This window comes from Antedon mediterranea, chromosome 7, assembly GCF_964355755.1.
Source record: "Antedon mediterranea chromosome 7, ecAntMedi1.1, whole genome shotgun sequence".
NCBI lineage: Eukaryota > Metazoa > Echinodermata > Crinoidea > Comatulida > Antedonidae > Antedon > Antedon mediterranea.
The window spans coordinates 4,529,223-4,766,568 of NC_092676.1; the positions used below are offsets into that span (position 1 = coordinate 4,529,223).

Genomic DNA, 237,346 nt, shown 5'->3' on the forward strand with positions numbered 1-237,346 from the left:
CCGAACACCCGGATCGAAACCATCAACTGGACCGAATCTGGACTCCGTGTGAACGCAACTCTATTCAATGTAAATTTAACAAAGAACATTATACAATTATGTTTGTCTATCTTTCTGTAGGTAAATCTGTCAGAGGCATACCGTGGGTATGGGGTCACGCATCATTGGACACATTCCGACACACACACAATCCCGCCCAATTGCCACAGATTTTACAGCGTGTGCCCCCCCCCCCCCCCCCCCCCGCATGAGTATAACATACCCTTCCGAAGGATCTATACATCAATATAAACAGGTGAAAAGGGGGAGAGGGCGCGCGAGGGAAGTGCATTGGTACAACACTCAGGACTCAGATAGCTGTAATACATTGAACCACATGTTTATGACATACTTTATGCCTCTGTATGTAACATTATCTATCAAGAGTCTTTGTGACGTCAGCAATGCGAGTCTATATGGCCATTTAACAAAGTATAACATTAAAGATTCTAAATGGTTTTACTGAATTTAAAGAACACCGTCAGAAAAATGCTAACGTACATAATTACGGCTTTGTTTCACATTTTGCCTCGTAGCTAGATCTCATGGATGTATCAATGTTATTTATTTGCATTTTCAAGTGTTAAAACAGGATTGAAACAAAACAAATGGCTTGGATGCATTGACGTATATAAACGCGCCTGAGTCGAATAATCTTTGTTTTCATCTTTTAACTTTCTCTTTTTGAATCAGTGCATCGACTTCTAAAAACAAAAGACAATGGGATTCATTCCAATAACCTCCATACTATATTTTTCTTATGGTTGACTGTGTCTATAGAAAACTTTGAAGACTTATTTGGCCGTGTTGTCTAGTTACTAAGCGATGTACGATAAACGACACACACCAAACGTAATCAGAGCGCCGTGTCGGTAAACGCGATGTATGATAAACGACACACACCAAACGTAATCAGAGCGCCGTGTCGGTAAACGCGATGTACGATAAACGACACACACATTCTTAAATGTTAAAGTTTGTTTATTGCATGCATCAATAATCCCCACGTCCACTATTGAGCTTTCCGTTTACCACCTCCCCCGCCCCCTCCCCCTCTCCCTCCCCTCCCCTCCCCCTCCGGGGGACAACAACGGTTCGTTGTTGTCACGTATTTTCGCACACAGTAAACGCCCGGGTTGCCAAACCCACCCTGCCAGTTGCCATCCGTGCCACCCAAGCTCTTTTACCACCAGATGCAAACTGCCATTCTCCATGAAACGGTCGTCGTTTGACCGAATTGAGATTTCCATGAAGTCACTACCTATGACGACCAAACCATAAAACATTGTTGTAAATATCTCACATTGAGTTGAAATAAGTATATACTTCGTACAATGCCATTTTACTTGGAAGAGTAACGTTCGGTTTACCGTACGTCATAATAATAGGAAACTGCCCTATAGAATTTCATACCTGTTGCCTACCTAATTTTCAGAAAATTACGGACATGTTTTTATAACCTGAAGTTTCCGTGAAACAAAATAATTGAAATTGATTGAGATTCATAGGTCGATGGCCCGAATAGTATATTTATTAGTTTATCTTTGTTGAATTGTTATTTTTTATTTCTTTCTGGAAGTACATAAATAAAACCATACGTTTATGCTGGTATGGCTAATGCCCCTTGAATGAATAGACTAGTCTAAATACGTCACAAATTTGTGTCGTCACTGTTTGGCAGTTCCAATATAAGACTTCGATTGTAGGCTGTTTAATAATCATTGAATTGAGCTCAACCATGACACAAGGCTCTCACTTACGGCCGCCTAAAAAGGTGATTGAAACTCTACGCAGCTCTCCGCAGATACTGCGCAGAAAACTCTTCAGCGATGTTACGACGACACACATCCAGACCGAAAATCGCCCTAAAGCTGTTTTTGACTTATTCTACTTGGGACAAGAAGAAATAACAACATTGCAGCTATCACAAGCAATTACGGCGGTGCGAGGGAAAACTATGCAACGACAAAGAACGAAAAATGGTTTGAAATCGACAAAATGTAAATTACGCATTTACGATAGCAACGTCGTCGTCAACTCCGTAGATGGTTGCGACAGAGTAATCGAACTGAATAAAATTGCGTACTGCGCACTAGATCAGCGTTTTCCGTCCGTCGTGTTATTGATTGCTCGTCAACCTATGACAGATAAGTTGTTTGTACACATGCTCTTGTGCGGCAAAACTGAAGAAGCTACTGATGTTGTAAGAACAATGGAACTGACATTCCAGGATGCTTGGAAGAGACACGTAGAATTAAAAACAAACAACAATGAATATGGAATGGTAAGATATCAGCTAGCAGCAAATTCCGGGTTCGAATCTGGGTTGCGATAGTTTTTTTCATTCTCAAAGATTTCATCATTTTTACTGCAATTTATATCAATTTTCAGTATCGCTAATGGTGGGCGGTTTGGGGTTCTATTTATATGAAAAGGCTATCACGACCACAGATTCGAACCCGGAATCTTCTGCTTCATATGCAGGCATCCTACTACTAGGCCCCCAGAGCTTATAATATGTCAGTTTTAATAATAGTCTTGACTAAGATTAATTGAAGTACCATTATAAAGGGCGAAAGTCTCTCGGCCTGTCAATCCTTCTGTGTTCACACGCAAAAAGTTAATCGTGATTTATCCTGATCCGAATCATATCAGAGTTACATCCGAGTGAGTGCTCGGTTAAACCTTTGCGTCGTTAACTCCGATGTAACTCCGATAGGTTTGAGAGGTAGGTACATCCGATGTAACGCTATGCACACACGTCTGAACGCAGAACAACTTCGTTTCAAGGAACGGAAGACTGCGTCGTTTTGTAAAACAATAGAACATCATAAAACAATTTAACGGTACGGCCGTCTTCCGTTCCGTGAATCGGAACCAGTGTGAATGTGGCGTTATTGAGTTTATTCAACTTCGGTGGAAAAGATATCGTGTAAAAAGGTTTTGCATTTTATTGTTAATGTGTTTGATAGCCTTATTTGATCGTTCGCTTTTTGTTCGAATTTCACTTTAATGGTAAAAAGATAATCCTGGCAAAGTTAATATTTCTTTCTTCTTTCTTGTGTCGTTTTACGAGCGCCTTTTCTGGATTAAGTTGTCACTTTTAATGGTTTAAAATCTTCGTTTTGATGGCAAAGTTTTTGTTTTCTTTTAAATATTTCAATGACTTATATCAGTAGACATGTGATGAGTATAATAGTTACATATATTTTATGATCACCTTTTTAAAATTTAGATGTCACTTTAATAATGCTTTTGAATCTGTATTATTATGGCAAAATTTTTGTCTCAATTGTACACCTATGCGAGTACACTTATATAGTTTACGAGCCCCTTTTATGGATGTTGTTGTCAAATTGTAATGGTTTTAAATAATGCCAAAGTTGTCTTGCCTTTTTTAATAAAAGCACTCGTTTTTATCAGACCTAGTATATGTTATATAATGAATAACCTCAGGTGGATTAGGTTTGATTCAGTTTTAATGGGTTGAAATACCTCCAAAAATATTATCTAATTTTAGTTTACGATAATCCTTTGGAATGCCTGTACACACGCAATTGTTGTAATACCGTGAATGTGGAAGTTGCGAAAAAGTAAAACAGGCAATCAGCAGCCCTTTTAGTTTTCGTCAGTGCCTACACAGGGGCCTAATATTTATAATAAAAAGCATACTTTTACTTCATTGATTTTATGTACATGTATAGATATAGTGCCTTTTTAACTACTTTATTTTAATTTATTTATATTTATTTTAATGTTTTTACAAAAATGTATGTATAATATATATATATATATATTTGTATAAGGTACCAGAATGAATAAATGTGGGTGACCCCGACGACAGAGAAAAAAAGACCGTTTATAATAAAATCAACGTTAGGCCTAACATCACTGTCCAAAGCCCTAAGGAAAAGATAGACTATTTTGTTTCTTCCATTAGGCCTACCACTTTTTACAAACCCGCGCGATGTAGGCCTTCCTCAAAGTATTTAATTCCTCGTTTGTGGTCAAAACCCGACGTTACCGTGTTTCCTCCAGAGTCTAAAGTGACAAATTTCCTGATACTTTATCAATGTTTAGTAGGCCTATCAGTTTACCCAGTCGATGTAACGGTATCCCGTTCAAGGCCATGTACAGTAATTTCCATATATCGAATTTTGATCGATCTTAGTTCCGTGAACTGCGAGTTCACAACCTGGGAATTCAATCAACCGCAAAGTCACACAAACAGATCACATTGAATAATTCCACTAGGCCAAGTGGGAGGGTGATTCATATAATACTTTTAAAACAAATACATTAAGTGTTTTCTATAAAAAATCTGTCTTTAAAACAAACATTTTTGAATGATCAATCATTATCTTATTATGATTAATCAATTATTATTATTTTTTTTTTTTTATACCTTAATCTTCCGACCGTAGAAAAAAATTCCATTACAACAATTAAACAAACCGCGAAGGTTAAATCTGGCAATGCGGCTTAAGTTTAGTTGTTTAAGAATTAGCTTTGGTTGACTGTGCTGCTGTAATTATTATGTAATATCAGTAGCCGCCCAACATAAACATCCAATGTTTAGCCCCATCCCCCCATTATTCATTCATATATTTGATATTGTTATAAGGTATATAGGTATAAGGTATTCATAATCCAATAATCTTAACTGGGGAAATTTGGATTTGGGATTAGGCCGCCTGTAGGCCCTATACGGACCCACGGCAGCCAGACCCTCTCAGATCAGCACATCGGGAACAGACGATCCTCTAGCTCTTTTCGAATACAGTACTGTGCTAATGATTAGGGGATTAGTTCCGGACCTACGGACCTATACAGACCAACGGCAGCCAGAGTAGCCGACCATAAACAGTACCCTACTCAGATTAGCACATCAGGATCCCCTAGCTCTTTTCAAATACTGTTAAGTGTAGACTAAATGTTCGTAAACTACATGTACTAGATGGCACGCTCGCTTCGCTGGCGTACCATCTAGGTCCTGCCCACAGATGGTTCTCGAATACACAGTATTTTCCAGCGAGAAAAAAATGGTGATTTCAAATGTACGTACTGCAGGACTATAATACATTGTCGTTTACAGAATCGAATAAATATACACGATGATTTATGTAGTCAGCTAAAATTAGCACCCTGGGAATTACTTCCGAGAGAGAAACAAAATGAGTCAATTTTTTTTATTTGGACTCATTTAAACAAACGCAATTTGTGTTTTGTATGTAACATTAAGGGTTGAGGGATGTATGCCTAGATAGACGGGAAAGGCTTTATACCGTACGTCTGGCTGATATGCACTTTCAATATTTTTTAAAGCATTGATTAAATTAAAGCAAAGATTGATCAATCTCGTTAGCCCTATTCACAATTAAAAACAAGAAATACCATTGCCTAAAAGTCATTCATTTAGTAATGACCTGCCGCCATAGAAGACTATTTAACTAGCACCAGTTCAGAAAGCACGCAGCCTATAATTTATGTTTTCATTTTACACTGTGATGATTTATTGTTGAACATTATGTTTATTAATTAAAAATAGTACGCTCAGATATTATGATTTATATTTTGCAAATGTCAAATGTGTTTACTTCAATATCGTACGCGTAATCAAGTCGATTTGATTAAGTTGTGAGAAGTCGATACAGCAAGTTCATTGGACTAGGCCCAGGCCTACTAATCATACCTCAACTGTGTCATTATCGAAAAGCGCAATCAATATATATGAACATCAAACGAAAAATACTCGTTATCTCGATATTTGTAGCCTTTTGCTGAGTCTAATTCTTCTTTTAAATATTTTTCAGAACTCAAATGAAACGTTGACAAGGAGAAAGCAGCTAATTACTTTGGCTGCCATTGGTAACAACTCAATGCTGACGTCAACCATTGCGTGACGCGCGCAACTTAAGTCGACCAATCAAGTGTTGTTTTTTTACGATACAGCAAACGAAGCAGCAAGGCTGATTTGCTATGCAAGTTTTTCCAAAACTTTTTTTTCGGAATGTTGTGTGACGTAATAAAGAACATTTTGAGCATTTCTACTCCATGTTATGAGGAATATGTAGTAGGATTATGCCTACTGTAACTGAAGGCGGGTAAAATAAATGTCATGGATGAACTTATAGCTGGAAAGGTCATGGATAATGTGGTAACACTACCAGAAGTTAAAGAATTACGATGAAAAAATCTAATCTGGAAGTTGAGTATAGACGACCTAATATGAAAATGCTAATAATTGTAGGCTAGGCCTAGCGGCCTATCAAGTGAATTGTCGTATGCAAAATGGTCACAATCAATTAATTAGGGTCGGGAAGTAGGCCTAAATTATGGAATCAACATCATACCTTGAGATGATTGTGAACTTAACGTTATAGGCCTACAACAGCATACATTGGGACATTCATTTATATTTGTTAAAATACAGGCAGACAAGAACACATTTTAAAACACAAAAGAGGATTTCAGATGATTGACACGCACACCTGAGGTGATTGACTATACCACCGCGCGTGAAAGGCGTTACAACAATCAGAAGAACAATAACAGTACGAGACAATGTGGTAAACATATACCTTTGAATTTATTGTGAAAGGACAGTGTAAAACGGAATAACTTGCTGACTATACGGTTCTTTTTGTATATTATTATGTATTGTTATCTGTTATCTGACGGTCAAGGATTGCTTATACAAATGCAAATTGGTCAACACAATCACTGGTCAATAATGACCAGTGTAAAGATCAATATTTTATAACAAGTCGATTTGATACTTACACTGATAACATATTTCAGCCTTTCGTATAGTAATAGGCCTACGGTAGATTTTAAGTCTATTTATCGTAATAGTTTAAAATTAGCTACACTTATTGTATTGTATAAAGCATTATATTGCATTTAAAGATATATTGTCCTCTAAAAAATATTTTTTTAAATGTTGTTGTAATGTCACACAATTATTATTCACTTTAACCAAAAACAGGATCGAAAAAAACAAATATTTTCCTGAAAAAAATGTAATTTAAAGCAAAACATACCTAAATTGTCTGTCAAGCCAAGAGTTTTTGGTTAAAATTAACCGTTTCCTTTGTCTTTTTATAAGTGAAATAATTACGTTTGATTCACAAAAGTGAATAACTTTACTGCAAAATGGCTTATTTAAAATCTGATTTTATTAATCTATATTTTTCATGTTTTTTTTCTTCATTTTTTTGGTTTTTAAATTTGCATATTTTTAAAACAAAAACAATTTTGAGGCTGAAAACAATTTATTTCTGAAGGGAAAAGCCTAATTAACTGGTAACATGCTTTAAAGGGATTCTTTAATATGCCTCTTAATAACTATTTTTATTTAAACATTGTTATGTTTATTAGCCGTATTGTTTACTAATATAAATATTGATAATATATTTGAAAAACTTTTTCTGGTAAGCGAATAAAAGATATCATTTTTTTCAGTAATGAATGGTTGTATTCTGTGTCTCATGTTGACGTCACTACATCGCATACGGTATACAATTTAAATTTAAAAAGACAAATACAGAGATGTATGATAGCCCCTGAAAGTCCCGATGTGGGACTTATTTCCAATGGGGTCCTCAATAACAAATTTAGAAAAGACAAAAACAGAAAAAAAAACCAACAAATTACAATACATAAAACATACTTAAGCATATACTGGTACATTCAAAATATTACTTTACTGTTGATTCATACCACGGGCTAATTCTAAGATCCTTCAAAATAACAAACTGTTTGTCGTTGCTATGCGTAATAATAGTATAAATTTATAAAGCTCTGTCTACATTATCAAACTTTATGTGACAAAAAAATGTGATGATGATGGTGTCATATCACTACCATATTTGAGCACTTTTGTTTTCTAGTTTTCGTTTCTAGTTTGATAATATAGACAGCGCTTAAGAGAAGATTTTTTTCGATTCGATTTGACGACACTTCAATGAAGCACTGTATCCCAATAAGTATCAAAGCGATTGTCAAGTGGGAAGTGAATCATGGACAGAATTGTAAATGCTGATATTAACTCATGAGCTAGGCCTATATCATATCTTTCAATTTTTTTTTTGGCGGCCAGGTCGTGTCCCATCTGGATCCGCTTATGATTGACTATGGTCTGGTTATTATAAACTCAGAGCTCACATAGGGTATATAGTTCAATAATTGAGGTAGGCCTATCCCGAGGGGGCCCCGGAGGGGGCATGAGAGATGAGTAATACAATCACTACGGATATGTTGATAGCATTACTATGTAGACCTACAGAAAAGCTAATTGTTGTACTATTTTTTTCTTATTGAAGTTCATTGAAATGTGCTGATTTACATATATAAAAATGCCTTCCATTTCGGAGCCGCTTGCGCGCGCTTTTTATCGTTTTTTACCAAAAACAATATAAACTGTTCTCCAACTCAAAATTGGATAGTGTTTTTCTTTTATTTTGAAAATGCTTTTGTAGAATGAAGAGTGACTGAATAAATTAAAGAAGTATTTCTGTGACATTTCTGAAACGGGAAATGAATAGTATATCGCCCTCTATTTGAAGTAAGTAAGCAATTCTTATATTCTTTGCTTGCACGGTAGAGTGGATCTAGATATCGCTTGGATAAGTAATGGAATGTATTCTAAGGACAAAGTGTTTATCATTAATTTAATTTATCAGTGAACCATAAAACCTGGCGACTGATAATAATATAGGTGACGGTTATCTAGCTTGCACTGAAAAGGGAGAAGTCGTGGATAAAAAACCTCTTTTTGTTGCCTTACCTGAACACATAGCAGAGGACGCGTCGGTGTGTTCACAAAACGGAGGATCCACTGATGACAGTGCAAGTACATCTAAGAACCTCGGCTCAGCAGTAAGCGCAGGGCGCGTAAAAGTAAGTTTTTCGAATAATAGAGTTAGCCCCAGCCCTGAATCGTTGGAAATGTCAAGGAACCCTGGCTTTGAAGAAGTGGAAGGCATACCACTAAACGAGAGATCGAGAAAAAGAAGGGATTCTGTTGACAGTGACGAAATGACGGACAGGTCTCACCGTAGTAGTTCTCGTCCGACCAGTAATACAAGCATGAATAGGGAACCCACTGGGATATCCAGTTCTCGCCCTGGAACCAACGTAGGGATTTCCACTTCTCGTCCCACAAGCATGGAATATGAACCGGTCCCTTCAGCAAATGGTGGTGGAGGAGGAGGCTATGACCCAGCAGCCTCCATTAAAAGATGGGAAAGTATTGAAGATGTTGGAATTACAATTCATCAGGTAAGTTTAAAAAAATATATTTTTATTTAAATTATGAAATAAAAAAATTATGATTTTAAAGACGTATATGTGTGAAAATGAAGATTAATAAAATAAGACTTTGAATATGACATTTTGCAGTTTTTCACTTCCGTAGAAAAAAACCAAAAATGTTTACTCTTATAAAAAGACAAAATAAGCAGTTTTAAATTAAAATCAATTGTTGCTTTAAGTTAGTTTTTTTCAGGTAAATACATTTTTTGTTTACATTTTTGGTCAATATGAATAATATGTGAAAAAATGACATGGCATGGCATATATTAAAAAGTTAAAAATCAGGTGGGGATAATTATCTTTACTTGTTAGTGTCTGTAAGAAGGTGTATCCACCTATCCCATCCAGGGTGGGGAGTGCTAGGGGCATGACTTTTGGCAACCTAAAATGAAATTACGGACTACTTTTTGATATTTATTTTTGACAGACTATGTTTACGCTCCCGTTAAAAAAAATCCTAAATCCGCCTCTGCATACCTCATGTTCAGAACCCCACTCCTTTTCCCTGCATTTTGCATTCACCCCTGAACTGTGACATTTACATAGAACACACCCTACTTTTCGTTATTAGTAATCAACATGGTTTATTGACATGATATGAGTAGGCTACGATGACATGTAATCTAATCTCTGTGTTTACTATAATAATATTGAATTGTATGCCTGTGTGTGATTACTATTGGGTTTATTCAGTTAACCATGAACAGTTTTTCTGTGCCCTTTTATTCTCCTATTTTACTAAATTCAATAGCATAAATATTTTCACCAATATACAGTACACTTTCTCATCTCTATCAAGACCCTATTTTTAGTACAAAAAAGGGTGTCAAAGATAAGAATGAAATACCATATTTTTAGTACAAAAAAAGTCTCAAAGATGATAATGAACCCAGAATAATTGTTACAAATTAAACATGGTGTTAGGAGGGTTGTTATGCTTGGCTCCCAGTAGAATGCACCGCAAGACATAAGCGCAGTGCAAGTAACTCGACCAGTCACGACACGATTCAAGGCCATAGCGAGAGGTTAAAAACAGACGAGGCAAAGATGCTTTAAATATAATTATATAAAATATGACGATCTGTGCTGGGGGATTGGGGATGGGTGGTGAAAACTGAAAATTTCAGGGAACCTTGCTGGCTACGGCCCTGGGATTGATGGTCCATCGCATCATCTTGTTGTATACAGTAAGAGTGAGAACCAAACTTAGACCTTATTGTATTTCATTCACAAACCTAAAAACCATTTACAAATAAAATATTTATTATCCTCCATGGTTTCACCCCAGACCTCTTTTGTGGAAATACAGCCCCCAATAATTAAACAGTATTTAATATTATATTAATTTTATATTGAACAAATTCCATAAAATGTATGTTTAAAACTCCACAAGATAAAATATTTACATAAAAAGATGATGACGCTAACTAATTTTCTTTAATAATAATAATAATAATATCCTGGATTTATACAGTGCCTAATGTTGTGAAACTTCATACATAAAATAATACGATAAAAGAGATTCCAGCCATGCCAAAAAAAAAACCAAACCAATAGGGGATACACCTTCGTCACTAACCAGATATATTGTCCTTAAAAATTAATATGTTTTTTTTTTTAATATGCCATTTTAATGTCACATAAACATGATCACGGAATCAAGTAACTTGGTATCTCGCTTATTTTTTAGGCTGCTCGGGATGGAGATGTCGGAGTTATGCGACGATTGCTCCAACAGGTGTCTACCAATAAGAAACGAAGGATAAACGCACTTGACGAGAATAATTTAACAGGGCTTCATTACGCCGCTCGGTACAACCACTTGCCAATCGTCATGGAACTTGTCACCAACGGGGCCAGTAAGATATTCATTTTTTTTTAAATTAATTTTTATTTTTCCAAATCGTTGATTTCCCTTCTGCTATGATTTTAACAATATATAAATTGTCCTTTTAAGAAAAAAATACAATTTAAAAGTAATCAAAAATGAGAATTTTATAGATTTTTAAAGAGAATTTTAAACATAAAATCCTTTTAAAAAAAATTGATGAAAAATATTGATTACCAAAAAAATTATTATAAATTTATTTCCCTTTATTCTTTTATTTCTGGTTTTGCTTCGTACATATAATTACTATTCAGATTTTACATAATAATCTGTCAAAAATTGTGGGCTGATAGATCTTCCTGTATCCTGTTGAAGTACAGTTGATAATTCATCAGTCCTTGGCCTTCATTGAGGATGTGGCTGTGAACACAGCTTATTAATGGCCAAATCATATCCTTTTATGCGTTTAATAATGTTCCTTAATTTGTGCTACGTTTAAAGCCTAATAATGTATTCTAGAAACACTAAACACACGGTTGAGAGAGATGATTCCTGTAAGGACACAAACATGTACATAATGTTGATATGAACTATCAACCTGATATCAAACAGCTTACAAATATTTTGCATTGATTTGTGTAATTTGACTCTTCCTAATTGCGCATCAGGGATTTTGCAATTTGACCATATTATGCAAATGAAGGAAAAATAATATAAGGCTGCATGTATTACAAAATTATTGATGAGACAAACATAAATTACAAATCACATATTTTTCAAAATCTTGAATGAAATGATTTTTCCTACATTTGAGATAATTTTTACTATTTTAGTACATTACTAATGAACACAAATCTCTTTATTCAAATTCTTGTATCCATACCCGTATATATATTTTGTGTGCAAACAAGATCTACTGTTAATTGACCAAAACAAATATTTCCTTTTCTGGTACGTTTTATTTACAAATTACAATATACTATGGTCAGTCAACATTGACCTTTGACCTCATATAACTATATTATTTTAATTCATAAATTATGAAGAGATTTGATTGTGCAAGGATATTTATACAATATTATTTTATTTATTAAAATTAAAGATATATAAAACAATTTTAAAATTAAAAACTTCATATAAGACCTGCTGAAATGCTAAATATTAATTTATGTATATGGTACATGTATGTTGAATTTCTTATATTTTAATATTCATTCAAATTGAAGCTAAAGAAACAAATTTAAAATTAAAAACAATAATTAAACATACGGTAGTTAATTTCATATAAGATCAGCTGAAAATGCTAAATATTAAAATTGATGTGCTACCTGTATGTTGAATTGTTTATTAATTAAAATCTAAGCTATAATTAAACAACAAATAACAATAAATACACTTCATATAAAATCAGCTTTAAATGCTAAATATAAAAATGTATTTATTTATAAGCTACAGTACCTCTATGTTGAATTTCTTTTTTATTATAATATTTATGAAAATGTTATTTTTGTACTGCAACAAGAAATAATATACATATCTATTGAACCCAAATCTAATCTGGGAAAGAAGTGTTAAAAAAATCAATTCTACTAACTTGGTTTCTATTATTTAGTAGCCTACGTTTTTGGTTTTTAAAATAAATATAACTACTGCAAAATAAAGACAATTCATTGTTTTTTCATTTACTTAAGATCTTCACAAACCATGAGAATAAAAAATACTAAAGCTGGCTTTATTTAAAATCATCACTTTTATAAAATACTGCAAAATAAAGACAATTCATTGTTTTTTCATTTACTTTAAGATCTTCACAAACCATGAGAATAAAAAATACTAACGCTGACTTTATTTAAAATCATCACTTTTTAAATTCATTCACTTTTTAGACATTCACAAGCCAGGGGATGACGGCTTAACAGCCCTGCACTTTGCAGCTCGTTACAAACGCACTCGCATCTCCGAAGCGAGGTCAGATGGCGAATTATCAAATGAGGTAAGGTTGATCCACTTGTCGGATTGTTAAAGCAAATCTTGGTTTTTTTATGTTTTTAGATGAATCATAGATTTACTGTATAGTGTTTCCCCGAGTGTTTCTTGAACTTCTTAGTTTTTACTTTTACTGTATAAAATGTAGACCTACATGTCCATTCTTAAAGCCTGTTATTCGATGCAATCTCCTACGTGAACATTGAAATGTTAACGATTTACAGGAAAAGTTACTCGCTATCTTTATCATTTCAACTTGATCGTCTTCAAACGATCGTCGTTGAACTGTTAACGATCAACGACGATAGCGTCGAATAAGGTCAACAGGAAAACAGGCTTTAGATAAGTTTACAAAACTTGATAATTGTGCCATTATATTTATTATCATTATAAATCCAAAGGCAAATTACCGAAAAAATGACAATGCTGTTGGTGTCAGTGGCTGGATCTCAATGGAGATACAAAATAAAATAAGCACTGAAAAAATGACAATGCTGTGGGAATCAGTGGCTGGATCTCAATGGAGATACAAAATAAAATAAGCACTAAAAAATGACAATTCTGTTGGTATCAGTGGCTGGATCTCAATGGAGATACAAAATAAAATAAGCACTGAAAAAATGACAATGCTGTGGGTATCAGTGGCTGGATCTCAATGGAGATACAAAATAAAATAAGCACTGAAAAAATGACAATGCTGTGGGAATCAGTGTCTGGATCTCAATTGAGATACAAAATAAAATAAGCACTAAAAAATGACAATTCTGTTGGTGTCAGTGGCTGGATCTCAATGGAGATACAAAATAAAATAAGCACTGAAAAAATGACAATTCTGTGGGTTTCAGTGGCTGGATCTCAATGGAGATACAAAATAAAAATAAGCACTGAAAAAATGACAATTCTGTTGGTGTCAGTGGCTGGATTTCAATGGAGATACAAAATAAAATAAGCACTGAAAAAATGACAATGCTGTGGGAATCAATGGCTGGTTCTCAATGGAGATACAAAATAAAATAAGCAAAAAGCTATATTTTGTCAACATATTTAGAATTTTGCTTTGTGTAAATAAATGAATGAATGAATAATCAAAACGATAAAGTAAAAAAAAAATTTGGAAAGTTTTCTAAAACAGCCAGAAACAAAGCTTTTATTTTATAAATATTTTTATTGGTTCTCCATTTGTATTTAGCGAAGATTCGGAGGTTGGAGTTGACCCAGTAACTCAGGATATACACACACCTCCCATGGGACTGTGTATAAATGATCTTTAAGATAAAAATAAAGGATTTTATGAAATGCAAATTTTAAACTTATCATGCAAATTTAAAATTGTTTTCCAATGAGGTTTTGTTCCAGTCAAAGCAAACCTGAATTATTTGTATTCAATACTGATCTTATATTTTGTTTATTTTTGTTATAATTATGTTTTTTTATGTTCTTTTCTTTTTTCAAAGAGTCAACGGCAGTATGTAGATACAGTGAGTGATAAGAAATGCATGCTAAAAAATAATTTTAACTTTGGTTTCATTCTAACTAACATTTTCAGTTTAATTTCTTTAATTTTAATTGCTAATTTATTTTTCTAAATTTATATAAATCAGTGAATTCAGTACTTTTCTTAAGTTGTATTTTTTTATATTGTTTATTTTATATTTTATTTTATACTAAATCTTAGTTTTATAACAAAATTCTGTATTTAATTTTCTAATAAATAAAATGTAAAAATACTATGAAATTAGGATTGATGATGTGGATTGATATTCTGTCTGAGTTTCGGGAACAAACCACGGTTTTGAAATTAAAAAAACAATATGAAGACAATATGTATTTTTTCATCATTGCCAAAAAAATGAATTAAAAAGGGTCCCGATCATCCTTCAGGCCCATCATAAAAAAAAACCTCTATATGCCACCAAGAATAATCTTATCCTCAAATATAATCCCACCCCCTATTTAGGCTAAATTTAGACTACACTATTTTGGTAACACAATATTAGTATCATCCCACCTTCACTCTCCCTTTCCCCCTCCCCCAATTTGGGAAAATTTTGTTTTACCAGGCTCCTGGGATTATACTTGGTGATTTACTGTTATATATGGTACAGGTTATTTAATTCCCTTATGTTACTAAATTTTATTAATGCATGTACTGTACTGTACCATAACCATTTATGTATTTCCCCGTTTAACTGTGTTTGTAAACTAATTTCTAACTTGACAATAATTCTCGGCTAACATGTTGAACGATAGAATGATATTTACTAATGAACTAGACAATAGTATGCAGACATGTACTGTATCAGAAAGAATTTTGTGTGGGGTTGGGGTTGCATCTGAAGTTTAAAAAAGGGAGCTGGTGTTTTTTTTTTCGATCAACAGCGCCCTCTATCTTTTATCGAGAGGTAAGGAGTGCAATGTGTGACGTCACAAGCGGTATCGCGTGGTGGATATGTGATTTTGCTTGTGTGTATAGCCTTTTTGTTATAATATTTTAATGCAGAAAACCTTACATTTATACATAAAAATTTAGTTATCTTTGTAATCCGGGTGAAAATGTGGAAAAACGGGAGCACAATATTAAGCCGGGAGACAAGTCTAAAATATGAGAATCTCCTGGCTAAAAACGGGAGTGTTGGCATGTATCGTTGGGTTGGGTGTGGGAGGGGAGTCGGTTGTGTGCTACTAGACTGCAACGAGTTCACCTCTCATGACTTGAAATATCACAGTGAATGTTTTGTTGTCAAAATGCAGGCACATAATACCATATGAATTCTACCGGATTGTTCGGTTGAAATTTAATCTTATCATTGTTTACAATCGATATCCATGGTGATTTTGATGAATACTGGCGACTATACAAACATATTATTGTAAATAGTAGTATAAGATTTGTGAAAGGAATTTTAATAGACCGCAAATATGAACTACAGTATTTATTATATGTTGACAAAGTTCAAACCCACACTTGAATATTAGCTAGAAAATTGGTATAACCTAAAAAAAAACTGGAATAATAATTTAATATTTTTAAATCTTCAGGGTGTAGGTTTATGAGGTATGTTGGTTTTTCTTGGTTAGGCCTATACAGTAAGTTGCTAATCTCAAACATGATTTTGGTATTTGAGAGGTCACCGTATTATACTCATTTAAAATAAGGTACTAGGTGACGATTTCCTACACAAAGCGCATTATCAATTACTCCCCTACCCCTCGGTTATTTTATATGAATATATATATATATATCCAATCTGCAGACAGTACTGTTTCGATCTTATTAGATCTCGTCAGTGCAGCTAAGATTTCAAAATAATACATACTGCAAAACTGGCACAATTAAAGGCTAAGTGAGACATGGTACACTGATTATGAAAACAAAGAGTGCACAAACTCTACGAGCGTGCTACTATGCGAAATGCTGATAGTGTTCACAACAAAAATGCACTGGTTCAAACTGAAGAGTGCTCTACAAAACAACATACTATATAGCAGAATGTAGAGGAGTGTACTGTAAATCTTCTAATTGTAACCCTGGGTTATTATTCTTTGGTTGTTTTTTAGGGTGGGTTACTATTAGAAGGGGGGTTACTATTAGGGTAGTTGGTTACTATTACTAATCTTAAATTAGGCACCTGAAAATAGTAACTCACCCCCAACTTTTCTGGTCAGCAACTCATAGCAAAATAATAAAACAGTACGAATAAACAAATTTGGTTGAACTCTAATTTTATTTTATAAACTCAAAAACACTCAATCCTCCCCCACTCCCGAGATTAACATGCATTATGTCCTAATTTTCAAAATACGGCTACATCATAAGTTTTTTTTCTCTAATAGTAACCTTCATGGGTTACTATATTAGAGTAGTGGGTTATTATTATAGATTGACTTGTGGGTTAGGTGATAAGGTGGGTTACTATTAGAAGGGGGTTACTATTAGAGTGTGGGTTACTATTAAAAGATTTACAGTGTCCAATCTGCAGACAGTACGTATAAATAGTGTAACGCGTTAGGTCTAAAGACGATGAAGCGTATTGATGATGATCCAGTATATACGTATATGTGTACTTGCTTGACTCTTGGCATAATGCAAGCGCAGCTCATCAATAGAGAATGACAAAGTAAAATTGATTGTTCATTGTTAAAGGACTTTGGAATATTGGGAGGTGACCATCTTAAAGTCAATATTGACCGCTCTCTCCCTGTTGAGTTACACTTACTCATTTACATTTTATCATCAAGATATTAAAGATAGAGAATAGACTAGAATGTATTTTAATGGATCAAACTTATTCTACTGCAGTTACTGCAGTAACTACATTCTGTTCAATTTTTAACTTTTTTCATGCAATTTTTTAGCAATCTGTCTCATAAAAAAAGCTGATAGACATATATGTATTGATACACTTTTTACCTTAATACAGTGATACAGATACAAATGTTAACACACTGATAGACATTATATAAGAGATACAATTTTTAACGTAATACAGTGATATAATATATGTATATATGCAATTTTTAACATACTGATGTATGGTTTATTAGACGGAAAAGGAAGCAATGTTTTCTTGGCACTAGTTTAATGCCTAATTAGGTGCCCTAAGGCCTTTCCCCATCATATTGGCTACACATTATGATGTGTACGTGGGCCTCAGGGGTCTTGTTGACTACATAGACATTCATATTTTCCATATTGTCACTGATTTTAATATTATAATGTTATTTGTGTATCTTTGGTTGTGTTATGGATACTGGCACTTAATAAAAAATATTACCATATATCCTCAGGTACAATCCCACTTCTGGCCTCTCTCTAGCCAGTTTTTACATTTTTTTTCCTGAACCACGCTTCCCTGGGTATAGTCCCACCAAATTTTGTGTTCTAAGGAGGTTGAATTATACCAGAGGATATATGGTGTTAATAAATAAATAACAATATAAAACATAATATTACATAACAACAACAGAAAACAACAATATTAATTAATAATAATACTAATAATAATATAATAATAATTATATTAGAATAAAGAATTAACAATTAATTAGCTAACTATTATTATATTAACTATTAATTTCAAGAATTTTTAAATTTTCATATGTATATTGTTTTAGGTGAAGGATACAACTACAGTATATAAATTATTATATTATATTTTATATATATTAATATTATATAGATCACATTTAATATACTTGCCTATTTACTGTAGGCAAATACAGTATGTGTTTATATTTGACATTATTTTTTTCGGTTCTGGTTATTAGGAAGTTGATGATGGCGATGGCGGCACAGTCTCTAGCGTGATCGCTTATCTGGAGTCGAAAGGAGCGGATGTGAACATAAAGGATATTTATGGGTCGACGCCGCTTCATTTTGCGGCTATGCGCGGCAACGAAGTAGCCGCAAACGACCTGTTAAACTGTGCACAGATTAATATTGAGGTAAAAAGAAACAAAAATTTAATAAGATATCATGATGAATATATTTTTCTAAATGAAAATTAATTAAATTAAAAATTAAAGTACGGTACTCCAAAAGGGTTTTCCCATAAAAGAGGCAAGTTTATTATTACAGTATAAGATGTTGAAAAGGTATATATTGTGTTGATCTGTTGCAAAAATAACAATTATTATTGATAATAAATATGATATATAAATATATATATATTTTGGCAGGCTGTTGACAAGCAGCAGTTAACGCCGCTCCACAACGCTTGCACTCACGGATTTAAAGAGGTTGCAGAGTTACTGATCAAAGCTGGCGCTAACATTCGCTGCAAAGATGAAGACAATTCCACGCCTCTTCATTTTGCGTGTACGGAAGGACATGAGGATCTTGTTAGGCTGTTGTTTAATGCTGCTAGTCAGAAAGCCTGTATTCATGAGGTAATAGGGACTAGGAATTTGAGTGAACGTGAATAAAAACGTCCACATGGGTTGTAGTCGACTATTTCTCGTCGACAGATCTATGAATTTGCGGTGACCGTATTGTGTTATTATGGAACTTAGTTTGCTGCTATAGACGCTTGACCTTTGACAAGATCGCCTAAAATTTATAATTTAAAACTACGATACTTAGTATTGTATATTCAGGAATAGCCGCTCCATAGTCTCTTTGCTTTTCTTCGTTATATCTTATTCTTATTAACTGAAATTATTTATACTAACAAACATTACTATTTATATGCCTAGTGTGTTATCATTATTAACATAATTTCATTCATCCACATACAGTACAACTCTTCTTAACAAAATTTATTTAATCTTTTATCAACTAAAAGTCGTAGTTAGTCGTGTTTCGGGTCACATTCTATGGTCACCGTACAGATAGGCTACTACATCAGTACTTCTATGAATGGATGACTAGTTGGTGACAAGAACGCTAGTTGGTCATACCCAGTACCGTTTTGATTTTACGATCTTTCGGGAAACCACCTGACGATGACAAAGCATGTTCCAATGTGCCTGCATTCAGACATTAATTATCATGACATTATCAACTAATTCCTACATTGCTGCAATCCAAAGCTAATTGGTTAGAATATGAAGATACACTGTAGATTTTCTTTCACAGTGATTTGGGTTATAATCAAAATCTATTGCAATATCCGCATGTGTAATGAATTTCTCAAAATTTATTTGAATCTAACTTGTTGTGGTTTCAGATACTTCAAGACAAAGACAACGATGATAATACTCCTCTGCACCTAGCGGTTGACAGCGGGCACGAGGGCGTAGTTGATCTTTGTCTTAAGGAGCGTAAGTTAACATACAGATTTTTATGTTTTAATTTTACGAAATTTATGTCGTTTTGTGAGGAGTTTTTTTCATGTTCCTAAAACTTTTTTTACAGGTGCGGATGTAAATTGCCGGAGAAAAGATCTAGACACGCCCCTTCATTCTGCGGCCGTCGCTGGTAATCCCGATATTGTTAAGAAACTCATAGCAAACAATGCACGCATTGATGCAGTGAACAAGGACCATGCTACGGCGTTACACCGTGCCTGTCAATTCAACCGGTCACAGGTCGTGGAATACCTCATTCAGAAGTAAACCTCTTTTTGATTAATTCCAAAAATTAGAATTAAAATAGGTTATTAAATCTAGATTGTATTGTAATTTTACTACATAAAATCAGTGTACTCAATGCCTTTGACAACCCAGTGGCTTGAACAGAGATTGTTCTCTTTTCTTGTGAAAACCGCACCACTTTATTTCTTGTGACTACATCACTGGAGTGACGCTTTAAATTATTTAAATAACATTACAAAATGTCTTTAACTGAATTAATATAACCTTTGACCTGAAAAATTGTTATATAGACATGCATCTACAGACTTAAATAGTACAGTACAGTATGTTGCAGTATGTCTCTTTCATACAAAAGATAAGAATACAATACCCAGTTCAAAATTTGCTATGCATTTTTCATGGTCGAGGTCAAATCGTAAACAGTTATATTCATGTTGATTTTTCCTGTAATAGGATCCATCTCCATTAAATTTGATGTGACATTATCTGTCAGGAATTGTCATGTTCAATTTATCTATGAGGCCCGGAAATCAAAACCAAAGGGTTTTTTTTTCTCTCTGTGCATGACTATGAAACGTTCGTTTTGAAATAAATATGAGCCAATTGTACAAATAATATCAAAAACAAAATGTAGAAATAGCAAAATATTTAAATTAAGAAAAACTAAAATTTATTTCTCTTCATTAAATGAATTATAAAGTTTCTAAAATGTGGACACGCCCTTTATTCATTAAGATAGAGATAAACTAAGAACAAAGATTTGTTTAATTAGTAGGCCTATTTTTTTTATAGTTTTTTTGGTATTCTACCATTCCCTTCAGCTATATGTATTTTAAATCGCATGAAATATAACATATTTTGTGTTCTATTAATTTAGGAAAGCGAAGATTGAACGCAAAGATAAGGATAACTTCACGCCCCTACTGATAGCTGCGTGCTATGGTCATGCAACCACGATAGAAATCCTACTCAAACACAGAGCCAAGATAACAGCAACCGACAAACTGGAAAAGAGCGCATTTTATCTTGCTGCCGAGGAAGAACATTTTGAGGCACTCCAGGTTGGTAACTATCAAGTCGAAAAGTCGTTCTACATATGCTCAGAAATGTGTGTATGTGCAGAATGACTGTAAGGCTCAACACCTACCGTATACGGTATTTACTGTACCTTCTGTTTTCACAATACATCACTAGACTTTGAGCTGTTGAGTCAACAAGTCATTTTGCACATGCTTAAGGTTCTGTACACTATCAAAATATTGTGATAAGCCTAAATATGGTAGTGATATTCCTAAATATGGTAGGGACATCATTGTGTCCATATTTGGGCACATGGTTAATGGTTTTAAATTTATATAGCGCAAAATACAAATAGTCTCTATGCGCTGTTTAGAACAAGTGTGAAAATGAAAATGTTGATGTAAAATAACAATAATTTAGGTATTTGTATAGCGCCAGAATCAACTAAACCGAAGTAAAATCAAAGGCACTTATATTGGATGCGTTTTAAGTTCTTTTTTAAAAATAGCAATAGAAGTTGATTTAGTAAAATGACGAGGGAGAGAATTCCAAAGAGAAGCAGCAGAGAACATAAAAGACCTTTGTCCATAAGATTTGGTGTTAATTCTAGGAACAAGTAAACCACGAAATAGCCTAAAAAACATTTTTTGTCACACATTGTGTGGAAAGAGCTTTAGAAACTTGCAAACAGATTGACTGTTTCCATCGTACACTTTCCGTGTTATTATATAATATAGGTATAATGTTGTATAGTGTACTGTAGTGTATGCTACTCTTTTTTATGGTAATTAATTCTCTATTATTTCCAGGCACTATTGAAGCATCCAAAAGCCAAAAATCTCCTTGAAGAAAGTGACCGTTATGACAATGGTCCACTACACATTGCTGCCAAGAACGGATACTTACCTATTGTAAAAGTAAATTTTTAAGTTTAAATGATCACATAAACTTTGTGGACAAAATAAAAGCATACACAGCAAACCAAGTATTAGTTGACCAATGACAAGTGATGTCTCATCTGTACTATGAACCATCCCTTGTGATTGGTCAATTTGTTGTATCCTAGTGAGAATCATGCTTATAACTCTTCTTTCAGTTGCTTATTGAGAGTGGAGCGGACATTGATGCTAAAAACGAAGAAGAACAAACGCCAGCTCATCTTGCAGCTCTCAATGGACGATTCAGGTAATAAATTTAAAAAAAATAAAATATTCTAAACCATTTCTAAACATGCAAGGCTAGGGCTTTGAAACGTACAAGCCCAGAACCTTGGAACGTACAAGCCCAGAACCTTGAAACGTACAGTACAAGCCCAAGGCCCTGAAACATGCAAGCCCAGGGCCTTAAAACGTAAAAGCCGAGGGCCTTGAAACGTACAAGCCCAGGGCCTTAAAACGTACAAGCCCAGGGCCTTAAACAAGCCCAGTAGTAGAGCAGTTAACGCCATAAAAATAGCCAAGTTGTGCACTTTATTACCAAAGCATGAAACTTTCCACAAAGTTTCTTTGATGTATATAGATTCAAAATATCGGGGGATGCCAAGTGTCCAACTTCCGGTATGGCGGCCATCTTGATTTCAAAATGGCCACCATAAAAACAAAAAGTGTTCATATCTTGGCAACTATAAACAGTAGAGACTTGATTCTGGTGTTAAATTGTTCACAAACCACATATTTCTATTTGCTCTAATGAAAAGTTTCGTCCAAAAATGACCGGAAATGACGTTTCTTCCAGTTTGACCTTTGACCTCTTATCTGTATATCTCAGTAACTACTGATCATTTTCAATCGATTTTGGTGTCATTTTGTTCAGAAAATAGACATTTATATTTGTAGTAATGAAACATTTTCACATAAAATGACTGGAAATACAATTTATAACCTTTGACATATATAATTATGTGAACATACTGTATGTGGTTAAATTGGTATAAATGCACCTAATTTTTTTACCGAAATAAATGATACGGAATTATTATTCTGAATTTTTAACTTTTGATGTGATAGGATAGGCATAAAGTATGACAGATCACTGAGCTCATCTATGCCGATATGTTTGCTAAACTGTGATGTGTCAATCGTTTTTTCGTTGCTAAAAAAATGTACTCCATTTTTATGGTAATGGGCCTTTGCTGTAAACCTTTCATCTGAATCCTTTTCCTCGATTTTCTCTAGTCATTGATTTTTTAGCAAAATCCGAACTAAATCAATTCGTAAAAGACATCTCAATATAATTATTCAAGTAAACCTCAAATTAGTGACATGGACCTACAATATACAGTTCTGTACAAGACCTGTTTAGGCATCCACCTGTGGACTTTCACTTTAAATGTCCTGGTTTCCTAATCATACAAGAAACAATGTCTAATTTAATCAATCAAAGTAGTGGGTCCAGACAAAGAAGGGGGTGTAAGACCATCCACAGACAAAGAAGGGGGTGTAAGACCATCCACAGACAAAGAAGGGGTTGTAAGACCATCCACATACAAAGAAGAGGGTATAAGACCATCCACAGACAAAAAAGGGGGTGTAAGACCATCCACAGACAAAGAAGGGGGTGTAAGACCATCCACACACAAAGAAGGAGGTATAAGACCATCCACAGACAAAGAAAGGGGTGTAAGGCCATCTACAGACAAAGAAGGGGATGTAGGACCGTCCACAGACAAAGAAGGGGGTATAAGACCATCCACTGACAAAGAAAGGGGTATAGGACCACTTACAGACAAAGAAGAGGGTATAAGACCATCCCCAGACAAATAAGGGGTGTAGGACCATCCACAGACAAAGAAGGGGGTGTAGGACCATCCACAGACAAAGAAGGGGAGAAGACCATCCACAGACAAAGAAGGGGATATAAGACCATCCACAGACAAAGAAGGGGGTATAAGACCATCCACAGACAAAGAAATAAGACCATCCACAGACAAAGAAGGGGGTGTAAGACCATCCACAGACAAATTAAAGGAGTGCAAGACCATCCATACACAAAGGGGTGTATAAGACCATCCACATACAAAAAAGGGGTGTAATACCATCAACGGACAAAGAAAGGGGTGTAATACCATCAACAGACAAAGAAGGGGGTATAAGATCACCCACAGGCACAGAAGGGGGTATAAGACCGTCCACAGAAAAAGAAAGGGGTGTAAGACCATCCACAGACAAAGAAGGGGATGTAAGACCACCCACAGACAAAGAAGGGGTGTAAGACCATCCACATACAAAGAAGGGATTATAAGACCATCTACAGACAAAGACAGGGGTGTAAGACCATCCACACACAAAGAAAGGGGTTTAATACCATCAACAGACAAAGAAAGGGGTGTAATACCATCAACAGACACAGATGGGGGTATAAGACCATCCACAGACAAAGAAAGGGGTATAAGACCGTCCACAGACAAAGAAAGGGGTGTAAGACCATCCACAGACAAAGAAGGGTGCATAAGACTATCCACAGACAAAGAAGGGGGTGTAGGACCATCCACAGAAATAGAAGGGGTGTAGGACCATCCACAGACAAAGAAGGGAGTGAAGGACCATCCACAGACAAAGAAGGGGTGTAAGACCATCTACAGAAAAAGAAATGGGTGTAAGACCATCCACACATAAAGAAAGGGGTGTAATAATACCATCAACAGACACAGAAGCGGGTAAAGACCATCCACAGCCAAAGAATGGGGTATAAGATCATCTACAGACAAAGAAGGAGGGTTAGGACCATATTAACCGAGGAAGCATACAAAAATAAGATGCAATCAAAATAGGCCTACCACTTGGAAAACAATTGTAGAATAACTGTGGCTTAATTGTTGAAATAGAAAGGGTTCTTTGTAAGGTCATTAATAATATATTGATATAAACACGATCATCATACTATATTCATTTGACAATCAAATACAGTCTGTCTCGAAAAGAAGCTCATACTATCACCTTTTCGAGGTTTTACAGTATTCAGTAACATGTATGTTATTTCCTCTGTCAAACTATTAAAACTTTTAGCGAATCAGAAGGTGCCAACATCATTGAACTAATGGTACCACCAAGCACAATGTTTACCAATTTTATGTACTATATACAATTTAAGTCCATTAATCATTGAATATAATTACGCCTATCAGGTTAAAGTTCAAAATTAGGAGCACTTTAGACCAACAAAAACCACCTACAGTATATTCACATAATTAAAAATCAATAAATTACTGTCAAAGGTCATAAATTGTATTTCCGGTCATTTTATGTGAAAATGTTTCATTACTACAAATATAAATGTATTTATTCTGAACAAAATGACACCAAAATCGATTGAAAATGACCAGTAGTTACAGAGATATACAAATACAAGGTCAAAGGTCAAACTGTAAGAAACGTCATTTCCGGTCATTTTTGGACGAAACTTTTCATTAGAGCAAATAGAAATATATAGTTTGTGAACAATTTGAGACCAGAATTAAGTCTCTAATGTGTATAGTTGCCAAGATATGAACATTTTTTGTTTTTATGGTGGCCATTTTGAAATCAAGATGGCCGCCATACCGGACGTTGGACACTTGGCACCCCCCGATATTTTGAATCTATATTCATCAAAGAAACTTTGTGCCAAGTTTCATGCTTTGGTAATAAAATGCACAGCTCATGTCATTAACTGCTCTACTACAGGGCCTTGAAACGTGCAAGCAGGGCCTAAACATTTAAAATAATTATAGTTACCAATGTTCTTATAATTGCATCTGGCAGTTGGATCTCCCTACTGTATGAATAAATCAGTTGTGTAGCCGAGTGGTTAGGAAACTTAAACAGAAAGACCTGGGTTCAATTCCCAACAGCTACTCATCTGTAAATGAGTAAAGTACCTGGTTGAAAATACTAGGGAGGATAAAGCGGCATGGAGAGGAACAGGCCATCCTACCACATAATGCTGAGGTATTAGTAAAACTACCTCCTAACAGCTCATTACCCTAAGTTCAGAATGAATACAGGACTTTACTGTATAAACAGTACGTTTTTATTAAACTGTGGATTTAAATTTGTTTAGGACGATAAAAGAGCTTGTTAGTCACGATCCCACTGTAGTTGATGATGAGGATGAGTACTCCAACACACCGCTCCATCTGGGATCGCAAGAAGGACACTTTAAAGTGGTACAGGTGCTCATTGGGGCCGGAGCCGAAATCACAGCTAGGTAAGATAAAAATTTGTGTTTTGATGGCTGTAGTAGAGCTACAGTTTATTTTTCTAGGCTTGGTTTAAAAACATATATTATATGTCCAGTGACAGTTATAACACCATTTATTTGTAAATGCAAAGAAACTTATTCTCGAAAATTGATTATCTGTAGCCTGCTATTCGACCACTTTTATCGTGTGTTTAAGTCTGAGAAGATAGCAACATAGGATGGGCAGAGAATACTAGCATCAGCTGTACTTTTGTTTGGTTATTTCAAGATGTGATTTTAGATTGAAACCTTGAAATTAATATCAATAAAACATAATATATTTTCTAGGAATCAGAATCAGTGGACACCTCTTGATTGTGCTGCAAACAATGGCTGGACAAAAACTGCAGAAGTACTTCTAGAAGCTGATTGCTCTGTAGATCCTATCGATAAAGCAAAGGTATCAAATCTGTGCCACTTGCATACATTTCATCACCATGCATGAGATAATTAAGTTTGTGGTTTGGATACCATAAAAAAGCAATTCCAAGCAATATTTAAAGGAATATTGTCCTCCTGAAAAAATCATTCAAAAATTTTATCCAAAAAAAATTATTTACCTGAAAAAAACTAAATTTAAATAAAAAATAGTCAAATTGGCTCCCAGCCAATGAGTTTTTGGTTGAATTTAACCATTTATTTTGTCATTTTAGTGAAAGTGATTAACTTGATTAAAACTACAAAATAACCTATTGAAAGTCTGATTTAATTAATCTTAATTTTTCTTGTTTTTGATGGACAATACATCTTTAATAATATAATAATAATATTTATGTTTTTTTTTCCAGACAACCCCGCTTCATTTAGCTTGCAAGAATGGCCACTTAGAAATGGTTAAACTGCTGCTTGAATGGAAGGCTAGTGTTTCTTGCAAAGATATTGAAAACAAAAATTGTCTGGATTTGGCAATTGAGAATTCTAGAAAGTAAGTGCATGATAGTTAGTAAACATGTACCATTGGAGGTTCCAGGAATATTAAATAGGCGTGCAAGGGTTAGGGGCTTGGGCTGGGAGATGATGAGGGTTGAGGGCCTAAAAATTGTAAAAAATTCAGTGCTGAACTTAACACAATCTCCTATCTTTTGCATTTTATAATTTGTAAAAACCAAAGGGTGGTTAGTCCGGCTGGGAACCCCCAGATCCACCTATGTGTTTTGTCTATGTGTCCGCTTATATGTCTGCTTATGTGTCCACCGATGTGTCATCCTATATGTTCGCCCATATGTCCACCTATGTGTCCGCCTATATGTCCACCCATATGTCTGCCTATGTGTCCGCTTATGTGTCCACCTATATGTCCGCCTATGTGTCCACCCATGTGTCCGCCTATGTGTCTGCCTATTCATTCATTCATTCATTCAATCTTTTATTTCGGAAACTCTGGTCCATAGAAAGTAAATTACATATAAATGAAATAAATAAAATAAACAAAATTACTACTACTCATCTCAGGATGGTGTCCGCCTATGTGTCCACCTATGTGTCTACCTATGTGTCCGCCTATGTGTACTAGAAGGTAGTGTTCGAGATGGTGTTTTTTGGGGTAAAATTTGAAATGGTAGAATGAGAGTTTGTCACTGTCAAGTCCTATTCTACCGAGACTCTTACGGCTAGTAAAGATAAAATCTTTTCTTCTCTACTCCTCAGGGATGTGGCTATGGCAATTGTCAACTCCGACAGTTGGCGGGATGCCTTGCGAACTGAGCACAAACACCCTGTTTATAATTGGAGGACAACTCCGATGCGGAAGCTGATCAAAAGAATGCCAGAAGTTGCGGAGCTTGTTTTCAGCAAATGTTCAATTTCAAACGATAAACCACCGGAGCATCCCGACTACAGGATAGACTTTGATTATGAGTTTCTAGATGATATGTTTTTCCATTGGGATAAGGATGTTCCCGGTAAGTACAAAATACAAAAGGATAATAAAAAGAAGAAAAAAACTTAAATAAAGGATTATAAAAGTTATTGGATCCAATGTAAAATTTTACCTGATTTAATGTAAGCTAATATATTTGTGATGATGACTGCGCTCTGATTAAATTGCTGATTTTTCCGCATCCCAAAAAGTAGATGGTAATAAAAAACATATTTTGATTCTTATGTTAAACCGGCTTAACAGCAAAGATAATAATATTGATGAGGGCGCGCGATCCTGAGGACGATCAAAGCATATTGATCAAAACGTCGAGAAACTCAACAGTTCTTTTCAGAACTTATACTGCAAACTTGATATCAACAATATTGATTAATAACACTTTCTATTTCATGTTCCCTTTTTTTAATACCAATTGGTACCTTTACAATGGTTGAACCATTTCATAAAAAAAGATTACAACTTTCCATACTATCTTGTAAGAATATGCCTTTTATGCCGTGAAATTATAATATAAATATATATTTATATATATTTTTGTAACATTTTTGTTCTTATTTGTTCAATTTGCTATCTTATTCTCAGGACATATAAGTATGACTGCCTGTAATGTTATTATGAATGTTTTAGTAGTAAATTAAAGTATAAATGCTTTTGTAAATTTATATATTTTCATGAAATGTGTATACGGTAGGCCTATATCCTTGTATAAAACTGACTAATTCAAAAGGTACTTCTAGTAGACATTAAAAAAAATGCCCTTTGAATATATGTACAGGTATATCATTAGTGATTGAATGTTAATTTGTAACTTGTAATATTACACTATGCTATACTAATATTAGTTTATCATTTATTTTAATGAATGTGTTTGCATGGGGTCCATTCCAGCTCTATAGTCCAGTAATTGTCAAAATATCATTGTTAAATAATGCATGTAAAACAATGTTGTTTTGTATGAATGTTTTTATAGTAGATCTATTGTACGTATTCTATTGTGGAATAGGTGGATCCAGGATTTTGAAATAGGCGGGGCCTAAAATGGCAAATTAGTGCCGGCTGGGCTCCCCTTGAATCTGCCTATTACCTCTTTGACACCGCCAAGCTTATAACAAACCCGTGTTGTGTCCGGATAAATTTCCATTTCACACCTGATTCATTAACCCGGAAATAACACGGGTTGCGTGTATTTACACTGCAAAATACCAACCCGTTTAAATGTTCTAGATCATTCGAAATATCGCCCCTTTCACGTACAAAGAGAGACCCTAGAAACGGTCTGCTCATACCTCCTACAATTTTGTTTTATGGCAATTCACACACAAATTGAGTCTACTCGTGAAGAGTAATATCTTGAAATAAAAATGAATAATAAATAACCATAAGTTTTATTTATTAAATAAGCGAAGAAACGAAATCAATCTTATCTTAATTCTATGTAAATTAAATACTCTAGTGAGCGAGGATAGTAAACAAACGGGTAAAGATACGCTAAGCGTTTTACACCGCAAACACGGGTTCATCCCGGGTGCGTCCCGGGTTGACTTGACGCATCACTTACCCGGGTGGTTCAGCGACCCGGGTAACTTTTTACGTCGTTTACACCGGCCTACATTTCCGCATTTTTGCCTTCCGGGTACGACTCGGGTTATATAATTCCGGATCAACTCCGCATTTTTACTGACGGTGTAAAAGGGTGTAAAAATGATTCAGTCAAACTCTCCCACCCTTAACAGACTCAATGGAAGTTTGTTATTTTTTCCAATGATTCCAAATTTGTTGCTGACATTTTCGTCCAGTACAAGGGTGTCCAGTTTGAGCTAGTCCAAGTGTGTCCAGCTTGAGCTAGCCCAAGTGTGTCCAGCTTGAGCTATCCCAAGTGTGTCCAGTTTTGGATGAGTCCACTGTATTGTTTTGTCTTTCCGAGTATGTACAATTTGGTGGTCAGTTAATAATGGATTATTTATTTATTACAATTTCATAGACACTGTATCATCTGATGGTGGCTCACAGGACGATGATGAACCATATAAGGAAAATGGACGTTTACGTTGGAGCGCTGTCCCTTACACGTATGATGCAGAAATTCTAAGAAAGAACCATCCGCTTTTCTTGATGGTGAGTGAATTTGATACTTGTTTGCCCTCCTAACCCTCCCCAGGTGCAGATTTAGTGGGGATAAACAAGCTTTAGCCCCCCCCCCCCCTCCACTAAAATGTTTACAGCCATAATAATATAATAAATATAAAAATAATGACTATTTTTATTTTCCTGCAACGGATCCTTTTAATCATTTATGAAATATTTACTCATCCCCACCCCTAATCTATAAAGCTTGATCCGCCCCTGCTCCTCTAAAAGCATTCAAAGGTGCTGGTTTTTTTTGTTATTGTATAAACAGCTGCAAAACGTGTACGTTTACTTACTGCTATTAAAGCAGACATTTTTTTATATTATTACTTATAACATGCACATTTGGAAACCACCCCCCATTTTTTTTTTGTAAAACATCCCTCTAACAAAAATCAGAATCTTACTCAGATTTAAACTTCACACAAAGTAAACATTGTAGTCGTAGCACAAATTAAACAGTTTAAATCATGTTTTTTTTTAAAGGTTGCATCAAAGAGAACCAAACTTCTTGGACATCCACTCGTCTTGACGTTGCTAACGCACAAATGGGATTGCTACGGTCGCTACTTCTACTATTTGTCTCTTTTGATATACATTTTTTTTCTCTTTTTTTTAACCGGTTATATTCTGACGACCCCACCACCATTTTACCATGAGAGCCCATCTTCTGCAAACTGCACGGATGGATCGTTTGATTGGTTTGGCAACGGGAAAGTGAGATGGGTGGACGACGCCAAAGAGTGGCAATCTGTGTTGTTTGGAGATATCGGCGATTGGATGATTTTGGGCCTTGCTGGAATTCATCTGTTTAAAGAGGTAAATATTTAAATTAACTTTTTATTTAGTGTCAATAAATGATTAAAATAAAGAAGATTAAATGAATTGAAAGAGTTGGCCAAATGGGACCTTTCTTAAGGGCGTGTGGTGCAGTGTGTTCGTTTACTGATCGTGAGATCAAGGTTCGAATCCAACTCTCGTCACATTGCTTGTATCCTTAGGCAAGATACTTTACTTACCTTTGCCTCTCTCCACCCAGGTGTATAAATGGGAACCCGGTTAGATCAAGTCACAACTTTGCACTTATTACTAGCTGCATTATGGGAGTATGTTTCCATAGGCGTTTCATCCAAAAAATGACTGGGGTAATAATGTTCAGTGCTTAGAGGCTTCACAACATTAGGCGTTATATAAATCCAGGATATTATTATTATTAAGTCCTAATCTTCAAGTTAAATTCAAGGTAAATTGTATTCTTAATACAATAGAGCCCCCTCCTTTGCCATCATTCAGAGGACACTTCATTTCATGTGAACCTAATGATAGGAAATTTGTTTTAACACTACAATTGTACTAATAACCCATTTACACTAAGGCCATAACGATCGACGATAAATAGATAAATATTCATTTTTGATACCTGAAACAAAAGAAATTTAAAAAGTTTTCATTCTAGAACTATAGGATATCTATGCTGCCTTTGATGAAATTATATTTTCACACGTCAAATCAAATGACGTCATGATTGGTAAGAGCAATAATATCATGACAATACAATGATGTTTATGTTTTTATTGATCATGACGTCATTTTCTTGTTTTTTTTTTTAAATCATTTTTATTAAAGACACCATAAATGATTATCCTATAGTTCTAGAACAAAAACTATTCTAATTTCTGTTGTTTTATGCAAGAAAAATGTATGTTTATCTATTTATCGTCGATCGTTACCGCTCTAGTGTAAATGGGCCTGAGGAGACACTTTGTTAGGCTCTATCTGACCATGGACCTGATACGTCTATGACACTTCAAATTAATTTTGCCTTTTGAAATTGTAATAGTTCTGCTCAGTGATATTTTCAATGTCTCTCTTTTAGTTGATACAACTTTGGAACCAGAAATTTCGATACCTTACCTTCAACAATTTTCTGGAGTGGACAGTATACATATTGGCTGTGTTACTAGTCCTGCCTCTCAGAAACTGTTCGTATGAAAATAGTGTTAATGTCAAATATGTAAGTATAGCAATAATAATATATATAAATACCTTTTTGACGTTTATAATTCCGCCAATCAAAACAAGATAGCTCTAATTTATAGCTTAAAAAAGTTTAGTAGTATGTGCCTGGATATGAAATTTGAGTGGGACTATATATTCGAATACATTAATGGAATTTAACAAAGAAATTTAACCTATAATAGTTGGTGGGACTATACTTGAGCATGCGATTATAGTCATATCATATAGGATACTCTAATAATAGTGGGTGGGACTATTCTTGAGCATGGGATTATACTCATATTATACAGTATACTCTAATAATAGTGGGTGGGACTATACTTGAGCATGGCATTATACTCATACAGTATACTCTAATAATAGTGGGTGGGACTATACTTGAGCATGGCATTATACTCATACAGTATACTCTAATAATAGTGGGTGGGACTATATACTTGAGCATAGGATTATACTCATATTATACAGTATACTCTAATAATAGTGGGTGGGACTATACTTGAGCATGGCATTATACTCATATTATACAGTATACTCTAATAATAGTGGGTGGGACTATACTTGAGCATGGCATTATACTCATACAGTATACTCTATTTTTTTTCTTCAAAACATGATGCTAGTATTATGAATTTTTCCCCCAAAAAATAATAAAAATAATTTCTTTTGGCTTTCTATTTATAGATTTGTATACAATTTATTTTATGTGTTTAATTTCAGGATTGGCAATGGCAGTGTGGGGCAATATCTATCCTGTTAGCCTGGATAAACCTGATTCTGTTTATTCAAAAACTCCCCAGGCTTGGCATCTATGTTTTGATGTTCACAGGTATGTCCTGTAGCCAGGGAGGGACGTAGGGTGTGGTGTGCGGGGGAATGATCGCCCAACCTCTCAGGAATGATCGCACAACCTCTCAGGACTAATGTTCACAAATACAGTAACTATATGACAAATGATGAAAGCTTATTTGGTCTTTTGTAAAAAAAAAATAATCTGTAATGTCTTTATTTTAATTGGACACTGATGAACAGTATATACATCCAATAGACTGGAAATATTCCCAAAACCACTATCTTCTCTGCCATATAAAATTTCATATTGAAAATAGACATTTTAAGAAAAGATAAAGTGTGTCTAGTTTTGGTATTAAAAATTTATCTTTGAGTTGAGAATTGTTATTTGTGATATTGTGGTTACATTTATATTACAATAAATATACTATTTGAATATTATTTTTTTTTCAGATGTACTGAAGACTTTCATGCAGTTCTCTGTTGTGTTTGGTCTGTTTATTGTTGCGTTCACACTTGGCTTTTATGCTCTACTAATGAATCAAGTAAGAATAGTGTCCCGAATTCATGATCATATATCAATATTTATGATGTCATCAAAATGAATCCTTTATATATTAATAGAAAGATAAATGTTGAAAAATTGAATACTGTATATGAAAATACCCGATGTTGGACAATTACAAGCAAATACTGCAGTAACAAGGGGTTGGTGAGGTTTCAACCTGAACACTTTTTCACAGAGGCCTTTGACAACCCAGTTGTTTGAACAGATATTGTTCCCTTTTCTTGCAACACTTCTTGTGGCTACATGACTGACAAGGAAAATACCCATTGTTTTATTGACAATATCCCCCTGCAATGCCCCCTCCCCCCTAATTTCCAAATTCCTGATGTGCCCCTGTGACTAATTTGCCATATTCCTCAAATGTTCTAATCAAATTCTTGAGAATTCTTTACAACATTATGACCAGCTGGTTAAAAAATTGTCTCCACATTTTCAAATGTGAGGCAACCCCTAAAGCTCTGTCTACACTATCAAACTAGTTTGACAAAAAAATGTGTGATGTGCCCAAATATGGTAGTGCTATAGCCCAAATATGGTAGTAATATGACATCATCGTGTCCATATATGGGCACATCACATTTTTGTTGTCACATAAAGGAAAGTTTGATAGTGTAAACTAGTTCTTCCAATGTGCAAAATCAAATCCTTTATTATAACTTCCCAACTTAAACAGTTTTTTTAAACAGCATCCTGTAGTTCTTCCAATGTGCTCCACAAATTCTTATTCAGAGCTTCTAAAATAGTTATTAATGCTTATTTCTTATTCACCAGGAACCATTTAACACGTTTTGGTATTCATTGGTGAAGACGTTCGTGATGATGATTGGTGAATTTGAGTTTGACACCACGTTTCACAGTCAAAATTACCTTAATACCAACGATGGTGTCCAGTCACAAGATGAGTTTTTCCTTACTACTGTGTACTACAAACAGACAACATACGTCGTCTTCACAATATTTGCAGTCATCATGTCAATTATCCTTATGAATTTGCTCGTAAGTCACAATAAATTTTAAAAAAATTTAAAACAAGTCATATGGTGTACTGTTAATGATGGGAAGAGTTTTAGGGTGGTGTGTTTTTTCATTTAATCGTAGCTGCTCTGTGTATTGCTAAATGTTTTGTCACATAGAAAATGATATGGTCTGAAAGTCTCATTTTTAATGATCAGAAAGAATTTTGAATTGTTAGAAAGTTGGGTTTCTGGAAATTGTATTTCTTTCATTAAAGGTGTACTGTCCTCCTAAAAGTTTTTAACGTTAATCACTTCTGTAGAAAAAAAACCCGGAAAAAGTAATGTTTTCACTTATAAAATGTCAAAATAAATGGTTAAATTCTACCAAAAACATATTGGCTGGCAGGCAATTTGACTATTTTTTGCTTTAAATTACAGTTTTTCAGGTTAGTTATTATTTTTTTAAATCCAATTTTTGGTCAAATTGAATACCTATTATGTGACATTAAGATGGCATATTCAACAACAAAATTTTTTTCAGGGGGACAATATATCTTTAAAAAAAAATGATAAACAAGATTTCTAGAATTTAGAAGGTAATGCAATTTAAATTTCACTTTAGGTTGGTCTTGCTGTTGATGATATTAAAGAAGTTCAAAACCAAGCTAAACTTCAGAGGCTGGCTAAACAGGTGAGACTGAGTATACTCCCATGTGCGAATAAATCACACCCTCTAATTTAGGCTAAATTTGGATTAATGCTATCCACGTATAATGTTACCCCTGATTAGAAAATTTCCTATCTGGGTAACCTGGTGACTACAGTATTCATATAAAGTAGGCCTATATGTTTTAAGATGAAATAATTTATATATGATTGAGATGGGAAAACCACAGTTTTCAGTAACTACTGAATGGCATGTGATATGAAATTGACCAATGAAATAGCAAGGATACACTCAGATGCGTTATAAAAGTAAAGTCAACCATCACCAAGTGTTCCATACATGTATTTGACTCAAACCATGATTTCACTTGCATATTAATTGCTTAACTTGCATGTAATTTGTTTTTATTTCCAAAGGTTGATCTCGCTTTGGAGATTGAGGAAGCGCTACCGCTGGTCTTCTGGCGTAGGTTCTGTGTAAAGACTCGTAACCTTCGTCCAAATCAGCACGGCAGAACAATGATTAGTCGTCTGTTTTATGGTCTTCTTTCTTCCGAGACTTCCATGTTGCAGGAAGCAATTAGCTCAACTCTTGCATCAGAAAAGGTTAGTTTACTAAAGGTTAAAGGTTAGATTGCTAAAGGTTAAAGGCGAGTATACTGAAGGTTAACTAGAATAGTATACCAAAAATCAAATTGGTTTCCTAAAGATTGAAGATTAGTATAAAGGTCAAATGTTGGTTTCCTAAAGGTTCAAGATTAGTATACCAAAGGTCAAAGGTTAGTTTACTAAAGGTTAAAGGGTAGTTTAATAAACAGCACTTTGATTTGAACTATACAATATACCAATACAGTTTTTATATTTATTGCTGTTTATTTTTTTTAAAGTGTGCCCTCTATTTCTTTTCTAGACTATAATTGAAGAGGTTCGTGACTCGCAAGAAGGATTCAATGAGACGGTTGGTAATATGAAATACCGCATGAAACTGTTGAAATCGCAGAATGATCGTATTGAGGGTATGCTGACGGCGCTACTCAAAAAGGACGGAGTAGTATGGGACGAAGGAAACGACAATACAGATGAAGTCGGAGAATAAATTTTACATTTGTGTTTAAAATTGAAAAGTTGTTAACTTTTTTCTATATTTTGTTGTAAATTTTACAACCAGAAATGTATTTATAATTATTTATATACAGTTGGTGTAGTGTAGATGTTTGATTTTAATAGATGTTTGATTTAATAGATTTTGTATTAATAAACTAGGTAGAAAGAACAAAACAAAACGCAGACAAATTGAAAAAATTTTGCCCTAAGCGAAATCAAAACGAACAACTATATTTTAATGGAACTGTTTGTCTGAAATACGCTGTTATGCAAATGAGTAGTATGTTGACGTCGCCCGCCAGTTTCACATAGCCAAAATGTGAACACTCAGTTCTTGAGCTAAGTTTATTATTGGGATGACCTTGAAAAATCGGTACAGTAGAACACCTACCATTTAAAGTTTTACAATGTCAAAGTAAATACTTTAAGAAATCTGGAAAGCGGCTTCATTTTTAATTTTAAAAAATTAAATTTGGGAAGTGCAAATTCTTGGCTTTAATTTTGAATTATGATTTTTTTTTTCCCTTGATCAAATTAAAAGTTTATATAGCATATTTATTATTTATGTAATATTGATATTAAAAGGTCACCAATTCTATGGTAAAATGTAGATTTAATCACTTCAATATCAAATTTGAATAATTATAGTATGCTAAATATATGTACTATAAATATGGTACTGTTGTATAAATATTCATTATATATATAAAACATTTTTGTATTAATATGAAATTCATAATTGTTTTGGAATCCTTGGATATAGCACAAATACTAAGTAAGTTCTTTGCAACTCTAATTTCTGGACCATAATTTTTAAAAATTCCATCAAATTATTTTTTTTTAGTTACCATTATCATGTAGTGTAAGAGTACTACAGATTCTTCTTCCAATTAGAGACCATCCCTTAAACCATGTTTTTTATCTTAAGGTACAGTATGTCTACAAAAAAATATGTGACCATATATGGTCATATCACTACCATATTTGAGCATATCACTACCATATTTGGGCACATCACTACCATATGTAGGCAGCTCATACTTTTTTTGTCAGATAGTGTGTTGACAGAGCTTTAAGCAAATAATTTTCTAATTTAGGACCAACTGTTAATAATCTTTAAATCTAAGCAGCAGATAAGACAATTTTTTTAATGAATCTCCCGAAAAGTTTATAAAATACAAATTGCAATCTAATTTATTTGGGTATAATAACATGTTTAATAATTTATTTAATAATAATCAAGTACTCGATCAAATGATTATCACATTTTATTTAGAACATTTATTTTTATAACCTGATCGTACTATAGTTGAAAAATGTATAGAAAAATAGGTAGACTTTCAGTATTATTTTATCACAGCCATAGTGCACGGTCTTAAAATAATGTTATGCCTCTAAAGGCTTTTAAAAAAGTAGATTAAAATAAAAAGTTCACTTGTTTTTGGTAAATTATGTTACACACACCGGGGAGACATTTTTTTTCTTCTCGGAAATTCTCAGTGGATAAATTCAGGCAATTTTAAAACAATGTAATATATATATCTTTTTGTACATAATAAAAGTGATATTCCTTTTTATTGAATTACAGTTTTTTATCAGTTTCAAATCAGTTAAAAATTGATTAAATCATTAACATTAAAAACTAGAAAGCCACTCCGAGAGTGCATACCTCCTCCAACATAAGATTTCTCCAGACACACAATTTAAATAATCAAAAAATTACACAGCAATAAAGTGAGGGTACCAGCAGATTTTTACAATAACCTAGAAAATTGTAATCAACTCTGATCTTAATAAACATGACATTTTTTTCTTAAAAAATATATATTTTTTATGATTGTAAGTAGCATTTTTATGGTTGTAGTAGTTTGGTATTTTTTTTCTCATTAATTCATAAAAGTTTATGGACATTTTTAGTTGTGTGCAACGTGACTCTACAGCTCACTATGTTGGTCAGTCCGTCGGTCAGTTGGTCGGTAAACATTAACTAATCGTACTATAGTTGAAAAATGTATAGAAAAATGTGTAGTCTTTCAGTATTATTTTATAATAATGTTATGCCCCTAAAGGCTTTTAAAACAATGAAGTAGATTGAAAAGATCACTTGTTTTTGGTAAATTATGTTACACACCGGGAGACATTTTTTTCTTCTCGGAAATTCTAAGTAATTCTCAGTGGATACATTCAGGCAATTTTAAAACAATGTAATACTATATCTTTTTGTAAATAATAAAAGTGATATTCCCTTTTATTGAATTACATTTTTTCATCAGTTACAAATCAGTTAAAAATAGATAAAATCATCAACATTAATATGATATAGCCTATATTATATCTTTTTTACATAATAAAAGGGAAATTTCTTTTTATTGAATTACGGTTTTTCATCAGTTACAAATCAGTTGATTAAATCATTAACATTAAAAATGATATAGCCTATCACTTATAAAATGTGGCATATGAAGCATAACGAATGTTCGTACATGCCAATAAAGATCTTTTGGTTCGTAACGAACCTTTGGATATTTTTTAGTTACTGCATCTTTTAGACTATTCACAACCGGAGAGGTATCTTTCACTCCGCACTCGGAATAATATTTCATTATCTGAACCGATCCATCAAATACTCCCTTTCCGTATGCTTCCTGAACTTCCTCGCTCATCTCTTCCCACATTTTTTTTGATAACTTTGAAATACTTTCGTCTGTGAATATATTTGTGGCCGCTACAAAATTTCCTGGTTCGATTATACTAACGTGTACGCCCCATTCTTTCATTTCGTATCGTAGACACTGCGAGAATCCTTCAACTCCATATTTGGACACGACATATGGCGATCGACCGGCAGCACCCTGACGTGCTAGTCCGCTTGCGATGTTGATGACACGACCTGAATTTAAAAGATAATACATACATTTATTATATATTATTATTTTTTTTATTATTATTTTTTTTTTTTTCGCACTAGTTAACAAATTTATGTACATTTTAGCAGTGTCAATCCAACTTTTAAAGGAAAATCGTGATTTTTATTCACATTTTCTTTTAAATCTAAGAAATGTACAGTTTGGGTAAATATTTTAAACAATTATACCTCGTTAAAAAAAAAAAATTGTAGTACCGTGTATAAATAGTTCAGTGTTTAAACTTAAATAGGGTACGCACAGTTAAAGGGTTATTTGTATAGTTATATTACAGTATTTATATAACACACAATTAAAATAATAACAAAATTACACAGCAATAAGTGAGGGTACATACCAGCATATTTTTACAATAACCTAGAAAATTGTAATCAACTCTGATCTTAATAAACATGACATTTTTTTCTTAAAAAATATATATTTTTTATGATTGTTAATTAGCATTTTTATGATTAGTAGCATTTTTATGGTTGTAGTTTTTTTTTCATTAATTCATAAAAGTTTATGGACATTTTTAGTCGTATGCAACGCGACTCGGCTCATTATGTTGGTCAGTCAGTTGGTAAAACTAACTTGAGCACGCGACTGCAGCCATGTATATGGCCTTGTTATGATGCTGGTAAAAGCACCCTACTATTAGTTAGATGTTTGTCTAATTAGGCTATTGAAAAAAAATAGTAGTCAGCTTTTTTGTCTCCTCTTAATTTCTGGTAGAATACAATAATAATAGTTTATATAATTACATGCATGAGTGAATTTTGCATGCATGAGCGACTCTATTTTTATTTTAGATTTTGGCTCTGTAGTAGTTTTTAAGCAACTACATAAATTATTTGTGATTATTTCAGATCAGCTTTATTTCACAACTAATTCCTCTATATATTGAGTATTTGATTGAAATATATATTTATACTGGGTAACCTCTTCAGTCAAAGACGGGTCTCCCAGAGGGCCCAGTTGGTGATCAGTGGCTGTGATGTACTAATACACCGGGGTAACCCCCTACTCGTCTCGAAAGATGTACTAGGTTCTTTAAAGTGCACACGAGCTAGATGTGTACACTGGACCTACGGTTTATAGTCCTTATCCGAGAAGACTCGTTCTACCACCAGAACCATGGAGTGAGTGAGCCTCGAACCCATGCCGATGTTATGGCTACGTAATTACGGTTCCACTGTCTTAACCGCTCGGCCACTCACTCACTCAAGACTCATTTCTAAGACGTCTCTGCGATCTTGTTCAGAGTAATCGCTTATTCTATCCAGCAGTCGATCTTGAGTATGTAATTACAAAACTCTAAATGGAGTATCACTCGCTGTGTAGATAGAGGTTGAGGAGGGGAGAGCTAGTCAAACTCTAAATGGAGTATCACTCGCTGTGTAGATAGAGGTTGAGGAGGGGAGAGCTAGTCAAACTCTAAATGGAGTATCACTCTGGCTGTGTAGATAGAGGTTGAGGAGGGGAGAGCTAGTCAAACTCTAAATGGAGTATCACTCGCTGTGTAGATAGAGGTTGAGGAGGGGAGAGCTAGTCAAACTTTAAATGGAGTATCACTCGCTGTGTAGATAGAGGTTGAGGAGGGGAGAGCTAGTCAAACTTAGATATCCTTTGGAAAAACTGTATGTAAATGAAAAACAACTAAGCATTATATTTATTATTATCCTTTTTATTGGGCCTCTTCTGTCTTCCATTTTAAATTGTAAATCTGTCTGGAAACATAAATTGCTCATTTTAAGGCAGGATAAAAAATTCACCTTTTAATAATTTTCTGGCATTTTATTTTTGCATATATAAATATATAAGCCAAATTATTCTACCTAACCTAAAATCCAAATCCAATTGAATGACTTTTATTTGATGCCATGCCAGTGACTCTGGCTGGGGCCTTTAAAGCACTGGGGCCCCTGGGTTTAGCCAGTGAGCGCTCGTAGCCATTACGCCACAACTTTTATATTTTACATTACATCAGACTCCCCACGCTCAAAACGCAACAACATATGGTACATTACAGATAATACTTTGCTAAACTGTGTGTAAATATTGTCAAAATTAGATATCAAGTAGGCTACACTTAGATAATATATAGATAGCTCCGACCTTTAACTTTTCTTATCAAAGGTAAGAATGCCTTTGTTATTCGAATCGTTCCAAACAGGTTGACTTCAGACACAAATTTGTACGTATCCATTGTGTTCCATTCCACGTGACCAAATGTGGACGTGCCCGCATTGTTCACCACCGCCCATAAACCTTAAATAAAAAAATCTTATCTGTAGATTATTATAAATAAAGTATTGTATTGTATCATAGTATAAATACCAAAAACTAAAAAAAAAAATAAATAATCTGATGAAACCATGATTTTATAGATTTTAATGACTAAAGCTGGGTAACTATTTCTATCATAAAAATGGTATATTTTTTAATATATTTATATAAACACATCAGGGAACATTAATTCTAAACCGCCCGGTGATATACTGAAATTTAATTAAATGATTTCAAAAGATAAAGATGAGGAAATCTGTGAGAATGAGAAAAAGTCGCCCCAACCGAGACTCCAACCCGGCCCCCTTCTGCTTGATATGCGGATTTCCAACCATTAGACCATTGGGGCTTTCAGGGTACAGTATTGTTCAAACTCGACTTTTCACCAATCTGGTAAATTTAAGTATTTATTTCATGAAGCTTGCTCTGTTTAACTGGCTTTACTACTGTGGTTTAAAATCCACTGGTTTTATATATTATAATAAAAAATAGAAATTTTAAACCTGGACTTTATCATTTTAAAAATGGGAGGTGCTTATAATTTGTATGAAAAAAATTGATATGTAATCAAAATTTCATTTTATGAAGATATAACAATTACTTTCCTTGTTTTTAGAAATTTTGACAAAATGAAGTCAACTTTTTTTTACAGGTAGGCCTAATATATAAACAAATTACAAAAAGCAGACATACATCTGAAAATAATTATCAAAACATAAAAAAAATTAGAAAAATTCACAGCAAAATTAAAAATTACTTAATTACATACCATTTAAGTTCTTTACGTTGAGATTTGAATTTATAAGTTGAAAAGCTTCACTGACTTGTTTGTCATTTGTGACATCAAGTTGTAAAATCGTTAAATTTGACGAGGTTGCTTTTTCTAATTCTTTTGCATTTTCGCCATCTTGAAATAAACATCCTTATAGAAGAAAAGATATACAATTACGTTTTTATTAAAATAAATAGATAAGTAGAACTTTATATATTTTCTATATAAAGTTGTGGTCGACCCATGAAATCGATCGCGTTAAGCAACTTTCGGTATAATTTACCGCGCCGCGATGCGGCGATAAACAATTGATCATTCACATCGATTTATATACCGCGTACTAAACTGGGGTAGAAGGCTAGGATTTCTCACCATTGCATAGATAGAGCATATTGAGATAAAGAGGGATGTTTTTGTTTTTTTTGGTAAGTACGTTCTTTGGCTAGGCTCTCCATAATAGATACTAGGAAAACTTCATTTTATTCGCCACCAAAATAACACTAACATTAACCCTAAGCCTGTGATCGACGAAGACTGGGCGCGTAGGCCTGATAAACATACAAGTACTCCGTACTGAGCAGCAAAAGTCTATTTACCTGCGTATACCAGGTAGCCTAAACGATCGAGAGCTTTGGAAAGTTGGTAACCAAATCCTGTATCACAACCCGTGATTAAAACTGCCTTTCCTTTAGGGTCGACATCAACACGTTTGATTAATGATGCGATTCCAAATACAGCTATTAATGATGTAAAACCCAATACAATTTCCACAAACATTATTATAGGCCTATCTTGCAGACGATCCGATGTGGTGGATGGTGAAGCGAAATCCAGGGGCCAAATATCTGACATGACACATCATTGATTGGTCACATTTTGAATGACGTAACAAATGTTACGGTCCGTTAAATTCAAGTTCTTGCATATCCGTGCAAATGATTTGAATGGGAAAAAATCACGTTTTATGAGCATATTATACGACCTCTTGTGTTTATTGTTCTTTAAAAAGGCAAGATTAAACGGCGAGATTAACATTTTTAATTTCTAAAAATGACTGAGTACGATCGAATTGTTGATGGTATACGATATCCATGGGCAACAAAAGATGAAATTCTTGAGGCGATGAAAACATTTGAAGTTCGAGAAGATGACGTGTGGCTCATAACATATCGAAAATCAGGTAAAAATATATATTACTAATGAAATGGTTAATTCATCTTATTCGCGAAAAATTAATTACATATAAAATGAAATAATGTTCTTCTTTTCCTACAAAAAGTTAATAATAACCACAATTTGTCATCAAGGGCATCGCATATTCATATGTTTCTTTGACTAAGTAGTTGGTTAATTAAAATAAAATGTTGGGTTAAATTTAAACGTCTAATCCATCCCTTTTTATTTTTATTGTTATTTATTTCAACTTTATTTAGAGAAGGTAACTCTTCCATCTAAACACACAGGCCAGCTGATATCCGGGGGGCCCTCTTCAAAATTAAAATAATCGCAATTGTTTCCTTGTCAAAATAAATGAACAATACTTTCTAAAACGTTCAGAATCTGATGAAGCGGGGAAGTCTTTTTGTGTAATATCATTTGAATTTTCAAAAGGAATCATTTCCAACCCAAATTGTTGGTTGATTGTTACTTTTAGCAATTTCAACAAAACGCTTTTATTGTATCCAATGATAAAAGACAGTCGAGAATAGAATACTAACAGAGGGGTTAAAGCATCTCAACTGAATATAACGTTTCACGGTCTGTGATATTGAATAATTAGAAAAAAAAACGATGGTAAATTCGACATTTTTGTGCCATGCTTAAGTTGAGAAAATTCCAGTACAGTATAGTACAGCATGCAAACACGGTTGTGACTAAAGCTCTGTCTACACTATCAAACTAGTTTGACAAAAACAAAGTGTTATGTGATATTCCTAAATATTATGATAGTGATATGACATCATCACGTCCATATATGGGCACATAACATTGTTCTGTCACATAAAGTTTGATAGTGTAGACAAAGCTTTATTCATTGTGCCACATGTATGTAGGCCTATTTGACGTATATTCACAATCTTTACTTCTTTTTTTTATTGAAATACATTCGATGTAGGCAATACATGGGTACAAGAAATTATCACCGTCCTTTTTTGTGGTTGTGATTTCACAAAGAGAGGTGAAATGGATCCCAAGAAACGTGTCAGTTTTGTAGATTTATTGAAACCCGGTATGACGGAATTTGTGCATGTAACGGCAGCTAAAAAACCATCGCCGAGGATCATGACGACGCATCTGCAAAGCCGTCACATGCCACGAGAAATCATCACAAAGAAGCCAAAGGTAGAACGCATCTTGCCTGTAATGTTAGACTTAGCTTGTACTTTACTAAACACAGTATTTGGGTCAAAACTATTCGAACGCTCAGCAGATTGAATATGCGCAGTAGGCCTACAATAATGATTGTTTGATTGATTAAGATGAGATGGATTATTTAGATAATGACAGAAATGCACTGTAGGGTTCTTCAGGCTTATTATCTTAAGCTCTGTTTACACTATCAAACTTCATGAGACTAAAAAATGTAATTTTGATCACTGTGAAACCTTGTTTTTACAGATCGTCTATGTTGCAAGAAATCCCAAAGATATCGCAGTATCTCTTTACTATTTTCACAAATCCAATAAGTTGTTAAAAACATTTGAATTATGGGAGGAATACTTTCAGGCTTTCTATGACGGTGATCGTAAGTAGTAAATCTGAGTTAAAGATCAAACTTTTATTTGAAATTAATATCGCTAATAATCAATTTAGTTGTAGGATTTCTATGACGGTTATCGTAAGTATAGTAAATCTGTCCGAGTTAATATAAATCCTCATAAAATTTCATTTTATTTGAAATTAATACTACAATATTAATAATCTAATTTCAGTTGTAGGTGGTTCGTGGTTTGAAATGAACTTATACTGGTGGAATAGAAGAAATGATGATAATGTATTGTTTCTTAAATACGAAGATATGAAGGAGGTAGCGAGATTTAATTTTTATAGAAAGTTATTAGAAATTATTTTTATAGAAAATAAAAAAACAAAAATTATGTTACTTTTCTACATTGTATGGTCAGCAAAGATCCTCTTTTTAGCGTCGCTATTATAAGTGTTGGTATTACAGGGTGGTGGTCATAAGTTCCATGCACACCACAAATGAATATTTACGCGCGCGTACAAATTCAAATGTTAGTAACAGCTTTGGTACGCGCACCCTTTACATCAAATTTGTGTCTTTTAATTGTGATGTAACCAGCATAGAGTTTCCAACAAGCAGTGCCTTTATGGATTGTTGTATATGTTACAGACATTCAATATTTTTGATGCAGATTAAAATAGGATTTTCTTTCAATCTCATGTGAATATATATGTCTATATTTTACTTCTGTTTTTCTATTCTTACTATTGTCAGGATCTTGCTTCAGCCATTGTTAAGATATCAGAGTTCCTTGGTTGGCCAGTACCTGAAGGAAAACTAGAAGACGTTGTTAAGCACTGTTCATTCGGTCAAATGAAAACAAATCCGATACTATACTGGCATACGGAAAGTGCAATCTTGGATGATTCAAAATCTCCCTTTATGAGGAAAGGTAATTATTGTGTACTAGATAAAGATAATAACGATATAATTGAAATATTATTGAAAATATTATATGTATCAATAACTTAAGCCTTAGAATTAAAATTTGCTTCATAGGTTTGGTTGGAGACTGGAAGAATTATTTTACTGTGCGCCAAAATGAAGCGTTTGACAAACTTTACGAAAAGAAAATGAAAGGCTCAGGCCTAGAATTCAGATACGAATTATGAATGTTTAAAAAAGATAGCTGTGAAGAAATCAATGTATCATTATCACTAATAAAAGAGATAAAAAAACTATTTCGAAATCCACCTATTTTTTCTTGCGCGTCGTGTTCATATTTCTATAGAACTTTTCAGGTTTCTTATCGAAATAAAAAATATGATTTAGAAGGTTAGGCTCTGTTTATTTAAGGGTTAGGTTAATGAAGAGTTTAGGTTTAGTGGATAGGCCTAAGTTAGTCATAGGCCCGATTGTCCGTAGTCCCGATCGTCTGAATCTGATAACCGTACATTATTATCAGGGCCTATAATAATTAATAGCACATACGTCATACATAAAATTTCCAATAACAAAACTACTGTAAATGAAGGTTAGACAATAATTAATAGAATTGTGACTGGTTTATGTTTTAATAATCACAGAGTTTTTTTTATAGTAAATAATAAAATTTACTGTCCCCGATGACAATAATTTTTAATCAGACAACGAATTTCACTCGGTATAGTAGACGAGTAGAGAACACGAGTAAGTCTTTAACGTCTTTTAAATAAATTAAACTAAATAGTAGTAGTAGCATAGACCTATAAATCTATATGTCCATGGTAGTAGTAAGTACGGTATCCAATATGAGTGAATACGACCGTAGTGTTGATGGTATACGATATCCATGGGCAACAACAGATGAAATTCTAGAGGCGATGAAAACGTTTGAAGTCCGAGAAGATGACGTTTGGCTCATAAGTTATCGAAAATCTGGTAAGAACGACAATTGTTTATTGAAAAATCTATAACCATTGGCTTAAGCTAAAGGTTTTATACTTGTGATTTGTTTATTGAACAAATCTCTACCCATTGGCTTACAGGTTCTACTTGTGATAGGTAGGCCTGTTGCCTCCCTCTTCTCATGCCAACATAAAGCCCGCAACCATAGCCATTACCCAAGACGTTTCTTCCATATCCTACAATACAGTACGCTACTCCCCCTTTATATTCAAATACAGTAATTCATAAACTCTCGTATATATTTACATCCAAAACCAATGATTCTGGCTGTGCTGCCAATAATATTATAATTATAATATACGGGGACCCAAAGAGGACAGCCTCAACTGACGATTTGCCTGTGTTAAATACGTGTGTCAAATTCAGAAACGGCACTTCATCTTTAAAGCTCTGTCTTCACTATCAAACATTATGTGACAACAACATGTCATGTGCCCATATATGGACATGATGATGTCATATCACTGCCATATTTGGGCATGTCACTACCATATTGGGCACATCACACATATTTGTCAAACTAGTTTGAGTGTAGACAGAGCTTTAGACATACAAATACAGTTATTAAGTGATGTTTGTATTGACCCGTCCCCTCTTATGGAGAAAGCTATGGTGTGTACAATCATCACTTACGAATGACTGAATGTGTTCAATATTAAGCTGTTCATATTCTAATTCTTACTTTCTGTATTATATTCAACCTTTGATGTAGGTACTACATGGGCAACAGAAATTATCACCGTCCTCTCGTGTGGCTGTGATTTCACAAAAAGAGATGAAACGAATCCTTTAGAACATACCTGTTTTCTAGATTTATTGAAACCAAATATGACGGAATTTGCACATGTAACGGCAACTAAAAAACCATCGCCGAGGATCATAATGGGGACTCATTTTCAGAGCCGCCACATGCCAAGGGAACTCATCACAAAGAAGCCAAAGGTATTACAGGCATATAGCAATTTAGGCCTAATGCAATATTAATGTATGGGCCTAGATGTACTTTACAAAACACAGTTGTCCAGCCAAACCGTTAACTTATTCAACCTTGTTTTTACTAGATTGTGTATGTTGCCAGAAATCCTAAAGATGTCGCCGTATCTCTTTACTATTTTCACAAATCCAATAAATTGCTAAAAACATTTAAAACATGGAATGAATGTTTCCAGGCTTTCTATGACGGTGATCGTAAGTATTAAAAAAAGTATTTACAATAATGAGATAATATTCTTATACCTTATAACTTATGAAAATAATATCATTAATAATCTATTTAGTTGTAGGTGGTTCGTGGTTTGATATGAACTTATACTGGTGGAATAGAAGAAATGATGATAATGTATTGTTTGTAAAATACGAAGATATGAAGGAGGTTAGTGAGAGATTCAATTGTATAGCCAGATATGTCTTTGTCCAAAATGAATAAACAAAACAGTTTTAACTTTTCTACTGTAACATTTTGTAACTTTACTTCTTTATTTTTAGGATCTTCCTTCGGCCATTGTTAAGATATCAGAGTTTCTTGGTTGGCCAGTCCCTGAAGGAAAGCTGGAAGAGGTTGTTAAACACTGCTCATTTGGTAGTATGAAGAACAATAAAAAACAACACTGGTATACAGAAAGTGGCCTTTTTGATAGTTCAATGTCTCCTTTTATGAGGAAAGGTAATTGATTGTATCAGTACTATAAAGATAATATAAAGATTAGGGAAAAACTCTTAAATTTTAAAATACCACGTTGAAAATTCTTAAATATTTTTATTGACTTTGTGAAAAAACTCACTTGAGTTGTGAATGATGGAGACACATCATCTTTTTGCCTACGTATTTATAATTTTATTGTCTGTATAGGTTTGGTTGGAGACTGGAAGAATTATTTTACTGTGAGCCAAAATGAAGCGTTTGACAAGCTTTACGAAGAGAAAATGAAAGGCTCAGGCCTAAAATTCAGATACAAATTATGAATGTTTAAAAAACATAACTGTGACGAATCAATAATATAAACTGCTGAACATTATAAATGATATTATGCCTCCGACATAAATAATAGTATGTAAGTAATAATGTATCTTTAGGCCTAGAACTTTCAGGTTGCTAACCGAATAACAAATATCATTTAGAAGGTTAGGCTCGAATTATTTAGTGGTTAGATTGATTTAAAGGCCAGGTGCGGGCAAAAAATTTATATTGATCATACATTCCAATAATTATCGATCTATAGTTTCTCCTATGTTTCATAATTTTTTAGATTTTATTTGTGTTACACGAGCTTGTTGAAAATAAGCATTTTCATATCAGTGGGGGGATAGTTCAAATTACACAGTAAAATCTCTATTCTTTTGTACACACATTTTGTAAATAGAGAGGCATTTTAAAAAGCTATGAAAAATAAATGGTGTGGTAAACAAGAAGAAGAAAAAGATAAGGAGTTGTGAACATATGGTAGCCAATCGTCGGTATTGACCAAAGTTTACAATGAAATTGCCCTATGTTTTAACAATCATAGTGGTAAATATTCGGCAATTCATTTGCAACTCTTAGAAATGTACAGACACGTAGGCCCTATCGCTCGACGTACGCTCATACAGGGAAGAAGGTATGAGTTATTCACGATCGAGTTTACGAATTTTTAAAATTTACGAATAACCTTTGTACTGTGGGACACGTATTTGGAGGATTTTCAGAGATGAGGTGAGGGTGTTGGGCATATCGGGGATGGGGGTTCGCAGTCGGTTATGAGGGGTTCGCCCGAACCAGGCTACGGGCCCGATACTCAGACATCGAATTTTCATTCGGTATAATACACCGAATGAAAATTCGATGTTTGAGTATCAGGCCCGTAGCCTGGTTCAGGCGAACCCGAATGAAAATGTGATGTCTGATTAAAAATTATGGAAATCTTGGAGAGTACATTTTATTTTCATCTGAAAAATAAATACGTATGTCTGGTCCCTGGATGTAACATTGGTTGATACGATTCGTACAAAGTACACCGCCAGACAACAGCGTACCTATTGTTTAGATCACTGATACTACCATTGTAGGTCTAATCAATGATGACAGTGATGAGTCTAATTATCGCAACCAAGTTAAACGAGTTGTAGACTGGTGTAACGAAAACAATCTGTTCTTGAATGTATCTAAGACCAAAGAAATGGTTGTTGACTTCCGTAAATCACTTAATGTCAAATATCCAATATTTATTAATGGTATATCAGTTGAGTTTGTAGAAGAATTTAAATTCTTGGGTATTTATATTTCAAATGATCTGAAGTGGCATATTAACACACGTAACATTATTAGAAAGGCCCAAAGAAGAATCTACTTCCTACGTAGACTTAAATCATTTGGTATAAACTCTGAAATAATGTCGTCCTTCTATAGGTCAGTTATAGAGAGTGTAATAACGTATTCTTTAACGGTATGGTTCGGTAGCGCTACCGAAAATGAAAAGCGTGACCTAAATAGAATAGTCAAGACCGCATCGCGTATAATTGGATCTACACAACTGCCTTTGGAGAACATATTTTCGGATCGTCTTCTGAAAAAGGCAGTGGCTATCAAAGATGATCATTTTCATCCGGCCTCTAGTATGTTCCAGTTGATGCGCAGTGGTCGGCGATTTCGTTCTATTAAGGCCAATAAGGCACGATTTACAAATAGTTTCTTTCCAGGATCTATTAGAGCCTTAAATATGATGTAGACTTTTTTTTTTTTTTTTTTTTTTTTTTTTTTTTTTGAGTTCGTGTTGTGTCCGTTGGATATTGTGCTCCGCCAACAGAGCAAACAGAATTTCTATGTTTTTCCTAAAACAAATGATAATAAATGATACTTGATACTTGATACTTGATACTTGATACTGACAGTCAGCATGTATAATATAAAGTAGCCTATATAGCCTTCCGAGGTACATCAAAAAATGGAATGCTGCGGTTATCTACAGTATTTATGTGTGGTTATGAAGTATATTGTATCATCATCATAGAGGATTATAGTGAATATTAATATATTACACTATATCTAAAATCTACAGTAGTTTACATTATAGCATTCGATTTTTTTTTCTAGGCCACCAGCGTTTGATACGCATTGAATTTGCCTTCTCACGCGAAGTGCATTTCGGGGTTTGCCCAATCCGTAGGCCTACGTTCGTCGCATTGGAATTGAAAACGCAAAACAAAATATCGAGTGAATGATCAAACAATCGGCGCATCTAACATACGGCAACAAAATGTTATCGTCTTTTAAAGGGGGTCTCGAGTGGGAGGGGAAGGAGTCTACTGTAAACTTCAGGGGATTTACTGTAATCTTCAGGGGTAACGGACATGCGCGGTAGGATAGATTTAGACAGGATTAGCGATCCGGTGGGTACAAGCTGTGCACATCCATCGTTGCTGAGTAGCGGCTGTCTAGATTGTCAGTTATCCGTTTCTTCCAGGTACGTTACGGTAATACTATATCGTAGATTAAGATGATTAATTAATAGTATTAGTTGTATTATAACGAACTTGTTATTTTTGCCTGTATATAAAATTTATGTAGTTATAATAACAATAGTAACAATAGAAGGCACCGGCAACTCAGAGCCATATGTTGAAAGAGTTGCGACATTTTAGAAAATCACGTGGGGGTGCACACCGCCCATTTTTGTGTTCAAAAATAGAAAAATGTATAACCTTCAGAAAGGTTTTAACTATCGAATTTAATATCAAAACAATCAATTTATTTAAAGTTTTTTGTGAAGATAACGAAATTAGAAAGAGAATATGATTTTAAACAACATCTTCGTGAGGTTAATTTCCCGATTGATCGTAATATGAAAACGGTACTGGGTATGGTCTACTAGTTTTTCTGCTCCCAACCAGTACATCCATAGAAGCTTTGATGAAGTAAGCCTCCCTGGTGGTAACCATAGAACGGTTCCGAGATAACGACTATACTTCGGCTTTAGTCGACAGAAGATTGAAAAAATTGTTAGAGATAGAGTATACCATGTTTGATTATGTGTAGATGTGTGATTTGTTCTTTTATTCAAATGATGTTATTTATTTAATAAACTTTTTTATACCAATTAATTAAAATTATCGTAGATTGTATATTATGCGATAAATATTATTTAATAAGTTTTTGATATATTATTATTGGTATTATTATTATTATATTAAAAAAGATATTTGTTAGTATAAATTAAAAAATATAGATATAAGGAAGAAAAGCAAAGAGATTATGGAGCGGCTGTACCAGAATATACAACATTAAATATTGTAAAGTTATAATACTAAAAAAAATTTAGGCGATCTTGTCAAAGGTCAAGCGCCTTCAGCCTGCCACGTTTCGATATTCAATATTGAACTTCACCTTGAATAGTAGGAAATATAATAAAACAATGTTTTGTTTATAACATTCAATTATGTGTTGTACTACAGTTGTTGGATTACAGTGATTTTTAAAGATTACAATCGAATTATCAATAACCCATATGGACATTAGTAGTTAGTACGTCTGATTGTGTCTCAGTGATTGCGAACTACCACAGTAGCAGTAATATTAGGCATAATATCTTTTATAATTTATAAATGTAATGTGTTATTATAGATTATAGAAGTACGGTATCCAATATGAGTAAATACGACCGTAGTGTTGATGGTATACGATATCCATGGGCAACGAAAGATGAAATTCTGGAGGCGATGAAAACATTTGAAGTCCGAAAAGATGACGTTTGGCTCGTAACTTATCGAAAATCAGGTAAAACTGATAAATGATTAGATAGTCTATACCTATTGCCTTAAATAATCTAGGTACTGTAGGCTAGGCCTCTCTCATCTGTCAAGATAGCAATTAACATTACCTAAGAAGTTTTATTTGTTATTTATTTATTCAAATATCCACAAATCACAGAAAACAAGGCCATATACATGGCTGCAGTCGCGTGCTCAAGTAACGTACTGACCAATCGACCGACCGACCAACCGAGCGACTAAAAACTGAATTGCTGAACTTTCTAGCCTATACGATCCACCCCTTTTGTTCAAATACAAATGATGATTTACTTTCTATTCGTGTGTCAAATTCAGAGATAACGACACTCTTCTTTAGATATGAAATATTAGTTATGTTTGTATAGACTCGTATGTATACCACTTGCCGTAAACACTTAACCTTCACATTAAAAGAAATTTCCTATCTAAGTGAATACAATTTAAGGAAAATACTTTGACTGTCAAATACTTAACTAGAGGGTACTCCGAGAGTACAAACCTCCGCCTACTGTAAAATTTCCCTACATAAAATGTCCCCGGACAATATATATATATTTTTAAATTTTTTTAATTAGTTCTAAGTGTAAATAGGCTAACTGCACACTACAAAGTTGTGGATGAGAGTTTGGTGTAATGGTTATGTATCCAGGCTCTCACAGTTGAGATTGCTGGTGCAAGTCCCGCTGAGATTTTTTTTATTTTTTATTTTTTTGTGGACCTTGATCTTTGACCCTGACCCTTCAAAATTTAATCACACGTATATGATGAGTCATTGATCATTGTGGCTAGGTTTGGTGAGAATCGGATAAAAACTGTGGTCTCTAGGCAGTAAAATAGTTTTTTTTTAGTTGTGACCTTGACCTATAACCTTTTCACCTCAAAGTCGAACTCGTCCGAGATTTTGGGGCATAGATCATTGTGGCCAAATTTGGCCAGATTCGGATGAAAACTGTGGCCTCCAGGCTGTTCACAGACAGACAGACAGACACACAAACATACAGGGGTGAAAATATAACCTCCTTGGCGGAGGTAACAATATAAGGGAAACACCTCACTTAAGTGTGATTGGTAAATACACTGAATCCCGTCTAAGTCCTCTCTCTGAGGAAGCTAAGGATTGTGCAATACAAAGTGCTGAATGTGTTCAATATTAAGCTTAAGTTCATATTCCAATTCTTACTTTCTGCTTTATTCCATCTTTGGTGTAGGTAGTACCTGGGCAACAGCAATTATCACAGTCCTCTCTTGTGGCTGTGATTTTACGAAAAGAGATGAAACGAATCCCATGAAACATACCATGAGTCTTCTAGATGTATTTGGACCAAATATGGCGGAATTTAAACATGTAACGACAGCTAAAAAACCATCGCCGAGGATCATAATGGGGACCCATTTTCAGAGCCGCCACATGCCAAGGGAACTCATCACAAAGAAGCCAAAGGTATTACAGCCCTAATAGCAATTTAGGCCTAATGCATTATTAATGTATAGGCCTAGCTAGATGTACTTTACAAAACATAGTTGTCGAGCCACAGCCGGTAACTATTCGGTCTTTTTTTTACTAGATTGTGTATGTTGGTAGAAATCCCAAAGATGTGGCCGTATCTCTTTACTATTTTCACAAATCCAATAAATTGCTAAAAACATTTGAAACATGGAATGAATGTTTCCAGGCGTTCTATGACGGTGATCGTAAGTAGGTCTATTTAAACAAATATGTACAAGTATGATGGTTGAGATAAATATTCAGAGATATAATATTTATCTTTTAAATGTACAATTATAAATTATAATATCTGAGATAATATTCATAAATAGTATCATTAATAATCTAATTTTAGTTGTAGGTGGTTCGTGGTTTGATATGAACTTATACTGGTGGAATAGAAGAAATGATGATAATGTATTGTTTCTTAAATTCGAAGATATGAGCGAGGTAAGTGATAGATTCGGTAGTTATTAGACTCTATAGCTCACTATGTCGGTCGGTTGGTCGGTAAACACAAACTCAATTTGCGACTACAGCCATGTATATGGCCTTCATATTTATAGCCAGTTGTCTTTGTCCAAAATTGATATCCAAAACAGTTTTAACTTTACTTCTGTATAATTGAATAATTTTACTTTTTAATTTCAGGATCTTGGATCAGCCATTGTTAAAATATCAGAGTTTCTTGGTTGGCCAGTACCTGAAGGAAAATTGGAAGAAGTTGTTAAACTCTGCTCATTTGGTATTATGAAGAGCAATACAAAACAACACTGGTATACAGAAATTGGCGATAGTTTAGTGTCTTCATTTATGAGTAAAGGTAATTATTGTATACTATAAAGATACTATAGATAAAGGAAACACCACTAAAAAATACCACTTTGGAAATTCTTAAATATTATCATTGACTTAGGCTAATTGAACTACTTTGTGAAATAGCTAACTTATCTGTGACACAGTATACTTTTGCCTCCATACGTATTTATAGATTTATTTTCTTTAAAAGGTTTGGTTGTTGGAGAATGGAAGAAATACTTCACTGTGAGCCAAAATGAAGCGTTTGACAATCTTTACGAAGAGAAAATGAAAGGCTCGGGCCTAGAATTCAGATACGAATTATGAATGTTTAAAGAGAAAAACTACAATTTTGCAATAATTATTATATTTAAAATTAATATAAAATAAGTAGCAAAGTGCACATGTTAACTGTTATGACTCACTACTGTTTAACTACGTATGTTTTAGTACGTTAAGCCTACTGAATTTTCCTAACAATCAACTATGGCACCACATGACGTAAGTGCGCAGTAAGTAATTTGACCAATCACGACTACTCAATGGATCATCCGAACTCTCGTTTGTGATTGGTAAACTCACTTGCGTTGGCCGTATGGACAAGTTGTCAAACCAATGCAATCCAAAGCTTTGTCTACACTATCAAACTAGTTTAACAAAAAAGTGTGATGTGCCCAAATATGGTAGTGATATGGCATCATCATGTCCATATATGGGCACATCACGTCACATAAAGTTCGACACTAGCTTATTACTAGCGTTCGTAAATTTGGCAAGTTGGAAACCAATTTCTGCTCCTGTCTTTCTTTAGAGTCGACTGCACTAACATAAATCAATTACCAAATAAAAAAACAATGAATTATCTTATCCAATCACATCACTTTGTTATGGAATAAATGGCATAATAAAAGTTTACTTTACGGTAATATACATGATTATTATTTTTATAAGATACATTACCGCAGGATTCTCAATCGGTGAAAAAGAGTACGGTAAGTCTTAAGTCAACATTCATGATCTTTCTAATACAAACTTATCATACTATATATATATATATATAAATCAATGATGTTGCGTAGCACTGTGTAAATTATATATAAATCATACTGTAAATTATAGAAACAGTGCTCATATTCGGAACATGATCTCATAATCGCGTCGAGCATAGCTCATTGGCGAAAGAATGAGCTATGCTCGACGCGATTATGAGATCATGTTCCGAATATGAGCACTGTTTCTATAATTTACAGTATGATTATATATATATATATATATATATATATATATATATATATATATATATATATATATATATATATATATATATATATATATAAATCCAAAGGCAAATTACTGAAAAAAATGACAATGCTGTGGGTATCAGTGGCTGGATCTCAATGGAGATACAAAAATAAAAAGCGAAAAGCTAAATCAAAACGATAAAGTAAACAGCCAGAAAAGTTAGCAGAGCTTTCGGGCAACACTAGCCCTTCATCAGTGCCATCATATTATTTAAAGTACTGTACACGGATTATCTGTAGTTAACATCAAAAGATGTAAAATAACGTCATAAGATGCGGGTTAAAGTAGGTAGTAGCCTAGCCTAGTAGCGTCACCTTATAGGCATCAACGAAACATACGTTTGAGTATTGAACGCTCAAAGTCAAGGCGCTCCGCCGGGCGCTCCGCCAAGAAATGTTTATTTTGGTATGAACTAACACACAAATAACCAGATTTAGCTTAATTAATTAGCCTAATTATACATCAGAACTATTTTTACAATTCGTACATGTTGTAGGCCTAATTTTAATCTTTTATAGAATTATAGAAATTTAAAAAATGACCAAGTACGATCGTATTGTTGATGGTATACGATATCCATTGGCAATAAAGGATGAAATTCTTGAGGCGGTGAAAACGTTTGAAGTCCGAGAAGATGACGTATGGCTCATAACATATCGAAAATCAGGTAGGCCTATAAATAAATAACAAGAATAGTAATTAATCTATACAATTTGACTAAAGAGGTTTACATCCGGGGTTCTCCTCCTCCCCTTCCACAGTTTTGATTGGTGGTGGAGGAAGTTGTTATGTTACTGCTTAGTGGTTGGCCTACTATAAACGTTTCGTGCACACTGATTGCAGTTGCTCATATGTTTCAGTTTTTTATGAAACTTATTCTGGAGATGTTTGCAATCACATCCTTAGCTTGAAGTAACTATCTTTATAACTACAGTACATTCATGCCAGCCATTATTGTTATCTGTATGCCAAATTTAGAAATACGGGTGTTAATCTTCCTTTCTATTGCAACCGATGTAGGTACTACATGGGCACAAGAAATTCTTATTTTCCTCTCTTGTGGTTGTGATCTCGCCAAAAGAGATAAAATAGACATCACAGAGCGTATCAGTTTTCTAGATTTATTGAAACCCGGTATGACGGAATTTGCTCATGTAACGGCAGCTAAAAAACCATCGCCACGAATAATGGAAACCCATATGCAAAGCCGTCACATGCCAAGAGAAATCATCACAAAGAAGCCAAAGGTAGAGTTTTCCAGGCATTAGACACATGTCATTTAAATTGCAAAGACCGCCTTATAGACGCAAACACCTATGCGCATGCGCATAATGTTTGTCGTACGATTGTGATTAAGAACGATTATAGATACATAAAGATCAAACAGATGGACTTAATATAGTATTTATTTTTTTTTTTTAGTATTTTAAAATATATATTTTTTTTCAAACTTTTTCAGATTGTGTACGTTGCCAGAAACCCCAAAGACATCGCAGTCTCTTTCTATTACTTCCATAAATCCAATAAGTTGATAAAAACATTTGAAACATGGGATGAATATTTTCAGGCTTTCTATGACGGTGATCGTAAGTAGGCCTACTGTAATATAAGGTATAAGATCAATTATCATTACATTATTTTATTTGAAATGTTATTATTAATAATCTATTTAGTTGTAGGTGGTTCGTGGTTTGATATGAACTTATACTGGTGGAATAGAAGAAATGATGATAATGTATTGTTTCTTAAATACGAAGATATGAAGGAGGTATGTGACAATCCGATTATTACCGTATACCCTGTCTAAAATACTTATTTTTCCTCCTAATTATCGCACCGGTTAATGCATACAAATAATATTTACGTAATGTGCGTGCACAGATTGCGCGCGCGCTCGACAACTTCATTGTGAAGTTAATAGAGAACGCTAGTGCCGTTATAGGATCAATGTTTGAAATTTTCCAAAAATATTTTTACAATTTTTTTTCAATACTTTTCCAAAAACTCTGAAAAAAGTTGTCAAAAGTTGTACATTTAAAAATGTACAACGGATCAATATAATAAATTATTTTTACTCTAATTTTACTTTTTCATTTTTAGGATCTTGGATCTGTCATTGTTAAGATATCAGAGTTCATTGGTTGGCCAGTACCTGAAGGAAAACTGGAAGAGGTTGTTCAACACTGTTCATTCGGTAATATGAAGAACAATCCGAAAATCAACTATACTGAAAGCAAAATGATTGATATTTCAATATCTCCCTTTATGAGGAAGGGTAGGCTTAGTGATTGTTTATTATATAAATAGTTATATTAAATTATTTATTAAAAAGATTGTATTTCATCGTAATTTAATTTTCATAGGACTGGTTGGAGATTGGAAGAATTACTTCACTGTGAGCCAAAATGAAGCGTTTGACAAACTGTACGAAGAGAAAATGAAAGGCTCGGGTCTAACATTTAGATTTGAATAATGAATAAAAAGAAAACAAACAAAATTGATATATTATTATATGTAATAGTGGAAACTACCGTATGAACACTCTGCTGTAGGAACAAGGCAAGTGAGTTAACCAATCACAGGACAGTTCCGATCCATCGCGTCGTTATTGATTAAATTGCTTTAGCGCTTACGTCCTTGCATTGGATGGAAACCAAGCTTTAAGCTACGTTTTTAGCCCAAGAAGATTTGTGAGTGCGTAACATTAAGAATTTGCAAATACTCCTTTTTTCTTTATGCGGTTCGATATTGAAACTAATATAAATTGATTCAGAAATGAATATTAATAGCAAAATGGTTACTGGCAGGCCTACGGTTCAACCAATAACAAGGTTTACTGTACTTTACGGCTGGGATGCAGTAATATTTTTTGTTCTACTTCTGAAGTTATAGCGGCATGAAAAACGTCACGCATTCTTCCTTACACAAAGAGTAAAACATTGACCGGAAAATTGTACTGGACGGTTTTAAACTAATCCTACAGTACAGAAAACCCGCAGAAGGGAGAGTAAGGTTGGTGGTGGAAGAACAGCCGCCCTAATTTATTACAATCAGGGCCTATAATAATGAATATCAATAATTCATCCATGATATCACATTCGTCATGCAAGATGGTCGACAAAGTAGAGTAACAGTAAAAATTTCAAAATAAAATTTAGAATTTTGAGTAGATCCTTTCAATTACGTAAAATAAATAATAATGTATAGTAGGCCTAAATAATAACGTATTATTAGTAAAGTTAACCCTTACAACGAAAATATGGTGAATTTCACTCGGTGAATGGTCTTTCAAATGGAATAAAAATAATATCAAGTGACTTACTTCCACTATTAATCTTGCTATTATTTTAGCTTTCACACCAGTCACACCCAATTTCACTTATATTTCAAGTTTCCTGAACTTTCTGCATTCTCACTCCTGAGGACGATCAAATTATATTGATCGAAACGTCGAGAACAGTTCTTTTCAGAACTATAATGTAGGCCTTCGTAGTGTACCGCAAACTGTATGTCAAAATATCAACGTCTATGTATGTATACAGATCAGGCCCTGCAGAAGATGCAACATGGTGCAACAAGTTATTCTTATATTATCAGCCTAGTAGGCCTAGGTTTGCTCAATTTAGTCCACAATTATCTAATTTAAGTAAATAAAATAGAACATGGTGATTTTATAAACATAATGTTTTATCAACTTGCAGAAATACAACAAGAAAATAAAGAAATAACAAAACAAATGACGTAATGCCCATGACCAATCCATGGTCTATTTTTAGGATAACAAAAGAAATGCAATGTACGATCGATAGTTCAACACTATTTTTCGTCTCTTTATGAACGAATGTCTACTGTTGAAAATAATACAACATTACATTTTATTGAAAATTTTATTATGCATCAAAATGTCAATGAGTTTGTTAAGCCTTTTGAATGATACTTTACTAGTGTGTCAAAAATCGTACGATTGAAGCAGGGAGGTGTCAATTCCATGATTGAAACATCGTTATCATCATCGTCGTCGTCGTTGTCATCATCATCATCATCATTATAATAGCAAATTGTTCAGTTTGTTTGTTTATTGAGTTTCTTTGTTTGTTGAGTTTGTTTGCTTGTTTGTTTGTTTATTTGTTGTATTTGCTTGGTTGTTTGTTGAGTTTGCTTGGTTTTATTTATTTGTTTTTATTTTTTATTTATTCGACTTCTCACTAACTCAGTTAGTGAAGGATCTGGACCAACAGATGGTAAACACATCTAAAGGGTCTTTCACACTAATTGTTCCGGTCCTCCGGCGCCGGCAAATCCAATCGAACGTCAATGTTTTGTTTTTACGCGCATATCGATTGGCGCATAGCCGCGTAGAGCATCGTGAAAACGAAACATTGGCGTTCGATTCGCCGGACCGGAACCGTGTCGGAACAGGTGTGAAAGACCCTTAAAACGGTCCAGTCCCAATTTGCACAGTGGCTGTGTTTGTTTGTTGAGCTTGCTTGGTTGTTTGTTGAGTTTGCATGGTTGTTTGTTGAGTTTGCTTTGTTGTTTGTTGAGTTTGCTTGGTTGTTTGTTTGTTGAGTTTGATTGCTTGTTTGTTGAGTTTGCTTGGTTGTTTGTTGAATTTGCATGGTTGTTTGTTGAGTTTGCTTGGTTGTTTGTTTGTTGAGTTTGATTGCTTGTTTGTTGAGTTTGCTTGGTTGTTTGTTTATTGAGTTTGCTTGGTTGGTTGTTTGTTGAGTTTGCTTGGTTGTTTGTTGAGTTTGCTTGTTTGTTTGTTGAGTTGCTTGGTTGTTGGTTGAGTTTGCTTGGTTGTTTGTTTGTTGTGTTTGCTTGTTTGTTTGTTGAGCTTGCTTGGTTGTTTGCTGAGTTTGCTTGGTTGTTTGTTGAGTTTGCTTGGTTGTTTGTTGAGTTTGCTTGCTTGGTTGTTTGTTGAGTTGCTTGGTTGTTTTTTGTTGAGTTTGCTTGGTTGTTTGTTTGTTGAGTTTGCTTGTTTGTTTGTTGAGTTTGCTTGCTTGTTTGTTTGTTGAGCTTGCTTGGTTGTTTGTTTGTTGAGTTTGCTTGGTTGTTTGTTTGTTTGTTGAGTTTGCTTGCTTGTTTGTTTGTTGAGTTTGCTTGATTGTTTGTTAAGTTTGCTTGGTTGTTTGATTGTTTGTTGGTTTGTTAAGTTTGCTTGTTTGTATGTTTGTTGAGTTTGCCCGGTTGTTTGTTGAGTTTGATTGGTTGTTTGTTTATTTGTTTCGTTTGTTTGTTTGTTGAATGTGAACTTGTGTATAACTGATGTGGTTGGCGACTAGAGGAATTACTGTGAGTGAATATAAACTGTGTGTTTTTAAAAGTATCATACATGAGTTGAACTATTATTTGAAATGAAAAAAAAAAATTACTGATAACCACCCTCTTCAGTCACAAAGACCATCATTTTTCTCAAAATGACAAATTACGATCTAGTTTATTACCATATATTTTATATAACCAGGTAGGCCTCCTCGTACCTCTCAATCAACCACACGGTTGTATGTAACACATGGTGATAATCATAATTTACGACACAGATTTATCTGGATATAAAAACATTATGGATCTCTCAGTGAATCAGTTGACTCTCCCACATTTTGCTTAGTTGTTCAAAGAAATCACAAAGAAAGGTACGGTAAGTGTTGTTTTTTAAACTGTGTAGGCCTATCTACCTATACGATAAGGAGAGAGGGTTGTCTGTTGTATCAAAATCCAGGTTATTTGTTGTTAATGCCGAAACTGTATTTAACCACAGAGGCCTAGGTTGTTCTTCCCTGGAGCCGTGCATATACAAAATGCAAACAATTTCAATAATATGTACAATATGTAAATAGAAGTTTACTTTAAACGATTGTAGGATCAGAGGAATGAATGTCAATTCACCAAGATTTTTCAATTGCACCTTCAATACAGGCTTATTGTTTTTATACTCATCTTGGGTAAAGCAGAGCAACATTACTGACTTAAGTGGCTTAGGGTTGTGTGTATAAATAATATTAGTGAGATAGTTTTATTTTTAGAATTTTATATATAAGTGAGATGATTTACAGTTTGCATTTAAGACAATGTTTTCCAATTTTCAAGTTGGTTTCTGACTTCACTACTTGGGGTATCAGTATAACTATATTCTGTCTGATTATGAATAAATAAGTTTAGCCAGTGAAGAGTGAAATTTAGCTACTTTAATCCACAGAATAGACAAATTACATATTCAACTTTGTACTATATATATGGATCTTATCCTGAAGTAGTATGCAAATAATTTGAATATTCTATAACATTATAGTACAGTATAAAACAAAATGAGCGAGTTTGATCGAATTGTTGATGGTATACGACTCCCATGGGCAACCTCAGATGAAATTCTTGAAGCGATGAAAACTTTTCAAATCCGAGAAGATGACGTGTGGCTCGTAACCTATCCAAAAGCAGGTAGATAAAATGTTTAGACAATCGTGTACATGATCTGAGGGGGCATTGATTGTGTTTTTGTATCCGCCTCGAGTTGCTTTTTTTCCTCTTTGCTTGTTTGTTTTGTTATTTGTAAAGCTCTAAAAATGTTCCTGTCAAAATGTTCTAATTGTTTTCGTTAGATGTGTTTTGTATTAGGCCTACTTTGCCTTTCTTCTCCTCTCTTCCATTTTTGAAAGAAGAATACATTTTCTTACATTAGCCTACTTCTGCTTTTTAATACTACCTAAATAAATATTGATTTGATTGGGTAGGTACTACATGGACAACGGAAATTATCACCGTCCTCTCTTGCGGATGTGATTTTACAAAAAGAGGTGAAAAAGGTGTCAATTTTGTAGATATCAAGAGACCAAATATGTTGGAATTTGCACATGTAACGGCAGCTAAAAAAACATCGCCGAGGATAATGACGACCCATATGCAAAGCCGTCACATGGCAAGAGAAATCATCACAAAGAAGCCAAAGGTAGAGTTTATCGACCGTCTACCCTAAACATAATTTTAAGAAAAGTTTAGACAGCTCTAGACGCTCATAATATATGACGCATGCGCAGAATGTTTGCCATGCTATGATGATGAATATGATTAAGAAGAAGAGTAAAGATAATTGACGACGACTCTGCAGACTAAACACTGTTGTCGATTCAAAACGTTCTGAACGCTAAGAGATATGACGCATCCGCAGAATGTTTTCTATGACTTGATGATTATATAATAAGGGCGAAGAAGATATTGTAAATAAAAATGTTAAATACTATATGCCCACGGTAGAATGAGCTACCGGTAGTTATTTTCAAAACTTACTTTTTTTCAGATTGTGTATGTTGCAAGAAATCCTAAAGACAACGCCGTGTCATTCTATTACTTCCATAAATCCAATAAGTTGATAAAAACATTTGATTCATGGGATGAATATTTTCAGGCTTTCTATGACGGTGATCGTAAGTAGTAAATCTGAGTTTAAAGTTCAGGTACAGGCATCAAATTTAAATATAATATCTGGTTAGTTGTACATATATCAAATATTTGTAATAGAAATCAAGACGAAAAAACATGAAATTTCCCTTAAAATGGTCAAATACAAAATTTTGTAAAATTCTGCTTTACAAACCAGGAAGACCTTTTTTTAGGAATAGAGAGTTTACTGTGTAATTTGAGCACGTGTAACACAAATAAAATTCTCAAAATTATGAAACACAGGGGAAACTATAGATCGATAATTAATTATTGGAATGTATGATCAATAGAAATTATTTTCCCGCACCTGGCATTTAAGATCATGTCTCATAGAATTAAATTTTATTTGAAATTAATTAATCAATTTAGTTGTAGGATTTCTATGACGGTGATCGTAAGTAGTAGGCCTACATATGTCCAAATTAATATAAATTCTCATACAATTTCAAATTATACTACAGTATTAATAATTTAATTTCAGTTGTAGGTGGTTCGTGGTTTGATATGAACTTATACTGGTGGAATAGAAGAAATGATGATAATGTATTGTTTCTTAAATACGAAGATATGAAGGAGGTAAATGTGACAATCCGATTATTATTGCATGCCGTCACAATAAATTAACAAAAAGAATTTCACTTAACTACAACAATCTTAGTCAGCAATTAAATCTAACCATAGAGATAATATCTCTATGATCTAACATAGCACTAGTATGCATGTACTCGACTCAATCACATAAACAGTATTTAAGCACGCGCGTACAAAACTGGTAGTAACAGCTGTTGTGCGCGCTTGACAATTGTTATGCTCTACTAATTGTGTTGTCACTAATAGAGTTTTAAAAGATAGACAAGTGCTGTTTATAGGACCATTTCGTCATTCAATATTTTTAGAATCGAGCTTGAGGCTTGGAAGCTTGGACATTTTTGTTTTTTTCATTTTCAGGATCTTGCTTCGGCCATTGTTAAGATATCAGAGTTCCTTGGTTGGCCAGTACCTGAAGGAAAACTGGAAGAAGTTGTTAAACACTGCTCATTCGGAAGTATGAAGAACAATCCAAAAATCAATCGTACAAATAGTAAAATAATCGATGTATCAATATCTCCATTTGTTAGAAAAGGTAATGACTGTTTAACATAAAAATAATACAAACAACATTAAAGGGATTTTTTTGTTGAGCTTGATTACGTATTGGGTTTGTTTGTTGAGTTTGTTGACGTGTGGTTTTTTGTTGTTGTTGATTGATTTATATTTCTTACGTATGTTTTTCCTATTATAGGCCTGGTTGGAGACTGGAAGAATTACTTTACTGTCAACCAAAGTGAAGCGTTGGACAAACTTTACGAGGAGAAAATGAAAGGCTCGGGCCTTACGTTCAGATACACTTAGATAACAAAAGAAAAGTTGAACAAATTATTAATAATTATATATATTTAAACCCTTTATGTACATATATACACACATTTATGTAGGATCAACGTTCGATCGAGCAAAATCTATTGAATGCAATTGACGGCTGGAACCCATTTAATAATGGAACAATAGACCGTTGGCCGTATGGACAAGTTGTCAAACCAATGCAATCCAAAGCTTTTTCTACACTATCAAACTAGTTTAACAAAAAAGTGTGATGTGCCCAAATATGGTAGTGATATGGCATCATCATGTCCATATATGGGCACATCACGTCACATAAAGTTCGACACTAGCTTATTACTAGCGTTCGTAAATTTGGCAAGTTGGAAACCAATTTCTGCTCCTGTCTTTCTTTAGAGTCGACTGCACTAACATAAATCAATTACCAAATAAAAAAACAATGAATTATCTTATCCAATCACATCACTTTGTTATGGAATAAATGGCATAATAAAAGTTTACTTTACGGTAATATACATGATTATTATTTTTATAAGATACATTACCGCAGGATTCTCAATCGGTGAAAAAGAGTACGGTAAGTCTTAAGTCAACATTCATGATCTTTCTAATACAAACTTATCATACTATATATATATATATATAAATCAATGATGTTGCGTAGCACTGTGTAAATTATATATAAATCATACTGTAAATTATAGAAACAGTGCTCATATTCGGAAAATGATCTCATAATCGCGTCGAGCATAGCTCATTGGCGAAAGAATGAGCTATGCTCGACGCGATTATGAGATGATGTTCCGAATATGAGCACTGTTTCTATAATTTACAGTATGATTTATATATATATATATATATATATATAAATCCAAAGGCAAATTACTGAAAAAATGACAATGCTGTGGGTATCAGTGGCTGGATCTCAATGGAGATACAAAAATAAAAATCGAAAAGCTAAATCAAAACGATAAAGTAAACAACCAGAAAAGTTAGCAGAGCTTTCGGGCAACACTAGCCCTTCATCAGTGCCATAATATTATTTAAAGTACTGTACACGGATTATCTGTAGTTAACATCAAAAGATGTAAAATAACGTCATAAGATGCGGGTTAAAGTAGGTAGTAGCCTAGCCTAGTAGCGTCACCTTATAGGCATCAACGAAACATACGTTTGAGTATTGAACGCTCAAAGTCAAGGCGCTCCGCCGGGCGCTCCGCCAAGAAATGTTTATTTTGGTATGAACTAACACACAAATAACCAGATTTAGCTTAATTAATTAGCCTAATTATACATCAGAACTATTTTTACAATTCATACATGTTGTAGGCCTAATTTTAATCTTTTATAGAATTATAGAAATTTAAAAAATGACCAAGTAGGCCTACGATCGTATTGTTGATGGTATACGATATCCATTGGCAATAAAGGATGAAATTCTTGAGGCGGTGAAAACGTTTGAAGTTCGAGAAGATGACGTGTGGCTCATAACATATCGAAAATCAGGTAGGCCTATAAATAAATAACAAGAATAGTAATTAATCTATACAATTTGACTAAAGAGGTTTACATCCGGGGTTCTCCTCCTCCCCTTCCACAGTTTTGATTGGTGGTGGAGGAAGTTGTTGTGTTACTGCTTAGTGGTTGGCCTACTATAAACGTTTCGTGCACACTGATTGCAGTTGCTCATATGTTTCAGTTTTTTATGAAACTTATTCTGGAGATGTTTGCAATCACATCCTTAGCTTGAAGTAACTATCTTTATAACTACAGTACATTCATGCCAGCCATTATTGTTATCTGTATGCCAAATTTAGAAATACGGGTGTTAATCTTCCTTTCTATTGCAACCGATGTAGGTACTACATGGGCACAAGAAATTCTTATTTTCCTCTCTTGTGGTTGTGATCTCGCCAAAAGAGATAAAATAGACATCACAGAGCGTATCAGTTTTCTAGATTTATTGAAACCCGGTATGACGGAATTTGCTCATGTAACGGCAGCTAAGAAACCATCGCCACGAATAATGGAAACCCATATGCAAAGCCGTCACATGCCAAGAGAAATCATCACAAAGAAGCCAAAGGTAGAGTTTTCCAGGCATTAGACACATGTCATTTAAATTGCAAAGACCGCCTTATAGACGCAAACACCTATGCGCATGCGCATAATGTTTGTCGTACGATTGTGATTAAGAACGATTATAGATACACTAGCAATTATACCCGCCCCAGGGCGGGTTTCAAAATTAGTTTACAGCCTTCTCAGTACATAACACCCGACGCCAGTATCTGTCTATATTCACCAACCTCCACCCCTCTTCAATAACACCCCATACTCTTTCTTAAAAACAAATTCTTCCCAGTGATGGACAAATTAAATTCAACCTAACCTTCGAATTGAGAGGAGTATGCATAGCTCCTAATAATAATGGGTCTAATAATGGTTGAAGTACGTTGTAAATTGTGTAAATGAATAGGTGTCATATTGGCTGATAATTAAAATATGTAATTTAGATACTGCGGTCCCCCAGCCTTCTTTCTCCTTTCACGATCCCAGCCACCATCAACAAACCTTAAAGGGGGATTCTGGGTTTAAAATTGCTTTTAAATATCGTTTATTTATTAAATAAAAAATATTATAACAATATAGACATGTCAGAATGAAGAAGTAATAACGAGAAATAAAAAAAAATAAATTTCATATACATTTTAGGGTAAATTCATGGAAAGTCTGTTTTTCAGCAGCTTAGGGAAGCTCATTAATATTCATGAGATATTCACAAAATCACGTCATCAGTGGATTCCAAACTCGCGACGTCAAGCTTGTACGTTGTGTTCTCTCTCCTCTCTGTCAAACGACGACCTCGACCACCCGATCATTGTGAAATACATTTTTTGTAGATTTGCTAAGCTAGGCCTAAAGTGTAATAATAACAGTAGTAGCATATACTTATTTGACATTTAATGAAATACAAAATTTAGTACAGATTACGGATTCATAAATTATACTATTTTTATACCTCGAATTAATAGTACAGATCGTATATCGGCTTCACGTACTAGGCTAGGCCTAGCCTAAATCATTTTATTCATGCCTGGATGAGAGCCATTTCTGACTAGGGATTCCATGCCACGATGGCTACGTTAAAACATTGGGGCCATCATTCATGGGCCTAGCTAGCATATTACTAAACGATTGGCCCATCAATAACAAAACTCAGTGGATTCCAAACCCATCCTATCAACCAAACTCCTAAACAATCTAAACCTAAAACGTTCTACAAAAATCGGCTGTAAATATTGAGGCAAAACAAGGTCCGATCGCCGTCCGCACGTATGGTGTCCCGATCGTCTATAATAAGTAGGCCTAGTTTACTCTCCAAAAAAGTGGATACTGCATCAAGCAAGTAGACCGGTAGTAGGAAGGAGCTAACCTAGCCTAGCCTTAGCCGATCCGGCCCAGTTAAAAATTGAGCTAGCTAGTGTAGTAGACCCTATGCGAATTGATACTACCACCAGGCCTTTTACTATAGGCTACACTTGTTAAAATTAGCAATACTGTACTTATGTTTACAAATATTCCAACTCTCTCATTCGAGCTATATTATCTATACCATTCCGGTAGGTTGAGTCGACCTTCAATCAAATACTGTACATCGTTCATGTTGTGATTATAGACGGGGTATACTCGACCCGACCAGTTTGGTATTGTATACTGTATCTCCTTATCACGTGACGATGCCAGGCATGGGCAGAGAGAGCACGTGTATCGTCGTCTCGCTCTCCTCGCTCAGCAGGAATGTATACGTTACGCTTCATTGATTTTGAAGGCTTTCCCTAAGTCAGTGTGAAAATCGGCAAACGTAAAGTGCAAACTTATCTAATTTTTTACTGTTTTGATGGATTTTCATAGAAAATTGACTTTATAAATGGGAAGACCGACTAAAATTACATCAGATAAGTATAATTTTACAAAAGTAATTGATATGGTTAATGATAACGAGTCGTCGGAAGATTGACCATTTCACGAATTTCCTATTCTGTAACCACAGTGTGATTTTGCCGTAGCTGCACTTGTAATCTGGCCTCATTTCACAGCCTTCGTTCTGCTTCACTGGGCGCTTATATAAATTGAAACTTTTACCGTTCAAGAGACAAACAAATATATTTTACATTTTTTACTATTCATTTTAAACCCGGAACCCCCCTTTAACTCCTCCCCTGGAAAGTTCAAATTTAGTAACTTTTCCTAGTACAATCCAATCATATAGGCTACTTCATTACGCTAGTATTTTCGCTCCTCCTCCCCCTACAAACACACCCCAGATACACTGGGTGATGTGTTGAAGCCGGTTCCAGTACAAATTATGTTATTATCACTCCCAACCTATAATCCCTCAGCGGCAGTTTTCAAATGTAGTTTAAAACATTCCAAATACATTTTCGGTCATTGTGATAGGCCTACATGCCCACCCCAAATTCCCATCCGCTTCCCAAGGATGATTAAATACTTTAACATTTTCCAACCACAATTCTGGTGTAAGCAAAATCCCCACTATCCCCTGAACCCTATCTCCCAACCCCACTCTCCCACAATTGACGTTTTTTTCTTGGAGGATTGGTGATGTAGTTGAACACAGTAACAGTAAACATCATGTGTATGTTCACACAGTGTATGGATGTCTGTAATGAGACAATCCAAGAGACCGATACATAGCTGGATATGGTTAAAGTACTTTGCTAAATGTATAATTGAATAGGTGTCATATTGGTTAATGAATAAAATATGTATATCTATATCTATATTTCCCCAAACGCCTTGCTGAGGATAATTCAAATACTGTCAAACTTTTGCAGTATAATTTTACAATTCGATAGCCTACAACCCCGAGCCCTAGCAAAAAATGACATCACAAACCACCACACCACCCCCCGCCCCCACCCCTCCCACAAAAACCCCAGGAGTCGGGGGAATTTTTTTTAATGTAGTTTAAAACCTTCCGGGTACAATTGCTATCATTTTGATACCCCATACGTATGGTTACGTGCAGAAACAGAAATTTGTATAACGAACAAACATCGAAAGTGGGGGTTTTGACCACATTTTGGTCCCTAACTTGGATCCTAGGTGGCGGATGATGTTGAAATATAGCTTAGAACATTCCCGGTACAATTGCGGTCATTTTGATACCCCATATGTAAGATTACGTGCAGTAACAACAATTTGTATAACGAACAAACAAACAAACAGACAAACAGACAGACAGACAGACAGACAAACTCTCTCACTTATAATATAGATAGTGGAAACTACCGTATGAACACTCTACTGTAGGAACAAGGCAAGTGAGTTAACCAATCACAGGACAGTTCCGATCCATCGCGTCGTTATTGATTAAATTGCTTTCGCGCTTACATCCTTGCATTGGATGGAAACCAAGCTTTAAGCTACGTTTTTAGCCCAAGAAGATTTGTGAGTGCGTAAAATTAAAAATTTGCAAAAACTCCTTTTTTCTTTATGCGGTTCAATATTGAAACTAATATAAATTGATTCAGAAATGAATAGCAAAATGGTTACTGGCAGGCCTACGGTTCAACCAATAACAAAGTTTACTGTACTTTACGGCTGGGATGCAGTAATATTTTTTTTTCTACTTCTGAAGTTATAGCGGCATGCAAAACGTCATGCATTCTTCCTTGTACAAAGAGTATAACATTGACCGGGAAATTGTACTGGACGGTTTTAAACTAATCCTACAGTACAGAAAACCCGCAGAAGGGAGAGTAAGGGTGGTGGTGGAAGAACCGCCCTAATTTATTACAATCAGGGCCTATAATAATGAATATCAATAATTCATCCATGATATCACATTCGTCATGCAAGATGGTCGACAAAGTAGAGTAAAAGTAAAAATTTCAAAATAAAATTTAGAATTTTGAGTAGATCCTTTCCATTACGTAAAATAAATAATAATGTAGCCTATAGTAGGCCTAAATAATAACGTATTATTAGTAAAGTTAACCCTTACAACGAAAATATGGTGAATTTCACTCGGTGAATGGTCTTTCAAATGGAATAAAAATAATATCAAGTGACTTACTTCAATCCATCCCACTATTAATCTTGTTATTTAGCTTTCACACCAGTCACACCCAATTTCACTTATATTTCAAGTTTCCTGAACTTTCTGCATTCTCACTCCTAAGGACGATCAAAGTATATTGATCGAAACGTCGAGAACAGTTCTTTTCAGAACTATAATGTAGGCCTTATACGTAGTGTACCGCGAACTGTATGTCAAAATATCAACGTCTATGTATGTATACAGATCAGGCCCTGCAGAAGATGCAACATGGTGCAACAAGTTATTCTTATAATTATTATCAGCCTAGTAGGCCTATGTTTGCTCAATTTAGTCCACAATTATCTAATTTAAGTAAATAAAATAGAACATGGTGATTTTATAAACATAATGTGTTATCAACTTACAGAAATACAACAAGAAAATAAAGAAATAACAAAACAAATGACGTAATGCCCATGACCAATCCATGGTCTATTTTTAGGATAACAAAAGAAATGCAATCTACGATCGATAGTTCAACACTATTTTTTGTCTCTTTATGAACGAATGTTTACTGTTGAAATAATACAAACATTACATTTTATTGAAAATTTTATTATGCATCAAAATGTCAATGAGTTTGTTAAGCCTTTTGAATGATACTAGTGTGTAAAAAATCGTACGATTGAAGCAGGGAGGTGTCAATTCCATGATTGAAACATCGTTACCATCATCGTCGTCGTCGTCATCATCATCATCATCATCATCATTATAATAACAAATGTTTGTTGAGTTTGTTTGCTTGTTTGTTTGTTTATTTGTTGTATTTGCTTGGTTGTTTGTTGAGTTTGCTTGGTTTTATTTATTTATTCTTATTTTTTATTTATTCGACTTCTCACTAACTCAGTTAGTGAAGGATCTGGACCAACAGGTGGTAAACACCTCTAAAGGGTCTTTCACACTTGTTCCGGCACGGTTCCGGTCCGGCGCCGGAACAGGTGTGAAAGACCCTTAAAACGGTCCAGTCCCAATTTGCACAGTGGCTGTGTGTGACAGTGGCTGTGTTTGTTTGTTGAGTTTGCTTGGTTGTTTGTTGAGTTTGCATGTTTGTTTGTTGAGTTTGCTTGGTTGTTTGTTTGTTGAGTTTGTTTGTTTGTTTGTTGAGTTTGCTTGTTTGTTTGTTGAGTTTGCATGGTTGTTTGTTGAGTTTGCTTGGTTGTTTGTTGAGTTTGCTTGCTTGTTTGTTTGTTGAGTTTGCTTGCTTGTTTGTTTGTTGAGTTTGCTTGTTTGTTTGTTGAGCTTGCTTGGTTGTTTGTTGAGTTTGCTTGGTTGTTTGTTTGTTGAGTTTGCTTGCTTGGTTGTTTGTTGAGTTTGCTTGGTTGTTTGTTGAGTTTGCTTGGTTGTTTGTTTGTTGAGTTTGCTTGCTTGGTTGTTTGTTGAGTTTGCTTGTTTGTTTGTTGAGTTTGCTTGCTTGGTTGTTTGTTGAGTTTGCTTGTTTGTTTGTTGAGTTTGCTAGCTTGGTTGTTTGTTTGTTGAGTCTGCTTGCTTGTTTGCTTGTTGAGCTTACTTGGTTGTTTGTTGAGTTTGCTTGGTTGTTTGTTGAGTTTGCTTGGTTGGTTGTTTGTTGAGTTTGCTTGGTTGTTTGTTGAGTTTGCTTGTTTGTTTGTTTGTTGAGTTTGCTTGGTTGTTTGTTTGTTGAGTTTGCTTGGTTGTTTGTTTGTTGAGTTTGTTTGCTTGTTTGTTGAGTTTGCTTGGTTGTTTGTTTGTTGAGTTTGCTTGCTTGGTTGTTTGTTGAGTTTGCTTGGTTGTTTGTTGAGTTTGCTTGGTTGTTTGTTTGTTGAGTTTGCTTACTTGGTTGTTTGCTGAGTTTGCTTGGTTGTTTGTTGAGTTTGCTTGGTTGGTTGTTTGTTGACTTTGCTTGGTTGTTTGTTGAGTTTGCTTGTTTGTTTGTTTGTTGAGTTTGCTTGGTTGTTTGTTTGTTGAGTTTGCTTGGTTGTTTGTTTGTTGAGTTTGTTTGCTTGTTTGTTGAGTTTGCTTGGTAGTTTGTTTGTTGAGTTTGCTTGGTTGTTTGTTTGTTGAGTTTGCTTGCTTGTTTGTTTGTTGAGCTTGCTTGGTTGTTTGTTGAGTTGCTTGGTTGGTTGTTTGTTGAGTTTGCTTGGTTGTTTGCTTGTTTGTTTGTTGAGTTTGCTTGGTTGTTTGTTTGTTGAGTTTGCTTGGTTGTTTGTTTGTTGAGTTTGCTTGCTTGTTTGTTGTTGAGTTTGCCTGTTTGCTTGTTGAGTTTGCTTGGTTGCTTGTTTATTGTGCTTGGAGGCTTGCTTGTTTGTTGAGTTTGCTTGATTGTTTGTTAAGTTTGCTTGGTTGTTTTCTTGTTTGTTGAGTGTGCTTGGTTGTTTGATTGTTTGTTGGTTTGTTAAGTTTGCTTGTTTGTATGTTTGTTGAGTTTGCTCGGTTGTTGGTTGAGTTTGATTGGTTGTTTGTTTATTTGTTTCGTTTGTTTGTTAGTTGAATGTGAACTTGTGTATAACAGTTTCAGTTTCAGTTTTTCAGTTTTTATTTTCCAATAATAAACAAGGATCATGAATATATAGCAAAAATGGAAGGATGACCAAAAAAGAGCAAAGCTCGAACAGTATTTGGCCACCTTAACAAAATAATTAATACATGATACAAACATAATTGAAACACAGGACGAGACAATACTAGCTAAACATGTTGGCATATGAACTCAAAGATAGTGCGATAAAATCAAAAAAGCAAAAGAACAATGTACATGTAAACATATTTGTAACACTCATTGATAAGTTAAGAGCAAATTATTTTTATACAACTTTTTAAATACTTTGACAGATGATGAATTACGAATAGAAGCATCAATACTGTTCCATAAAATTGGACCATGTCCTCTGATAGTGTTTCTACCCATATCGGTAACAAAATTATAAGGACGATAAGTATCAAAGGACCTGATGCCATAATTATGAACTGAGTTTACTTTAACAAAATAATTAGAAAAGTTAGCTGGTAATAAATTATTCTTAAATTTGTACATGAAAACACCTTTTGATATCTTATGAATATCATACACAGTTAAGTTGTTAAGACTAGCAAATAATGGTGGTGAATGCGCAAGGAATTGAAAATTTGTGCATAAACGCATTATGCGCTTTTGTTTGCGATAAACAGTTTCAAGGCGACAGTTATTGTGGTCAGCCTAAATCAAGCTGCAGTATTGAATATGAGGAAGGACTAGAGTCTTGTATAAGGATGATAGAACATTGACATGTAAAATTGGTTTTAGCCTAAAAAGAATACCAGAATATTTTGAAACTAAGTTTGCAATATGGATTGTATGTTGATTCCAGGTTAAGCATTCGTCCATTATTACACCAAGAAATTTACAACTAGTTACACGAGAGATGTTATTATTATCAATGAAAATGTTAAGATATAGTCGAGATAGTCGAGAGATCGGAATTAACATTATCAACTAGACGGTTTAAAACATTATCTGAAATTAAAAGGTTAGTGTCATCTGCATATAAAATAAGATTGGAATGTTTACAGATGTTTGCTAAATCATTAATGTAAATAATAAAGAGTAGCGGGCCTAAAATTGAGCCCTGTAGAACACCACAACAAATGTTTAAAGAAGAAGAACTATGATAATTAAAAGAGATATATTGCTTTCTATCCGTCAGGTAACTTCTGAACCAATCAAAGGCAACACCACGTATACCATAATGCTGTAGTTTCGACAGGAGAATGTCGTGATTGACGGTGTCAAAGGCCTTTGAAAGGTCCAGAAATATCCCAAGAACATGCTTTTTCTTATCTAATTCAGAGATTATGTTATCATATGCTTGTAGAACAGCCATTTCAGTAGACATATTTGGGCGGAAACCAAATTGGTTCTCTTGCAATAAGTTAAATCGAGAAAAATAATTATAGAGTCTTTTATGAATTATACGTTCTAAAACTTTGGAGAAAACGGGCAGTACCGAGATGGGCCTATAATTGCTAAATTTATCAGTCTCACCATGTTTAAAGACGGGAATTATCTTGGCAATTTTCAGCTTCTCCGGGACAATACCGGTAGCTAGTGATAAATAAAAAATATGAACAAGTGGAGATGCTATTAATTCCCCAACAGATTTAATAATATCTGGTTTAATGTCATCGAAACCGCTGCTAGCACCAGATTTCAGATTTCTGAATATTGTGAGTACTTCATCTTTATCAGTTGGTCAAAAAAACAGAGAGCTAACGGGTGATTTTATGTTATTTATAAAATAATCAAAAGTAATATCAGATTGAGGAATTTTACGTAGGTATTCAGGACCAATGTTGACAAAGTAATTATTAAAGTTATCAGCAATAATTTGAGAATCAGATATATGTATATCATTTATTTAAAAAAATGATGATATGTGTTTATTGTTTTGTCTACCCATAATGTTATTGAGAACATTCCAAGTCTGTTTTGAATTAAATTTTGTTTCCTCAAGCTTTTCAGCATAATACTGCTGTTTAGTAGGGTTACTTGCATACTTTTTGTATAATTTATCTTTTCGAGTTATTGATTTTAGGATCGCCGAAGTAATCCAAGGTTTTTGAGGAATACAACGACGCCGGGAATTGTTGTTGGAATGTTTAGAGATGGGAAAATGTACATTGTAGACCTCTGTGAATTTATCGATGAAAACATTATATGCATGTTCAGAAGAATCAAGATCAGTAATACAACTCCAATCAACCAAGCTTAAATTTTCAAAAAAGTGTTGAATTCTAGTTTGGTTAAATAAACTAGTGGAAATTCTATTCGCGGTATTTGCGTTGCTAATTGGAGTTGATTTAGTGATTTGGTAAACAGGATAATAATCAGAAACATCGGCAATAACAACACTCGATTTTATATAATGAGTAAAAACGTTAGTGATAATGTGATTGTCATTAGAATGTAGAAGGTCAAGATTAAAATCACCGGATATATAACATTGTTTTTCTTCAGTATTAATTTTTGTGAGACAATTTGTAAGATCATAAAAAAATGTTTCAATATTGGTACGATGAGCACGATAGATATTGCCAACGACAATGTTTTTCCTACCGGGAACTGTTATTTCAATAAAGATAGATTCAGAATGATCAAAGTGCTCAGACGGTTTGTCAATTAATTTTAAATCATTCCGAATTCGAAATGAGATTGTATTATGAACATAGATAGCAACACCACCACTTCTTCTTCCACAGCGTGGTGTATTAACCAAGTTATAGTTATCTATGTGGATTAAATTGGAACCATCCTCTTTAAACCAGGTTTCTGATAAAGCTAGAATCGAAAAGGTATGCCTTAAACTAGTGAGGAACGTGCTAATCAGATCAACGTTTTTATTGAAACTTCGTGGATTTATATGTAAGATGGAAAAGTCCTTTTCACATGTAGCTGAGATGTTATGATCAAAGGTATAAGAACATGAATGTTGTATGTCATAATCAATTAAATTATTAGAGTTATTTATCACATCGTTAAAGACAAATGGATTAAATTTCAGATTTAACATTCTATTATATTCAAGGGTATTATTAAGACTGAATAAAGCAAATTTAAATTCATCGTCGTCAATGTAATGGTTGAAAGGAAAGACATTTCCAGTACATTGAAAACAAAACCAGTCTTCATTAGCATTAACATCGGTATAAATACAATGTGTATGGTAAAAAGAGTTACAAATATTACAAACAATCGTTGACTGATGACTTCTAATGTCTTTTGAACAGCAATTACAATAGTTAGTCATTTATTTGAATAATATATAATGGAATGTAATAGGTCATTAAATATAACGCATAATGAAATATATATGTAAAAAAAAAGAGTACCATGCCAACATATAAAATATTATACACACTTAAACACATATACTTATCTAGGCAGAAAGTGAAAAACGAAGAGGACAAGAACAATGTGTTACTGGGGAAAGGTCCATATGATGTTTGAATTTAACGTGTGGACAGATAGAAAGATCAATGAAATCTCATACTACTTGCATTTTAAAAATTTATGAAATAATTAATTAATGTAAGAATGGAAATACAAACAATTTACAGTTTCTCACTCCATAAAGTACTGCCGGCATTTGCATAGTTCAATAAATAAAGGAAACCAACTGATGTGGTTGGTGACTAGAGGAATTACTAGAGTGAATATAAACTGTGTGTTTTTAAAAGTATCATACATGAGTTGAACTATTATTTGAAATGAAAAAAAAATTACTGATAACCACCCTCTTCAGTCACAAAGACCATCATTTTTCTCAAAATTACGAATTACGATCTAGTTTATTACCATATTTTATATAACCAGGTAGGCCTCCTCCTACTTAACAAACAATCAAGCAAACTCAACAAACAAGCAAGCCTCCAAGCACAATAAACAAGCAACCAAGCAAACTCAACAAGCAAACAGGCAAACTCAACAACAAACAAGCAAGCAAACTCAACAACAAACAACCAAGCAAACTCAACAACAAACAAGCAAGCAAACTCAACAAACAACCAAGCAAACTCAACAAACAACCAAGCAAACTCAACAAACAACCAAGTAAGCTCAACAAGCAAGCAGACTCAACAAACATGGTGATAATCATAATTTACGACACAGATTTATCTGGATATAAAAACATTATGGATCTCTCAGTGAATCAGTTGACTCTCCCACATTTTGCTTAGTTGTTCAAAGAAATCACAAAGAAAGGTACGGTAAGTGTTGTTTTTTAAACTGTGTAGGCCTATCTACCTATATGATAAGGAGAGAGGGTTGTCTGTTGTATCAAAATCCAGGTTATTTGTTGTTAATGCCGAAACTGTATTTAACCACAGAGGCCTAGGTTGTTCTTCCCTGGAGCCGTGCATATACAAAATGCAAACAATTTCAATAATATGTACAATATGTAAATAGAAGTTTACTTTAAACGATTGTAGGATCAGACGAATGAATGTCAATTCACCAAGATTGTTCAATTGCACCTTCAATACAGGCTTATTGTTTTTATACTCATCTTGGGTAAAGCAGAGCAACATTACTGACTTAAGTGGCTTAGGGTTGTGTGTATAAATAATATTAGTGAGATAGTTTTATTTTTAGAATTTTATATATAAGTGAGACGATTTACAGTTTGCATTTAAGACAATGTTTTCCAATTTTCAAGTTGGTTTCTGACTTCACTACTTGGGGTATCAGTATAACTATATTCTGTCTGATTATGAATAAATAAGTTTAGCCAGTGAAGAGTGAAATTTAGCTACTTTAATCCACAGAATAGACAAATTACATATTCAACTTTGTACTATATATATGGATCTTATCCTGAAGTAGTTTATGCAAATAATTTGAATATTCTATAACATTATAGTACAGTATAAAACAAAATGAGCGAGTTTGATCGAATTGTTGATGGTATACGACTCCCATGGGCAACCTTAGATGAAATTCTTGAAGCGATGAAAACTTTTCAAATCCGAGAAGATGACGTGTGGCTCGTAACCTATCCAAAAGCAGGTAGATAAAATGTTTAGACAATCGTGTACATGATCTGAGGGGGCATTGATTGTGTTTTTGTATCCGCCTCGAGTTGCTTTTTTTCCTCTTTGCTTGTTTGTTTTGTTATTTGTAAAGCTCTAAAAATGTTCCTGTCAAAATGTTCTAATTGTTTTCGTTAGATGTGTTTTGTATTAGGCCTACTTTGCCTTTCTTCTCCTCTCTTCCATTTTTGAAAGAAGAATACATTTTCTTACATTAGCCTACTTCTGCTTTTTAATACTACCTAAATAAATATTGATTTGATTGGGTAGGTACTACATGGACAACGGAAATTATCACCGTCCTCTCTTGCGGATGTGATTTTACAAAAAGAGGTGAAAAGGGTGTCAATTTTGTAGATATCAAGAGACCAAATATGTTGGAATTTGCACATGTAACGGCAGCTAAAAAAACATCGCCGAGGATAATGACGACCCATATGCAAAGCCGTCACATGGCAAGAGAAATCATCACAAAGAAGCCAAAGGTAGAGTTTATCGACCGTCTACCCTAAACATAATTTTAAGAAAAGTTTAGACAGCTCTAGACGCTCATAATATATGACGCATGCGCAGAATGTTTGCCATGCTATGATGATGAATATGATTAAGAAGAAGAGTAAAGATAATTGACGACGACTCTGCAGAGACTAAACACTGTTGTCGATTCAAAACGTTCTGAACGCTAAGAGATATGACGCATCCGCAGAATGTTTTCTATGACTTGATGATTATATAATAAGGGCGATGAAGATATTGTAAATAAAAATGTTAAATACTATATGCCCACGGTAGAATGAGCTACCGGTAGTTATTTTCAAAGCTTACTTTTTTTCAGATTGTGTATGTTGCAAGAAATCCTAAAGACAACGCCGTGTCATTCTATTACTTCCATAAATCCAATAAGATGATAAAAGCATTTGATTCATGGGATGAATATTTTCAGGCTTTCTATGACGGTGATCGTAAGTAGTAAATCTGAGTTTAAAGTTCAGGTACAGGCATCAATTTTAAATATAATATCTGGTTAGTTGTACATATATCAAATATTTGTAATAGAAATTTGAAAATGGTCAAATAAAAAATTTGGTAAAATTCTGCCATACAAACCAGGAAAACCTTTTTTCAGGAATAGAGAGTTTACTGTGTAATTTGAGCTCGTGTAACACAAATAAAATCTCAAAAATTATGAAACATAGGGGAAACTATAGATCGATAATTAATTATTGGAATGTATGATCAATAGAAATTATTTTCCCGCACCTGGCATTTAAGATCATGTCTCATAGAATTAAATTTTATTTGAAATTAATTAATCAATTTAGTTGTAGGATTTCTATGACGGTGATCGTAAGTAGTAGGCCTACATATGTCCAAATTAATATAAATTCTCAATACAATTTCAAATTATACTACAGTATTAATAATTTAATTTTAGTTGTAGGTGGTTCGTGGTTTGATATGAACTTATACTGGTGGAATAGAAGAAATGATGATAATGTATTGTTTCTTAAATACGAAGATATGAAGGAGGTAAATGTGACAATCCGATTATTATTGCATGCCGTCACAATAAATTAACAAAAAGAATTTCACTTAGGCCTAACTACAACAATCTTAGTCAGCAATTAAATCTAACCATAGAGATAATATCTCTATGATCTAACATAGCACTAGTATGCATGTACTCGACTCAACCACATAAACAGTATTAAAGCACGCGCGTACAAAACTGGTAGTAACAGCTGTTGTGCGCGCTTGACAACTGTTATGCTCTACTAATAGCAAAGAACCAAAGAACTTATAACACAAGAATCTCCTGTTCTTCAATTTGCATTCAAAACACAGTATCGGAAGTACAGGGTTAAAAGGTCAAACTGGGCGACGCCATTTCACAACATGACGGAGAAGCGCCCCCTCCAAACTAGGAAGTCAATTACTCTACCCCCCTAGAGTTGGAATCTCCTGTTCGTCCGAAGCGCGTAACAATTTCGAAAGACATTGTGGGATAGAATAGAGCTATGGGTGGCGCCATTGTGAGCCATGGAGTAGGGCGGCCGCATCAAATTAGAAAGTCAAAATCATAGAGGGGATCTGCTAAGGTGTCTGATCATTTCGGCCGCCAGTCATTTCGGCCGCCGGTTATGGAATTGCCAAATTCATGAAACGCCAAAAAGGACAAAATATGTATTGTTAATTTCGGCCGCCAGAATTGTAATTATTCTTGAATATGTATGACACGCCATGTGTGTTAAAATGTTAATATTTGACTAAATACTGTATTATTAAGCCGAATCGGCGGTCTTCAATTCCAGAAACAGCAGCGATATTATAGCGTGCACATTGCCATCACTACAGTGAATATTAATGATATTTTTTTAATAAGAAGGAGGTGATGCTGAAGTTTTTTTTCATGTGCCAGTCAAAAACACTTGACTTGATTCATATTAAAAGAAACACATTTTTACAAAGCACACGCATCTTCGGGACTTAAAAATAAATAAAAAAATAAACATTAAATTAATATTCATTTTGACCAAAATATTCAGGCGGTAAAATACTGTAACTAATATAACTTTAAATCTATGTCTACGGCAATACAAAAACAAAATGTATTTAGCCCATTGCACAACGGATCTCTAGTTTAAATGACCATGTTCTCTGTGGCGTTCCATAGACTTGATAAAGTTATTTTTTTTCACTGTAATACTGTACAGTTAATGAGTTATTTCTGGCTATTTTAATTTGGCGTGCCATACCTGGCGGCCGAAATGATCATGCCATATTTTGTCCTTTTTGGAGTTTCATGAATTTGGGCGTTCCATAACCGGCGGCCGAAATGATTGGCGGCCGAAATGCACTGTGACCTCTGCTAATACTCTAGGGGCGGGGGTAGAGTAATTGACTTCCTAGTTTGGAGGGGGCGCTGCTCCATGCTGTGAAATGGCGTCGCCCAGTTTGACCTTTTAACCCTGTACTTTCGATACTGTGTTTTGAATGCAAATTGAAGAACAGGAGATTCTTGTGTTATAAGTTCTTTGCTAATAGAGTTTTAAAAGATAGACAAGTGCTGTTTATAGGACCATTTCGTCATTCAATATTTTTAGAATCGAGCTTGAGGCTTGGAAGCTTGGACATTTTTGTTTTTTTCATTTTCAGGATCTTGCTTCGGCCATTGTTAAGATATCAGAGTTCCTTGGTTGGCCAGTACCTGAAGGAAAACTGGAAGAAGTTGTTAAACACTGCTCATTCGGAAGTATGAAGAACAATCCAAAAATCAATCGTACAAATAGTAAAATAATCGATGTATCAATATCTCCATTTGTTAGAAAAGGTAATGACTGTTTAACATAAAAATAATACAAACAACATTAAAGGGATTTTTTTGTTGAGCTTGATTACGTATTGGGTTTGTTTGTTGAGTTTGTTGACGTGTGGTATTTTGTTGTTGTTGATTGATTTATATTTCTTACGTATGTTTTTCCTATTATAGGCCTGGTTGGAGACTGGAAGAATTACTTTACTGTCAACCAAAGTGAAGCGTTGGACAAACTTTTAGAGGAGAAAATGAAAGGCTCGGGCCTTACGTTCAGATACACTTAAATAACAAAAGAAAAGTCGTAAAAATTATTAATAATTATATATATTTAAACACTTTATTGTACATATACAAAAATATATGTAGGATCAACGTACGATCGAGCAAAATCTATCGAATGCAATTGAAGTCTGGAACCAATTTAATAATGGATCAGTAGACCAAAAATTAATGTATGTTCTTGGTTAACCTGTACTTTATCATCCTATAAATATTGAAATTGCATTCGATAGATTTGTAAAGGTTTCACTATACAGGCGCGGCATGGAAAAAGATAAGGGAAATCAACAATGAAAATATTAGTTCTTTGCTTTTTAAATCCTGTATTACTTTTAATCTTGTACATAATTTATTTCAAGTTTCCTAGTACTGTAAATAGGCCTATTGTTAAATCATTTTTTTTCCCTCTAACTTTTATTTTACTTACTGTATTATGGACGCACCTTCATTCAAGAAGTGATGACACTGTTTTAAAAGTATTACTTTTGTTCATGTTATTTTTTTATATCTTGTAGGCCTACATAATTTAGTTTAAGTTTCCTTGTACTGTAAATAGGCCTATATCTCTAACTTTTATTTTTACTTACTCTGGACGCACCTTCATTCAAGAAGTGTGCCACTGTTTCAAAAGTGTAGCTTCCAAATAAATTATTATTATTATAAAAAAAAGTTGCGTCTTACATTGGTCTTGCATAAAAAAAAGAGGCTAATCGTTAAGTTTATTTACTGATGCATGCAATAGTTCCTCTCATTTGCTACTGTAAGAATAGCATTATAACTACTAGATTGATTTAAATGAATAAAACCACGGTTTAATGACTTGTTGTTTTTTTATTCACACTTACTTGAGTGTTTTCAAGGAGGGTCGCATTGTTTTTCCTCCTAAAAGTTTAAGACAGCGCCATGAATCAATTAAATATGGCATATGCCGATGGAAATATAGGGGCAATATTAGAATGGACAGAGATTTAATACCTCGTGTCGGACAGATTTCATTTTCATCCGCCTAAATGTCCAGTGGTGTTAATTGAAAGCTTTAGTCCTGGGTTCGTCCATTAACATCATCATAATTATTTAGTGGGGGTGAGGATCAATTATAAATTTAGGAATTATGTATCTATCTTTTAATTCGTTAATACTCTAATCGGCGTACCGTACCATAACCGGTATTTTTAAAGATCGACCCTGTTTTTTATGCATGTGTGCATGATGACAATGCACTTCTGACACGCGAGCCTTGTTTAAAGTAGATAAATTGCATTTATAAGATATTAGTGGGTGAGTACTGTTGTATTTGTTAAATATTAATCATATACTGTAGAAATATTAGACACTGGTCTCTGGCATAATTCGGGGTCAGTCCATGAGGATAAATATATACGTAGGGTAGCCTACTAGGCTAGGCCAGGTAGTAGGCCTAAGTCGGCCTCCACCAGCTCACTCGCAGCAGATGAAAGCCAGGAACGATGTGGTCGTGCAAGTCGTGTGAGTGTCCCGTCGACAGCCTATTTCTGACGCCGTTCAAACCAAGGGAACCACTCTTATTGGAACACCTCTAATTAATAAGAGGAAACTTTAACCAACTAGGCTATCCATGAAATAAATGGAGCCGGGTTCAATATTCTTTTTAATTTTTACATATTACCATCATATTCATGCCTGGCAGTGAGTGGCTGGGACACCCCCGGGCCCTATTTTTATACTAATAGTTATACTTCAGGTCCCAACAAAGTTCCCCTTAATTAATAAATAGGGTTAATTTCGAGTAATTTCTACTTATATTTTATTTAGTATTAAGAAGCGAAACATGGAAATTGATCGTGTAGTTGGTGGAGTGCGCCATCCTTGGGTGACCTCCGATGAAATCCTGGAAGCGATGAATACATTTGAAGTTCGTCAAGACGATATCTGGGTGATTACATTTCCAAAAGCGGGTAAGAAATGTACAGTTTTTCAAGTAATTATTTAAAGAATTTAGAATATTTTGACCTTCATTTTTTGTGTTTCAAGGGACTTTATTTAAGCAATTAACACCAAATTTTGAGTTGGTTTACCACTGTAATGGCTAAATGTTGATTAGACTAAGGATGTGCCTTGTAAGGAGCCTCGGAGTGAAATATTGAATAAAAAAAATATAAAAAATGTTGATTTACAATGCCTTATTTTAGGAACTACATGGATGTCAGAAGTAATCTCATGTGTGTACCACCAAGGTGATTTTGACAAAGCTGATGAAATTGTATTAAACCAAAGATTTACGTTTTTGGATCTTGCAAGACCTGGAGCAGATCCACCTCATTTATTGGCAGCTAAAACACCTTCTCCGAGGTTTCTGAAGACCCACCTGCCAAGCCATCAGATGGCAAAGGAAATCAACACAAAGAAACCAAAGGTAACACATACCCTATCCATGGAGGTATATTTACACCTGCCATGCCCTATCCACACACTACATAGGCAAGCATGCAAGAATTATAACACAGTAATGCAAATAATTGCATAACCCATTTTGTACATTTTCCGTTCATTATGATTTAAATTAAACTTATAGAAATATTCTTGTAAAAGAAATAATTTATATATTATTTTGATACAAAATAAATGTTACATCTAGTACCATGAATAATAAAAAAAATGTTTATGAGTTGGATGGTGCGGAATATTTCATGAGCTGAAAGATTAACTGCTATTACGGTGACGTTCACAGTTTTCCTTGTTCGTACAAAAAAGCTAATCGTATATATAATGTCAAAAGCATACAATAGTGCAGATTATTGCACGCCACATGAACCTCAATCATCCAATCAACTGACAAGAATTTACTTACATGTGTAATATACTGAATAAAAATGAATGGATTTGAAGATACAGTAAATAACAAAATTGATTTTCTGTGTTCAGGATGCCAATAAAGTTTCGTTGAAAATTCTATTCATTTAATATTGACTGTTCTACTATATAGAGGAACTACTTAGAGGACACTTTCTTAGATCCTGGAAGTATAGGGGTTATACTTTATAATAAACTAAGTTTTTCTTAAAATAATACTTGCCACATTCTGTATTTATATCTTTAATTTATTTATATTTCATCTATTTTTACTATAGATAGTATATGTTGGAAGAAACGCAAAGGACAACGCTGTGTCTCTCTTCCATTTCCACCAATCACTCAAGGCTTTAAGAAGCTATGACTCATGGGAAGACTATTATAACGCATTTTGTGACGGCGATGGTAATAAATCATATTTATCGTTCTTTTTTATTATAATGAGACCCAGTCAATAAAGTCATAATAATTTCTCCTGGTTTAGAGTTGCTTCATTGTAATAGCCATAAAAAATTAATGTTTTTATTAGGACAGGTTATAAAGCTTATTTATATATATATTTATAATATTTATCATTAAAGATGTATTGTCCCCCTGAAAAAATAATTCTTAACATTTGTTGAATATGACATTAATGTCGCATAATAATAGTTTGACACAAAATTCGATTGAAGAAAAATGTTTATTTACCTGAAGTAAAAAAAACTTTAATTGAAAGTAAAAAATAGTCAATTGGCTGCTAGCCAATAGGTTTTATTTTGTCATTTTATAAGTGAAAACATTAATTTTTTCTTTTTTTTTATGGAAGTGTTAACTTTATTAAAACTACAAAATAACGTATTTTATTTAATGAATCTTCATTTTTCATGTTTTTGGTAGACAATACATCTTTAATGTTATTCCGGACCAAAAACCTTAAATAATAATAATGAAGAAACATATTTTTTTTTAAAACATTATTGGTCACTCTTCATAATAAATATTGTTTGCACAGATGACAAACGTCTTAAATTTAAAACAAATATAATACAATACCTGAAGATTTTATAAAAAATTGGTCAACCTATAGATGGCGCTATAGTTCAAACAAAATCAGAGCCATATATTGAATTTCGACATGTGTTCAATATATGGCGGTGTGCGCTTCATGCATGTTCTACGCCTGCGCGTTAAGTTTGTACAGTAATTCTCTATAGTAATGCATTGTTTTTACATTTTGTTGTTTAAAATCATGTTCGCAGTAACTTTATAATTTTATCATTATCCCAACAAAAACCTTTAACAAATTGATTGTTTTGATAATAAATTCGATAGTTAAAGCCTTGTGAATGTTATACATTTTTTAAGCAAATGACTTGACTCCATACTCTACATAAGCATAGTTGGACACAAAAATGACCGGTGTGCACACCACGTGACTTTCTAAAATCCGTGAATGTATTGTCATAACTCTTTAAATATTATAGCTCTGAACAAAATTATTTCCCCCATTTTGTTTCATTTTTAGTAAGTTGATTAGTCATCAGTAGAGCATAATGATAGCATGCACAATCACCATCATGTGTCCAAATCAATCATGAGAAATGCATCTTTAGCCAAAGACGAGAAATTACTAAAAATTAGCAATTACCACGAGACTTGCGACGTCTGACAACATTATTTGTTATTTATCGAAATATGTTTGACATAATGCACTTACCTAAAACATTTTGTTGTTAGTTCATGGTGGTTCATGGTTTGACATGAACCTTTATTGGTGGAATAGAAGAAATGATGACAATGTATTATTTGTCAAATACGAAGATATGAAAAAGGTAGGATTTTAGTTATTATATATGTATTTTATACACAGATGATCATTTTTTATTATTTTTTTAAAATTTTTGCAGCGCTTCGTTCATTCAATATTTTCACGTTTATCTGTGAAAAAGTTTCTATCTCTCTTGCAGGATCTTGGATCCATCGTTAAACAAGTTTCAGAGTTTTTCGGTTGGCCGATTCCTGATGGAAAACTAGAAGAGATTGTTAAACATTGCTCCTTTAGTAGTATGAAAGAAAATCCAAAGACAAATTATAAAGTTCTTTCTACAAAATCTGAGTCGACTAACAGTTTTCAGTTTATGAGAAAAGGTAAGTGAACTAAAACTCCAGTAACATACTAAGATAGAAACAGCACACCTACAGCATCATTTGTTGAGGAGTGCAATTTGTAACCCACCTGTAATTTTTAAAAGAGAAAGCTTCAAATTAACTTGTTTCAAACTTGCAACTTAACTCCTATTGTATTATTTTTGACATTTCTTTAGGCGAAGTTGGCGACTGGAAGAACTATTTTACTGTGAGCCAAAGTGAAGCATTGGACAAACTTAACGACGCGAAAATGAAAGGTTCCGATTTGACGTTTGAATATGAATTATAAAGAGAAATATATTTATAATAATATTATAAAATATTATTATTAAAAATATAAATCGAGGCACTGCTTTTAGTTTATGTATTGATACTAGATCAAAATTTTATTTTGTTTAATTGTAACATAGAAACACTTGTATTATCCCTTGAAACACAACAAATAAAGGTCAAAATATTCTAAATTTAAATTGGCCATATCAAAGTAATATTAAAGTTATTCACTTTAAGTCGAAAATTCGAGCCAAAAACAACAAGTTTACGTAATTAACAGGTAAATTAATTTGATTACATTTCGTCTGGAAAATTGTCGGGAGCGAAAGTAACCAAAGATTTCAAACCACGAGTATGCATTATTCATGATGCTAATTAGGATTGTTTACAACTCGTCACGGTTGAGAAGGTATTTTCACACAGATCGCGAGGAAGTTTTATGATTATGCATACAGAGTAGCCAAACAAGCGCGTTGCATTATGAGATATGTTTTGATCGAAAACTTTGACTTTGAACAAAAAAACGTCTGTATTTCAGTTAAATTATTTTTTTTTGCGACTAATTTTTGGTGAAAGTTAATAACTATTAAAATACTTCAAAATGACCCACTTTTTTTCAAAATATTTTATTTTTTATTTTTTTGGAATTAGTCGAAAGGGACAATACATCTTTAAATAAGATTTAGATAATAAATATGTAATAAGGTTTCCGTTTTAAAAATACCTCAATTTTACAATTCCTTGATTTTTTAATATGGTAACCCATTGTCTTACCTCTTCCAGAAAAAAAAGTATATGTTATATAATTTATATTTTATATACATTTTGTCACAAATAGCATGTCATAACTGTACTTAATATTATAATAAGCCTCTGTTTACATTGTTTTTCATGGAAATTCTGTTTTATTTTATATACAGCGTCATTTGAACATTTAATGTTTTAGTCTAGGTTCTGCTAGCTAGACAGCAAATAAATATTCATTAAAAAAAAGAAAAACATTTTGGCACACATGGCGTGTCATAACTGTACTTAAACTGGAATCAAACTGTAAGAAAATCTTCCACTGGACAATCGGAATAATCTGATAAATGAATAACCAAAAAAAATATAATAATGAGAGATGCAATGCTATACTAGTTTTAGAGAATTTATGTCAAATTGTCTTATATTGGAAATATACTGTAATATATTTCATTTTATTCTTTTCAAATAAATGAATTGAAATATAGTACTTGTATAAAGTGTATGTTTTAGTGTCACTAAATATATAGGCTTAATTTTAATTGTTAAGGTATATATTATTCATTGTAAGTATTGTATTACTTGTTGATATAAAGTTTGCATGTTTTAGTGTCAAATAAATGTAATAATAGCTCAAATTAAATTTTTAAAGTATATCATTCATTGTAAGTGTTGTATTACTTGTTGATATAAAGTTTGCAGTACACCACGTATGTAGTTCTGAAAAGGAAACTGGAGAATATAAATGAAATTGGATGGGATATGCTAAAACAAAGGTAGGAGGGGATTGAAATTAGCTCATAGAAGAGCATAGTTTCCTAAGAACTTTCTTTGTATGTGTGTATTCATAGTCTTAGCAGAAAATTTCACTCTTCCCTGGTCCTATCAATATAAATGTCCACTTTTAAATAGCTATATACCAACAGACAATGATACCTAATGTTTTTTTTTGATGACGTCAACAAAATTTATTTTTTTGTAGCTTGGTTAGCTGAAATGAAATCTCAGTCTTGCCAATAGTACACTATTTTGCTGATTTTCCAGCAGGTGAATTTATTCGCACGAACTGACTTTGTTGTGACGACGTGCGTGACGTATTCATATTATCAAAGATAGTATGTATGGCGTTCATTTTTTCGGAAATAAAGATATCTTAGTTTTAGTATGACTGTAGTAGCTGTCTTTCCAACTATTTGTTACGCAAACAAACAATATTTTTACGCTAAAACTAACGTCGAGGCTATTAATGAAGGTATTGGGAACATCACTTGGGAATCCATTGAATGTGAATCGGTTAATGGAGTATGGTCTAATTTTATTACCAAATTTATGGAATGTGTGAATTTACATATCCCACATAGAAATCAACGCCGAAAGACCAAGCCCTGGATTTTCCCCGAAATTAAAAAAATGGCAGTCAAAAAGAGAAAATTGTTTAACCGCGCTAGACAAGTGGAAACATTAATGACTGGACTGCTTATAAAAAACTGCGTAATAAAATAAGATATGTCACAAATCGTTCCCACAGTAAATATATTGATGAATTAATGGGAAAAGCTGATAATATGAAGCAATTCTGGCAGTATGTCCAGTCTAAACGGAAGTCTGCAAATTGTTCTTCATTTGTGATTAATGATACAATGTGCTCCGATCCAAGGACAATTGCGAACGCGTTTAATTCACTATTCGAATCTTATTTTACCCAGAATGACCCATTAACAGATGAATCTACATCACCCAGACTAGAGGTTACTACTCTAGCAAACATTATTGTCCATTCCATTGTTGTTTTCAGGAAGATCATGAAACTCTCTTTGGGCAAAGCTGCCGGGCCCGATGGCATTACATCTCAAATGTTAAAACTCTGTGCCAAAGGTTTATCGCCATTACTTGCCGATGTTTTTAACTTCAGTTTGGAAAGTGGTGAACTTCCTTCGGCATGGAAATGTGCAAACATCGCACCAGTCCATAAGAAGCTCAGCAAGACGAACCTATGCAACTATAGACCAATTGCACTGACATCTTTGTTCTCAAAGGTGCTCGAGAGTATTGTCACCGATGAACTCCGTCTTCATCTGAACGAATTTGGACTCATGTTTGATGGCCAATATGGTTTTACTCCAGGAAAATCTTGTTCCTCAGTTTTGGCTGAGGCTACAACATCCTGGGTTAAGGCTTTAGATAATGGGGCACCACGGATTGATGTCGTGGCTCTTGATTACAGTAGGGCATTTGATTCCATCTCGCATGACAATCTGGTGAATAAGCTTTCAAAAACGTATGGTGTTGGCGGTGTATTATTAAAATGGATTAACTCTTTCTTATCTGGTCGTAAGCAAAGAGTAATTTTTAATGGTGTCCAATCTGACTGGTGTTTAGTCAAGTCAGGTGTCCCCCAGGGGTCAGTCTTGGGGCCATTATTGTTCAACATTTACGTGAATGACTTAAATCTTCACTTGGAAAGTAAACCGTACCAATATGCTGACGATACATTTATTAGTAAAGCAGTTTATTCTTATTGTGATTTTATTTCCTTACAGAGAGACATTAACAAAATCTCTGAATGGTCTATTTTAAACAAACTTATTTTAAACCCTACTAAATGTAACATCTTGTCTATCGATAGAAGGAGAGCTCCATCTTCTAATGACTATGTACTTAACGATCAGGTTATTGCACATTGCACATCTGAAAATTCTTGGTGTGTACATATCCGATGATTTGTCATGGTCTAAACAAGTCCATGAGGTTGTAAATAAGTGTAATAGAACACTGGGTCTTGTTAGAGCAATTGCTGGTGGTTGTTCTACGGGCCGTTCTTTTAAAATTATACCAGTGTCTAGTCCTCCCTCATATACAGTACTGTTGCGAGGTGTGGTACCCTTATCGCATATGTCAAATTTAAATGATTGAGCAAATCCAGAGACGGGCCACCCGGTTGATCTTACATCAACGTCGTCAGGAAGAGTCATATGATGGGAGACTAGACACTCTTGATATCCCATCCACAATCGCTATTAGAGATTGTTATACTGTTCTATTTGTTTGCAATGTTTTACTTTATCATCAAAGATCTATTATTTATAATTTACTCATAGTTAATAATCGTCATGATACTCTCACTTTCAAGCATCTTCGCTCCAGTAATGATATGTCAAAATTTTGCATCCCGACCAGATTCACTAGAACTTGGAATTCCATACCCAATGAGATTCGTGATATTTTTGTTAATGGTTCTTTTATTAATTTTAAATTATCTCTAAAGCTATATTTTAAATGTCGGAGAGAAACTTTTTAAATTTTTAAATGAAATGATATGTCTACTATATTTGTATATTTGTATATATTCTTGTTATTTGTTATTTATGTATTGGAGAGACACACCTTACCGGTGACAGCGTTTGTTTAATGCTTTTTTCTTTCCTCGGCCTCGTGTCTTGTTTTTTATATATATATATATATATTTTTATGTTTTTTTTGTAATTATTATTATTTTATGTTTATTGCCGAAATGAATAAAATAAAAATATAATACTGGGCCCTTGCTATTTTTGTTTAAAGCTCTTGACATCATAGCGCCCTCTACATAAAATGGAATACAGTACGTGTTTAGCTGCTGCTGAATACATTTCTAACAATGAACTTATAATCAAGGTTCTTTGGTTCTAGTCTTTTCGACGTGCGCCGGAAGACGTTTTAAAAATAAATTAAGGTAGGGAGGGAGGCCTACAGCTAGGCGTCAGGTAATTGTACAGTAGCTAAGGAGCAATATTTCACTCCATTGTTGAAGGCCTGCACAATTGCAATTATTACTGCAGGCAATCCTCGAGATAATCACATCCCGATATTCAAACAAGCGTATAAAAAAAGACAATACAATTCTTTTGTATACGATTGTTTATCTACAGGTAATTGCAGAATCTAAATATATGGCACGCCATATGTGCCTTAATTGAAGAGACCCAATAATTCTTCAGTCAGACTCAAAGTCGATAGTTAAGTTCCGGGTTCATTTTGAAGTCGCTATGCTATTTAAAAATACTGGATCATACGACTGATACTTACTAGTTGCGCTACGTGCAAATAATTTCAATTTTTGCATACAAATTAAAAAATAATTTTGTGTTGCCCACTAAAACATGAAATGAAATCATAATTAAATTAGACTTTGAATAGGTTATTTTGTAGTTTTTTTAAACATTATTTTTCAGGTGGACAATACATCTTTAATATTTCATTTGTACTGTAGTACAGTATTTAGCACGGTAAGCTGAGAATCATGGAAATTGATCGTGTAGTTGGTGGAGTGCGCCATCCTTGGGTGACGTCAGATGAAATCCTGCAAGCGATGCAAACGTTTGAAGTTCGTCACGATGATATCTGGATAATCACATTTCCGAAAGCGGGTAATTGAAAGTTTGGAGTTCAGATAGTAAACATTGGGCTATATCAAAGAACTTATAACACAAGAATCTCCTGTTCGTCCGAAGCGCGTAACAATTTCGAAAGGCATTGTGGGATTGAATAGAGCTATGGGTGGCGCCATTGTGAGCCATGGAGTAGGGCGCCCGCATCAAATTAGAAAGTCAAAATCATAGAGGGGATCTGCTAATGCTCTAGGGGGGATAGAGTAATTGACTGAGGAGTTACGAGGAGTAGGGCGCCCGCATCAAATTAGAAAGTCAAAATCATAGAGGGGATCTGCTAATACTCTAGCGGGGTAGAGTAATTGACTTCCTAGTTTGGAGGGGGCGCTGCTCCATGCTGTGAAATGGCGTCACCCAGTTTGACCTGTTAACCCTGTACTTCCGATACTGTGTTTTGAATGCAAATTGAAGAACAGGAGATTCTTGTGTTATAAGTTCTTTGGTTATATATAACATTCTTTTAAGATTTAAATGCATCAAAACAAGATTTGTATTAAATTGTTTTTAGGAACTACCTGGATGTCTGAAGTTATTTCTGTCCTCTACTACGGCTGCGATATTGAGAAAGCAGATGAGGTTGATATAATGTATCGATTTACATATTTAGATCGAACAAGTGGAGAATCTGACGTATATCCACCCCATGTGTTAGCAGCCAAAAAGCCCTCTCCAAGGTTTCTAAAAACACATCTACAAAGCCATCAAATGGCAAGTGAGATCAACACAAAGAACCCAAAGGTTGGTGTGGTGTTTATGAAAAGAGACATTATTATATTATATTTTGTTTAAACGATTTTGATCTCTAGTTCTCTAACCTTTCAACTGTCACTAAGCCTAACTGGTCTACATAGAAGTTTGCCAGTGTATATTAGGTTTAACTCCTGCAAATCCGTTTTCTGCAGTTTTTCGAAGTTTGGAAACTGGTCTACACTTAAGGCCAACTCAGACAGCGTCGAATGACGAGGCCCGCCTCGTCGGTAGAAAATTAAACATGTTAAAGTTCTTCCGACGACCTAAAAACGCTTTTTTAAGACGAATCGTCTCTTCGGCATTCAACCCAGACAGCACCGACGAGTAAAGACGTTTCGGTCGGCCTCGTGGTCGTACGATGATGTCTAAGTTAACTTATGTTAAGTCTACATTCTGTGGTTCTTAGTCTAGTCTGGGCTTAACAAACTTCAGGTTTCCAACGTTTGCTAGCGTAGACTAGACTTACTAGACTAAGAATCACAGAATGTAGACTTGACTCAAAGTTATTGAAAAATCAACCAAGCGTAGTTAGATGTCTTTCTGATATTCTTAGATTGTGTATGTTGGAAGAAATCCCAAAGACAATGCAGTGTCTCTTTTTCATTATCACCAATATCTTAAACACCTGAGAAAGTATAATTCATGGGATGATTATTTTTCCGCTTTCTGTGATGGCGACGGTAATAATTTTTTATCATTTCAGTTTTAATATCAAGATTTTTAATGTATGTAACAATGTAAACATTGTTTTCGATTAGTTTATTTAGATTCGTACGGACAATATTTTGTTTCGGTTTTTGGTACGTGATTTTTCTTATTTTGTCGGTTTAGTTCGTGGTGGTTCGTGGTTTAACATGAACCTTTACTGGTGGAATAGAAGGAATGATGACAATGTATTGTTTGTCAAATATGAAGATATGAAAAAGGTAACTGAAAAAGTAACCAATGCATTTGATTTTTAACGGCGTGTTAAATTAACTGTTTAATGAATTTTTTTTAAACTATAATTTTGTAATTTTTAAGGTAATAAATGAAGTCTATGTTACAGGAAAATAACATAAAATATCTGTTACAGGATCTTGGAGCAGTAATTGTAAAAGTTTCAGAGTTTTTTGGTTGGCCGATTCCTGGAGGAAAATTAGAAGAGATTGTTCAACACTGCTCCTTTAGTAGTATGAAGAAAAATCCAAAGGCAAACTGGACAAATATTGTAAAAGTTGAAACATCAAATTTTCAGTTTATGAGAAAAGGTAATTATTTAGTAGTAGACCTATAACATTTTTGGAAAAGCAGATATTACGCAGCGGCGCTGTCCACTTTGAGACATGCCCGTGAGTGAGAAACGTTTATATAGGCCTACGAACTTCTACAAGTTTCCGCAGATTTGAGAAATTCAGTTTGCTAAACACATTATTTTTAAGACAATCTATCTTGAAGTTTTCTCACTTGTTGTTAACCAAGGTAATATTCTTGTTTAACATAATCCGTCTCTTTTAATCCAAATCAAAGATTATCCAAAAATTTAAGGATATCAAATTAAAAATAAATACCATATTATTGTTGTTTTGCGCATGGTCGTTTGGTTATCCGTAAAATTAGAAACAATAGTTATATAAATCTGTTCTTCACACTGTAGGTCAAGTTGGCGACTGGAAGAATTATTTCACTGTGAGCCAAAGTGAAACGTTTGACAAACTTTACGAAGAAAAAATGGAAGGTTCGGGCCTGACGTTTGAATACACTATATAAAAAGCAATAGGAATTACGTTTCAATAGATGAAACATACGTTTAGTAAGAAAAGATTTAAAGCCGATTTTCTACTAGGCAAATTTGCGAATCCAACGTTACGAAGAGAACAAATCGCCTACTCGCTTTCCACTTTAGCTGCGACATTCATGTTCCTCGCGTGGCTGCTGCTGAGGTTTTCGATTCGCATGATGAGTGCTCATGAAAGCGTCTTAGCTCATTTTCTGAGCTGTGATTGGTTGCGCAATATTTCGCTTTGCAAAAAGTAGAAACAATTCGAACTAGTGCAGCGAAAAATCGAAGGAACTAGAATTCGGAGTATGACAGACCGAAACTCGAATGCGCATAAGCAGAGCATGACGCTTTCGATTCCCGCGAACAAATTCGCCTAGTGGAAAATCGGCTTAGTGATCAAGACCGCCGATCCGTTTCTGCTAAAACACGCGAGTTATTGCAGGAGGTTCTGTTTACACAGAGGTACACAATGTTAAGCTCTGTCTACACTATTAGATTAGTTTGACAAAAAATGTGATGTGCTCAAATACGGTGGTAATATGCCCAAATATGGTAGTGATAATCCGAAATATGGTAGTGATATGCCCAATGGTAGTGGTATAACATCACCATGTCCATAGTGGGGCACATAAAGTTTAATAGTGTAGACAGAGCTTAGCATTGTGTACCTCTGTGTAAACAGAACCAGCAATACATGATAGTTAATACAACGATGTCCTTGTTTCCTATTGGCTATGTAACTACAGTCTGCTATTTTCCCGCAATATTTTAAAGCGCCCGGATCTTGCCGTTGATTGCCACTTGCTGTTATTGTAAATTATTAAATTATTATTCATTTTCTTTTGATCATCACAGTATTGCTTCTTTTTACTAATTATGAATTTAGACATTTAAAGCAAAAAAATAGTCAAATTGGCTGTCAGCCAATTTGATTTTTTGGTTGAATTTAACCATTTATTATGTTATTTTATAAGTGAAACATTTTTTTCGTTTTTTTTTCTACAGAAGTGATTATTATTATTAAAACTACACAATTACCTATTCAAAGTCTGATAAACTTCATTTTTTATGTTTTGGGGGACAATACATCTTTAACCGATATAGAATAGGCCTATGGTGAAAGAAATGTCCGTATTTCGTAATAAATTATGTCATAATGTTAATATGAATATGTTTGTTTTATCACCTACCAGTAGGCCTATAGTTAAGATGCTCTTGATACAATATAGATGCTAGGGCCATGGTTATTGTAGAAAAAATATTTATAAAAATCAGATAGATTTAGCTGTCGCAATCTGATGTTTGTGCGTACAACACCCAGAAGAAATAACAGAACAGAAATAAAAGAACACGTTTTAAGCCGATATCGACTCGACATCTGAACTTTGGAACAAAATAATATTCGTATTTGAAAATAAACCATATTGTAATGTAGATGAACTGGTTGCTTAGCTGTGATATTTATCTTTCATATTTATTCCTACGGACTAAGGTTTATTTGAAAGTTTCCTTGATACAGCGGCACATGTTCGTTACATTATGATAGGCCTACTGACTATACACATTCATGACAAGCTTCGACTGATGCACATCAGATTAGGATTATTGATACTAGGCCAACATGATATAGCCCTTGACTTACTTTTATTGTAAATGCTATTCATAAATGCACTATAAATCAGTTGATAAGACTTATTGACAAAATCTCCCAAAACAATCAAAAGGATTGTGGTCATATCTGTATGTTTAAGGTACAGCAGAGTGGTGATTGAGGCGTTTCATACGTATAGAATACTAGGCCGACTGAAACCAGCTGAAACGAAGAAGAAGAGTTTTTGTTTTAAGGATTACAGAAGACTGTATCGTTCTGTAAGTGAGGTTCATGATTATTCTTTTTCTTTTTAACACATAGGCCTAATGTTTTATTAGAACCAAAAAGTTATTAACGTGAAAAAAATTGTGATTATGTTCTAGTTTAATAATCTTGTTCTTTTATTTGCACGGCGGCCGGACCATGAACCACATAATATTTTATTAGATACCAGCAACTAATTAACATGAAAGCCGGTTGATCTCCATTTGTGATTATGCTCTATTGAACAAAGTATCTCTAGTTAATCTCAGTTGTTCTTTTTATTTGCACGGTGGCCGGACCGTGAAACACATAATATTTTATTAGAGACCAGTAAGTAGGCTAATTAACAGCCGGAATTGATCCTCACTTGTGATTAAATGTTCTAATGAACATTGTGTCTATTTAATCTTGTTCAGGACCCAAGTGGAAACAAGGAAACTTGTCTTGGCTATCCTTGTGATCAAGGTCTTTGCAAAATGTTTCCATTTCAGTTTTATTTTGATATTTATGTACAGTATTCTAATTGACCTCGAGAAACTCAAAACTCAAACTTTTTATTTGCACGGCGGCTGGACCGTGAAACGTATAATATTTTATTAAAGACCAGCAACTAATTAAAGATGTATTGTCCCCTAACAAATAATTGTGTTGTTTTGTTGTTGAATATACCATTTCAATGTCACCTAATAGTTATCCAGTTTGTCCGAAAAAAATGTGTTTACCTAAAAAAATGTAAATTAAAGCAAACAAATTGTCAAATTGGCTTCCAGCAAATGGGTTTTTGGTTGAATTTAACCATTATTTTGTCATTTTATAACTGAAAACATTAATGTTTTCCGGTTTTTTTTATTTTGTATTACTTTGTAATGTAACCAAGTTATGTAATGTATACTGTTTTATGAAATATAGAAAATAAAATTTAAAAAAAAGAAAGTGATAACTTGATTAAAACTACAATCAAAGTCTGATTTTATTAATCTTTATTTTTCATGTTTTGGGGGACAATACGTCTTTAACATGAAAGCCGGTTGATCCCTACTTGTGATAACAATAATATACTCAAGTCTTTCAAATCCAGCCCTATGCCTAAAAAAGACTTATTTATAATAAATATTGATAAATAAAGTTCAATTATTAGTTCAATAGATAATTTTTTAATTAGTTTCAAAAGACTAAATTCTCTTTTTTTTTATTTAAGTGTTAATAGAAATATTCAGAAGTACGATGTCATCAGAAACAAACAAAGAACATGCAGAGATTGATCGTGTTGTTGGTGGTGTCAGACATCCTTGGGGTACTTCAGATAAACTCTTAGAGGCAATGAAAACATTCAAAGTTCGTCAAGATGATATTTGGGTTATCACATTTCCAAAGGCTGGTAAGTGAAAAAGACACGATGCATTACATAACAACAAAACTATAATTCTACTGTACAACAATACGAATGATACCGAGTGGTTGGTTTGCCTAGGCATCCGTACATTCAATCACAACTTTTCCATTCTTATTGTCCTTGCGTCCTGCCTCGCTTTCAGTCTCGAACACACTTCACTGCAAGTCTTTATTCCATAATTACACAGTCCCATATCCACTGTCCAGAAAGCCTACCATCTCCGACTTGTACCGTCTCGATAGTGTGTCCTTCCCTTGTATCGCACACCCAACACAGCTTTCCATCACAACGCTCCCTTCTGATTCGTCTACTTGACCACCGGCGACTTGATTCATTTGCATGCGACACCTGATTATCGTCACACGTAACACAACCCTGGAACTAGGTCAGGATTGAACCCTGGAACTAGGTCAGGATTGAACCCTGGAACTAGGTCAGGATTGAACCCTGGAACTAGGTCAGGATTGAACCCTGGACCTTGGGATTGGAAAGCAAGCACGTTAACCACCAAGCTACAGCTCCACTACATTTACATTTTTTCATGATTTATTTTAGGCACCACGTGGATGCAGGAAATAATGTCAGTACTGTACCATGATTGTAATGTTGTGAAAGCAGACGAGAAGGCAATTGATGATCGCTTTGCTTTCCTAGATTTTGAAGACAAAAAATCAGATTCTCCCTACGTGTTAGCAGCCAAAAAACCTTCTCCACGATTTCTGAAGACTCATCTACCGAGTCACCAGATGGCCAGTGAACTAACTAACAAGAAACCAAAGGTGGGCCTGGCTACGGATCTACCGTTTATCTTTCGTTAACAGGAAGGCATAATTCGTTTACAGGCCTCTTAAGTGTCATCCATGGTATACTGTTCATCTTCATATTAACACGTTTTTTGTATAATATTATATAGCCTATATGTATCTACAATTCAATTCAATAGCATTTCTTCAATAATGGTAAGACAAATAATACAAGAATAATAAACAATAAGAAACAGTAATACAATACAAAAACAAGAAAAGGTAAATAAAAGAAAGGAATGCCATCATTGGTTGTGATGATTAGAAGAGTTAATTCATAAGAAAACATCTTGGATATTTAATGAGGTTATTTTTATCACAGTCTATTAGGCCTACTCGTTTTTCTTGAGTATATATGCTGATACTGTTATTTTGTTTGCTTCAATGTTTTCGAATGGTACGTGACCGGCGAGCGTGAGGCTTTGGGGAAGGGGATTGCTAGTAGACCTAGGCCTAGTAAAGAGAACTTACATTACAAGTAATTAAGCCGGTTGATCCTCATTTGTGATTACGTTCTATTGAACAAAGTATCTCTAGTTAATCTCAGTTGAACTTTTTATTTGCACGGCGGCCGGACCGTGAAACACATAATAGAGACCAGTAAGTAATTAACAGCCGGAATTGATCCTCACCTGTGATTAAATGTTCTAATGAACATTGTGTCTATTTAATCTTGTTTAGGACCCAAGTGAAAACAAGGAAACTTGTCTTGGCTATCCTTGTGATCAAGGTCTGTTCCTTTGCGGAAATGTTTTCTATTTTTATATTAATTATGTGCAGTATTTTAATTGACCTTGATTATTTAATAAAGAAACTCAAAACTCAAACTAGTAAAGATAACTTAAATAATTTCTTAAGAATATACCCTTTCTTTTAATAGATAGTGTATGTTTCAAGAAATCCGAAAGATAACGCCGTGTCTCTCTTTCACTTTCACCAGTCGCTTAGACTCTTGAAAACGTACGATTCTTGGGATGACTATTATAACGCATTTTGTGCTGGTGACGGTAACTTAAATTTCTTTTTTTTTGTGTGTGTGGGAAATCGAATTCACTTTCTTCATACAGTATAACAAACTTAATTTTATTACATTCAATTTTTCAATATTATATTAAGCGTACTAACATTCTATTAAATAACTCTGTAATGTGTTTATAAAATTTCTTTCATAACAAGAAAAAAGTTAGTTTTGCTATGCCTCAATCTCAATATTTAGTATATTTATTTAAATAATGAAATATTTAAAAAAATCAATATTAGCCTAGTTACCGTATGAAACTTCTCATTGTTATATTAGTTCATGGTGGTTCGTGGTTTGACATGAACCTGTATTGGTGGAATAGAAGAAATGATGACAATGTATTATTTGTCAAATACGAAGATATGAAAAAGGTAATTACAGCATTCAAGATTCAAGATTCAAGAAATTTTATTTGTCCATAAAAATGGAAATTCACTTTGCTTGGTAGATTAAAACAACAATATTGCAACAATTTAAAACGTGCAGTATTATAACAGATTAAAAATACAAGATAAAACGTTAAAAATACTGATAAAAATGTAAAACTATTTAAAAATTGCATTAACGTCTTACATTAGAATTAAAAATATGAATGCTATTTACAACGAAGGATTTTCTAGTTCTACAAAGATTTGCTCTTGGAGGTCGTAGCCTAATACCTGATCTATTTAAGTTATAACAGTAATGTAACGGATGAGTGGGGTGTTTCATAATATTGTTTACTTTAAAAAAAATACTCTTTTCATTGATAAATGAACAAGGCGTTAGATCAGCTTTAATAATACGTTGTGCAATTTTACGTGGTCTATCAATTTTATTCTTATCATTTTCAGTAAAGTTACCGTACCATAAAACCATCCAATGCTAAAAGATAAAATACTTTGAATAATACTTTGATAAAATAGAATTAAAATAGTGTTATCAACTCTAATTTGCTTGAGTTTAAATAAATGTAGTAAAATATGTCATACTAATCTCTAATTCATCTGGGTTCAAATAATCTATTTTGAAAGTAGTCACTCGCACATTATTTTTATTAAAAAAAGATATTTTTACATGTCAAAGTTCAGTTTAGAAAGAAAGTGAAGCTAATTAGACATACAGTGTTATCCCGTGAAAGATACCAAATAATAATGTTTAGATATAAATAACTGAAATAAATGGAAATAATCATTAAAGCATATAAACTACAATGCTAATGAATTCATAAAAAAGAAGTCTGAATTAAACAATATTGGATTTCGTTTCTGCAGGATCTAGGTGCAGCGATCACGAAGGTATCCAAGTTTTTTGGGTGGCCGATTCCTGATGGAAAACTCAAGGAGGTTGTTCAGCACTGTACATTTAGTAGTATGAAAAAGAATCCTACAACTAACTATGAGAAGATGAAAGAAATTGCTTCGAACCAAGATTTTCAATTTATGAGAAAGGGTAAGTTTTTTTTTATTTCTAAACACACACAAACACATACCATCATAACATTTTACCATGCTTTAATGACATTTTGGTTTCATCAAAATGTAGGACAAGTTGGTGACTGGAAGAACTATTTCACTGTGAGCCAAAGTGAAGCTTTTGATGTTCTGTATGAAAAAAAGATGAAAGGATCGGGTTTGACGTTTGCATATGAACTTTGAATGATTGTTTAATCAAAAATCAATCAAAATCAATTTCTTAATCAACGTACCAGCATCAGATGGGTAGCAGCTTATTATTTACACGTTTATTACTTTTATATTCATAAGTTGTGTTTCTTTTGCATATAATACTTTTGAAGAACTCTCGTTTTTATGAGTATTTTTCGTTAGATTTATATAATATACAAATAAAGTAAAGATGTATTGTCCACCAAAATCATGAAAAAAAAAATGAAAAAAAGTAATGCTTTCACTTATGAAACGATTAAATAAACGTTTAAAAATTAAATCAAAACAAATTTGACTATTTTTTACTTTGAATTACAGTTTTTTTCGATCCAATTTTTGTTCAAAGTGAATAACTATTGTGACATTAAAATAGCATATTCAACAAAAAAAGTTCTATTCGTATTCGTATTCGTATTCAACAAATAGCTAAAACAAGTGTTATGTCAGAGCAGACTTAAATTATAAAATTGCTGGTTTAATTTATTACGTAATAATAATATTACTATACTTTTACGAGACATGAACATCATACGATTGGTGTATTTTGAAAAATAAAAACATTTTAGCAAGCAGGGAGTATCCGTGAGTTTGATTGACTGCTTTTATTGAGACCATACATTCTTGCTAGTACACTGTCATTGGCAATCGCCCAAAAACTAATTTATAGGCCTATTGATGAGTGAGTCCTGAAGGAACACGACGGCAAAGCTTGGTTTCAGTTATATTTTCTTAGGGCTGTGAAATCATTGGTAATTGTCATTGAATTATTTCTATTTGAATTTAATGTATTTCAAGCAAAGTAGTAAGCCTCATTATTTTTTTTTATATACAGAAACTTAGAGTTTAGTACTTATTGTTATCGTTGAGGCAGAAAACATTGTGTGAAAACAGATGAGTAATTCTTTCAATTGTAATACTTTACAGGAATAGGATGTCATCAGAGACAAACAAAGAACATGCAGAGATTGATCGTGTTGTTGGTGGTGTCAGACATCCTTGGGATACTTCAGATGAAATCCTGGAAGCAATGACAACTTTTGAAGTTCGTCAAGAGGATATCTGGGTAATCACGTATCCAAAATCGGGTTAGTGCACATAAATGTATAGTATAACTATCAAACTTTATGTGACAAAACAAATGTGATGTGCCCATATGGAAGTGATAGGCACAAATATAGTAGTGATGACATCATCATGTCCATATATGGGCACATCACATTGTTTGTCAGAGAAAGTTTGATAGTGTAGACATAGCTTAACAGTAACATCCGGAAATTGTCAGTTATCTGTATCCGCCACTGCTTATTAAAGCAATATTTAAAGATATCGTCCCTGAAAACTATGAAGAATAATAAGTTGGACTTTGAATAGGTCATTTTGCAATTTTCAGAGGTTATTCACTTCCGAAAAAAATGAACAAAAAGAATTATTTCTCTTACTAAAAAGACAAAATAAACGGTTAAATTTAACCAAAAACCCATTTCCTGACAATTTGTATTTTGCATTCAAATTATAGCTATCAAAGTATAGCTATTATATAAAATGTTATATTAAAGATATACCATGAAAAACCAAATTATAAAAAAAAAATTCCTCCAGGCAGACAATTTTTTTGAAAATGAATAATATAGGCCTAATATTGCTATACTGTATGTATCATTCCATGTTAAGCTATAGATATTATACTAGTAATATTGCCACGAGGCGTAATCATGTTACTTCTATAATATCACGAATAATGTTATTTTATGTAATTTTTTAGGCACCACGTGGATGCAGGAAATAGTGTCAGTACTGTACAATGACTGTAATGTTGTCAAGGCAGATGAGAAGGAAATTGCTGATCGTTTTGCTTTCTTGGATTTAAAATTATCCCACAAAGATTTCCCACACGTTGTAGCAGCCAAAACACCTTCTCCGCGATTTCTCAAGACTCATCTACCAAGTCATCAGATGGCAAAAGAAATCAATACAAAGAAACCAACGGTAGGGCTCAGATTGTTCATCTTAGCATAACGCATATTTTAGTCTTTCTTTTTTTTTCTTGTTCATTTCTTCTTTCTTTTTTCCCTTTATTTTTTTTCCTTCATTTTTCCCCTTTTTTTCTTCTTTTTCCATTTTTTCCCTTTTTTTAATTTCTTTTTGCCACCTACTAAAAACAATTCAATGATCCAATCCAATCCAAAAGATAACATTTTCCCGTACTACACCCTATAATTGATTGCAGAAATACCCCCATGTTATTAAAATGATCTATTATATTGCAGATAGTGTATGTTGCAAGAAACCCGAAAGATAACGCCGTGTCTCTCTTCCATTTTCATCAATCACTTAAATTCTTGAGAAGTTACGAATCCTGGGATGATTATTACAACGCATTTTGTGCTGGTGATGGTAACTGTCGATAGTAGTATATAATAATGAGTTTGATTTGCGACGACCTATGACCTATTGTTTCATTGAATCCATCGAGAGGAATCGAGAAATAAGGAAGCATGTCTAGTGTCTAGTATTCGTAATAAATTAAGATGACGTCATCATGTCCATATGTGGGCATATCACATTGTTTTGTCACATTATGTGATAGTGTAGACATAGCTTTAAGCATCGGTATCATTGCAATATTTAAATTAAGATTTTGTTTGTCAATTCGTTTTATTTGTATCTGTACTTATTCAGTAGTTAATGGTTTAAGATGTGTATCAAGGTTTAAAAAAATAACAAATGACATTTTTTTTTAATTACATAAATCATAATGACAACTTTATGAATATTGAGTTATTATTCATTGTTGTTTTTTGTCTAGTTCATGGTGGTTCGTGGTTTGACATGAACTTATACTGGTGGAATAGAAGACATGATGAAAATGTATTGTTTGTCAAATACGAAGATATGAAAAAGGTAATTTGCATTCGTTACAGTAGTAGCAGGATTAAAATAGAATTGTTTTTTCCTAAATTTGTTGAGTTTAGAAGAGATTGTACAGTTATGTTAAATCGGACATCTATCTTTGTGGCAAGGTGTGTTATTGGAAAAAGAAGTTTGAAAATGTTGTGAATTGATGAAAAAAATATAATATTGGATCTCGTTTGTGCAGGATCTAGGTGGAGTGATCACGAAAGTATCCGAGTTCTTTGGGTGGCCGATTCCTGATGGAAAACTCAAGGAGGTTGTTCAGCATTGTAAATTTAGTAGCATGAAAAAGAATCCAAAAACTAACTATGAGAAGATATTGCAATATTCAAGAAACCCAGCTTTTCGATTTATGAGAAAAGGTAAAGTGTTTACTGTTTGTTGTGTAAAAACAAATGTAAACATAATCATGTATGATATTTTAAATGACATTTTGATTTCATCTCTTCTAGGACAAGTTGGTGACTGGAAGAATTATTTCACTGTGAGCCAAAGTGAAGCATTTGATGTTCTGTATGAAGAAAAGATGAAAGGATCGGGTTTGACGTTTGAATATAATATATGAACTATGAACTTGTTGAATTGCATTGTTTTGTTAGAATAACAATAGTATGCCTTTCGCTCCTTCTTTTTAATGTTACATCGCCTACCTATAGTCCGATTTATGTATATAAATCATGAATAATACCACCAAACTTACGAGTTAAGATAACTATAGCGAGGCAATTAATAAAAAGGCAAACTGCCTTAAAATGTAAATGTGACATGTTTAGAGAAACTATTCTCATCATCAGAACAGTAAACAACGCCTAGAGTGCTTATATATGCCAATAGGACATGTGTATGTAAATGAAGTAATTAGCATAACAAAACAACAAGGAATGTAGGCAACAGCCAATCATATGGCAAGTGTGACGCCTAAGTTATAGATTCGTTTGTTCAAGGAAGGTTTACTCCACGAGATGTGGAGGGCTTCCTTGACCTTAAGTTTGAAAGCGGAATCTGCAGAATCCAGAACGGTGAAGCATTCCGCCTTAGCGAGGACCTTACACCGTTCTCTGAATCCTGCAGATGTTGAAAAATGTGAGAAGCCTTGTCCCTGATGTTCACGCACCCGCATTGATAACCGTTATTGGTTCACTGTTCTGATGATGAGAATAGTTTCTCGAAACATGTCACATTTACATTTTAAGGCAGTTTGCCTTTTTATTAAATGCCTCGCTATATAGTTATCTTAATTTATGTATATCATTTTAATCTAAATTTCTGTAAACGAACATTTCTTTGTATATTTAAAACAAAATAAACTTGTAGACAATTATACACTAAAAGTTTACCAATTATAGTCCTAAATATTTATCTTATTGGCTCATGACTTAACTACTTTTTAACTAAAAAATGCTTGTTACTGTATTATATATTCGATGAGCATTATGTTGAAGCAGAGTACGTGACCAACTAATGTTTAGTTTGTAATCAATTATGTAGCCTGCCTACTACCTCTACAGCTCACTATGTCGGTCGGTTGGTCGGTAGGTAACCACTAACTTGAGCACGCGACTGCAGCCATGTATATGGCCTTTTTTAGATAATGAATTGTTTGGAGTTTTTTTCTGAGAGAAAAAGCGATTTACTGCTACCATTAAAGAGAAACGCGTTTAGTCCAGTTTGAACGCATTGTGTGTCAGACATTCGTGAAAAACGCACACTTGCTCTCGTCTCTCTCATCAAAATGGCAGCCTCCTTCGAAAAAGTTTGTTCCGTCGTTGCTAACGATCTTGTGCCAGTTACCAAGTATAAATCTAAGCGCACAGGGTTTACTGTGTGCCTAGCACAAGTAGAAGGTCCACTAGTTAATGGCTACTTCGTTCTAGGTAAATTTACTTTTTTGTTTACCTTAGGCTAGTTAGAGAGAAGAGGCCTAGGCCTAGTAGGTACTAGCCTAGCTAGGCTAGCTAGAGGCTAACTTTGGCGGCCAGGATAAAGTGGTCGGCCGGTCGGGTGGGCAGGAAGCATGGCCTAGGCCTAGGGTTTGAATAATAAAGTATATGCTAGGACTTAGGAGGCCTAGGCTAAATAGCCTAGGCTATTCAACGTCTGATTTATAAATCTTTAGTTTCATGATTTTGGGGGACAACATTCAACAATACATCGATCTTTATTATTTTAATTAAATAAATTAGCACCATTATTAAGGCATCTCTGCAATGCAAACTTTTTTTTATGGATATTTATATACAGTCTAATTAGGCGTAACCTAGTAGGCCTAGGGCCTAGGTAGGCCTAGTACTAATAATTTTGCATGAGATTTCCATGGAAAATAGGCTAGATTCTTCTAATCACATGTTTTATTTAGTAGATAAACCAATTGTTTAGGTCTAGCCTAGGCCTAGGTCTCGGTGAAATTTTATGAATTTAAATTAATTTATCATGTCCTTGTGCTTCTAAATAATAATTCATAATTTGTTTCCTTTGTTTCCATGGGAACACACAATGATTAATTCAGGAAGTTTATTGTTCACTGAGCATGGACAATAGACAATGCCATTGCCTGTACAAGGATGATTACAATATCTGTATATAAAATACGGGATTGCAATCAATAGAAGTGCAATTGAATATTTAATCATATTGTTTATTGTTTCCTAGCAACTGAGGCACATGATGATGATGGCTTGCCACACACCTTGGAGCATCTTATTTTCTTGGGAAGTGAAGATTATCCATTTAAAGTGAGTGATTTGAATGATCATTGAAGTGTGTCCAAAATGTGTGTCTCTTAGTTTTGGCGTGGTGGGGCTACCAATCTAAGGGTCCTGAGTTCAAGTCCTGTCATATGTCAGGATTTTTTCTCATGACAATTTGCAACTCCCCAAAGACTTGTAATAATAAGTCTTTGATTATGTAGAGCATCTTGTGTATATGTTGAACAGGAGAGCCACCTTTGAGAGAAGGACAATGATTGAGTTCACTTATGGTCATCCTTGGCAATTTGCCTAAAATTGAATAAAAAAAAAAAAAAAAAAATCAGACCTAACAAGAATCAATCAAGACATAAACCAAATTATTATTTGGGTACAATCCCGCTCGGACCTAATCCCACCCCCTACTTTACTTTATGTCTGACTTCACAAGCATAAATCCCTAGTATTGACTTTTGTTCTGGATAGGCCTTTCTAACCATTTTAGATTAGTTTTTAAAAGAAATGCTTACCAATCATTTTTTTCCTGAACCAAGTTTTCCCCGGGTATAGTCCCTCCCCCAAAGTTGGCCCAATTTCGTGTTTTAGGTGGGTGGGACGGATTATACGAGAAGATATACGGTATTATTATTTTATTATTTAACTGGTAATTATGGTATTATAAAACAACATACATTTTTAATAGTTATATTTAATCAAGTTTTACCTTTTTCAGGGAGTGTTGGACATGCTGGCAAATCGATGCCTTGCACAGGGTACAAATGCATGGACAGACACTGACCACACCTGCTACACCGTGATGACCGCTGGCAGTGAAGGTTTCTTAAACCTAATGCCAATTTACCTTGACCATGTGTTGTATCCAACTTTAACGGTCAGTTTAGTATATCAGCTATTTTTACATGTTTCTAATAACTCATTTATAAGCCCACTCTGAATAACAATTGGTTTATACTTGAGGAGAACATTTAAGTTTGGTTAACTTAGGCATAGTGTACAATAGATTGGAATATTTTGCATGAAAATGTAACAATTACTAATGTTATGAAAGTTATGCTGCACTCAACAATTAATCTATCCTGATTTACTAAACCCTGGATAAGCAACCCCTAGATTGACTAAACCCTGGATAAGCAACCCCTAGATTGACTAAACCCTGGATAAGCAACCCCTAGATTGACTAAACCCTGGATAAGCAACCCCTAGATTGACTAAACCCTGGATAAGCAACCCCTAGATTGACTAAACCCTGGATAAGCAACCCCTAGATTGACTAAACCCTGGATAAGCAACCCCTAGATTGACTAAACCAGGGCTCGATTTATCTTTTTCATGTTGCTAGCCCACTGGGCTAGTTCACTGTAGATTTCACTAGCCCATACATTATTTTACTAGCCCACTCTTATTATCGCACCGTGATAGCAGGGCCGCCATATAAATGAATTCAGGCATTTTGTACAATAGAGGGCGCACTAATCTAAACGCTCGAGAATTGCTAAACATTTACATAAATACTGTGTTATGCGCGATTTGAACGATTTGCGCAATTTAAAATTGCGCAAAGAATTCTTGCGCAATTTGAAATTGCGCAAGGATTTTCTTGCACAATATTAAATTGCGCAAAAAAATCCTTGCGCAATTTCAAATTGCGCTGCACAATTTGTAAATTGCGCAAGATAGTTCTAACTGTTTGTTATTTTTATTATTGTACTCATTTGTTGTTGAAAATGGTACCGAAAGGTCAATCTTTTTTGTCATTAAATTTAATTTTTAAGTTAAATAGTAAACGTCTAATAATTCGTAATAATTATTGTTTCTAAAAAAAATCCAATCGTTATTAGTCTTATTAATCGTCATTAGTACTGATATTTGAATTGAAATTATTATATTACTATTGGTATTTATTTATGCCTTCTCCTCATATTATGTGTGAATATGGTATTTTATAGAACCATTGGGAATTCGAGATTTTTTTTATTCGTCAAAAAAAATTCGGGGAGGCTTAATTTTGAATCATTCTTAGAAATTACTAACAAAATATGGGTGTGCATGATTTCACAATCTGTCGAAAAACCTTGCGCAATTTGCAGATTACTTGCGCAATTTAATACGTTGCTTGCGCAATTTGAAACACATGTTTCAATTTAAAATTGCGCAAGAAAATCCTTGCGCAATTTCAAATTGCGAAAATCGTTCAAATCGCGCATAACAACTGTATTAAACTATTATTGCATGAAAAATTACACAAAATTGTATTTCTTTATTGTTCACATTATAAAAATTAACTTTGCGTCGCGATGTATAGTCTATTTCATGCTCACCATATTCACAGAATCGATTTATTGAGGTCTTTTTGTTGTTGGGCTTCAACCTAGCCAAGAAAACTAATTAGATTCTGTCTACCTTAGGCTAGGCCTAGAGAGCCTATTATTTATAGTAGGGTAGCTAGGATAGACGTAGGCCTACCTAGCCTAGCTAGATCGCATTGGAGCACCTGGCCTACTCTACTCAACTGTTACCAAAATGGTAGTATCTAGCTAGGCCTAGCTGCTGAGCAGCCATCACGATGCCAAACGATGGCTTTTGATTCTATCTAGGCCTACGCATATTATAAAATATGGCCTCCATGGCCTACCTACAGGGATAGAGCCAGCCACCCGGCCCTACAAAATATCCCTAGCTTTGATCTGTGACAACCAGGCCTGACAAGACTAGACAAGTTATTTTTAACATTGACAAAATTCTACTACATTTGGCCAATCACAGTTCGTTATTTATGGTCATATTTTTGTGACACGTTTGACCTGATAATGAAGCTCCGCCTACTTCACAATAACCTGGGTGACAAAAACATAAATGGCCAATCATAATTCGGAAAATTTGCTTGATTATGAGAGGCTCCGCCTACATCATCACTTGTTATGGCCACAGCAGCGCGCGAGTGGTTTTTTGCTGATGTTGCCAAGACATATGTCTTTTATGCTGGAGTTATTTTTATGAGGTCATTTCGTCCCAATTTCGAGTTCCCACAACCTACTAGCCATCCGGGCTTAAAGGAAGATACTTTAGGTAGCCCGGAGCTGTTTTTACTAGCCATTGTACGCCGGGCTAGCACTAAATCGAGCCCTGGACTAAACCCTGGATAAGCAACCCCTAGATTGACTAAACCCTGGATAAGCAACCCCTGGATAAGCAACCCCTAGATTGACTAAACCCTGGATAAGCAACCCCTAGATTGACTAAACCCTGGATAAGCAACCCCTAGATTGACTAAACCCTGGATAAGCAACCCCTAGATTGACTAAACCCTGGATAAGCAACCCCTAGATTGACTAAACCCTGGATAAGCAACCCCTGGATAAGCAACCCCTAGATTGACTAAACCCTGGATAAGCAACCCCTAGATTGACTAAACCCTGGATAAGCAACCCCTAGATTTACTAAACCCTGAATAAGCAACCCATAGATATACTAAACCCTGAATAAGCAACCCCTAGATTTACTAAACCCTGAATAAGCAACCCCTAGATTTACTAAACCCTGGATAAGCAACCCCTAGATTTACTAAACCCTGAATAAGCAACCCCTAGATTTACTAAACCCTGAATAAGCAACCCCTAGATTTACTAAACCCTGAATAAGCAACCCCTAGATTTACTAAACCCTGAATAAGAAACCCCTAGATTTACTAAACCCTGAATAAGCAACCCCTAGATTTACTAAACCCTGGATAAGCAACCCCTAGATTTACTAAACCCTGGATAAGCAACCCCTAGATTTACTAAACCCTGGATAAGCAACCCCTAGATTTATTAAACCCTGAATAAGCAACCCCTAGATTTACTAAACCCTGAATAAGCAACCCCTAGATTTACTAAACCCTGGATAAGCAACCCCTAGATTGACTAAACCCTGGATAAGCAACCCCTAGATTGACTAAACCCTGGATAAGCAACCCCTAGATTGACTAAACCCTGGATAAGCAACCCCTAGATTGACTAAACCCTGGATAAGCAACCCCTGGATAAGCAACCCCTAGATTGACTAAACCCTGGATAAGCAACCCCTAGATTGACTAAACCCTGGATAAGCAACCCCTAGATTTACTAAACCCTGAATAAGCAACCCATAGATATACTAAACCCTGAATAAGCAACCCCTAGATTTACTAAACCCTGAATAAGCAACCCCTAGATTTACTAAACCCTGGATAAGCAACCCCTAGATTTACTAAACCCTGAATAAGCAACCCCTAGATTTACTAAACCCTGAATAAGCAACCCCTAGATTTACTAAACCCTGAATAAGCAACCCCTAGATTTACTAAACCCTGAATAAGAAACCCCTAGATTTACTAAACCCTGAATAAGCAACCCCTAGATTTACTAAACCCTGGATAAGCAACCCCTAGATTTACTAAACCCTGGATAAGCAACCCCTAGATTTACTAAACCCTGGATAAGCAACCCCTAGATTTATTAAACCCTGAATAAGCAACCCCTAGATTTACTAAACCCTGAATAAGAAACCCCTAGATTTACTAAACCCTAGATAAGCAACCCCTAGATTTACTAAACCCTGGATTAGCAACCCCTAGATTTACTAAAACCTGAATAAGCAAGCCCTAGATTTACTAAACCCTGAATAAGCAACCCCTAGATTGACTAAACCCTGGATAAGCAACCCCTAGATTTACTAAACCCTGAATAAGCAACCCCTAGATTTACTAAACCCTGAATAAGCAACCCCTAGATTTACTAAACCCTGGATAAGCAACCCCTAGATTTACTAAACCCTGAATAAGCAACCCCTAGATTTACTAAACCCTGAATAAGCAACCCCTAGATTTACTAAACCCTGAATAAGCAACCCCTAGATTTACTAAACCCTGAATAAGAAACCCCTAGATTTACTAAACCCTGAATAAGCAACCCCTAGATTTACTAAACCCTGGATAAGCAACCCCTAGATTGACTAAACCCTGGATAAGCAACCCCTAGATTTACTAAACCCTGAATAAGCAACCCCTAGATTTACTAAACCCTGAATAAGCAACCCCTAGATTTACTAAACCCTGGATAAGCAACCCCTAGATTTACTAAACCCTGGATAAGCAACCCCTAGATTTACTAAACGCTGAATAAGCAACCCCTAGATTTATTAACCCTGAATAAGCAACCCCTAGATTTATTAACCCTGAATAAGAAACCCCTAGATTTACTAAACCCTGGATAAGCAACCCCTAGATTTATTAACCCTGGATAAGCAACCCTTTGGATACAAACAATACTGAATTAGATTATTAAGTTAGCCTAATAAAAACAGGGATAATTTTTTAAAAGTTAATTATAGACATAAAGTACATACTGTATTCATTGACAACTATGGATCAGAGCCAACAATATGTCAGGTTTTAACGAGTCATGTGAAATCAACTAACCATCTTTAATGTCGACATATCTAGTGGAAAATATACTTGTTTAATTCTCTCCTGTTATAAAAATACACTGTGCACAATGTATTTATGACCAAACTAAAATTATTTGGTTAAACTAGTAACTGAATGTCAGAATTATTGAACATAATTTTACAAAACATACTGTAAAAATATTGCTTGAACTTGTTCAGGGAATTTCCATGCGTAAATGTCAATGTGTCGTAACACTTTACACGGCTCTGCTGCTTCAAATCAAGTTATACTTCCCTTAATGATTGAGAAATCATTTCAGTTTGAACAGATCATAACCTATGATATCATTTATATTATTATTCAAAGACAAATAACTGAAAAAATGACAATGCTGTGGATATCAGTGGCTAAATCTTAATGGAGATACAAAATAAAATAAGCCAAAAGCTAAATCAAAACGATTAAGTAAAACAGCCAGAAAAATTAGCAGAGCTTTCAGGCAACACTACCCCTACATCATTGCAAGTTATATATTATTTATTTGACCTTTGTTTCAGGACTCTGGATATGTGACTGAAGTTCACCATATCAATGGTGAGGGAGAGGATGCCGGTGTGGTGTATTGCGAAATGCAAGCACGTGAGAATTCAGGAGAGAGTCGATGTCATTTAGAATTACTGAGATCAATGTACCCTGGAGTGTGTGGCTATAAGGTAATTTCTTATGATCCAGCATGATAGTTATTGACCACATGATGATTTATTGTATTAGGCCTATATTATGTATTTATTAGTACATAAATCAGTTATAACATATTATTATTTGCATGTACAGATGATGACAGTAATATGGTAGACCTGGTAGTAGCTTGGTTGTTAACATGCTTGCCTTCCAATCCCAAGGTCCAGGGTTCAATCCTGACCTAGTGCCAGGGTTCAATCCTGACATAGTGCCAGGGTTGTAACTCACGACTCTTTCAACTCCACTCCTTAAGCCTCAAATGAGACTTAGTTTATAAAGCATAATACATTATAAAATAGTTTATCCATCCTGTAATTGGCGAGTTACTCGTGTATGAAATTTAAAAGAATTAAAAAATGGACAGTTGACCGGTTTTACAGATCAACCAATTTTGAAAAAAGCAAACAATGTTTTTGTTTACTGTGTTACAATCTATTTATATTTTATTAAAGATATATTGTCCCTTGAAACACAAAAATGAAGGTCAAAATATTCTAAATTTAAATTGGCCATATCAAAGTAATATTAAAGTTATTCACTTTATGTCGAAAATTCGAGCCAAAAACAACAAGTTTACGTAATTAACAGATAAATTAATTTGATTACATTTTGTCTGGAAAATCGTCGCGAGCGAAAGTAAACAAAGATTTCAAACCATGAGTATGCATTATGCATGATGCTAATTGGGATTGTTTACAACTCGTCATGGTTGAGAAGGTGTTTTCACACAGTTCGTGAGGAAGTTTTATGACATACAGAGTAGACAAACAAGCGCGTTGCATTATGAAATATGTTTTGATCGAAAACAAAAAAACGTCTGTATTTCCGTTAAATGATTTTTTTTTTTTCAACAAATTTTTGTTGAAAGTTAGTAACTATTATGATACTTCAAAATGACCCACTTTTTTTCGAGATATTTTAATTTTTGGAATTAGTCAAAGGGACAATGCATCTTTAATATATTTCTTATATAGTCAGAGACTGGCGGCATCATGGCCAACCTTCGTGATAGTACGAGTAATTTAAAAGTGCGTGACTATCATAGAGATTTTTATCGACCGGAAAACTTGTGTTTAATAATCACTGGACAAGTAAAGCCGGAAGACGTGTTTGAAAGACTCAAAGTGTTCGAAGATAAGATTATTGAAAAGGTTAGCTTTTACAAAAATATTAAATACTTTTTTCAGTGTTTTTAAATTGACTTATTCTGCATTACTGATTAGATTATTAAGACAAAGGTTTGTTACAGCTGCTTGCTATATTATTATAATCTTCAGATTAAAAATAAGAATTATATGATACAAATATTTTTTTAGGGAGCACTGCCGCCATATACTCGCCCATGGCAATCTCCTGTACCACCACTTCCAGAATCAGTGGTTCGTACCATTCCGTATCCATCTGATGACGAATCCAATGGTATGGTATATATTGGCTGGAGAGGACCTAAATCTCAGGTATGATGTTTATTATAAATTTTTGAAATAAATTATCAGATAGTAAATTATAATAATGAATCCTGGATATAAGCAACCCCTAGATCTAGTGAACCCTGGATAGAAAGACATTTGCATGTTAGTGAACTCTGCATACATACACACCTGCTTGTTAGTAAACCCTGGATACATGCACACCTGCTTGTTAGTGAATCCTGGATACAAGCACACCTCCATGTTCGTAAACCCTGGATACATGCACACCTGCTTGGCTTGTTAGTGAATCCTGGATACAAGCACAGCTCCATGTTAGTGAACCCTGGATACAGGCAAACCTGCATGTTAGTTAACCCTGGATACAAGGGTACCTGCATGTTAGTGAACCCTGGATACATGTACCATGGATGTTAGTGAACCCTGGATACATTTACCATGGATGTTAGTGAACCCTGGATGTTAGTGAACCCTGGATACAAGTGCACCTGCTTGTTAGTGAACTCTGGATACAAGTACCATGGATGTTAACCCTTTTATAATTTCAGTTTTGAATGGCATATTTAGTATATCATTTTAATAATTTCAGGACTTGTATGAGATGTCAGCATTGAATGTTATTCTTGAGTACCTGACAGACACTTCTGTAGCACCTTTGCAGCGAGAGTTTGTGGAAATTGAAGATCCATATTGTAGCAAGGTAAATTACTATTATTAGTATCTAATAGGCCCACTTAAATTTAGTACAAGGTATGCAAATTCGCTTCTAAAAAAATATTTGAGCTAGATCTTTTTTTAAATGAAAACAACTATATTTCTGGAAAAATATAATACAGTAAATTGAATATATTTATAGGTACGCAAATCAATAATTGAAAATAGTGAAGCCTGTTTCTACATAAAGTTTGACAATACACCTGTCGGAAAACTTGACCAGATAAAACAGAAGTAAGTTTGAAGTTATTTTTAATATCCATCACTATAATGTGTGAATAGCCATTAATATTTGTTTACACTGTAATGCAAAGTATTGGTACTGCATGACATTTAAACAATAATAATTATCTTGCTTTAAGGTTGTTAACTGTTATTGGTGACATTGTGTCTGGAAAAGAGGCTATTGATATGACCAGGATGGCGAGTGTTATTCACCGGGAAATACTAGACTCGCTGAACAACATGGAAGAGCGCCCTCATGATACTTTTGCGTTTATATGTATTGGAGACTTTTTATATGGCAATAAAGCAGAGGAGGTATGATTGCAGTAGACCCTCTATTTAGGGGACACCTTCAGGACCCAACCAAGTGTCCCTCTTATTAGGAGTGTTTCCTCAATATGGGTTGCCCATAAAAGAGTCTGTCTAATAAAAAGGGTATCCCTGAATTGGAGGTGCTGAAACATATATTCTTGCTTGTGTTTCTAGTGTAGTAGTAGTTATCTGATTCCTTTCGTTGGTGCCAAACAGATCTATGGATAAAAATTAAAAAATATCATTTTTGTATGTAGTTTGATGACACAAATTCTGTTTTGAATCCCTTCCACTTATCTGGAGATTTTGTTAAATAGAGTAAAAAAAAACAAATTTTGAATATTTTTCTTTTTTCCAGTTAAACAAACGTCTAAATCAAATTGAAGATTTTAAAAAACTTATCAAGGAGCCAGCTGAATTCTGGAATAATCTTCTAAAAAGATATGTGACAGAGGCAAAAGCAGTTACTGTAAGTATTAGTGAACCTTGGATGCAACAAGTAACCCCTAGATAATGAACCATGGATATTAGTAATCCCTGGACACCCAGTGAACCATGGATATTAGTAATTCCTGGACACCCAGTGAACCATGGATATTAGTAATTCCTGGACACCCAGTGAACCATGGATATAAGTGAGCCCTGGATATTAGTGAACTCTGGACACCCAGTAAACCATGGATATAAGTGAGCCCTGGATATAAATAAGTCCTGGATATAAGTGAGCCCTGGATATAAGTGAGCCCTGGATATAAATGAGCTCTGGATATAAGTGAACCCTGGATATTAGTGAACCCTGAAAAGAAGAAGCAAACCCGGATATTAGTGAACATACAAAAAGCAATCCCTAAATATTGTTGGACTCTTGGTAAAAGCAAACAAAGCTTAAATTATTTACTAATGACATGCTAGATAAAGGGAAGCTCATATAAAAAATATGACAATGAGTTAAAAACATTTTTTTTTTTCAATTTTTCAGCAAAGATCATACTGTAGTACAATTTAATACAGATATATACTATTTACATTTACAATATTATTTCAAACTTTTTTTTGCAGATTATTGGTAAGCCAAGCAAAGAAATGGCTGATAGCATGGCTACTGAGGAGAAAGAGCGTGTGAAAAAACAATGCGAGAAGCTTGGAGAAAAAGGCCTGACTAGCATGACAGAGGTCCTTGAAAAGGCCACAGAAGAAAATGAAGTATGTGCTGTTTTTGTGAAGCGATTTTAGAAGCTATCTCTTTTTTTCCCAACCATATAGGAACTTTATCTGCCATGTTTTTTTTATCTATTTACGCTGCAGTGGCTGCGCTTAGGAACCCTAAGTGACCCTCCAATGCTGGAAGCTTCGGGCGTTTTTAGCCCTTCGACATATTTTAATGTCTTTTTTCCTCTGGTCACTGCTCCAGGGGTTTAGCCAGTGAACGCTCATAGCCGTTATGCCACTGTTACTCTGGCTTGACTTAAAGACAAAATTTGTGATTTCCCAAGGTTTTATGTTAAACTGTTTTGAGATGAATATCCTTATTTTCTTCATACCAATATTTTGTTATTATTTCAGAAAGAACCTTCTGATGGGATGCTGAGTTGTCTACCGGTACCAGATGCTTCAGCGGTCTTTTTTCATCCAGTCGAACGCAAGAGCAATTTGAACGGATTTGTGTCGACAGAAGGCGACCTCTTTGATATTACAAAGCTTCCGTTTACTTTCCAATTGGATGATTTGCATACTAACTTTGTTGAGGTAAGTATGCAAGCAATGAGACTTTAATAAAGATATGTCTACACTATCAAACTAGTTTGACAAAAAAAGTGTGATGTGCCCAAATATTGTAGTGATATGACATCATCGTGTCCACATGGGCACATCACATTTTTTTGTCACATAAAGTTTGATAGTGTAGACATATCTTTATTGAAGTTTTTTTTATTTGGCAACAAACCAGACTTATATTCCCCAGTTTTCTGCATTCTCATTCTTGCAGACGATCAAACTATATTGATCAGAACGAGAAACAGTTTGTTTCAGAACTACAAATTACTACTTTGTTGATATGAAATTGAGATGTATTAACCTTTATGTTTTAATGACTCAATTTTGCTCTTTTTGTTTGTAGATGCGTGTGCTTATGGATACAGCGTCTCTACCAGCACGTTTAAAACCTTACTTATCTTTGTATTTGGACTGTATTGATGAGTCAGCTATCATAAGGAATGGAGGTAACCTTACCAGAACTTAAACCAGTGGCGTATTGACAGGGCAAAGACCCCTGGTTTAGCACTCCTAAGGGCCCTCCAACATTGCTCTGTGCCCCTTGAGCTCTGGAGCCCCTGGGTTTAGCCAGTGAGCGCTCATAGCTGTTACGCCACTGACTTAAACTTGTTTTTGCTCTAGACCACTGAGGTATAAAGTCTTATAGAGATACTTTATAAAAGAATGGCCAACCCATAGAGAATACTATCATTCAAATACTTTCAATGCTATTTAGAAAAAATCTTGGGCGTCATTTAATCTCTCTAAGTGTGTCATTTGGGAATGTGATATGTGAATTGGTGGCATATTTTACACCCATAGTTAACCAATATAGACCTACTATATTGACCTACTGTAGTAAGTAGAGGCTAAATTGAGAAATTGGTCCTTTAGCGGAAGACGAAGGTCAATTTTAATATCTGTAAACTTCTGTTATTATCTAAAGAATTTGTAAACGTCTGTAAATAGCTGTTGTGTACAGATCCTAAAGTCATTACTATCTTATATATTTCTTGTTTAGTGTTGGTTCCACATGATAAAGTTGTGACTGAGCTAGCAGCAGATACGTTGCACTTTGGAGCAAGCATTGGACTACGTGGCTCTAGGTTTAAATGTGGACAATTTCCGCAACTGGCTGTAATGAATATTAAGGTATGTGGTGTTTTTCCAGGCGCGGATTTTTTAAATAAAATAATGATTATTATTATTATAATGATTATATATTATTTTTCTGCAACCCGGCGGATCGTTTGTATCCCTTCCCCCCCCCCTAATCTTAAGCTGGATCTTCCCCTGCTCTTTCAAAATTTATAGGTCACAGTGAAATGATGTTGGCAGCTAAAGCCACAGTACTGTACTATGGGTAACTCGATTTAAAGCCTTATACACTGTATTGCGCAATCATTTTGACTCTCTGTGGATAACAATTACACAACCACAAACGATCACTAAATGGGAAACCAGTTTTAATTTTGTGCCAAGATTGGGCATTCTTTTAAACGTATTCAATATAAACAAGCCATTCTTTTGGACAGAATTCAAAATACAATAGTGTGAAGAATTCAATTAAACTCTACACCCATATTTACAATATTTTATCCAGGCAACGAACCAGAATCCGGGTTCAATGTGAATGCAAGTCTACTCAATTTATGTTAATCTATATGTCAAAGCTTTCATCATTATAATATTTTTCATATACTTTGTTTCCAATTTTTGAAGGTTGAAAATGAAAAGTATGCAAAAGGAGTGCAATGGCTTCATGACTTGATGTATAATGTGCGTTTTGAAACTGAAAGGATCAAGATCATAGCAACCAAAATGATTAATGATGTCGCTAAAATGAAGCGCAATGGAAGAACTATTGCATTCTCAGTATTAAGGGACATTAACTTCACAGAAGGTAAATAATCATATATTAATATACAAATAATGCAGAGTGCGATAGTGGAGATGCGGCGCACTCAAGGGTTTTTAAAATGTTGCGACATTCACGAGGCGCGCTGATCTTTCACTGCTTGCATATAAACAGCAAGGAGTTTGAGGAGACAGATTTTCTATTCTAAAATTTCCAGTCAAATGAGTATTTTTTTCCGAAATTAATTGACCTCAAAGGTCAGTCCTTTTTACTGCTTTGTCTACACTATCAAACAAACAAAAAAGTGTGATGTGCCCATATATGGACATGATGATGTCATATCACTACAATATTTAAGCATATCACCTTATTTGGGCACATCACACTTTTGTTGTCAAACTTATTTGATAGTTTAGACAGAGCTTTTGGGACCACTAAGTACCGTAAATAGTGTGTATGAAATTTACACACTTATATATTATATTTAAATATTCATATTAATTAAGTTTTATTTATTACAGAAAGCAACCACAATTCTTCCAACATGATTCGTCAGCATAAATTTCTGACAGAGTTGGTTTCCAAACTGGATTCTGAAGAGGTAATATTTAACAATATATTTATCTGATCTTAATATCTGATTTAACTGTAACACAACATATTGGTACTGGATTAGTTGATTTCTGAAGCTCTGTCTGCACTATCAAACTAGTTTGACAAAAAAAAAGTACCCAAATATGGTAGCGATATGCCCAAATATGTTAGTGATATAACATCATCATGTCCATATATAAGCACATCACAATATTTTTGTCAAGATATTGTCACAAAGCCCTTTGCCTTATTTTGAAATGGCAAAAAGCCAATTATTCTTCATTCACAAATATTAGGTCTCAGTTATATATACTGTATACCTATTTCCCCAACAGCATATTTTTTTTATACATTTGAAGTTCAAAAATTATTTTGATTGATAGGTTGTGAAGAGTTTGAACGAGTTGCGTGAGATTTTAACGATCCCGTCTAATATTCGTGTTCACATGACCGTTGACCTTAAGAAACTTGCTGCATTTACCTCTCCTATTGCACCATGGGATGCCTTTCTTCCGAGCAATATAAGTAGTGACAAAAAACAGTAAGTTTAAGTTACTTAGGGTGAGTGGTGGATAATGGCATATTTATGATCACTCGATTCTCTGTGCTGTATCTTAGCGAATTTCCATGATACAACATCACATGTTTAACACATGTTATTGAGATACTGTATTTAAGAATTTTCCTGTGATACTGTACACAAATATAGTAGTGTAGTATCACATATAGTGTGTGTTTTTGTTTTTTGAATATGTATTGTACTTTAAATGCTGTAATTGTTTAATCATATGGACGACCTCACTTTATTTAAATTTTCCTTCAGTAATATCAACAATTGCTGCAGTAAATTCAAGTATACAGTATCTGTGCAAAACAGAAAATATTTTATTATTAATTTTTATATTTAATATTTCTGTTTGTAACAATTAAGTTTATTTCCATATTACCCACAGTACCAAAGTGCAGCAATTGACCAATGAGATTATCCGTCCACCGGTTGAAGGATCTCCGACCGGCGTTATAGTGGGAGTTGGATCTGTAGAGTCTGCGTTCTTCATTCAGACTATTCCGTCCATTTCATCTTATATGGATCCTGATCTTCCGGCCTTGATGGTTTATATGGAGTACTTATGTGCGCTAGAGGTATGTATGGCTTTGATTTTAGTGGTAGATGCTTTATTCCATCTTGACCGCCGGTCAGTCAGTCAGTGTTGACCAATCATTCCTACTGTACTTGATTCCACGGAAAAATTGCTTAGTAGTAATTACAATTATCCAGAGTACTTTATGTCCAATTTCCATCAACGGTGCGATCATGTCACAGTACAGTGCCCACTGTTTACCTGTGCTTGAAGTTATACCCTAGCTATCAACTACAATCTTGGTGGTCTAGCGGTTTGAACACCAGCTTGTGATTTGGAGGTTCTGTGTTCGAGCCATCAAATATTCCTACTATTCAAAACAATTAGTAATAATAATAATAATAATATGGATTTATATTGCATACAACTACCATTCTAGAGTGCTCAAAACAATTATTACATCAGAGTTGAACAAAACATCATTTTACATGTTTGGTTTAGTTGCATAGCATTCTTGTATTTATTTTTTAGGGCCCTATGTGGCGCCAAATCAGAGGTCTAGGCTTAGCCTACCACTACCGCATGTATGTGCTGCCAGAGCAAGGCCTTCTGTGTTTCCAGCTTTTCAAGTGTACACATGTCGTCAATGCTTACAAGCAAGCCAAAGAAATTGTGGTTAGTTTTAATTTTTTATTTAATTATGTGAATAAAATGTGCTCTTGACTTTTAAAAATCAATAATAAAATAATAATAAAACTTATTAAAAATATATTGCTCCCTTTAAAAAATAATTTTGAAAAAAATTGTTGTTGTTGAATATGCCATTTGAATGTAACATAATAGAAAAATGTAAAAAACTGTAATTTCAAGCCAAAAATGGTCAAATTTAACCATTTATTTGGTCATTTTATAAGTGAAAACCTTATTTTCTTTTTCTACAGAAGTGATTAACTTGATTAAAACTACAAAATAACATATTCAAATTCTGATTTAATTAATCTTCATTTTTCATGTTTTTGGGGGACAATACATCTTTAAAAAATGTAATTTAAAGCAAAAAATAGTCAAATTGGCTGCCAGCCAATTAAATTTTTGTTGAATTTAACAGTTTATTTTAACACATTAATTTTCGTTTTTTTTTCCTACGGAAGTGATTCATTTGGTTAAAATTACAAAATGGCATATTGAAAGTCTGATTTTATTAATCTTCATTTTTGTGTGTTTTGGGGGGGTTACAATACATCTTTAAGTAATTAATCTGTAAATGTGTATAGTTAAAGAGTAAACAAAAGTTACTGCCATAACTGCAGTAGAATAGTTATTTGACCTGGGTAAGTTACAGTTAAAGTTAGCCAAACACAGGCAGAACTTAAGCTATCTCACATTCCAGTCAAAATTCTGGGCATTTTTTGTGATTGTTATAGGATGGATATATAACTGGGAAGACTGTCTTTGAAGATGTACAGTTTGAGGCAGCAGTCAGTAGTGTTCTCTATGAAGTGATCGAACGGGAAGAGACCGTGGCATCTACATCCCAAGAGTCTCTTCTTAGTTACCTTAGAGGAACTAACAAAGACTATAACAGGTTGGAATTACCTTAGTACTATTCAATTGTTACCCAATGGAAATAATAATATAATAGTTTTTGTATAGCTCATATAAACAAGCTCTCAATACGCTGCACATTAATACTCCGGACATTTTTTGGATCAAACACGTATGGAAACATACTCCCATAATGCAGCTAGTAATCAGTGCAAAGTTGTGTCTTGATCTAACCAGGTACCCATTTAATACACCTGGGTGTGTAAGTAAAGTGTCTTGCCTAAGGATACAAGCAATGTGGCGAGAGTTGGATTTGAACCACGACCTCACGATCAGTAATCCAATGTCCAACACACTGCACCAAAGGTGTAGTTTGTACCATGGAATGTTTGTCCACCCTCAGATTTCTTGTAGTTAGGTTTAGAGGGACAGCTAAGGAAAGAAAGAAAAAAAGGGCTTTTCTAGAGGAAAACCCTATATTCTCACTTCTCTGTTCCAACATCCTGGTTCCTATGTGCAAGGTTCAGAGGATGAGATACCAGTATTTCCACCTGTTAAGCTCTGTCTACACTATCAAACTAGTTTGACAAAAAAAGTGTGATGTGCCTAAATATGGTAGTGATATTCCCAAATATGATAATGTTTGATAGTGTAGACAGAGCTTTTCCTGAATCATACTATTTTAGAAGATGAATAAAATAATAAGTATTGTATTTTTAAAATATTTTAATAGAAACTTGCTGAAACGGATTGCAGACGTGAAGAAAAGCGACCTGAAGCGTATTGGGGAAAAGTACATTATGCCGTTGTTTGATACTAACTTGTCGAGATGCGCTGTCTGCTGCCAGTCTAGCAAAGTTGACGAGATTAAGCAAGCATTTGAAGGGTAACGTTGAAATACTTTTATTTTTTTTTTCAAAGCTCTGTCTACACTATCAAACTTTATGTGACAAAACAATGTGATGTGCCCATATATGGACATGATGATGTCATACCACTACCATATTTCGGTATATCACTATCATATTTAGTCATATCACACTTTTTTTGGTCAAAATAGTTTGATAGTGTAGACAGAGCTTAAAGAAATGAATTTACTTATCACTACCTTATTTGAGCACATCGCACTTTTTTGTCAAACTAGTTTGATAGTGTGGACAGATCTTTAGATTCTTTCTTTACCTGTGTTGCACATATCACTGGTTTTCCCACTCTATTGCACTAACTTATCATTTCACACATATCACACTTTTTATTGTTTTTTTTTTTAATGTAACAGATTTCAATTGGCTTAAAAACGCGTTTTTTTTAAAAAAGATCTCTCAGCACTCAATTGGTTTAATGGCCGAACTACCAGTTTATTTTAAAGATTTTGTTGACATTAATGTTGCTTGTTCTTTTAGATTGTCTCGTACATTAACTGTAATGCCATCCTTAGAAGACGGCTTTCCAAACTAACCTAACAAATTGAAGAACTTTTCATGGATTGGATGAGTCAATTGTGAGAAAAGAAAAACTTAGATTAGAAATAGTTTGTAATGAATGTGTTTAATATTAGACTATTCTAGATACAGTAGAATCTGTTTATGGGACACGCCTATTAATGGGAAACACATATAAATGGGACACACCTATAAATGGGACACACCTATAAATGGGACACACCTATTAATGGGGCACACCTATAAATGGGACACACCTATTAATGGGACACACCTATTAATGGGACACGCCTATAAATGGGACACGCCTATTAATGGGACACACCTATAAATGGGACACACCTATTAATGGGATACACCTATTAATGGGATACACCTATTAATTGGAGAGACCCCTATTCAGGGGACATACATATTTAGGTGACGCCCCTATTCAGGTGACGCCCCTATTCAGGGGACACCCCTATATTAAAGACCCCTTCCCTGCAATTTTGGACGTTTTTTGGAAAATAATACATATATATCACTTTAAAAACATTAAACCATGTCATTCCTTGTCTTAAATGTACGTTTTATGGTAAATTATGATAAAAAGTGAGAAACAATGCACTACCTAAGTAGCTCGCGGCGATCGACCTCTCGTGGACGGTCTCAGGCCTAGCCTAGCTAGGCTTAGTTTTGTAGGCCTAGCTGGTAAACATCGGTAACGTACGAACATCGTACGCTAGCTATATACCTAGCCTGACGTTGTATAGTTGCTGCATTAATTATCTTTCTATTTTTGCCAGACTCCGTTGATACAAATTGGGGAAAACCCGGTATTTTCGCTGAAAAGTTAGGAGTCTTCCATTTGTTTTGGCTTCACAATCGATCGAAAAGTGGGCGAATTACAGGTGAAAAACAACATTATCAATCCGCGCGCAATGCATTTTGGGATTTATAGCGGGCCGCTATAATTATTAAAATCGATTTATTTTTCACATTTTTAACCGTTTAAAGACGAAAAAAGTTATCGCAATAGGACCATATAGTATTATTTTTACATTAAATATAGTTTGTGATCTTAAATTAGATCTAAAAAACGTAGGGAATGGGGCTTTAAGCTATATTAAGGGGACATCCCTATTCAGGGGATACCCCTATTAATGAGACACATTTTTGGGTCCTGATAGTGTCCCCTTAATATGTGTTCTGCTGTATATCCTAAAATTCTGAGAATTTGTAATATCTTTTCTTTCAAATTCAGCTTCGTTTATTATATTAAGAAGCGTTTCACTTTGAGACGAGCGATGACCAACTACGCCATGTACGTTCATTGTTTGCACTCTTCACCATGTTTGATGGTTTCTAGGTCAACGACCGACGACACATTGATTGACCTGACCTAGCTTAGTTGTCGCAAATCGATTAAAATTGTTCTTTCTGATCACCATTTACCAATAACTAACTAATTTTAGTTGATAAAAATAATGTGTTATTTTTATCCCATACTAGTTGTTATATCCCATAATAGGATATGATAGTCTTATAGTTTTTACTAGCTATCTTTCATTTTCACAAAGCGTCACATTACTACACAGATGTCCATTCAAAATCATGCGTACACTCGGAAACAAACAAGGGGAAATATATGTCCTATTTGTACTTACTTTTATAATATATTTTATATATATATATATATATATATATATACAGGTTTCAGTATATTTATTAATATATGTATATTTTGAGTTTTTCTATTTTATTTATAGAATTAATCATTGAAATCATAATAATTAGTTATTATCATTATATCATTGTCATCTTCATCATTGTCATTATTAAAACTTTAACTTCAATATCACGTGGTCCGTATGTATTTTTTTTTTAACTTATTATGCTTAAGATTATGAAAAATATTAATAAAATCTCTTGAAAAAAATTATTACTCGTGTGTTTTGTCCAAACATAGAGGTATCTTTATAATATCTCTATGGTCCAACTCCTATTACTATTGTGTACCGTCCTAATTAAGGGGCGTTCACACCTGTTCCAGCACGGGTCCGGCAGTTGTGTAACACAGAGGCCCCTGGTTTAGCAACCGTAAGTGGCCATCCAACGCTGGAAGCCTCAATTTTTAGCCTTTTTCGACATATTTTCTGGGGGTTTTTTAGCTCCGGGGCCGGCAAATCAAGTCGAACGTAAATGTTTTGCCTCGTCTGCCTCCCATGCTGGCTATGGCCCTGCTCACTACCTTGTAAAACATACGACCCCTACCACCAGGCAATAATGTGTTAGCTTAAATCATCAAGGCGAAAGAAAGTGAGAGTACGGTGTCTCGTGAAGTTTTATTATCCATCTAATTGGCTATTCATGGATGATATACTCGATTCTTATTGGCTATTTAAATTATGAATTAATCAATAAATTCTACTACTCATTTCTATTGGCTGTCCAAGACGGTGGATCGATATGCTCGAATCTTATTGGCTATCATTCAAATTCAAATGATAAATCTGTGTTCTTCATCTTTTCTCTGTACATCTTATCAAACTTTGCGTTCTGATTTATGGTGAAATAATTCTTCCAATCGCCAACAACGCCTAATTAATGAAAAAGATTATATTTTTTATAAAATGTAGGAGCTACTGTCGGACAAATTTCGGTTGGCCGACTGTCTTTCGGCTATGGTTGTCGACGAAATGTGCTGTCGACGGAATGTCCTGTCGGCGGAATGTCCTGTCGGCAGAATGTGCTGTCGGGAAAATGTCCTATCGGCAAAATGACCGGTCGGCGAAAAGTCCGGACGCCTGAATGTCGACGAATAGTCTGTTGACCAGTAGTCTGTCGCCGAAGTGGCGTTCGGCAAAACGTCCCGTTACCGTGTGTGTTTGTAATATTGTAAACATTTTTGAAGAAATAAAAAAGTGTGAAGAACCATAAAAAAAAACAAATAGAACCTGAAAAAATTACCTTTCCTCATAAAGGCTGATATCGCATGATCTACATGTACGCCGTCGGAAAAGTTTACCTTAGGATTGTTTTTCATAGACCCAAACGAACAGTGCTGTACAACGTCCTGAATTCTTCCATCAGGAATTTTCCACTCAAAAAACTCAGCCACTCTTTCGATTACACTTTTGAGATCCTGTGAAAATAGTCAATAGTTCAATAGACCCTTTTATATAACACCTAAATTAATTCCTGTCATTTGATTGGACGAATGTGGGTCACATGGCGTACAATAGTAGTTAGTACTATTAATTACTCCCTCCAGTAATGGATTGATCTATTTATTAGAGAAATACCTTCCCATTGTATTGGATTAAAACGAGTGTATCGAATGATTGCGTTTGAACATAGAAAAACATACTGTAGGCCTATTGGATACAACTGTTGGTTGGAGCAACATGATGCTGAGCTCCGGAGATAACAGTGTGTATCTGTGTCTGCGACACGTCAGTGCCACGCCCTTTTAACAGACACCGCGCGACGCGATGATTATGTACATAGTACAGTACTGGTGGTATTTGTCGCAGCCAGACATGAGATCAAAGGACGAGTTCCTATCTTGGCAATGCGAGCTCAGTTTCCTGTTGTTAGATTGCCTTGGTTGGAGAAAGGAGTTCCAGTTACATTATAATATCAAAGAACCTAATAATATACTGATAAAAGATAGGCCTATAATTATATCATTACCTTTTTCATATCTTCGTATTTTACGAATAGAATGTTTTCTTCATTTCGTCGTTTCCACCAGTATATATTCATTTCAAACCATGAACCATACGCCACTATTTAAACAAATATACAGAATTAACATAGAAATAAGAATATTATTACATAAGGTCTTTTCTATTGGCGGCCAGCGTTGCGTCTCTAACGCGTGGTTCCCACTCGCGACGCAACGCAAGGACGTAACGCAACGCAAGTGAATTGACCAATCACAAGCGATGGCTTATTCGCTTGTGATTGCTAACTGTATATAACTTCACTTGTCATTGGTTAAAACGCTTGCGTTGCGTTTACGTCCTTGCGTTACGTTCTAGTGGGAACCAAGCTTAAAGCTTGCGTCGCTAGTGGGAACCACGCTTAAGTGGGAACCAAGCTACGTTGCGCTTACGTCCTTGTGTTGTGTCTCTGGTGTGGGAAGAACCAACCATTATAAATACTAGAAATTCTTATCTATCAGGGTTGTCATACAATGCTCATGTTCGTTACCCAGGTAGAGACAATAACACGTTACATCTCCGTGTGGTTAAACGCTCGGTCATGGTTAAGCCTGGGTTTCAGAGAGTTACTGCTGGGAATAAATATTAAAGCTACGTTCACACTGGGCCCGAATTGGAAAAAATTCATAAAACGTTGTGGTGTGAAGTGATATTTTTTTTTAATAGACATGGGTTCACGCTTACGCATTCCGGATAGTAATAAAATGATAGGGACAAAAATCGGAGTTTTCTCCTTCCGCCAGACGGAAATTTCGACTCAGCGTGAAAATTGCCTACCGTCATCTGCGCAGAACGCATCAAAGAAATCGTCCCAATGATCAAAACTTCTCAGATATGAATTGGATCGATGAAAGTGATACAGAGAGACCGCGTTGTCTTTAGGGTTTCTCCCGACATATACAATCTATAAATAAAACATGAAATGTCGTTTATATTTCTGTGATGGCTCTAGTTCTCTCCATAAAGTGTGGTTCCCACTGGTAACGTAACGTAAACGACCGACGCAACGTAAGAAAATGCCCTTCCCGTGTTTGCCCCAACCTGCGTGAAATCAAACCTGCGATGTTGCGTCGTCGGTTGCGTCAATACGTCATTGCGTTGCGTCCTAGTGGGGAACCACGCTTTATCATTATTATCATTAGCTGCTCAAAAACTCCCTCCAGAGAGACCAGAGATCACGTTTGGGTGGTCCCAACTAAACATTTTATTGACATTAAATCAGACGAATGCTGCAGTTTTTGAAATACACACAAAAGGACAGCCAACATAACTCGGGATTACATTTACTCTCACACTTCTTCGGCGGGAAAGACATGAATTAAACTATCGAATTTTGTATACAATTAGGCCTACCTTTGGTTTCTTTACACTGAGTTGTTTAGCCATATGTTGATGCGGTAGATGGGTTTTAAGTAGCCTACGTGACTCTCTTTCTCTGGCTATGTCGGTCGGTAAATTTAAATAATTTGGTCTATTTAGATCAAGAAAAGTAAACCTGCGTAAGATGCTAACTTCGTCTGCCTTTTGGAAATCACAACCATGGAAAAGAACTGATACTATCTCCTGCATCCACGTAGTTCCTGGAATTAAATTTATGTCAATGATATCTGTGTTGTATCTATATCATACTACCATATTTGGGCATATCACTACCATATCTGTCAACTAGTTTGACAATGTAGACAGAATTTTGCCTATAAAGTATGAGCTTATAAACTTACCAGCTTTAGGGTATGTGATTACCCAAATGTCATCATTACGAACCTCAAAAGTTTCCATAGCTGTAAGGATTTCATCTGATATTACCCAGGGGTAGCGAACACCGTCGACAATTCTGTCCATTTCAGTAGTAAGCCTAGTTAACTGCAATCATTCGGGTTGTTATTGTACAAGTCCTACCGTACTATAGGTCTACTGTAAGACAAACCGTATATATTATATAGGGATCAAACGTTCAGTATTGTTATTAGTACTGTAGCAGATAATTAATCTCCAAGTACAATACAATATTAACCTTCAACGTATTTCACTTGGTTTGTAGGCCTAATGTGTTCTTCAAATTCGCTCAAGATGATAAAAGTATATGATTAAGACCTCTGTCAATACACTACCAGGAAAAAATTACAATATAAATTTATTTATTTGTGTTGTTCCTATTCTAATTATGACCTTTCTTCGGTATTATTATAAAAATGGTCAAATTGGCTGCCAGCCAATGGTTTTTGATAAAATTAAACATTTATTTGGTCATTTTATAAGTGAAAACCTTATTTTTTTTCATTTTCTTTTTCTACAGAAGTGATTAACTTTATTAAAACTACAAAATAATATATTCAAATTCTGATTTAATTTATCTTCATTTTTCATGTTTTTGGGGGACAATGCATCTTTAAAAAATGTAATTTAAAGCAAAAAATAGTCAAATTGGCAAACAAATTTTTTTTGAATTTAACAGTTTATTTTGTCACATTACTTTTCGATTTTTTTCCTACGGAAGTGATTCATTTGGTTAAAACTACAAAATGGCATATTGAAAGTCTGATTTGATTAATCTTCATTTTTGTGTGTTTTGGGGGAGGACAATACATCTTTAAGTAATTAATCTGTAAATGTGTAAACAAAAGTTACTGCCATAACTGCAGTAGAATATTTACTTGACCTGGGTAAGCTACAGTTAAAGTTAGCCAAACACAGGCAGAACTCAAGCTATCTCACATTCCAGTCAAAATTCTGGGCATTTTTTGTGTGATTGTTATAGGATGGGTATATAACTGGGAAGACTGTCTTTGAAGATGTACAGTTTGAGACAACAATCAGTAGTGTTCTCTATGAAGTGATCGAACGGGAAGAGACCGTGGCATCTACATCCCAAGTGTCTCTTCTTAGTTACCGTACCTTAGAGGAACTAACAAAGACTATAACAGGTTAGAATTACCTTATTACCTTATTTCCACCTATAAAGCTCTGTCTACACTATCATCAAACTAGTTTGACAAAAATAGTGTGAGGTGCCCAAATATGGTAGTGATATTCCCAAATATGGTAGTGATATTCCCAAATATGGTAGTGATATACCCAAATATGGTAGTGATATTCCCAAATATGATAATTGTTGATAGTGTAGACTAGCTTTCCTGCTTTACTTGAGGACATTACAGATGTCCTGGCTCCTGAATCATACTATTTTAGAACATGAATAAAATAATAAGTATTGTATTTTTTTAAATAATTTTAATAGAAACTTGTTGAAACGGATCGCAGACGTGAAGAAAAGCGACCTGAAGCGTATTGGGGAGAAGTACATTATGCCGTTGTTTGATACTAACTTGTCGAGATGCGCTGTCTGCTGCCAGTCTAGCAAAGTTGACGAGATTAAGCAAGCATTTGAAGGGTAAAGTTGAAATAATTAATTTTTTTTTTCAAAGCTCTGTCTATATTGGATCATATAGAAGTAACGTTTTTTCACATTACATTATCAGATCCAAATGAACTTATTTAATAAGCTCTGTCTACACTATCAAATTTTATGTGACAAAACATTGTGATGTGCCCATATACGGACATGATGATGTCATACCACTACCATATTTGGGTATATCACTACCATATTTAGGTATATAACACTTTTTTTGGTCAAAATAGTTTGATAGTGTAGACAGAGCTTAAAGAAATGAATTTACTTATCACTACCTTATTTGAGCACATCGCACTTTTTTGTCAAACTAGTTTGATAGTGTGGACAGATCTTTAGATTCTTTCTTTACCTGTGTTGCACATATCACTGGTTTTCCCACTCTATTGCACTGACTTATCATTTCACACATATCACACTTTTTATTGTTTTTTTAATTTTATTGTAACAGATTTCAATTGGCTTAAAAATGCGGTTTTTTTTAAAGATCTCTCAGCACTCAATTGGTTTAATGTCTGAACTACCAGTTTATTTTAAAGATTTTGTTGACATAATGTTGCTTGTTCTTTTAGATTGTCTCGTACATTAACTGTAATGCCATCCTTAGAAGATGGCTTTCCAAACTAACCTAACGAATTGAAGAACTTATCATGGATTGGATGAGTCAATTATGAGAAAAGAAAAACTTAAGATTAGAAATAGTTTGTAATGAATGTGTTTAATATTAGACTATTCTAGGTACAGTAGAATCTGTTTATGGGACACACCTATTAATGGGACACACCTATTAATGGGACACACCTATAAATGGGACACGCCTATTAATGGGATACACCTATTAATGGGATACACCTATTAATGGGATACACCTATTAATGGGATACACCTATTAATGGGACACACCTATTAATGGGACACACTTATTAATGGGACACGCCTATTAATGGGACACGCCTATTAATGGGACACACCTATTAATGGGACACACCTATTAATGGGACACACCTATTAATGGGACACACCTATTAATGGGATACACCTATTAATTGGATACACCTATTAATGGGATACACCTATTAATGGGACACACCTATTAATGGGACACACCTATTAATGGGATACACCTATTAATGGGATACACCTATTAATGGGACACACCTATTAATGGGATACACCTATTAATGGGACACACCTATTAATGGGATACACCTATTAATGGGACACACCTATTAATGGGACACACCTATTAATGGGACACACCTATTAATGGGATACACCTATTAATTGGAGAGACCCCTATTCAGGGGACATACATATTTAGGGGACACCCCTATTCAGGTGATGCCCCTATTCAGGGGACATCCCTATTCAGGGGACACCCCTATATTAAGCTATATTAAGGGGACATCCCTATTCAGGGGATACCCCTATTAATGAGACACATTTTTGGGTCCTGATAGTGTCCCCTTAATACGTGTTCTGCTGTATATCCTAAAATTCTGAGAATTTGTAATATCTTTTCTTTCAAATTCAGCTTTGTTTATTATAATAAGAAGCGTTTCACTTTGAGACGAGCGATGACCAACTACGCCATGTACGTTCATTGTTTGCACTCTTCACCATGTTTGATGGTTTCTAGGTCAACGACCGACGACACATTGATTGACCTGACCTAGCTTAGTTGTCGCAAATCGATTAAAATTGTTCTTTCTGATCACCATTTACCAATAACTAACTAATTTTAGTTGATAAAAATAATGTGTTATTTTTATCCCATACTAGTTGTTATATCTCATAATAGGATATGATAGTCTTATAGTTTTTACTAGCTATCTTTCATTTTCACAAAGCGTCACATGACTACACAGATGTCCATTCAAAATCATGCGTACACTCGGATACAAACAAGGGAAATATATGTCCTATTTTTACTTACTTTTATAATATATTTTATATATATCTATACAGGTTTTAGTATATTTATTAGTATATGTATATTTTGAGTTTTTCTATTTTATTTATAGAATTAATCATTGAAATCATAATAATTAGTTATTATCATTATATCATTGTCATCTTCATCATTGTCATTAAAACTTTAACTTCAATATCACGTGGTCCGTATGTATTTTTTTTTCAACTTATTATGCTTAAGATTGATTATGAATAATATTAATAAAATGTCTTGAAAAAAATTATTACTCGTGTGTTTTGTCCAAATATAGAGAAATCAGTATAATATCTCTATGGTCCAAATTCTACTACTACAGAGTACCGTCCTAATTAAGGGGCTTTCACACCTGTTCCAGCACGGGTCCGGCAGGCGATTTTTTTTTCGTACATAAGTTGGGGACCCCATGTGAAAGATAGCCGAACTACTTCTTAAATATAACCCTCTTAATAATCTGTCTGTCACTATAAAGTAAAAGAAGTAGCTCATGGGAATCGAACCCCATACATCGACATGCTAAAGTCCATAGTCTTATCCACTCGACTACGCAGACGGCTCGGCAGAAATCGTTTGCATTAGCGAATTGTAGTTAGCTTAATTCTTACGTCACACCTTATTGATATGACTAATGAATATTCATGTTTATTTTGTGACGTTTCACGAGGGGTCCCCAACTTATGTACGAAAAGAAATATCGCGTCCGGCAGTGGCGTAACTCAGAGGCCCCTGCTTTATGAACCGTAAGTGGCCCTCCAATGCTGGAAGCCTCAGTTGTTTTTAGCCTTTTTCGACATATTTTCTGTTTTTTTTTAGGGCCGGCAAATCAAATCGAACGTAAATGTTTCGCCTCGTCTGCCTTCCATGCTGGCTATGGCCCTGCTCACTACCTTGTAAAACATACGACCCCTACCACCAGGCAATAATTTTTTAGCTTAAATCATCAAGGCGAAAGAAAGTGAGAGTACGGTGTTGCGTAAAGTTTTATTATCCATCTGATTGGCTATTCATTGATGAAATACTCGATTCTTATTGGCTATTCAAATTATGAATCAATCAATTCTACTACTCATTTCTATTAGCTGTCCAAAGACGGTGGATCGATATGCTCGAATCTTATCGGCTATCATTCAAATTCAAATGATAAATCTGTGTTCTTCATCTTTTCTCTGTACATCTTATCAAACATTGCGTTCTGATTTATGGTGAAATAATTCTTCCAATCGCCAACAACGCCTAAGTAATGAAAAATATTATATTTTTTATAAAATGTTGAAGCTACTGTCGGCCGGACAATTGTCGGTTGGCCGATTGTCTTTCGATGTGTTTTCGACGAAATGTGCTGTCGACGGAATGTCCTGTCGGCGGAATGTCCTGTCGGCAGAATGTGCTGTCGGCGGAATGTGCTGTCGGGAAAATGTCCTATCGGCAAAATGACCAGTCGGCGAAAAGTCCGGACGCCTGAATGTCAACGAATAGTCTGTTGACCAGTAGTCTGTCGCCGAAGTGGCGTTCAGCAAAACGTCCCGTTACCGTGTACTGTGTGTTTGTAATATTGTAAACATTTTTGAAGAAATAAAAAAGTGTGAAGAACCATAAAAAAACAAATAGAACCTGAAAAAAATTACCTTTCCTCATAAAGGCTGATATCGCATGATCTACATGTACGCCGTCGGAAAAGTTTACCTTAGGATTGTTTTTCATAGACCCAAACGAACAGTGCTGTACAACGTCCTGAATTCTTCCATCAGGAATTTTCCACTCAAAAAACTCAGCCACTCTTTCGATTACACTTTTGAGATCCTGTGAAAATAGTCAATAGTGAAATAGACCCTTTTATATAACACCTAAATTAATTCCTGTCATTTGATTGGACGAATGTGGGTCACATGGCGTACAATAGTAGTTAGTACTATTAATTACTCCCTCCAGTAATGGATTGATCTATTTATTAGAGAAATACCTTCCCATTGTATTGGATTAAAACGAGTGTATCTAATGATTGCGTTTGAACATAAAAAAAACATACTGTAGGCCTATTGGATACAACTGTTGGTTGGAGCAACATGATGCTGAGCTCCGGAGATAACAGTGTGTATCTGTGTCTGCGACACGTCAGTGCCACGCCCTTTTAACAGACACCGCGCGACGCGATGATTATGTACATAGTACAGTACTGGTGGTATTTGTCGCAGCCAGACATGAGATCAAAGGACGAGTTCCTATCTTGGCAATGCGAGCTCAGTTTCCTGTTGTTAGATTGCCTTGGTTGGAGAAAGGAGTTCCAGTTACATTATAATATCAAAGAACCTGATAATATACTGATAAAAGATAGGCCTATAATTATATCATTACCTTTTTCATATCTTCGTATTTTACGAATAGAATGTTTTCTTCATTTCGTCGTTTCCACCAGTATATATTCATTTCAAACCACGAACCATACGCCACTATTTAAACAAATATACAGAATTAACATAGAAATAAGAATATTATTACATAAGGTCTTTTCTATTGGCGGCCAGCGTTGCGTCTCTAACGCGTGGTTCCCACTCGCGACGCAACGCAAGGACGTAACGCAACGCAAGTGAATTGACCAATCACAAGCGATGGCTTATTCGCTTGTGATTGCTAACTGTATATAACTTCACTTGTCATTGGTTAAAACGCTTGCGTTGCGTTTACGTCCTTGCGTTACGTTCTAGTGGGAACCAAGCTTAAAGCTTGTGTCGCTAGTGGGATCCACGCTTAAGTGGGAACCAAGCTACGTTGCGCTTACGTCCTTGTGTTGTGTCTCTGGTGTGGGAAGAACCAACCATTATAAATACTAGAAATTCTTATCTATCAGGGTTGTCATACAATGCTCATGTTCGTTACCCAGGTAGAGACAATAACACGTTACATCTCCGTGTGGTTAAACGCTCGGTCATGGTTAAGCCTGGGTTTCAGAGAGTTACTGCTGGGAATAAATATTAAAGCTACGTTCACACTGGGCCCGAATTGGAAAAAATTCATAAAACGTTGTGGTGTGAAGTGATATTTTTTTTTAATAGACATGGGTTCACGCTTACGCATTCCGGATAGTAATAAAATGATAGGGACAAAAATCGGAGCCCCGGAGTTTTCTCCTTCCGCCAGACGAAATTTCGACTCAGCGTGAAAATTGCCTACCGTCATCTGCGCAGAACGCATCAAAGAAATCGTCCCAATGATCAAAACTTCTCAGATATGAATTGGATCGATGAAAGTGATACAGAGAGACCGCGTTGTCTTTAGGGTTTCTCCCGACATATACAATCTATAAATAAAACATGAAATGTCGTTTATATTTCTGTGATGGTTCTAGTTCTCTCCATAAAGTGTGGTTCCCACTGGTAACGTAACGTAAACGACCGACGCAACGTAAGAAAATGCCCTTCCCGTGTTTGCCCCAACCTGCGTGAAATCAAACCTGCGATGTTGCGTCGTCGGTTGCGTCAATACGTCATTGCGTTGCGTCCTAGTGGGGAACCACGCTTTATCATTATTATCATTAGCTGCTCAAAAACTCCCTCCAGAGAGACCAGAGATCACGTTTGGGTGGTCCCAACTAAACATTTTATTGACATTAAATCAGACGAATGCTGCAGTTTTTGAAATACACACAAAAGGACAGCCAACATAACTCGGGATTACATTTACTCTCACACTTCTTCGGCGGGAAAGACATGAATTAAACTATCGAATTTTGTATACAATTAGGCCTACCTTTGGTTTCTTTACACTGAGTTGTTTAGCCATATGTTGATGCGGTAGATGGGTTTTAAGTAGCCTACGTGACTCTCTTTCTCTGGCTATGTCGGTCGGTAAATTTAAATAATTTGGTCTATTTAGATCAAGAAAAGTAAACCTGCGTAAGATGCTAACTTCGTCTGCCTTTTGGAAATCACAACCATGAAAAAGAACTGATACTATCTCCTGCATCCACGTAGTTCCTGGAATTAGATTTATGTCAATGATATCTGTGTTGTATCTATATCATACTACCATATTTGGGCATATCACTACCATATCTGTCAACTAGTTTGACAATGTAGACAGAATTTTGCCTATAAAGTATGAGCTTATAAACTTACCAGCTTTAGGGTATGTGATTACCCAAATGTCATCATTACGAACCTCAAAAGTTTCCATAGCTGTAAGGATTTCATCTGATATTACCCAGGGGTAGCGAACACCGTCGACAATTCTGTCCATTTCAGTAGTAAGCCTAGTTAACTGCAATCATTCGGGTTGTTATTGTACAAGTCCTACCGTACTATAGGTCTACTGTAAGACAAACCGTATATATTATATAGGGATCAAACGTTCAGTATTGTTATTAGTACTGTAGCGGATAATTAATCTCCAAGTACAATACAATATTAACCTTCAACGTATTTCACTTGGTTTGTAGGCCTAATGTGTTCTTCAAATTCGCTCAAGATGATAAAAGTATATGATTGAGACCTCTGTCAATACACTACCAGGCAAAACTTACAATATAAATTTATTTATTTGTGTTCCTATTCTAATTATGACCTTTCTTCGGTATTATTATTATTAGTAGTAAATAATTATTCTTCAAGTACAATACAATATTAACATTCCTTCTGTTTTTAAAGGATAGCTCCAGGTTTAGAATTTCTACGATTTTAAAATATAAAATGTAAACCTCCCATCAGACATGGATATATTGTGTCACCATGGTATTCCGAAATAAAAAGATTAATGAAATGAAAATGAATTGCTGGAAGATTTGATACAGACGATATAAGTCCACCGCTCGTGTATTATGTATTTTATGGCTTCTTTACTTTTTTATAAACGCTTAGAAACATTTTTATTAGGCGTCTATAAAAAACATAATCTGATAATTGATATGTGCAAGAAGTTAGAAGAAGTTAAAATAGACAGAGGGCGCTATATGAGGATAGAGCGAGTTGCAGGCCCAAAAAAAGAAGGCCTAAGCAGTAGATTTAAAGTTATAATAAAAACGCCATAAACTAATAATATTTATCAAAACTTTTACTCAACTAATTAATCAAGGTCTAACCGCTCGCTAACCCTAGTGGGGCTAGTACTAGTAGGCCTAGTACTAGTTAGCCTAGCTGGCCTAGTCCTAGCCTAGCTAGGCCTAGCCTAGTTAATGATAAATTGATACGAACGTAGTAGGCACAGCTCAGTAGCGTTGCCTTATTAATTAAGTTTTCTGGTCAATTCGTACCCATGCAAAATTCCTCATTACCCTGTCTGCTAAAAGTTATAGTTTTGTAGTAACATGTAATTAATAATAATGCCATAGCCAGTAAGTAGGTGCTGTTAAATACATCTATTAAATTTAATTTTTAAAGGAAATCCTTTTGTTGCGGAATTTCAAATATACAATTCACTAAACACTACAGAACAGTACAAATTAGTCTGTACCATTAGTCTCTCCCCTACCATAATAAATTATAATACAAACAAATTACATTTTTTTCAGGCAAAACTGATTAATTATGCCTCATCTTTTACAAGTTAGCAGCCATGGTAGAGGGAATTCAAAAGTCAACTTCGCTACTGAAATACAAGCTATGATGTATATATTACTATATTAGTTTACATTGTTGTTATATTTGGTGTTACACACAAAGGATAGCCCACTCAATTTGTAGATTTCAGTCCGGTGGGTCCTTCTGTTGGTGAAATGGCCAGTATACCAGGAGACAATCCCCTACTTTTTTTTTTAAGAGCGTACTGCATTCTTTAACGTGCACGTGAGCCATGTTGCACACAGGATCAACGGCTTAAGTCTCATTTGAAAGATGGTGGCTATATATATTATTCCCATCCGCAAGTTAGAACACATGAATAGTGGCGTTGGGATTAGAAATTTGGAACAAATAAGTTCATTCATTTATACTCATAAACATTCATTTTGTATAATATTTCATTACCATACGGTTAAACTCAACAAGTTACCAATGCATGATTCTCTTGCAGGTATGCCCTTGGAGATTGCCGAAGACCTCTTAAAGAATCGGCACAATTAGTTGAAACAGCTGTTCATCAGAAAATGTTATCAGTTGTAAGTAGAGTCAGTGATAAATCTAGAGGTGATGCATCTATTAAGAGGACACTTTATTTTGAAATGTGGGGTAATATATGTTTTAACATCACAGCCAACCTCTATCAAGGAGACATGTCTTATAAGGGCACACTTTCCTGTGTAATGTGGTGCAATATATGTTTTAACACTACAGCCAACCTCTATAAAGGAGACATGTCTATTAAGGGAACACTTTCCCATGAACACTACGGCCAACCCTGTTAAGGGACACTTTGTTGGGTCCCAAGGTGTCCCCATAATAAGGGCTTTACTGTATAATCAAATTGTTATCAACTATATTTAATTCTGAAATGTTTAATTATCTTTATAGCTTACATTGTGTATGCAAGCATTTATTTGTTAAAATTTCGGCAAACAGCCCAAGAGAAAACCTTGGACCAATTTTATTTATTTATTTCAACAATATTTTACGAGGGTGGTCCATCCAGCCGAAGTTAATCATTAGGGACCCCCACAAAAATGCAACAAAAGTGTGAAATTGTATTTTTATTTATACGTACAACATTATTATTTATACGTTCTTGGTTTTTTAAATCAAATTTTCGTTTTAAGTGAAGGTAAAAATTAACGTTAATTTTTACCTTCACTAAAAACGAAAAATTTGATTTAAAAAATAGGAGATAAATTTTTTCAATTTTTACGTTCTTTGTTGTTTTATTATTACAGCTAAATAAAGCCGCTCAAATTTGTATATCTCGAGGAGGGCGTTTTATCGGAATTGAAGATTTTTTGTATCTAATGAGACTGGATCGTGTGAGGCTAAAAAGACTTTTACGCTTCTTAAGTTTTAAGGACAACAAGATTTTGAAAACACTATCAGATGAAGAGGATCCGGAAACAGGTACTGTATCTATAGCAGCGCAAAACGCAAAATGCGCCCTATTGTGGCCATGTTTCTACCCAATATATTTTCCACACCAGTTTAAATGTTCTCCCTTCGATCATGTGTCCACCGTTATACCTGCACGAAGCGATTATGTGCGTAATACTGCCGCAAGTATATTTTAAGTTGCAATATAGTTCAATAAAGCCCTGTCTTCACTGTCACATTGTGATATGCCCATATATGGACATGATGATGTCATATCACTACCATATTAAGGCACATCACAATTGGTTGTCACATAAAGTTTGATAGTGTAGAAAGAGCTTTATTGAATTGTATTGCCACTTAAGCCTTGTAATATCATGTCCATATTTGGGCATATCACCACCATATTTGTGCACATCACACTTTTTTTGATAGTGTAGACAGAGCTTAAGATCCTTTTGCAAATTCGTGTTTGTAAGATTCTTAATATCAATTTTAAAATTTTCATTAAAAACAAACATCTGAACATATTTCTGCTTTAAAATTTTATAAGTTATACCATTATACATATAATAAAAATATTAATTGAATTTTGTCTCAGCTTTTGGCGTTGATCTCAAACCAAGTAACACTTCAAAGCGGCAAAGGATAGCGTATGAATTTCTTAGTATGATTGACCAAACAGGAGAGTTTGTTAGTTTATTCGAGGACGAGGGCGGTGTAGATCAAGTTAAACAGGAACGATTAGAACGAATCGAGGATATGACAAAGAACATGGATTCATCAACATACCAAGATTTTTCTGAGTCTCGTCAAGTTAATTTTTGTAAGTATCTGTACTGATAATTAAGCTCTGTCTACACTATCAAACTTTATGTGGCAACAAAATGTGATGTGTCCATATATGGACATGATGATATGTAGAATATTAATTATGTTCAGTACTCCTAGGGTAGGAGACCGAGATCACAACTGTTTAGACCGAACCTTGGTTAGCGACGAGGGCGTATACCCACACTTTAGGTTTAGCTATTTTTCTCGGTTTTTTTGTACGCTTATAAATAGGATATTATTATTACCATATTGTATAAAGTTTTTCCATGTTTCGATACCTTTCGGTTAATGTTTTTTTTCATTGACGCTATTCTTTAGAAATAAGGTTCGACGCACGTAGCTTAAGTTTTTCGTTTTGTTTACAAATTGAACGGAGCTTACATGTTGCATGTTGGGAAATGCAACTAACTCCCTATTACCTGGATAAACCGCTGCAGACCTGGTTAAAGCGTTTCTAGCTATCATAAAATCTTTTTCTTTACAGATAAAAAAATTGTAAAATTTAAAGAATGGGTTGTTTACAGTGAGTTGGAACCAAAACCAAACTCATCCGCCATTGAAGTACTTGCCTATTTAGCTTATGAAACTGTGGCAGAGGTTGGTAAATTCTGTATACAAAAGAATCCTCCATTAACGACACTTTTCTGCAAAACAAACGAGATGATATATTTGTTTTTAAGCTACCGCCAACCCTTAATAAGTAGACACACATATTATGGGGACACTGATAGACTTAATAGAGGTTCTTGTATTACTTGTTTTTTTTTTGTAATCACTATGCATTTCTGCTCAAGTTTTGTGTAAATAAAGTAGTTCCTTATTCCAATGATTTTTTAAAACAAATATTATTTATGCAGGCACTAAAAATCAAACATCAAACATTCTAATTAATAATTTCTTTTTTTTCAGATCGTAGATTTATCATTGTACGTAAGACGTGATATGAATTCGGCTTTCCTCGGACCAACTGACAAACTGAGTGCACCGAAATTTGTAAATAGTGGCGTTTATACTGGACAGTTATTAAATATCAAAACGAACTTGAAAAAGACCGACCACAGCACTCCCCCAATATCGCCTTCGACTAGTTTGGTCTCTCCTAGCATTACATCATCAAACAATTTTTCAACATTTCCCACTATCCAATCACAAACAGAGTTTACGCAGCCGTCAGATGTGAAGGCGGTATCTACGATTGGCAAGACAAAGGCTAAAAAGCGAAAAAAGGTAAGACATACTCTATCACCTACTGAGATTGAAACGCCTGTTTTTCAGTCGATGTTGAGTTGAAAACTGAAATTCAAATGAATTGTCAGCGTGGTGATGTAATTTGTGAACCATTTGATTGGTCAGTTTTAACGATCGTAAAGTTGATGGTTGCTAATGTTTTTTACCCTTTTCCTGTAAAATCGTAATTCAACGCAACTCGCCGCAACGCAATGTCGACTGGAAAACAGGCTTCACCAACTAATTAGAAATAGGTAATATTGAATAATTAAATACCAGAGTTATTACATTTGAAGATTTGCGATATTGAATTGATTAGAATATGGATTTTTATCTTACAGACAAGCGGTACATCGACTTACGACATTGCAGCAGCCAATGCGTTACAGCCACGTCATGTCCGAGAAGCTATCAGAAGATTTTGCAACGGATCTGCACAATTCGGCTTATGAATGTAATGCATACAGTATGATATGACATTGACATTACATCTGTGGTAGATGCACAGAACCGTGAAGTTGTGAGGTTACCTTTGAGCCGTAGTTTGGTTCCCATTGCACGTTGTCCAATAGAGAACTGGACATCAGAGCTCAGAGAGAGTTTGGCCTTCTTTACTCTCACCAAACAGCACTATCAGTGTAAACTTTCGAATAGTGCTGTATAATTTATACTCATTTTAGATAAATATTAAATAACTGATAACTGATATATATTAAAATTCTGTCTTATATTAGCTTTTAATACATGTTTCATTTGTCAGCTTATTCCATCAGAGACATTAAGTGGTGAGCCCTCTAAGTCTGTTATAACAGCATTTAATCACAGCATTCCTCTATTAAAATAAACAATAAAAGAGGATTTATTTTTGTGAGCTTGAAATATCTACTTTGTTGTTGAGTTACTGGCTAGGTTAAACTGAGTTGTGCTGCAAGCTAGCTTCGTTTAATTGTGATAAACAATAAATGTGTCATTCTAGGCCTATGTGTACAATTAATGTGTAAAAATAAATATTCAAAGTAAGCAGAAAGCTTTTGTGCATCAGTTTCTAATTATTGATGTATTTTATCATTTAAATTGTATATTATCATCAATTATACACGGATGTAAGCTTTCAAAGTTTAAACCAATCCGAATTGACTACAAGTATAATACAATCTGATTGGTCGTCAACAGGAGTTACGCAACCAATTTGCTCCCACTCCTCCGGAATCTTATGTTATATGAAGCGCCATCTTTCGTTTGGAAGTGAGAATACGGTATGGCGAATTTCGTGCATGAATTGGAGCAGGCGGCACATATTATTTTGGTAAGAAATGGGGTAAAAACTAAATGAAAAATATAGTGTGTAGTTTATATGAATATAATAATGTAGAAAGAATAATTTTGAAAATTTCTGTGTTTGTTACTTCTTTATTTGTGGTTGTATTAGTAGCGATAATTCTAGGCTCCTAGTCCTAGGCTTGTCTCTGTTCTGTTGCCGGTCTGGATTCGAAAACGTGTCGGGGCGGGGGTTGATAATGCGTGCGAGGGCATGAGTTGATAGGCACTAACTGTACTGTAGGCCTAGGGCAGCAGGTGGGCGAATTAAATGACGGATGTACACGTTGATTGGAACCTTCCGCTGTGCTATTGTATAGTGCCAAACTAGACGTTCTGAACATGATAAGATTGAGCCCAAATTCTCTCCTTAATTCCAAAAGTTAGTTGTGTGTGAATGATATATGTTATTGAATCAAACTTAAAACTAAAAATTAAAAATGTTCAGTTTAGTTTAGTTGCTCGAAAATTACAATAAAATAAGTGCTCTTTGTTAGTCTATTTTTTCAGTTGAGTTGCTTTTAGGGAGTTGTCAACTCCCTGCTTTTACATTGAATAATAATAATATATCTCTCAAGTTAAAAGGTAAACAAGTATATGTTTTTTTTTTAAATTTTACTATTAACATAGGCTCCCCCTCAAGCTGTGACGCATCAACAACGTCAAGCAGCTGAGGAGGTTATTCTTGCATTTCGAAAGTCCAACAACTCATTAAGTGTTTGCAGACATATATTTGGTAAGAATTAAATCTCTTTAAAATAAGGTTAAATTAGTATGAAAAACAGTTTCATATTGAATGCTGGAGATAAAAAGAAAACAAAATCTTTCTGTTCTTTTTCCTTCGCCACATAATAATATGTTAAAAAATAAACAAAACCTAACTATTTATTACTTTTTTCAGAACATAGCAAACACGATTATGTATTATTCCAAGCCGCAACCACTATCAAAGATGTCGTGGTCAGAAACTGGAAAGAGCTGGACAAAAATGAAATTGAATCTGTTCGATCATTTTTACTTCATTTTGTAACGCAGAAGCAGAGGTGAGAATGTACAGTACTGACTCGGGATTAAGCCCACCCTCTTGGCTATAAGCCCACTCTCTTGAGTATAAGGCCACCTTCTTGGATATAAGCCTACCTTCTCAAGTATAAGTCCACCTTCACGGAAATAAGCCCACGTTCAGATATAGACCCACTTTCGTGGGTATAAGCCCACCTTTTCAGGTATAACCCCATCTTTTCGGGTATAAGCCCACATTCTCGAGTATAAGCCCACCCACTCGGGTATAGGCCCCCTCTCAAGTCAAAACCTATTCGTTTTGAGATCTGCTGAGTGCAGGGTAAAACATAGTTTGATCACTAGGCCTAGCTGATGAAGACTATGTTTTGGAGGCCTACTTTAGGCTATGTTAGGGAGGCTAAACTAACTTGTAGTTAATTAGTAGTAGTTAATTGTAGTCAATTCCATAACAAAACATTTCTTATTTAGTTTACAGAGTTACGTGCGTGAACAAGTCCTACAAGCTGTTGCCATCATCTTCAAACGCGGAACGTTGGACGGGAAAAATCGACATCAACTTATGGAAGATGTTTCTCAAATGGTGGCGAGTGGCAATCCTCAAATGGTATAATTTTGTTGCTTCTCTATACCATGGTTTGACCTTTGATCTTTGACCTGGTGCTTGTAAGTTGTTATCACACTGGGCAAAGATAATATGTTAGAACAATTCTCCCAAAATGTTAGACTCTCTAAAACAATTCTCCCAAAAACTAACCATTCCAAATTAATACTAATATAATATATTGAAATTACAATTTGACTGCTAGATATTGTACAATGGGCTAGTGCTGAATGGAGTTATTATATATTGTTCCCTGTAGTAATTGTAGAGCAGTGCCTACTGGTACAATCTCTGTTATAGACACTTTGGTGGACCCCAGAGGTGACCCCTTAATAGAGGTTCTATTGTGCTTATCATTGCAAAACTATTGAATAGTTTTGACCACATTTCTTTCCCTTCATTGTTTCTACAGCAAACCATAGCCTGTTCTGTATTATCAGCGTTGTTGAACGAGTTCTCTAGTTCTGCTCGGGCAAGTGACATGGGTCTTAACTGGGAGTTTCACACAACCTGCAAACGAAACTTTGAGGTATTAATGTTTTATTTACTAAAGGAACAAAATTATTGTTTTAGATAAAGATTTTAAAAAATAATATTATTTTTAAAATGCCGTAAAAATAAGAACTTTAAGATCATTGTTCATACATTAATAAAAAAAGCTATTATAAATTTAATCGTGTTTTCTACAAATGCAAATTTAATACAGATAATTTGTTTGTAAAAGTGAAAAACTATATATGTTACATTAAAATGGCATATTCAACAAATAATTATTTTTTCAGGGGGAAAATATATCTTTAAAATCATTGTACTACAGTATTTAGTTTAAGAATATTGTTTAATAAAAAAGTCTATTAATATTATTTATCATTTCAATTCAATTTTTTCTAAAGGTAAATGATTTAAAGCAGATTTTCATGCTTGCTGTACAACTTTTACATCAGCATAGTAACAGTCCAGAACTTCACAACCCACAAAGGAAGGCCGTGGTAAGTCGTTATCTCAATGTCTGTGAGCAAATACTCTGCTGGGACTTCAGTAACATTCGTCATATCCTTTCAGTGACATGTTTAATGTCATTTATATGAGTTATGTTATTTATGTGTTACTACATTAGTAGAGTGTAGAAATAATAAAAAAAACATGAAATGAATAAAGCTCTGGCTATACTATCAAACTAGTTTGACAAAAAAAGTGTGTTGTGCCCAAATAGGGTAGTGATATCATGTCCATATATCATGGACATTTCCATATTATCTGTGGAGGCTATCGGCATGGTCAACCTTGCATCTAAATCCTATTTTCCTATTGACACAGTTGGCCGTTCTCCTTATCATGTTTATCGGTACAAGCAACTAGGCCCACAGTTGACACAGACAATAAAAAATAATAAATTACACATTATTATTTTAAAGCATATTGTGGTTTGGGACAATTTTATTGGTTTAACTATAATTATGATAAGGTTGATATTAAGCTTGGTCTACACTAAAATTTACGTGACAAAAAATGTGATGTGCCCATATATGGACATAATGATGTCATATCACTACCATATCTGGGTATATCACACTTTTTTTTGTCAAACTACTATGATAGTATAGACAGAGCTTTAGTCATTTATGTCACATACCAGTGGTCCTTAATGGGATGAACTCTTAATTTGAGGACACCATTATTAGACCTTAAATAATGTTTGGTTCTCACTAGAGACACAATGGACGTAATGCAAGTGAGTTGACCAATCACAAGTGATGGATTATTCACTCATTGGTCACCACTCTTGCATTGCATTTACGTCCTTGCATTGCGTCCTAGTGGGAACCAAACTTAAGAGCTAGTTGTGCTACAATAATTCCTTAACAATGAACACCAGCCAGACGTACAATGATCGTATCAACTGATATTTTGGTGAATTTCTTCAAACCAGACAAGAGTTGGCGACAAACTGTTATGGACAAGAAACTTGTTGAGTATTTTTTTCAGGTAAAGAATGTAAAAATGTAATGAGATTATGTTGTTTTCCAAGCTCTGTATTATAATAATAATATTGAACATTTATAAAGCACTCTTCACCGGAGTCTCACAGCGCAACATGAAAAAAATAACTATTAAAATAGTTGAGTTTTCAGGAGAGATTTTAATTGAAAAGGGGATGGAGTGTAACTGATGGAACAAAGAAGTTTGTTCTAATAATAATAATACTCGTTCTTATATAGCGCTTATTGCGCAATGCTGCTAGCACTTTATGCCTAGATGGTTTTTAAATAGGGCAGCGCTAACATATTAATGTTAATTGTAAAAGTAAATCTCAAAAAGTAGTTCATATAATGTCATTTTAGCTGTCACAGCGCAAGTGTGCGACCTAAGCAAGTCTTCTCGGATAAGGACTATAAACCGTAGGTCCAGTGTATACTGTACATATTGCTTGTGTGCACTTTAAAGAACCTAGTACATCTTTCAAGACGAGTAGGGGGTTACCCCGGTGTTGTTCACACACACTGTTGTGGATAGACGTAATGGCGCCGTAGTTGGTTGCCGATGACACGATGTGACCCTTAGGGGAGAAGAATGTTGTTGAAAAGGTGTAACATCTACGTCTACAGCGCTCTGATCTTCATGAAATAGCGCTATTTAAATGTTGCATTATTATATTTGTCGCTTTCAGATACACAGTCTTGTCCGTCAGGATCCTGAGGTGTGCCATCATGCTCTCCAGTGTTTAGTGCAGATGGCGTCACTGAGTGGCAGTGTATTCCTTGCGGAAGAACAGCGGCAGGAATACTTCACCAACTACATACGATGTTTCTTGCTAATGCTCTCAAGGTAAATAAAACGGTTTGCGGTGAAAAAATCTTTCAGAAAGCTATCTGTATGTTTTCTATATATAAGGGCTAGTGAATAATTCTGTCTTATATCATGTGGAACCCGCTACCAACAGTTGCTGTATCAGCTCCAGCGGCTACAGCCTTCAAGTTGCTATCAAAGAGCTGCCGCTGTCTGCTTGTGGTGGTAATAGTCTTCCTTAAATCAAGATCAGTTTTAATGCATCCTGTTTTCCTTGTTTCTCCTTCAAATTGTACACGTTTTTGCATATTTTGGCTCTGACACCTTTACACAATCCCAGTATAGTTTCATTATAAGTTGCAAAAGAATAATAATAAATAGTTTAAAAATATAGCGCATATAAACAAGCTCTCGATGCTGTACATAAAATAAATTTAAATTAATGAAAGGCTTGTTTGAAAAGAAAAGACTTCAACAAGTTTAGAGTGGCACACTGGTGTAATGATTGAAAAAATCATTACACCACTATCGCCCAAGTGGATCTTTTTGATGTTTCTCTTATTTTACAGTATTGGAGATATCCACAGCTACGAAGCAGTAGGCCTAGGCAGCATTGCAAGCCGTTTGATTTCCGTTTATCCCATTTCCCTCATGGTGTGCCTTCCACCTGAACTATTGTCTTCCTTTATACAAAGTCTTTCAACTCTTACTATGTACTTTGGCAGGCAGGCCGCAATGGAAGAAGTGGTAAGTCTTTTTCAAATTTATTCAAAACTAAAATTCCTTTTAAAACTACAAAGCTTTATGTGACAAAAATATGTGATGTGCCCATATATGGACATGATGATGTCATATCACTACCATATTTGGGTATATCACTACCATATTTGGGCACATCAAACTTTTTTTTTCAGGAGCTTAAAAGAATGGAAAAAATGAGTAATGACAGGATTTGAACCTTGGACTGTCTTGCTATCAAGTTATTCAACTGTTATAGACTGAAAGAGATTAATTCTTACTAGAAAATCCTAATTACTTAGGAAGCTAGGCCTAGATCACATTTTAGGGTATTTTTTAAGTAGAAATCTCGGGGAAAATCTATACGGTAGGCATAGCACAGGTAAGACCAATTAGGCCGCCTAGATGGCCTGGCCGTCTAATTGCTAGGCCTACATCGGAATATAGCTTTTAGATAGCCTAAATCGTAGCTAGAAGAAATATCGTCATTTTCAGTTCATGCAGCGGGAAATCCCCGGGTATAGTCCCACCTCCCAAATTCGGGAAAATTTCACGTACAAGGGGGTTGGGATTATACCCGGGGAAATACGGTAGTAATATTGAAAGGGAGCCCTCTATATTAATCCAACTAATTTGTTTTAAAATTCTCTCTAACATTTAAAACAAATCCTGATATGTTTTCAATAACTAATGCAATAGTATTCAAAAGATTAAAGACACCTTCCCTACGTTTTTTAGATCTATTTTAAGATCACAAACTATATTTAATCTAAAAATAATATGGTCCTATTGCGATAACTTTTTTCGTCTTTAAATGGTTAAAAATGTGAAAAATAAGTCGATTCTAATAATTATAGCGGCCCGCTCTAAATCCCAAAATGCATTGCGCGCGGATTGATATTTCTGTTTTTCTTCTGTAATTCACCCACTTTTCGATACAACGTCAGGCTAGGTAGCTAGCGTACGATGTTCGTACGTTACCGATGTTTACCAGCTAGGCCTACAAAACTAAGCCTTATAGCTAGGCTAGGCCTAAAGACCGTCCACGAGAGGTCAGTCGCCGCGAGCTACCTAGGTAGTGCATTGTTTCTTACTTTTTATCATAATTTACCATAAAACGTACATTTAAGACAAGGAATGACCTGGTTTAATGTTTTTAAAGTAATATATATGTATTATTTTTACAAAACGTCACAAATTGTAGGGAAGGTGTCTTTAAACTATGTTTTAAACACTGGGTGAATAATAGCTATTAATTTATTATATACTGAACTAGGATTTGGACCAAGCTTTATTCATTTATACGTATGTTAAATACCAAGCTAGAGTGCCACTATAATTTTGAAAGTTAACAAATATACTGATTATTGTTTTCATAACATTTTTTTTATACATTACAAATTTGATATAGACATTGAACCTTGCTATGTAAATAAGGTAATTTATTTACTATCAGACTATAATTTGATTTATTATAATTGAATGTTTTATTAATGTCTGGTGCATGCTAAGCCCCTGGATACTGAAGCCCCCTCATCTAGGGGCCTTGTGTTTCAGACAGTAAATCCAGATGAAACCGGTTCCAGTGCTGTTCCAAGAGTTTCAATGCTAAGTAAATGCAGTAAAGGTTACCGAGGATGCGAGGATTCCGCTTGATTCGTTTATGCTAATTATAGATGATATTGATTATATCAATTAATTTGAAAGAACCTTAAATATTATATTAATAGTAAATTGTTTAATTAATAATGAAAGATAAAGGACAGTGAAACAGAATAGGGAAAACAGCTTTCACTGAAATATAGTAACTGTATCTACACATTTTGAACAGGCTTTTTTCATGGTAGAGAAAATACGATAACAATTTCTATTAGTAATATTCTCTACATTCAATTTTAACTCATAAACATTTAATATTTGTATTTAACACATACAGTAGACCCCTATTAAGGGGACACATTTAGAGGACCAAACAGAAGTGTCCCCTTTAATAGAGATTTGTGTCAGCCTTGTTTCACAGAAAAGTGTATGGATGTCCCTTTAATAGAGGTTTTTTCCTAATTTGAGTCCCAAAGGAGGGGTTCCACATATTTTGTTGGAGAACTGTACAAAATTACTTCATTTTGAACACAAGTTCTTTCGGCTAGGCTAGCATAACATGTTTAGTACTGATAAGAGTTCAACACAGGAAGCACAGGCTCATAACGCATTACCCCCAGGAGCTTTGCATCAAGTATATCCTGATAAAACAATGAATCTGATTGGCTAGCATTGGAGGTCACATTCATAATGAAACGAGTCTTCAAAACTGAGCTGGAAAATTGTAAATTTAATACAAATTTGCAAGGTTTTTTATTAATACAATTTTTACATTGATTTGTTGAATTTTACCAAGAATTTTTCAAAAATAGAACAAAAACTTTACTCCTTCCTAGTATTATATCAAATGTAATTTTTATTAAATGATGTTGAGTATTTTTGTACAATACATTATTTATTTTAATCCAATTTAAAAGGTATGGAATAATTTGCATTAAAACTTCTAACTTAATTTACAAATATCTAAATGTTATCTTTACATGCTTCTATACATACTGTAGCTTATTTTTTATTTATACATCATTTAAAGCTTTTTGACGAAACCTTTTCACCAAAAAATTCAAAAAATAGAACAAACACATTGTATCTAAGATCTTTATATACCCACACACATCTAGAACTGAGCACAGCTCCGATATTGCATGTATTTTTAAACTTAATTTTTTACATCTTATTTAATTAGCATATTGCCTTGATTGCACCTGTGCAATGTAAATAATAAACTGTACATGCAAATTAACCTGACCTTGTGACCTAATATACCTTATTTATATAACAATACTTTGAAAAACATTTAAAACAAAGTAGAAACATGTTTGTCACTACAATATAAAAATTACACAATAGATTGACCACCTGTGTATAGTTGATGTAAATTAGTCAATTTGTGATAGCTTTCTGAATCTACCCCAAGTTTCTAAATTCACATGGCAAATTTTAAAAAATTAGTTTATTCAAAAGAGATTGTTTCAGATTAACATTTACATGTTTGAACATTACCATTTTCAGGTTTTAAAGTTTTTGTTGTTAAAACAGAATATTATTAAAAATCTAAATTTTAATTTAATAACTAATTAGGAAGGGATCATCTTCATCATCATAGTCAACATTTGCGTATTGTTTTGGTTTTTTAAGCTTTTCTCCTGTTGAATGCCTCCTTGCAGGTTTACTCTTAGAATCTCGCAAAACTTTGTTGTACGCCGAGTTTTCAAATGACTGGTCCCGTGATAGAAATGGGTTCTTGCCAGAAGCAGAGCTGTTTGATCTTCCTGGATATTTGGGTGCCGGATAATCAGATCTTTCCGGGTATTTTGGTGCCGGATGATCAGATGTTTCCGGATATTTCGGTGCCAGGTAATCGGATCTTTCCGGGTATTTTGGTGCCGGATAATCAGATCTTTCTCGGTATTTTGGTGATTGATAATCAGATCTTTCCGGATATTTTGGTGCCGGAATATCGGGTGCTGGATATTTTGGTGCCGGTGGAAGCTCCGGTCTTCCTGGGTACTTTGGCACAGGAGGATCTTTAGGAATCATGTAGAAGCTTTCGTCTTGTTCCTTTTTGTCTTGTAGGACAGAAATGGTTGATTTTTTTTCCTCGTTTGCGGAGTGTAACACAATGTGTAATGTTGCATTGCCAGGTGATTGTCCTGTAGAGTGTACGATACTGTTGCGATTTCCTGCGTTCTCCATGTCATCGGTGGCAGCATATAGATGAGCTATTTCATCGTTGTTTACAATGCCAACTTGTTGGTTACGATGTGAGTAGTTCACCTCTCGATATCCACTACTGCTGCTCCTAGAACTCCCGCTGATAGATCGTATCGATCGTTTCTGGTTTGATCGGCACTTGCGAATGAGTTTTGGTGTACAGAAAAGTGTGATTATTAGTAAGGCGAGAAAGCCGATACCACCCGAGTTCAGTAGAAGCACAAAAATAAAACCGCGTTTTTCGTTTGGGTCTAACGATAAAAATGAGTTACCTGCTGATTTTGTAGGCATTTCAGTTGTGCTCTGAGTTTGTATTACTAATAACGGTCTAGGTATCTTAATCGTTCTCACGACAATCTTTGCCTCGGCAAATGCTAATGTTTGATAGGTCGACTTAAGTTCGCACCGAACAGTTGCTTTGTCCAGTGTTTTCTTCGCACTCACAATGTGCATAGTTTTGTGATCAATGCTAAATTTAATCTCCTTACTATCGTGAAGTATTTTCTTCCCATTTATCGACCAAAAGAAGTCAGATTTGTAAACCGATGGATTTTCGGTTTGGTGACTACACGTAAAGCTTATACTCTTGCCCTCTAACGTGTACGCCACACTTGGTGTAATGCGTATTTGAGCATGTTGTTGGATACGGATTGGTCCAATTTTGCAGGCTGTTATTTTCCTTATCGCACGACTAGTAGCATTGCATATAAACACCGCACCTTTATCATCCGCTGTAATTTTCCGAGTGTAAGTATTTCTTGGGAAAAAACCGACTTCGTAAGATCCAGGTAGTGTTACATTTCCTAGATTCCATTCTAGTTTCGCAGGAGGCTTGCCTCCAAATGATTCGCAAATAAATGTGACATTATGTCCAATGATTATCTCCGTTTCAGGTGGTCTTGTCAAGCATGTTGGTTGATTAGCATCCGGTGGTGATAATATCGTTAATTGCGCAATATCAGAATAAATCGTTTCAAGAGTTACTAACGAATAGCATACACAGTTGTACTGGCCATCGTCATCAACTCTCAGTTTCTGAATGTTTAGATTGTATTCTCCTTGGCTGGCGTTCCCAGTTACGGAATAACGTTCCGCATCTTTTCCTAAATCTGTGAAAATATTTATACCTTCACTGACATACTCGTGTTTGTCGACGCGGTACCAATATATATTACAATTCGCAGTATTATTTACACGACATTTTAGTACAACCGGTTCTCCTTGTAATCGTGTTGTTGACTGCGGATTTTCCAAAATATACGCATTACTTGACCAAGTCAACACAAACAAAAAAACTTCTAAAATTATCGTCCGATACATTGTAAAGTGGCTACAGTAAAATTCAATAATAATAGTTCAACGTAAAAACATCACAGAAATTTAGTACAATTAAGTACAAAACGTTTTCTAAAGATACCGGATCAAAATTGTCAAGAATCCTCCGTGAAATAATCAACAGGTGACAACTGGGACCGAACAGTAAACATTTCTTTTTCTATGACGCCATTACTAGAAATAGAATGAAAAATCTTTGTAAACCACTCTAAAAGCTTTTTAGAACATTAAATAGTATTCTATAAATGTTGTCGAATCATTATTCGATGAAGCGTATCAGATGACTAAAGTTACTGAAAATGTAGAAATCTTCGGTTCAAGAAAAAAAAAACCTGGCAGAGGAATGAATGAATCGTTAATAAGACTAATTGAAACTTCCTTCAACAAGTACAACCGGAATGCTCCATTTATGTTACAGGGGTGTTCATTTTTATTTATAATTCTCTCTCCTCATACTACATTTTGCTTTCTCTTTCTTTATTATCGATCAGGAATATTTATTTCAAGATAAAATGGCTTTAATATATTTTTACAATATAGAGAATGTTTTGTTCTTCTTTAAAATATTTAAAGTGTTTTTGTTGGCTTGTTTCTTAATTTGTTTGAAATGACTAAATTCCCTGACTCATTGTAGTAATGTTTTTCCACCCAAATTAAAAAGTATATTTGTCATTGATTCATAGTTATTAATAATTTTGGAAAAATAATATTTGAAATACTGTACACTAATAAATAATTATTAGTAATGTATCATTATCACATTATGATGACATTGTAAGAAAAGGTTTTTTTTTAAACTTAGACGTAAAAACAAAATGCATCATTATTTATTTACCTACAAATAAAACTTGTACATATATATACATAAGTTCAGTTGGTTTTCTACAATTTCTTGTTAATATAATTATATTCAGTCATTGTTTATTGATGATTGTTTTTAATACCTAAAATAAATTAAGCCAGATTCAAAAATTCATTAAAGATAATATGCGATAAAAAAAATAAAAAAAGTCATGGAGAGAAAGGATTAATACAATAAAATACAAAAAAAGGTTTCTGAGTAGCATAACATTGTTCAATGTGCAAACTGCCATTTTCCATCTTTTGCTAATAAAAAATCATAATTTTAAAGCTTTGTCTATATTAAAAGTGTGATGTGCCCAAATATGGTAGTGATATGCCCAAATATGGTAGTGATATGACATGTCCATATATGGGAATATCAAATTTTGTTTGATAGTGTAGACAGAACTTTAGATACATCATTTTCTTGACCAATCAGAATACAAATAATTGTTTTCAGATGCACAAAGATGACATGCTTCACCAAGAGGCATTTGACATGGTGCTCAACTGCTGGACCACATTGCTGATGGACACCCATCACTTTCCCAAGGGCTTCTTTAAACCATATGCAACCGAGATTTACAACTGTTATCTCCAGTGCCATCTTGCAACTCCAGATGGTACAAGAAACCAGGTTAGTACTAAATTATGCAGCCCTACTTGGCCCAGCCAATCTAACAACAGGACACTGAACTAATCTTGCCAAGATAGGAACTTATAACAGTCCTTTGATCTTATGTCTGGCTGCGACAAATACCAACAGTACTGTACTATGTACATATTCTCCACTGCGCGCGGTGTCTGTTAACAGGCGTGAAACTGATTATGTTGCAGCCACAGATAAACCCTTTGGTCTCTGGAGCTTAGCATAGCTGTTGTTGGATTGCCTTGCTTGGACCAAGTTGACGTGGTGAGACGTATTAACGTAGGACTCAGTTGGCTGGGAAAAATGTTGTTTAGGGCCAAGTTGACTGAGTTCCTTAATTAGTTTAAAACAAGTGTTCATCATAATTGTTTCACTCAATTAATCTCTGTACTGTATAATAATGTTCTCTGATACATTGTCATATGTTTGTCACATGTTTCAACTGTATCATAGAAATTGTTAATTGCCTATGATAATAATGATGATAATATTTGAGAAACATTGTTTCTATAATATTGTACAGTAGGATCCAAATAAAGTTATTTCAAGTGTATACAACTAAATTTTTTTATGTGTTTAATTTGTAATGTACTTTTTGTTTATAATAGAATTGAAATGCCAGGCCTAATTGGATATTACTTGGCATTTGATATTTAAATATTTTTTGGCCATGAACAAGTGTCAGTTGATAGATACCTCATGATGTAAAAGTATTATGAAAAGTACTTTAGGATATACACATAGTGAACAGTAGCAAACAATTAGAAAAGAGAGATATAATCTAGCCAAGTTCAATTTCCTGCCCAGAATCAGCCACTCATAAAGTGTCAAAAGATGTATTAGTTTTTATGTACCCAATTGGTTTGTGTAATGATACTATAAAGCTCTGTCTACACCATCAAACTAGTTTGACAAAAAATGTGCCCAAATATGGTAGTGATATTCCCAAATATGGTAGTGATATTCCCAAATATGGTAGTGATATTCCCAAATATGGTAGTGATATTCCCAAATATGGTTGTGATATTCCCAAATATGGTTGTGATATTCCCAAATATGGTTGTGATATTCCCAAATATGGTTGTGATATGCCCAAATATGGTTGTGATATGCCCAATATGGTAGTGATACGACAATACATCATAACGTCCATATATGGGCACATCACATTTTTTTGTCACATAAAATTTGATAGTGTTGACAGAGCTTTAGACCATCGCAAAATGGAAATAGATAATTCCTCCATGATTAAACAAAATACTAAAAACATTTTATAAGTAGCCATTGAAGGAAAAACTTTATTATTATTATTTATTAATTTCTGCATTTATACAAACAAATAGCTAATAAAAAAACCATATTAAATGAATGAATAAGAAAACAGAATAAATAATGTAAATAAATAATTTTCTCAATCCAAAAAATTTGTTTAAAGCCTTTAGAGCACAATGTTATGTGAACTGGGCATTTTTTGTTTTATAATTCTATGTGAGCATTTTTGTGTTAATTCTGTAATATTACCATTAGCATACATTATAACCCTCAAAGATATGATCATGTCAATGTTAAATTTCAAACTCATTTCCGCCTCCTCGCGTAATAGACTCATTTTATATGAGATCTAACTATAAAACATGCGAGTTTGATTTGCTCAGCTTCCTGTTTTCCTCATTGACTTGAAATCAGCTGATGACGAGATTTAAATTCTGATACACCATTTTGTCAAATATTCAGAAAGTTTAGTGGTATTTACTGATATTTTATAGTTGTTTGCTGAAATGAAATTAGAAAAACTATAAATAAAATGTAACCTAATTTTAGGTTGTTGATCTGATTTTAAATTTAATTAATTTATTCAACTTTATTATCACAAACTCAGGGGAAATTCATTTGGTTGTGGTATACAAATATTCATAAAAACTTTTAAAAGCACACAAAAAGGCAAGCACAACAATCTAATAATAAAAATCTAAAACATTTAAATACACAGAGAGAAACTAATAGCACACTAAAATCATGTTTTGTTTTATGAAATCAAAATCAAATTTTTAAAAGTTATTTGTGTTATATCCGTATTAAAATATATAAGCCCAATTTTATGTTTAAGAAGATGGGCTTTTGCATAGAATACAATATAAAATAAATAATAAAATAAAATAATAATATAAACTAGAAAGCCACTCCGAGAGTGCATACCTCCGCCTACTGTAAAATTCTCCTACATAAGATTTCTCCGGTAAAAAAAATATATATATATTTGTGTGTGTCTTAATGCTGTTTGTGATTTAGCCTAATTTCACTACAAGCATGTGTAATGGAATATGTAACGAGCCTTTCAATGAACAATAGCTTCAGTTGACTAACAATAGAACAGTAACGCGAAAATCAAACGAGTGAATTTGAAAAGAAAATAGGTTTTTTAAACTACTGGCATAAAAAAACGTGAACATTAAATCAAATTATGTTTTAAAATTACAAATCACAAATTATAACTCTTGCCTCTTGTACAAAAATGAAGTTTTTTGGACAAGGTTCTCGAGAAAATGCAATTTCAGTATACTTGTTACTTTAAGACTGCTCGCCGGCTTTTGAAAAATTCTGTCCTATCTTTTAACACTAGCAGGTCTGAAAAGTATACTAAAAAGTGGTCCAGAATTGGGACAATGGTCCCAAAATTTAATGGAATGGTCCTTGACCACATATCTATCTGTATATTCATTTTGGTAAAGATCTTGTAATTACTTTTTGAGTAATCCTGCTAACAAACAAACAAACAAACACACGCTACCGATTACATATACCTCCTTGGCGGAGGTAAATAAAACAAAGCAAACTGCTCAAATGTATTACGTTAAACTCTCCATAAATTTTAATTTTTGAAAATAAAAAAAATATTCAAATTTCACAAAATTTTCTTGTTGTTCATAAGGTTCTAAATTCATTCATTATTTATTAAAAATTGTTTCGAGAAAAACAGACATTTTGGCCAGTCAAGTTTGTTTCATTTTCGCAGATTGTCTAGGCTTCAAATTATTTTCATGGCAACACTGCAATTATTAAAGATACTGGTTATCAATACTTAGTGAGTGAGTGGCCAAGCGTGGAACCGTAATTACGTAGCCATTAACATCGGCAAGGGTTCAAGGCTCACTCTCTCATGATTCTGGTGGTAGAACAAGTCTTCTCGGATAAGGACTATAAACTGTAGGTCAAGCTAGCTCATGTGCACTTTAAAGAACCTTGTACAATTTGTGTGTTGTCAAAAAGATGTCAGGTTTTGATAGATTTTCCAAATATAATTTTAAAATCCTTAATATTTACAAATTATACATTTTTTTCAGACTGACAGTGGCAGAGCAAATGCAGAAGAGGAGGAAGTGAACGAGTTGGAGGAAGATGATCATGACCTCTTTGGTGACCAGTTGATCAGTATAGCATTCTTAGGAAGGTCTTGTCTGGACCACAGCTTACAACTTAATATCAAGTAAGTCTTCTGGATTTTGTAATTTTTATTTTGCTTGGGTGTAAGTGGGAATTCAAAGTCTTCTACCCATATTAAAACTAATGGTAATAACATTCTGCCATCCACCAATAACATTCTGCCATCCACCAATAATATTCTTCCATCCACCAATAACATTCTGCCATCCACCAATAACATTCTGCTATCCAATAACATTCTGCCATCCACCATCTACACTATCTTGTTTCATCGCTTACTATAAATTTAAACAAATGATTGGTATTGCAGAATATTAGAGGAGAGAATACAGCGCCTGCACAGCCACCTACAACGAGTGAAATCACAATCAACCGCTGGTGCTTCAGTAGATAATATGGATAGTAAACTAATGGTTGATTTATTTGAAGATATACATTGGCTTGTTCTTATATCAGGTACGTATAAAGGCCCATTTACACTAGAATGATAACGATCGACCATAAATAGTTAAATGTACATTTTTCTTGAATAAAACAGAAGGAAGTAGATAGGCCTAAGTTTTAGAACTATAGGATAATTATTTATGCTGCAGTGTCTTTGATAAAATGATTTTCCTTTAAAATCCAATCAAATGACATCATGATCAATACAAACAATAACATCGTTGTATTGTCACGATATTGCTCCTACCAATCATGACGTCATTTGATTGGACGTGTGGAAATATAATTTTCATCAAAGGCAGCATAGATGGTTATCCTATTTTTCTAGATTAAAAACATTTTAAATTTCTTTTTGTTTCAGGTGTGAAAAATGAATATTTATCTATTTATCGTCAATCGTTAACATCCTAGTGTAAATGCGCCTTAACACATCTCATGTGAAGGACAAGGACAATAAGAATATTAACATTAAATAAGCTTTTAAACCTCTATGGATAAATTTAACAAATAAAATCCTATACAATTTTGATTAATTTGGAATATATTAGAACTCCATTATTTTTTTATAGGGTACTTACTAGCTGATAATGCCAAGGGGGAAACCCCTCTCGTTCCCTTTGAGGTAATGGAATATTCCATCCACGAAACACCAAATGTAAATATTGAGACGACATTACAAGTATTAGGCTCACCAGGACATACAGCATCTTCTATACCTGGTAGTGAATCCGGAGATAAAGTTGTGAGGTAAGCAGTAAATTCAGACTATTTTCTTTTCTATCGAGTAAAGAATGAAACAAAACTATAACTCGAATGAACGAATATTGATGATACCAACCACCACCATCAACGTTGTAATTTCCGGTCTGAAAATTATATATTTTTTAGACTATATTTAGCAAATTTGTAGTTATGGACGTGTTCCTTAGATTATGACCAATCAGAAAAAAGAGGCCATTTTCCATTTAATGACCTCTTTAAGCTCTGTCTACACTATCAAATTGTATGTGACAAAGAAATGTGATGTGCCCATATATGGACACAATGATGTCCTATCACTACCATATTTAGGCATATCACTACCATATTCAGGCACATCACACTTTTTTTTGATAGTGTGGACAGAGCTTTAAAAAATAATTAGTAGTAATAAGTAGTTAAAAAAGTTTTTTTTTTTAGATTGATAGCGGCAGTATTTCGTTTATCTGAAGTTGAACGACGTGCAATAGAAGCGAATCTTGCGTATATTCTCAGTCCACAACTGGGCACTACCATCGTCTGGTTTCTCCAGCGATGGTGTCGCACTTATCTTGTCCTAAAGGAGAATTACTATTCGCAGGTTAGTTAAATATAAGCGCTAACTCAATTATTGAGGATATCTTAGCCAAGGATTTTTCTTTAACGTATTATTTTAAATTTTTTAGTGCAATTTTTATTTTTGGTTCCGATCTTCTTTCGAATTGTGAAAATACTTTTATTATGTACAACAATTTCTTGTTAATTCAGGAAGATTTGATTGATGTTCCAGTTAGTTTTTGTTTTAAAATGTTGTATTTGTTAATCAATCTTCTGCCATATGGACATATGCTGATTTATTTGAGATCATAGCGAGTGAGTAGCTGAGTGGTTAAGACAGTGGGACCGTAATTACGTAGCCATAACATCGGCAAGGGTTCGAGACTCACTCGTTCAATGGTTCTGGTGGTAGAACGAGTCTTCTTGGATAAGGAATTTAAACCGTAGGTCCAGTGTACCCTGGGGTACTAGTACATCAAAGCCACTGATCATAGCTCCCTCTGGAAGACCAGTCTTTGACTGAAAAGGTTGCCCAGTATAAATAAAATATTTTCAATTAAATTCAATCTAATGATGGACTATGTATTATGTTGTAAACAAAGTTACAAACTCACAAATGAAAAAAAATGACAATCTAATATTTCTCTTTTCTTAGGTCAGTCTTCCCATTGTCAGCGCCTTTGGGATGGACACGGCAGGATCCCAGTGGGCTACCAGCTTCCTCCTGGAAAAAGTGATTTCAAATTTATCCGTTTGGAGCTCAGAAGAAACGCTAGCGAATGATACAATCAATTTACTTGTTACATTAGTTGAGAAAAAAGAAAGGTTGGTTTACTGTCAAATTTCTATAGTATTATAATCCATAATATTAAGATAAATAAATATAATAATTTAATAATAATTATAAATAATAATACATAATTCTTATAGAGTATCATGGTGTGACATCACAACGATAGAGGGCGCTTCATGATTGCTAGACAACCAAAAAATGCGTTCAGCGCTACTATGTTGATAAACAGTAAAGATCTGTATTTCTATCAAATTATGTATCTTAGCTTGATTGTTTTTAGCTTAAACTATAGTTGAAGAATAAATAAATTATTAAAAACAAATATTTGGTGATCTTTTGAAATTTTAGTTTGTTTTTATTGAAAATTATTAATAAGCCTATTCCAAACCATTGGTGATTTTGGAGTCACTCAGGCAGGCTGAACGCATTTTTGGTAGCGCTATCAACCACGCAGCGCCACCTACCGTCGTGACGTCAGCACCGTGGTACTCTATAGTACAGTAATAACATTTGATGACTATGAAACTTTATGTGACAAAAAATGTCATATCACTTCCATATTTGGGCATATCACTTAACTACCATATTTGAGCACATCACACTATTTTGATAGTGTAGACAGAGCTTTACTATCAATCATGTGTTTTGTTTAAAGGTGTGCAGCTGTGTTGACTTGCAACCATTTCTGGACGCTAGTTAAACATCACCTCTCTTGCCAGCCACCCCTTGATGTCCTATCACTTGATGTTAAGTGCAACGTAATGAAAGCATTAGTGTTAGCAGGCTCTATGGCAATTGACCAAACTACCAAAGATAGATTTAACCAAGAGGTAAGGGGATTTTTACATAATTAGCATTCTTCATACTATAATGCACAGTTCTCAACAATTTTGTGCCCAAAAGGATTTACGCACATCAAGTTCATACTCACATTTTTTTTGCTTTGGCTTTCTATACATTTGTTATGACCCTGTACAGCGCCAACAGTCTTTCAGATGGAATTTCTGTTGGATCTCCCTTTTGCTTCAACTGTTTTCAGCTCTCATTATTTTCATTGAATGAAGAAACTTTATACAGTGTTTACCATGTGAAACGGAGCATAAAAATAAGTTATAAATTATTAAATTATAAGTTATTCAATTGACATATTCTTTTTTCTAAGGTATTGCAACCCTTACAAGAAAAGTTCTTTGGTTATGTCGATGAAGAATCCTTTGACGCAAGGGCCACCAATGAAGAAGTAAAATCAGACATTTGTTTTTGTCTAAGCCTGCTGACGGGTGTCCTGCAAGCTACAAGAGTTCTTAATGTCGAACATCTTCATAATTTTTGCGTTCCGTTTTTACCCCGTTGCTTGGCTCTCGTTAAAGTTTATCAGAATTATCCGGAAGTGATTGTTCTTATACTGCAAGTTTTTGTCGAGTTGGCGAACCGCCAGCTGTGCTACATAAGTCAGGTATGAACCATTTTTAGCATATCATAGTACAACATCTTTAGCTAATTTACAGTTTTAATTTTAGGCAATAAAATAAAACTAATTAAACTATGTAATATGAACAATAGCAATAGAGTGTATTGATATATTATGAAGAGATAGAAAATACAATAAAAAAAACACATTTGAATGGTATGTAAGAAAGAACATTTGATCTTTCAAATTTTCTCCTCCCCCCCCCCCCCCCCTATTCAAATCATCAACATTCATTATTTTTGTATACTATTTATTTTTTCGTAGAGTCAAAGTCATAGATTTTATGAATCAAGTCTGACGTTATTACATACCTACTCAAAGTACAATTTGGGTAAAAAGAGCCGTGAGGTGGCCTCGGAAGAAGACAGATGTGAAGACGTGTCACTTCTTATGGACCTTCTTACCAACTTATTGTCAAAGGATTTAATAGGATTTGGTAAGTACAATTACTCTCTCAAACACTCTTGGACTGGACCAAATTTCTTGGTTGTAGAAAGGAATTTAAAACATTTTGAAACTTAAGTTCAATTTATTTACCTTTATCACTTCAACAAATTAGAGAAAATCAACACCAAACCTGGAAAACATTATTTACAAAGTGATTTTTGCGGGAAACCCTTCATACGAACCGAAAACACCACCAAAAAAGGATTTGGCCCATGGAAACTTTTTTATCCAGGTTTGGTAAAAAAAAAACCCAATGAAGCTTAAAGGCAATTGGAAGTTTCAACCGAAATGACTTCGAATGCGATGTAAAGCCGTTGGTCCTGTGTACTTAACAGTGCACTTTAAAAAACTTGGTACACTATTCGAAAAGAATAGGGAATCGTCTCCCGGTGTGCTGATCTGGTAGGCGCTGCACTGCTGACTGCTGCGGGTCCATGGAGGGCCTAATCCAAATTTCCTCAGTTTCCAGTTAAACTTGAGGACCAGAAGAAGTTTCTGTTTTTCCACTTGAAATTTATTTACCTTTATCACTTCAACAAATTAGAGAAAATCAACACCAAACCTGGAAAAAATTATTTACAAAGGGATTTTTGCGGGAAACCCTTCATACAAACCAAAAACACCACCAAAAAAGAATTTGGCTCATAGAAAATTTTTTTATCCTGGTTTGGTAAAAAAAAAACCAATGAAGTATTGTTTTCTTTTCAATAAAAAGCTTAAAGGCAATTCAAAGTTTCGGCCGAAATGACTTCGAATTGGATGTAAAGCCGTTGGTCCTGTGTACTTAACAGTGCACATTAAAGAACTTGGTACACTATTCGAAAAGAATAGGGAATCGTCTTTCCTCAGTTTCCAGTTAAACTAGAGGACAAGAATAATACATTTAACATTTAACATCATCACATAGGCATAGACAATTTTGTACTAACTTTTTTGTCACTCTAATGTAAATTGTTCTTTTAATCAACTGATGGTAATTATTGTGGTTATGGAAATAATTGAATAACACATTTTTGTCATGTTTGTCTAATTGATTTTAGATACCACTGATACAGATGTGATCCCAACACACCCCTCCAGCCAAGTATGTGCAGCTGACATCGTCTTATATGGTCTGAATATTGTTGTCCCTCTTATGGATTTGGAGCTTCTAAAAGTGAGTGTTTGGTTATTAACATTTCACAGGAAAATTATTCACTATACAAATAGTGGTTAACCCTGTATAGGGATGTCCCAACGTAGCAGTTGTTTTGTAACAACTTAGGGTGTCACAACAGAAGGGTTATGAAAACATTTCTTCTGGTTTCGATTCGTATAATAATATAAGTAGTTCTTTGATAGTAAACCAATAAAACTTACGTTGGCAAGACAGTTTCGTCTAGCTGTCAGCTTGACTTCTTCAGTTGCTATGATGCGTTATGGCGCCGATTGGTCTCCTTTCCAGCCACTAGATGATTTTGTTGTGTAGCCTAGGGGACCAGTCGTCGTCAGAAGCTGATCGTAAATGTGAGATATATATTCAAGGCCTGTCAGAGAAAATCAAGAGAACATTTAAAAAATATAACATACGAACATACTTTAAACCATCTAACAAAATTAAAAACTTAATCGTCCGACCGAAAGATAAAGCATGCAAAGAGGATTCCTGTGGTGTCGTCTACAAAGTGGGGTGCACCAACTGTGAGATGGTGTACATTGGGGAAACGGGTAGGGCACTCAAAACCAGAATTAAAGAGCACAAGAAAGATGTTGAGGATAACACACAGAACATGCAGACGCGTGCATCACGGAAAGTTTCGTCCTCCATTTTACATAAATCAGCAATCACGGACCATATGACCACACACAACCACATACCTAACTGGGATAAGATAGAGGTACTACACAAAGAACAAGTTTGGCTTAAACGTAAAATTAAAGAAAGCATCAGCATAAGAAAGCAAAATAAAAATACAAAGATGAATAGAGACGAAGGCGCGCACCAACTATCTCACATTTACGATCAGCTTCTGACGACGACTGGTCCCCTAGGCTACACAACAAAATCATCTAGTGGCTGGAAAGGAGACCAATCGGCGCCATAACGCATCATAGCAACTGAAGAAGTCAAGCTGACAGCTAGACGAAACTGTCTTGCCAACGTAAGTTTTATTGGTTTACTATCAAAGAACTACTTATATTATTATAACAGAAGGGTTGTTTTGTAACAAATTAGGATGTCACAACAGAGGGTTTCTTTTGTAACAACTTAGAGTGTCACAACAGAGGGTTTCCTTTCTAACAACTTAGGGTGTTACAACAATAGGATTGTTTTGTTACAACAATAGGATTGTTTTGTAACAGCTTAGGGTGTCACAACAGAGGGATTATTTTTGAACAACTTAGGGTGTCAAAACAGAGGGTTTCTTTTGTAACAATGTAGAATGTCCAACAGAGCGATTCTTTTCTAACAACTTAGGGTGTCACAACAGAGGGATTCTTTTGTAACAACTTAAGGGTGTCACAACAGAGGGTTTCTTTTGTAACAACTTTTCTATGTTAGTTTCCAGATATGTGTTCTCAATACTACAAGCTCATTACATTTATTTGTGAGATATACCCAGAGAAGGTGACCATACTCTCTCAAGATCTCTTCCACAACTTTATGGCTTCTCTTGAGCTGGGCCTAACCAACTTTGGTGCTGATGTAGCTAAACTGTGCTTTGATGGAATAGCCAGCCTTTGTGTGCATTGTCACAGTCTAGAGGACCGTAACAACCCACTGTGGTCCGCCCTGCAAGGTATCCTAAAGGTGATGTTTAATCTCCTTGTGCTGGAGCCTTTTGAAACGGATTTAATCAACCCTGCTGCTGAGGCCCTCTATGGACTGATCTGCTGCCATCAGGTAAACATTAATTTATCGTCCACAGTAATCATACTGTAGGCCTAGTTTAGTCGTTATTGCATGCCAATTCTTGCATGACTATCTCTGCAATGAAGCCAGTGAATGTACTCTCATGCTTGATTTTTGTCTTTTCACTTGCAACTACTACTACTGCTGATCTCTTGCAGTTCCACAAAATGTAGCTTTTATTTTAGCGTGTTGTTTATATCTTTTTATATCTTGGTACCAAATTATATACCCGCTCACCTGTGGTGGTCACTTTGAGTGGTGATGGTCAGTATTAAAGTAGAGATAAATTTTCCCCGTATCCACACAGGGGACTGCCCCACCGGAGGTGCTGACCGGTCGTGGGGGACCAATGTTTTTTTACTTTTTTTTTGGTATTTAATTGTTGTTGTATGTATGTACATGTAAATGCATTTAAATAATAGCCACCAAACTGACAAACACTCGCTTCTTTTTGGTGTACTGCTGGGTGTTGTTGTCAAAATTGTAAATTTTAATAATTGAAATTGTGATTGTGAATAAACTAATATATTGTATATTTCACTTCACAGGCTTATTACACTGAGCTAGTGAACCATTTGCTAAGTACCCAATCAGATCCAACCTACTATCAGCGTTTGGCAGAAGCTTTTAACCTTTTGACCCCTCCAGGACAGCCACTATCCTTAGATAGAGCGCACAAGGCATCATTTTACAAGAAGCTGGAAACGTTCTTATCAAATGTACGTTTACTACTTTGTGTGAAATGATGATGTATAAAGAACCTTGATGAAGATATAAAAGCAGCTTGTTTCTCTTCCATTTTCATGAATGGATTATTATCAGTGGTAGAATGATAACATGGAGGAAATGATATTGGTGATGAGCAACAACACATCTGGTTTATGCAAATTATTTGCGCAAGTAACGCATGATATGGTAATCAGATGCTAGTGCCAATTATATCAACAGAGCAGAAAATGATTTCAGAAGTAAAATTGAAGAACTGATGTTGGTAATACAGTAAAACAATACTGGTTCAGATTTGGCTGATGACAATTGGCAGAAATGGCCTTCCTGTTGAAACTAAATGGCAGAACTTGATGTTCGTAATACAGTATAGTAAATACTATACTATTACTGATGATAGTTGGCAGAAATGGTCTTCCTGCCGGAAAGTACTGATGTTGGTAATACAATATATCAATACTGGATCAGCTATTGCTGATGATAGTGGCTAGAAACTGTGTTCCTAATGGAAGTACAATGTTGGTAATACAATACATCAATACTGAATCAACTATTGCTGATGATAGTTGGGAGTACTGGAGTCAGTAATACAATATTTCAATGCTGGTTCAGCTTTTGCTGATAACAGTTGGCAGAAATGGTCTTCCTGTTGAAAGTAAATGGCAGAATTTGATGTTGGTAATACAGTATAGAAATACTGGTTCAACTATTGCTGATGACAATTGGCAGAAATGGTCTTCCTGCTGGAAGTAAATGGCAGAACTTGATTATGGTAATAAAATACATCAATGCTGTTTCAGCTATTGCTGATGACAGAACTGGTCTTTCTTATGATGTCAGAAATACAGCAGAACAGAACAGAACAGAAATCTTACTGTAGGAAGTAAAAGATGATGGTACTGATGTCAACATGGTGGAATGATGTTGCTTTGGATGGAGACCGTTGGAGATACTGTAGCATGCATAAGTGTAAATGGGTACCTACAGGTCGTTGGAGATACTGTAGCATGCATGAGTGTTAATGGGTACCTACAGGTCGTTGGAGATACTGTAGCATGCATGAGTGTTAATGGGTACCTACAGGTCGTTGGAGATACTGTAGCATGCATGAGTGTTAATGGGTACCTACAGGTCGTTGGAGATACTGTAGCATGCATGAGTGTTAATGGGTACCTACAGGTCGTTGGAGATACTGTAGCATGCATGAGTGTTAATGGGTACCTACAGGTCGTTGGAGATACTGTAGCATGCATGGGTGTTAATGGGTACCTACAGGTCGTTGGAGATACTGTAGCATGCATGAGTGTTAATGGGTACCTACAGGTCGTTGGAGATACTGTAGCATGCATGAGTGTTAATGGGTACCTACAGGTCGTTGGAGATACTGTAGCATGCATGAGTGTTAATGGGTACCTGCAGGTCGTTGGAGATACTGTAGCATGCATGAGTGTAAATGGGTACCTGCAGGTCGTTGGAGATACTGTAGCATGCATGAGTGTTAATGGGTACCTGCAGGTCGTTGGAGATACTGTAGCATGCATGAGTGTAAATGGGTACCTGCAGGAATATTTACCAGGCAGATCTTGTTACAAGATATCTCCAGTTAGTTTTTATGTGCTTATTTATTTCCAAAATATGTTTTAAAACTCTTTATTAATCGATAGATGGACCAAAAAGCTTTATTTATGTAAAAAATAAGTTTATAAATAATTCGTCAAATTTTAAACAATTTTAACTGGCAATTTTTATTGCCAACTTTAATGTAAGAGAATTTAAATTTTACTCATGTACTTTATTTTAAATGCTATAAAACTGATATTTAAATGACCTATGTTATGTGCTGTATTTATTTTTGTGGGTATAATTTAATGAAAATATGAATGGATATGACTGGCCTGTTTTCCATGTGTTTTTTAATCTGCCAAACCGTTTTCTACCACGCCTCCTTCAGCGATTCAAACGTAGTAGTTTTTTTTTACGAGAAAAAGTTTCAAACCAACCAATCCAAGGGTTCAATCCTTACCTAGTTCCTGCTCCACTCCCTCAACTAAGATTTTATAATCGCGATAAATTAGTTTATCTATCCTGTATTGCGAGTTACTAGCTGTTGGATGCGTAAAAAACTTAACAGCTGTTTGCTGTTGTATTGGAAAATCTAAGGACAGCATGGATTCTTTGGCAGAGCCAAAATGTTCAACTCAATTTGTGGAAAGCCGTGAGTATTTGCTTTGTGTCAATAAGTATCAGTTTAGCTTTTGTAGTTCACTGGCTCTGTTGTCTAAACGTGTAGTCGGAACGAAGGGTGGTTTTTATATAATAGAAACTCACTGAGATAAATAGTTTTAAATATTTATTCAACTCCCCTGATACTGATTTGGCTGGCCTGACAAGTCTGTCTTTTCTAGACAGATGGTACTAATAACTAAAGATCATTAGACAACCATTGCTAGTGAATCTTCAGCTGTTTAGTATCGCTGAAAATATTAACACAGTATTAATATAGCTCATTCTATTGGATGTACAGTAGTTACCCTGTAAGTTTAGTCTTATATTTATCGCCGAAAATACCCAAAAAAATGAAGATACTGAAACCTACGGTGACTGATTTTCGCCAAAGAAAAAAATTACGGCGTTCACACGTACATGCGCATGCGTAGTACATCAACAAACCCAGTGCCATAAAGAGTTGCGACTTTGAATGGATTGAATCAATTTGTTTAAAGGTTTTTGTTAAAATAATATTATTTTGATAATTTTAAACAAAAAAATAGCTTTAATCCATTTAATTTAACGTTGTTTAATATCATCTTCGCAGTAACTTTATGATTGCATTATCTTAACAAAAACCTTTAAACAAATTGACTGTTTTGATATTAAATTAGATATTTTAAACCCTGTGAATACATTTTTTAATCGCATGACTTGACTCCATACACTACATAGGCATAGTTGGACACAAAAATTGCCAGTAATGTACCACATGACTTTCTTAAATCTGTGAATGCACCGAGAGGTTTGTTGATGTACTACGCATGCGCATGTACGTGTGAACAGATTGTATATATAATACGGCGTTATAACGCCATATTAGGGCATTATTATAAAATATTCTTTTTCTTTGCCGAAAATCAGCCACCGTAGAAACCTAAAAAATAATACTGTATAATATATAATGAATGTTACTCTTTGTAGATTTCCATTTTTAACGAGATTGGACGTCTCATGGGAGAAAGCTTGAGTTGTCTACCCCAATATAAATACTGTAAGTCCAACCATAAGACCTAAAATTAATTTATAGGTCCATGATCTAACTACAATGCAATTCAATTGCAAATTAATAGGCCATGTTTACTAAATAAATAAATATGAAAAGTTTATCACATGCACCATAGTTATAAATCTGATTTTAAAACCTCGGCTTCGGTGTTTTTAAAACATGATCCTTCAGAAGTGATTTTAAAACCTCGGCTTCGGTGTTTTTAAAACATGATCCTTCAGAAGTGTTAACATAACTGCCTGAAAGAGAAAACAATTATTATTATTTTTTGTTCCATTGCCCTTGTGACCGATAGAAAACAATTCATTTATATATCAATATATTTCGCATGATTGACTGAGGCGATAGACATATCCTCTATCTTGATAACATTATTATATACATACCATTACGGTCCACTTTCTGTTTTCGGCTTCGTCCCACACAAGCGACCTGTCGGAATAAAACACCTCGTCATCTACCTCCTCTGGCTTGCGTGGCAGGCAGTGCAAGAAACACCAATCTGAAGACGCCACCTCCGTCATCTGAATCGTGAAAAAAAATGTTTACAAATTTTAAGGACATTTGTGTAGTGGTTATCTTGCAGTAAATAATGGTGTTTTGTCATTTTGTTTGTTGTAGCCTTCCATACCTCCTTGTAACTTTATAAACTTTAGCCAGTGTTTTAGACACATTCACCCTATGGCCTTCCATACCTTCTTATAACTTTGATATAAACTCTATAGCCAGTGTTTTGGACACATTCACACTATGGCCTTCCATACCTCCTTATTACTTTGATAACCCTAGCCAGTGTCTTGTATACATTCACCCTATGGCCTTCCATACCTTCTTATTGACTTGATACCCCTCGAATGCTTTTAACCTGGCCAGTTTCTCTTCCTCTTGCCCCATACTTATCCACGTATCTGTTACGATGACATTGGCATTCTCGCACGCTTCCATAGGATCAGTAGTAATGTGTAAATCAGTACCATGCTGAAACAGATAAAATACAAATCAAATCATAGAATATCTTCATTCAGGGAGAAAATGGCTCTAGGAGTTTTATCAATGACAACTCTTGTAACATCACCACAGTTGCTGATTTTGCCATTACCCCCCCCCCCCTTATAACTGTATCTTTTATTAGAAAAATAAAAAAACAAAGTACCTCTTTTGTTATTTTTTTGCAGTCATCAATTACAAAAGACTCCAAACCATAATCCTATAAAATAATAAATAACTTTTTGAATCAGTTATCATAATTCACATACCTTCCAAGTCCACTGCTACTTGCAGTATAGTCTTTTTGAATCGGTTATCATAGTTCACATACCTCCCAAGTTCACTGCTACTTGCAGTATAGTCTACTGCACTACCGTTGGCCCTACATTTTCTCCTGCAAGAACCGAATAATTGACAAAAATCCTCAAACTTGTTTTATTGCCCGAAAGCTCCGCTTATTTTTCTGGCTGTTTTACTTTATTGTTTTGATTTAGTTTTTTTTTGTATCTCCAAAAACAATTTTTGTCATTATTTTATTTTGTATCTCCACCATTAAGATCCAGCCACTGATACCAACAGCATTGTCATTTTTTCAGTGCTTATTTTATTTGTATCTCCGTTAAGATCCAGCCACTGATACCCACAGCATTGCCTTTTTTCATTGCTTATTTTATTTTGTATCTCCATTGAGATCCAGCCACTGATACCCACAGCACTGTCATTTGTTCAGTGCTTATTTTATTTTGTATCTCCTATGAGATCCAGCCATTGATACCCACAGCACTGTCATTTTTTTCAGTGCTTATTTTATTTTGCATCTCCTATGAGATCCAGCCACTGATACCCACAGCACTGTCATTTTTTCAGTACTTACTTTATTTTGCATCTCCTATGAGATCCAGCCACTGATACCCACAGCACTGTCATTTTTTCAGTGCTTATTTTATTTTGCATCTCCTATGAGATCCAGCCACTGATACCCACAGCACTGTCATTTTTTTAGTGCTTATTTTATTTTGCATCTCCTATGAGATCCAGCCACTGATACCCACAGCACTGTCATTTTTTCAGTGCTTATTTTATTTTGTATCTCCTATGAGATCCAGCCACTGATACCCACAGCACTGTCATTTTTTCAGTGCTTATTTTATTTTGCATCTCCTATGAGATCCAGCCACTGATACCCACAGCACTGTCATTTTTTCAGTGCTTATTTTATTTTGTATCTCCTATGAGATCCAGCCACTGATACCCACAGCACTGTCATTTTTTCAGTGCTTATTTTATTTTGCATCTCCTATGAGATCCAGCCACTGATACCAACAGCACTGTCATTTTTTCAGTGCTTATTTTATTTTGTATCTCCTATGAGATCCAGCCACTGATACCCACAGCACTGTCATTTTTTCAGTGCTTATTTTATTTTGTATCTCCTATGAGATCCAGCCACTGATACCCACAGCACTGTCATTTTTTCAGTGCTTATTTTATTTTGTATCTCCTATGAGATCCAGCCACTGATACTCACAGCATTGTCATTTTTCAGTTAATTTTCCTTTGGATTCATTTTAAATTATTTAAAGCCATAAATGTACTGTTTCCCTTCAGACCCAATAAAGTGTCCTGGTAATGGGGGTTGCTTTAGTGTAAAAATATATTGTTTCTCGTTCCTTTCTTGGTAATGTGTCCTCCTATTAGGAGTGTCTTATTTTACTATACCTTTGGTGTTGCTATTTTCAAGTTTATACCAAATTTCGGTGCTGCCATCATAAGAGAATTGATAATATTATTTCCATCGCCAACCCAGGCTATCGTTAATCCTTTCAACGATCCATAATTCTCCTAATATAGAAATTATTTAGTTGGTCAAAAGTCATAATTGTTATTTGTGTATTATAGGTCAATGAACTGTTTCACAATCTGGTTAATAGACATGCCACATGCTAAACCAGGATATCATTAAGCTCAATTTGATGATCTAATGAAAAAACCATTTCTACAGGGTAGTTGGATAAAAGTTAAAAAAATAAAATAATAGGAAAAACTATATTTAAAAATTCTGTTCAGGCCAGTAGCAGAAGGAGTATAACATACAGTATAGCACATCATCTTTTATAATGCAATTTCCCTATTCCTGGCCAATACATATCCCTGCCCCTACCTGTAACGTCTGCAAGTCTGCTAGAGCTTGTAGGGGGTGGTAAAGTTCTGATAATGCATTGATAATTGGAATGCTAGCCTGCTCAGCAAATTCTTCCAAATCGGAATGATAATAAACTCTTCCAAGAAAAAAGTCTACAAATCTTGATATAACTCTACAAAAACAAAAGTTACCCCCTTGCTAAATTAATGAACATATATAATTTATGTTGCCTCCTTCTTCTGCCTTAAAATAAAGTTTTAAAATCTTATCAATCTTTTGTATACATGTGCCAAATTTTACACTCCAGGTCATAAGCGCAATGTAAGTGATTTGACCAATCACAAGTGATGGATTATCTGAACTGTCACTTGTGATTGGTCAACTCGCTTGTTCTGTCTCTAGTACTTACTTAGCTGAATCGTACATAGATTCATTAACTCCTAAATGAACATCATTGTCTGTTAAAAATAATGGATGTCCACCCAGTATTGAAAAGCCTGTAAAATAGATTATAAACTGTGAATACAATATGAATAATTTCAATCACTATTATTGAGCACTGTCGATCTTGCATAAATTCATACTATTGGCAAGGTACATCTAATTCCTTGTTTTCTATTGGCACTAATACTAAATAGACCATGCTCTTGAATTCTCTTTAAGCACAGGGAACTAGGCACACAGTCGACTGTGCCAATAGAAAACATCAAATTTGCATGCAGTCAACCGTGCCAATTGAATTTATTAATAAACTCTACATATACAAATAAGTAGAAATATAGTTAGGGTTTGTACATAAATGTTATTTAATTTTAAATGCACCATCCACACATTGTATTCCAAAAAAGTGGAATTTCTATTTATTTCTATAAACTTAACCTATGAAGTTTGCACTTAAATTAAATGGAGAAAGAAGAAGATTGGGGCCTATAAAATATAGAATTGAAGTGATATATGGGCCTTGACCTGCTTCAGAAGACATTCTGGTTCGAGTGCTTCTCTTCTGAAAGTAAAGAGCACCAGTCTTTCCTGCTAGTGGTTTGTATTTCTCTTCAGCAGTTTTTATTCTAGTTTTGAGATCTGCTGCAACCCAAAGTAGATGCTCAACTTCTCTTTTGTTGTAATCTTTTAGAGTTAAAAAATGTCTTCCCACAAATGATGGCTGTTTTGGTTCGGTTCTGAAAGTTAACCAAAAAAAGTGAACAAATTTACATACTACGGATATAATTAAATAGGGATAATGAACATAGGCAGGACGAACCGACTTCTCTAGTAGTTGTTTGTCACATCTGTCAGCCCACTACTACTACTAGACTACTCTATCTAATGAATTACCAGAGCCTGGGATTTGGCCTAGGCCTAGCCTGTTTTTAACGACTACAAATATATTAGATTGTCACAAATTGACTTATAAACATCAACATACTGGCCTACTACATTTCCATGCGTAGCATATGCCAGACACCCTGTAGGTGTTCTGATTTTCTGAGTAAGAAGTCGACGAAGACTCGAAATAGCTGCCATATTTCGTCAAATACCAAAACAAAAATTAATTGAACATGTGTGTACCACTACTACTGTGTGCAGGTATATAAAATATACCAAATTGGCTAGTTGAGAATTCTCAACTATTACCGCAGTACGCCTGTAACGACGAAGCCTACCGGTATAATGGGATAGGCTGATTTCCTTGTTAACTTAAGGGGTCATTTAATTACTGAATTATGATTGGTAGTAAAGGAAATTTACTGGAATCCTATTGGATGGTAAGGTGGTAGTAGGACCATGTCCATCCCATTGCAGTAATAAAGTTGAGCCACCTGCGACCATTACAATGCCCTACCATGCTAATGTAGGAGTGGGGAAATGTTATGCTTACTACTGTTTCTTTTAATAATTTAGTACAATTAATAAGAATAAAGAATACACTTAACAATATACAACAAATAACATTAATGTACGATGTAGTTTAACACTGTTCTCAACTAAAGTCATTTTGGTATACTTGAGCACATTGATAAAGAATAGGATAAACTTAACAATATACAACAAATAACATTAATGTACGATCCCGTTTAACACTGTTCTCAACTATAGTCATTTTGGTATACTTGAGCACAGTGATAAAGAATAGGATAAACTTAACAATATACAACAACAATGTACGATCCCGTTTAACACTGTTCTCAACTATAGTCATTTTGGTATACTTGAGCACAGTGATAGAATAGGATAAACTTAACAATATACAACAAAAGACATTAATGTACGATCCAGTTTAACACTGTTCTCAACTATAGTCATTTTGGTATACTTGAGAACAGTTATAAAGAATAGGATAAACTTAACAATATACAACAAAAAACATTAATGTACGATCCCGTTTAACACTGTTCTCAACTATAGTCATTTTGGTATACTTGAGCACAGTGATAAAGAATAGGATAAACTTAGCAATATACAACAAAAAACATTAATGTACGATCCAGTTTAACACTGTTCTCAACTATAGTCATTTTGGTATACTTGAGAACAGTGATAAAGAATAGGATAAACTTAACAATATACAACAAAAAACATTAATGTACGATCCCGTTTAACACTGTTCTCAACTATAGTCATTTTGGTATACTTGAGCACAGTGATAAAGAATAGGATAAACTTAATAATATACAACAAATAACATTAATGTACGATCCAGTTTACCACTGTTCTCAACTATAGTCATTTTGGTATACTTGAGCACAGTGATAAAGAATAGGATAAACTTAAAAATATACAACAAAAAACATTAATGTACGATCCAGTTTAACACTGTTCTCAACTATAGTCATTTTGGTATACTTGAGCACAGTGATAAAGAATAGGATAAACTTAAAAATATACAACAAAAAACATTAATGTACGATCCAGTTTAACACTGTTCTCAACTATAGTTATTTTGGTATACTTGAGAACAGTGATAAAGAATAGGATAAACTTAACAATATACAACAAAAAACATTAATGTACGATCCAGTTTAACACTGTTCTCAACTATAGTTATTTTGGTATACTTGAGAACAGTGATAGAATAGGATAAACTTAACAATATACAACAAAAGACATTAATGTACGATCCAGTTTAACACTGTTCTCAACTATAGTCATTTTGGTATACTTGAGAACAGTTATAAAGAATAGGATAAACTTAACAATATACAACAAAAAACATTAATGTACGATCCCGTTTAACACTGTTCTCAACTATAGTCATTTTGGTATACTTGAGCACAGTGATAAAGAATAGGATAAACTTAATAATATACAACAAATAACATTAATGTACGATCCAGTTTACCACTGTTCTCAACTATAGTCATTTTGGTATACTTGAGCACAGTGATAAAGAATAGGATAAACTTAAAAATATACAACAAAAAACATTAATGTACGATCCAGTTTAACACTGTTCGCAACTATAGTCATTTTGGTATACTTGAGCACAGTGATAAAGAATAGGATAAACTTAAAAATATACAACAAAAAACATTAATGTACGATCCAGTTTAACACTGTTCTCAACTATAGTTATTTTGGTATACTTGAGAACAGTGATAAAGAATAGGATAAACTTAACAATATACAACAAAAAACATTAATGTACGATCCCGTTTAACACTGTTCTCAACTATAGTCATTTTGGTATACTTGAGCACAGTGATAAAGAATAGGATAAACTTAATAATATACAACAAATAACATTAATGTACGATCCCGTTTACCACTGTTCTCAACTATAGTCATTTTGGTATACTTGAGCACAGTGATAAAGAATAGGATAAACTTAACAATATACAACAAAAAACATTAATGTACGATCCCGTTTACCACTGTTCTCAACTATAGTCATTTTGGTATACTTGAGCACAATATACAACAAATAACATTAATGTACACCATTAAATAATGAAATAAAAAATTCCTCATTTCTTGTTGAGTTTAAAAAATTGCTACTGAAATCCAATTTGTTTGAAACAAAAAAACGTTCTTATTATGATACAGGTGATAAGAAGATTAACCAAATTCACACTAGAATCCGACTTGGTTTCAGCTGTCTCAATTCGCATTTATTCTTACATGGACTTCGGGACAATCCAAATTGTACTTGTGGCTTTAATGTTGAGAATCCGCTTCATTTCTTATGTTACTGCCCTAATTATAATACACAAAGAGATATTCTACTTGTAAGCGCTAACTCAATTATTGAGGATATCTTAGCCAAGGATTTTTCTTTAACATTTAATTTTACATTTTTAAGTGAAATTTTTATTTTTGGTTCCGATCTTCTTTCGAATTGTGAAAATGCTTTATTATTTTATTATGTACAACAATTTCTTTCAACGATTTAATTGATGTTTCTGTTAGTTGTTTTAAAATGTTGTATTTGTTAATCTGAGGCGCCTTGAAGCTAAGATGGTTCCATCTTGTAAGGCGCCTCTGTGTAATATACTGAATAAAAAAAAAAAAAAAAAAAAAAAAAGTTGTACACTATTGATCATATATGAATATGACGTGAATTGCACGTACATATGTTGATGAGTAGGCCTATATTGATATAATTGACTTCGAAAAGTGAAATAACACTGATTTGTAAATGAATATGACGTGGACAAGTACATTTATTGATGAGTATATTGATAAATCGACTTTTAAAAGTGAAATAACACTTATATTTATAGATGAATATGACGTGGACACGTACATATGTTGATGAGTATATTGATATAAATCGACTTTTAAAAGAGGAATTAACACTATTGATTGTTGACGTGAATTGCACGTACATATGTTGATGAGTGTATTGATATAAATCGACTAAACGTTAAATAACACTATCTTGTACAAGTACCCTCACTTGCACTGATGAAGGGCTAGTGTTGCCCGAAAACTCTGCTAACTTTTCTGGCTGTTTTACTTTATCGTTTTGATTTAGCTTTTCGCTTCTTTTTTTGTATCTCCATGGAGACCACAGCATTATTATTATTTCAGTATTTTGCCTTTGGATTTACTAATATTAAAAGTGAAATAACACTAATGACTGTAGATGATATGACATTTATGTTGATGTATATAGTTTTGTATATATAATATGCACACGTACATACGTTGATAGGTATTGATATAAATAGATTTTTAAAAGTACGGTAATAGACACTTTATTTGTAGATGAATACGACATGGACAAGTTGCAATAAATTCTATCGTTATATCGTATGTTGATGAGTATTGATATAAATCGACTTTTTTGAAGTAGAATAACACTAAAATGTATAGATGGATATGGCCTCAACAAGTATTGTATTAAGCGGTACTGTATATTGATAGACTTCATACCTGTAATGTCAATGAAATCTGGCAACAAGAATTGTGTTTGATCCTCCTAATAGTATTCTAATAATCTTGGTTTGTAAAGGAGGCATGAAAAATCTAAACGCATAGCCAGGGGAGGGGTTGGAGTTTCGAACAAACTTCCCTGTGCCCGTCCTACGGTTTTTGTGAACTTTTTAGTAGCGTGCAAACGCGACTCTACAGCTCACTATGTCGATCGGTCGGTCGGTAAACACCAACTCAAATTTGAGCACGCGACTGCAGCCATGTATAGGCCTATGGCCTGTTTATACTAGAAATCAGCAGTGAAAGTATATGTAAATAATATGTGTTAATATAGAATTAGTTTTTTTATTTTTTAATTTAATAAATAGTATTAAAGTTGATCTTATTCTTTATCTGTGATTAATTATACTCAAATGACTATAGTTTAAAACAGTATTAAACGGCATCTTACATTAATGTTATTTGCTGTTTATTCGAAGTTTATCCTATTCTTTATCACTGTGCTCAAATATACCAAAATGACTATAGTTGAGAACAGTGTTAAACTGGATCGTACATTAATGTTATTTGTTGTATATTGTTAAGTTTATCCTATTCTTTATCACTGTGCTCAAGTATACCAAAATGACTATAGTCGAGAACAGTGTTCAACGGGATCGTACATTAATGTTTTTTGTTGTATATTTTTAAGTTTATCCTATTCTTTATCACTGTTCTCAAGTATACCAAAATGACTATAGTTGAGAACAGTGGTAAACTGGATCGTACATTAATGTTATTTGTTGTATATTATTAAGTTTATCCTATTCTTTATCACTGTGCTCAAGTATACCAAAATGACTATAGTTGAGAACAGTGGTAAACTGGATCGTACATTAATGCTATTTGTTGTATATTATTAAGTTTATCCTATTCTTTATCACTGTGCTCAAGTAGGCCTATACCAAAATGACTATAGTTGAGAACAGTGTTAAACGGGATCGTACATTAATGTTATATGTTGTATATAGTTAAGTTTATCCTATTCTTTATCACTGTGCTCAAGTATACCAAAATGACTATAGTTGAGAACAGTGTTAAACTACATCGTACATTAATGTTATTTGTTGTATATTGTTAAGTTTATCCTATTCTTTATCACTGTGCTCAAGTATACCAAAATGACTATAGTTGAGAACAGTGTTAAACGGGATCATACATTAATGTTATTTGTTGTATAATGTTAAGTTTATCCTATTCTTTATCACTGTTCTCAAGTATACCAAAATGACTATAGTTGAGAACAGTGTTAAACTGGATCGTACATTAATGTTATTTGTTGTATATTGTTAAGTTTATCCTATTCTTTATCACTGTGCTCAAGTATACCAAAATGACTATAGTTAATTGAGAACAGTGTTAAACGGGATCGTACATTAATTTTATCCTTTGCTTTACTGTGCTTTGATTTGATAAGCAAGTTTGGTTGCCCCGCCCCCATATGCTGCCTCTGCTAAATTAGGATTCCCTAGCTTTTCTATAAAAATTGAAGTACCCACAATGCACGTTATACGGAAGTCATAGTCTTGTAAAATACAGACACAATAGTTTTTATCGTATTGTTTTCATTTAAATATCACTAAGATTGTCTTAAACTACAAACAACTAAAATTAGTGAAGGTATGCAAGTGTTTCTAAATATTTATTACTGGTAGTATTAATACAGTTTGGATTATATCATTTTCCAGAAAGATAGAAAAAAACATAAAATAGTTGAGAATTCTCAACTAGCCAGGATGGTATAGGAAATATAGCTCCTGTGTGGTGGGAGCTATATTTCCTATACCATCCTGGCTAGTTGAGAATTCTCAACTATTTTATGTTTTTTTCTACCTTTCTGGAAAATGATATAATCCAAATTGTATTAATTCTACCAGTAATAAATATTTAGAAACACTTGCATACCTTCACTAATTTTAGTTGTTTGTAGTTTAAGACAATCTTAGTGATATTTAAATGAAAACAATACGATAAAAACTATTGTGTCTGTATTTTACAAGACTATGACTTCCGTATAACGTGCATTGTGGGTACTTCAATTTTTATAGAAAAGCTAGGGAATCCTAATTTAGTAGGCAGCATATGGGGGCGGGGCAATCAAACTTGCTTATCAAATCAAAGCACAGTAAAGCAAAGGATAAAATTAATGTACAATCCCGTTTAACACTGTTCTCAACTATAGTCATTTTGGTATACTTGAGCACAGTGATAAAGAATAGGATAAACTTAACAATATACAACAAAAAACATTAATGTACGATCCAGTTTAACACTGTTCTCAACTATAGTCATTTTGGTATACTTGAGAACAGTGATAAAGAATAGGATAAACTTAACATTATACAACAAATAACATTAATGTATGATCCCGTTTAACACTGTTCTCAACTATAGTCATTTTGGTATACTTGAGCACAGTGATAAAGAATAGGATAAACTTAACAATATACAACAAATAACATTAATGTACGATGTAGTTTAACACTGTTCTCAACTATAGTCATTTTGGTATACTTGAGCACAGTGATAAAGAATAGGATAAACTTAACAATATACAACAAAAAACATTAATGTACGATCCCGTTTAACACTGTTCTCAACTATAGTCATTTTGGTATACTTGAGCACAGTGATAAAGAATAGGATAAACTTAATAATATACAACAAATAGCATTAATGTACGATCCAGTTTAACACTGTTCTCAACTATAGTCATTTTGGTATACTTGAGCACAGTGATAAAGAATAGGATAAACTTAATAATATACAACAAATAACATTAATGTACGATCCAGTTTAACATTGTTCTCAACTATAGTCATTTTGGTATACTTAAGCACAGTGATAAAGAATAGGATAAACTTAATAATATACAACAAATAGCATTAAGGTATGATCCCGTTTAACACTGTTCTCGACTATAGTCATTTTGGTATACTTGAGCACAGTGATAAAGAATAGGATAAACTTAATAATATACAACAAATAGCATTAATGTACGATCCTGTTTAACACTGTTCTCGACTATAGTCATTTTGGTATACTTGAGCACAGTGATAAAGAATAGGATAAACTTAACAATATACAACAAAAAACATTAATGTATGATCCAGTTTAACACTGTTCTCAACTATAGTCATTTTGGTATACTTGAGCACAGTGATAAAGAACAGGATAAACTTAACAATATACAACAAAAAACATTAATGTACGATCCCGTTTAACACTGTTCTCAACTATAGTCATTTTGGTATACTTAAGCACAGTGATAAAGAATAGGATAAACTTAATAATATACAACAAATAGCATTAATGTACGATCCAGTTTAACACGGTTCTCAACTATAGTCATTTTGGTATACTTGAGAACAGTGATAAAGAATAGGATAAACCTAACAATATACAACAAAAAACATTAATGTACGATCCAGTTTAACACTGTTCTCAACTATAGTCATTTTGGTATACTTGAGCACAGTGATAAAGAATAGGATAAACTTAACAATATACAACAAATAACATTAATGTACGATCCAGTTTAACACTGTTCTCAACTATAGTCATTTTGGTATATTTGAGCACAGTGATAAAGAATAGGATAAACTTCGAATAAACAGCAAATAACATGAATGTAAGATGCCGTTTAGGCCTAATACTGTTTTAAGCTATAGTCAGTTGAGTATAATTAATCACAGATAAAGAATAAGATCAACTTTAATACTATTTATTAAATTAAAAAAACTAATTCTATATTAACACATATTATTTACATATACTTTCACTGCTGATTTCTAGTATAAACAGGCCATAGGCCTATATATGGCTGCAGTCGCGTGCTCAAATTTGAGTTGGTGTTTACCGACCAACCGATCGACATAGTGAGCTGTAGAGTCGCGTTTGCACGCTACTAAAAAGTTCACAAAAACCGTAGGACGGGCACAGGGAAGTTTGTTCGAAACTCCAACCCCTCCCCTGGCTATGTGTTTAGATTTTTCATGCCTCCTTTACAAACCAAGATTATTAGAATACTATTAGGAGGATCAAACACAATTCTTGTTGCCAGATTTCATTGACATTACAGGTATGAAGTCTATCAATATACAGTACCGCTTAATACAATACTTGTTGAGGCCATATCCATCTATACATTTTAGTGTTATTCCACTTTAAAAAAGTCGATTTATACCAATACTCATCAACATACGATATAACGATAGAATTTATTGCAACTTGTCCATGTCGTATTCATCTACAAATAAAGTGTCTATTACCGTACTTTTAAAAATCTATTTATATCAATACCTATCAACGTATGTACGTGTGCATATTATATATACAAAAATATATACATCAACATAAATGTCATATCATCTACAGTCATTAGTGTTATTTCACTTTTAATATTAGTAAATCCAAAGGCAAAATACTGAAATAATAACAATGCTGTGGTCTCAATGGAGATACAAAAAAAGAAGCGAAAAGCTAAATCAAAACGATAAAGTAAAACAGCCAGAAAAGTTAGCAGAGTTTTCGGGCAACACTAGCCCTTCATCAGTGCAAGTGAGGGTACTTGTACAAGATAGTGTTATTTAACGTTTAGTCGATTTATATCAATACACTCATCAACATATGTACGTGCAATTCACGTCTACAATCAATAGTGTTAATTCCTCTTTTAAAAGTCGATTTATATCAATATACTCATCAACATATTTAAATCGTGTCCAAGTCATATTCATCTACAAATATTAGTGTTATTTCACTTTTCGAAGTCAATTATATCAATATAGGCCTACTCATCAACATATGTACGTGCAATTCACGTCATATTCATATATGATCAATAGTGTACAACTAATAGTGTTATTTCACTTTTAAAAGTCGATTTATATCAATATACTCATCAATAAATGTACTTGTCCACGTCATATTCATCTACAATCAATAGTGTTATTTCACTTTTAAAAGTCGATTTATATCAATATACTCATCAACATTATGTACCGTACGTGTCCACGTCATATTCATCTACAAATATTAGTGTTATTTCACTTTTAAAAGTCGATTTATATCAATATACTCATCAACATATGTAAATCGTGTCCAAGTCATATTCATCTACAAATATTAGTGTTAATTTGACTTTTAAAAGTCGATTTATATCAATATACTAATCAATATATGTACGTGTCCACGTCATATTCATCTACAAATATTAGTGTTATTTCACTTTTCAAAGTCGATTTATATGAATATACTACTCATCAACATTATGTACGTGCAATTCAAGTCATATTTATCTACAATCATTTGTGTTAATTCCACTTTTAAAAGTCAATTTATATCAATTACTTATGAACATATGTACGTGTCCGCGTCATTCATCTACAAATATTATAGTGTTATTATGTTTTTCATATTATCACTGTGCTCAAGTATATGAAAATGACTATAGTTGAGAACAGTGTTAAACAGAATCGTGTACATTAATGTTATTTGTTGTATATTGTGCTCAAGTATACCAAAATGACTATAGTTGAGAACAGTGGTAAACGGGATCGTACATTAATGTTTTTTGTTGTATATTGTTAAGTTTATCCTATTCTTTATCACTGTGCTCAAGTATACCAAAATGACTATAGTTGAGAACAGTGGTAAACTGGATCGTACATTAATGTTATTTGTTGTATATTATTAAGTTTATCCTATTCTTTATCACTGTGCTCAAGTATACCAAAATGACTATAGTTGAGAACAGTGTTAAACGGGATCTCGTACATTAATGTTTTTTGTTGTATATTGTTAAGTTTATCCTATTCTTTATCACTGTGCTCAAGTATACCAAAATGACTATAGTCGAGAACAGTGTTAAACGGGATCGTACATTAATGTATGTTTTTTGTTGTATATTGTTAAGTTTATCCTATTCTTTATCACTGTTCTCAAGTATACCAAAATGACTATAGTTGAGAACAGAGTTAAACTGGATCGTACATTAATGTTTTTTGTTGTATATTGTTAAGTTTATCCTATTCTTTATCACTGTTCTCAAGTATACCAAAATAACTATAGTTGAGAACAGTGTTAAACTGGATCGTACATTAATGTTTTTTGTTGTATATTGTTAAGTTTATCCTATTCTTTATCACTGTTCTCAAGTATACCAAAATGACTATAGTTGAGAACAGAGTTAAACTGGATCGTACATTAATGTTTTTTGTTGTATATTGTTAAGTTTATCCTATTCTTTATCACTGTTCTCAAGTATACCAAAATAACTATAGTTGAGAACAGTGTTAAACTGGATCGTACATTAATGTTTTTTGTTGTATATTTTTAAGTTTATCCTATTCTTTATCACTGTGCTCAAGTATACCAAAATGACTATAGTTGAGAACAGTGTTAAACTGGATCGTACATTAATGTTTTTTGTTGTATATTTTTAAGTTTATCCTATTCTTTATCACTGTGCTCAAGTATACCAAAATGACTATAGTTGAGAACAGTGGTAAACTGGATCGTACATTAATGTTATTTGTTGTATATTATTAAGTTTATCCTATTCTTTATCACTGTGCTCAAGTATACCAAAATGACTATAGTTGAGAACAGTGTTAAACGGGATCGTACATTAATGTTTTTTGTTGTATATTGTTAAGTTTATCCTATTCTTTATCACTGTTCTCAAGTATACCAAAATGACTATAGTTGAGAACAGTGTTAAACTGGATCGTACATTAATGTTTTTTGTTGTATATTGCTAAGTTTATCCTATTCTTTATCACTGTGCTCAAGTATACCAAAATGACTATAGTTGAGAACAGTGTTAAACGGGATCGTACATTAATGTTTTTTGTTGTATATTGTTAAGTTTATCCTATTCTTTATAACTGTTCTCAAGTATACCAAAATGACTATAGTTGAGAACAGTGTTAAACTGGATCATACATTAATGTTTTTTGTTGTATATTGTTAAGTTTATCCTATTCTTTATCACTGTGCTCAAGTATACCAAAATGACTATAGTTGAGAACAGTGTTAAACGGGATCGTACATTGTTGTTTTATATTGTTAAGTTTATCCTATTCTTTATCACTGTGCTCAAGTATACCAAAATGACTATAGTTGAGAACAGTGTTAAACGGGATCGTACATTAATGTTATTTGTTGTATATTGTTAAGTTTATCCTATTCTTTATCAATGTGCTCAAGTATACCAAAATGACTATAGTTGAGAACAGTGTTAAACGGGATCGTACATTAATGTTATTTGTTGTATATTGTTAAGTTTATCCTATTCTTTATCAATGTGCTCAAGTATACCAAAATGACTATAGTTGAGAACAGTGTTAAACTACATCGTACATTAATGTCATTTGTTGTACATTGTTAAGTGTATTCTTTATTCTTATTAATTGTACTAAATTATTAAAAGAAACAGTAGTAAGCATAACATTTCCCTACTCCTACATTAGCATGGTAGGACATTGTAATGGTCGCAGGTGGCTCAACTTTATTACTGCAATGGGATGGACATGGTCCTACTACCACCTTACCATCCAATAGGATTCCAGTAAATTTCCTTTACTACCAATCATAATTCAGTAATTAAATGACCCCTTAAGTTAACAAGGAAATCAGCCTATCCCATTATACCGGTAGGCTTCGTCGTTACAGGCGTACTGCGGTAATAGTTGAGAATTCTCAACTAGCCAATTTGGTATATTTTATATACCTGGTGGTGGCGGTGTGGCAAAATATTTGTCTCTTTCAAAGTAATTCAATTATCTTAATATACTTTAACTTTAAATAAATCAATATTAAATAATTATCTAAAATGAATATTTTTTTTAATATATTTATATTTTATTTAATTGCATAAATATTAAATAAAGTCAATCTGTTATGAAAAAAATTAATAAAAATGCAAACTTGCTGACCTACAAAAACACTCATCCGACGTTAGCTACCATCAAAACAATATCAATGATGAATATTTTTACTACTAATTTCATCAAATAAGCTGCAGTGTTCACTAACTGAATATGTCATCTGAAGACGAAGAAATTCCTGGTAAAGTTAATTTCAATGGTCAATTATTAATATACACTACATTTGCATGCCTTATTGTTTTTGTAATTCTATCTTTACTTGATAAATCGCATTTGCGATAGCCCAGTCATTTCACCCAGTAGCCCATGCTCTTCGCCGACTTCCAGCCCCATTGGGCAAGTAAAAGTCGTTTCGTCCTGCTTACACTTACGATCAATTCATCAATACACTACGCTCTGTAGGCCTAGTATCAGTCAAGTTGCATCAGAAGTATCATTTCTCAGTCTCTCTGGAATATTCAAATTCAAGATTTCAATTCAATTGAATAAAATTATAGTATTTTAATTTTATTATTAGATATTACTAATATTCTTCTAATTTCTAAATAGAAGAAGATTAAAGAGACCCACTGCTGTAGTTTTCTTGATATTATAGGCCTACCTAGTCTAGTCTTGTAGAAGGTGAAGAGACGATCGGGGCCTTTTTTTATGTGCCCGATCGTCTTATTTATAAGTTATATGTTTGGCCCGACCGTCTTAGTTTAGTTAGGCGTTGGACCCGATAGTCTTAATCATTTGGCCTGATAGTCTTAACATTGGTCCATTTTGTCATTGGGTAACTGTATATGTCTACTAAGACTAGAGAGAGAAATTGAAATTCAGTCCCTTTTTTAGCCGAAATAAATTATTATTTTTTTTTTTTATTGTATTTGGTATAGAAAAAAAAATTGTGTCACCTTAATTAATAGGGTAATCATAATATATAATATTTTATGGTGAACAATTATAAATCCACTTTGTTTTCGTGGACCCAATTTTTATCCCTTTATTTTTATAATGTATGTGCCTGATCGCCTAATTATATTGAACCCGAACATTCACAAAGTTGGGCCCGTCCGCATGCGTTGGTACCCGAGCGTCTTTAAAAAAAGCCTGATCGTTTGGCCACATTCAATCATCCATGACCCTGATCGTCTGTCAATTATTGTAAAACATCAAACTGGTCAACCATGCATGGCTACATGCACGGTTGTTGACCAACAAACCATTATATAAAATATACAGAGATGAATTGGTCATGCCAATAGACTTTATCACCAAAGGTATTTAGGACAATTTAAAAAAATGTGGACTGATATATACTGTATCTGAAATCTTTTTTATTTAGCATATAAATAAATAGGACAATCTCACTGGAATCTCAGATATTGTCAATCCTCCTATAATCCACATCCCTATTAGTATTACATGCAGTTGTTTTCGCGGCGCGGCTTTAGCCAGCTATGTCCCAGGAGGACATACTCATTAAGAAGCTTTTTCATCGCTGTAGCTATAGTTCTAAGGCCGACAGTTTTGCAAATTTGTAAGCTCGACTATAATTTATAGGACCCAGCTGCTGGACCCATGAAACGTCTGGCAAAAGAGGGTACTCTATGAGGGCTCACAGTTGAACGATTTTTGATTCTCGCCCTTTGATTGGTTGACGCGAATAAACAGATTGTGGAGGAATTTGTGTTGCCTCTAGAAGGTATTCAGTTGCATGCCTACAGGTTGAAAATTGTGTATTTATAGCATACAATTAACCAGGGAGTTATAAAATTTTATAACTCCATGAATTAACTAGTGAAAAAATGGGCATAATGAGATTCATAAAGAACTATCTATCTGTATTTTTGCGATTAAAGGACATCTTTTTAATAATTAATCATTTAATATATCTGAAGAAAGAACAATGATTAATTTTAAAATGTTGAGCGGCGTTTTTTGTAAGAAATATTTCTTGTTTAGTTTGTATTAAAACATTTTTTTTTTTTTTTCGTCAGAAACTGGTGCTGTCTTCACGTTTGGTAAAAGTCGATTTGATGAAAATGTACCAAGTAAATTTTGGATACGAAATGAGAGAGTAGCTCATGTTTCATGTGGAGATGACCATACTGCATTTATCACAGGTAGGTACAGTATGCCTAATTGTTCCATGCATTTTTACAACCATAGAGTCTAACATTTACTGTTTGGATAAAATGCTGCCCTCTATTTGTATGGCAGGGACTGTCTTTGATGAAAAACCACACTACAGTAGAAGAACCCTTTATTAAGGGACCACCTTTGAAAACCAACAAAGTGTTCCCTTAAAGGTATCCTCTGAATAGAGGTTGGCCGTTAAAACATATTCATCCCTCTTTCGTTTCTTAGGAAAGTGTCTCCATTCATCTTAATAATATTCGTTTTTTATATAGCGCTTATTGCACAATGCTTCTAAGCGCTTCACATTACAGTATTACCCCAGTCATTTTTTTTGGACTAAGCACGATGGAAATATACTCCCATAACGCAGCTAGTAATCAGTGCAATGTTGTGTCTTGGTCTAATAACGGGTTACCCATTTATACACCTGGGTGGAGAAAGGCAAACATAAGTAAAGTATCTTGCCTAAAGGATATAAGCAATGCGGCGAGAGTTGGATTCGAACCGCGATCTCACAATCAGTAGTCGAACGTCCAACACACTGCGCCACACGCCCTTGACTAGGAGTGTCCCAAAGGAGGAGTTCCACTGTCTACATACTGCCATATAAAATTGTTTAATAAAGCCTGGTTTCCATAAAATCGCTACACGACAGAGCGTAGCGATTCTATGGAAACGCTAGAATTTATCGGGGATCTAGTACGCAAGCACTAAATATTCTTTGGTACGCGTATACGATTCATCGCCGACAAAATCGGCAAAGTAGAACATGGTTGAACTTTGCCGATTTGACTTCGATGTATCGGGGAGCTTTCTCGATTGTGTCGGCGACATCTGCGCGTGTAGCGATTTTAATGGAAACGCTGTAGTGACGGTGTAGCGTTTTTATAGAAACCAGGCTTAAATTAAAGCAATGAAAAGTTCATTAATAGACGATTTCAAACATACAAATTAATAAACAAAAAAACACACTGCTATTTCCTGAGAGATCTGAGTAGCAAATTCAATTTAATAATCAGTAATTTAAACTTTATAACTGTATTATTTCATTAAATCATTATTTAGATTATTCTACAGCAGTAATACAAACAGTACTAAAAATACTGTGTAAATTGTATGTTAAATGTATCCAGACCTACAAGTACAATACAAAGTGTGAAAAACTTTTTATTTAGGTGTAGACAGTTTCAATTTATCTATACAGTACTGTACCTACATAATGCACTGCAGTAGGTGAGAACTCAATTAAAATTTATCTTAGACCTATAAACTATAGAGCACAAATTACGTTTTTGATGTACATTTTAAGTTCTTGAAAGTCTCAATAACAATGTGCTTATTATACTAATGATACAGTACATATTAAAATAAAAACTGTAAAAATGAAATTAATTTTACAAAATCAATATTAAAGTGAAAAATGTCCAATATTATAGTTTTAATTTTTACAAACTTATCTTTTACATGACCTTTGACATCAAACACTTTTATCACGATTCAACAATAATTTTTCAAGAGCCATAAATGGTGCTTCTATAGATACAGACAAAATAAACGCAGCAGCATATGAAAGCACAATATTACCAATGAAAAAGTAAACCAACAACAGATCTGTAAAATAGATCATATTGGGTAAAGAATAATAGAAAACATACATTATTATGGGATGGAGAAGGTATGCACAGTAGTTAATTCGGGAAAGTGGTATCCAAAAGGACCAGGAGAGTAGGGAGTTTACTGGCCCACCATATCCTGTGACACATGCAAAGGCAACCCAACCAAGAGCAACAGCCCATGAAAATCGTGATAATGTTGTATATATAACTGTCGCTGCTTCATTTAATGGATTACCATGGAAATTGCCATAGAGACCATAAACAACAGCAAGAGCAATACCTGTTGCAGCCATCCATCCCATAATAGCTACATATCGAGGCATACGAACACGATCTTTATATTTGTACAAGATGTAACCAACAGCCATTCCAACCAAATACGTGGAGATACGAGTCCAGGGTTGCACATATATTTTGCCACCACCAAGAGCTTGTTGATCAGTCTGTTGAGCAAATGCTGATGTAGTGACGTCATATTTTATGGACATGCCAATCAAACTGCCAAAACAGGCTATAAGAAGAGCACTCCAGAGTGCCACGCCAACAAAGAAGTAGTGATACAAAAGATAGATAACAAATGGACTTATGATGTAAAACTGCATGTCGTTAGCAAGATACCAACCCCATCCCAAACATTCTTCAGCAATACTTGATGGGTAGAGATTGTTGATGTACAAAAGATTTGTCCACCAGTACTTTTGGCAATATGTTGCTTGACTCTCCACACCAGGAGGGGGATTTGGATCAAAGACATATTGATAAAGGGGACCATTTGCAAAATGCGGAGTAAGAGTCGTATAAATAAAAATTACCATCATGTAAACAGGAGTGAGTCTTAGATATCTGTGAACATAAAACATCAGCCAGTTAAGCTTACCATCATGTTTCTGTAAATATTTAAGGGTTAAGTAAGTTACGAGCAAGCCACTGAGAAAGAAGAAAGAATCAACAGAGAATGTAGCATTTCCAACTGCTTGGAATGTAAATCGACTGAGTACATTGATAATTTGTGTTGAATTACGAAATAAGGTCAGTGTGAATGCGTAGGTATGCCCCAACATGACCCAGCATAAACTAATAACTCTGATACCATTTAAGGCACCTAGACTTTGTTCTCCTTGCTTGGTCTTTAGAATCTTACTACCATTGATCAACAAGGAAAAACAGAGAAGAATATTTCCAAAAAGTCCTACACTTCTTGCTGTGATTTTCACCGACTCGTGTTCGTGTGATGTATCGGTATTTGGTTTTGTTCCATTAGTTGTTGGAGTAACGTTGACACTGTGTTCATCTGTATGATCTTCAGCCAGTCTTTCAAATCCATCGTGTCGACTTTCTTGCTGTCTTTTCCAAATATCATAAATTGTTCCACTTATTATCATTAGTCCAAAGAAAGAGAGAAAAATCAAACAAATGATTGCGGCAGTCGAGTATTCTGGTACCTTGTTGCAAATAACATAAGACACAAACAAAAGACTCTTTGGTTTTTTAGGTCCCAAGATTTCCATCAAATCACTGTTGCTGCAGCTGTCAGGAACACATATTCCAATACTAGGAAGCTTAGTCTTTCCACTATAAAGTCCAGCGATGCAATATTCAGCTTTAAAATTGTCTTGTCCATCATCAATTTTCCGTGACTGGTTCAAACATTCGTCATAAAGTCCAAACCAAAATTGAATGTCACCTTGAAGAAGACCAGGGGGTAGTTTACCATAAGAGTCTATCATCATCAACGCATAATGTTCTTCTTTCAAAAGATCCAATTGGAATGTTCCTAAGTCCTTTTGACACTTACTTAAATGTTTGGGTGTCATTGTAGTTGGAATTTCAGTGACATTCATTGTTGTGTAATTTGTCACAATTGTTACAAATGTTGAATATTCTGTGACATTTGCAACTTCTGTTGTAGGTAGATTAGTTGTAGTTGAAGTCGGTTCTGGAGTTTTAGTCAAAGCTGTCATTTTTACAGCATCAATTTCTGGTTCCAACACCTCTGAGTACATCAACGGTGTCAGAATAAGCTCATCCACAGCTGCTTGCAATTCCTCTGCTTTTGCCTGGTATGAATTGACGTACCTTTGTTTGGCGATAAACTTCATTGTGTCTGCCTCATTTTTTATAATGTGCTGTTGTCCTTGGCAGCCTACAGCCAGCATCAAAATAACTAGTAACATTCTTGTTGAGCCCATAATGTTTTGAAATGTACATGTATATCTTCTATATACAGCTATGCTTCCTTTTTCGCAGTACAGTACCTGTACAGTCAGTAGAAGGCCATTGACTGTGCTTAACAACACAGTGAGTAATCACAAAATGGACTTATGTATTGGTTTTAACCAATCAGGACATTGATTGTGCAATACACTTTAGCCAATCAGAAGGCCTCATTGTTACATCATCACTGTGTGTTTACTGTATGCATGAATAGAGCTTATTTCTCTATGTTGCAGTTGTACAGTATTGGCTGATGTTATAGGACAAAAAGTGGATTAAGTATTGCATTGATTACACAATATGTAGGTGACTGTGAACATAGTAGACAAGACTCAAATCAGCATAATATTACTTTCCTAAAAATGAGAACTTTTGGAAATAAAGGAGGCCGGGTCAGATTGAAACATTGTAAAAACAAATTTTCTCAGACTGTACTCTGGGACATTTTTATAATTTTTTTTGCATGATCAAATTTTATGTTCTATTTTATGCTGATTTGAACAAATTTATTCAGAAAAATCATGCTGATGAAACAATCTATCAAAGAAGTGTAGATTTTGTAGCTTCTTTTTGTTTTAATTGATCATTAAGAAAGTTGGGTATGGGGGGGGGGGGGGGGTTAACAGAGCGGCGAGTCATCAAGAGCAAACATGTTTATTTTTAGATCTGACTTAATGTTATTTGTGGGCAGTATAGTATAATAGTGTGATAACAAATTAATTTATCAAATCCAATTTAAATTGTATCTGTTTTATCAATATCACACTACACAGTAGAACCAATATTAAGGGGACACTTTTGAGACCCAAAATATTTTCTCCTTAATACTAGGTGGCCTGAATAGAGGTTGGTCCTAGTGCTAAAACAGTTTGTCCTTGATTCAGTTTATGGGAAAAAGATTCCCAAAGGAGTGGTTCTATTGTTTTGTTTTATTTATTTGGAATTACACCTTTAGATCGGTGGCACACTTAGCACAAAGGTGCATCCTTCACAATAACAATATAACAATTAATGAATTACATTACAATAATACATACAGAAAAGCATGAAGGCAAAAACAACTACCAGCCCCTATCCTACCCCCCCCCCCCTCCCCCCATTCCCCAATTTAAATCGATACATACAGTAGATCATTACTTTACACAAAAGATATATGTACAGTATATAATATTAAATAATTATAAAGTCTGCATATTAATTTATTCATATTGCCCTTTTCGGCTTTTATTTCATCTGTGCCAGCCAAACTAATTTTTTAGAGCATTGAACTTTAATAAACATATTGCTAACATTTTTAAATTCCTTAAGTTCATGTCCTACAAAATAAAAAAAAAAAAAAAAAAAAAAAAAAAATTGAAATAACTCTTTAAATTAAACTAACTTTTTTTAGATTAAAATAACTTGAATTTTAGATTGAAAGAAATTGTTTATTAAAATACCTCGACTTTTAAAATAAAATAATTCTTTTAGATTAAAATAAAATTTTTTTAGAATAAATAACTTGAATTTTAGCTTAAAATAACCATTTTTAGATTAAAATAACTTGAATTTTAGATTAAAATAACTTGAATTTTAAATTAAAATAACTAGAATTTTAGATTAAATAACTTGAATTTTAGATTAAAATAACTTAACATCTAGATTAATATACCGGTAATCCTTTTTTAGATTATAATAACTTAACATCTAGATTAATATACCGGTAATCCTTTTTTAGATTACAATAACTTGTATTTTAGATAAAAAGTTGACTTTAGATTAATATAACTCTTACTGTAGATTACCATTGTTTAAATGAATGTTCACACATTTTAAATACTTTAAAATTACTCCACTTTTATATTGAAGTAATTTAACTATTTTAGAATAAAATTACTCTTTAGTTCTAGAGATAAACTTTCAATAAAAACAATGAACAATACTATTTTTAAACATTTTAAAAATGTATTTATTGATTGCATTCTTCGCACTTAAAATATCATGATATTGTATAATAAAATAAAAATTATTACAAAAGTTACAAATTTAATTCAGCAAACTCTCTGTAAAAATTGAGACATATTAAGATTTACAATATCTTGCATACCATATTAATTTTATATTTGTTTACTTGCCTCGAATTTAATTGCCAATATTTCTTTAAAGTTTACATATTACAAATATTGTTGAGATTGATTAATTACATGACCTTTGACATCAAACACTTTTATCATGATTCAACAATAATTTTTCAAGAGCCATAAATGGTGCTTCTATAGAAACAGACAAAATAAATGCAGCAGCATATGAAAGCACAATATTACCAATGAAAAAGTATACCAACAACAGATCAGTAAAATAGATCATATTGGGTAAAGAATAATAGAAAACATACATTATTATGGGATGGAGAAGGTATGCACAGTAGTTAATTCGGGAAAGTGGTATCCAAAAGGACCAGGAGAGTAGGGAGTTTACTGGCCCACCGTATCCTGTGACACAAGCAAAGACAACCCAACCAAGAGCCACAGCCCATGAAAATCTTGATAATGTTGTATATATAACCGTCGCTGCTTCATTTAATGGATTACCATGGTAAGTGCCGTATAGACCATAAATAACAGCGAGAGAAATACCAGTTGCAGCCATCCATCCCATAATAGCTACATATCGAGGCATGCGAACACGATCTTTATATTTGTACAAGATGTAACCAACAGCCATTCCAACCAAATACGTAGAAATACGAGTATATGGACGCACATATATTTCACCAGCGCCATGACTTTGTTGATCAGTCTGTGGAGCAAGTAATGATGTAGTGACGTCATATTTTATGGACAGGCCAATTTAACTGCCGAAACAGGATATAAGGAGAGCACTCCAGAATGCCACGCCAACAAAGAAGTAGTGATACAATAGATAGATAACAAATGGACTTATGATGTAAAACTGCATGTCATTAGCAAGATACCAACTCCATCCAATACATTCAACAAGACTAGAAGGATACAGGTTATTTATGTACAACAGATTTGTCCACCAGTATTTCTGACAGTAGGTCACTGAACTCTCTACACCAGGAGGAGGGTTTGGATCAAAAAAAGATTGATAAAGAGGGCCATTTGCAAAATGCGGAGTAAGAGTCGTATAAACAAAAATGACCATAGCATATACAGGAGTGAGTCTTAGATATCTGTGAACATAAAACATCAGCCAGTTAAGCTTACCATCATGTTTCTGTAAATATTTTAGGGTTAAGTAAGTTACGAGCAAACCACTTAGAAAGAAGAAAGAATCAACAGAAAATGTAGCATTGCCAACCGCTTGGAATGTAAATCGGCTAAGTACTTCAATAATTTTTGTTGAATTACTAAATAAGGTCATTGCAAATACGTAAGTATGTCCCAACATAACCCACCATAAACTAATTACTCTAATACCATTTAAGGCACCTAGACTTTGTTCTCCTTGCTTGGTTTTTAGAATCTTACTACCATTGATCAATAATGAAAAACAGAGAAGAATGTCTCTAAAAAGTCCTAAACTTGTTCTAATCTTCACTGACGCATGTGATGTATCGGTATTTGGTGTAGTTCTATTGGTGGTTGGAGTAATGTTGACACTGTGTTTATCTGTATGATCTTCAGCCAATCTTTCAAATCCATCTTGTCCACTGTCTTGCCGTCTTTTCAAGACATCATAAATTGTTCCACTTATTATCATTAGTCCAAAGAAAGAGAGAAAAATCAAACAAATGATAGCAGCAGCTGAATATTCTGGTACATTGTTACACATAACATCAGACACAAACAAAAGACTGTTTGGTTTTTTAGGTCCCAAGATTTCCATCAAATCACTGTTGCTGCAGCTGTCAGGAACACATATTCCAATACTAGGAAGCTTTGTCTTTCCACTATAAAGTCCAGCGATGCAATATTCGGCTTTAAAGTTGTCTTTTCCATCATCAACTTTCCGTGACTGGTTCAAACATTCGTCGTAAAGTCCAAACCAATACTGGATGTCACCTTGAAGAAGACCAGGGGGTAGTTTACCATAAGAGTCTATCATCATCAACGCATAATGTTCTTCTTTCAAAAGATCCAATTGGAATGTTCCTAAGTCTTCACGACACTTACTCGAATGTTTGGGTGTCATTGTAGTTTCAGTGACATTTCTTGTTGTGTAGTTTGTCACAATTGTTACTAACGTTGAAAAATCGGTGACATTTGCAATTTCTGTTGTAGGTAGATTAGTTGTAGTTAATGTCGGTTCTGTATTTTTGGTCGGAGTCGTCATTTTTACCGCATCAATTTCTGGTTCCAACACCTCCGAGTACATCAACGGTGTCAGAATAAGCTCATCCACAGCTGCTTGCAATTCCTCTGCTTTTGCCTGGTATGAATTGACGTACCTTTGTTTTGCGATAAATTTCATCGCGTCTCCCTCATTTTTGATAATGTGCTGTTGTCCTTGGCAGCCTACAGCCAACATCAAAATAACTAGTAACATTCTTGTATTTTTGTAGTCCATTTAATGTTTTCAAATCTACATGTATTACTTTTATACAGTACTTGTACAGTTAGAAAATACATTGACTGTGCTTTAAACACAGTGAGTAAATCACATCACAGGTTCATGATCACACAATGGACTTTGGTTTATATGATGGTTTTAACCAATTAGGACATTGATTGTGTAATACACTTTAGCCAATCAGAAGGCTTCATTCTTACATCATAATAGTGTGTTTACCTATATTTAATTGTGGATGGATGTTTGAAGATTATAGAATTGGTATTGACTGCTTTTATTAAAACAGTGGATTCTATTTATTTATTAAACTGATTTGTTTTATGAGTAAACATTGATTACACAATATGTATATTCTGTGTACATAGACAAGGCTCAGCATTACTCCTTTCCTTTAATACACATCTAAGAAAGAGGCCTAACAAAAAATATGTTTGGAAAAAGAAGGGTTGATCAGGTGGAAAAATAAGAAATTTTCTCTGTTTTCATGCGTGGGAGTGGGAATTTTGTTGTTGTTAATGATCAAAAATGCATTTTGTTCTAATTTTTGTTTTATCTTTATTTTTTTACACCGTTTTTAATGCTGATTTGAGCAAATTTATTCTGGTAGTAAATCTTTTTAGGATTTTGATTGGACTTATGTAATTTTTAGACTGTACAGTAATTTAGGTGAAGTACTGTAACTAATAAATACAAGTGATTTACATGCGGCAATTTCAATTTGATTGTTTTAAAACTATTAATATTATTATTATAAATTGTTAAATGTTTGCCCTACTGTGACATAATTGTACTATAGGTAGATATATAGATATAGATATAGATATATATATATAGTATATATATACTTACTGAGAACAGCAAGTAATTCTCAAATGGGACATCAGACCAGGGATATACATGTCCCTGATCAGAATATCTCTATGATCAGACCAAGCTAGTTCACCAACTACACTACACACAAGTTTTGTACTTTACTGCCCTCAATTATAACCCTTTCAGAACAAAATAACTGTTAGAATTTCTTTGCTTATAACGATTGCTTTAAAGCAACTCCAATAGATTAAAGATGTATTGTCCTCCCAAAACATTAACAATTAAGATTAATTAAATATACTTTGAATAGGTTAATTTTTAGTTTTAAAGTTAATCCTTTCCGTAAAAAAAAAAAAAAAAAAAATCTTTTCTCATAAAATGACAAAATAAATGGTAAAATTCAACCAAAAACCCATTGGCTGGCAGTGACAGCCAATTTGACTATTTTTTTTCAGGTAAATATATTCTTTTCCATTCAATTTTTGTTCAAAGTGTATAACTATTAATTATTATGTGACAGTTTTCGCAACCTTACGATAACGAAAACGGATACGTCACACATTTGTGAAACTTTTGAGCTGATCCCCATTTCATATTCGTAAAGCGTATTCGTGTTGACGAATATCACCAGTCATATTCGCAAAACGAGTATAGTTTTTGATCTATTTTGCACATTTTGCATTTGAATCCGGAATGATTCATGATTATAATATAATTATACTTTTATTGAAAGTACTGTAATTTACTAAAGTAATTTACTAAAATGCCAGGTCAATTTTGATAAATAGCAGTCCTCACTCGATTTGATGTTGATCGCCGTTACGCTAGGCCTAGGCAACCAAGCAACACGTCGTACCTGCGCTTCGCTTAAATTTACCGCAATCATATTTTGGACGGCGCCCTCAATATTTCGTTGCCATGCGAAACAGATTTTTACTGGCTTACGAAAAAACGAATATGTGTGCCTGACGTTTTCGTTATCGTATTCGTGAGATTGCGAAAACTCCCTATTAAAATGGCATGTTCAACCAAAAAAATGGAAAAAAATATTCAGGGGGACAATACATCTACATAAACTAAATAAAAACAATCAACTACAGTGTATTATTAAAATTATCTTTCTTTTTTAAAGTTTTATTGATCACATTCTTCCAACTTTAAATATCATGATCCAGTATAATAAAATATAATCCAATTATTACTATTTTAACATTATTTGAATGATTAAATAGCAGAATTACAACTTCCTTATAAAAAATATAATTATTTAAAATCTATGACTTAAGCTCTGTCTACACCATCAAACTAATTTGACAAACAAGTGTGATGTGCCCAAATATGGTAGTGATATGACATCATCATGTCCCTATATGGGCACATCACATTTTTTTGTCACAAGTTTGATAGTGTAGACAGAGCTTTAGAGTACAATAATTACTGGAAAAACTATTTTAACTTTCTAGTATTAGCCAATCAGGACTCTGATTATGCAATAATTATTTTAGATTTAATATCAGATTCAGATATGCTTCAAATGTACATCATAATGTTAATCTTTGTAAAGCTCTGACTAACCATAGATATCTCTATGGACTAACTAGTTTGACAAAAGTGTGCCCAAACATGGTAGTGATATGCCTAAATGTGGTAGTGATATGATATCATCATGTTTTGATAGCATAATGCTGTTTACATTTTAACTTTCTTATCTGATAAAATATTACATGACCTTTGACATCAAACACTTTTATCACGATTCAACAATAGTTTTTCAAGTGCCATAAATGGTGCTTCTATAGATACAGACAAAATAAACGCAGCAGCATATGAAAGCACAATATTACCAATGAAAAAGTAAACCAACAACAGATCTGTAAAATAGATCATATTGGGTAAAGAGTAATAGAAAACAAACATTATTATGGGATGGAGAAGGTATGCACAGTAGTTAATTCGGGAAAGTGGTATCCAAAAGGACCAGGAGAGTAGAGAGTTTACTGGCCCACCGTATCCTGTGACACATGCAAAGGCAACCCAAGCAAGAGCCACAGCCCATGAAAACCGACTGAAAGTGGCATACACTACAGATGCTGCTTTATTTAATGGGTCACCATGGAAGTTGCCATAGAGACCATAAACAACAGCAAGTGCAATACCAGTTGCAGCCATCCATCCCATAATAGCTACATATCGAGGCATGCGAACACGACCTTTATATTTGTACAAGATGTAACCAAGAGCCATTCCAACCAAGTATGTGGAGATACGAGTCCATGGTCTAACATATAGTTCATCAGAACCAAGAGTTTTTTGATCTGGAGTCTGCGGAATAAGACCAGTGTAAATGTCTAATTTAATTGAAATGCCAATTGAACTGCCGAAACAGGCTATAAGGAGAGCACTCCAGAATACCACGCCAACAAAGAAGTAGTGATACAATAGATAGATAACAAATGGACTTATGATGTAAAACTGCATGTCGTTAGCCAGATACCAACTCCATGCCAAACATTCTTCACCAAGACCTGATGGATAGAGATTATTGATGTACAAAAGATTTGTCCACCAGTACTTTTGGCAATATGTTGCTTGACTCTCAACACCAGGAGGGGGATTTGGGTCAAAGACAGATTGATAAAGAGGACCATTTGCAAAATAAGGTGTAAGAGTTGTGAAAATAAAAATTACCATCATGTAAACGGGAGTGAGTCTTAGATATCTGTGAACATAAAACATCAGCCAGTTAAGCTTACCATCATGTTTCTGTAAATATTTAAGGGTTAAGTAAGTTACGAGCAAACCACTTAGAAAGAAGAAAGAATCAACAGAGAATGTAGCATTACCAACCGCTTGGAATGTAAATCGGCTAAGTACTTCAATAATTTTTGTTGAATTACTAAATAAGGTCAATGCAAATACGTAAGTATGTCCCAACATAACCCACCATAAACTAATAACTCTAATACCATTTAAGGCACCTAGACTCTGTTCTCCTTGCTTGGTTTTTAGAATCTTCCCACCATTTATCAGCAAAGAAAAACAGAGGAGAATGTCTCCAAAAAGTCCTAAACTTGTTCTAATCTTCACTGACGCATGTGATGTATCTGTATAGGGTGTGGTTCCATTAGTCGTTGAAGTAGCGTTGACACTGTGTGTATGATCTTCAGCCAGTCTTTCAAATCCATTTTGGTGACTGTCTTGCCGTCTTTGCCAAATATCATAAATTGTTCCACTTATTATCATTAGTCCAAAGAAAGAGAGAAAGATCAAACAAATGATAGCGGCAGCTGAATATTCTGGTACCTGGTTGCAATTAACATAAGACACAAATAATGTACTATTGGGTTTTTTAGATCCTAAGATTTCCATCAAATCACTGTCACTGCAGCTGTCAGGAACACATATTCCAATACTAGGAAGTTTTGTCGTTCCACTATAAAGTCCAGCGATGCAATATTCGGCTTTAAAATTGTCTTGTTCATTGTCAATTTTCCGTGACTGGTTCAAACATTCGTCGTAAAGTCCAAACCAATACTGGATGTCACCTTGAAGAAGACCAGGTGGTAGTTTACCATAAGAGTCTATCATCATCAACGCATAATGTTCTTCTTTCAAAAGATCCAATTGGAATGTTCTTAAGTCTTTACGACACTTACTCAAATGTTTTGTTGTCATTGTAGTTGGAATTTCAGTGACATTTCTTGTTGTGTAGTTTGTCACAATTGTTACTAACGTTGAAAAATCGGTGACATTTGCAACTTCTGTTGTAGGTAGATTAGTTGTAGTTGATGTCGGTTCTGGAGTTTTGGTCAAAGCTGTCAGTTCCAACACCTCTGAGTACATCAAAGGTTCTAGAATAAGCTCATCCACAGCTGCTTGCAATTCCTCTGCTTTTGCCTGGTATGAATTGACGTACCTTTGTTTGGCGATAAACTTCATTGCGTCTGCCTCATTTTTGATAATGTGCTGTTGTCCTTGGCAGCCTACAGCCAACATCAAAATAACTAGTAACATTCTTGTATTTTTCGAATTCATTATGATACAGAATTACATTCACTTCTATTGTAGTGTTTCCTTTTTTATAGTTCAGTGTGTTTAGTACATGTATCATGACTATGCTTTTATCACACTTTCAGTAATCACACAATTCAATGGACTTTGGTTTATGAACACACATTTTTAACCAATCAGGACATTGATAGTGCAATCACCTTTATCCAATCAGAAGACTTCATTCTTACATGATTAATTTTACCATGGAGAAATAAGTTTCTCCATGATTTTACCTAGTGACTGTGTTTGCAGCTTGTAGAATTATATTGACTGATTTTATTGGAAAAGCAGTAAATCTTTTTATCTTTAATAACTGATTAATTTCACAGACTACATACTATTGATACATATACGAGATGTAAATCCTCCTTGTATTGTTCAGTTCAATTTGTGCAGTGGGCTAAGTGTAACCGGCCAACACTGTTGTTTTGGAGTGACCTTATGTCATGTTTTAAAGCTCAGGTACAGTCATGAATTTTAAATATAATATTTGGTTAATTGTACATAAATCAAATATTTGTAACAGAAATCGAGACGAAAAAACATGAATTTCCCTTAATATGGTCAAATACAAAATTTGGCAAAATTCTTCCATAAAAAACAGAAAGACTTTTTTTCAGTAGTTAGGTAGTTAACCTAATGTAATAACATGTCTGGTGACTCCCTAGACGGTGAAAAAAGATGGTGGATATACAGTGGATAATTTTTGCTATAGCATTAAAATAAAAAGCTGAAGTTGAATAAAAATATCAGAAATGTAATATTCAAGTTATATTACCTATATTTAGTCATCTGATAACATTTTTTACCACACCGTTTATTTTTCATAGCTTTTTAAAATGCCTCTCTATTTACAAAATTTGTGTACAAAAGAATAGAGATTTTACTGTGTAATTTGAACTATCCCCCCACTGATAAGAAAGTGCTTATTTTCAACAAGCTTGTGTAACACAAATAAAATCCCAAAAATTATGAAACATAGGGGAAACTATAGATCGATAATTATTGGAATGTATGATCAATAGAAATTTTTTTCCCGCACCTGGCCTTTAATGTCTAGAAAAATTCAATTCCATAAACTATACCATAGAGCTTGGATAGTTTTATTAAGGTTAACAAGGCCATATACATGGCTGCAGTCGTGTGCTAAAGTTAGTGTTTACCGACCGACTGACCAACCACCCGACCGACATAGTGAGCTGTAGAGTCACGTTGCACGCGACTATAAAAACACCAGTTCACACTGAACACAAAGTTTCTGGCTACTCAATAAATGTATAATTCAAATGGCGCTCAACTCATATGTTGCGGTTTTTAAGTAAGCTAATTTTGACTTTGGGCCTCTTTTGCTCTCACTTTTTTTTAAATGGTCATATTTAGTATAAAAAAGGTTGCATAAATCATTCAAAGTTTCATTGAAATCCGGTCAAATTCATATAGTAGGTATATAGAGATTTAAATGGGCTTTAGTTCAGCAAAAATTCAACATACCTTTATTGAATTTGTGCTGTAATTCGTTGAAACACTTTATATTTTTATGTATGAAGTTTCATTCGTACAGTAGGTATGTAAATGAAAACTGGGATACTTGCTACAACCAAGGATGCCGAGCTCCGGATATCAAAGGTTCTATCTCTGGCTGTGACACGATCAGTTCCATTCCCCCGTGCGCCATGGAGAATACTACAGTACTGTTGGTATTTTCGCAGCCAGACATAAGATCAAAGTACTGTTATGATTTCCTATCTTGGCAATTCGAGCTCACTGTTGTTAGATTGCCTAATAGTGTCATAATAGTATTAAAGATCACCATTAAAAAATTTAAATTTTGAACGTCAAAATAATAATCATTGGTATAGTGTATCATATGTCTAGGTTGTCTGTTATTTTAAACTTCCAAATAAAACAATTAACTTCAGTAAATAAAATTATCTCTTTTTTATTAATTTTTAATTACCACATTCTTTCAACTTTAAATATAGTTAAGTATAGTTTTATCATTATAAAAGTATAAATTGTGTAACATAATATTTACTACTAACAAAACTTTTTTTTTCAGAAGAAATTAACATCATTTTTAATTAATCTTTGATAATAATAAAAATAGTAATAATAATATGAGCAATTGCTTTAAATAATTGGAGATGGGCAGGCTATGTTGCAAGACTCTATGACAAGATGGAAAATCAGGAAAACGGTTTGGCAACTAAGGATAAGGAAAAGAGGCAAACCCAAAATGAGATAGAGAAATGACGAAAACAACTTACTGGTTGAGAATAACAACAAAGTATATAGAGAACTTACTGTAGGAGGAGGGATATGTTCTGAAGTGTACTACTAAACTAACTGACATTAAACACTTCTATCACGATTCAACAATAATTTTTCAAGGGCCATAAATGGTGCTTCTATAGATACACACAAAATAAATGCTGCAGCATATGAAAGCACAATATTGCCAATGAAAAAGTAAACCAACAACAGATCTGTAAAATAGATCATATTGGGTAAAGAATAATAGAAAACAAACATTATTATGGGATGGAGAAGGTATGCACAGTAGTTAATTCGGGAAAGTGGTATCCAAAAGGACCAGGAGAGTAGAGAGTTTACTGGCCCACCGTATCCTGTGACACATGCAAATGCAACCCAAGAAAGAGCCACAGCCCATGAAAACCGACTGAGAGTAATGTACACAACTGATGCTGCTTTATTTAATTGGTCACCATGAAAGTTGCCATAGAGACCATAAACAACAGCAAGAGCAATACCAGTTGCAGCCATCCATCCCATAATAACTACATATCGAGGCATACGAACACGACCTTTATATTTGTACAAAATGTAACCAATAGCCATACCAACTAAGTATGTGGAGATACGAGTCCATGGCCGAACATATATTTCTGGAGTACCAAACGTTTTTCTCTCTGGATTAAGTGAAATAATACCTGTATAAATATCATATTTGATTGAAAGGCCAATTAAACTGCCGAAACATGCTACAAGAAGAGCACTCCAGAATGCCACGCCAACAAAGAAGTAGTGATACAATAGATAGATAACAAATGGACTTATGATGTAAAACTGCATATCGTTAGCCAGATACCAACTCCAGTCGACACACTCTTCCAGATTATTAGAAGGGTAGAGGTTATTGATGTATAAGAGATTTGTCCACCAGTATTTCTGACAGTATGACACCTGACTCTCCTCACCAGGGGCAGCATTTGGATCAAAAACAGATTGATAAAGAGGACCATTTGCAAAATGGGGTGCAAGAGTCGTAAAAATAAAAATTACCATCATGTAAACGGGAGTGAGTCGTAGATATCTGTGAACATAAAACATCACCCAGTTAAGCTTACCTCCATGATTCTGTAAATATTTAAGGGTTAAGTAAGTTATGAGCAAACCACTGAGAAAGAAGAAAGAATCAACAGAGAATGTAGCATTGCCCACAGCTTGAAAGGAGAACCGACCAACCACTTCAAGAATTTTTGTTAAATTACTAACCAATGTAAGAGAAAATATATATGTATGTCCCAACATGACCCACCATAAACTAATAACTCTAATACCATTTAAGGCACCTAGACTCTGTTCTCCTTGTTTGATTTTTAGAATCTTACTACCATTTATCAACAAGGAAAAACAGAGAAGAATATCTCCAAAAAGTCCTAAACTCATTCTAATCTTCCCTGACTCGTGTCCATGTGATGTATCGGTATTTGGTGTGGTTCCATTAGTTGTTGGCGTAGCATTGATGCTGTGTTTATCTGTATGATCTTCAGCTAGTCTTTCAAATCCATCTTGTCCACTTTCTAGCCTTCTTTTCCAAATATCATAAATTGTTCCACTTATTATCATTAGTCCAAAGAAAGAGAGAAAAATCAAACAAATGATAGCGGCAGCTGAATATTCTGGTACCTTGTTGCACTTAACATAAGAAACAAACAAACGACTATTTGGTTTTTTAGGTCCCAAGATTTCCATCAAATCACTGTTGCTGCAGCTGTCAGGAACACATATACCAATACTGGGAAGCATTTTAATCTTTTGACCACTCAGTCCAACAAGACAATATTCGGCTTTAAAATTGTCTTTTCCATCATCAATTTTCCGTGACTGGTTCAAACATTCGTCATAAAGTCCAAACCAATACTGCACATCACCTTGAATTAGACCAGCGGGGAGTTTACCGTAGGAGTCTATCATCATCAACGCGTAATGTTCTTCTTTCAAAAGATCCAATTGGAATGTTCCTAAGTCTTTACGACACTTACTTGAATGTTTGGGTGTCATTGTAGTTGGAATTTCCGTTGTTGTGACATTTGCTGCTTTTGTAGGAGTCTTTGTTTCTGCATCCATGACAGTTGATGTCTGCTCTGGAGTTTTAGTCGGAGTTGTCATTTTTACCGCATCATTTTCTGGTTCCAACACCTCTGAGTACGTCAACGGTTCTAGAATAAGCTCATCCACAGCTGCTTGCAATTCCTCTGCTTTTGCCTGGTATGAATTGATGTACCTTTGTTTGGCAATAAACTTCATCGCGTCTTGCTCGTTCAAAACAAGTTGTGGTTGACCACGACAAATATAACTGATAGCCAATATTAGGATGAATGGTATTCTTCTTGAAAGTTTACCCATAGTGCAAACTACCGTCTTTTTAATGCCCAAATTTTGCCTTCTTCTTGTAGAGCAATCTTTTGTGTACTGTGATGTTACATAAAATGATCAGCATATATTTAATGTTGGATCACATTGGACTTTGTTTAATGTACAAGATATCATTTTATCAATAATGCTTTCAGTTATGTGACACCTACAGTATACCAACCAATCAGGATTGTGTAACCTTATTATGCTATGTATTTAGTCTGTGATTTTAGGTACATAGTTTGACATTTATCAATTTTGTATTTCATAAGCAACATCCTTGGTTCAGAAGCAGGTCAATCATCCTTAAGGCTCGAAAATTAAACATTTGTTGTGCAAGATCTAACTAGCAAAATGAGCACCAAAAATAAAGAGGGCATACCTGTATATCTTTATAACTGTATATTTAGTAGGCTTATATTCAGTAGGCCTATATATTTTTTCAGTGACCGCTGTCTCTAGTCTCGCAGGCTTCCAAGTCTCCCAATAACCATGAAAGGTTCATTCGTAACATCCTCCATCCTCCTGTGCAATTTCTGATGATTGTTTTATGGATACGGAAAAAAACATCTTATAAAAGTACTAGGCCCTCAAAAGACAAAAAAATGCAGTTTCTGCCATTTCCATGTTGGGAATGATGGTGATTTGTAGGGAGGCGCTTACCTGAGGGCATAGTACATGGACTATACCATTTGTGGGTAGGGGTGTTCAATGAAAATTTCTACTTTTAGTTATATCTACTGTAGCTCTTCGAGGAGAAAGGGCTATTGTTGGTTTATCCAGGTAAGCTAGCACTTACAGACTACCAACACAACTGTTGCTTTGTGTATTTACTACAGATGGCAAGGCCAAATGCGACTCTACAGCATACTATGTCGGTTGGTCGGTCAGTTGTTTGGTCGGTAAAACACTAACTCAAATTTGAGCACGCGACTGCAGCCATGTATATATATATATATATATATATATATATATATATATATATATATATATATATATATATTTATGTATATAACCTTGTTTATTGCACTCTTTATCCTTTGATGTATCTTGTTTGGTAATAATGCTTTCATAAGTTTTCTCTTCAAAGTTAGAAATGTCTGCACACCAAATTGGCGCATGACTGTGCCTGCTCGACTGTCTGCGATAACCTCTTTTTTTATATGGCCTTGTTCTATTTAAGTGTGGTTCCCAATAACAACGCAACGCAGCGACGTATCGACGCAAAGTGCCGTATTGCGTAATCACAAGTGGGAACCAATGACGCAACAGTGCCGCAAACATCGCAGGTTTGGTTTTACGCAGGCGGGGCAAATAAAATTATTGGAAGGGCATTTTCTTACATTGTGTAGATTGCATTACGTTGCGTCGCTAGTGGGAACCACGCTTTATTGCATCATAACTTTAAAAAAAAACAAACAACAAGCTCAAACTATACTGTATTTAAAAGTTTATTTCATGATCATCAAATAAGTATATCAGTTTTAAAATTTCAATTAGAAATTTATTTATTTGTTAAAAATTGTTTACATGCAGTCGGAGAGTTTTATTTATAAGGGTTACAGTAAATAATAAAAATAATGGTAGACATACTGTATATAGAGCCTATTGCAATGTTTCTAAGCGCCGCACTTATCCTACCCATAGGGATGCATGCTGAATGCTGTTGTCGGGGTTGGGTTCTTGGCTGTAATATTCATATTCTCAATAACCATGATTTTATAAAAAGTTTTTTCCTCCCCCATTTAATTTTAATCTTCTTAAACACTTTTATCACGATTCAACAATAATTTTTCAAGTGCCATAAATGGTGCTTCTATAGATACAGACAATATGAACGCCGCAGCATATGAAAGCACAATATTACCAATGAAAAAGTAAACCAACAACAGATCTGTAAAATAGATCATATTGGGTAAAGAGTAATAGAAAACAAACATTATTATGGGATGGAGAAGGTATGCACAGTAGTTAATTCGGGAAAGTGGTATCCAAAAGGACCAGGAGAGTAGGGAGTTTACTGGCCCACCGTATCCTGTGACACATGCAAATGCAACCCAAGCAAGAGCCACAGCCCATGAAAATCGACTGAGAGTAATGTACGCCACCGATGCTGCTTCATTTAATGGGTCACCATGAAAGTTGCCATAGAGACCATAAACAACAGCAAGAGCAATACCAGTTGCAGCCATCCATCCCATAATAACTACATATTGAGGCATACGAACACGATTTTTATATTTGTACAAAATGTAGCCAATAGCCATACCAACTAAGTATGTGGAGATACGAGTCCATGGCCGAACATATATTTCCTGAGTACCAAGTGTTTTTTGATCTGGAGTCTGCGGAATAAGACCTGTATAAATGTCTAATTTAATGGAAATGCCAATTAAACTGCCAAAACAGGTTATAAGGAGAGCACTCCAGAATGCCACGCCAACAAAGAAGTAGTGATACAAAAGATAGATAACAAATGGACTTATGATGTAAAACTGCATGTCGTTAGCAAGATACCAACTCCAATCAACACATTCTTCTATAAGATTTGATGGATAAAGGTTATTGATGTACAAGAGATTTGTCCACCAGTATTTCTGACAGTATGACACCTGACTTTCCTCACCAGGGGCAGCATTTGGATCAAAAACAGATTGATAAAGAGGGCCATTTGCAAAATGAGGCGCAAGAGTCGTAAAAATAAAAATTACCATAGCATATACAGGAGTGAGTCTCAGGTACCTATGAACGAAAAACATCAGCCAGTTAAGCTTACCATTGTGTTTCTGTAAATATTTAAGGGTTAAGTAAGTTACGAGCAAGCCACTGAGAAAGAAGAAAGAATCAACAGAGAATGTAGCATTACCAACTGCTTGGAATGTAAATCGGCTAAGTACTTCAAGAATTTTTGTTAGATTACTAAACAATGTAAGAGCAAATATATATGTATGTCCCAACATGACCCACCATAAGCTGATAACTCTAATACCATTTAAGGCACCTAGACTTTGTTCTCCTTGCTTGGTTTGTAGAATTTTACTACCATTTATCAACAAGGAAAAACACAGGAGAATGTTCCCAAAAAGTCCTACACTTGTTTTTGTGATCTTCACTGTCTGGTGTGAATGTGACGACATTTCTTTACTTGATGCAGGAGCACCGTTAATGCTGTTCTCGCCTGTATGATCTTCAGCCAGTCTTTCAAAACCATCTTGTCCATTTTCTCTCCATCTTTTCAAGACATCATAAATTGTTCCACTTATTATCATTAGTCCAAAGAAAGAGAGAAAAATCAAACAAATGATAGCGGCAGCTGAATATTCTGGTACCTTGTTGCACTTAACATAAGAAACGAACAAACGACTATTTGGTTTTTTAGGTCCCAAGATTTCCATCAAATCACTGTTGCTGCAGCTGTCAGGAACACATATTCCAATACTAGGAAGCTTTGTCTTTCCACCATAAAGTCCAGCGATGCAATATTCAGCTTTGAAATTGTCTTTTTCATCATCAATTTTCCGTGACTGGTTCAAACATTCGTCGTAAAGTCCAAACCAATACGTAAAGTCCCCTTGAAGAAGACCAGGTGGTAGTTTACCGTAAGAGTCTATCATCATCAACGCATAATGTTCTTCTTTCAAAAGATCAATTTGAAATGTTCCTAAGTCTCTACGACACTTAGTTGAATGTTTGGTTGTCATCGTAGTTGGAATTTCCGTGACATTTTTTTTTGTAGAATTTGTCACAATTGACATCGTCGTTGAGTAGACAGTGACATATGTAACTGCTGCTGTTGTAGGCATATTAGATGAATTCTTTGTTGCTGTAATTGTATCCATATCAGTTGTTGTCAGCTCTTGAGTTTTAGTAGAAGCCATTGTTTGGAAATCATCAATTTCTGGTTCCAACACCTCCGAGTACATCAAAGGTTCTAGAATAAGCTTATCCACAGCTGCTTGCAATTCCTCTGCTTTTGCCTGGTATGAATTGACGTACCTCTGTTTGGCGATAAACTTCATAGCGTCTTCCTCGTTTAAAACAAGTTGTGGTTGACCACGACATAAAGAGCTTATAGCCAATATTAAGATGAACTGTATCATCCTTGGTAGTAGGGAATCCATAGTGGTACTGATAGTTATGCACACCTTTTGGCTTATTCTGTTACAAGACTGTAGATTAATCTTTTTGTGTAAAATATATTACATAAATCATCACAATAATGTTTAGTCATTGGTCACCTGGTGGGTCACATAGAGGGTCACACAGTGAACTTTGCTATCAACCATGCTTCTGGTTTATGTAATGATACCATAACCAACCAATCAGAAGCAATTAATTGTACACTACATGTGTTTACTCTTGTTGGTTTTAGGTATACTTTAGTTTGCTATCAATTTTGTATTACATAAACATCTTCCTTGCTCAACAGACTATATCTCCCTTCAATTCAATTAAATTCAATTTCATTTATTCATGGTCAAACACAGTAAAATATACTACATATGGTTTGAAATTATTTTCCAATTATTTACTTTATTTGAGATATAAAAACATAATTTGAAATCATCACTGGAAGCTAAGGTTCTCTATTAATTTGGAGAATTTGACAATCTGTGGCTCCATGGCTGTCTCTTACAACTCTCTTGAAATTGCATAAATTACACTTTACACAGTCTAGTCTATATTTCAATTTCTTGTCAAGCACAACAACAGAAAAAAAATGCAAGTTCAAGTAATATGTAGGTTTATTTCATGATCATTGTAAAGTACAGTATAAAGAAAGATTAGTTTAAATTGACTTATAAGTAATTAAAAACTATCAAGTACTGTACACACAGTACAGTGAGTACCATAAAGATGGTAGTGCTACCATCTGGTGGTGCATGCATAATCTTGTCCGTATATGTATCGCTGTACATCCTTTGGTATTTCATGCTTTGCTGTGATATTCCGAATAATCTGTGATCAATTTTATACCAAGATATTTCCCCTTAATTCCCAAGTAATATTAAACACTCTTGCTCATTTTCAATAGAATTTTTATCCAACACCATGAATGGTGCTTCTATTTACTAAAGATAACTGTAATAACCTTTTTAAAATGTTATTTTATTTCATCTGAATAACAACCTTCTAACTGAGGTGGCCGTCCATTCAGAAACATACCAAGATGCTCTAAAGGCCAATTTACGCAGATGAGCAGTAACGGTAATGAAAATATACAATCTTATGTTATTCCTTTTACACACAATGCAGAGTGGATGGGTGAATTCCACTCGGGATTGATACGGATTCTACGTGGGATAAGCTACGCGGTTTTCCGCTTGCCGGTACCACACATCTGTGTAAATTGACCTTAAGTAAACCAGAGAGACAAGAGAAAAAACAACATCCCAAATGTTAAACACTTTTCTCTCTTTTCAATAGTAATTTTTCAAGTCCCATAAATGGTGCTTCTACAGTTATTGATAACACAAATGCGGCCGCATATGCAAGTACAACATTAGCAACATAAAAATATACCATCAAGGAACCAGTGTAATATATAAAGTCGGGCTGTGTGTAGTAGAATACCATCATTATAATGGGATGAAGAAGGTATGCCCCGTAGTTCATCCGGGAAAGAGGTATCCAAAAGGACCAGGAGAGTAGGGAGTTTACTGGCCCACCGTATCCTGTGACACATGCAAAGGCAACCCAACCGAGAGCCACAGCCCATGCAAATCTTGAAAGTGTGATGTATAGAACCGATTCTGCTTCACCTAATGGCTTATCGTGGTAGTTGCCATAGAGACCATAAACAACAGAAACACCAATTGCAGATGCGAGTATCCATCCCATGATAACCGAAAATAGATTCATTCGTACGCGGTCTTTATATTTGTACAAGATGTAACCAATAGCCATTCCAACAAGAAATGGGGAAATACGTGCCCAAGGTCGTGCATACAATTCATCTGCAGTAAAATTTTTCTGTTGCAGATCATCAGGGATAAATTTGGTCGTGACGTTATATTTGATAGAAACACCAATTAAACTGCCGAAACATGCTATGAGAAGGGACATCCACATGACCACCCCAGCATAGAAATAATGATATAACAGATACACAACGAAAGGGCTTATTATATAGAACTGCATGTCGTTTGCAAGATACCAGCCCCATCCCAGACAGTTTGTTTGAAGGCTTGTAGGGTAGAGATTGTTAATGTACAGAAGGTTTGTCCACCAGTACTTTTGACATAAAGATACTTGGCTCTCTACACCAACTGGCTCTGGGTCAAACGCAAATGTATAAAAAGCGCCAGTCCCAAAATATGGAGTAAGAGTTGTAAACATGAAAATGACAAGCATGTAAATAGGAGTAAGTCGTAGATATCTATGAACATAAAACATCAGCCAGTTAAGCTTACCATCGTTTTTCTGTAAATATTTAAGGGTTAAGTAAGTTACAAGCAAACCACTGAGAAAGAAGAAAGAATCAACAGAGAATGTAGCATTGACTATTGCTTGAAATGTAAATCGAGTAATTGCATCAAATGGAGTGAGAATATTAGTGACTACATATATAGGATTTGCATATGAATGTCCCAATATGACCCACCATAAGCTAATTACTCTAATACCATTTAAAGCACCTAGGCTCTGTTCTCCTTGTTTAGTCTTTAAAATGTGACGTCCATTTACTAATAAGGAAAAACATAGAAGTAATTGTGAAAAAAAACTATTGTTTTCAGGCTCCTTCTTTCCATCTTCATTATCTTTTGCAGCAACCTGTTTTTTCTTTTGTTCCAGAACAATGTCATAAAGAGTTGCGCAAATCACTATAATGCATATTGTTGAAAGTAACGTCAAACACGCAATGGCAGATGCCGAGTAATCATAGTCCTTGCTACATACCATGTTTGCTACGTTATGTCTCGGTAAACCGCTTAACAAGTTTGTCACTTGATTTTTGTTGCAGCTATCAGGTACACATATCCCAACATTCAGTGTCTGGAATATAACATTTGGTGTGGAGTTTGTTAACGTTGCAATACAATGCCTACCGTTGAAGCCGCTTCCGTTTACATCCCAAGATCTTGACTGCGCCTGACATTCATCGTATAACCCAGGCCAAGTAACCGCTCCTTGAAATAAACCAGGTGGAAGCTTACCGTATGAATCAACCATCTTTAACGCATATAATTTTCCCGTCTGGAGGTCAGTTTGGAAGTGTCCAAAGTCCACTACACATTGCGATGGCGATGCAGACGTGGTGCTTCTTTCTGTTGTAAATACTGTATTCATTACACTTGTCGCATTGTCTTGGATGTCGCCAACGAAAACAATCTCTTTAATTGCAAATTCTTCTTCTTGTTGGATGTCCAATTCGTACCCACGTTGTTGATCAGCTGACTTTAGCATAGGCTTCAGTAAGTTGTCGTACACTAAAGGACTCATGATATCTTGAGCTCTCTTAAGGTTTGGCATGTATTTGTCCGGGGTTTTTAATTCTCCTATCCGCTGCTCATTGTTGACTGCGTGAAATTGAGCATCGCAACAAAAACTTGCAACTATTAAGAAAATTACTATATCATGCGTTTTCATCATGATTGAAAGCTTAGTTTATTTTTGTTATAACTTTGAAAAGTTTAAAAAACAGAGTATAATACTGCGCTACAGCATCACAGTACAGACAATAGCAGACTTCCTGCCTGAGATTTACAATACCGATTTCCAAGTTGAATTTTAAAGTCCATGTTTGCACTTGTTATACCATCATAGCTATTATTTAGATTCATTATTTGCACTACACTATACCATTATATCATAGCTGTACTTCATATATCAACAGTTGGTTTAGTGATCAAGTTTAGCCGCCTTTACTGTTTGCCCTTTTATGGGCATATTGTATGTATTATTTTGTGTAAACAATAAGCCAAGTTCCCTCTCTACGTTCAAAGGTAAAGATATTAAGTACATTCAAGTATATTATTTTCCTTTGTGTGATTGTAAAATGTAAGCATATTTTATTTACTTGAGACTGTCTGATAACTATAGCTAACATAACTTTAAAGCCCCATTCCCTACGTTTTTTAGATCTAATTTAAGATCACAAACTATATTTAATGTAAAAATAATACTATATGGTCCTATTGCGATAACTTTTTTCGTCTTTAAACGGTTAAAAATGTGAAAAATAAGCCGATTCTAATAATTATAGCGGCCCGCTATAAATCCCAAAATGCATTGCGCGCGGATTGATATTTTTGTTTTTCACCTGTAATTCGCCCACTTTTCGATCGATCGTGAGGCCAAAACAAATGGAAGACTCCTAACTTTTCAGCGAAAATACCGGGTTTTCCCCAATTTGTATCAACGGAGTCTGGCAAAAATAGAAAGACAATTAATACAGCAACTATACAACGTCAGGCTAGGTATATAGCTCGCGTACGATGTTCGTACGTTACCGATGTTTACCAGCTAGGCCTACAAAACTAAGCCTAGCTAGGCTAGGCCTAAGACCGTCCACGAGAGGTCGATCGCCGCGAGCTACTTAGGTAGTGCATTGTTTCTCACTTTTTATCATAATTTACCATAAAACGTACATATAAGACAAGGAATGACATGGTTTAATGTTTTTAAAGTGATATATATGTATTATTTTCCAAAAAACGTCCAAAATTGCAGGGAAGGGGTCTTTAAGCTCAGTTCCCACTAGGACAGTATGCAAGGACATAAAGTGCAACGCAAGCGAGTTGACTAATCACAAGTGACTGTTTGAATAATCCATTGCTTGTGATTGGTCAAATTACGTGCATTGCATCAAATAGTTCTAAAAAAATATAGCAAAAAAATACTTTTTAAAATAAACTCTGAATGTTAAAATGTTCTTAATAGTAGGCCCATTTTCATTATCATATTATCATAAGTCTGCTAATATAGATAGAAAATTATATTATCTGTCTATACTTCACTTCATTTGCTTGTTTATTACTTGTTTGTTTAACTTAATGGAAATTACTGTACTTATTGAAAAATAAATAAAAGTGGAATGAAAAATTTGTACTGTAGATCAAACACAAACAATTTTTATTTTGTACTGTGTTTTTATATAGTCTCAGAAATAAGTTTATTTGTGATGAAATAATATCTAGGTCAATATTGAATGGTTGGGAAATGTTCACGCTTCAGTGATTTTCTATTAAGATGTAAATTGTGGATCATAAGTCATGTGAACTAGGATGTATTATTACCATAGTCACTCAGTAAGCTTCTGCTGCTGTCTGCCCCTGTTGCTTAGCCCTTGTGCTTTCTGCCTAGACTACTGATTTTTGATCAGCTGTGTTTCACTACCATTGGCTTAAAAAATGGTATCTACAAGCAAATATTGTATTTTAAATCTGCTAGCTTTAATATCTTATTGCTGTGCTCAGTTTCAAAATATTGGAAACCAAGCTGATGCAGTGAATTTTATTGCCAATCAGAAATCTGTCAACCCAAATTACCAGGTCAGTACGAAGGAACTGCAAGATGTTTTACAGAATGTTATCGTAGAACCTTTACTGTACCCAGTAGATAACCATTGGGTATCAGAGGCTAGGGGATTCGACACACACGATGAAACAGTTTTTGGAATGACAGGTGAAGATGCTGGGACAAATGTAACGACGGAACCAATGATGGTAACAAATTCAACATTGGAACCAACAACATTAATAGTTACTGAAGTCGTACTTGAACCAACATTGTGTATCAGTGATCTAGCAACATTTGCAGCGGATATTTTAAAAAAGGAAAAGTATGCCGAGATGATGGTTGATTCCTATGGAAAACCTCCCCCTGGAATTTTACAAGGAAACATACTATGGCTCGGACTGTACGACCAATGTTTAAGCCAATCAAGAACCAGTAATGACAATTACGATAGTTTCAATGGACAGTACTGTTTGGCCCTAGTTACTAATAATACTCAGCTTCTTTTTTACGTTGGAATTTGCGTTCCGAACAGTTGTAACAACCGAGAATTAACAGACTTGTTAAACATTAATAGTAATTCAAGTATTAAGGTTTCTGTATTCTGCCACAAACAATTTGAATACTCAACGAGTGCAATTGCTTGTCTTGCTTTACTTGTGTTTTTATGCGCTTTTGCTCTTGTAGGAACAATAATCGAGGTCTTCAAAAACTATAAAGGTTCATCGGCTAATCAGAACGGTTTTAAAAAACTATTACCAGACGAAACTTTTGAAAATACCGAACATACTCAATCAGCCTCTGTGAATGAGCTTATAATTACTGTTGAAGAAAATAATTCACCTGGTTGTCTTGTAAAGTTTTTGTTATGTTTCTCGTTACTTACAAATGGTAGGAAAATTTTGAATACTAAGCAAGGAGAAGGAAGCATAAGCTGTTTGAATGGTATTAGAGTTATCAGTTTAACATGGGTGATATTGGGACATAGTTATGTTTTCCCATTCCAACTAATAAGTAATCCTGTTGAAATTCCTAATTTGCTAGGCCGATTTACATTCCAAGCAGTTGGCAATGCTACATTCTCGGTTGATTCTTTCTTCTTTCTAAGTGGTTTGCTCGTAACTTACTTAACCCTTAAATATTTACAGAAAAACGAAGGTAAAATAAATTGGGTGATGTTTTATGTTCATAGATATCTACGGCTTACGCCCGTTTACATGATTGTTATTTTTGTCTTTGCCACCCTTACACCACATTTCGCATCAGGACCATTTTACTCGATGATTTTCGATCCAAATCCTGATCCAGGTGTTGAGAATCAAATGACTTATTGTCAGGATTACTGGTGGACAAACCTTCTGTATATCAATAACTTCTACCCGACCAGCATTAATAAAGAATGCTTACTTTGGGGATGGTATCTTGCTAATGACATGCAATTTTTTATCGTCAGTCCCTTTATCATCTACCTCTTGTATCACTACTTTTATGCTGGATTCACACTTTGGTGTGTCATTCTTCTCACCTGCTTCTCCAGTTTAATCGGCGAGTCAATTATACGTGATATTTCTGTCAACTTTAGCCTAGACCCGAATGAAGTTAATTTTGTTAGCGATTTGATTTATATTCGACCGTGGTCCCGTATCTCCACATACCTTGTTGGCATGGCTTTAGGATACGTCTTGTATAAATATCGAGGACGAGTTCGTATGTCGCATTATATGGTCGTACTGGGATGGCTTGCTGCTACTGGTATAGCTCTATCTGTTGTTTATGGTCTTTATGGTTCATACCATGGCCGACCGTTAAGTGCTAGCGCTACAGTGGTTTACATAACGCTCTGTCGGTTTTCTTGGGCTGTGGCTCTTGCTTGGGTTGTTTTTGCATGTGACGCTGGTTACGGCGGGCCAGTAAATTCTCTACTCTCCTGGTCTTTCTGGATACCACTTTCCCGTATCAACTATTGCGCCTACCTTGTTCATCCAATTATTATGTTTGTGTTCTACTATTCTCTTCCGAATTCTATTTACTTCACTGATTTTCTTTTTGTTTACTTTTACTTGGGTCATCTGATGTTTTCATATGCTGTGGCTTTCCTTTTGTCAGTTTGTGCGGAAGCACCGTTCATGGCATTGGAAAAACTCACTCTAAAGCGAGACAAAAGTGTGTAGTTATCCATGAAAACAGTTCTTTTTGTTTATAAATATTGTGTTTATCATTATAATTTATTAGCAATGTATTTGTTGAATTTATAAGAAGACTTGTACTTTGTTTATGAATAAATTGCATTGAAAATAAAACATATTTGATTTTTATGATTCTATGTTGTTTGACAAAATGATCAATTCTTATGTACTAGTGCAGCTATACACACATGGGCAAATCCAGGATTTTTTTAACATGGTAACGCTAGCACATATAACAAAAAGCCTGTCTAAAATAATATCAAAAAGTAGTTCGTAATTTCATTTTAGCTCTGAAAAAGAGGGATTACATCCCTCAAGTGCAACCGACCTGAATCCGCGCGCCCCTGATTCACATTACACCGTAAAGGGCCTTTCACACCAGTTCCGGCACGGTTCTGGTCAGGTTTATCGAACGCCAACGTTTTGTTTTCACGATGGTCCACGCGGCTATGCACCAATCGATATGCGCATGGCCGCGTAAAAACAAAACTTTGACGTTCGATTGGATTTGCCGGCACCGCAACCGTGCCGGAACAAGTGAGAAAGACACTTAATGGCAGACAGACACTTATTGTATGTTATCCCATAAAAGGTGAAAAACAAGTCAATATAACCTTAGTCAAACATTGACTATAATGGAGATTAAATCAACATTGTATAATGCAATGACTAAATAACGGGCAGACAGAATCATTAAAACAAATTTGTTGATATCTCAGATTTTATGTTTTGTTTTTTGTATTGTTTTCCTTTCTTGGGGAGAAAAAGCTATATTGCTTAACTTATTCGATAAGTGGCACTCACAGGGTACCAATGGCACAAATATCCTAAACTAAAGAACAATCATCTACTGTATACAAAATGGTATAGGGTTTTAATTATTTTTTAAAGTGATCGGTGAAGCAGAACAAGCATTGTGTGATAAGCCACTTTTTTTTTATAGTGCTGCCACTGGAGTTTTTAATAAGTGCAATTATAATCAATGTTGTATCAAAGGTTTTTATAATAGAAATTTAAACCAGGATATCCCGCTAATTTACAGGAAATGGCTTTGTTTTGTTGTACAGAGCATGGTGAAATAAACATAATTTTCTAATCCTAAGATCCTTATAATCCAGCCATATTCCAATCCAAGGTTTTCCTTTTTCTTAATGACATTGACAAGACCCACTCCACAGATTATCGATAACAAGTTTATTTATAATACACATTCACGTAAGGGACCATGTCAACAATTATTCTACTGCAGTTACTGCAGTAACTAAATTTTGAAAAGATTGAAATAATTTAATTCTATCTACAGGACATTCAGATAAACATAAAACCATCTCTGTCTGACAGACAGTTTGACTATTTTTGTTGCTTTAAATTATAATTTAATCAGGTAAATACATTTTTTTTCTCGACCAAATTGTTGTGTAAGAGGGACTATTATGTGACATTAAAATAGCATTTTCAACAAAAACAATTAAAATTTTTATATTTATTTTATTTTTTTTCAAATTTTATAAATTTTATTTATTTTTTTTTCTGGGGGACAATATATCAAGCGGTTGGCAAATTTAACCTCTGTTTCTGATAAGCTTTTAATATTCTTTCCATTTTCAACCATTGTTGGTAAAATATATGTTCACAAGACTATTGTGCCATGCAAACCAAGTTAGGGTGAACTTTTTAATCACTATGTATACAATAAATTGAATAGATAAGTAGATTCATCTTTTAGTTCCATTGTTTGCACTGCAATTCAGTGATACCAAAACACCATGTCACCTGATAAAATTACATCAATACTTTTGCTTACCTAGATCGGAAGTGTTTGTTATGTAAACAGGTTATAGTACAAGGTGGCTGACCTGGCAAAATATCGCAATAATACTACTTCAGTGAATGTCTGAACTTAGCCAGTATCTAGGTTAAATTTTGCCGTGATCTTATTTTACAGAGTCTGGTAAATTATATACTTTTGGTGCCAATGAATGGGGACAGCTAGGACATGGTCATACGAAATCTACAAACAAACCGGGAAAGGTTAAAGGTCGGTACGAAATTTAGTTGTAGCAATTATTTGCCAAAGCCACGTTTTTTATCGATCACTATTTGTTTTACTTCACTTTATTGTTGAAATAAATTTTCACTTATATTGTTTTATATGTTCTAGCACTAAAGCATGAGACCATTGTTCTGTTGACCAGTGGCAGGTCACATACGCTTGTATGTACACAATCCGGTCAGGTGTTTGCGTTCGGTGCTGGTGGAGAAGGTCAACTTGGGATTGAGAAATCGTCATCTGGTTTGGAATCACCCGCAAAGATTACAAACCTACCTGAGCAAAAATATAAACTATTGTCTGCTGGTACTGACCATTCAGCAGCCTTAACTGGTAAGAAAGCATTAATTTAAATGCACCTGTATGCAAATGAGGTGACAGACCTGTACAGGTTTTGCACTGTCACATTGCAGTAAGTAAAATCCACCTGTACACAATTGCAAATGAGGTACACTGCCTTACGGGTTTAACACAGTGCAGTAAATAAAATCCACCTGTGCACAATTGCAAATAAGGTACACTGCCCTATAAGTTTAGTACAGTGCAGTGGTAAATAAAATATACCTGTACACAAATGCAAATAAGGTACACTACAACCCTGCAAGTTTAGTACAAATAAAATCCACCTGCATCAAATAAAATCCACCTGTACACAAATGTAATACAAATGTCACAGTGCAATGATCAGTATTAAACTTAGTAAACCTTCACCTATCAAGTTATTTTCTGTACCTTTAATATGCATGAGACCTCTGGCTTAATGTCACATTTGAAGGATTAGGCAATGCGTGTACAACATCAAGGTATGCCATCCCAATCTCAAATTTACTCAATCTAATAATGTAAATACTTCTATTTTTTAAACTAGCTGATGGCTGCTTATATATGTGGGGTGGTAGCAGCGAAGGGCAGCTTGGCTTTGGGAATTTTGATGAGGTGCCAATCCCGAAAGAATTGTCATTCGATACAAAGGTGAAACAAGTATCATGCGGTTACTACCACACATCAATCGTAACAGGTAATACTTCTTTTTTCCCTAAAATATGTATTGGTAATCTGGTAATCAGGTAAAAAAAGTATGAAGTCAGTAGTCATGGGCGTTTGGGGAGTTGGAACAAACCATTTGTTTTGCTGAAGTGCTCTCTTCAAACTAGAAAACTGTTTGTAAAAAAAAGCAGCAATGAGAAAAAAATGAAAAATAGCAGATAGGCTTTAAAAAAACAGCCTACCTAATAATGAACCTCCGACCTCCTTAAATGGCTATTGGTACTTGAATGGCTATTAGTCCTTATCATTGCTTTGTAAACATTTTTGGAAAAACTTTTTTCCTCTCTTTACAGAGGATGGCAAATTATATACGTTTGGAGAAAATGAAAATGGGAAACTAGGTCTGACAGATGATAAACTAAGTCGTACAAATGCTCCTCAGCATGTAGACACTATAAAAGGTCGCGTTAAGTACGCATCATGTGGTAACAACCATACGGCAGCAATCACAGGTTTGTTTTAATTTTTTTTTAATATTTATCATATGACTAAGTTATCAGATATCAGATAATTAAATTTGTTATTATATTAAAGTATTGTAAGCCACAGTCGTCTTCTTCACTGTTCTTCATAAGGTCAGTTTTAGTGACTCTTCTTCCTAAAAAAAAACCATATGAACACCTCAAAAGTCACGACCTTTGATCTGGTATTATATCCCAACCTAAAACTAATGTTGCTGTTGAGTTTGTTAACAGAAGGGGCAGAAGTTGAGAAATTGATAAATAAAGTTCATTTCGTTTTCAGAGGATGGTAGTCTATACACCTTTGGTGATGGTAGTAATGGTCAGCTAGGACTTGGACCATCACTACTACAAGTAGACAAACCTGAGAAGGTGACCAGGCTAGGCAATGCCAAGTGCAAGTTTGTATCGTGTGGAGAAAGTCATACAGCCATTATAACAGGTAAGGACTCCATACCCATTGATCATCCAGTGGTTGAATCCAATCTTCTCCTAACAATAATAAAAACACAACAAAAAGCAAAAGTTGCTCATGTATGTTGAAAGCAATCAGGTGGTTTGCCCTCTCAATACTGTATTATACAACAGCTGCAAAACATTGTTGTAATCTCTTTTTTTTTAATTTACTTGGTGGCTCTACATTTTTGGTCGCCACAAGACTGAGGGCAACTGATTTTGTGACCTCAGTGAAGACCCCATAGGATTCATCTGCAAAAAAACATATTTCCCATGCAGATCTCGTATAAAGGTAAAAGGAAGAAAGTGACTAAGTCTAGAATACAGGTTGTCATTCACAGTAATAATACAGATAATACTAATGTTCCTTTTTGTAGAAAAGGGTAGTATGCTAACGTTCGGAGATGGACGACACGGTAAACTAGGTCAAGGAGATGAAAGCTATTGCAATTTATTTAAACCAACTAAAGTTGATAGATTTCATGGCTTTGATGTACAAAATGTAGGTTCATTCTTTGATTTTAACAAATGTTCATTTTGGTTTATTTTATTTTGTCCATGCAAATAAAAGAAATAATGTCACATAATGCTTTGTATTATTTTTTATTGTATTTATATGTTTCATATGGACAGTTTGTCTGAAATAAAGTTGAATTGAATTGAATTGAATGCAACAGTAAATTGTCAAATCATATGCTACACATTGATGTTTATTTATTTATTATTTTGGTTATTAGAAATTCGACACAATAGCAATTGAAACACATTAATAATTTATAGAGAAAAAAGAACAATAGGGAGTTTTCGCAACCTTACGAATACAATAACGAAAACTGATACGTCACGCACACGTATTTGTTTTTCGTAAGCCAGTAAAAATCTGTTTCGCATGGCAACGAAATATTGAGGGCGCCATCCAAAATATGGCTGCGGTTAATTTGAGCGAAGCACAGGTACGTGTTGCTTGGTGCTTGGCTGTCTAGGCCTAGCGTAACATCAAAGCGAGTAAGGACTTTAAAAACTGCTATTTATCAAAATTGACCTGGCATTTTAGTAAATTACTTTAGTAAATTACTTTCAATAAAAGTATAATTATATTATAATCATGAATCATTCCTGATTCAAATGCAAAATGTGCAAAATAGATCAAAAACTATACTCGTTTTGTAGTTACGAATATGACTGGTGATATTCGTCAACACGAATACGCTTTACGAATATGAAATGGGCATCAGCTCAAAAGTTTCACAAATGTGTGACGTATCTGTTTTTTCGTTATCGTATTCGTAAGCTTGCGAAATCTCTCTAATAATGTGATGTTATGCTAATACACACACTTTAATGAAAATATAAATAATGTAAAAAATCTTCTATCTTCACCCAAGGCTGAAAATGTAGTCATTTCTCAGGTACATTCTATAGTCACCACCAGATAGACTTTCTTCATCTTTGCTTCTTTAAATGGATGACTAGTTTTTGAGCAGGAACGCTAGTAGACCAAACTCAGTACCATTTTTAATCTACAACCCTTATTTGGAAGATGGTAGTTAATTTTTGAATAATTTTAATAATTAAAATTGTTTGTAAAATAGGTATCTTGTGGTGGATGTCACATGGTGATTCTTGCAGTGAAGCGAGGTATATCAAATGGTCACATGTCAACAGAATCAGAATCGGAAGAAACGATGGATCCACTCAAACTATCAAGTCACCTACGACCTGGTTTAGGAAAGTCACTGGCATCATCAGCTGGTGATGTCACAGATCTCGGAGCTTCGTTAAATTCGTCGTTGAATGGAACAGCTCGTGGAAGGAGAAGAGATAAAGAGGTTGAAACTCATCTTTTTAAAGTAATCTGTAAATGGAGAATGACAACATTGCGTTATTTACAATAATCAAAACAGATCCTCTTGTGTTAACCAACCAACCTAAAATCCATGCATAAGGGCTTTTTTGCTCAGGCACCAGAGATCTTGAACCAACTTCCTCATTCCATCCGTTACACTCCATCCCCATTTTCTCTCCTGAAAACTCAACTATTTTAATAGTTATTTTTTTCATGTTGCGCTGTGAGACTCCGATAAAGAGCGCTTTATAAATGTTCAACATTATTATTAAATCCAATAGCTATTCCACCTTCTTATATGCATGTTTTCTAAACTTAATAATGACTTAATTTAAAGAAATCATTTTTTTTTTCAACTTTTTTTGATAGGTTTCTCCTCTTCCTCCATTGGCTCGAACATTACCCCCTTTAGGCTCATCTAAAAAATCTTACCTTCAGTCTCTGAATGATAAAAACAGTTCACATAATGCAACTTTAAATTCACTGGACCATGCAAGGATACAAAATATAAAGACAGAAGGTATGAGATTTTCTTTTTGTTCAGTAACTCTAGGAATTCATTTTCAGTGACCCATAATGTTGATAGAACATAGTATTTAATGGTTTAAAGATTATATTTCATCATTTATATTTTTGTCAATTCAAATTTCAGCCAAAAAGAAAGCAAATTTTTACTTTATATTTCAGGCGAAGATGAAGTTGATTTTGCCTCAAAACCGGTTTCATGTAATAGTGAAGATCCTTTAGGAACAGTAAGTAATTGTTTAACATATACAATTGAATTCTCCAACAGCCTGTCATCATAAATTCAAGACATTTTCATAAGGTTGCCATTGTCCCTATCTTTTCCTACCATATAAGATGCATGCTAGAAAGAAGTCTTTCATAGAAAATCTTTTCCTAAAGGTGTCCATGTTCTGTTATAAAATGATATATTTTAAAGTGGAGCTCCACCCAGAAAATTACTATTTTTCATACATTTCAACTATTATTTAAAAATATCATCCCCCAATGAGTACGAGTTTCTTGAAAATCACGCCTTTTTGCGTTTTGGGGGGATACCTTGTAATTTCCTATTCTTTTACATGCAAAAGGGGGGTATATTTGAATAATCCTAAAAAATTAATTTCTTCACTAAAAAAAAAATTTTAAATGTAGTTTTATGTAATTTTTCCAGATCTTTCTATTTCTGGTATAGTTATCGCATATACATTGCGCAATTTTGCGTAAATAGACACTTTCCCCCGTTCGGGTCCAATTGGGTTTTTTAGTTTGCTAGGGAGTATGATCACGTGACATTTTTCACAATCACACTACTCTGCAGCTGGCGATCTGTTATAATTTTATTTTCAGACACATTTTTCAAAAAGTGGATCAAGAAAAGATATGAAGCCAATGTTCTCAGCAATGCATAAAGTAAAAAGAAAAGATCAGGTAATTACTAATGAGGATAACAACTTATTTGAAGTATTAATGCATGATACACTTTGAAAATAATGATCTGGTAGTGCTCCTCAGACTGGACATAGGCCTAGAACATTCTCTTTCCAAACATCAAACTGACACACATTCCTTGTTTTTAATATTTCGTTTCTCTATTGGAATATAACTAATTTCACTAGTATTGTTTTCAGGAAAATTACCAAGTTGTTATAATAATATTTAGAATTCAAAAGCAGTATTCTTTGTGTTTGTTTATTGCTGTTTCCAATTTGGTAGCGTTAATAGTCAACTGTTACAACACAATGGGAAGTTGTTAACTTTTATTATTTGACCTTTGCCCTCTATTCTAGGGAGAAGATGAACATGATAGTGCACGGTCAAACAACAAGGTAAGATGATTGAATTTTGTTTTATTTTTTTGAAAACGAAATTCAATTTTATGGAACTAAAAGTATAACAAGAATTTTTGTTTGCATCTTTTTTTCCCAGCATGTTAAGGCAGATACCATGAATAATATCTGAACATAATTATATAAATTATTAAATTATTAAATTACAGAGGGCGCTATGACATAAGCATGAACATAACTACACATTTTTTTAGTTACATTGTTTAGATTAGTGAAGGCTTTGAAACGCCATTTTTTCAAAATATAAACAAAATTATCGTGAAATATTTCATCAACTTCTTATGAAACAATAAAAACCAGGATTTGGTTAATGGTATAAATGAAGAAAATGATAAATCACAAGAAGAAGAAGAATCTGGAACAAAAGAAAATCAAGAGGATCAAATAAAAGAGGAAGACAGTAATAAAGAAACCATTGTTGATGAAAAGATCTCAAATGATATTATAAACGATAAAAATACTTTCAATGATGTTAAGGTAGATTTAACAATAAGTTTTTGGTTGGAATTCTTCTCCTTTTGTATTATTCCATTTTCCTTCAAAGTGTACTTCACTAGTTGTTTCATCAGGGTGATGGCTCATTTTGTCTGTGCATTCCTATTGTTCTTAAGGTCAAAGTTCATTAACAAATTAGTATTTTGAAACATGGATTCCTTGTTCTCATCTATATAATTTCCTTTATATTGTCTTCATATTTTGTGTATCTTATCGTAGCTCATCATATCTTCTTTTTATTCTCCTGTATAGATAGCACATTTTTTCTCAATTACCTTTGTATCTGATTTTTTTTTGTGCCTTGCCCTCTTATATTTTTCTGTTCACTACTGTGAGTGAAAAAAAAATAACAAGACATTTCTTCATGAAAACTTTACTGTTTCAAGATGTATAATACTGTATAAACATAGTTATAAATTCTTATTTTATCAATAAATAAATTAATATTACATAGTTGTAATTAAGTAATATGATTATAAAATATGTTTGAATTAGGAATTTATTAGTGAAACAAAAGAAGAAGAACAAAATGTCAAAGGCATTGACAGTAAAGAAGAAAACTTGGGAGATCTTATGAAGGACAGTGAATCGGCAGAAGAGGTAGAACAGACTTGTGGTGCTCCTTCTCTACTGATTAAGTGATCTGCCACGTTTACCATCTGATCACCTCTTTTAAATCATCCTCTTTGTGTTCTTTCCATCTCTCACAATACCTTAACATAACACTACAGGAGAAACTATTGGCATGGGGACAATATTTTTAGTCCATTCATTGCCATGGGTTTTCCAGCCAGATCTGTCCATATTTCTGGTGGTAGAACAAGTCTCCTCCAATATAGACTGTAGGATTCATTGTACATTAATTGCACATGTGCACTTGGATTGAAAATCGCCATCTACAATGGCTGCCAATAATGTGATCTAGAAGAGAAACATGTTAATCTACCAAGCACACTGCTGTACGAAATAGCACTAATTCAATGTAGCATGTCAAAACCTAGTCTAGGTCACTAGACCGAAAAAAGTATAAAAGAAAGTCTAGTCAAAAACACATGGTTTGAAACATGACAACACTGATTCTAAACCACCATGTAGAAATAATGTATCCACCATTATTATAATATTCACTTTTTTTTAAAAAACCATATTTAATGAGGGTGATCCATCCAGCTATTGCTGATCATTAGGGACCCTCAGAGGATCACAAGACAAACATATACACAAGATGCTCTACATAAACAAAGTCTTATTACATGTCTTTGGGAGTGGAGTAATTTGGTCCTTAGAAAAAATCCTGACATGTGACGGGACTTGAACCCAGGACCCTTGGAGTGGTAGCCAAACATCATAACCACCAAGCCACAACTCCACTCCACTAATCCACCACTAATGTGGAAATTCACTGATACACCAATGACTGTTTACAAACAAATTCAAATATGCACCCATTATCCACTTAAGTTCCTAAAGTCTCACCATGTCACTAATTATATAAGTTTGATGTTAAATTCTTTCTGTGTTTTGTTTTTTTTCTGTAACATTCACAAATTACTTCACTGGTGCAATTACTAATCTTACTGTCTGTACCATGTTTTATAGAACGTCATTTGTAGTCTTGTAGTCTTTATTTTATGACTTAAATTTGGTATGCTGATGAAATGCGCTCAATTAATGTTATCTTCATAGTCATATTTTACTGACGGATGCGTGATTGGTGATTGATTGATCTTTCTATATGTAGTACAATTATGTGTGATGTTCTCACTATGATCAATTAAATGGATACTACAATCAATCAATGTTATATTGACATGTTTATTCCATACATCTAATAAAATCAGTAAAATATTTCTACTAAAAACAATATCAGGAAAATATAAATGAAGATAAGACGTTACCAACAGAAGAAACAAAATTGAAATCACAAGAGGAGGATGCAGAAAAGGAAAATAAAACAAATAAAGATACAGTTCTTGAAGTGCGTTCAAAAGATCCTGACAGTCAAGCAAATGAGAAAAAACCTGCTGATGAAACTGTCATTGAAGAACTAAATGTAGAAGAAAAAGAGGTAGATTTAACCTACAGCTGAACAAGCTTCACAATCTGTATCTGTATACTAATATTCATCAGTTTGTTTCTTTGTCAAAGTGAAATAGTATCATGGTTGGTTTATCATTGTACGAGTTCCATTCTTATTTCTTAAAATTTAGCACAACTCTACCATCTCTGTACGGTAAACTAAACTGGTTTGTTTAGTTGTGATCATCATTCAGAAATGATTTTCTTGCAGTAGAATTAAGTTTATCATTGTATGAGTGTGATTTGATTCTAATAATAATTGTTGGTTTTGCAACACTGCACTATTTACTCTTACTGTACTAATTTTTTATTTATGGTAATCATCCATTGGCAGAACTATTTGTCTTCTAACTTCTCCTGGTTTTTGTGTTCTTTACTACTACTTAGTTCTACTACAACTGCAATAGAATTAAGTTTGAATTAATCTGATTATAATACTTATTGGTTTTGCAGCACTAAACCTATTTTTCTTTCCTGTACTTGTTCTGGGTTTTATTTATGGTCATCATCTAGTAGTAGTAGTAGTATTTCTCTTCTAACTTCTTCTGGTTTTGTGTTCATCATTTACCAGTGACTAGTTACTCCATTATGTCATTTTTGTGGCAGTAAATGATTTGCAGTATATTATAATTATTTCATCTTTGTATAAATTTGATTACATTCAATGCTAATATTTCAGGGTTTTTTCAACTCTTTCACCATCAACACTATTTCTTTTTCTCTAACTTCTTCTGGTGTTTTTAGTCGCGTGGAAGCGACTCTATAGTTCACTATGTCGGTCGGTCGGTCTGTCTGTCTGTCGGTCTGTCTGTCGGTCTGTCTGTCGGTCTGTCGGTCTGTCTGTCTGTCTGTCTGTCGGTCCGGTATCACTATGCGTTTTATCGCTTTCTGACCTTATCTTGATATCAGTTTAATCTAGCTAGGTCAATTTTTCACAGTATATTCCTTATGGCCAGGAATCAATGTGGTTATGTTTTCACGGTGCGCAATAAAAAATTACGCGGTCTACGCACGATTTAACGAAATCACGTTTGTAATCATATCTTCACAACCATGAATCACAATTAAATAAAATTTGGTACTCATAAATTTCAGGGCATAAATCATCATATGGCAATACAATTACGTGCGTAGCGCATGTAAACGCATGCGTACGCGCGCTTAACATTTTCAAAATTTATTTTCGATGAAATAAGAGTACATTTCAGGCAATTTTAAGCGTTTACAAAATTGCCATGAGTGCGCATATTTTTGCGCGCGCACTGCGCGTTAAATGTTATTGCGCACTCTTTTTTCCCGATTTCTGTTTTCTTGACTTACTTTTCAACTCGAAATTACGTTATACGAGCACGTCGAAAGTGACAGGCTACGCACGTGTAAATTAAAAAAAAAAAAATGTTTTTAAACATTTCAACATTTTTAAACATCTTCAGTAATTTCGGTCAGTATAGTTCACTATGTCGGTCGGTCGGTCTCTCTGTCTGTCTGTCTGTCTGTCGGTCTGTCGGTCTGTCTGTCGGTCCGGTATCACTATGCATTGTAGCACGCGACTTAATGGCTGTTGGCCTTGTTATTTATGATTTCCGTCTGTAGACTATTTCTCTTCTCTTGTTCATGTATTTCTTTCAGTCATTTCATCGGTGTAAACCCTGTCTACACTATCAAACTTTATGTGACAGAAAAATGATGATGTCATATTACTACCATATTTGGGCACATCACACTTGTTTGTCAAACTAGTTTGATAGTGTAGACAGAGCTTTAGAATTGATGAATGAATGGTTTTGCAACTCTCAATAATATTCTATTTCTCTTTCCTCTAACTTTTCTGTTTTCATTTTCATCTAAATAGTGTGGATTATTCTGACTAAGAGTCAATGTCTCTCATCATTTAGTATCAAGATACTATATACTATACACTAATCATCATCTTTTATTATTAATATTTTCATTTTTAATATTTATAGAATTTAATATCTGGAAAAAGTGTTTGCAAACATCTTGTTGTTTTGTTATTAGTTTTAGTTATACAAACTTAATATTATTTAATTTTGATAATTACAAGGTAATTGTGTGCTTTTTATATTCCTCCAGCAAATAGGATAGAGCAATTGATCACTATTGTCTTATTATTACTTTTTTTATTTCAATGATTAAAAAGTAGAGATCTAAGGAATGTAAATCTCTAATAATAGATTAATAGGTATCTTTCCATTAAATTGTTTGAACAAAAGGCCAGGATTAGCTGGTAGGCATCTGTTACTTGCTACAAATTGATTTCTTTATTCTTACAATAGTCCAAAAGAAAGTCTGCCCTTGATAGTTCATCGGAGGAAGATGAAAAAGAAACTGAGGTATTATTACTTGGATCCTGCACTTTGCACTTGGAATGCTGTGTCATTATCACTGCTTATTAATCAACTAACTTTTACTTTTATTATAGCTTTTTCGGACAACCAGATTACAAATCTGCTAATTGCTGGATTTTTAAAACCTATAAAATCTAAACTAATTCCATGAGGCTTCAGATATAAAAGCTAATAAGAGAGAAAAATGTGTCATAATGAAAAGGATTCGGACTGGCATGCGAGAGGCATAAGTTTGAGACATTTCAGTACCATATTGGTATAGGGCCGTCTCCTAGTGTGTTGAACAAGCTGCAGCCTTTCTGAATTTCTTCATTTATACTGACGATTAATACTACAATACATTATTTTTTAATTTTCTAACCTAGGAACCTTAAATTGGAAATAAACTACAGTGCTGCTACTGGTACTTTAATGCACAAACTCATAATCATGATATACTAACCATATTTAATTGGTGTCATTCTTGCACGGCAGATAGCTTATACTTGAGATTACCAGGAAAATAGCATTCATCTATTTGTTTTGTCTTTCTATTTTAAGAATCGCAAACCGGTACCAGCTCCACGTATTCAAGAAAAACCAAAGAAGATTCCAAGTGAAGAGGAGGAGGAGGATGAAGAGGACGGTGAAGAGGATGATGACAGTGAAGAAGAAGATGACAGTGAAGAAGAAGACAGTGATGATGATGAGGAAGAGGAAAAAGGTATATCATATCGGAAATTACAATACCATTTTGTAAGATTTTACTGAAAAATCTCCAGAAAGAGAAATCGATTTTAAATTTAGTATTTTGATTGTGATACCATAAAACACATTTAACGCATTCCATCCGAACACCCTTTTTATTTGTTCTCTCAAGTTAATAATTTGGCCTTGCTATCGGTCTAAACAAAAATGTTATCATTTATATTGGTTAATGTTATCACTTGTAATGTATACGACTCAGAAATTATTTTCTTTTTTTTAGCAGCTAAAGTGAACAAACAACCAGTTAAAATGCAACAAAGTCCAGCGGTAAAACCGCGAACAATTCCACCTATAAAGAGTACTCATGAAAAGTCAAAGACAAATGGAAATGTACCAAAGCCGGCTCCAAGACCATTAAGGAAACCACAACCAAAAGAAGAGAGCGAGGAGGACGAGAGCGAGGAGGAGGAAGATGAAGAAGAAGATGATGATGATGAAGAGGATGATGATGAGGAAAGTGACGAAGATGAAGGCAAAATCACTAAAAATAAACCAGCAGTACAAGCTGATTCAAAGAAAAATGGAAAACAAACAGGGAAAATGATCAAGAAAGATGAAGAAGAGGATGATGAAGTTGAAGAGGATGATGAAGAAGATGATGATGAAGATGAAGAGGATGATGAAGAAGATGAGGATGATGATGAGGATGAAGAAGAAGGTAAGATGAATTCAGAACTTTAAATATATTTTTTATACATTTAGAAGTGCTTTTCTAGTTGTGATTTAATATGATAATTTTCAAATTTTTGCTTATGATTTAATAGATACAAAATCAAAAGGAAAACAAGTCAAGAAAAAAGATACTGAGGAGGAAAATACAGATCCACCAGCTAAGGTATTTTTTAAATTATAAAGTGACCAATTGAATAAAAACCCTGTATAAAACTGTAGTAGCTTCCAATCCTAATTTCCAGTGTGCAATCCTCAACAGGACTTAGTTTATAGGCACGATAAATTCTGAAATAGTTTATCCATCCAGTAATTGAAATAATTTATTTTATATGCAAATGACAATAAATGGAAGTAATTTTCCACCGAGTAGGCTAATAATTTTTCATGATGAATGACTATTATACTTTTTTTTTAGTCTTGGCAATTCTGGAAAAAGAAAGGAAAAGAAACAGAAGCGGAGAGTAAAAAGAAAGAAGAAAGTAAAAAAAAACAGGAAGAAGAAGCTAAACAAAAGAAAATTCAAGAAGAAAAGGAGAAAAAGAAAAAAGAGGCAGAAAAGAGTAAGAAAAAAAATGCAGCCAAAAAAGATGATGACGATGATGAAGAGAATGAGGATGATGTTGAAGAAGAACCGAAGGATGGAAAGAAAACGAAAGAATCACCTGGAAACCAGCAAAAGTCAAAGGCATGTGTTATATTATAATGTATATTATCTTTAGTATAATTTTCAATTAGTATTAGTAATGTAGAGCTTTAAAGCTACCATATAATATTTAATATTGCAATGACATTCAACAGAAATAACTTACAAGTAGAATTTGTGTGCTAACATTGAGTAAATTCACCATAATAAGTCACTAATTGTATCTGTATCTGGAATCAGATTATTCAAATGCTTAATTAACAAAAGAAATCATCCTAACTCTGTTTTCAGTCAATATTTTTCCTTAAGTCAATTTTTAAAATTTTGGTAAATAATCAAACCTTGTACCTTGATTCCTATAAAACATTTCTAAAAAATATAATAAATGGGAAAAAAATAAATTTTTATTATTAATTGACATTTTATTTAATTTAAAAAATTTTATTTTAATTGTATAAACTATCGTAGTGTACATATAATTCTGACTAAATTTATGTTTATCAAAGTATATAATAAGGAATTTCTATTTTTATACCTCAGTCATTGTCATAGTGTAAACTGTAGGAACGTGAACTTCATTCCATTTTAGTAATTTTCAAAGTTAAGATTTAAGTCATTCACAGATTGATGCATACCTAGTCATAGTGTAACATTTATGAACGTGAAGTTAATTCCATTTTGGTCAGTTTAAAAGTTAAGATTTAAGTCATTCACAGATTGATGCATACCTAGTCATAGTGTAACATTTATGAACGTGAAGTTAATTCCATTTTGGTCAGTTTAAAAGTTAGATTTATGTCATTCACAGGTTGATTCATATTTATTCACAGTGTAAATTGTAGGAACGTGAATTTAATTCAAATTTTGTCATTTTCAAAGAATCAAAAGCAAGATTTATAGCCATTTAAAACCTTTAATCATTTGAATATTTTTATAAAGTACTTACTGTCAACACTATCATACATTATGTGACAAAAATAAATGTGATGTGCCCATATATGGACATGATGATGTCGTATCACTAGTATATTTAAGCATATCACTACCATATTTGGGCACATCACATTTTTTTTGTCAAACTAGTTTGATAGTGTAGACAGAGCTTTATTACCCTTTACACAATATCTATTAATATGTTGTTATTACACAATTGAAACTATTAGTATTAGATCTGATTAGATTCAGACTGAATTGAATTGGCCATAACATGCTCTATTGTTTCCTGTTATAAACTTGTTATTGTTTTGAACACCTTGAATATCCGCGTGTGATCATATTGACTGTAACCTTCCATTGTGTTTATTATTTATTGTAGAAAAAATGTAAGCAATAAAAAATTAATCATTTTTAATTTATAGATAAATTTGTACAGGTATTAAAAGCAAGGAAAATCTGCTGTAAAAAAATTATTTTGCGACGTTAATTAGTATTATTAATATTATTTTGTGATCATAATATTAGTATTATTAAAATGATGTTGTGATCATAATATTGGTATTATTATTTTGTGATCATAATACAATATTAGTAATATTTAATATTATTTTGTGATCATAATATTAGAATTATTAAAATTATTTTTTGATCATAATATTAGTATTATTTTGTGATCATTTTATTTTGCGATCATGATATTATTTTATCATATAGTTTTTTCATATTACTCATGTTGTTTTAATGTGATCTTTTTCAATTGATTAAATTTAATTCAACCTTTGTTTTTAGCCGTACAACGGTTTCTTGACACTTACTGATATTTTATATAGTTTTTAAAACTGATAAATGAGTTATACACATACAGTACAAAGATTTACTGATATTTAGATCTTCAGGGAAGGTATATATAAAGTACAACACATTTATGTAGGCCTAAATGTTTTTTGATTTCATCCAATACCAACATAGAGAAAAGATTAAACCAACATTAAACATTATATCAGTACTCCTCGAACCGATCTTCCACCATTTACGCATCTATCAATACGTCAGCCTATTATGCGTATATTCCGCTACGCTAAATTCACGCGCGTACATATGTTTTGGGGATATCATAGAATTATGTTGCGTATGTCTATCCGTTTTTTGTTGTTGAAATGAAACTAATTGCGATTTGTGCTTCACTGTTGTCCGTGTCTTGCAAACATTTTTGCGTCTTGTTTACCCTGATATACGCCACTGATAGGCATCACATGTACAACACATGAGACGCTGTATGGAATTTGCCTATGAAATTACCCACTGTCAATCGTGACTGATTCTGTTTATTTTAAATAATATAATTTTTAATTATGTTAATTATGTTATGTTATGATTCAGAACTAAACGTTTCTTCTGTGATGAGGTGTTTTAGTGACCACCCACTAGTAATGTAGGAGGACAGCTATCGGGATAATGTACTGTAGATGTAAAACACCCAAAAATGTACTTTATGACAAATTCTATTGACGATTTTAATGAATGTCCGGAAGTTTTCAAACAATACTAAATATACAGTAATTGTTTATTAAATTTAACGAGCCTAAAGCGTGGTTTCCACTAGCGACGCAACACAAGGACGTAACGCAACGCAAGTGAATTGACCAATCACAAGCGATGGTTTATTCGCTTGTGATTGCTAACTGTCTATAACTTCGCTTGTCATTGGTTAAAACGCTTGCTTTCCGTTTACGTCCTTGCGTTACGTTCTAGTGGGAACCAAGCTTTACTGTGTCGGAAGTACGTACATACTTCGACCAGTCTTTTACTACTTTGTAATCTGTGCAGCACGTCTTCTATTTGTACGTGAGCCGGTTGTAGATATCATGTCTAATTAATGCTCAAGTTCTAGGATTTCCCATGGCCTTACCTCAAGGCCTTAAGTCGATGATAGATGATAGTTTTCCTGAATTTGATGACGAATGATCTTGACTATCAAGTCCCATCCGAGTGGATTGCGTTTTTTTCTTTTTGGTTAAAAATGACGGGACATGTGATAATCATGAGTCATTAGACTATTAAACAAGTACTTATTTTAGTAGTTTTAGGCTACTTGCAAGAAAACTTTAACCAAAAGAATATTATTCGCTTCTAATATACGTAATATCTTCACCACAATCTTTATTTTTCGTCCTTATCAGTTGTCTATGCGATATAAGAGTATTATTGTCAGCGTTTCCCAAGCTTTTATGTTTCTTCACGAGCAACCTAGCGGTAAGCCTACTTATCTTCATCATGAGCAAGATACCGGTTTTTATCTTTATCATGAGCAAGATACCGGTACTTATCTTCATCATGAGCAAGATACCGGTACTTATCTTCATGATGAGCAAGATACCTTTACTTATCTTCATGATGAGCAAGATACCGGTACTTATCTTCATCATGAGCAACATACCGGTACTTATCTTCATCTTGAGCAAGATACTGGTATTTATCTTCATCATGAGCAACATACCAGTACTTATCTTCATCATGAGCAAGATACCGGTACTTATCTTCATCATGAGCAAGATACCGGTACTTATCTTCATCATGAGCAACATACCGGTACTTATCTTCATTATGAGCAACATACCGGTACTTATCTTCATCATGAGCAAGATACCGGTATTTAACAACATCATGAGCAACACTGGTAACATTCTTCTGAGCAAAAAACCGTTTAACTATCTTATTTAATGAGCAGCATACAGGACCTTAC

The 237,346-nt window shown here is 34.3% G+C and overlaps 25 protein-coding genes and 1 long non-coding RNA gene across 42 annotated transcripts; 15 read left to right on the plus strand and 11 right to left on the minus strand.

Annotated features, from left to right (window-relative positions):
• The first annotated feature begins 1,773 nt into the window (after window positions 1-1,773).
• On the plus strand, window positions 1,774-7,510 carry LOC140054337 (uncharacterized). The gene is made up of 2 exons (XM_072099287.1): window positions 1,774-2,323; window positions 5,853-7,510. The coding sequence occupies exons 1-2, from the start codon at window positions 1,778-1,780 to the stop codon at window positions 5,940-5,942; spliced, it is 636 nt and encodes a 211-aa protein (XP_071955388.1). The 5' UTR covers window positions 1,774-1,777; the 3' UTR covers window positions 5,943-7,510.
• Window positions 7,511-8,657: 1,147 nt separating this feature from the next.
• Window positions 8,658-38,128, plus strand: LOC140055632 (transient receptor potential cation channel subfamily A member 1-like). 2 transcript variants are annotated; one of them, XM_072100974.1, is made up of 24 exons: window positions 8,658-9,321; window positions 11,045-11,213; window positions 13,069-13,175; window positions 14,623-14,646; window positions 18,437-18,613; window positions 18,848-19,057; window positions 19,837-19,930; window positions 20,025-20,220; window positions 21,081-21,264; window positions 22,033-22,140; window positions 22,320-22,408; window positions 26,261-26,407; window positions 26,729-26,840; window positions 27,229-27,365; window positions 28,088-28,341; window positions 30,301-30,434; window positions 30,933-31,265; window positions 32,323-32,460; window positions 33,186-33,294; window positions 33,711-33,802; window positions 34,597-34,821; window positions 35,404-35,472; window positions 35,865-36,053; window positions 36,358-38,128. In XM_072100974.1, the coding sequence occupies exons 1-24, from the start codon at window positions 8,989-8,991 to the stop codon at window positions 36,541-36,543; spliced, it is 3,816 nt and encodes a 1,271-aa protein (XP_071957075.1). In that variant the 5' UTR covers window positions 8,658-8,988; the 3' UTR covers window positions 36,544-38,128. The 2 variants fall into 2 exon arrangements, with proteins under 2 accessions (XP_071957075.1, XP_071957076.1); XM_072100975.1 differs by lacking the exon at window positions 14,623-14,646.
• A 636-nt stretch (window positions 38,129-38,764) lies between these two features.
• LOC140055633 (D-beta-hydroxybutyrate dehydrogenase, mitochondrial-like) lies at window positions 38,765-43,366 on the minus strand. Its single transcript, XM_072100976.1, has 4 exons — window positions 43,112-43,366; window positions 42,513-42,665; window positions 41,573-41,725; window positions 38,765-39,441 (listed from the first exon to the last, which is right to left on the minus strand). Exons 1-4 carry the CDS (start codon window positions 43,290-43,292, stop codon window positions 38,972-38,974), a joined length of 957 nt encoding a protein of 318 aa, XP_071957077.1. The 5' UTR covers window positions 43,293-43,366; the 3' UTR covers window positions 38,765-38,971.
• On the plus strand, window positions 42,861-59,811 carry LOC140055636 (sulfotransferase 1A3-like). Of its 6 annotated transcripts, none has more exons than XM_072100979.1 (7): window positions 42,861-42,940; window positions 43,525-43,695; window positions 44,632-44,858; window positions 45,135-45,261; window positions 45,449-45,543; window positions 45,976-46,153; window positions 58,858-59,811. In XM_072100979.1, the coding sequence occupies exons 2-7, from the start codon at window positions 43,566-43,568 to the stop codon at window positions 58,965-58,967; spliced, it is 867 nt and encodes a 288-aa protein (XP_071957080.1). In that variant the 5' UTR covers window positions 42,861-42,940; window positions 43,525-43,565; the 3' UTR covers window positions 58,968-59,811. The 6 variants fall into 6 exon arrangements, with proteins under 6 accessions (XP_071957080.1, XP_071957079.1, XP_071957084.1 ...); XM_072100978.1 differs by lacking the exon at window positions 58,858-59,811 and adding an exon at window positions 46,261-46,424; XM_072100983.1 differs by lacking the exon at window positions 58,858-59,811 and adding an exon at window positions 46,241-46,277.
• Window positions 46,882-49,903, plus strand: LOC140055065 (sulfotransferase 1A3-like). The gene is made up of 6 exons (XM_072100248.1): window positions 46,882-47,121; window positions 47,861-48,090; window positions 48,210-48,336; window positions 48,426-48,520; window positions 48,634-48,811; window positions 48,998-49,903. The coding sequence occupies exons 1-6, from the start codon at window positions 46,959-46,961 to the stop codon at window positions 49,108-49,110; spliced, it is 906 nt and encodes a 301-aa protein (XP_071956349.1). The 5' UTR covers window positions 46,882-46,958; the 3' UTR covers window positions 49,111-49,903.
• A 2,216-nt stretch (window positions 59,812-62,027) lies between the features above and the next one.
• On the plus strand, window positions 62,028-65,827 carry LOC140055639 (sulfotransferase 1C4-like). 2 transcript variants are annotated; one of them, XM_072100986.1, is made up of 7 exons: window positions 62,028-62,135; window positions 62,787-62,932; window positions 63,226-63,440; window positions 63,789-63,915; window positions 64,413-64,507; window positions 64,880-65,054; window positions 65,214-65,827. In XM_072100986.1, the coding sequence occupies exons 2-7, from the start codon at window positions 62,803-62,805 to the stop codon at window positions 65,321-65,323; spliced, it is 852 nt and encodes a 283-aa protein (XP_071957087.1). In that variant the 5' UTR covers window positions 62,028-62,135; window positions 62,787-62,802; the 3' UTR covers window positions 65,324-65,827. The 2 variants fall into 2 exon arrangements, with proteins under 2 accessions (XP_071957087.1, XP_071957088.1); XM_072100987.1 differs by having other exon boundaries at window positions 62,035-62,130.
• Window positions 65,828-65,860: 33 nt separating this feature from the next.
• LOC140055641 (uncharacterized) lies at window positions 65,861-76,271 on the plus strand. 2 transcript variants are annotated; one of them, XR_011846679.1, is made up of 5 exons: window positions 65,861-65,888; window positions 66,663-66,817; window positions 67,171-67,397; window positions 74,741-74,899; window positions 75,077-76,271. It is a non-coding gene; the product is annotated as an uncharacterized lncRNA (long non-coding RNA). The 2 variants fall into 2 exon arrangements; XR_011846678.1 differs by having other exon boundaries at window positions 74,741-76,271.
• A 1,686-nt stretch (window positions 76,272-77,957) lies between these two features.
• LOC140055640 (sulfotransferase 1C4-like) lies at window positions 77,958-83,373 on the plus strand. Of its 2 annotated transcripts, none has more exons than XM_072100988.1 (7): window positions 77,958-78,137; window positions 78,791-78,936; window positions 79,230-79,444; window positions 79,795-79,921; window positions 80,395-80,489; window positions 82,116-82,290; window positions 82,450-83,373. In XM_072100988.1, the coding sequence occupies exons 2-7, from the start codon at window positions 78,807-78,809 to the stop codon at window positions 82,557-82,559; spliced, it is 852 nt and encodes a 283-aa protein (XP_071957089.1). In that variant the 5' UTR covers window positions 77,958-78,137; window positions 78,791-78,806; the 3' UTR covers window positions 82,560-83,373. The 2 variants fall into 2 exon arrangements, with proteins under 2 accessions (XP_071957089.1, XP_071957090.1); XM_072100989.1 differs by having other exon boundaries at window positions 77,958-78,132.
• A 371-nt stretch (window positions 83,374-83,744) lies between these two features.
• LOC140055638 (sulfotransferase 1C4-like) lies at window positions 83,745-89,017 on the plus strand. Its single transcript, XM_072100985.1, has 7 exons — window positions 83,745-83,832; window positions 84,346-84,488; window positions 84,723-84,946; window positions 85,662-85,788; window positions 87,103-87,197; window positions 87,333-87,513; window positions 87,690-89,017. Exons 2-7 carry the CDS (start codon window positions 84,362-84,364, stop codon window positions 87,800-87,802), a joined length of 867 nt encoding a protein of 288 aa, XP_071957086.1. The 5' UTR covers window positions 83,745-83,832; window positions 84,346-84,361; the 3' UTR covers window positions 87,803-89,017.
• Window positions 89,018-92,123: 3,106 nt separating this feature from the next.
• LOC140054968 (uncharacterized) lies at window positions 92,124-102,398 on the plus strand. The gene is made up of 13 exons (XM_072100110.1): window positions 92,124-92,242; window positions 92,742-92,936; window positions 93,466-93,695; window positions 94,261-94,387; window positions 94,539-94,633; window positions 94,783-94,957; window positions 95,344-95,424; window positions 98,523-98,702; window positions 99,273-99,496; window positions 100,401-100,527; window positions 100,818-100,912; window positions 101,795-101,972; window positions 102,066-102,398. The coding sequence occupies exons 2-13, from the start codon at window positions 92,810-92,812 to the stop codon at window positions 102,176-102,178; spliced, it is 1,752 nt and encodes a 583-aa protein (XP_071956211.1). The 5' UTR covers window positions 92,124-92,242; window positions 92,742-92,809; the 3' UTR covers window positions 102,179-102,398.
• Window positions 102,399-102,855: 457 nt separating this feature from the next.
• On the plus strand, window positions 102,856-106,465 carry LOC140055635 (sulfotransferase 1C3-like). Its single transcript, XM_072100977.1, has 7 exons — window positions 102,856-102,936; window positions 103,112-103,272; window positions 103,950-104,173; window positions 104,455-104,581; window positions 104,994-105,088; window positions 105,285-105,462; window positions 105,553-106,465. The coding sequence occupies exons 2-7, from the start codon at window positions 103,119-103,121 to the stop codon at window positions 105,663-105,665; spliced, it is 891 nt and encodes a 296-aa protein (XP_071957078.1). The 5' UTR covers window positions 102,856-102,936; window positions 103,112-103,118; the 3' UTR covers window positions 105,666-106,465.
• Window positions 106,466-106,832: 367 nt separating this feature from the next.
• LOC140054927 (uncharacterized protein C05D11.1-like) lies at window positions 106,833-126,601 on the plus strand. The gene is made up of 22 exons (XM_072100058.1): window positions 106,833-106,974; window positions 107,750-107,832; window positions 108,518-108,676; window positions 113,770-113,925; window positions 114,928-115,104; window positions 115,270-115,410; window positions 115,973-116,083; window positions 116,240-116,331; window positions 116,460-116,637; window positions 116,993-117,103; window positions 117,694-117,837; window positions 118,198-118,380; window positions 118,754-118,856; window positions 119,411-119,541; window positions 120,112-120,292; window positions 120,769-120,848; window positions 121,225-121,382; window positions 121,795-121,984; window positions 122,455-122,598; window positions 123,348-123,508; window positions 124,202-124,354; window positions 124,872-126,601. Exons 1-22 carry the CDS (start codon window positions 106,833-106,835, stop codon window positions 124,924-124,926), a joined length of 3,033 nt encoding a protein of 1,010 aa, XP_071956159.1. The 3' UTR covers window positions 124,927-126,601.
• A 535-nt stretch (window positions 126,602-127,136) lies between these two features.
• On the minus strand, window positions 127,137-130,673 carry LOC140054626 (sulfotransferase 1C4-like). The gene is made up of 6 exons (XM_072099690.1): window positions 130,342-130,673; window positions 129,974-130,200; window positions 129,398-129,524; window positions 128,589-128,683; window positions 127,863-128,037; window positions 127,137-127,492 (listed from the first exon to the last, which is right to left on the minus strand). Exons 1-6 carry the CDS (start codon window positions 130,460-130,462, stop codon window positions 127,383-127,385), a joined length of 855 nt encoding a protein of 284 aa, XP_071955791.1. The 5' UTR covers window positions 130,463-130,673; the 3' UTR covers window positions 127,137-127,382.
• A 3,761-nt stretch (window positions 130,674-134,434) lies between these two features.
• Window positions 134,435-138,390, minus strand: LOC140054662 (sulfotransferase 1C4-like). Of its 2 annotated transcripts, none has more exons than XM_072099736.1 (6): window positions 138,096-138,390; window positions 137,728-137,954; window positions 137,152-137,278; window positions 136,336-136,430; window positions 135,667-135,783; window positions 134,435-135,216 (listed from the first exon to the last, which is right to left on the minus strand). In XM_072099736.1, the coding sequence occupies exons 1-6, from the start codon at window positions 138,214-138,216 to the stop codon at window positions 135,181-135,183; spliced, it is 723 nt and encodes a 240-aa protein (XP_071955837.1). In that variant the 5' UTR covers window positions 138,217-138,390; the 3' UTR covers window positions 134,435-135,180. The 2 variants fall into 2 exon arrangements, with proteins under 2 accessions (XP_071955837.1, XP_071955836.1); XM_072099735.1 differs by having other exon boundaries at window positions 135,609-135,783.
• Window positions 138,391-138,950: 560 nt separating this feature from the next.
• Window positions 138,951-143,976, plus strand: LOC140054341 (transcription initiation protein SPT3 homolog). The gene is made up of 8 exons (XM_072099294.1): window positions 138,951-139,047; window positions 139,484-139,579; window positions 139,984-140,068; window positions 140,777-140,951; window positions 141,523-141,747; window positions 142,240-142,352; window positions 142,665-142,982; window positions 143,324-143,976. Exons 2-8 carry the CDS (start codon window positions 139,500-139,502, stop codon window positions 143,432-143,434), a joined length of 1,107 nt encoding a protein of 368 aa, XP_071955395.1. The 5' UTR covers window positions 138,951-139,047; window positions 139,484-139,499; the 3' UTR covers window positions 143,435-143,976.
• A 264-nt stretch (window positions 143,977-144,240) lies between these two features.
• On the plus strand, window positions 144,241-169,551 carry LOC140054548 (exportin-4-like). Its single transcript, XM_072099580.1, has 21 exons — window positions 144,241-144,288; window positions 144,930-145,035; window positions 145,201-145,342; window positions 145,791-145,926; window positions 146,336-146,452; window positions 146,817-146,972; window positions 147,796-147,909; window positions 148,592-148,749; window positions 149,280-149,457; window positions 155,897-156,073; window positions 159,427-159,569; window positions 159,837-159,982; window positions 160,540-160,717; window positions 161,150-161,309; window positions 161,922-162,091; window positions 162,715-162,889; window positions 163,222-163,515; window positions 163,795-163,966; window positions 165,018-165,133; window positions 166,520-166,861; window positions 167,419-169,551. The coding sequence occupies exons 1-21, from the start codon at window positions 144,241-144,243 to the stop codon at window positions 167,614-167,616; spliced, it is 3,426 nt and encodes a 1,141-aa protein (XP_071955681.1). The 3' UTR covers window positions 167,617-169,551.
• Window positions 151,922-154,578, minus strand: LOC140054401 (uncharacterized). Its single transcript, XM_072099380.1, has one exon. The coding sequence runs from the start codon at window positions 154,576-154,578 to the stop codon at window positions 152,611-152,613; it is 1,968 nt and encodes a 655-aa protein (XP_071955481.1). The 3' UTR covers window positions 151,922-152,610.
• Window positions 169,552-170,422: 871 nt separating the features above from the next.
• LOC140053940 (ornithine transcarbamylase, mitochondrial-like) lies at window positions 170,423-175,561 on the minus strand. 2 transcript variants are annotated; one of them, XM_072098700.1, is made up of 10 exons: window positions 175,430-175,561; window positions 174,970-175,181; window positions 174,413-174,500; window positions 174,022-174,175; window positions 173,580-173,702; window positions 172,027-172,080; window positions 171,702-171,851; window positions 171,260-171,397; window positions 171,060-171,112; window positions 170,423-171,009 (listed from the first exon to the last, which is right to left on the minus strand). In XM_072098700.1, exons 1-10 carry the CDS (start codon window positions 175,525-175,527, stop codon window positions 171,003-171,005), a joined length of 1,077 nt encoding a protein of 358 aa, XP_071954801.1. In that variant the 5' UTR covers window positions 175,528-175,561; the 3' UTR covers window positions 170,423-171,002. The 2 variants fall into 2 exon arrangements, with proteins under 2 accessions (XP_071954801.1, XP_071954800.1); XM_072098699.1 differs by having other exon boundaries at window positions 170,423-171,112.
• An 11,821-nt stretch (window positions 175,562-187,382) lies between these two features.
• LOC140054573 (X-linked retinitis pigmentosa GTPase regulator-like) lies at window positions 187,383-235,109 on the plus strand. 6 transcript variants are annotated; one of them, XM_072099615.1, is made up of 19 exons: window positions 187,383-187,491; window positions 189,293-189,418; window positions 220,895-220,987; window positions 221,111-221,332; window positions 221,868-222,017; window positions 222,340-222,498; window positions 222,791-222,949; window positions 223,341-223,465; window positions 224,556-224,792; window positions 225,179-225,329; window positions 225,497-225,561; window positions 226,163-226,243; window positions 226,603-226,641; window positions 231,534-231,590; window positions 232,146-232,308; window positions 232,573-232,916; window positions 232,950-233,010; window positions 233,117-233,187; window positions 233,440-235,109. In XM_072099615.1, the coding sequence occupies exons 1-19, from the start codon at window positions 187,464-187,466 to the stop codon at window positions 233,725-233,727; spliced, it is 2,619 nt and encodes an 872-aa protein (XP_071955716.1). In that variant the 5' UTR covers window positions 187,383-187,463; the 3' UTR covers window positions 233,728-235,109. The 6 variants fall into 6 exon arrangements, with proteins under 6 accessions (XP_071955716.1, XP_071955713.1, XP_071955715.1 ...); XM_072099612.1 differs by having other exon boundaries at window positions 232,573-233,010; XM_072099614.1 differs by having other exon boundaries at window positions 232,573-233,005; window positions 233,115-233,187.
• LOC140054576 (nose resistant to fluoxetine protein 6-like) lies at window positions 190,843-193,768 on the minus strand. Its single transcript, XM_072099620.1, has one exon. The coding sequence runs from the start codon at window positions 193,237-193,239 to the stop codon at window positions 190,912-190,914; it is 2,328 nt and encodes a 775-aa protein (XP_071955721.1). The 5' UTR covers window positions 193,240-193,768; the 3' UTR covers window positions 190,843-190,911.
• LOC140054580 (nose resistant to fluoxetine protein 6-like) lies at window positions 195,236-197,871 on the minus strand. The gene has a single exon (XM_072099624.1). The coding sequence runs from the start codon at window positions 197,774-197,776 to the stop codon at window positions 196,094-196,096; it is 1,683 nt and encodes a 560-aa protein (XP_071955725.1). The 5' UTR covers window positions 197,777-197,871; the 3' UTR covers window positions 195,236-196,093.
• LOC140054796 (nose resistant to fluoxetine protein 6-like) lies at window positions 200,330-202,606 on the minus strand. The gene has a single exon (XM_072099887.1). The coding sequence runs from the start codon at window positions 202,604-202,606 to the stop codon at window positions 200,330-200,332; it is 2,277 nt and encodes a 758-aa protein (XP_071955988.1).
• On the minus strand, window positions 204,679-207,256 carry LOC140054578 (nose resistant to fluoxetine protein 6-like). Its single transcript, XM_072099622.1, has one exon. The coding sequence runs from the start codon at window positions 207,194-207,196 to the stop codon at window positions 204,998-205,000; it is 2,199 nt and encodes a 732-aa protein (XP_071955723.1). The 5' UTR covers window positions 207,197-207,256; the 3' UTR covers window positions 204,679-204,997.
• LOC140054575 (nose resistant to fluoxetine protein 6-like) lies at window positions 208,765-211,457 on the minus strand. Its single transcript, XM_072099619.1, has one exon. It carries the CDS (start codon window positions 211,423-211,425, stop codon window positions 209,065-209,067), a length of 2,361 nt encoding a protein of 786 aa, XP_071955720.1. The 5' UTR covers window positions 211,426-211,457; the 3' UTR covers window positions 208,765-209,064.
• Window positions 212,510-215,356, minus strand: LOC140054579 (nose resistant to fluoxetine protein 6-like). The gene has a single exon (XM_072099623.1). It carries the CDS (start codon window positions 214,895-214,897, stop codon window positions 212,705-212,707), a length of 2,193 nt encoding a protein of 730 aa, XP_071955724.1. The 5' UTR covers window positions 214,898-215,356; the 3' UTR covers window positions 212,510-212,704.
• Window positions 216,545-219,552, plus strand: LOC140054577 (nose resistant to fluoxetine protein 6-like). The gene has a single exon (XM_072099621.1). The coding sequence runs from the start codon at window positions 216,658-216,660 to the stop codon at window positions 218,932-218,934; it is 2,277 nt and encodes a 758-aa protein (XP_071955722.1). The 5' UTR covers window positions 216,545-216,657; the 3' UTR covers window positions 218,935-219,552.
• Window positions 235,110-237,346: the final 2,237 nt, after the last annotated feature.

Coding starts and splice junctions, on each gene's coding strand:
- LOC140054337 (XM_072099287.1), top strand. CDS start 1,778: ATGACACAAGGCTCTCACTTACGGCCGCCTAAAAAGGTGATTGAAACT. Junction 2,324..5,852: donor ACAACAATGAATATGGAATG/GTAAGATATCAG, acceptor AATATTTTTCAG/AACTCAAATGAAACGTTGAC.
- LOC140055632 (XM_072100974.1), top strand. CDS start 8,989: ATGTCAAGGAACCCTGGCTTTGAAGAAGTGGAAGGCATACCACTAAAC. Junction 21,265..22,032: donor AACATTTTGAGGCACTCCAG/GTTGGTAACTAT, acceptor TATTATTTCCAG/GCACTATTGAAGCATCCAAA. Junction 26,408..26,728: donor GGAGCCGAAATCACAGCTAG/GTAAGATAAAAA, acceptor TATATTTTCTAG/GAATCAGAATCAGTGGACAC.
- LOC140055633 (XM_072100976.1), bottom strand. CDS start 43,292: ATGTTTGTGGAAATTGTATTGGGTTTTACATCATTAATAGCTGTATTT. Junction 41,726..42,512: donor CAACGTAAAGAACTTAAATG/GTATGTAATTAA, acceptor TTTTTATTTAAG/GTTTATGGGCGGTGGTGAAC. Junction 39,442..41,572: donor TTTGATAAGAAAAGTTAAAG/GTCGGAGCTATC, acceptor TTTTAAATTCAG/GTCGTGTCATCAACATCGCA.
- LOC140055636 (XM_072100978.1), top strand. CDS start 43,566: ATGACTGAGTACGATCGAATTGTTGATGGTATACGATATCCATGGGCA. Junction 43,696..44,631: donor CATAACATATCGAAAATCAG/GTAAAAATATAT, acceptor CATTCGATGTAG/GCAATACATGGGTACAAGAA. Junction 44,859..45,134: donor TCATCACAAAGAAGCCAAAG/GTAGAACGCATC, acceptor TTGTTTTTACAG/ATCGTCTATGTTGCAAGAAA.
- LOC140055065 (XM_072100248.1), top strand. CDS start 46,959: ATGTCCATGGTAGTAGTAAGTACGGTATCCAATATGAGTGAATACGAC. Junction 48,337..48,425: donor GGCTTTCTATGACGGTGATC/GTAAGTATTAAA, acceptor TAATCTATTTAG/TTGTAGGTGGTTCGTGGTTT. Junction 48,521..48,633: donor AATACGAAGATATGAAGGAG/GTTAGTGAGAGA, acceptor CTTTATTTTTAG/GATCTTCCTTCGGCCATTGT.
- LOC140055639 (XM_072100986.1), top strand. CDS start 62,803: ATGAGCGAGTTTGATCGAATTGTTGATGGTATACGACTCCCATGGGCA. Junction 63,441..63,788: donor TCATCACAAAGAAGCCAAAG/GTAGAGTTTATC, acceptor ACTTTTTTTCAG/ATTGTGTATGTTGCAAGAAA. Junction 65,055..65,213: donor ATCTCCATTTGTTAGAAAAG/GTAATGACTGTT, acceptor TTCCTATTATAG/GCCTGGTTGGAGACTGGAAG.
- LOC140055640 (XM_072100988.1), top strand. CDS start 78,807: ATGAGCGAGTTTGATCGAATTGTTGATGGTATACGACTCCCATGGGCA. Junction 78,937..79,229: donor CGTAACCTATCCAAAAGCAG/GTAGATAAAATG, acceptor TTGATTGGGTAG/GTACTACATGGACAACGGAA. Junction 80,490..82,115: donor AATACGAAGATATGAAGGAG/GTAAATGTGACA, acceptor TTTCATTTTCAG/GATCTTGCTTCGGCCATTGT.
- LOC140055638 (XM_072100985.1), top strand. CDS start 84,362: ATGGAAATTGATCGTGTAGTTGGTGGAGTGCGCCATCCTTGGGTGACC. Junction 84,489..84,722: donor GATTACATTTCCAAAAGCGG/GTAAGAAATGTA, acceptor GCCTTATTTTAG/GAACTACATGGATGTCAGAA. Junction 84,947..85,661: donor TCAACACAAAGAAACCAAAG/GTAACACATACC, acceptor TTTTTACTATAG/ATAGTATATGTTGGAAGAAA.
- LOC140054968 (XM_072100110.1), top strand. CDS start 92,810: ATGGAAATTGATCGTGTAGTTGGTGGAGTGCGCCATCCTTGGGTGACG. Junction 100,528..100,817: donor CGCATTTTGTGCTGGTGACG/GTAACTTAAATT, acceptor TTGTTATATTAG/TTCATGGTGGTTCGTGGTTT. Junction 101,973..102,065: donor TTTTCAATTTATGAGAAAGG/GTAAGTTTTTTT, acceptor ATCAAAATGTAG/GACAAGTTGGTGACTGGAAG.
- LOC140055635 (XM_072100977.1), top strand. CDS start 103,119: ATGTCATCAGAGACAAACAAAGAACATGCAGAGATTGATCGTGTTGTT. Junction 104,582..104,993: donor CGCATTTTGTGCTGGTGATG/GTAACTGTCGAT, acceptor TTTTTTGTCTAG/TTCATGGTGGTTCGTGGTTT. Junction 105,089..105,284: donor AATACGAAGATATGAAAAAG/GTAATTTGCATT, acceptor TCGTTTGTGCAG/GATCTAGGTGGAGTGATCAC.
- LOC140054927 (XM_072100058.1), top strand. CDS start 106,833: ATGGCAGCCTCCTTCGAAAAAGTTTGTTCCGTCGTTGCTAACGATCTT. Junction 106,975..107,749: donor TAATGGCTACTTCGTTCTAG/GTAAATTTACTT, acceptor ATTGTTTCCTAG/CAACTGAGGCACATGATGAT. Junction 121,383..121,794: donor ATAAGTAGTGACAAAAAACA/GTAAGTTTAAGT, acceptor TATTACCCACAG/TACCAAAGTGCAGCAATTGA.
- LOC140054626 (XM_072099690.1), bottom strand. CDS start 130,462: ATGGACAGAATTGTCGACGGTGTTCGCTACCCCTGGGTAATATCAGAT. Junction 129,525..129,973: donor TCAGTGTAAAGAAACCAAAG/GTAGGCCTAATT, acceptor TTTTATTTATAG/ATTGTATATGTCGGGAGAAA. Junction 128,684..129,397: donor TGCGTTCTGCGCAGATGACG/GTAGGCAATTTT, acceptor TTGTTTAAATAG/TGGCGTATGGTTCATGGTTT.
- LOC140054662 (XM_072099735.1), bottom strand. CDS start 138,216: ATGGACAGAATTGTCGACGGTGTTCGCTACCCCTGGGTAATATCAGAT. Junction 137,955..138,095: donor AATCACATACCCTAAAGCTG/GTAAGTTTATAA, acceptor ATCTAATTCCAG/GAACTACGTGGATGCAGGAG. Junction 137,279..137,727: donor TCAGTGTAAAGAAACCAAAG/GTAGGCCTAATT, acceptor TTTTATTTATAG/ATTGTATATGTCGGGAGAAA.
- LOC140054341 (XM_072099294.1), top strand. CDS start 139,500: ATGCCTCATCTTTTACAAGTTAGCAGCCATGGTAGAGGGAATTCAAAA. Junction 140,069..140,776: donor ATCAGAAAATGTTATCAGTT/GTAAGTAGAGTC, acceptor TTATTATTACAG/CTAAATAAAGCCGCTCAAAT. Junction 141,748..142,239: donor GTCTCGTCAAGTTAATTTTT/GTAAGTATCTGT, acceptor TTTTCTTTACAG/ATAAAAAAATTGTAAAATTT.
- LOC140054548 (XM_072099580.1), top strand. CDS start 144,241: ATGGCGAATTTCGTGCATGAATTGGAGCAGGCGGCACATATTATTTTG. Junction 145,343..145,790: donor TTTGTAACGCAGAAGCAGAG/GTGAGAATGTAC, acceptor TTTCTTATTTAG/TTTACAGAGTTACGTGCGTG. Junction 146,973..147,795: donor GGGACTTCAGTAACATTCGT/CATATCCTTTCA, acceptor TAACAATGAACA/CCAGCCAGACGTACAATGAT.
- LOC140054401 (XM_072099380.1), bottom strand. CDS start 154,578: ATGTATCGGACGATAATTTTAGAAGTTTTTTTGTTTGTGTTGACTTGG.
- LOC140053940 (XM_072098700.1), bottom strand. CDS start 175,527: ATGGCAGCTATTTCGAGTCTTCGTCGACTTCTTACTCAGAAAATCAGA. Junction 173,703..174,021: donor CAGACTTGCAGACGTTACAG/GTAGGGGCAGGG, acceptor TTTCTATATTAG/GAGAATTATGGATCGTTGAA. Junction 171,398..171,701: donor GGTATCAAGTCAATAAGAAG/GTATGGAAGGCC, acceptor TTCACGATTCAG/ATGACGGAGGTGGCGTCTTC.
- LOC140054573 (XM_072099612.1), top strand. CDS start 187,464: ATGTCATCTGAAGACGAAGAAATTCCTG. Junction 231,591..232,145: donor AAGATGAAAAAGAAACTGAG/GTATTATTACTT, acceptor TTCTATTTTAAG/AATCGCAAACCGGTACCAGC. Junction 232,309..232,572: donor TGATGAGGAAGAGGAAAAAG/GTATATCATATC, acceptor TCTTTTTTTTAG/CAGCTAAAGTGAACAAACAA.
- LOC140054576 (XM_072099620.1), bottom strand. CDS start 193,239: ATGGGCTCAACAAGAATGTTACTAGTTATTTTGATGCTGGCTGTAGGC.
- LOC140054580 (XM_072099624.1), bottom strand. CDS start 197,776: ATGGACTACAAAAATACAAGAATGTTACTAGTTATTTTGATGTTGGCT.
- LOC140054796 (XM_072099887.1), bottom strand. CDS start 202,606: ATGTTACTAGTTATTTTGATGTTGGCTGTAGGCTGCCAAGGACAACAG.
- LOC140054578 (XM_072099622.1), bottom strand. CDS start 207,196: ATGAAGTTTATTGCCAAACAAAGGTACATCAATTCATACCAGGCAAAA.
- LOC140054575 (XM_072099619.1), bottom strand. CDS start 211,425: ATGGATTCCCTACTACCAAGGATGATACAGTTCATCTTAATATTGGCT.
- LOC140054579 (XM_072099623.1), bottom strand. CDS start 214,897: ATGATGAAAACGCATGATATAGTAATTTTCTTAATAGTTGCAAGTTTT.
- LOC140054577 (XM_072099621.1), top strand. CDS start 216,658: ATGGTATCTACAAGCAAATATTGTATTTTAAATCTGCTAGCTTTAATA.